Genomic DNA, 288,358 nt, shown 5'->3' with positions numbered 1-288,358 from the left:
AATCATCAGATTTACTAACAATAACCATTTCCAAGTATTTCCAAGCGCCTCTGTACAAACTGATATAAATTTCTAATAATATTTTCTGGTAATCTAATCTCTTTTTCATCCAGAATCTCTTGTCATTTAAGTTTAGTGTATAAAAATAAAGAGCTGCTGTGTAGGATCAGAGAGGGTTTTATGTGCCTCTCCCTGTAAACACTTTGTGTCAACACTTTTTAAAAGAATCCATCTTCGGGTGGTTCTAATACTGAAGGGTCGTGTGCACACCAGACCTTGAGAAAATTGGTTTTATCCTGACGAAGAGCAGCGCTTGTTTTTGAAGAGTGTGAGAGGGAACTGTGGATCTATTAGCTTTTGTAAAAGAGAATGTAGGAGGTGATCGGGGAGGTTAAAGCCACGTTACTCACTACACCTGGCACATCGCTACAGTGAGTGAATTTTAAACTATTCCTATAAGATTATATGATCCAGTTACTGTACAGTCGATGGAAATTGATGGAAATAGAGAGAAACATCAATATACCACAGTGTGATCCTTCAACCATCTCATGGTATGAAATTAATCAAAAGCTTTTTTGCCAAATTACAGCAATAAGAGTTTAAAGGCCAAAAATCCAGAGATTCAGGTTTATCTAAGCAGTGCCATAGAGGGACAAACCACAGATCCAGACAGACAGACAGACAGACAGACAGACAGACAGACAGACAGACAGACAGACAGACAGACAGACAGACAGAAGGAAGGAAAATAGAAAGGAAGGCAAGGAAGAAAAGAAAAAGGGAGGAATGAAGGAAAGGAAATGAAGGAAAAGAAGGAAGGAAGAGAAGAAAGAAGGGAGAAAGGAAGGAGAAAGGAAAAGAAAAAAAGGAAGGATGAAAGAGAAGAAAAAGGAAGGAAGGAAGAAAAGAAGGAAAGGAAGGAAGGAAGGAAGAAAGAAGGAGAAGAGAAGAGAAAAAAGGAGGAAGGGAGGAAGAGAGTAAAAGGAAGGAATGAAAGAAAGGAATGAAAGGAAGGAAGGAAGAGAAGAAAAAGGGAGAAAGGAAGGGAGAAAGAAAGGAAGGAAATGAGGAAGGAAGGAAGGAAGGAAGGGAGGGAGGGAGGGAGGGAGGGAGGAAGGGAGGAAGGAAGAGAAGAGAAAAAGAGAGTAAAAGGAAGGAACAAAGGAAAGGAAGAGAAGAACAGGGAGAAAGGAAAATGAAGGAAGGAAGGAAAGAAGGAAGGAAAGAAGGAAGGAAGAGAAGAAAATGAGGGAGGAAAGAAGGAAAGGGAGGAAAGAAGGAAAGGAAGGATGTAAAGGAAGGAAGAGAAGAAAAGAGAAGGAAGAAAGGAAATGAGGGAAGAAGGAAGGAAGGAAAGAAGGAAGGAAGAGAAGAAAAGGGAGGAAGGAATGGAGGGCTGAAATAGAAAAACAAAGTTAAAGGTAGAAAGTTAAAGAGTGTAAGGACAAAAGCACTGATGGAGGAACAAAAGGTAGAAAAAAAACACAGACAGACAGACAGACAGACAGACAGACAGACAGACAGACAGACAGAAAGAAAGAAAGAAAGAAAGAAAGAAAGAAAGAAAGAAAGAAAGAAAAGTGAGGGAGGAATAGAGGGATAACTGTGATATTAAAATGAAAGACAGGAGATAAAATAATAATAAACAAATGAAAAGGCAAAAGAATAATAATATGAACAGAAAGAAAAGACAAGAGAAAGGAAGAACGAAACAAGAGACGGAAGGACAAGAAAATATTGATAGACTGTGTTACAAAGAAAGATCAGAAACAATAATACAAAAAGAATGTGCAAATAGACGTAGGGGACAATAAGGGAGGGACAGAATGGACAAAGTTAAAGGTAGAAGGTAAGAGTGGAAGGACAAAAGCACTGACGGAGGAATGAAAGGTAGAAAAAGGGTAAAAACCTAGAAAGAAAGCAGTGAAATGTAGACGTGTAATCCAGGGCTGCAGGCTGCAGTTGTAGCTTTTTATAAGGCGGCACTTTTAGACGCTACAGGTCAACAGCGGCTCACACTTCCTCCGGGCTTCAATCTAAGCTCTGACAGGATTGAGTTATGTGGTCGGCGCCCTGTCACAAGCAATAATGGTGGAAAAGGCGAGCAGAGGAACAGCCGAGGAGTTTTTTCCTCATGGTTTGAGCTCTGAAACCTGTAATACATCAGCTTAATCCCGACCACAGGCCTTAATACAACAGACGGCTCTGATATGATCAGATTCTGCAGTGGTGGTGGAGCTGGGGGACGAGGGAGCGCTGGTAAGGGGTGTGGTGGGTAGAAGTAATGCCTCTAATGATCCTGTGTGGGCTTTCACACTGATTTCCTCCCCAGCAATCGCCTTTACCAGAAGTGGGCACGTACATCGGTAGCATTCACCAAGAGAACGGTACAGATCTAAAAGCTTAACCTTCTACAGTAAGGCTGTCTCTTATGTTTCTGGTCAAATATCCGATGCCCAAATGTATCCAGCTACTAGATTGTAATTCATCTCTACTGCTGCAGACCTTCACTTCTGATCGAGAAGGGCCATGACCATCACACACCCTCTCCAGCATGTGCAGTATTGACCGCTTCTTTTCACCTGCACCAGGCTGGTTCACATATACCCCTTTTCCATTGACACGTAACAGTTTCGGTTCCGGAACTTGATTTTGAACCGGTTCTGTGTGTTTCCACCAAAAAAAAAGAGGTTCCAGAGAGCGACCTAGCATTCTAATCTGGAACCACAGAATACTGGATTTTTCAGCGCGAACCGTGACGTAATCGGTGGGCGTGTCAAAGTGTAGAGGTTGGGGTGCTTTGCTAAACCGCTGTGCTGGTGTCTCGTATGGAGCTGACGCTGCATTTTTATCTTTTAAAGTTCACCAGATTGGATTTTGATCCAGTTTGCCGCTGATATTTTCAAAGCGCCTTAAAAAAGATGAACTGTGTGATATGATGTGGTAAACGTGACTTGGACAGTACGAAAAACGCTTAACGTGAAAAATAAAGCGTAATAAAGCATGGCTTGTTGTACTAAAACAACGACCAATGAATTTGGGCAGTACAGAGGGCTTATAACCAGTACAGAGCACTTATAACCAGTACAGAGTTCTTATAACCGGTAATAACGGAGAGAAATTTAGTGTTCCTATGTCGTACTTTTAGTACATTCAGCCACGTTACGTTTTATTTTTTTACGTTACGCTTTTTTGACTCTCCCAAAAGAATTAGAACCCCGAGCTGCATAAACATCACATGTGAAGTAAATCCAGCTAAACTCAGATATATGTATTGTATTTTAGACTGGATTTGATGGTTATTTCACACAGATGTTTGTTTGTGTCGTGGAACTTTAGTGATGTTTTATTGCTCAAGTCGAGTGCTGAGCAAATCGGCGCCGAAGGTCGCAGTGAGAGCGAAGCGCAAAACACTTCTCACGTCAGTGAACTAAAGAAAACAACAACCACGACAAACACGTCACGTCTCCTTATCACCAATAGCTGATCAATGCTTTTTACATAAAAACAAACATCTGTAACAACAGCACAAATGCTCGCAGGTAATCTACACACACTGTCATCATGATGCTCTTTACTTTCGTTGTGTAACGCCCACTGTTGATGACACAGGTTTGGTTCTCAAAAACTGGTGGAAACGCGGGTCAGTTCTCTACAAAACACCAAAGTTCTAAGAAACCTGAACAGAACCGGTTCAAGAACCAGGGTTCTTTTGGTGGAAAAGCGCTAATAGAGATCCGTATCGTGCACAGAGAGTCTTTATTATCCCGTCCTATTGTGCAGGTGCCATCGACCAGCCAGCTGGGGTCGTAACTGAAGCGGTTTCTTAACATCCATTTGGCCGTCCCTCAATCAAGTCTCTAAAAGTTTAAACTTCTAAAAAAACAATAAATAAAATCATGTACAAAAAAAGCGTCTCCACACACACAAAGTAAAACATGGAAACATTGTTCACACCAGAGTAAATTTATTACTCTGCAACGACTGAGTCGATTCCACAGTTAGAGCTTCAGCCGTTAAAGCTCAAACAGAACTGAAACCATAAACTCTTCCACTCCCACACACACACACACACACACACACACTCACAGGGGCAAACAGGTGGGGATTAAATCAAAATCAGCTCGTCCCCTCACATCTGCATTCCCATCGACTAGCATCAGTTCAAAAGCCAAGCAGAATCAATAACTACAAAATCCATAATTAACCCCCTCTTCGGGCCGAGGAGGAGTCGTCATGGAAACTGGGACCGTGCGAACGGCTAGGAGCGGGCAGCGCCAAGCCAGGTGAGACGGACATAACGGAAGGCAGGGCATCATTATCCCACAACAGGCTGAGCTGTGCTTATCATGAGTGAAGCGCAGACCAAGGGTTCAGTTCAGTAAGATTAGATAGATAGATGGATGGATGGATGGATGGATGGAAGGACGGACGGACAGACGGACGGACAGACAGACAGACAGACAGACACAGACAGACAGACAGACAGACAGACAGACAGACAGACAGACAGACAGACAGACAGACGGACGGACACAGACAGATAAATAGATAGAGATGGACAGACAGACAGACATATAGATAGGCAGATAGACAGACAGATAAATAATCAGACAGACAGAGAGACAGAGAGATAGATGAATGGATAGATGGATGGATGGATGGAAGGACGGACGGACAGACGGACGGACGGACAGACAGACAGACAGATAGACAGACAGACAGACAGACAGACGGACACAGACAGATAAATAGATAGAGATGGACAGACAGACAGACAGACATATAGATAGGCAGATAGACACAGATAAATAATTAGACAGAGAGATAGATGAATGGATAGATGGATGGATGGATGGACAGACAGACAGACAGACAGACAGACAGACAGACAGACAGAAATAGACAGACAGACAGACAGACAGACAGACAGACAGACAGATAGATAGATATACAGATATACAGATAGATAGATAGATAGATAGATAGATAGATAGATAGATAGATAGATAGATAGATAGATAGATAGATAGATAGATATACAGACAGACAGACAGACAGACACTTTATTAATCCTGAATGAAATGTGCTATGCTCATTATCAGTGGGTGGTTCTAATGTTTTGGCTGATCAATGTGTATTAAATATTGTAGAACTTGTAGAGACCTGATAAGTCAGCATGGGTGAGAATTCATTTAAATGATGTATCATGGTGAATTCGAGCGTTAGTCATGTAGCTCGCGTGTTCGAGCAGAGTGAATCACCGGGCTGTGACACAGCCATAATATTTATTTCATTTATTCCTGGTATACATAACCGACACTCTAATTAGCATCATTATTACAACTAATAGCTGGTAATTAGCAACACGTCCTTTAATTACGGTACCTGTTCAGCTCCAGTTTCCTGAATGATCCTCAAAAAATAATAAAGGAGCAATTACTCAACATGATGGTAATTTATCAAGATCATCATGACCTGCACTTTTATACTGGATAAAAAATAACACTAAACCACACTGAACCCAGAGGGAACATAAATCTGCCCCATGTGTGTTTTTCCCAGGACCCTGTATACTTCCAGTAATAAATAAAAAAACTTACTGTAAGTGTTATTAAGTTTTATATTAGATTTATAAACATCCTTATGAGTTTTAGAACTCCAGGGCACGTCAACCTCAATATGCTTCAATAAAACTCAATTCTACAACCCAGAACACACCGACCCAAAGTCTTTCACCAGATTTACCACATTATTAATGTCAGTTGGTTCCGATCGCGCTTCAATTCAGCCAATCAGAATGGACCAAATTTGCATAAACGTGTTGCTTTTTAACCACATTATTGGCACTTCTGAATCACAGATATTGGGTGGACACGGGGCGTGAGAAACAGACATTAAAACATCTTGAAATTTGTATGAAAAAATTGTATATCAAAACCATGTTCCTGTAACAAGGCGGGTCGTGTTTACCTATTAGAACGTGAGGCCAATCCACACATCTGCAGGAATGGAAGTAGAACCCAAGTGCAGGACGCTTTAACCAAGCTAGAACAATAATGTGGCTAAAAGTCACTAATAAAGAAGAGAACCATCACAAATAAAAAGGTGGCCAAATGAACAGAAACCTAGTAACAAATGAAAGACACAAAAACATCTATAGCAGCAACTAAACAGCAACAGGTTTATAGCTGCGAATTTACGAGTGGGGTCTACTTTCATAAAAAACATGCCATGCTGCCTCTGGGCCCATCACGCTTCTAGGCGGTTCTGCCCAAGAGGCCACAACACCAGGTTCCCAGAACCCCAAACCCACCAATTGGCATCCCCTGCACATACCGTGGATTTACAAATGTGGTCTGCTTTGGAAAAGGCATGTCATGCCATCTCTGGCACAATCCGCTCTCTCGAGGGTGTCCATCATGAGGCCCAAAATGTCGCAACACTGGGGTCAGTTCCCAGAAAGCTAAAGAATGCTGGCATCAGACGCCAGCGAAAGATTGGACCAAACTGAGCGGCCCAGTATCACTGCTTCAGAGGAAAGCAAGTTTGCCAGATAAAGGTGCAGCCGAAACTGAGAGCGAGAACCCGTGATATATAGAAGAACTTCCACCTGGAGCAAATTAACCTTTACAGGTCGCAGGTGATTGCCAATCAATCATTTGTGTCTCCATGCCCCCTTTGCCAGTCAAAATGGCAAAGCAGAAGGACACGACTCTTAAATTGACCCACTTATTCAGCAGATAAGCCACGTTACAGTTGCTAGGTTAACTTATTTATTAGAATTTGAACGTTTTCCACTGTGGTTCCATTCATGACGGGACAGGTAGATACAGGTTACCCATGATTCATCAGTTCAAATTTAACCACACAGTCAAACACAGTCGTGGACAATTTAGTATCTTCAGTTCACCTCACTTGCACGTTTTTGTACTGTAGGAGGAAACTGGAGCTCCACCTGAGAATCAAACACAGGACCTTCTTGCTGTGAGGTGACAGTGCTACCCACTGTGCCATCGTGCCATCCTAGCAAAAAGACTTGAACTGCAAAAAGAATCAATTAAAGCAGACTGAATTAATGCCTTAATTCGTCCAGATAACGTAGCCGTATTACACTAGTACGTATGACATCAATGTGCCCAGCATGCAAAACTAAGCGGAGGTCTGATCACAGACCAGCTGGTTTTCCTTCACTGGAGCAGCTCGGCGGGTCTCAGAGACAGAACCAGCGGCTGAAAATCCCCTTCATTTGTTGTGGTTTCTTTTGTACATGCAGTTTTCATCTCTGCTCCCCCCTGTAGTTTACCCGAAAAAGCTTTTATCCACTGATATCCGTACCGATCCCGCTGACGCACCAGCGGTTTGATGCTGGTCTTTAATTAAAATCAGGGACACTGTGTTCCTACGGGCTGAACACATTACAAACATGGTACCTGTCACCTCTCCGGCCGGGCGATACTTTGTTGTGAACATTGCCGTCGGCTCGCTGTAGATCGATCCTGCCGGTTAATAATAAGCCGCCGGCCGCTCGTATAGATCAGGATCACGGGTCAGGTGAGTCTGTACAGATTGGTTTTGGATCATTTTCAATAAAGCGGGGAAATGGGGCAGGAAAGGCGTGTGTAAATGTGAGGCTTCATATATTTTCGTGAGGAAGTACATGAGGGGTGAAATTGAAGGTTATCATCACATCGTGATACCAAATTAACACCAAGCTCCATTTCTTTTATTGGGACGTTCATGCTTTAAACCAGGGATTTAAAATCATAAAGTTTGAGTTGATATTAAATGTAGGGTGGTGAAGCAGGTAGTGCGTGCTGCACAGCTCCAGGCTTTCAGGTTCTTTTCTTTTTAATTCCCGAGTGTGAATCCGCTGCTGCGTGCTCGTCTACATTTACATTTGTGGCATTTAGCAGATGCTTTTACGATTATGACTGAATACAGAGGATTAAGGGCTGTGCTCAGGAGCCCAACAGTGGCGAATCGGCAGTGGTGAGGTTTGAACCAGCAACCTTTTGATTACTAGTCCAGTACCTTAAACCACTGAACTGCTCAAACTTTAGTGATGTTTTATCGCTCAAGTCGAGCGCTGAGCAAATCGGCTATTTGTGCCATGGGTCGCAGTGAGAGCGAAGCGTAAACACTTCTCACGTCAACGAACTAAAGAAAACAACAACTGCGACAAACACGTCTACGTCTTCTTATCACCAACAGCTGATCGATGTTTTTTGCATAAAATTGAACATCTGTAACAACAGCACAAATGCTCGGTAATCTACACGCTCCGCCATCATGTTACTACTGATACTTTCGTTGTGTAACGCCCACCGTTGATGACGCAGGCTTGGTTCCCAAAAACTGGTGGAAACTCGGTTCGGTTCTCTACAATACACCAGGGTTCGAGGAAACCTGAACAGAACCGATTCAAGAACCAGAGTTCTTTTGGTGGAAAAGCGCTATTTGTGCACTATTACTCAACCCTCAGCCTCAGTAATTGGTGGAACATCCTGTTCATCAATCCATGACGCCACCCAATGATCAAGACTGCCAGTTCCGGCAGCAGAAAACATCCCCACATCACTTGACCATCAGCTCATAAGCCCGACCTTTATACCGCCAAACAGTTCCAGTTTTGATTCATCTCTCCATAAAAGTGTGTCCCGAAATTTTGCAGCCATTTTTAAATTCCTTAAAGCCGCATGAATCTTCATGGAGTCCGTCCTTGAGGTCCTGGATTGTTATATGATCTTCTCGTGGTTGCCGCTGACACATTCGTCCCAGCCTTCATCAGCTCATCCTGTAAGTCTATTACAGTGGCTCAGCGTTTTTTCTTCGTTTTGCTGAGATTGCCAAGGCCGCGGTTTATTTCCCAGGGCCAGGCGGGTTTGCTGCTGTTCGATTAGTCCAGACAAAACTCCCAATGGTGTCGAGGAATGTTCAAGGTCTTGGAAATCGCCCTTTTGGTGCAATGATATGATCTCCTCTCTCTGCTTGTGTGAGTTTCCACAATGGTGGCTTCACGTTAACGGCATTTAGTAGACGCTTTTGTCCAAAGCGACTTACAGTACTGTGACAGTATATTCTCTAAGCAATTGAGAATTAAGGGCCTTGCTCAAGGGCCCAACAGTGGCAACCTGGCTGTGGTAGGGCTTGAACCAACAACCTTTGGATTACTAGTCCAGTATTTTAACCACTAGGCTACAGCTGCCTTGAACACCTTGCAGACTTGAATCTCTGGGTGGTTTTTAAGTAACACATCACAGCTGAAGCAAATTGAAGGCTGGTTATCAAGTTCCAGTGGTTTAATCATGTTGTAACCCAACTTTAGGTCCTACAGACTAGCTGCCTTGCTGCCTAATGCCTACCTGGGCAGCTGCCTAAGTAGAGAGGATTCTAATAAGACATTGAACTACTTAGACAGCAATCACGTCACACAGTTAGCATCAGGCCATTCAAACCGATGTACTGAGGCAGCACAACCCGCTATGCCAGCTAACGTCTCCCTCTGTGTCCCGAAAACGATTAAACTGCCCCCGACGAGCCTGAATTTACAAATAAGCGACACTTGTATTATTACACCTTTATACACATTAAACATCAGTGAGAATTTATTTACACTTGATAAGAACTCTTGGAACTTGGTTGCTCCGCATTATATTCGTCTGCCATGTTTGTCATTTTTTGCATGCCGCACTGAATGCTGGGATTGCCTTCAGCGCTAAGGAAGGATGACGTAAAATGTGTCTATGTAGAGACTCACAAGGTTTTAAGACAAACCCATTAAGACTCAGATAGCAACCATAAATAAATTGGAATGTGAAGTATTAGCCACTTTAATGCCCAACATCAGTGTCTGACCTCAGTAATCGCCTGTTAAGGTGGTTTTTAAGGTGCCGTGCTTCCCTCTAAAGCCTAACTAAGGTATTCCAAACACACACAATCATAAATCTTAAAATAGTAAGTGGATTTCTTCATAATTTCGTTATTTCTTTACCCTGAGCAATTCTACACACCGGCAGAACGAGACAATTTCGGCGAGTTGGGATCTAATAAATGCCGGATGTTTTACCGTGTGTCTGCAGTAATGACACGATCGAGCGGAAACTCGCCCCAATTTACAGCCTAATGAATCAGTTCACATCAGAACGTAATAAGATGCATTAATCACAATCACAGCAGGACGAGTCACTGAAAACCCATTCTTTTTCCTCGCTTTACATTTACTCACTATTGGCTAACAACACTCTCGTCTTTTGGTACCTTGCATTTATTTATTTATTTATTTATTAGGATTTTAACGTCATGTTTTACACACTCTGATTACATTCGTGACACGACAGGTAGTTACTGGTTACACAAGATTCTTCTGTTTAAGTTTAATATTAAACACAGTCATGGACAATTTAATATCTCTAATTCACCTCACTTCTTCACCTTCACCTTCACATCTTTGGACTCTGGACAGTGGAGAACATGCACACAGAAAGGACCCAGACTGCTTCACCTGGGAATCAAAACCCAGGACCTTCTTGCTGTGAGGTGACAGTGCTACCCACAAGGCTACCGTGCCGCCCTATGGATGGATGAATGGTTGGATTTATTTATTTACTTATTTATTTGAGACTGAAAACACTGAATTATCAGTGGCTGTATAAATAGGGCTAGTCCGACTGTGCATGTTAGACTAAGCTAAAGCATAACAAAGAAAAAGAAATTCTAACCACCCCCCTAATCAACAACTCTACATAATGTATTATAAAGCACATGGAAGAGTGGTCTCTTTAACAAGGTCAGGAATAAAAACCCAGACGAACCCATCAACTATCAACCATCGACTGTCTTTTTAGACGTTGCTTTATGTTCAGGTGTGTAATGCATATCATTTCCCTCATACGTGCATATCAAATGCATGGTAAAAGCATATCATTTCCCATATACAATTATTTACACCTTTTAACAATGGGTGTGGCGGAAAAAACTCAATTCAATCATTAGGAGGAGTGTCCACATACTTTTGGCTATATAAGGCGTCTATATAAATAAGCTTCATTTATTCAATACACATACAAAATATTAATTTAAAAACTTTAATTTAACACTTTTTATTCTATACAACAATATAAATATACACTGTATGGACAAAAGTATTTGGACACCCGTTCTAATTATGTATTTATGTTTTTGTTTTATGATGTATATATTTAATGATGTATTTTTTCCAAAGCAAGGGCCCAACATTGGCAATCTGGCAGTGGTGGGGCTTGATCCAGTGACCTTTTGATTACTAGTCCAGTACCTTAACTGCTAGACTAGACTGCCCTGTACACTATGGTAATAAATCAATTAAATTAAGGAAATTATATGCTTCTAACTTGGCAGCAACAGTTTAGGGAAGGCCCTATAAGCTCTATAAAGACAAGAAGAAAAGCTCATTTTAAATAAACTCTGCAGAACAGCTCTGGAATGAACTGGAACATCGACTGAGTGCACAGATATACAAATGCTGTCATCTTTTGACTGAATGGGCACAAATTCCCACAGACATACTTGAAGGTCTTGAGGTCGGGACGTCCAACAAGCTCATGCTCAGGTGTCCAAATACTTCAGACAATACAGTGTATTAAAACAGTGCCGTGCCAATTGGATGTTGTCGAATCGGAAGTCCCTGTGCACGCGCCCCTCACGTGCTCTGTGCCACTTTCTCCTTTACCTTCTCCTCCAGGTTACTGAAGTACTTCATCCGAGCCAGGAGCTCTTTAGCCGCCTGCAGGTCTCCTGTAGAAATACGTTTCAAAACAAGCAAACAAAACGTCAGACATATTTTCTTTAGAGCTTTAGAAACGTGCCCTCCCTCCCAGAGCAACCTTGGCACTGTGTACCCGTATCAAACGTAGGCAAGAAAACATGAGGATACCTTTGATTAGCGACGCATTCATCTGTTCAGTCAGATTACGCAGCGTGGCTGGAGAAGGGAGAGAAAAACACGTATTTACACAATAATTTTGCATCTCGCTAAACGAACGGGAGCGGAAATGTCGGGTCACAAATAAATAACTCAAACGATTAAAACTCGCACGAGCAGCAGGAATGAAAACGCAGCCTTGAGCCTTTCAATAAAACTCAGGTGCACAGAAAGTCAAACAAACAGGGCTGCGGACGTGGGTGTAGGGACGAGTGCCGGCGTTTTACCTCGCACTTCCTCGCCGACGGCGTCGACTTCGTTAAGGTTCCGAGCCTCCGCCAGCTTCTCGTTGAACTCCATGACCTGTAGGAGCAAGGCCGGGTCGGCCGCCGCATCCGTGCCCTCCTCTAACTCCACGCCTTTCAACCGCAGCTGGGAACAAACACGCGGTCAGGAATAAATAGAGCGGTGTAAACAAAATACTGCACAGTGTGTGCACGCTACACAGCTAAAATATTTAGACACCTGAGGCAGGGCAGTTGTAGCCTAGCAGTTAAGGCACGGCGGCGGCATTTTATTAGCTCCATTAACCATATAGAAGCACTTTGTAGGTCTACAATTACTGACTGTAGTCCATCTGTTTCTTTACATACTTTGTTAGCCACCTTTCATGCTGTTCTTCAATGGTCAGGACCCCCACAGGACCACCACAGAGCAGGTATTATTTAGGTGGTGGATCATTCTCAGCACTGCAGTGACACTGACATGGTGGTGGTGTGTTAGTGTGTGTTGTGCTGGTATGAGTGGATCAGACACAGTTTTTAAACACCTCACTGTCACTGCTGGACTGAGAATAGTCCACCAACCAAAAACATCCAGCCAACAGCGCCCCGTAGGCAGCGTCCTGTGACCACTGATGAAGGTCTAGAAGATGACCGACTCAAACAGCAGCAATAGATGAGCGATCGTCTCTGACTTTACATCTACAAGGTGGACCGACTAGGTAGGAGTGTCTAATAGAGTGGACAGTGAGTGGACACGGTATTTAAAAACTCCAGCAGCGCTGCTGTGTCTGATCCACTCATACCAGCACAACACACACTAACACACCACCACCATGTCAGTGTCACTGCAGTGCTGAGAATGATCCACCACCTAAATAATACCTGCTCTGTAGTGGTCCTGACCATTGAAGAACAGCAGGAAAGGGGGCTAACAAAGCATGCAGAGAAACAGATGGACTACAGTCAGTAATTGTAGAACTACAAAGTGCTTCTATATGGTAAGTGGAGCTGATAAAATGGACAGTGAGTGTAGAAACAAGGAGGTGGTTTTAATGTTATGGCTGAAGCTTCTGTTTATTTTATCTTGTCTTGGTTATTAATAAGGTTAATAAAGTAAATAAATTCCTACCATGTAGACGCTGCGTGTGAGCGGTTTCTGTAGAGTCCTGTAGGCTTTATTCACCAGCGCCGACTGCTCTTCAGAATATCTCTGCTCAGTCTGCGACACAATCACACACAATCACAAACCCGTCAAAATGATTCGACTGTTTTCATCCTGTACACAATTCTGACATACACACGCTCACAAACAGCACAGCAGACAAAGACGAGGGTTCGAGCGAATGATCTGCAGGTTTATTATTGTGTTGAAGGAAGTGGAGTAAAACCCAGAGAAGGAAACTTAGCCGGATGTGTGGTTCGCCCCGAGCGACTCATTCCTGTCTATTAAACCCTGCCGACGAGTCTCACAGCCTCCCCCATCCTCAGGCACGCCGATAATTGGATTCTTTTCCCTCTTTCTGACGTGTTGCTGTTGGGGTAATAGCAGAGGGACTGAGCGCTCGTCAGGGAACGGAGCCAGAACGCGGAGTGAGACGAGTGTCAGGTACAATAACACGGGGGAAATTGGGGAGAATGAGCAGCACGAAGGAGCATTTTCACCCGCCGCTCATCAGACTCAGGAGAACCCAGAGCTTCCTGACGAGGAACAAGACGTCCTGTATCATCAGATCCCATCAGACATGAAGACCACGGGGGGGGGAGAGAGCTTGGGATAAAGGAGCTGCTGCATCAAAAAATGTCAGATTATGATCAGAGGTCCAGATGAAATATTAGGTCAACATATGTATGTATTTTTATACTGCAGAGCCTGAATTCTATATACAGATGAGCCACAGGTACATTATATGATCAAAAGTATTGGGACACCCCTTCTAATTATTGAAATCATGTTTCAGCCACAACAATTACTAACAGCTGTGATAAATCAATGATATAAAGAAAATGCTATGCTTCCGTTCTCACAGCAACTGTTTAAGGAAGGTCCTTTCCTATTCCAGCATGACTGTGCTCTATGGACATGAAGAAAAGCTTGATTTAAAGCAAAGAAACCCCAGTGTCCTGCACAGAGCCCTGACCTCAGCCCCAATCAACAGCTCTGAAATGAACTGGAACATCAATGGACATCATACAAATGCGGTCATCTTTTGACTGAATGGGCACAAATTCCCACAGACATGCTTCAAGCCTTGTGAGAAGCCTTGTCAGAATAGCGGCTGTCGTTATATCTGAAAAGATCACACAGAGGTCACTCCATTTTAATATCATTTGTTTTTGAAAGGGGACATCCAACAAATTCATGATCAGGTGTCCAAATACTTTTGGAGTCGACCTTTTTTCATTTCCAAATGGTAAAGAATATACTGGAGTGTGTAGCACTGTCGCCTTACAGCAAGAAGGTCCTGGGTTCGATTCCCCTGCTGGGCAACCAGGGTCCTTTCTGTGTGGAGTTTGCATGTTCTCCCTGTGTTTCCTCCAGGTGCTCCGGTTGTGTGTGTGTATGAATGTGTGTGTGTATTAATGTGTGTGTGTTTGCCCTGTGATGGACTGGCTACCTGACAGTGAATCAGACCCACCTTGACCCAGACCAGGATAAAGTGGTTGTAAAGCAAACAAAGAATAAATAAATAAATGAAAGGTTTGTAATCATCTCCAGATATTTACACCTTATTTGCGAAAATAAAAACAAGTTAAGCCTCAGGAGGAGAGTTTTAGTCAAAACGATCTAATAAAAGTGTCTGACTGGACTGTAATGCCTGATTCCACCAGCAGAGACCGATGTTGTACTAGATTTGAGGTTCACCCGGCCTGTATATCTGTGTATAGTTTCGTACCTGTGATTTCTGACTGAAGTTATCAGGATGTAAAGATCTCTGCAGCTCCAGAAATCTTCTCTGAAGCTTCTGAGTGTCCAAGTTAAATATCTGATCACTGCAGGAGAAACATGTAACAGCAAACAGTAAATATGATGGAATATAAACACTGGAGCCAGAAAACTATCAAAACCCTGAACATATAAAAATGTTAGCGCTCAGGTAGCACAACGGTAAAGTACGCTAGCGCACCAGAGTTGGGGTTTCGAATACATCGTATCGAATCTCAGCTCTGCCTTCCGACTGGGCTGGGCGGCAGCATGAACAACGACTGGCTGTTGTTCAGGGTTAGAGGGTAAGAAAGTCGGCTCATAGGTCCTGATAACTGGTGCGACTGCGGCCCCCTGCTGGCTGACTGATGGCGCCTGCACAGGGCTGAGGAATAATGCTGATGGGGGTGTGGCCCTCCGTACACAGTGCCCGTCAAGTGTATGAACTCGACTCGTGCAGGTGAAAGATGCAGTCTGTACTGCATGTCAGTTGAGAGGCGTCCTCAGTCAGCGGTGAAGGGTCGAATCAGTACAGAGGACGCAATCAGGGTAACTGGACACGACTAGATTAGGGAAGAAAAATTGGGGGGAAAAAAATAAATTAAAAAAAAAATGTTAAATGCAACAAATACTATATTATTCGTGAAAATGCTTTAAAATACACAATAATATCGAACTAACACCATGGTGTTCTGTAAATACACAATCCTACTATTAACTAATAATGGTGTTCTTAAATACATGATACTTTAAATACATGATACTACACAGTGGTGTTCTGTACATACACAACACTACTTTTAAACGTACACCATGGTGTTCTATACATACACAATACTACTATCAACTAATAATGGTGTTCTTTAAATACATGATACTTTAAATACATGATACTACACAGTGGTGTTCTGTACATACACAATAACACTATCAAACTTCTGTAAAAACACAACACTACTTTTAAACTAAAACAATTGTTCTGTAAATACACAACCCTACTATCAGACTAACACAGTGGTGTTCTGTAAACACAGTCCTACTATCTAACACCATGGTGTTCTATCAAACTAACACAACAGGGATCTCAAAATACACAATACAACTAATGAACCCCCACAATGGTGTTACACAATACTATTAACAGATTAGACCAGTCGGGCTCTGTAAACACACAACACTACTACCACATTAACACAACAATGTTCAGCAAATACAAAATACTACTATCGAGCTCAGGTGGCAGAGCGAGTGCTGTCAAACTCGCCGAGCGCCCGAACAGGCACAACTGTCTGTCTTAAATCATTTTCATTGCCACTGTACAATTATTATTATTATTATTATTATGTATATAGTACTATGTACATAAACATAATGCCATATATGTAAAAAGCTATACTGATCTAATAATTATATATTAATCATAGATGTATATGTTTACTATTTCTCTGTTTCTTTACTCAATGCTACCTGCATTTCGTTGCCTTGTACCTGTACTGAGCAATGACAATAAAGTTTAATCTATCTTTCTTTCAATTTATCTACAACTGTGACCTATACTGTCTGTCCGATGGGGCATTAAAACAATGTTGTTGGCCATCCAGCTCAGGCTTTAGCTTGTTGAACTTTCTGGGATTTTTGTAATTAGATGAGTAAATATAGACACTTATGTCTCTCTCCGGCAAGACATTGCTTCTGCAGAACTGCCGCTCTCTGGACCTTTCTTCTTCTTCATGCTTTTTCTCCCTTTTTTCTCCATTTGTAGCGCGTCCAATGGCCCGATTGCGTCATGCTTCCTCTCCACCAATGCCGATCCCCGCTCTGACTGAGGAGAACGAAGCTAACCCACGCCCCCTCCGACACGTGGGCAGCATGCCGTATGCATCTTATCACCTACACTTTGACGAGTGTAGTGCAGCTCAGCGTTGTGTACGGAGAGACACACCCTGACAGCACTCTTTTCTCATCTCTGTGCAGGTGCCATCAATCAGCCAGCAGTCGTAATTGCACCAGTCATGAGAGAGAGACCCCATCCGGCTTAGTCCCGCCCATATCTGAACAACAGGCCAATCGTTGTTCATGTGGCCGCTCAGCCTCAGGCGGCAGGCAAAGCTGAGATTCGATACGATGTATTCGAGATCCCAGCTCTGGTTCCAGCGTGTGTTTTTACCGCTGCGCCACCCGAGCGGCCGCTCTCTGGATGTTTTCACACCATTGTGTGTAAACTCTAGTAACTGGTCTATGTGAAAATCACAACAGATGAGCAGATTCTAACATACTGAACTTTTTCCCTCGATCTGATGTCTGTTGTGAGGATTACCCGAATGATTTTATGATCACGTGACTGTACATTTACTTGAATGCGCATGATCTTACCAGTTAAAGATGTGGAAATAATTGAGACTCTGATCAGGAGGCTGGATGGATTTACATGACGAGCAGAAGAACAGGTGAGCAGATGATCCACAGTTCCAGCATTTCCTTCCAGAGCTACAAAAACTCCTTCTGCAAGAGTTTACAGTCAAATAACGAGTAAAATCTTTCACGTTATGAACATTAGTGCGGTCTGGTGTGTGTGGAGGAGAGAAACACGGAGTTACAGAGCTGTAGAAGGTCTGTACATGTTTTAATAATCTGTTAGAAACGCTGAAGAACCTTGAACACTGCATGTTTCAAGCCTTCTATGTTATTACATTCACACAGCACTGCGCATGCTCGCACCGTGCTACTTTGGATAATGATGTCAAAATAAAAGTCCATATCTCATGTGGAAAACATTTACTTAGACCTAATCGAAAGAAACAGGCATTCGATATTTTCTCTGCCTACTGAAGCCCCCAAATTCTCTTTGGCATTCTGTATCTTCTCTTACTGATTTGTTTATTTTTAATTTATATTTATTAGGATTTTAACGTCATGTTTTACACACTTTGGTTACATTCATGACAGGACAGGTAGTTACTGCTTACACAAGATTCATCAGTTCACAAATTTGATGTCAAACACAGTCATGGATTCGATTCAATTTTGTATCTCCAATTCACTTGACTGCACGTCTTTTGACTTATTTTATTTGCATTTTCCATACTGTCCCAACTTTTTCTGATTTGGGGTGTAATTTTAATGTTTTAATTTTTCCTTATATAAAGCACTTTGAATTGCCACTGTGTATGAAAGGTGCTACACTAACTTGCCTTGTCTAAACATGAGAGAGAAAAACATTTGAATTATGTTTAGTTAAATATAATATATAATATACAGTATATTAGTCTATACACTACAATCATCATCATCATCTGTCTAATATCAACATTATCTCTGCACTTCTACTTCTATAAATCTATTCCGCACTTGAACTGTAATATATGTAAATAATCTCTATCTTGCACTTCTGGTTAGATGCTACTGCATTTCGTTGGCTCCTTACTTGTTTACTCTGCACGATGTTAATAAAAATGAATCTAATCTGAGTTTTCTTTCCCATGGTTGTCACATCTTTCTTTGCTCATTACAGGTTTTGGGCCTCGATTTGTGTAATGATGCTTTAAAACAAAACAAGGGTTATTATAAAAATATACACAGATGTAAGAGACAAAGAAGCAAATGTGTTTTAAACTGTTATTATGAGGGATCTTCAAAAAGTTTCCTTACTTTGATATTTTGGTTTTAAGCGGTGAGGGCGGGAGGAGGAGTAATCAGTCGTCTCTGAGAGATGCTAATATTCCTGATTTAGCTCCATCTGATTTCCACCTTTTTGGACACTCAGAGAAGCTTTAAGGGGAAGAAGATTTTCATGTGATGATGTGAAAGCAGCGCTGCATCAGTGGATACGAGTTCAATCGAAAACGTTTTTTGCTGATGGCATTAAAAAGTTGGTACGACGCTGGAAATGACGATGTAGAAAAGTGAAGGAGTTTGTTTTTGAATTTCTTAATAAATGGAGTTTAAAAGTGCTGAAACGTTTTGAAAAACCCTCATATAATGCATTTTGCACACAGTCGTGTATTTCAAACGTGGTATTTAATTACATTCACCAGCATAACATGAACATGAATAAATACAAACAGGTTAATGAACCTCATATCCAGATTGCATCACATGATGCTCACTGTACATTTTTATGTTTTTCCTGCTTTAACGTATTGGAATTATCAGTCCATTTATTTACTTTTATTATTTATGAAGTGTGTTTTAACAGGTAAACACAAAAAATCCAACACAACAAAACTGGAATTAAAGTCCCCAGTTGAAAAACACAGAGAACCAGAATGTTAAATAAAAAGCAAATCACATTTTTGTTTCCTCGTTCTGTTCTCACTGAGATTATACAGTAAAAAATCTAAAAAAACGTTTTGCAAATGCACATTTTATGAACAAAAGTATTGGGACACCCCTTCTAGGGAAGTTGTAGCCTAGTGGTTAAGGTACTGGACTAGTAACCGAAAGGTTGCCGTTTCAAGCCCCACCACTGCCAGGTTGACACTGTTGGGCCTTTGAACAAGACCCTTAACCCTCAATTGCTCAGACTGTATACTGTCACTGTATACTGTAAGTCGCTTTAGATAAAAGCGTCTGCTAAATGCCGAAAATGTAAATGTAAATGTAATATAACTTTGCAGCAACAGTTTAGGGAATGCCTTTTTCTGTTCCAGCATGACTGTGCTCTATAAAAACATGAAGAAAATCTCAATTTAAAGAAATCTGACCTCAAACCCACTGAACAGCTTTGGAACGAATCTGAACATCAGTGCCCAGTCATACAAATGCTCTTTTGACTGAAATTCCCACAGACATACTTCAAACTCTTGTGAGAAACCTTTTTAAAAGAGTGGCTGTTATATAGCTGAAAAGATCACACAGAGGTCCAGATACTTTTGGCCATATAGAGTGTTTTTACTCCACGCTTAAGAACTTCCTTTTTTTGGCCGTGCGTGTGAAGGCATGGTGACGCCACTCCACATCCGCCGTGCTCTCGTTCTCCAGAGTCCCCAGCTTAATCATGTACACTGAAAAGAACATTATACATCGTGTTATGAGCTGTACAGAGAAAATGAGACAGCATGCATAAAGAGTATATACACTGTACAAAGAAAACAGGATGTGGACAACCTTCCTAATTATAGAGCTCAGATGTTTCACTCATGTTTCAGCCACACCCTTTTGTGACAGGCGTGTAAAATTAATTCTTGATTAAAATTAAATTGAATTGGGACTAAACTTGGAATCTCTTGAGACTATATCAACAACAAACAAGCACACAGTATTTTTAAATGAGCCTCTACCAAACGAGACGATCACAAAAATGATTGTGGGTAGCACTGTCGCCTCACAGCAAGAAGGTCCTGGGTTCGATCCCCAGGTGGGGTGGTCCGGGTCCTTTCTGTGTGGAGTTTGCATGTTCTCCCCGTGTCCGCGTGGGTTTCCTCCGGGTGCTCTGGTTTCCTCACACAGTCCAAAGACATGCAAGTGAGGTGAATTGGAGACACTAAATTGTCCATGACTGTGTCTGATATTAAACTTGTGAAATTATGAACCTTGTGTAATGAGTAACTACCGTTCCTGTCATGAACGTAACTAAAGTGTAAAACAGGACGTTAAAATCCTAATAAACAAACAAACAAACAAACAAAACTTCTCATGGATGATTTATCAGCTGCAGCTTTAAGTTGACATAAACTGTTTAACACGTCAACCGAGGAGCAGATTATTTAAATACAGCTAATTTTTACCCAAGTATTTAGACTCAAAGTAAGATCAGACCATTAAAGGGTTAAATAATACGTCCACCTTTTTTGTACGGTCAAATATCCATATATTTTTACTCATACAGTGTAGTTGTACACTATAGGTTCCAAAGTATGCGGACACCTGACCATAAGCTGGCTGGTTGTCCATTCCATGGGCAAGACCAGGGGCATTGATATGGTTACCCCTGACCTCAACTACATTAAACTGAATGGGTTGGAATTCATTTAATGAAGAGACTTCTTGTGCCTAAAATTAAAAATACCCTCGTAAATAGGTAAGAGCAAGGACAACATTTTTTGGACAGCCTCAGGGGGGTGGAGGCAGCTCTAGCCGTGGGGAAGGGGGGCAAGTGTTAACCATCTGTCTCATTTGTACACCATTATACAGGGTGTCCCTAAAGTCTGAACACATGCATATTTTCAATACATTTCAATAAGTTTTTCAACATTTTATTTCATTAGAATATTAATCATATGTATGTGTGTATATTTTAGTATATATACATAACATATAGTTAGTTATTAGTTTGTGATATTTCCTATGTGTGCAGACTTTAGGGACACCATTATACAGCATCAACTGGTAAATTTGTTCATTGGTGTTGAATCACTTACATTTCATTTCAAATCTGGGTCCAACTTCTGACAGCTCGACGTTCTTGTGGTCGGTTTTCTTGTAGGTGTGATGTCTGTAACCAAACAGCATAAGGGTTTATTTTAAAATGCACTTCTTGTTTTAATTAAACAAAGCTTTTATTTCAAGATCTGCGGAGGGACCTCTGACAGAGTCAGTACTTCTGTTCATACAGTGTATCCTACCCCAATATGTCCACTTTCCATGAAGTCACTCACACTAATGTGATAGATGTAATAAATAAATAACTAAATAAAAACAGCATAAACCCAATTAAAGGAAATAAAATGCACTAATTACAGATAATCACCTGAATGAAATGTAATCGTCTTTGTTAGCGAATGTGATGACGCGTTTGCTGTCCTCTTTGGGAACGGGGAACAGGTACTTGAGGATGTTGGATACCTGTGGAACAGAAAAACATTTCCATAGGTATTAGAAAAATCACCACAGATGGAGCACAAACATCACAAGTTATTAACAAAATTAACAAGTGAACACAAACGATAGTCTTAAAATGTACTACATATAATCTCCCTTCATCAACTCAACTACACCGTATGAACAAATGGATAATACTGAGTTGCCTGGTCTATCTGTTTATTTATTTGGATTTTAACGCCATGTTTACCACGTATGTGTCGTTTTACGGCAAGGTAGGTATTATGCTTCTGTCTGCTTATTTTATCTTGTCTTTATAATTTGGGCTATTTAATATTTTTTATTTTTATGGCTGTGAGGTAGGTTATAACTTTTTCATGGTTTTAGGTATGTGTACTTGTTGCTGCCTGGTCTACACGTTTCTATAACAGCGGTAAATTACATTTAGTTCAGTGTACAACAGGTTTCCTGGGCTTTTTTTTATTATCATCATATTTTCCCAGGAAACCTGAACCCACAATAACTCGCTAAGAAGGTAAATTGTGGTGTTTTGGATCACAATAAGCAGTAGCGTTAGTGAACAGACCATGTGACCTGATAGACCATGTGACCTGAGTGCTTTAACAACACATAATTATGGGCAGCACTGTGCTGCTGGGTTTGATCCTGTCCTCTGATCTATGAGATCAGTTTGTGTGGTCCTGCCGACAGGTGGACTGGCTGCTCTAAATTGCGAGTGTGTGTGTTGTCTGACAGCAATCCCTGGATCGAGTGTGTGGTGTCGTAGTAAAAAGAATTTCTCCTCCTGGTGGTTTCCCTGAAGAGCCGTGACTCACCCGTCTGCCGAGGCGAGAGGAGAAGTTGTGAAAGACGAGGTGGGGAAAAGCCTCGGACATGGTGCCGATATCCGGAACGTCGTGTCTCATCACCACGTTGTACAGAGTGAAGTACGCCGTCGGCCCGTAGGGCAGGTGGCACACGATCAAACCGTCTGGGAAACGAGAAGCACAAAAAAACGGTCAGTTAGCAAGATTTTCCAGAAGTATGTGGACACCTTTCCTAAATATTGAGCAAAAGTGAATAAATTATAAGCTGAGGCATGCTAGCACACCATTGTGTATTCAAAGTCACGAATTAGGGTCTCAGCAGAGCCACCGACTTGGCCGAGCGTCCACACTAACACAACTGGTTGAGTTTGAGGGAGGCCTTTTTAGCAGGATATAAAATCATACATATAGCAATTTAAGAGTTCTCTAAAGGGGCGGGGTAGGTCTACAAAGCAAAACTAAAATGTAAAAATACGACGTGAAAAGAAATGGAAGCAAATCATAAGGAAGTATTATTAATATTTATCAGACAGGTTCTAAGGTTACTGTACCAGGCTGTCCTCGGGTCTCGTGGACTATAACCAGGTCGGTTACGTTGTTGGCTCTGCATGCGTGTACCAGCATGTTGACCTCATGGTTTCCTCTGTTCATGCGCTGAGCTCCTGGAAAAATGAGTTTCACTTCCTGTGTTTATAAAAAAAAAGGTTTATACTGTGTTAACCACAAGCTCACAATTTATCTTCTGCGGCATCTAAAAACATCATGTTCAGTTACTGATACACAAACATCAGCAGAGGCAGCAAAAGCTTGAGCTCTGGGTTCTACCTTGGCGAACATCTTGAGACGGGAGCTGGGGTCTCTGGAGGTGGTCACCATGACTTTCGGATCTTCCACTCCGGCCCACTTGTACTCGTCGTCCATGTGCGAGCTGACACCTGGGTCAAACACAGTCAGCATGACGGTACAATCAACAGTCAATCAACAAAGGAAATAGTCAAGCGTGGTTTAAAAACCGTTGAAAATTAAAAAGGTCAAGATTATAGGGAAACAGCACTGAGGCTTCATTTACATTTGGAGATGAGACTGTAGAATCTAGAAATCTCTCCAGATTCTCCAGGCACTAGACTTCTGGTCTCTCGTCGTAGCAGCAGTAGCTTTATATTTACACCCATAAGCAATACATTGTATATTGTATGTATTTATACCTATAACAATATCTTTATTTCTAAATTTATACTGTATACATTGTTTATAAGAATAGATACCCCACTGCTCCTATTATTATTATGCCACAATTTGCACATACTTTTTTGCACACCATTTACAGTTCATCTCCCGATACTCTAAAGTCAATGACAATTCCCTTAGATCCTGCACTGTACTTCTTTGTTAGCTTTAACAAATTAATACAATTAGTAAAAGTTTAATACGCTAATACAAGACTGACCGCGTCACAGTAATAAAAATAAGGGGTGATGTTTTACCCTCTCCGCCCTCATCGTCAAACTCCAGAGCCTTCTGCAGATCTAAGGCCTCTTTGCGAACTTCGGTGGGTATCAGACGATTCTCTGCAAGTAACAAAAGCAAGAACATGCTCAAGACTTACATCAGTGACACTTACATTATTTACACTGAGTGGATGTAAGTATATAACCAAGTATGTAATAATTTAATGTATTTTCACTGCATGCATCAATTTACAAACGAAACACAATGTGTACAAATGGGTTCTCATATGAATAAACACAGATACATTCGTTATAAAACTACTTAAACACCACAATAACAATAGCAGATTTAGTATTATGTGCAGAAATACAGGACTAAAGTATCTGACTACAAAAAAATCTCACCATCTAAAGCAGATTTGAGTTTCTGTTTTTTCTCCTCTACGGAGCGCAGACGGTCCTCCTGCGCTTTCCTGTACAGGTACTCCTTCCTAAGCCGAACTTCACGCCGCAGCTGAAACACAAGATGCCATTCATGAGGGATAAAATGTGATAAATATTCATGTTCCCAGAGACGACCAAAAAATAAAGAAAAGCTGTCTAAAAAAAACAGAAACTTGGTTGAATGACATCTGGTACTTATTAAAGTCAGCAGTCCTTTTAAATCTCAGTCAACAAGATCATGTAATTGTTTTCCATCTTATGAATTTGAGATCTTGTACCTAATACGTGGAGGTTGGTTTGAAGGTTGTGAACACAAAATCAAACTAATCAAGCTGATTATGAAAGTGATACTTGACAAGATTTTTATTAATTTGTTCCAGAGCTCATCATATGAAAATGTGGGTTCCTCATTATTATAGGCAGCCAAATATTAATTTAAAATCTTCTGTCCATTTATATTCCATAATTGAATGTATACTAAAATGGGGGAGACACGGTGGCTCAGTGGGTATCACTGTCGCCTCACAGCAAGAAGGTCCTGGGTTCGATCTCCAGGTGGAGCGGTCCGGGTCCCTTTCTGTTTGGAGTTTGCATGTTCTCCCTGTCTCTGCGTGGGTTTCCTCCCACAGTCCAAAAACGTGCAAGTAAGGTGTTAGTTTGTTTATTAGGATTTTAACGTCATGTTTTACACTTTTGGTTACATTCATGACAGAAACGGTAGTTACTCATTACACAAGATTCATCAGTTCACAAGTTTAATATCGAACACAGTCATGGACAATTTTGTATCTCCAGTTCACCTCACTTGCAAGTCTTTGGACTGTGGGAGGAAACCGGAACTCCCGGAGGAAACCCAAGTGGAAACCACACAGAAAGGACCCGGACCGCCCCACCTGGGCAAGTGAGGTGAATTAGAGATACTAAATTGTCCATGACTGTGTTTGACATTAAACTTGTGAACTGATGAATTTTGTGTAAGCAGTAACTACCTGTCCTGTCATGAATGTAACCAAAGTGTGTAAAACATGACGTTAAAATCCTAATAATGTTCTAATAAAGCTCATCATATGAAATGCTGTGTATTTTGCATAAATTGACATTTTTAAATTGCAGGAAATTATTCCTTACTGTTATTGGAAGCCAGATATTCATTTAAAAAGCTCTTAATCTTGGAAAGAGACAACTATTCCACATGCTTGTACTAAGTGTAGTCAAACTAACCCAGTTTAAATGGACACATAAATTACAAGGTACAGTAATATAATACCTAATAAAGAATTAGGAGAACATGCCAAAAATATATTATGTTGAAAGAACAGTTGTGGGAATTATTGGCATCCCAAAAGTGCCATGTTACAAAGGAGGCTTAGGAAGCTTTTTAAACTTTGAATATTGTACAGTTTTAATAATCAAAAAATCAAGAACTTCATTAGTTAGTCAGAAGGAGCGATAACAACCAAGATAATGCGATATAAAGCATATTAGGTTCTTAAAGCAACAGCGTTTAAACTACAGACCGTATCCTAAATATACTCATACGTAAACATTAGTGCACTACTTTCTTCATATAAACCAACTATTTTACACCCTAGCGAGTGCACTAGTGTAGGAAGGGTGCATACATTTAGAACTCAACACACTACACCGTTAAAAACGAATTCCCAGCTAAAATGCAAACTTAACTAAATATAAAACTGTATAACATATATAATAAACATATCATTTATTAAATACTAATTACATTTTAAATGTTGATCTTACCATTTTTTCTAATTACTTCTTCAGCTCATACACACGTGTGTTGACAACAGTGCCGGGGATGACCAACAAGTAACGCTGCTTCCTATTGGACAACAAGATTAGCCAATCACAGAGCACAAATGCGGCAGTTTCAAAGTAAAAGTCAGGTAGTGCTATAAACATGAATCATTTACATTTTCAGCATTTAGCAGACGCTTTTATCCAAAGCGACTTACACAATGAGTGGAACACAATGAGCAATTGAGGGTTAAGGGCCTTGCTCAGGGACCCAACAGTGGCAACTTGGTGGTGGCGGGGCTTGAACCGGCAACCTTCTGTTTACTAGTCCAGTACCTTAACCACTGAGCTATCACTGGCCCGGTTGGAAAAGGTCATTGACAAGCTCCTCCCGTGTAATTCTGGACTGACCTCACCTTTCTCAGAATCATTCTTACCCCATGAGGTGAGATCTTGCATGGAGCTCCAGAGTGAGGGCGATTGACTGTGATCTTGTATGTCTTCCATTTTCGAATGATCGCACCAACAGTGGTCTCTTTCTCACCAAGCTTCTTGCTGATGGTCTTGTAGCCCATTCCAGCCTGGTGCAGGTCTACAATCTTGTCCCTGATGTCCTTTGATAGCTCTTTGGTCTTGCCCATGGTGGTGGAGAGATTTGAACGGAAGAAACTGATTCTGTGACAGGAGTCTTTTATACAGGGACAGGACTCATTTGTGTGCCTCATGGGCACATAACCGGTCTGTGGGGGTCAGAATTCTTGCTGGTTGGTAGGGGATCAAATACTTATTTCCCTTAATTAAATACAAATTAATTTATAACTTTTATTTAATGTTTTTTTTCTGGATTTTTTGTTGATATTCTGTCTCTCTCTGTTAAAATAAACCTTCCATAAAAATTATAGACTGTTCAAGTCTTTGTAAGGGGGTAAACTTACAAAATCAGCAGGGGATCAAATACTTATTTCCCCCACTGTATGTACATAGCTTTCAGAATTTCTTGGTATTTGGTTTATTCATATTTGAAATAAGTAAACAACGGCTGCAAATGTATAAACCTAAACAAGCTTTAGGCTGGACATGTCATCAGAAAATTCTGTATGAAACCGTTATGTTATTAGCCCATGAGCTGGTAACCGGGCAGTTAAATTATATACTGTATAAGCACATGATAAAGAAGGAAGAAAGTTAAGACTATATGTCTGTGTGGCCACTTCCTCTCATCTTCATTTCCTAAGTACATTTATCTCAGAGCAGAAGATCATTTCAGCTCCGGGTTTGTATCATAATTAACCAGTAAAATGTTTCTCTTCACATCGACGCTGCTGTGCATCTGTGCAGGTAAGAGATTATTAATATTATATATATTATTATTTATTTATAATCACAGGGTTGGGCTGAAACGACTGAATACAAATCTAGTCAAGTCAGATTGAATAAGCAACATTCAGAATACAGTAACTGTTTTATTTGAATAAAAATACTTTACTGCCTAAATAATCAATATAAAATTAATTGAAGTTGTAGTTTTATGTCAGAAACCTTTTGTGTATTTGGTGTGGTAAGTCAGTTTCAGTTCCGCACCCTCAACCTCTGATAGTTCATGTCAGACTGATGTGGTCCTTTTAATTAATTTATTTATTTATTTATTTATTAGGATTTTAACGTCATATTTTACACACTTTGGTTACATTCATGACAGAAACAGTAGTTACTCGATACACAAGATTCATCAGTTCACAAGTTTAATATCAAACACAGTCGTGGACAATTTTGTATCTCCAGTTCATCTCACTTGCACGTCTTTGGACTGTGGGAAGAAACCGGAGCTCCCGGAGGAAACCCACACAGACACGGGTTGAACATGCAAACTCCACACAGAAAGGACCTGGACTGCTCCACCTGGGGATCGAACCCAGGACCTTCTTGCTGTGAGGCGACAGTGCTGTTACTCATTCCTGGAGATCACTCATCAACCCGGGACCTAGTCATCTCTGTTGATGACTCCCAGATCAGACCATGTGATAATGTAAGAAGCCTTGGTGTTGTCCTGTATAACCGGCTGACCTTCTCTCCGTGTGTAGCCAACATGACGAGATCGTGCCGGTTTCTCCTCTACAACATCAGGAAGATTCGACCATTTCTCTCCATGAAAGCTACTCAGATTCTGGTCCATTTACTTGTAATCTCACGGTTGGACTACTGCAACTCCCTCCTGGCAGGTGCTCCCAAGTCTACTACTAAACCCTTGCAGCTCATTCAAAATGCAGCTGCCCGTCTGGTTTTTAACCAGCCCAAACACTGCCACATCACCCCACTGCTGCTGCGTTCTCTTCACCGGCTTCCTGTAGCTGCACGCATTCAGTTTAAAACACTGATGCTCGCCTACAAAGCTAAAAATGGACCAGCCCCAAGCTACTTTCGCGGTCTAATCAAACCTCGCTCTGTACCATGCGACCACCGAGCCACTAGTCTCACTCGACTTGATCCTCCACCCAGGACTCGAGGAAGACGAGCATCAAGGCTCTTCTCTGTACCAGCACCCAAGTCGTGGAACAAGCTTCCCCTGTCTGTCCAAACATCTGAGTCTCTCGCTGTCTTTTAAAAACGATTAAAATCCTTCATCACCTTTTTACTGAGCACTTAAGCTGACTTGTACTCACTTACTAACACTCTTTCATTTCTTTAAAAAAAAAAAAAAAAAAAAAAAAAGCTCTTTGGTTCTAACAGCTTATAGCAGATTTGTGTTCTTGGACTGTTGTCTACTTAAACTAGAGTAAAGTAATGTTTACTATGGAAGCTCTTCTGTAAAATGTAAATGTATAAAAGTATTTGGTTCATTTGGTTCCGTTCCTCTACAGCTGTGTGTGAATGTTACTCCGGGCAGCTGACGTGTCCCTACAGCCCAGAGGTTAAAAATATGCAGAGGATTTTTTGTAAAAGGGACGCACATGATCACAACTGCTGCACGGGCATGGCCTTCCAGACTTCAAAGGAAACCGAACTGGACCAGGGTTGGATCAGCGTGCAGGACAGTGGCAACGCCTTTACTGTATCTGTGCAGAGTCTGTCTCTGGGTGAGGGAATGTACTGGTGCGGCCTGAGAAACGGCACCAACATCATCAGACTGGCCGAGGGGGAGTTCTTCAATGGTGAGTCTGAGCCAAAGTAAAACAAAGTGCAGCTCTTTCTTTTAACCAAACCTGTTCAACACTGCAAGAAAAAATGACCTTAATAATACAGATTTTTTTCCATTTCGTTTTAATGTTGTATCCTGGCCAGGGTTGTGGCGGATCCTGCTTCTATGGATTCACTGGATGCAATGCAGTAACAAACCCCATTATTTAACCCAAGTAGGATGTGTTTAATAAGGTTCCTTCCTCCTTGCTACTGTAGTCTACTTAATCTCTCAGTCACTTTTTGACTCTTTACCCTGGACTAGACTCCACCAGACATAGCCAATCACGTTTGTATATAGATGCCCGACCGACCGATAGTGCCCCTGGATCCCAGCGTTGGTGGGCTGGTGTCATTTACCGCTGCACCAACCGAGTGCTCTTTTTATGATTATAATATGTGTAATTTATACTATTTTACATTTTACTTACAGTGTGTGCCAGAATAACAGGAACTTTAATTAAATTTGGGGTTAAAAAAGTCATAAAATCTCATTGTGAAATACATTTTTCTTCTTTAATTCATTTTTACTGATAAGAATCAATTGAAGGGCCAGTAGAAGTGGGTTGATATTTATTTATTTATACTTTTATCTGTCCAGGCGGATAGACAGACACAGACCTTTGCACTGATTATTGAATCATTTTCTTTGTTTTCTTATCTAAAACATAAGTTCACTAAAATTCCTCTCTAGAATATTATTTCCATATAAACCTTAAAAAAATCTGCTTTAAAAGATATAACAATGCTAAAACTCTGGCATAGGCTTTAATTACATCTAAATTAAATTATAATAAATACATTGTGAATTTTTAAAAAACCTTATAATGTGTTAGATATTAAATGTGCCTCAAATGTAAAAATGTTTAAATCCAGGTTAAAATTCTTCACTCTATCATTACTGCACTATATTCTCGATAAGCTATTTTTATGTTGTATCATCTTTATTTTTAAATCCTTTTATGTTTCACCAAATCTTATCAGACTTACATTTTATAAGCTAATTTACTTCATATTTTCTTTGTTTTATGTTCTTACAACCCCAAATCAGAAAAAGTTAGGACGGCATGGAAAAAGCAAATAATAAAAAAACACAGAGTTCCTTACATTTACTTTGACTTTTATTTATTTCATCTTTTATCTGCTCAACTTTATTTCATTTGTTAATAAACATCCATTCCTGCATTTCAGGCCTGCAACACATTCCAAAAAAAGTTGGGACGGTAAAGCATTTAACACTTTGTAATGTTGCTGTTCCTTGAACATGAAATATCTCAGGTTCATCCTGTCTGCAATCAAATAAAAGTCAAAATAAATGTAAGGAACAATGCATTTTTATTTTATTTGCATTTTCCATACTGTCCCAACTTTTTCTGATTTGGGGTTGTAATTTTAATGATTTTACTTTTTCCTTATGTAAAGCACTTTGAATTGCCACTGTGTATGAAAGGTGCTACAAAAATAAACTTGCCTTGTATAAACATGAGAGAGAAAAACATTTGAATTATGTTTAGTTAAATATAATATATAATATAGAAAACAGAATAGGCTATGAAAATCTCCAGACATGGGCCAGTTATGTCTGTAGCGTGTTAGGCTGCTTCATATGTCTGTAGCGTGTTAGGCTGCTTCATATGTCTGTAGCGTGTTAGACTGCTTCATAAGTCTGTAGCGTGTTAGGCTGCTTCATATGTCTGTAGCGTGTTAGACTGCTTCATAAGTCTGTAGCGTGTTAGGCTGCTTCATAAGTCTGTAGCGTGTTAGACTGCTTCATAAGTCTGTAGCGTGTTAGGCTGCTTCATATGTCTGTAGCGTGTTAGACTGCTTCATAAGTCTGTAGCGTGTTAGACTGCTTCATAAGTCTGTAGCGTGTTAGACTGCTTCATAAGTCTGTAACGTGTTAGGCTGCTTCATAAGTCTGTAGCGTGTTAGACTGCTTCATAAGTCTGTAGCGTGTTAGACTGCTTCATAAGTCTGTAGCGTGTTAGACTGCTTCATAAGTCTGTAGCGTGTTAGGCTGCTTCATAAGTCTGTAGCGTGTTAGACTGCTTCATAAGTCTGTAGCGTGTTAGACTGCTTCATAAGTCTGTAGCGTGCTGTGCAGGAAATTCAACCACCAAAAACCAACATTTTGTACAGCATTTTGGACAGGCGTCTACATACAGACATGACCGGCTATGTCTAAGGGAGTTATGAGGGTGGCCAAAGCCTTGCAATGGATTGGCGTCCTGTCCAATGTTACTACATCGTGCCCAGTGATTCTGAGAAAACCGGACCCACTGCAACTCTGACCATGAAATGAAACAGAAAAATGACCCGTCCTTATTTTAATAGAAAAATATCTGAAGCTGTGATGTATTTGTGATTTGCTCTCAGATCAGATGAATTTCGAATGGAGCATCGTGCGCTGGATTCTGTTTCTTCTGCTTCCACTTGCTGTAATTTTGACTCATATTTACTGCAGCAGTAAGTACCCACCTCGTACACCAAGTTTTGGTCAAACGTTAAAAGAGGAACTTCCTTCGTTTAGCAATAAACCACAAACCACATCAGCTCATGTTCTGTGTAAATACAGTATATATATACAGTGTGATACATCTGTGTGATCGAGAGCTCTCATAACTTTAATCTTTATCTCTTTTTTTCAGTAAAAAAGAAACAGGGAGAGGTGGGTCAGTATTTTATAATTCTGTTGAACTTACACCGATCAGCCATAACATTAAAACCACCTCCTTGTTTCTACACTCACTGTCCATTTTATCAGCTCCTCTTACCATATAGAAGCACTTTGTAGTTCTACAATTACTGACTGTAGTCCATCTGTTTCTCTACATGCTTTGTTAGCCCTCTTTCACAGGACCACCACAGAGCAGGTATTATTTAGGTGGTGGATCATTCTCAGCACTGCAGTGACACTGACATGGTGGTGGTGTGTTAGTGTGTGTTGTGCTGGTATGAGTGGATCAGACACAGAAGCACAGCTGGAGTTTTTAAATACCGTGTCCACTCACTGTCCACTCTATTAGACACTCCTACCTAGTCGGTCCACCTTGTAGATGTAAAGTCAGAGACGATCGCTCATCTATTGCTGCTGTTTGAGTCGGTCATCTTCTAGACCTTCATCAGTGGTCACAGGACGCTGCCCATAGTGCGCTGTGCTTCTGTGTCTGATCCACTCATACCAGCACAACACACACTAACACACCACCACCATGTCAGTGTCACTGCAGTGCTGAGAATGATCCACCACCTAAATAATACCTGCTCTGTGGGGGTCCTGACCATTGAAGGACAGGGTAAAAGCAGGCTAAAACAGTATATAGAGAAACAGATGGACTACAGTCAGTAATTGTAGAACTACAAAGTGCTTCTATATGGTAAGTGGAGATTATAAAATGGACAGTGAGTGTAGAAACCAGGAGGTGGTTTTAATGTTATGGCTGATCGGTGTATATACACAATTCTGCACTAATCATACACACTCACGTCCTGTAAGCTGCTATTTAGTCCATCCAGTGAGCTTTACAGCAGGGGTTATGGGCACTTGTGCAAATTAAAAAGCCACTGGTTTAAAAATAATCACTCGAAATTCCGGTTTGATTGTTAGATGAAACCAGTCGCCACCATTGACCAGAATTCTAGCTATACCTGGGGGTAGCGTAATTTACCCCTGCACCACCCGAGCGCCCCAGTCGATGTGTTATTGTGTAAATTATTTCACAGGTTTAAAAATTTTTACAGATACTAATCCTTCCTAATTTGTGTCGCAGAAGCGAGATGAGTGACGTGAACATGTGATGGACGAACGCCGATGGACTACAGAGGACCAGTACACATTAAGTTTCTCCTATATTATGTATATTCCAAATATTTTCTACATTGGTGTGATGTTGTGGATAAGTCTTGTTTGTAAAATAATAAAATACGTACATTTGTCACTTTGTTAGGAACTCCTGTACGCCTCATTTGTGTAATTATCAGCCAAATCACACAGTCATGGGTCAAGAGCAAAAAACAGTTTGACCATGTCGAAAACTGCCAATCAGCTCGAATTTTCACACACAACAGTCTTAAAAATGAGCAAATGATACACATCTAACAAGACCACCACCAAAAACCAGTGGTGGCCACAAACAACAGCTGATTCTACTCTTGTGTTCTTGTCACTACTGGTAGCCTGAGGTGGTGACTTTGTTTGTTTGATTCCCAATGTCAGCTGCTATGACTGTTATCATGGCTAAACAAAAGGTTCCATCTTTAACAAGTCAAAGTGAAGGTCGATGTGATTCTTTACAGGAATTCATGAAGAGACTTTGTGTGGATTAGGGTGTTTGACTAACTGTGTAAGTGTAGAGTTTAATAGACTTTTTGTTTTATATCTTATTTGGCATTTTTAAGTTTTATTGCTTCTAAGAATTTAAGCAGCGGTCGGCCGCTTTGCTTTCGTCTTTTGTAAATAGTTTCACAACAGTCTGGGTGGCACGGTGGCTCGGTGGGTAGCACTGTCGCCTCACAGCAAGAAGGTCCTGGGTTCGATCCCCAGGTGGGGGCGGTCCGGGTCCTTTCTGTGTGGAGTTTGCATGTTCACCCTGTATCTGTGTGGGTTTCCTCCCGGTGCTCCGGTTTCCTCCCACAGTCCAAAAACATGCAAGTGAGGTAAATTAGAGATACAAAATTGTCCATGACTGTGTTTGATATAACCTTGTGAACTGATGAATCTTGTGTAATGAGTAACTACTGTTCCTGTCATGAATGTAACCAAAGTGTAAAACATGACATTAAAATCCTAATAAACAATCACAGCAGTCTTACATTTTTTTCCCAGAAATCGAGTGACTAAAAGTATCACATACAGTTTATAACCTTTAAGCAGCCACTAGTTCTTTATTAAATTCTGTCCTCGTGAGTAAATCATTACATTTTAAAATTCTTTCACAGTTTAAGTCATGGATCAAGATACCAGACATCCCAAGTCTTCCGGAAGTTCCAGGAGTCTCCCGCATATACATAGCAGCTCCCTGATGCCCGCAAGTCAGATAAAATCTCCCAGAATCTAGAACGAGCGGCCAAGAGCGACACACACACACACACACACACACACGCAGGCGATACAGACTTTTTTCCCAGATCGCGTATTAAATCCATTATCTGATATACAATCTAGCGCACTTTGTAGGGAACATAAATCAATTGTCTAATATACTGTGTAGTGCACTATGTAGGGAACATAAATCCGTTATCTGATATACAATTTAGTGCACTATGTAGGGAACATAATTAATTATGCAATACACTACCTAGTGCACTATGTAAGGAACACAAATCATCATCTAGTTATACTTTCTAGTGCACTATGTAAGGAACACAAATCATCATCTAGTTATACTTTCTAGTGCACTATGTAAGGAACACAAATCATCATCTAGTTATACTTTCTAGTGCACTATGTAGTGAACATGAATGCATTATCTAATACACTTTCTAGTGCACTATGTAGTGAACATGAATTCGTTATCTAATACACTATCTAGTGCACTATGTAGGGAACATATATCCGTGATCTGATATACAATCTAGTGTACTGTGTAGGGAACATAAACCAATTGTCTAATTCACTATCTAGTGCACTATGTAGGGAACATAAATTCATATCTAAAATACTATCTAGTGCACTACGTAGGGAACATAAATTCATATCTAAAATACTAAATAGTGCACTATGTAGGGAACATAAATCCATTATCTGATATACAATTTAGTGCACTATGTAGGGAACCTAAATCCGTTAACTAATACGCTACCTAAAGCATTATGTAAGAAACATAAGTCTATTATCTAGTACACTATCTAGTGCACTAAGGAACATAAATTCTTTTCTAATATACAATCTAGTGCACTATGTAGGAAACATAAATCTATTATCTTTCACACAATCCAGTGCACTATTTAGTACACATTAATGTGTTTGTGACACGAACAGTTAGCTTAGTAGCTCAGTTAGCAGCTCCTAAAAGTTCTGTTATCACCCACATCCTTTGGTGTGTTCGAGAGGTTTTTAGCTTTTTTTTTTTTTTTTTTGGGCTTGGTGGGTTGGGGTCGAGGTCCGGGGGTACCTCCCTAAAATGAGTTTTTGCAACTTGGGATGTCTGAGATACAGAGATCCCTTTTTGATATAGTACTTCCTGGTTTCTGAGAGCTAACAGTAAAATGTTCTGTACGTTTCTGGGGGTTTTTAGGGAGTTTTATTGCTAGGCAAGTTATGCTGGGTGAATATTAATGGCGCTGTAAGCCAAACAGTCGTAGAAACTAAGGGTTGTCGTTATGTAACACCTACAGGTCCTGACTAGAACAAATTGTTCTTCACACTTTATGGCCAAAAGTCTGTAAACACCCTCTTACAGACTCACGTACTACATGAGATTATATATGAGATCTTATCAGACCCCTGTAATAACACAGTGGAAACCTGGTTTCCTGGTCAAGTTAAAATCCTCTGAATGGAACAAACCACCGCACATACACGATCCTGCCAAAAGTATTTGGATCCCATTTCTATGTGATCTTCTCAGCTTTCAAAGCCACGTTTCTGAGAAGGCTTCTCACAAGACTTTGAGGTATGTCAGGAATTTGTGCCCATTCAGTCAAGAGCGTTTGTATGTCTGGGCACTGATGTGAAATCTGACGTTCACATCTTTATAGAGCTTTGCTTTATGCACAGAAGCACATTCATGCTTGAACAGTAAAGGACCTTACCTATCCTCTGATTTATTACAGATGTTAGTGGCTGAAATCGAATTAGATCGAATTAATATTTTATTTATGCATTTTCTCCCCTTTTCTCCCTTTTAGTGTGTCCAACTGCCCGATTGCATCACACTTTCTCTCCACCAATGCCGATCCCCGCTCTGATTGAGGAGAACGAAGCTAACCCACCGACACGTGGGCAGCAGCCGTATGAATCTTATCACCTACACTTTGACCAGTGCAGTGCAGCTCAGCGTTGTGTGCAGAGAGACACACCCTGAGAACACTCTTTTCCCATCTCTGTGCAGACACCATCAATCAGCCAGCAGAGGTCGTAATTGCACTAGTTATGAGAGAGAGAGACCCCATCCGGCTTAGTCCCGCCCATATCTGAACAACGGGCCAATCGTTGTTCATGTGGCCGCTCAGCCTTAGGCGGCAGACAGAGCTGAGATTCGATACGATGTATTCGATGTATAGCGTGTGTTTTAACCGCTGCGCCACCTGAGCGGCCCATTTAGTGTATTTAAGTTTGTTCTCTGTACATGATGTGGTGATTTATTTTTAATTCAAAACAATTTCATGCATGTATTCACATCAATTAGAAGCAACCTGATGTTTCTCTGATCACACAGACCTATACAACTGTTATGATTAAAAACAGCCAGACGTTCACATACTTTTACTCATTCTGCCCCAATAAATCCCCCTTACACATCAGTGAAATAACGGAACCCCAGACAGGAGTGATGGAGGAAAGTCGGCGTTATATTTGAGTACTTGAGGTTCTTCTCCAATTCTCACACAGTTTATGGAGTGTGAGAGGAAGCCTGTGTGTGTGTGTGTGTGTGTGTGTGTGTGTGTGTGTGTGTGTGTGTGTGTGTGTGTGTGTGTGTGTGTGTGTGTAGTGGATCTGTCTGAAAAAGTGCTTTCAGTTTCCATGAGGCCAAAGTGGAAGTGATCGGGAATGTGTTCGAGCTCCGTACAGCCACAGAAATTCAAAACCGTACGTGTACTTACAGCTGTATGAACAGGGAGCAGCACTTTGTCTTTACACACAGTGTTGGGGGGGGGGGGGGGAACAACCTGACAAAAAGTAGCAAACAATCAAACAATTCAAATAAAAATAAGGTTTTAGGTAAAGAAACACGTTCAATGCACTTAACAGGGTTTGGTTTTAAACGCTAAGTGAATAAAGCAGTAATAGGAACAGCAATAATAATAATAATAATAATAAGACACTGATTATACATGTGTTGTGTTTTCACTGCTCATCAGTAATGCATAACAAAGGAAAATCAAACACATCAGCACCACAAATGAAAATGGGAACATCTTTGGAGCCGCAGTTTGGATCCTTTTCAATGCTTTGTCCATTAGTGCCACATTTAGACCTGGTCTCACTGTGCCAGGCATTTCCTCTCAAACAGATCTGACCTATGGATGTAAGTCATGGATGGATTTTGACTAGAAAGAAGCTCTTAGTAAATTTTGTATTCATTTTAAACACAGAGCACAATTTACCAATGGCAGTAGAAGTGGACTGTGTCCCAAATCGCACATGGCTGTACTACCAGTGATATAGTTACAAATAATGTAGCAGGAAGGGTGTGGTTTGGGATGCAGCCAAATCCCAAAAATCACTCATCTCTGCAGCGCAAACATAAACATTAAAACCATTAAAACCATTAAAACCACCTCCTTGTTTCTACACTCACTGTCCATTTTATTAGCTCCACTTACCATATAGAAGCACTTTGTAGTTCTACAATTACTGACTAGTCCATCTGTTTCTCTGCATGCTTTGTTAGCCCCCTTTCACCCTGTTCTTTAATGGTCAGGACCCCCACAGAGCAGGTATTATTTAGCAGCAGCGCTGCTGGAGTTTTTAAACACCTCACTGTCACTGCTGGACTGAGAATAGTACACCAACCAAAAATATCCAGAATAGAAGATGACCGACTCAAACAGCAGCAATAGATGAGCGATCGTCTCTGACTTTACATCTACAAGGTGGACCCACTAAGTAGGAGTGTCTAATCGAGTGGACAGTGAGTGGACATGGTATTTCAAAACTCCAGCAGCGCTGCTGTGTCTGATCCACTCATACCAGCACAACACACACTAACACACCACCACCATGTCAGTGTCACTGCAGTGCTGAGAATGACCCACCACCTAAATAATACCTGCTCTGTGGGGGTCCTGTGGGGGTCCTGACCATTGAAGAACAGCATGAAAGGGGGCTAATAAAGTATGTAGAGAAACAGATGGACTACAGTCAGTTATTGTAGAACTACAAAGTGCTTCTATATGGTAAGTGGAGCTGATAAAATGGACAGTGAGTGTAAAAACAAGGAGGTGGTTTTAATGTTATGGCTGATCGGTGTACAGATGGGGCCAATAATCTATAAACACGCCACTTTATCCTGATGAAACACCCCTTGGATTTTATGTGGGACCCTAAAGGTGAGAAGTTTGTTTATTTGTAAAGATTTTTCTTTCGCTGAAGCGTGTAAACATTTTGGCCCCTCTGTGCATATTAAATATGAACTTTTGTAAAGTATAAATGGTTCAATTAATGACTATGCAGATCTGCATACAAATCATGGAGACATTACTGGGACAGGTTTTCTAGTGTTGTGCGATAAAATCCTCAGGTATAAAACAAGGTTTTAAAAATCTGAGGTTTCAGCACAGCGCATTAAGAATTTCTGCAATGACTTTTTCCACACGTCAAACCTTTTTGGAGAATACAGCCGGCAAAACGAGACAAAGTAACTGCAGATGCATGTAAAAACAGCAAAAAAAAAAAAAAATCACCTATGTAGTTGATTAATCATGATAACCTTGGTGCTGAAGTTTGCACTGGAGTTAATTTTAAACTGGCGCTACAATGATAAAGTCCTGAACAAGTTATGGAAGTCTATCTCACTTTGTGCTGCTACCCTTGGTTAAATAAAGGTATAGTGTTTGGAACCTGAATCCAACGGTAAGCCAATTTCAGCGCTGTCCATAGTCAACTTCTCCAAAGCCTTAGTTTGTTTATTTATTAAGATTTTAACGGTAGTCACTCCAGTGCCCCAGTCATGGACAATTTTGTACCGCCCCACCTAGGAATCGAACCCAGGACCTTCTTGCTGTGAGGCGACAGCGCTACCCACTTAGAAGCTCAAAAACAACCTTATTGTAGGAACGTTAGCATACAACCAACATTGACTTCAGGCCAAAAGGTCTGATACAGCGTAGCGGTTAAGGTACTGGGCTAGTAATCAGAAGGTCGCTGGTTTAAGCCCCACCAGTGCCAGGTTGCTGCTGTTGGGCCCTCAATTGCTCAGAATGTATACTGTATACAGTACAGTAAGTCGCTTTGAATAAAGGTGTCGGCTAAATGCCAAAAATGTAAAATAGGTAAAAATGGGCTTAGTACTTTGCATGATAAACAACATAATTTGAAGTAGGTATACGACAAGTATTGCATGTGTATAGACAAAATTTCTGGGTGAGATGGGAAAACTTGGGTGGCTCAGTGGTATAGTGGGATAGATTCAAACCCAGGATATTGGTCAGCCAGGCATCTACACGGACATGATTGGTCATGTCTGAAGGGAGGGCTGAACACCCAAGCCATTGGGACTTGTCAGTGCACTCTCAGTGCAGGTCCCAAGCCTGGATACAATAAGAAATAAGTGTTAGATAGGGCAACCAGCGTAAAAAATTATCCACTGGGGTGACCCCTTAAAAATAGGTGAGATGGCCTCTCATTATTTGGTATTTACATTATCATTGCAGCTCCAGTATAAAAATATTAAGTCAGTAAACACAGTGATCGATGGCTGATGTAGCATTTCTTGATGATACGCAAGACTTCTGCCATAGACATGACCCTTTTCATAATTCTTATTTCATCATAAGTGTCTTTCACAAAAATATCACTGACCTTCTAATAACAGACATTTCAGAACCACACCCACCTGAGTTCTGGACCTTTATAATACATGAATCCCAGCGGCTGACAGGCCAGATTAGGTGCTTTTGTTCTTTAAACCGTTTCAACTTGCGTTCCAAAATACACAATATGGCCAAAAGTATGTGGACACAACCATGAGATGATCAGACATCCCGTTTAGAAACCATAGGGTAGAAGTATACAGCCTATCCTTTTCAACATTTTGAGGTGTCTGTAGGAATTTGTGCCCATGACCTGCAGTTCATGTTCTGATCTCTTCCTAGGGTGTTCAGTAGTGTTGAAGTCGAGAAGTTATGCAAACCAATGACCAATTTCATTAAACCATAGCTTTATTATGCCGCTCAGGTGGCGCAGCGGTAAAAACACACGCTAGCACACCGGAGCTGGGATCTCGAATACATCGTATCGAATCTCAGCTCTGCCATGCTGAGCGGCCACATGAACAACGACTGGCCTGTTGTTCATATAGGGGTGGGGTAGTAGTAAGCCGGATAGGGTCTCCTCGTAACTGACTCCTCCGTACACAGGGCTGATCCGCATTAGCACTTGCCTAGTGCAGGTGAAAAGATGCATACGGCTGCTGCACACGTGTCGGAGGGGGGCGTGGGTTAGCTTCGTTCTCCTCGATCAGAGCGGGGATCGGCATTGGTGGAGAGGAAGCTTAATTGGATGCACTAAAAGTCGGGAGAAAAAGGGGAGAAAATGCGTAAACAAAATACAAAAAAAAGTCTTTATAAAGCAGAAAGGACCTTCCTTAAACTGTTCCTACAAAGCTGAATGCATAAAATACATTTTCTTTTAATAATTTTATACACCTATTATTAAGGAGTGTGGCTAAAACAGAAACAGCTGAACTAAATGACTGGGGGGGTTGTCCACATACTTTTGGTCATGTAGCGTAGCTCTGCAAAGATGTCGTTTGGAAAAATAATAAGCGCAGACAGATACAGATACAGTACAGAGCACACGTCACGTACATAATACAGCAGAACTAAATATACAGAAAAGAACGCCGACGCTAAAACAAGCCAAGCATGCACAGGAGTGTAGGTATGTGCCGAAATCACCGTAACGGGCGAACGTTGTGTGTTTAGAAATGTTCAAACATGTACAGTGCTGCGTATTTTCCAACAAAAGCTTATGGAATGTCACGGGGAGCTAAACACGCTTGCAGGAGAGCACTAACTGACTCCTATACAAGAAGCCTTAAACTGGCTAGTTTTTCTGGCTAGTAATTTGAACTGAGTGATCTGAGAATCACACCTATTATCTGCTTTTTACCTCGGTCAACAGCTTCTTTGATTCTCTACAGGGGACACTGACATGGTGGTGGTGTGTTAGTGTGTGTTGTGCTGGTATGAGTGGATCAGACACAGCAGCGCTGCTGGAGTTTTTAAACACCTCACTGTCACTGCTGGACTGAGAATAGTCCACCAACCAAAAATATCCAGCCAACAGCGCCCCGTGGGCAGCGTCCTGTGACCACTGATGAAGGTCTAGAAGATGACCGACTCAAACAGCAGCAATAGATGAGCGATCGTCTCTGACTTTACATCTACAAGGTGGACCGACTAGGTAGGAGTGTCTAATAGAGTGGACAGTGAGTGGACACAGTATTTAAAAACTCCAGCACAACACACACTAACACGTCCTGTGGGGGTCCTGACCATTGAAGAACAGGGTGAAAGCACATGGACTACAGTCAGTAATTGTAGAACTGGGCTGTTTTTTTTGCAGACCCAGTAAACTGATCAAGGATTTTTTAAGTACACAATATTTTAAGTTTCTTGCACTAGCAGTGAGCAAAACGCAGTCTGAGACGAGGCTACCGGTTAAAAACATCCAATAATACATGTGCGTAAGTTGAAACTGATTACCGGCACATGCCTACACAAGCTAACGGCTAACAAATCAAAGCAGCGAAGCTCTCGGAGTGTTCCGCTTTCGGAGTGGATCCTCAAACAAAGCAAAAAGACACAGTAGAAAAGCGAGACGCCGGTCGGTTCCTCACCCTGAAATGTGTCAGTGTTACATGCAGGTAGGATGCAGCAGTTCTCCATGGCTTCTCCACTTATTGCAGCTGGAGTGGCGGGAAGACGCTAGCTTCCCTCCTCCCTGGCGGAAATGAGACACGACCCGGAATAAACAACATCACTCTCACTCGGTTTACAGATCAGGACACGTTGAGCACTGCGCTGCCAGTTAATGCCAGTGTGTTTGCCAATGACATGTCGAGGCCAGTGGTGCGGATACACAGCGTCACGCCGAGGCCTCTAGAGCACCTCGTAATCTCCCTCCTCCCTCTTTTCGGCCCCCTCTCCTCCGGCCAGAAAAGCCTCCAGGTCGTCCAGGTCGCCCGATTTCTTACTCCGTGTCTTTTTCTTTTTCTTCTCCTCTCCGGGTCCTTCCGGTTCTTCTTTCTCTTTCTTCTTTTGTTTCTTCTTTTTGCTGCTTTTCTCCTCCTCCTGGCGGAGACGTGATCAAAGTGCTCATTAAAACAGCACGTTAATAAACATAGAAAACTTATGAAGAACGTAGTATTTGATCGTTGATTCTATAATTATCACAAGGTATAAAAACACTATTCTATTCTCTGTTAAATTATTGCAGAACTGCTCTTGAGATTATATATTCGATAATATATCAATATTATACAATGTGAAAGTACCAGTACCAGTACAGAGGGTTTAGAATGTGATTGGAATTGTTAATCGGTGTTTAAACACATACAGCGCTGCAAATTTTCCAACAAAAGCTAATGGAATGTCACAGGGAGCTAAACACGCTTGAAGGAGAGCACTAACTGACCTACTCTACAGGTATACAAGATGCCGACAGTTGGCTAGTTTTACATCTACGGAGCAGAATGGGGCACTTGGTAAACTAAGTAAAAGAAACAAGGCTGATGTACCTGCCAGTCCCAGAACAGGAGGCATTGTCCAGTGTACCCGTCAGTCCCAGGAAAGAAGGCTTGGCCTATGTACTGGTCAGTCCCAGAAACAGAAACATGGCCGATGTACCTGCCAGTCCCAGAACAGGAGGCATTGTCCAGTGTACCCGTCAGTCCCAGGAAAGAAGGCTTGGCCCATGTACTGGTCAGTCCCAGAAACAGAAACATGGCCGATGTACCTGCCAGTCCCAGAACAGGAGGCATTGTCCAGTGTGCCAGTCCTTCCCAGTGAATAAGGTATGACCTATGTACTGGTCAGTCTCAGTAAAAGGCTGATGTACCTGCCAGTCCCAGAACAGGAGGCATTGTTCAGTGTACCCATCAGTCCCAGTAAAAGACATGGCCTATGTAACTGCCAGTCTCAGAACTGGAGGTCAGTGTACCCATTAGTCCCAGTAAAGAAGGCATGGCCTATGTACTGGTCACTCCCAGGATAGAAAAATTAGCCTATGTACCAGTCAGTCCCAGAAACAGAAACATGTCCGATGTACCTGCCAGTCCCAGAACAGGAGGCATTGTCCAGTGTACCTGTTAGTCCCAGTAAAGGAGGCATGGTCTATGTACCGGTCAGTCCCAAAAAAGAAAGAATAGCCTATGTACCAGTCACTCCCAGTATAAGAAACATGGCTGATGTACCTTCCAGTCCCAGAACAGGAGGCATTGTCCAGTGTACCCGTCAGTCCCAGTAAAGGAGGCATGGTCTATGTACCGGTCAGTCCCAAAAAAGAAAGAATAGCCTATGTACCAGTCACTCCCAGTATAAGAAACATGGCTGATGTACCTTCCAGTCCCAGAACAGGAGGCATTGTCCAGTGTACCCGTCAGTCCCAGTAAAGGAGGCATGGTCTATGTACCGGTCAGTCCCAAAAAAGAAAGAATAGCCTATGTACCAGTCACTCCCAGTATAAGAAACATGGCTGATGTACCTGCCAGTTCCAGAACAGGAGGCATTGTCCAGTGTACCTGTTAGTCCCAGTAAAGGAGGCATGGTCTATGTACCGGTCAGTCCCAAAAAAGAAAGAATAGCCTATGTACCAGTCACTCCCGGTATAAGAAACATGGCTGATGTACCTGCCAGTCCCAGAACAGGAGGCATTGTCCAGTGTACCCGTCAGTCCCAGTGAATAAGGTATGACCTATGTACTGGTCAGTGTCAGTAAAAATATGTGTACTCTGTACCAGTGCAACATGCCAATGTAGGAGCTATATTATATTCGAAGTGGTCCTTCGTGAACCTACATCCTGTCTATTAAAATACATGCTTTCTTCACCAGAGCTGTGACCTCCATCACCCCCTCTGCACACCCCCACCCAAACACTGCTTGTTATGTCTGTCTGTGTATTGTTTTACTTGTTGCTGTTGTTTACTTGTTGCACCCTCTCAATGCCCAGTCAGTATCTCAGAAAGCACTCTGGGTTTTAGAGCTTTGTTAACGTGCTGCCATCTTACACAGCGAACCCATTTTAATGCCGTCAGCTAAATAACCAGCCAGATGTCAGTGAACACACATACAATAATCCCTTTTCCTCACCTCTTTACTCTTCTTCTTCTTTTTCTTTTTCTCCTTTGTAGAGTGTCGGCTTTCCTTCTCTGCAGACAGACCGTGAACGTTTTTATTTGACGATCAAAACGGATCAGGGTCAGAAATGAAAATCTAATAGAACCGTGTGAGAGACTCACCATCCTGCTCATCACTGCTGTCTTTACTTTGGGGAGGTTTCTCCTCGAAGCCCAGCCCGAACAGATCGTTGTCGTTCTTGTGTTTGAAGGAGCGCGAGGACGGCTTGACGGCGTCGGACGATTTCGCAGAGAACGCGTCGTCGTCCGAAAGGTCGGGGAGGTCGGCCTTGACGGGAAGGTTCTCCTTCAGACGCAGGAGGATCGAAATTCAAATGGGTTTAATTATCACACTTAGAATTCTGCAGACTTTTGGATTTTCTGCTCTAAAAGACTAACAAATCAAATAAATGAATGTTTTTTATTAAATCAACCAATTCACTCCATTTATGTTGATAATTAGGTTTAGTTCAAATAGACACACTGGAAGGAGTTAAAATCCATTCATCAGCTCTGCTATCGGCCGGCCGGGCACCTACACAGACACACGATTGGCTGTGTCTGTAGGGCGAGGGCAGGCTGAAACGAGGTTCCTAGTCTCTGGGGCAAGTGCGGCCTCTGCTGAACGGTCGAGGCATCTGCACGAGGGCGTGGCCGTTCGTACACGCCGTAGCCTAGTGGTTAAGGTACTGGACTAGTAATCATACTAGTAATCAGAAGGTCACTGGTTCAAGCCCCACCTTTGCCAGGCTGTCACTGTTGGGCCCTTAAGCAAGACCCTTAATCCTCAACTGCTTAGATTGTATACTGTCACAGTACTGTAAGTCGCTTTGGATTAAAGCGTCTGCTAAATGCAGAAAATGTAAATGTTCGTACACGGTACTACGCTCTGTGAAATTGCCCCTGGCAGGTGAAAAGAAGCGGTCAGAGGGGATTCATGACAGCCTTGACCCTCCTTCAGTGGTAGGGGTGGCAGAAGCAACAAGAGAGAGACAAGCTCCGATTGGACGCAACTATATTTGGTAAAACAAATGGGGGGTGGGGGATTCGTTTGTAAGATTCTAGGACTACAGTGAACCACAGCGAGAGTCTTTTTATGCAAATGAATAAAAACTTGATACGCAGCAAAACCAATTTTGTGCTGGCTGTGCCGTCGCTTCCTATCATCAAGATGGTGAGCATCATACACCGCACGAACGGAACCTTTACAAAGCGGACCTGCCGCAACCCGGGTTTGAACCTCAGCGGCGGTAATAAACCAACCGAGCGCTGACTGAAACATATTTAGATAAAAAAAATCAAGCCCAAACAGCACAACTCATCATCAGTGATCAATATCGTACCTTCTTAACTTTCTGCACACACTCCTCCTCACTCTCGAAATCGGGGTCGTCCATCACGAAGGAGAGCATCTGCTGGGCAACCGGGGCCTCGTGGTCCGAGTCTGAGACGCCGCCCTGAGCCGGAGCTGCTTTCATCTTCCCGCTCTGTGGTGCACCGAGTGTTTTTGGTGGCGAGTGTGTCTGCGTCAATGTTTGTGGAGTGTGTAGGTGGTGCACAGGAGTCGGGGTGAGGACAGGAGGCTCCGCGATCCTCTGAGGCTCGGCCGACGGCGTCGTCTTCGGGAGTTTGGGTTTCTCGTCCAGTGTTAACGTGCTCAGATCGTCCCTGCAGGAGAAACATCAAGTTCATCGAAATCATGATCAAGTGAGCTCCAGATTTCTGCACATCTTTCCTTAATATGCTTAAAAATACTACGTTTTATTTATAAAGTGTCTCTCTCTCTTACAGATGGCTGTCGAGGCCGATCTCCAGATCGTCATCCAGGGCCACGACGGGTCTGGCTCCGTCCTCCTCGTCATCGCTGGACAGTGTTATATTCAGATCTTTACTGGGGACAGAGGTTCTGGACTCCTGATGTCTTGGCTGGACATCGTCGGGATCCAGATCATCCTGAAAACCCGCGACCATGGGGTTCCCGCCTCTCCCCTCTCCATCACTGTAAAAAGAACATAATCCAGTGTAAACTATTACCCACCCTGTTGGCTGATGATGGGTACGGCTGTGATGCTTTTAGTTATATGGGGGTTATTAATTGCTATTTAGTATTTTTAAACTAGCCACCAGTATAACCCCCCCCCCCCCCCCCCCCCCCCACACACACACACACACACACAGAAAAGGACACAAAGTAAACACTAGTGAAAGAAAAACTAATAGTAGAAACTGTCATAATTCTTGTAACCAGAAGGTCCCTGGTTCAATCCCCACCACATCTATGTTTCCACTGTTGGAACCCTTGAGCAAGTCACTTAATCCTTAATTACTTGACTGTAATTAGCTAACTGTAATGCCATAAGTGTAAATGTGAAATATTGCCCATTGAAGTCCAAATTTAGGGGTCCAGGCAACAAAGGCGCTCAATCCTTATTGTTTGTGTTAAGATTTTCCTTCATCTTCTTTTTCTCCAATAAAACAAAACACACACAGACCATAATATACAATATGACACATTTTTAAAAGCATTTTCTCCCCATTTTCCTCCCGATTTAGCGCAGTCAATTTGTCTTCCGCTACTGAGGGATACCCGATTGCCCACGCCTCTTCTGACCAATACGTGCATGGCCCTCCTCTCCTCGCCCCCGCATTCTGCACAGGCGTCTCTTCCGCCGATCAGGGTCCTTACACAGCTTATGAAGATCCCACCCACTCACACATAGTCCGGTCATCCCGCCATAGCAGATACGGTGGCCAATTAGTATCTGCTGCCGACACTGCCAATTATGCCGGTGGCAACGGCAAGTTTCACGAATCACGCTGTGTCACCTGGACGCCTAAATTCACACTTTCACTAACCAAGGATTTTAACCCCACATACACAAACGTGGTATCACCCTGAGAACTTGAACTGTTCTAAATGCCAGTCAAAAACATGGGTGGAGCAGCGCCGATCATAAAGAACACACAATCACCTAACGTCAGAGGAACACATTAAAGGAGGTTCAAAAACACTAACTGCAGTGCTAGGGGGCGCTATAACATGCAAGATAATGTTACACAAACAAAGACTGTCCAGTTGGCATGAAATTGATGCAGTGCTTTTGTGTCCCATGCTCAGGAATGTTCTCATTCTTACATATTGGGCCACACTGAGCTAATTAGTGCTTTGGACTTGCTTTATTTCCCTTTGTTTATAAGCCTACCTTTTTGGTCCTATTCATTTTTCCTTTTCCACATACACAGGACCCAACCATGAAGTTCATGGTACTCACTCTTTATGGACAATCATCTTGTTTAAAATAGTGCAGTGTGAATCCTACCTGTCACTGTCGACGCCGGCTGCTTGTTGCTGTGAGTTCATACTGGGTTTAGTGTTAGATGGGCCGCCGTCTTCTAAGAAGCTCTTATCCAGTCCGTCGTCTGGTACAAAGTCGTCCACGCTCTGGACTGCGGTCGGTGGGCGAGGAGGTGCCAGCTCAGTTTCTATAGAAATGAAAGAAATGACAGATTTAGTGTTATGAGTCTGTTTTGGACTGTCTTGTCTACAGTCCCTGTAATCAGCGACATTTGGTCAGGGATGCACAAACATTTGTATACTTTTAGTATTACCTGTGTTAATACAATCTCAGTATATTTACAACATATAAGCAGCTTTTTCACTGCAGTTCCTTGTGCGGCTACAAATCCACACACATCAAGGAAGTCTTATGACACTCGTCTCATGATGCTCATGAGCACTAATTCCTTTAATTACTGTACAGCTTACAAAGCCAGGCCTAGAGGCAACCCCCTCCAAAACGGCTTTTCATGTTCTTCACCCATCACTGACATTTCTACACACATCCAGAGTCATCGATGCCATTTAAACAAACGGAGCTACTTTGCTAAGTCCTTACAGTATTAAGAAATAAAGCATTCACAGTCGAGAGCTGCTAAAATCCTCGTGCTCATTGATCCCTACTCTCCACTCAACCCGCTCGCAGTATGAACCACTTACCCGTAGCAGCAGAGGGCGTCTCGGGGTTGGGTGTCGAGCCGAACAGCCTGGAGATGAAGCTGCGTTTCTGAGGCTGCGGAGCCGGAGAAGGGGCGGAAGGTGCCGGGTCGGGGGCAGGCGACTGGGCGTCCGGAGGGGGCGGGATCTGTGGGTTCTGTCCGATGATCGGAGGTTGCTGCGGTGTGCCAGGGCTGGAGCTGCCCGGGGAGCTGCCCGCTGGCACCACAGGAGATTGGGAGCCGGAGGAAGGGCTTTGACCATTAGGGTCACCGGGTGATCTGTAGCCTTTAGCTCGTGCCTCCATCAGCTCCAGGAATCTGCAGGTTTGGTTAGGACACAGATGTGGTCTACATAAGAACGTGTCTGTACCAGTATTTAAAGTGATTCATCAAGCAATAAATACATTCATAATTAATATTTTTGGTTTTCATAACAAGGATGGATGTCCAGAGTTCAGTATGTGTATTCCTAGAGGGCAGGTACTGGTTTAAGTAATCAGAAGGCCGCTTGAGCAAGGCCCTCAACCCTCAATTGCTTAGATTGTTGACTGTCACAGTACTGTAAATCTGCTAAAATACTGAAAATGTACATGTAACATCTAGTGTGGTGCTTATTATGCACTGCATTAGCAGGTGAAAAGAAGCGGTAGGTGGCTGTGAGCGTGTCGGAGAAGGCACGTGACAGTCTGAGGTCTTAATCTATCAGGCTGGGGGTCTGATGAAGCAGGAGAGTAGACTGTAGAGTAGATTTGACTAGACTGGGGAGAAAAAAGGATCTGTACCAGTGGGGTACCGCTCAGTGGTAAAGCGACAAAAGACTCAACTGGTCCATTTCATGCCAGTTCTTCAAGTAACGCAAAATGCCAAATGTCAAAGCAGTACTCAGACTGACACTAAGAATGGCAGTGTGTCAACAAAGCTGTGTGTGTTGTGTTCCTAAAGGTCTTACATCTCGTAGTTTTGATCCTCTGTCTCTTGCTGGACGGTCAGCTCCTCCAAAGTGGCGTCGATGTCCAGCTGGTTGGTCTCCAACTGTCGCAACAGCGTCTCTCTCTGCGTACAAATATGAAGTCAGAGGACGAAAAACACAAGGCACATCCAAACAAGACACAAAATAATAATTCATAATCCGCATGACAGCAGTTGTAGCCTAGCGGTTAAGGTATTGGACTAGAAATCGAAAGGTTCAAGCCTCACCATGGCCAAGTTGCAAACTGTTGGGCCCTTGAGCAAGGCCCTAAACCCTCAATTGCTTAGACTGTATACTGTCACAGTATCGACTTCCAGTAAGTCTGTTTGTTGCCACACTTTTATTAGTCACTATTATCAACTGATGCCTTTGGCTGCTACTATCTAATAAACAGCTTAAATCACAAGTCTTGAGATCTTCTCTCTCTGCACAAATGGAAGACATTCAAGCTTCAAACATTTACCTGTGGTACACTATATGGCCAAAAGTATTGGGACACGCCTTCTATTTTTAATGCACGTGTTTCAGCCACAGCAATTGCTAACAGGTGCAATAAAATAACAATATAAGGGAAATAATATGCTTCCAACTTTGCAGCAGATTAGGAAAGGCCCTTTCCTGTTTCAGCATGACCCCACCCCGTGCATAAAGCAATCTTCATTATGAAGTCATGAAGAAAAGCATGATTAAAAAAAACTCCAGTGGCCTGCACAGAGCCCTGACCTCAGCCCCATTACAACACTTTGGAAAGAACTCAGTGACAATAAAATGACAATAATTCTATAACCGAATACAACATTCAAATGAATCAATGAGTCAAAGTGGAGATTCAAAGTGCAGATTCGATTAAAAAGAAATCAGGAAGGGGGCAAATACTTTTTCACACCTTTGACCTCTTAAGGAAAGCACATTCTTACAGACGGAATGATTTTCGTGGCTGATACACACAGATCCGAGTGCTAATAAAGTGCTCGCTAATTAGTTCCTGAGTAGATTCAGGTGTGTTAGAGAAGGGAGAAGAGGCTGAAGATCTGTGCGGTGATCTGAGCGAGTGCAGTCGGACACCCCTGATCTAATTACTGCTGGATATTCGAGACAGTTCACACACACACACACACAGACCCTACATGAAATATTAAGAGGGTTACACAACAATGGACTCAGTCTAAGTACCTTAGAGTCTAAAGTCTAAAATAAAAAAGACGAGGTATCGTTAAACGGCGGTGCGTTCGCGCTCGTGTGCCGCTCGAACACTCACCTGAAGCTGAAGGAAAGGAATGTTAAAGAATCGATGCAGGTATTTCAGGCCAAAGCCGTTTTTCATGGAAGACTCGGCGTAGTGGATGTAGGAGGAACCCAGAGGCCTGTTTAGAATAGAAAAGAGACGTTATCAAATGCCAGCTCACACTACAGGCACAGAAATCTGATACCACGTTCAGTCCGGTCTCATATACACAACATGGCCAAAAGCATTCTGGTACAAACTATAATATACTTCATATAAAAAAACGTGAATGATCCGTTAATGCTGTCAGTCAGTATTGTGGGTTGTCTTAAAGAGTGGCGGTTTTGCCGAGTATCGTGTCAAAAGCTTAAATGCTCAGCAGCCTTGCAGTGATCGAAAGACAAAACCCTGCATATGAAAGCTGCCCTAGACAACTGTGCCCCTTAGGAGCACTATTTTTATTTTTAAATGTACTTTTTGTTGATATAGCAGGTTTAAAAACATCACAAAATAAATAAAAACGTGAAAAAAATGTTTTTATATATAATTAATTTAAATAAATAAAAAAAATTTTTTTTAATTTGGCTCTATTTAAATACTTTTTCTTTATTTAATTAATTAATTTATTTATTTATTTTTCTTTTAATTATTTTTTTATTTTAATTTATTTTTTTATTTTTTACATAATTAATTTAAATAATTATTAAAATAAATTTTTAAAAAATAAAACAATTTATATTTAGATCTATTTAAATATTTTTTCTTCTTTTACATAATTAATTTAAATAATTACAAAAATACATTAAAAAAAATATTAATATTTGACTCTATTTAAATATATTTCTTTTATTTAATTAATTTCTTTTATTTATTTATTTATATTCATTCTTTTTTCCCCCCTTTATTTACCCAACTCAGTTGTGGTCAACTAGAACGTATCTCTGCTGCCACCCCCACCTCCAATCACTGGCCTCTTTTGCCCAGTCAGCAGAGGCCACACTTACCCCAGCAACAAAAACCCTGTTTCTGTCACTAAAGTATTTCCATCTACAGACACACCGCCAATCGTGCGTCTGTGCAGACGCCCGGGCGGCTGATATCAGAGTTATGATGTGAACACACCAGTAAAGGATCTCAACACTGGCGGTCTAGCATGTTTTACCGCCACGTCACCGAAACGCCCCCTATCGTGAACTGGATTTGTTCTCCTACCTGTTAAGGCTACTGATAAAGTCTCTGATGTCATCAGGCAGGATGACCCGGTGCTCGCCCATATCCCGATGGTTACCCAACACGCACACTGGCACATGGGTTGGTACTCTGGGCAGCTCCCGCAAGATGTAGTTATAAGTCCTGCCAGGCAAAAAAACAACAGCCAGTTAGAAATAAATCATAAATACATTCATTTGAAAATAACAAACGATTAAAATTGGATTTAATTGTCTGAATTTGACACATTCATTACAGCTAGCTGGGTAACGTTTGTTCTGCTCTTGCGTTTGTGTTTTTGCAGTCATGCTTGGATCTGCACGATCATGAGTACCTGTCAAAACAGTCAGGCAGAGCTTCACACATCTGCAAATCTCATGAGCCAAACAAATATACAATTTATACAGTGCCTTTCACATACCCAAGGACACTTTACATAGTAAATATAAGAGGAAAGAACATATAACATCATAAAAGAACCCATGTAAGCAGAATAATGTTGTATTTAATACAGGCTGTTATTGGAAGCCAGTGCTGAAAGAAATAAGTGATCTCTCCCAAACTCTACCATTGCTTGGTGATGTCGAACATCATGATGACGCCGTTACAGTTCTTATACACGTCCAGAAACTCAGCGTCGAGGGCCATCTCGTTCTCAGTCTGCAGACGTCACACACGGACGAGAAAACATCAGAGTACAAAAGTACAAAACTGCATTTATATTACTATGTTTAAAAAATTATAATTCTCTAAATAAACCGTCCCGTCGGACACTTTGCTTTACCTCTTGGGGTTCGTTCTCCAGCTTTAGTGTTTCGCCTCTCTTTTTGCCCTTTCCTAAAGAGGACCACAAAACAAACCAACCATTAACAACTGAAAGTCGGTGAAAATTCTCAATGCGGAAAAACAAGTCACAACAAGAGTGAGTAATAAACACACCGGACCGAAATAAAAACCAGCACCTACAGTAATAGATGGTTACATTTCCTTTTATCCTCCTCCTAAATCCTTACGTACTGTTAAGCCCAGACGTGCAGTGAGTTAAATATGTTGCATTGATAATTTCGGACTGAAGCGATGCAGGTCATAACGTATGTACCAAGTTTGAGATGCTGTTTAAACTTACTGGCCTCTTTATTAGGAACACCTACCCTGTCAGCATGAAGTTATAAGTGTACAGTTTATATTTTGTGTGTTGATCCACCTCTAGTCTTTTATCTGTGAGCGCTTTCTGATCACAGAATTCTGTCAGCTTTATATTTTTGGTTTTAGCACTATTCTATTTTTCTAATTCTATTTATTTCCACATTTTCTCCCTTAGCATAGCCAATTAATCTTCTGCTGCTGGGGATCCCGATTGCACCTGAGGAGGGTATATTGAGGGACTACGGCGCGTGCACAGTCCCTCATCCCCTTCTTTTTCACCCACGTTTCGGTGGATTTGCACATAAAGCAGAATATCACTCAATTCTCCTGTTCTTCCACTTCTGCACAGGCACCTCGGGCTGCTCACCAGTGTCCCTGCACAGCGTTTACAGACCATACTCCCTTTTTATTCCGGTCTTTTCCCAGCCAATTTTGTCTGCTGCGCCATCTAGCGGGACTAGAGGCGAGATTTGAACCGGGAAGTTCAGGATCCCAGCGCTGGTGTGCTGGTGTAAAATCCCGCTGTGCCACCTGGGCACTTTGGCACTATTCTTATCCAAGTATTGACATTAAAGTGTTTTTAAATCCCATTAACACGGCTGCACTCATACCTGCACAACACACACTACCTCGTTATATGTTAGTGTCATCACCTGGACAGTGGGGGTTCTATGAGAGTCATTTTGATGAATAAACAGGGTACAGGGGGTGACAAACTTTACAATCAGTGATAAAATAATCCAGATCTGTGCTATCAAACAGGTGTACCTAATAAAGTGCTCACTGTGTGAGTAATGTAAAAATAAAAGTGAACATCGTGAGTTAAAGGAGGGAAAGTGAGTGTAGGCAGGACCCCAAACGTAACACATTCTTACTTATCCAGGGACTGTGTTTGCACACACACACGGAGTAAAACACACAAACACACCCGTTAGATACACACAGAACTACGACCTAAGGTCTTACAGTCTCTATGCAGAAGGGTTTCTCACCTACACCTTCAGGAAGAGCGATTTTTTGGCCTGGTTGCACAGTGAGAGCAGAGCAAGAGAGACAACATTAATACACATGTGAAGTCCAGGACTACCTGTGTGTGTGTAGGCTAAGCAGCTAGGTAAACTAGGCCATGCTTCAATAATGCAGTTGTTGAAAGCATGGACGTAGTGATGAACGTAACGTGAGCATGCAGTCACCTACCTCGTCCCTAAAGGACTGGAAACAACAACAACAACATAAAAAGGAAAAAATGCTGGGATGTGCCGATACTACGTTTTTACATAAAAAAATGATTCATTTATGTCATGTTTTTCTATTGATTTATCCTTTTCAGGGTCGTGGTGGGTGCAGGTTCCCTGGAAAAACTGGGTGCAGTGTGGTAACACCCCAGACAGGACGTTAAACAGTCATCCACACCCTCCTCAGACACAGCCAATCATGTCTGCATACAGACACCCAACCAGCTGACAGCACTGATGAGCATTCGGACTAACCGGACTACTATGTTTATTTACCAATTCATGGGTTTCCAAACTCTCCCAGTTGGTCATTACCGATTCTCTAACCATCCTTATCTTATTCAGGCATGGGACCAGCACTAAGAGCGCACTGACAAGTGCACCTTCTAATGGCTGGGCTGTTCGACCAACCCCCTCAGACACAGCCAATACTTTAATCAGTGATTTGAAATAAATAAAATAGACAATAAATAATTAATCTGACATTAAAGTGGAATGCTTGGTCCCGTTTGGACAATTCTCCTTAACCACAGGCTGGTTAGCACTCTGTGAGAGTAGGAACAAGCTCATGTTTTATTAAAACATGAACCGCCAGTCATTGAGTCTTGTGAAACGCAGTCTATGCAAATGCAGAAGAACGTATTTCAAGAAGGGCACCGTCTGCCCAGTTCCCGATACCTGATCTAACAGACTGGTTAGATTGGTTAGTGTAAGTTTGATTATTGGAAGAGATCAGGGCCAGCCTCAGGTTACAGATGACTATGGCACAATGAGGGATCGAAACTCTGAAAATGGGCTAAACGCTTTTCAGTTGCATAATAAGGGATTTCTTACAAATGTTTTTATTAATGCAGACCATGACTTGTTTTGACAGACCAGTGGGCAGCGAGAGGGGAGAAGATTGATGGGCAGCTGTCTTCACAGGCTATTTTACACAGTTATAAATTGGAATAAACAAAGCTGATTTTTAAATGTATGTTGTGACAAATTGATCATTTACAGGGGTGTTGAGCACCTGAGAATAACTCCACCACTGACGCCTAAAATAAGGAGGATCTTGTTATGTTAAAGGGAGAATGAGGGACAAGAATGGGTCAGGAGGGAGAATAAGTGACTAGACGGGGCCAGGAGGGATCATGAGGGACTAAAATGGGCCAAGAGAGACAATGAGAAACTAGGAGGGGCCATGAGGGACCAGAATGGGCCAGGAGGGGGAATGAGGGACTAGGAGGGGCCATGAGAGAGTAGAGTAGTATGTTACAGGTCAGCTGATTGAAAAATGGACACAAGTTCATGCTGCACTGACCAATATGGTTTGTTTGTGATGACGATGATAATGGTGAAGAAACTGTTCACAGGGTTCCATCACAGTGTGTTTCATTAAGCCAATACCATCAAGTTCGTATTTAGGTAGACGGAGCTGCTCTCACAACTGCCAAATCTCTAACCAGCTCTAAATATCATCATCATCGGCACATCCCACAGGTACAACACTGATTTTAGACCAGTCTGTACGCATTTTAATAACCATAACAGAACTAAACATCTAAATAAACAGAGAACAGAGTAACAGAAAAATCACAGTGCAGGAGGTCGGACTCACCTTTATCCACGACATCCCACACTTCCACCTTCACCACGTCATCAGTAGCTGCAGAAACAGCAAAGAGTAAAAAAAAAAACTCAAAATGTAAACAAAATAAAACATTCAGACCAGAGAGAACACAGTACCCACTACTGCTGAGGGGTGGGAGGCCAAAACAGCCTAGAAGTTGTGAGGTGCGCTTATCAGTGCGCTCTCAGTGCCGGTCCCAAGCCCGGATAGAATTGGGAGGGTTGCATCAGGAAGTGCAATAAAAGTGTGGCTCTCATACTGTGGTCTGTAAGACCTGCCCCGCCCATGTGAAAAGAAGCGGTCCACCTCAATCGGAGGCGTTGAAAGTTGCAAAAAATCTGGATAGGACTAGGATCACAGAATCAGCCAGATCGACTGAATTACAGCTGAAGTTGCTGCTTCTGTATTTTATTTTACCATGTGAACAGCAACAAACCTCAGTAAATATTTACAAATCTATTCAGCCACATCACACAGCTGAAAAACTAAATACAAAAGGGGCCTGAAGGGACTAGAGGGGACTAGGAAAGGCCATAAGGGACTAAAAGAGGGACTAAAGGGGGCCAGGAGGGACCATGAGCGACTACAATAGGCCAGGAGGAACTAGGAGGAACTAGGAGGGGCCAGGAGGGACAATAAGGGGCTAGGAGGGGTCAGGAGGGACAATGAGGAACTAGGAGGGGCCAGGAGGGCCTAGAATGGGCTAGGAAGGCAAATGAGGGACTAAACGGGGCCAGGAGGGACCATGATGAACTAGAATGGGCCAGTAGGGAGAATGAGGGACTGAAAGAGGGACTACAGGGGGGCAGGAGGGACCATGAGGGACTAGGAGGGGCCAGGAAGGACTAGAATGGGCCATTAGGGAGAATGGAGGACTAGGAGGGGCCAGGAGGAACTAGAATGGGCCAGGAGGGAGAATGGGGGACTAAGAGGGGCCAGGAGAGACCATGAGAGACTAGAAGGGCCAGGAGGAATCATGAGGGACTAGGAGGGGCCAGGAAGGACTAGAATGGGCCAGGAGGGAGAATGGGGGACTAGGAGGGGTCAGGAAGGACTAGAATGGGCCAGGAGGGAGAATGGGGGACTAGGAGGGGTCAGGAAGGACTAGAATGGGCCAGGAGGGAGAATGGGGGACTAGGAGGGGTCAGGAAGGACTAGAATGGGCCAGGAGGGAGAATGGGGGACTAGGAGGGGTCAGGAAGGACTAGAATGGGCCAGGAGGGAGAATGGGGGACTAGGAGGGGCCAGGAAGGACTAGAATGGGCCAGGAGGGAGAATGGGGGACTAGGAGGGGTCAGGAAGGACTAGAATGGGCCAGGAGGGAGAATGGGGGACTAGGAAGGGCCAGGAGGAATCATGAGGGACTAGGAGGGACCATGAGAAAATAGAAGGGAGCATGAGAGACCATGAGAGACTAGGTAGGGGCATGCTTGTAGGCATATAGTTTAACACAGGTAAAACTGAAATACCTGAAAGCTACAGATCTATTCTAGTCTCGTCTATAAGCGCAGATTAAAGATGCAGAAGGTTTATTTACCTGGTCGTGCATCTAGGTTATTACACAACGGTGGACGAGGAGACACAAAAATAAAAATAAATGACTGGTGCACGTTATGATTGTCTCAAACAAAGCATAAAGTGATTCAGTATTTTACTGAAGATGCTTAAAAAAAGTATCACCGGAGGACTAAAGTGTAAGACCCTGAATAAAATTTACTTCCTGATGCAACCTTCTATATTTTATCTGGGGTTGGGATCAGCACTGAGAGCTCACTGACAAGTCACATCCCCCCCAGACACAGCCAATCCCTTCATTTTTAAATTAGTGATTAAAAGTGAATAAAATGGACATGATTGAATATTTATCCTTAATTTATAATTTTCTTTTTTTTGCTTATAAATGGTTTAAATAAAATGATTTATTTATTTATTTTTTGGTTTTTAATTGTTTTAAGCTCGGGCATTAAAAAGCATTTTTATAAATACCCAATATAAACAAAGCTTTACTAGTCGTAGGGGCAGTGTTTAAAATACTGGACTAGTGATCAGAAGGTCGCTGGTTCGAGCCCCACCACTGCCAAGTTGCCATTGTTGGGCCCTTTATTCTTCCCTCTTATACTGCATTGTATAAGTCAGCATTGTAAATTGGAAATATAAAAATGGGACATATTTATAAAATCCTAAATCAATTTATCAACATTTCCAGCATTTAGCAAACACTTTTATATCAGGGTTAAGGGCCTTGGTCAGGGGCCAACAGTGGTAACTTGCAATAGTGGCAACATTATGATTACTAGTCCAGTATCTTAACCCGTTACATACTTTATTAATCTTATTCTTACACACCAAACATGTAATCAATATAAGTATGAATTTCGACGGCGAGTCTGGACTGATGAACGTCAGCATCTTACTCTTGTAGTTCCAGTGGATGCTGGTGACCTGGATCTCCTGGGTAGGAATGTACTCCTCCTGGAACTTCCCTCCCTGCAGCCGCTGCCACAGTGTGCTCTTCCCTGTGTTTCTGTCGCCACGGATCACGATCTTCACTGCACCGAACACACAAACAACACACCGTTATCGAACAGTAAGTAGTTTAAGAGCTTTCCAAAGTGTTATTTTCAGTCTGAAGGCAACAGAAGGCTTTATCAAACCAAGAAAGACAGGTCTGTTTAGAGAAAGGTATCAAATACACTGATCAGCCATAACATTAAAACCACCTGCTTGTTTCTACACTCACTGTCCATTTGATCAGCTCCACTTACCATATAGAAGCACTTTGTAGTTCTACAATTACTGACTGTAGTCCATCTGTTTCTCTGCATGCTTTTTCAATGGTCAGGATCCCCACAGAGCAGGTATTATTTAGGTGGTGGATCATTCTCAGCACTGCAGTCACACTGACATGGTGGTGGTGTGTTAGTGTGTGTTGTGCTGGTATGAGTGGATCAGACACAGCAGCGCTGCTGGAGTTTTTAAACACCGTGTCCACTCACTGTCCACTCTATTAGACACTCCTACCTAGTCGGTCCACCTTGTAGATGTAAAGTCAGAGACGATCGCTCATCTATTGCTGCTGTTTGAGTCGGTCATCTTCTAGACCTTCATCAGTGGACACAGAACGCTGCCCACGGGGCGCTGTTGGCTGGATATTTTTGGTTGGTGGACTATTCTCAGTCCAGCAGGGACAGCGCTGCTGTGTCTGATGCACTCATACCAGCACAACACACACTAACACACCTCCACCATGTCAGTGTCACTGCAGTGCTGAGAATGATCCACCACCTAAATAATACCTGCTCTGTGGTGGTCCTGTGGGGGTCCTGACCATTGAAGAACAGCATGAAAGGGGGCTAACAAAGCATGCAGAGAAACAGATGGACTACAGTCAGTAATTGTAGAACTACAAAGTGCATCTACAGTGTATCACAAAAGTGAGTACACCCCTCACATTTCTGCAAATATTTCATTATATCTTTTCATGGGACAACACTATAGACATGAAACTTGGATATAACTTAGAGTAGTCAGTGTACAGCTTGTATAGCAGTGTAGATTTACTGTCTTCTGAAAATAACTCAACACACAGCCATTAATGTCTAAATAGCTGGCAACATAAGTGAGTACACCCCACAGTGAACATGTCCAAATTGTGCCCAAATGTGTCGTTGTCCCTCCCTGGTGTCATGTGTCAAGGTCCCAGGTGTAAATGGGGAGCAGGGCTGTTAAATTTGGTGTTTTGGGTACAATTCTCTCATACTGGCCACTGGATATTTAACATGGCACCTCATGGCAAAGAACTCTCTGAGGATGTGAGAAATAGAATTGTTGCTCTCCACAAAAATGGCCTGGGCTATAAGAAGATTGCTAAGACCCTGAAACTGAGCTACAGCATGGTGGCCAAGGTCATACAGCGGTTTTCCAGGACAGGTTCCACTCGGAACAGGCTTCGCCAGGGTCGACCAAAGAAGTTGAGTCCACGTGTTCGCCGTCATATCCAGAGGTTGGCTTTAAAAAATAGACACATGAGTGCTGCCAGCATTGCTGCAGAGGTTGAAGACGTGGGAGGTCAGCCTGTCAGTGCTCAGACCATACGCCGCACACTGCATCAACTCGGTCTGCATGGTCGTCATCCCAGAAGGAAGCTGACGCACAAGAAAGCCAGCAAACAGTTTGCTGAAGACAAGCAGTCCAAGAACATGGATTACTGGAATGCCCTGTGGTCTGACGAGACCAAGATAAACTTGTTTGGCTCAGATGGTGTCCAGCATGTGTGGCGGCGCCCTGGTGAGAAGTACCAAGACAACTGTATCTTGTCTACAGTCAAGCATGGTGGTGGTAGCATCATGGTCTTGGGCTGCATGAGTGTTGCTGGCACTGGGGAGCTGCAGTTCATTGAGGGAAACATGAATTCCAACATGTACTGTGACATTCTGAAACAGAGCATGATCCCCTCCCTTCGAAAACTGGGCCTCATGGCAGTTTTCCAACAGGATAACGACCCCAGACACAACCTCCAAGATGACAACTGCCTTGCTGAGGAAGCTGAAGGTAAAGGTGATGGACTAAACCCAATTGAGCACCTGTGGCGCATCCTCAAGTGGAAGGTAGAGGAGTTCAAGGTGTCTAACATCCACCAGCTCCGTGATGTCATCATGGAGGAGTGGAAGAGGATTCCAGTAGCAACCTGTGCAGCTCTGGTGAATTCCATGCCCAGGAGGGTTAAGGCAGTGCTGGATAATAATGGTGGTCACACAAAATATTGACACTTTGGGCACAATTTGGACATGTTCACTGTGGGGTGTACTCACTTATGTTGCCAGCCATTTAGACATTAATGGCTGTGTGTTGAGTTATTTTCAGAAGACAGTAAATCTACACTGCTATACAAGCTGTACACTGACTACTCTAAGTTATATCCAAGTTTTATTTCTATAGTGTTGTCCCATGAAAAGATATAATGAAATATTTGCAGAAATGTGAGGGGTGTACTCACTTTTGTGATACACTGTATATGGTAAGTGGAGCTGATAAAATGGACAGTGAGTGTAGAAACAAGGAGGTGGTTTTAATGTTATGGCTGATCGGTGTATCAGTATTCAGTTCTGGTCCAAAGCACGAATGTTAGATACCATTTTGTGTATACAAGTGATGTGCTTTTATAGACCTTTGGGTGCTTGTTTTAGTTTGTTGCTGGTTAAGCTGCCCTGTGCAAAGTCTTATTTATAAAATCCCCAACATTTTATCAAAGAGTGACTAATCCCAGATGAAATCTGTAGGCTGGGTTGAAACACGACCACACCACAAGCTTACATTATGAGTACACGCGATCTGAAACATGTTCCAAATCAGTGAAAAATTGACTTTTGCTCTGTTTATCATCCTAAATGGGTTGAAGTTCACGTCTTTGCAAAAACTGTGAGCAGAAAGTAGTCATGTTTCTCACGCTCGTTTAGCGATAGAGCCGTCAGTGTTGCTGGCCCTAAATGATGGAACTCATTACCACCGTCCCTCCGCACGTGTTCGTCACTGTCTGCTTTTAAGAAGCATTTAAAAACTCATCTTTTAAAGTTTGCGTTTTTAACTGTGTATTTTTATTATTGGTCTTTTGTTTGTTTGCTTTACTGTTCTTGTGTTGATTGTATTGTGTTGTATTGCCCTTTTAGCGCGTCCAATTGCCCGATTGCATCATGCTTCCTCTCCACCAATGCCGATCCTTGCTCTGATTGAGGAGAACGAAGCTAACCCACGCCCCCTCCGACACATGGGCAGCATGCCGTATTCATCTCATCACCTACACTTTGACGAGTGCAGTGCAGATCAGCGTTGTGTACTGAGAGACACACCCTGAGAGCACTCTTTTCTCATCTCTGTGCAGGCGCCATCAATCAGCCAGCAGAGGTCGTAATTGCACCAGTCATGTGAGAGAGACCCCATCCGGCAACTCGCTCGGACTGAAGAGAGATTTCTAGCTTGTCAAATATCTGGATCTGAGTTGCCCAACTGGCAATGAGTTTGTTTGTTTGTTTATTAGGATTTTAACGCCATGTTTTTACACTTTGGTTGCATTCATGACAGGAACGGTAGTTACTCGTTACACAAGATTTATCAATTCACAAGTTTATATCAAGCACAGTCTTGGACAATTTAGTATCTTCAATTCACCTCACTTGCACGTCTTTGGACTGTGGGAGGAAACCGGAGCACCCGGAGTAAACCCACGCAGACACGGGGAAAACATGCAAACTCCACACAGAAAGGACCCGGACCGCCCCGCCTGGGGTTCGAACCTAGGACCTTCTTGCTGTGAGGCGACAGTGCTACCCACTTAGCCACCGTGCCGCCCCCTGGCAATGAGTGCTGTGTCGAACAGCCAATGAGAACGCAAGATACGCGGTGAGGGGAAACGCAGGGGAGGAGTGTAAAAAGGTGGGACAGGGGCATAATATAGTTTATATCAGAATACATCAGCACACACACAAGTATTACAGTATTTTTGACCTTATCGTTCTCTACAAAACATAATACCCATGCTGCATTGCAAAAAATATTTATTAACCTCCAACTCACTATAGAACAATCCATGCTCGCGTTGCCAAATCCCCTCGGATTCATTTATTGTTTCTCTTTGATTTTACGCTGCACATCAGCGCACAAACTTTGATCGCTCGCTACTTGTTGACGTGCATTTTTAAACATGGTGTCATTAAACCCCTCGTCACTTCTCGTGTGTGTTTTCGTGACAGAACGTAGTTTGGGAGACCAGAGAAGCTCGCCTGCGATTCCAGTCGGTGATAGATGGTGTAGTGTGAAACCCCCTATCGCCGATCAGTCGTGTAGTGTGAAATACACACCGACCTGAAAGACTCCCGATTACAAGAGATCCAGTCGTGTAGTGTGAACTTGGCTTAAGACTTACTGTTGTACTGAACCCCTTTGGCGAATCGTCTCTGCAGACTCTGGTTCATCGACTGCAGTCCTGCAGGAATGTTCTTGCCCTGTTGCAGGCCGGGCGGCTCCGAGCCCACCAGCTTCTTCAGAGCGGAGAACATCTCCACGCTAGTTTATTCAATTCAGCTACACCGGTGTGAATGACTCAGTTCTCCTAAACAGGCCTCTAGTGCAGATAAGCCATGTACCGGTGAGCAGTCGACGAGAGATACAAATTAGGTGTTTCTTCGCTTAGAGATCATGACGGGCAACAAGGTGCGAACAAGGAGCGTGGCTTTATCCTCACAGGTAAACAACTAGTCCAGGGTTGGATTCTGCATCCATTGATCTCAGATGATGAAAGCTATAAAAAAATCAAGATAAGTTGTTCAGTGTGCAGACAGAGATTATTACAGGGAGTAAAAACGCTGTAATGCTGCTTTTACTTGCCGAGCGTTTGGCGTTTCGTTTAGCGCAGGGTTCATACCTGTCATAACGTGATGAAGCGAACTAATTAGCTCACTGTGTGACCCTGGAAGCCGAATCTGAATGAGGTCAAACAGCTCAATCTTGAGGCTTTCGTGTCAGTAATGAAATATAGATTTCTCTTTCAAAAGGATTAATAAATCAATTAATTATTTAATTAATTAGTCAGTAAGTAGATCATATTACATTTAAATCCCTTCATATCTCTATGTTCTGATTAATTTAAATAGAATTTATATAGTTGTGTTAAATTGTGTAGTTGCTCCCGTTAGAGAGTGCACCATTCGTCTTCATCTTGCCCTGTCACCCCAATCACCTGCATGTCCTCCCTCACCGCATCAGTAAGCCTCCTCTTTGACCTTCCCGTTCTCCTCAGCACCCTTCTCTAGCTCCCAAAAGCTCCTGCACGGTCCCTCTTATGAAAGCCTTCCTAATCCTGACCATCTTTGTCACATCCTGGGGTCTGTGGTGCTACTGAGGTTAAGACATTGGTTTAATCCCAAATTACGCTCTCCTAGCACAAAGCGAGGTGTGATGTAAACAGCTTACGAGCCCTACCTAGTAAACTACTCAAAGGAAATCCCACTATTTGGGATGCAGCCGTACAATAACGAGAATCTCAGCATCTTCATCTCCGCCACCTCCCTCTCCTACCTTAATATCAGCGGCACAGAGTATCGAAAACAACATAGCAGGCCTCACTACTGTCATGTAAACTTTCCATTTTACTCTGGCAGATACCCATTCTACGCCACCCACTCCACCATGCCTGCACTCTCTTCTTCACCTCTGTAGCACCACAGATCCCAAGTATTTCAACTCATCCACCAAGTACACACGTTTTACTTCTAACATTAAAACCACCTTCTTGTTTCTACACTCACTGTCCATTTTATCAGCTCCACTTACCATACAGAAGCACTTTATAGTTCTACAATTACTGACTGTAGTTCATCTGTTCCTCTACATGCTTTGTTAGCCCCCTTTCACCCTGTTCTTCAATGGTCAGGACCCCCACAGGACCACCACAGAGCAGGTATTATTTAGGTGGTGGATCATTCTCAGCACTGCAGTGACACTGACATGGTGGTGGTGTGTTAGTGTGTGTTGTGCTGGTATGAGCGGATCAGACACAGCAGCGCTGCTGGAGTTTTTAAACACCTCACTGTCCCTGCTGGACTGAGAATAGTCCACCAACCAAAAATATCCAGCCAACAGCACCCCGTAGGCAGCGTCCTGTGACCACTGATGAAGGTCTAGAAGATGACCGACTCAAACAGCAGCAATAGATGAGCGATCGTCTCTGACTTTACATCTACAAGGTGGACCGACTAGGTAGGAGTGTCTAATAGAGTGGACAGTGAGTGGACTCAGTATTTAAAAACTCCAGCAGCGCTGCTGTGTCTAATCCACTCATACCAGCACAACACACACTGAGAATGATCCACCACCTAAATAATACCTGCTCTGTGGTGGTCCTGTGGGGGTCCTGACCATTGAAGAACAGGGTGAAAGCAGGTTAAAGTATGTAGAGAAACAGATGGACTACAGTCAGTAATTGTACAAGGAGGTGGTTTTAATGTTATGGCTGATCTAATATTATATTCAGCAAGTAAATAAAATTCGTATACCTTTGTATTGTAATGGTATTCATGAGCTTTTTGTGCACAGATACACCTGGTAGAAATTACTGACTGCACCTTTAATCGAAAGTGTCAAATAACCTGAAATATGGGGACAGGTAAATTTGTAATTAAATAACAATAAGCATAATTCTGTTATTAAATGAACTGTTTGATGGGTTGTTTTCATCTGCACATCTGACAATATGTTATGATCAGGGTGATGATTTACACTGAACTGTTACTGCTAATGCTAACCAAATATGTAAATCTACATCTTTTATGTTTAACATATTTACTATGTATTTCATTAAGAATTTTACTATAATGTATATGTTTTTAGAAAGTAAACGGGTGTACGGTTTCATAAAAAGTAATCACAGAAAGCCCGAATAGCGTCAATATTTGATAGCTATCCAAGGCATTGGTTCAATCCCAAATCACGCTCTCATAACCTACACAAGAGCCCTACGCGGGTTTAATGTAACCACCTCACGCGCCCTACCTAGTAAACTACTCAAAATAAATCCCACTATTTGGGATGCAACCAGGTAGCACTACGCTACGAGCTAGCTCTGACATACAACTCTAAACAAGGATGTTACCGCGTATTACCTTTAAAACCATCAGTCGATATAAAACTATACTTACTTTAAGATCATAGCTCATATTTATAATAACGGCATCCTGTTTTTTTAATCTCTGGATGATGGAGAGACATCTATAGCTCACTGTACCGACACATCAGCATACAAATGCCTGTACTCCACTAATGGGGGCGGGGAAAAGAAACGTCCCGCCTTCTAAACAAGGATTGGTCAGTTTACTCACAACTCGTCCTGTGATTGGTCCGTTGCGGAAGTGGAAAAATATTTACGCTAGATTTTTATTCTTATTATTTTTATTATTATAAGTACCGCCATTCCGACTCCTGCTACCATATAGATAGTGTTTCTCTAGATTATTCTGCCTTCGGTTTGGATGTTCAGGCTTCTAAATGGGTTGTTTATTACTCATATAGTTGTAAACATCCACCTTGCTGCTGGTCGTCCTCTTCCTCTTTTACCTTCAGCTCTTACATTTACATTTTCAGCATTTAGCACATGCTTTTATCCAAAGCGACTAACAATTTTGATTTAACACATTCTTTTTTTGAGCAACTGAGGGTTAAGGACCTTGCTCAGGGGCCCAACAGTGGCGACCTGGCAGTGGTGGGGCTTGAACCGGCAACCTTCTGAGTACTAGTCCAGTACCTTGACCACACTGTCCTTACAAGCTCTTCCAAGCATAATTTGTAATTAATTGATTCTTCTCACTGCAATGGACTGGCGACCTGTCCGAAGCGTTAATGTTGGACCCACTGCAACTCTGACCAGGACAAATTGGTGGTAAAGCAGTGAGTGACTGAATGAATTATTCTTCTCATAATGTGTCTTTTGGTCCATCTGAGATGAAGTGGGCCCAGAGAACTTGGTAATGTTTCTGCATGGAATTGATGTGCAACTTTCTCTTCATGTAATAGAGATTTGAGTTGCATTTATTGGTGCAGCGGTAGACTGTGTTTAGTGACAATGGTTTTCCAAAGCACTCCACAGTCCATACGGCTTTGTTTATCACAGTTGCATGATACTTTTGTGTGCAATGTTGTCTGAGGGCTCGAAGGCCATGCACTTCTAACCGTGGTTTACAGGCGTACCCCACATGGACTGAAATTGTTTTTTGATTCCCTGAATCTTTCGGCTTTCAGAATATTATGTACAGTAGATGGTGAAAGACCTAAATTATTTGCACTCTTCTTGAGCTAATTAGTCTGGAACAAAGTGGTAAGCCACAACCCATCTTTGCTTGCCAGGGGATGCCTTGGGTGTATCTTACTGTTTTTTTGCCAATCGTAACACCCTTAGCAGTGCTACTTATAGTGTTTCTTTTTTAAACAGTGCAACTTAATAATAATAATAATAATAATACATTTTATTTATATAGCGCTTTTCAAGATACTCAAAGACGCTTTACATAAGACAAATAATCAAAACAAATACGTACATACACCATACAAATCATAGTACAAAATCAAAATAGTACATCAACATCAAGAATAATTAAGATAAAAACAAAGAGAGCAGCATAAGACAGTTCATTAAAAATTAGCTAAATTATGAGAGAGAACAACAAATATAGAACAATTTCTTAAAATTAGACAGAAACAGGACAGATTTACATGCAATCAGGAAACTGAAAACTTTACAAGTTTTAGGATCTAGGACTTCACATTTCTGTCGTGATCTAAGTATAAAAACTATTAAAAAGAATAGCAAAAATAAAAGCATTTATTTCGTGTTGTTACAAGTTAAATGCCATATTGAATAGATGAGTTTTGAGAAGTGACTTGAATTTGGACAGGTCAGGACAATCTCGTAGGTGTTTGGGGAGAGCATTCCATAAAGATGGAGCAGCTATGGAAAAGGCCCTGTCACCCCAGGTCCGGTGCTTGGTCCTAGAGGGTATGGACAGTAGGTTAGCCTCAGAAGAGCGAAGGCTACGGGAGGGAATGTGCTGATGGAGCAGGTCGGTGAGGTAGGATGGGGCCTGATTATGGAGAGCTTTGTGAGTGAATAGAAGAATTTTGAATTGAATGCGTTGAGCAACGGGAAGCCAATGAAGTTTTTGTAGAACAGGTGTAATATGATCACGGGAGCGAGTATGAGTAAGGAGGCGAGCAGCTGAATTCTGGATATACTGAAGTTTTTTTAGGATTTTGTTAGATGTACCATAAAGGATGCTATTGCAATAATCAATTCTGGATGTAATAAAAGCATGAATCAAGGTTTCGGCGGCAGAAAAGGAGAGTGATGGACGTAGACGTGCTATGTTTTTTAGATGAAAGAAAGCAGTTTTGGTGATGTGATTTACATGGCGGTCAAAAGAGAGGTTGCTATCAAAAATTACACCAAGATTTCGGATGTTAGAAGACGGAGACAAAGTGTCATTATCAATGGTAATTTGAAAATTTTTTGTGGTTTTTGCCAGGGTTGTAGGACCTACGATGATCATATCTGATTTTTCACAGTTTAATTTGAGGAAATTAGCTTTCATCCACAATTTCATTTCAGTGATGCAATTTGTCAGAGTGGAGTGAAGTTCAGTATTAATGGATTTGGAGGAGATGTAAAGCTGAATATCATCAGCATAGCAGTGGAAATGTAAACCATGCCGACGTATGATGTCACCAAGGGGGAGCATATAAAGAATAAACAAAAGGGGACCTAACACTGAGCCTTGGGGAACGCCTTGGGACAGTGGAGCAATGGCAGAACTACAATTGTTGATATTAACAAACTGTTGTCTGTTTACGAGATATGACCTTAACCACAAAAGGGCAGTACCAGTGATGTTGACAGAGGATTCAAGGCGGGACAGAAGAATGGAGTGATTAATGGTGTCAAAAGCTGCAGTAAGATCAAGGAGGACGAGAATATTAATTTGTCCAGAGTCTGAGGAAAGAAGAAGGTCATTTGTGACTTTGAGGAGGGCTGACTCAGTGCTGTGCTGGGGGCGGAAACCAGACTGAAATGATTCAAATAGATTATTGGAATTTAGGTGATCTTTGAGCTGTGAGGCAACAACACGTTCCAGTATTTTCGACAGAAATGGAAGATTGGAAATGGGCCGAAAGTTACTCATAATGTTAGAGTCAAGTCCAGGTTTTTTAAGTATGGGAGTAACAGCAGCCAATTTGAGTGATTGAGGGACTGAGCCAGAACTAAGAGAGGAATTGATTATCTCTGTGATAAGTGATGAGATAACTGGAAAACAACCCTTAACAAGTTTTGATGGAGCAGGATCCAAAACACAAGTGGAGCTTCGCATCCCTGTTAAGATCTCAGATAGGTCCAAATGAGACACAGGTGAGAACTGAGACAGAGGCTGGGTAATAAATTGAGATGAGATAGGCGGAGAAACAGAGATGACAGGGGAAACTGTCAGAAAATTGTGGATATTCTCAACTTTTGTTTGAAAAAATGAGAGGTAAGAGTTACACTTGTCAACTGTAAAGGAATTGGTAGTATTGTCAACTGGTTTGAGAAGTTTATTTATTGTGGAAAAGAGAGTCTTAGGATTTGTTGATCCAGCATGTATGAGTTCGGAATAGTAAGTGGATCGGGCTTCCGTAAGAGCGTCTTTGTAATGTTGAAGATAATCAGAATAAATCTGATAATGTACTGTTAGACCGGTTTTCTTATAAAGTCTTTCAAGCTGGCGTTTACGGGATTTCATTTGGTGAAGCTCAATTGTGTACCATGGTGCGGAATGACTAAATGAAACAAATTTGGTTCTCAAAGGAGCCAGCTCATCAAGACATGAGGCGAGTATGTCATTATAGTAATCGACAAGGTCAGATGAATTACTAGACAGTACAGGACAGACAGACATCTTTTTAACAAGAGAATCTGAGAAAGCAGAGGGAGAGATATATTGAAGATTCCTGAAGGATATTTTACGTTTAGCTCTAGTGATGGGCCTAGTGACCTCAATGTCCATGATGATTGTCAAATGATCAGAGACAGTAAGGTCATGGCTGGACGGCTGATGAACTAGGACACCAGTAGAGCAGACAAGGTCAAGAGTATGACCTTTTTTATGAGTTGGAAAATGTATATGTTGTGTGAAATTAAAACACTGTAACAATTCCAAAAATTCCCTGGCAAATTTACAGTTGTTGTCATCAATATGGATGTTAAAATCACCCATAAGCAGTACAGAGGATGAGAGGGCACTAAGCTGGGTTAAAAAATCTGAAAAATCAGAGAGAAAGGAAGCGTTTGGCTTTGGCGGACGATAAACTACAGCAGTGACCAGAGGAGTAGGCCCTGACAACTTGAAAGCCAGGTGTTCAAAAGAAAGAGCAGCAGGAAAAGACAAAGTGGTTATTTTAATATCATCCCTATAGACTGCAGCAACACCACCACCTCGCCCTTCCATACGAGGTTCATCAATATACGAGTATCCCATTGGCGTGGTCTGATTTAACATAAAATAATCCAAGGGTTTATGCCAAGTTTCAGTGAGACAGAAAAAGTCTAGTTCACTGTCAGATATAAATTCACTAAGTACAGTACTTTTTGTGTTGAGTGAACGAACATTAAGCAATGCCATTTTCAAGTGGTATTGTTGTGTAGTTGGCTGTGAGGAACGAGGAAGAGAACGGAGATTTGCAGAGTCCACTCCGCGTTTCCCATCCCACTCCGTGGACAGCGTTGTCATGGAGACTACACCGCTACTGGTGTGCAAGGCAGCAGCGCTCTGATGACGTGTTTGCGGAGCGACAGTGCGCACGGCTGACCAGAAGGATGGAATAGCGTTACCGTTTCGAAAATAAACAAGCTTTCTCCGGGAGCCCCTGTGAATATAACGAGGCCGGCGAAGGAGTCCAAGCTGTTTGATGACTGAAATACACGATGGAGTAGTGCAGTTGTTGAACTTCATCAGCTGGTCAACGGAATAGTTCAACATCGTGCCGATCCCAGGAACAAACTCATCCACCGTTCACCACCGGCCGCAGACGCGATGTACAGTAGTATCATAGGATAGGATAGTAGGATAGTAGGATACAAAAAGTATCAAAAGCACAAATAAAAGTATCAAAAGTAACATAAAAGAAATAGATCCACAAGGTGTGTAAAAAGATGAAAACGAAAAACGATAAAAATACAATAAAATACGGTAAAATACGGTAACGGTAGCGGCAGCCAAATGCGCCAGCGTCCACCATCACCATGGCAACTAAAACTAAATACTTTATTAGCATACTAACACTAATATTAATATAAATTTAATTTTAAAATATGTGTATATAACAGATTCATGATTTTTAAACCCACGAAATATATCCTTTAATTTACAACAGTTTTCTATTATGTATGATGGAATTTCTGCCGTCATCTTGTGGTTGTAAGTGGATTTGCGATCTACAGCAGCTGATAATCACATATAAACTACAGCTGCCATAATCACAATAAACACAAATCATTTAGAAAAAAATAAGAACATTTCTTTAGATTTAGTTCTACAGTCTATCTTCCTGACACAACCCTCCCTATTTATCCAGGCTTGGGACCGGCACTACAATGCACTGGTTCATGCATCCTAGTGGCCGGGTACCTATAGGACAATTCAGTGTCTCCAATTAGCCTGGCTGCATGTTTTTTGACTGTGGGAGGAAACCCACGCAGACACGGGGAGAACATGCAAACTCCACACAGAAAGGACCCGGACCGCCCCACCTGGAGATCGAACCCAGGACCTTCTTGCTGTGAGGCGACAGTGCTACCCACTTAGCCACCGTGCCGCCCAGACTTAGTTCTACAGTACAAACTAAATCTATGACAAGAACTTCTACTAAGTTACAATTAATTCAACACCATGGATTTAAAATTAATGTTTAATTTCAGCCACAAATAGAAATGAGTATTAAGTAATAACACTTCTACTGTATAAGTAATTATCTTCTATTAAGTCAAAATGTATAATTCATGTCATGTGTTTCCGACAGTATTTTCTCTGGTATTTTTAATCCGGTAGATTCTGTTTTCTATTCTCACTAAACATCTTGTCAGTTAGAATCAGTATGCAGTGTTCTTGATGGTGATCTTCTGAGCTGCTTCAATCTTATAGTCATTTATACCTGAAAATAAAGAAAAGCACATTAAAAGTTGATCAACATGATGATAGGGTTTCATGTAAAGAACCGATGTTGTAAGTGATTTATTGATTAATAAATGTTTCTTTATTAATAATTTTATGTAATAAATAAATATGTAATTTGTTAAGTGCAAATACATATGTAACGTTCTATATATGTAAAGTACGAGACAAAATCTCGCGAGAACTGTTGTTTTTTGGCGGAAAAAGGGGGCTGAACTAGTGTGCTGTTCATATAGGTTGGATGCTGTTGGATGTTCTGTCTTAAAGACTCGAACCTCTCTTTATAACAAGCGGCTAACAAGGTAATTAGTTTGTAACTTTGTGATGTTAGCGCTAAGTGCTTTTTGTGTTTTCTTTCCGTTACGGTTATGTACTACATATTTTGTTGATGTATTTATGTATTTTCATTTACCAGTAGTTCTCACGGCATGACGGAGGCATTGATACTTCAAAGCAAAAAGTTTTAAGCAATAAACGCCCGTTTTAAAGAACCGACCTGTGTCTGTGGTGTTATAAGGAGAGCTACAGATGTTGTTCTGGCTTCTAATTGGCATCCCAAATGTGCTGAATGGAATTAAGTCATTTTTTACACCAAACTGTCACCAACAACCAGTGCTTGATTTCTGTGCTAAAGCCACCATATAATTTATTATGGAAAATACACAGAATACACTGGTATTGCAAAACACAACTACTTTAATTTAAGCACATTTGATTTCCAGCTGAACTGGTGTTTATTTCCATATTTAATAATGCTTGTGATGGTACCTGAACTCCTGTAAGAGAAAATGTCTGTGTGTGTCTTACCCTGGCTTAAAGATGTGCCATCTGCAGCGAGATGCCAGTATCTACGGTGGGTCTGACGTGCCTGTTCTCCATTCACCAGACTAAGGAAGGGTCCCCACAGACTGTCCTCTGTTTCGAACCTGCAACACAAAAGGATACAGACAGTGATTTTCTATGACCATCGCCGTAACAACCACATATATGAAGAAAATGACACCCAGTGTTGTTACTGTAGATGCTTCAAATAATTTTTCCCCTAAGTTTTCCTCCCAATCTATTTGTATCCAGTTACCCGATTGCATTACGCTTCCTCTCTACTGATGTTGACCTCCACTCCAGACTGAGGAGAGCTGAGACTAACACACACCCCCACCGACACGTGTGCAGTAGCCGACTGCATCTTTTCACCTGCACGAGGCGAGTTCATATGTGGATCAGCTTTGTGTACGGAGAGCCACACCCTGATCACATTTCCGCCGTCTCTGTGAAGGCGGCATTAATCAGCCAGCAGAGGTCGTAACTGCACCAGTTATGAGGAATCCATTCCGGCACCCTCCCTGAACAACACGCCAAGCATAGTTTGCTTAGGCGCTCAGTGTGCCGGGTAGCGGAGCTGAGATTCGAACCGGCGAGTTAGAAAATCATCGTTTTAAAGACAACATAAGATCCAGTTTAAGGTTCTTAGTCATTTGATTACAATATGTGGCAGGAATATGTGGACACCTGACCAAGAGCTTGTTGGACATACCTGTCAAAATCACAGGCAAAATAATGTTGGGTAATTGAGTGTGCATTGGAATAGCTGCAAAGAAGTATGCAGCTCCATTTGATTCATATTTGATTTGTCCAACAAGCTCAAGATCATTTTGGCTCACCAAATTGCTCATCTAAGTGTGTCCCACATGTCCCCAGGGGCTACTTTAATTCTAAACCTGTAATGCTTGCAACAGGTCTCGGCAGATAAAATATAAAAGTAAGACTGACGTGAAGTCCTTCTGCTGTTCACGAAGCAGGGTGAGAGCCTCGAGCAGTGAGGAGTTGCTGGGAACGTCAAACAGATATTGAAAGGATGAACCGTCTGCTTTGACCACTTCCACTTCAAGAGGGATTTTAGCTAAGCTCGGCAGGACTTCCACATCAAGGGCAGGATCTAAAACGAGAGAATCTGAACAAGGAAACAAGGGCGAGAGTCAAAATTGCATTGTGGAACAGGTCATAATTGCAGCAGTAAAGAGGAATTTCTTTGGCCCTTCCACCCTCAGACACAGCCAATCATGTCTGGGGACCCGGATGGCACTCGAGAGCTAAGAATCTCAGCATTGGTGGGCTAAGTCACTTGAGAACCAAGGGCTAATCAATCTTAGGGCAACACAAACACACACTTTCAGTCATTTGAGAGATGGTAGGAAAACGTGCCACTGTGGCGCCCACTGTTCCATCTGAGTCACTTCTCGGGCGATATTGATGTTGGCAGGGTGCAAAATACATGCAAAATTATAATCATGGACACATTAAAGTACTGTAACTACACTTTAAATGGAGGTTAACATTTATTCCAATCTGCTGGAACCCTTTTTGAACTAAAGTATAAGAATTGATGCAGAATTTCTCATCAAATCACTCTTACAGTGATGGAATCACCCAAGTGGTGGATGAACTTCGTCTGTCTGTCCGAACATCTGAGTCTTTTGCTGTCTTCAAAAAATCCCACCTCTTTACTGACATGTACTTACTTACTTACTAACACTCCTGCCAAAAGAAAAAAACACCTTTGGTTCTAACAGGGTTTCAGCAGATGTGTGTTCTTGAACTGTTGTTTACTTAAACTAGAGTAAGGTAATGTTTACTATGGGAGCACTTCTGTAAGTCGCTCTGGATAAGAGCGTCTGCTAAATGCCGAAAATGTAAATGTACATTTAAATCAACACATTTACATTTTCAGCATTTAGCAGACTTTTATCCAGAGCGACTTGTTTAGGGGCCCAACAGTGGCAACCTGGTGGTGGTGGGGCTTGAACCGGCAACCTTCTGGTTACTAGTCCAGTACCTTAACCACTGTGTTAACACAAGCCAGGCTTGTGGTTTGCAGGGTACATGGTATGGAACGGGGTGTGAAAATTTCTCGAAAGCAGGTTGGAGCCGGTCTGATTTCAGCTTTGTAGGCGAGCTTCATTGTTTTCATCATTGTTTTCATCATTGAGTTGCAGTATTCCAGCTTCAAAATGATAAGAAACTGGAACAGAATATTAAGTGGCTTCTATAGAGAGGAACAGATGAGTGTTCTGATGTTGTACAGAAAGAACCAGCACGATCAGATCAGGTTTGCATCATCAGCCGAGAAGGACAGCTGGTTATCCAGGAGGATGAAACAGAGGTTTTGTTCATTATCACATTGTTCGATCTGAGACTCATTAAGAAAATGACAAGGTCTTGGCATGGAGACAGATCTCCAGGAATATATATCAGCTCAGTCTTCCTGGGGTTAAGTATCAGATGATGAGCTGACATCTATAATGAGATTCCTGTCAGACATGCCAAGATGAGACGGGTGTCTGAGGGAGGAAATGACAGGATGAGCCCAGTATCATCAGCACAGCGCAGGAATGGTGAGAGAAGCCTTGGGAGGATGTGAATTTACTGTGAGAGTGGGTGTACAGAGCAAAAAACATAGAGAACCGAGTTCCGAACCCTGTGGGATGAAATGGATGTAGATGCATTTCTGCTGCATCACTATACATTTTTACTAATTACGTCATTATGGTCAGGGTTACGGTTAGTCTAGTGACAACTGGAAATGCTGGGCACAAGGCAGGAATACACCCTGGGCAGGGCGCCACCTAGAGGCAATTTGCTATGTTTTTGGGGGCAGAAAAACTGGAAGATGACAGACAAACATTCAACAGGCTGCACCACTGTGCCACAATACTAATAATTTTTTTCATTGTTATGATTAGTTTTATCCAGGTCAGGGATGGGGTGGGTCCAGTTCTAACTGGAGTCTCTGAATATAATGCAGGAAAACCCTGGACAGGGCGCCAGTCCATCGCAGGGCTTCGGCCACTCCCACATCCTCCTTAGACATAGCCAGTCGTGTCTTGTGTAGACGTCCAGTCAACCAGTTTTATTAGTAAAAAAAAAAAAAAAATTTTACACACTTTAAGGGCATGGTTCATGAGGACCTAGGTTCAATCATTGCTTCCAGTCATTTTCTGTCAGACGTTCAGCATGTTCTCCCTTTGTCTGCATCCAGATCATTCAAATTTTTCAACACACTGGGTACTAAATTTGCCCCTAATATGCAAATAAGTGAGTAAATGTGTTACACTTTTGCTGTGACCAGATTGTGTTCTCAACTAACCACAATAAACATGCTCATGGGAATCAATTAAGTGATTGTGTGTAAGCGCATTAGGGGTTCAACCGTTTTCCATGTGGCAGTCCATGTTCTTCAGATGGAGGTAGGAGCGCAGCTGGAGAGCAGGCAGGGTCTGAGAGATGGCCATGGCATTTTTGAAGATACCTTTTTTAACATCTGAACACAGAGTCTCTATAAATGTAGAGCACTCGTTTACATCGCTGCCCATCGCCAGTAAAGCCTGAAAGAAACAGATACAGACAGGAAAGAAAACCACGTTGTTGCGGACAATTGCATTTTACGGACCAGTGCCCCCCTTTCAGTCTGTTAAATCGAGGTTCCTCTGTATTTAAATGTGACCCGATTCTAAGTTACACTTCAGCTAAAAGTGTGTGGACACCTGACTATGAGCTTCAAATCCATGTGCACTAATATGGAGTTTAATGAGCTTTTAATGGCAATAAACTTATCAGATGTGCACTACTATAGCACTTTGATACATCAGTGACTCTCACTTGTACAGCCAGGCCGGTGCTGAACTCGTTGCCCATGTGGCCGTCTTTCTGTGAATCCAGCAGCTTCTTTTTGATGGTGAACAAAGCTCTGTCCAGCTCCACCACGTCTGTGACGGGAGTTTCAGCTTCTTTTAGACACTGCAGTGCCATTCCTGCCATCGCGAGAGAGTCTGGGAGAAAGTGTGAGAGAGAGAGCACAGCCTACAGGTCACATCAGAATCAAGAAAAAGGCTGAGCAAGAAAAGGGCTGTACCTAACACACACCCCCTCCGACACGTGTGCAATAGCCAACCGCTTCTTTTCACCTCACACAGGGATCGGTATCGCATACATAGAATCACGCACTTCTTAGCTCTGTGCAGTGCTACTGACCAGCCAGCAGAGGTCATAATTGCAGCAGTAAAGAGGAATTTCTTTGGCTCTTCCACCCTCAGACACAGCCAATCATGTCTGGGGACCCGGATGGCACTTAAGAGGTCAGAATCTCAGCATTTCTGGGCTGAGTCACCTGAGCACCAAGGGCTAATCAATCTTAGGGCAACACAAACACACACTTTCAGTCATTTGAGAGATGGCAGGAAAACATGTGCCACTGTGGCACCCACTGTTCCATCTGAGTCACTTCTCGGGTGATGTTGATGTTGGCAGGGTGCAAATTAAGAGTAAAGATGTCTAAATTGGGAGGAAACGAGGGGAAAAACACCTTTCAAATCACTCAGTTGTGAAGAACAGGGTACAATCACCTGGGGGTGACCAGCGTGTCCTTACCTATGCTTAAGGAGTCGGCATGTTTGATCTGGTCGTGCAGGACAGCATGGATGAGCTTGTGACTGACGTGTGAACTGACTCTCACCCCACTAACACACAGAGCCAGAACACCCAGAGAGTACTGGTAGTAGTTGGTCAGGGGACGATGGCTGACTGAAAAGAGAGCAAACACACACACACACACACACACACACACACACACACACACACACACAGACAGACACAAATACCCAGTTAATAGAAGTTTATATGAATGAACATCAGAAAGTAGATTGCTGTTTAATTTAATCTGTACTGCACTGTAAATAAAAGGAATAAAATAATTGTTCTTGATCAAATTATATTAAATTGCATGTTTCACTCACAATCTTGTCTCCCAGAATGCGTCGTGGTAAACAACCAGCTAGTCTTCCCTCTACCCTGTTTGCTTGCCCGTGTGTTAACCCCTGAAGTACCTGAGTTCTAACATTATGCATGAAATTTTGAGTACTTTAAACCCTCCAGCTGATTATACAGTATCCTGACCGGCCAGTCTTATCTGTTCAAATGCTTGGCCGGCCAATATCAAAGCTAAGATTCAAACCCTGTTCTTAGCTGTGGTGGGGTGGCGTAACAGACCGCTGCACCACCCGGGCACCCTTACTCATATGAAGATTCATTTTCATTATTGCTTATTTATTTGTTTATAAAACCACTCACATGAAATGTGATCTTTCTCCATCTCCATCTGTCTCTTGAGGTGGGTGAGCAGGGGTTCACTGGTCTCCCCAACAGACAGCTTCAGGCAGCTCAGATCATGGCAGGAAGACTTTAACGCCAGCACATAAAGAGCCAGACGACCCAACACCAACTGCCCCTCATTCAAAGACCTGACAAGAACACAGAGATGAATGGTGTAATAATATCTTGTATTACAGCTAGCAACTGTGGCTACTGGTCTAGAATTTAAGTGATATTAAGCATCATGGTGTGTGTATTTGGACACCTGACCATGAGCTTTTTGGACATCCTGTTTCAAAACCAAATTGTATTAAATTTGAGTGACGTCTATGTGATCTTTTCAAGATTTTTAAGTATGTCTGTAGGAATTTGTACCCATTCAGTCAGAGCATTTGTATGGCTGGGAACTAATATTGGTCAAGAAAGCCTCAACTGATGTTCCAGTTCATTCCACAGCTGTTTACTGGAAATGAGGTGCAGACCACTAGAGTTCCATGTCTTTATAGATCTGGCTTTGTTCACAGGGGCGTATAATATTCTTTATATAACTGATTTATTACACCTGTAAGCAACTGTTGAGGCTAAAACACATTAATTCAGTAATTAGAAGGGGTGTCCCAATACTTTTGTCAGTATAGGTCACTCTTAAATTTATGGCATTTAGCAGACTAGTAGTGTGACAGAATACAGTCTGAGCAATCAAGGGTTAAGGGCCTTGTTTAAGGGCCCAACAGCAGCAACCTGGCAGTGGTGGGTCTTGAACCATCGACCTTTTGATTACTAATCAAGTACCATAACCGCTAGGCTACAACTAACGTTTTGTCTCTTTTTAGACATTCAGATGTAAATAATACAATTAGGCCTCAGCTTCAGCTCACAGACAGGTGACCTTACATTTTTCCGCTCTTTTTTTGTGACGTTCTTTAAAAACATGGTAGACAATCCTACATTTTGCAGGTAAGAATTTACACCTCTGTTCAACCCCTCAGACCCCTCAATGGTTGCAGTAAATCTTCTACACTAATAAACATCATGTCGGTGCTACATACTTCTGAATATCTTTGTGAAACTTGTCCTTGAGCTGGTTGAGGTGCTGGCTCTCTTTGTTCAGGTTGTGGTGGGACGAGAGGCGCAGTGCGATGTGAACGCTGGGGTTGGGGAGAGAGTCCAGGTCTTCAGTGGAACGCAGCAGCTCCTTATTTAGCTGAAGCAGGAGCTCGTCATGGTCTGAGCCTGTGGTGATACATAAAAAAATACATAAATGAGCACTTTCTCCTGATCAGGGTCAGAAAGGGTCCAGCGTCACCCATAAACATAAAACGCCAGGAGAGAGCACCAAAGCATGAGGCCCTGTGATGGACTGGTGTCCTGTCTGAGGTTAAGGGTCTTGCTCCAGGCGTTTTGGTTGTGGTGAGACTTGAACCGGCTGCACATTATCATCATATATAAACAGACAGGACAGGGTGACGCGTTGATTCACGTAAGTATTTTGCAATACACTAATAAACCTTTACTGAAACCACGCTTAGTGTTTACTAAAACTCCAAAGTTCAAAACATCTCACCTCTCCACAATTTGACACTGCTGTTTCATCACTACAGCACACACTGACATGATCGGGGTGTCATGCACACATTCAAGGTATGGATTCAGAAAGCAAAGTACACCTAGTCATTTCCACCATGATGAAATCCTCAACCACGTTCTGACCCAAGAACCAAAATTCTGCAAAACTAAGGAATCAGCTGGGACAAATCTTTAGATTTCTACATTATTGTCTCTCCAAACAAAGATCAGAACTGTCCAGACAATAAAAAAGCAGGACAAAAACTATGGTGCTGGCAAACACCAAGCAAATGGACATATATTTTGGACATTGTTCTGGACATATTATTAGAAGAACCAATTCACTAAAAAAGACAACTATGCTTGGACCACTTATTGCTATATATATATATATATATATATATTTACTTTTTATTTACTAATTCTGGTACTGATAATAAAAAAACATCAGAAAAGTAAAAAGAATAGTCTTAACAGTTTAGCAGAGCAGTGCTAGTTCAGTGTTTAAGGTACTGGAGGTACTGGACTAGTAATCAGAAGGTATATACTGTATATATATATATATGGAATCATGCCACTACCCCCCCTCCCCAACACACACACACACACACAAATCAGAAATAATAATAATAATAATAATAATAATAGGAAGGATGGAATAAAGAACTATACAATTTATAGAAAATGAAGAACAATGTAGCTGAATTTAGAAGTATATTAAAATTAGTTAGTTTTTTACTTAATAGTACTTAGTTTTATCCTGTTTAGTCAGAGGAACCCACATAATGTACAAGAGACTGAATAAAAATTTATTTATATTTACTTTTTATTTACTACTTTGTCTTAATCTTCATTAAGCTTGTTTCTAATTTATTAACTTATTATTTAATTACCTACATCTTGTTTAACAGCTTATACAATTCAATCCTACATTTCTACATCCTACATTGTTTCGTGACACTTTTTCATGTCCATTACTTAATAGATACACAGTTCATAGATACTACATTATAACTGAAGTAATAGAAATATAATTAATAAATAAATGTAATGAATGAATGTAATTACCACATGGTTTTGCTGCAGTCAGTGCAAACAGAGCAGCTATAATACAGATAATCATCATGTACACTGATCTAAAAAAAAAGAAAAACAAATGTAACAGTTTAACAGAGCATTAACACACTCAGATATCTGTATCTGTATCTTGCTTTAGTAAAAACTGTCTCATATATATTCGGACTCACCTTCGTTTCATCAATATTAAAGTCAGAATAAACTTTAAACGTGTAACTGATTTACAGCAGAGGAGCCACTGATGATCACGTGACTGAACAGCATCACCGAGGCGGAGCCACAGAAAGAAAAACTTTACTGTTGATTCTTAAATTCGTTCGTGTTGATTCGAAATTTCGATTTTATGATTAAAATTTTTACTAAATAATGTTGAATATATATATGCATGTTTTACTGTGATCAAATCCGTGGTTTTATTTTATTTTATTTGTGGGCTGGGAATCGATTCTTTAATTAAGAGTCGATTCCAAAAAAAACCAGAGTCGATTCCATTCAATGATCAATGTTCATTTTTTCTTGCTAATATTTTTAAAAGTATTGTTATTTATGTTAGAGCTATAATGATATAAATATATATTTATAATTTTCTAATAATCAATATGTATTATGGTTGTATAAAAGTAATAATATAATAATAATAAAATGGACGTAAAAACAGATTTTTATTCTCAACTTCAATAGCATTTAAAGTATTCAGCATATTAATAACTTCAATAGCTTTTAAAATTTCATCAAATTGCTCCAAAACAAGTTGTATTTTATCAAGTGTAACCCACATTACATACTACAACTCTTATACTGACACTTTTACCCTTTATTACATAATAAAAAACAGATTTTTATTTATAACTTCAATAGCATTTAAAGTATTCAGCACATTAATAACTTCAATAGCATTTAAAGTATATAGCATATAAAGTATTCAGCATATTAATAACTTCAATAGCTTTTAAAATATTCATCACATTGCTCCAAAACAAGTTGTATTTTATCAAGTGTAACCCACATTACATACTACAACTCTTATATGGACACTTTTACCCTTTATTACTAAAAAAAACTTTTTATTACTTTTACCCTTTATTACTAAAAAACAGATTTTTATTCATAACTTCAATAGTATTTAAAGTAGTCAGCATATTGATAACTTCAATAGCTTTTAGAATATTCATCAAATTGCTCCAAAACAAGTTATATTTCATCAAGTGTAACCCACATTACATACTATTGGGGTTTTAAAAGGCTACCATCACCCTAAAAGGTCACTATCAACCGTGGCAATTCAACTTTTTCACAAGGGTGTGTGTGTTCATTAAAGTTATTATGACACGAAAGTTGTTATGATAAATCGTAAAGTTGTTATGATAAACCATTCTCAGCTGAGAGGCACTTGATGTGCTAGGTCAGAATGTACAGTATAGGATAAGCGGAGTCGGATAACATTGTGTAAGATAATGAATTGACAATATACCAGAGGAAGTCCATATATGGTGTAAACAAGGACAATTCTGGAACTGGCAGCGGGCCCATGGAAGAGGTGACGAGAAGAAATGGACTGAAACAAAGAAATGGACAAATGGACTATGGGTGTGGTTAAGAATATTTAAGCCCCCACCTGGAGGCATTCAGGGCTGCTCTTCTCAACTTTCCTGATGCTTGTGTGTTAATGGTGGTTGTAGATAGAGAGCCCCCAGCTGGGAACACACTTTCTTTTTTTTTTTTTTAACTGTTAGTTGGTGATCTGAGTCTTTTCTTTCATAAAAGAACACGAAAATACTACAACTCTTATACTGACACTTTTACCCTTTATTACATAATAAAAAACAGATTTTTATTCATAACTTCAATAGCATTTAAAGTATTCAGCATATTAATAACTTCAATAGCTTTTAAAATATGCATCAAATTGCTCCAAAACAAGTTGTATTTTATCAAGTGTAACCTACTGACACTTTTAATTTTTATTACAGTATAAAAAACAGATTTTTATTAATAACTTCAATAGCATTTAAAGTTTTTTTAAACGATTTAAAACTCATTTAATTACGTCCACGTTCACATTTGATTGCTATTATTTAACCTTCAGTCTCCACATTCAGTCGGAATTAGGACTACAAATGTTTACTACCGGACTACAAATCCCACCGTCACGAGATTTCCAGAAAAGTATCGCGCGCTCTGGGTTCACGCGCAGTCTCGCGAATGTTTATGAGTGGACTCAGTGGTGTCTTCGCTCTTCTTACTCCAGATTTATTCCAAACTTGTACTGGCATATTTTGATTATAAAAGTAAACGCCTGGAAAGGTGAGTTTACACTGTATGCGATATAATACATATTATATTAGAGAGTTCTGCGCGCTGTGACAGTATTGCATATGACGAATAATGCGGCCCAAACGATTGGTCATAAGGCCGTAATACAAATCAGCAAATCGCTAAATTTGGTGCACTAGGTAGTGTGAATAGGTAAGCTATTCACGGTCTGTGCGGTAGGGAGTGTAATTGTATTTGGGATACGGCAGGGGGGGCTGTACCGCTGCAAAAGAATAACTTGATTTAAGTATTAAACATATGTAAATAGTTGTCTAGGCAGTTAATAACATAGGTAGTTAGCTAACATACTTTAAATTGTTATATCTAATAAAAAGACTGTTTTATTTAGTTGGTTTGATAATGTTGACAGTTGAGTTAGTTAATCATTTAGCTCCCTAGTAAGTAGTTTACACCTATATACCTAATTTCTCTACATATATAATATTTATATATGACATATATATATATATCAAATCCTTATCCTATCCTTATCATATGTGTACTTACCTTGAACAGTTATTTCAACACGTTTCCATTACTGAGAAAAGAACAGAACACTTGCTCACACAACACTTGCAAGCCTGGAATGTTCCTGGAAGCCCCAAAGCAGGTGTTGGGCACTCTATAAGCAAATAAAAATAAGTCTTTAATAGTATTTGAAACTCTAATTCTGATGTAGACTCGGCCATGGTTTTAGTCTGATTGGATGTACCTGAAACAGATCCAGCCTGAGCTAGCCATCCTGTCAGGAAAGAGATCAGATGTGGACGGAAATTCATATTATTTCATATTAAGGCTTATGGTTTTTGGAATAGGATGTACACACACGTAACAAGTGTCCTTATAGTTGTGGCCCTGTAGAGTTTACTACTTAAGAATGGCTTTATGATCTCTCATGCCTCCCATCCTGACTTATTAAGTGTTTAGGTGTAGTTGTTGTTTTTAAATAGCAATTATTAAAGGAATTCAGTGTCCTTAGACTCGATCATTATGATTTTATCAGTACAGGGAATTGTGTCGAATAGTCTGTGATTATTGCTTTTACCCTGCAGATGTGCTGATGCTAAATGACGTGTATGTCAGTGTATGTTTTGCTTCTATACCTCTGTAATTTATAATACTTGTGGATTACTTTTTATTGTTTTTAAATGATTGTTTAACTCTGTGTTTACAGTCTCTGCAGAATGCAAAGTGCCAGCCCAGGGAGCAGGGACTTGGGCTACTTGCCCTCAGTGTACTCTACCCTTCCACACTTCACTGCTCCCAGTATAGGCTTTTCTAAAGTTCAGACCAGTTCACAGCAGCTTCCTGGGAGCACTATGGCCAACTCGTGAGTGTTAGATTAGACATTGGTACTTTGATACTGTTCAGTAAGTTTAGCTTAAACTTTACCAGCACACCTGAGTGGTTTTGTTTGTTTGATTCTTTTCAGAAGCTGGGAGAGAAGATCTGTGAGGAAGCATAAGAGAAGGACAGATGATGAGTAAGTACTTGTGTGTGATCTTTGACATTCCTTATCCATACTTTCCAAATGGACTGACTGGCTCTAATTTACAGAGGCTCCAGTGGCAAACGGAGAAGGCTGACAGAGGAACGAGGTTCAGATCCTTTAGAGTACTTGTGCGCAAAACCCTGCCAAGACTGGTTGCCAGAGTGCAGTACTAGTTCTCTTTCAAACCAGCTTTGTTCTCCAGCCATCCCACAGTCCCCAGTCACCCAGGAGAACCCTTCACTTGCAAGCAGGGTGGAGACAGACGGCTCCTTTATGGAAGTAGAGGCGGCACAGAGGAGGCTGCAGGAGATCGAGGACAGGTGAGAGCAAATGGCATCGCTTTCCACCAACTGTCGTGTCCAGTTACCCTGCGTACGTCCTCTATACTGATTCGACCCTTCACCGCTGACTGAGGACGCCTCTCAACTGACACACGCCCCCTCAGTACAGACTGCATTTTTCACCTTCACGAGTCGAGTTCATACACTTGACGGGCACTGTGTACGGAGGGCCACACCCCCATCAGCATTATTCCTCAGCCCTGTGCAGGCGCCATCAGTCAGGAAGCAGGGGCCGCAGTCGCACCGGTTATGAGGATCTACGATCCGACTTTCTACCCCTAATCCTATGAACAACAGCAAATCATTGTTCATGCTGCCGCCCAGCCCAGTCGGAAGGCAGAGCTGAGATTCGATACGACGTATTCGAAACCCCAACTCTGGTGCGCTAGCGTACTTTACCGCTGCACCACCTGAGCGGCCTCGTACCAGCTTTTTAATTCCATCAGCAAAAAATGTGATTAAAGCTTCTTTGAGTATCCAAAAAGGTGGAAATCAGATGGAGCTAAATCCGGACTATAAGCGTCTCTCAGACATGACCGATTACTTCTCCTCCACCCTTACCGCTTATAACCAAAATATTACTTTTTGAAGCTCCCTCATATTTACGTACCCACATTCTTTCACATCCTGCATTGCTGGCACTCACAAGTAGAAGGCAACTCGTACTCGTTTTTTCTTTGGTGTTTATGAAATTAAGTTGGACATGGACTAATATATGTGTTCACATCTTTGCTGCCAGTACCAGGCTGAGAGAGTGAGTAATAAAAATATGGCCGGTCCAGGCCGAGTGAGCTGGTTAGATGTTGGGGCTGCTTTTGTGTATGTTGTTGTTTATCCCCCTGGATGAGGTACGTTTGGACAGGCTGGGAACTGGGATTAACGACAGTGCGTGCATGCGTACGTGTGCGTGTGTTCAGGATCACGCTGGAAGATGACAGTGATGAGGATCTGGATGTGGAGCCAGCTCAGCGCAGACCTGTGCTGGTGCTGTCGGACAGCCTGAGAGAGGGCCTGCAGCGCGGGATCACAGATATTCTCCCTCATACAGTAGCACAGTCCGTGTGAGTGTACTTTTATTCGACGTATTTTAGAACAGGGGTTTCCAACCTATGTGGGGAGTACCTGTCCAGAGGGGCGTGACAGTACAGGATTTTTTACTTCTAAAACTAAAGCAGTTTATTTTTCACCCACAGGAGGCGTATATTAGACGCACACACGCATGTCTAAGGACCGTTAAAACCTAAGAATAGGGCTAACAGTGAAGATAAATCAGTGACAAAAACAATGACTGTGTTGTCTCCACTAGCGAGACCATCCATTCTGATACCACTGATGCTGATAAGTAATCTGCATTAATAGTTTAGTCTCAGTCCAAGCAGAGAATCGCAAACTGGTGAAATTAGCGATTGATGAACTTTTGCCTCAGCTTGGCTCTGTGAAGCATCAAAAGCGAGAACCGCTTACGATTTACGACTAGCTAGCTGTAACTGAACCACGAATTTCTATAATGTGCTTGAAGAAAGGCTCAGTTGTCGCATTGAATAAGATAGGGTCGTATTATCTTTTTAAAGTAAATATTTAATTCAGCAAAATTGCATCGTATGTATGACATGCACAACGTTAATTATACAGTGGACCCTTGAGTTACGAACGGTTTACCATACGAACATTTCGGGTTACGAACAATCTTTTTCAACTTAACGTACGAACAAATTTCAGATTACGAACAGAAATTCGCGAAACACGTGACGTCACAAACAAGTTCTCTCCAACCGTCTCTCTCTCTCTCTCTATATATATATATACACACAGGGGTTGGACAATGAAACTGAAACACCTGTCATTTTAGTGTGGGAGGTTTCATGGCTAAATTGGACCAGTCTGGTGGCCAATCTTCATTAATTGCACATTGCACCAGTAAGAGCAGAGTGTGAAGGTTCAATTAGCAGGGTAAGAGCACAGTTTTGCTCAAAATATTGCAATGCACACAACATTATGGGTGACATACCAGAGTTCAAAAGAGGACAAATTGTTGGTGCACGTCTTGCTGGCGCATCTGTGACCAAGACAGCAAGTCTTTGTGATGTATCAAGAGCCACGGTATCCAGGGTAATGTCAGCATACCACCAAGAAGGACAGACCACATCCAACAGGATTAACTGTGGACGCAAGAGGAAGCTGCCTGAAAGGGATGTTCGGGTGCTAACCCGGATTGTATCCAAAAAACATAAAACCACGGCTGCCCAAATCACGGCAGAATTAAATGTGCACCTCAACTCTCCTGTTTCCACCAGAACTGTCCGTCGGGAGCTCCACAGGGTCAATATACACGGCCGGGCTGCTATAGCCAAACCTTTGGTCACTCGTGCCGATGCCAAACGTCGGTTTCAATGGTGCAAGGAGCGCAAATCTTGGGCTGTGGACAATGTGAAACATGTATTGTTCTCTGATGAGTCCACCTTTACTGTTTTCCCCACATCCGGGAGAGTTACGGTGTGGAGAAGCCCCAAAGAAGCGTACCACCCAGACTGTTGCATGCCCAGAGTGAAGCATGGGGGTGGATCAGTGATGGTTTGGGCTGCCATATCATGGCATTCCCTTGGCCCAATACTTGTGCTAGATGGGCGCGTCACTGCCAAGGACTACCGAACCATTCTGGAGGACCATGTGCATCCAATGGTTCAAACATTGTATCCTGAAGGCGGTGCCGTGTATCAGGATGACAATGCACCAATACACACAGCAAGACTGGTGAAAGATTGGTTTGATGAACATGAAAGTGAAGTTGAACATCTCCCATGGCCTGCACAGTCACCAGATCTAAATATTATTGAGCCACTTTGGTGTGTTTTGGAGAAGCGAGTCAGGAAACGTTTTCCTCCACCAGCATCACGTAGTGACCTGGCCACTATCCTGCAAGAAGAATGGCTTAAAATCCCTCTGACCACTGTGCAGGACTTGTATATGTCATTTCCAAGACGAATTGACGCTGTATTGGCCGCAAAAGGAGGCCCTACACCATACTAATAAATTATTGTGGTCTAAAACCAGGTGTTTCAGTTTCATTGTCCAACCCCTGTATGTATATATATATATATATATATATATATATATATATATATATATATATATATATATATATATATATATATATATAGTGAGCAAACATTCGGACAGCGGACGGTGTTTTCCCGATGTTTTCTTTCTTTTTTGTACAATTTAATATTAAAATGTCCCCAGAGGAGGTGCAGAGAAAGCCTAGTGGTGAGAAAATGAAAAAAAAAAATCACTATTTGTTGTGTTGTATAATTACTCCTGCCAGTAGATGTCACTGTGTATCAGACAGAGGGGACAGTGAGTGAGAGAGAAGAAGGAATTTGGCTCAGTAAAGTATTCTTTCTTTCGTGCAATTACACCTACAAAATACAACACTACTGAAATAAAGGAAATAATAGAGAAATATGACAGTTATTGTTGTTTCTGGTAGATACATTTTATAAAAAAGAAGGAAATGTATTATGGTGTATGGTACAGCACACGTACTGTACTGAGATGTGGTGTGTTTATGTACAGTACTACTGTGTATTGTTGTTTATTATTGTTTATTACTGTATTATCTATTTTATAATTTAAGGGAAAATATACTTGTATTTATAACAAAAAAGAGCATTTAAGACATTAGAGAGGTTAGGGGTAAGGGGGGGTTTGGGAGGTCTGGCACGGATTAATTCTGTTTACATTATTTCCTATGGGAAAAATAGGTTTAACTAACGAACATTTTGACTTAAGAACAGCTCTTTGGAACCAATTAAATTCGTAAGTCAAGGGTCCACTGTGTCATTTTAGCTTGTCAAGAGCGAGGGTTGGGGGGGGTGGCGCAAGTTTAAGGTCGGCACACGGAAGGGGGCGCATGTCCGAAAAGGTTGCAAACCCCTGTTGTAGAAGATTAAATGTTTCTGTGCTCAGGTAAGATGGTTCTCTGGGAACGGTCTGGGCACCAGCATGGGCGGTTGGGGATTCACATGGAGTGTAGTATGTCTGTCTGTGTGCGATACAGCTTTGTACCTGCAAGACTGGGGGTGTGCGCAGCAGAGGAACTGCAATAGGGAATTGAATATGACGATTATGAGGGGAAGGGGGTCAAACACAAAAATAAATGAGGAAAAACCTGGAGAAAGCTTCTAAATCGCCTGATTTATCTAACTTGTCATTTCTGTTTTTTCTTATAAAAGTAATTTTCTTATTTAATTTGGTCCAGCGTGTTAAATTTGTACATTATCTGAGTATAGTTTTGTCTGTATATTGTAGAAAGCTACCAACAGCCGGATACAAATTCCTTGTGTGTATAAACATACTTGGCGAATAAAGCTGATTCTAATTCATCCTGATTCTGATTGAAGCCAAATGTTTTATTATTATATTTGATTGGTTTAGAGTCACGCATATTGAACCCAGAACTGTCGTCATCTGCTAAATATGTAAATAGTTAAGAAAATTAGACATTCCTTTGTCTCTTTCGTTTCCGCAGGAGCCAGTCTTGTATGGAGTTGGTGCTGTGGCGGCCCCCGGAGGACCCGTTCACTCAGCAGTTGAAGGACTCGCTCCAGAAACAACAGCGTAAACAACAATCTCTGAACAGACAGACCCCGACGCCCATCCCGCCTCCCAGCGCCCCGCTTTACTGCCCCCCGGGAGCGGCCAGCACACACGAGGAGGACATGGAGCTGTAGGCCGTGGAAGAAACGTTCTCGAATCGAGATGAACTGAACGGGGTCAGGATGCTTGTATTGCACTACGAAGTTGAAGTGATAATTTAGTGCCGCACCTTAAATCCTTTGGCTTGTGTTGTTTCCAAACGATTTGCGTAGCAGGGACCGTACTGCCATGCATGTGTATGAATTCTGCTTTCATGTAACACATAATTCTATTGTGACTACATCAATTGGGGGTGAATTACAGCCAGTCATGTGCCATTAAATGGTTCTACAATATCTTAAAATCTTTAATGTCCTCAATATTGTTTCTGGATGCTTTTAGGTAGGCAGTTTGTATCATTTGGAATCTTGCAAGTCCCTTTTATGCCTAGTGCACACTGCACGATTTAGGATATCAGCTGAATGTTGTAGCGTAAAGGCTCTGCCCTTCAATTCTTCTACATTTACATTTTCAACATTTAGCAGACGCTTTTATCCAAAGCGACTTACAGTACTGGGGAAGTACACAGTCTGAGCAATTGAGGGTTAAGGGCCTTGCTCAAGGGCCCAACAGCCGCAATCTGGTAGTGGTGGGGCTTGAACCAGTGACCTTATGATTACTAATCCAGTACCTTAACCACTAGGCTACAGCTGCCTGTTCTCTGTTCTGTGTGAAGATGTAAACAAAACTCTAAATTGCTGTAGTATGAACAGGGTTTGGGGTTTGCAGTGGTAACTTGTGGAAATTTGGTGGCATCAGCAGTTTACCAACAAATAGCAAGTTGAGTTTGTTGGCTTCCCGTGCCATCTTGTCAAACAGCCTCACAGCAAGAAGCTCCAGGCGGGGCGGTCCGGGTCCTTTCTGTGTGGAGTTTGCATGTTCTCCACGTGTCTGCGTGGGTTTCCTCCGGGAACAGGGTGTGAATGGGTGTGTGTGTGTGTGTGTGTGTGTGTCTGCCCTGCGATGGACTGGCGCCCCATCCAGGGTGTTACTGTGTGCCTTGCGCCCATTGAAAAAGCTGTGATAAGCTCCAGCATCCCAGCGACCCTGATTAGATAAGCGGTTAAGAAAGTGACACGCTACGTTAGTTTATAATTTAAATCGCCCAATGCACTTTATCTATAGCACCTTGGGAAATGATCATTTTTACAATGATAATTTTATATTAATGGCCCGTGACGACACAACGATAGCTGAGATCAGTTATTTGTTTTTGTAATTACAGTGTATGTGTGAATTAAAAAAAACTGATCAATATTTGTCAAAGTTATGAGCAAAGGTACAGAGGCGCAGTACAGAGGTTGTTAATATACATCGATCTGCCATAACATTAAAACCGCCTCCTTGTTCCTACACTCACTGTTCATTTTATCAGCTCCACTTACCATACAGAAGCACTTTGTAGTTCTACAATTACTGACTGTAGTCCGTCTGTTTCTCTGCATGCTTTGTTAGCCCCCTTTCATGCTGTTCTTCAATGGTCAGGACCCCCACAGGACCACCACACAGCAGGTATTATTTAGGTGGTGGATGATTCTCAGCACTGCAGTGACACTGACATGGTGGTGGTGTGTTAGTGTGTGTTGTGCTGGTATGAGTGGATCAGACACAGCAGCACTGCTGGAGTTTTTAAACACCTCACCGTCACTGCTAGACTGAGAATCGTCCACCAACTAAAAATATCCAGCCAACAGCGCCCCGTGGGCAGCGTCCTGTGGCCACTGATGAAGGTCTAGAAGATGACCGACTCAAACAGCAGCAATAGATGAGCGATCATCTCTGACTTTACATCTACAAGGTGGACCGACTAGGTAGGAGTGTCTAATAGAGTGGACAGTGAGTGGACACGGTGTTTAAAAACTCCAGCAGCTCTGCTGTGTCTGATCCACTCATACCACCACCATGTCAGTGTCACTGCAGTGCTGAGAATCATCCACCACCCAAATAATACCTGCTCTGTGGGGGTCCTGACCATTGAAGAACAGGGTGAAAGCAGGCTAGAAAAGTATGTAGAGAAACAGATGGACTACAGTCAGTAATTGTAGATCTACAAAGTGCTTCTATATGGTAAGTGGAGCTGATAAAATGGACAGTGAGTGTAGAAACAAGGAGGTGGTCATAATGTTATGCCTCATCTGTGTGTATATATATAAAATATTAAAAGGGAACGTCATTAACACATGTAATGACAGATTGTAGTGTAATAAAGTCTAGCAGCTGCAAAAGTCATGGCTCATATTCAGTTAAATTCAGTAAAAGAATCGGTCCACTAAAATTTGTATAAAATATTTTTACATTGTAATTTTGTTATTCAAAATGACCACAAATGTAAAGTACGGAAGATAGCCAGCAAAAATCCAATAATTTATTTTAAAACTAAGTCACTTGGTAAAAAAAATAAAAACAGATTCCATACCAGATCTTCCCTTGTGGGGTTTAATCCAAATTCTGCTTCATTTTCAAGTTTTGATTTCTGTGGCACTGATGCCCATTACCATCAATTATTCCATCTGAAAAATCAAGTACATTCTCAAGGATGAATTTAAAGCTTTAAAATTCATACATAGTGTTTGACTGTCCCCATCAACTGTCTTCAGACTTCCATTATAAGTTCATTTTGACATCAACAGTACAGGAAACACACACACAAGCTACAGACGTACAGTGGTGTTGTCCATCGAAATGCAAATATGTAAGAGTTGAGGAACTAGGTAAACTAGATTTGCTGTTTAAATGAGATTGTTCAGTTACAGTTTTTGGATTTTCAGTGTTGTAATGAATTCAGGAAATGTTTATCCTTTGTAAGGTTGTTCTGTTACCGCCCTGTCAAACTGAGGACAATAAACCTGAGTCTGAGGTTACAATTACAATTTTTTTTGCTTCATGAGGTGTGTAAAGTGTGATTTTGTTTTCAATTAAAGGAAACTCGGACATAACAAAGTTTGTGTGTTTATTTGTTACAAACATGAAGTGAAAATAATCTAAATGTGATTTTTTATGTGCACGGCCATTTAAATGTTATTGAAATTCAACTTTAAAAAGTTCAGAGCGAGGACGTGTATGATCAACCAATTAATCTGACTGACCAATTACCCGATAACTAACAAAGACTTCGCTGTTCGATTAAGGCGACCCATAGAAAGATCTTCCACACACACAGTAGCACCAATCCCAGAGAGAGCTGGTTCTCCACAGCTCTCAACTCTTCAGCACTGGCGCGATCTAGAAAAAAACAAAACAGAGAAGTAATTCCTGCTTAAGCAGGACACCGATGACACTGCTGTATATATTTTTTTCTGGATGAGAGTGTCTACCAAATTACTAAATGAATGTTTTATAAAATAGGGGTGCATTACTACCCCTGTGTTTATGAATGTCCCGTTCTTGATACGAGATTGTGCAATCAGATCTTTAGAGGTCAGCAGTTGGAGTCTTTTGGATATTTTCCTGTCTAATATTCTGATGCTGGCAAAATTTAGACTGGATTTTCAGAGTGCACATGAACATTGAATTCAAGAGGCTCTGGAGTGGCACCTGGGTTCGATCCCCAGGTGGGGCGGTCCGGGTCTTTCTGTGTGGAGTTTGCATGTTCTCCCCGTGTCCGTGTGGGTTTCCTCCAACAGTCCAAAGACGTGCAAGTGAGGTGAATTGGTGATACAAAATTGTTGACCTTGTGAACTGATAAATCCTGTGTGATGCGTAACTACCATTTCTGTCATGAATGTAACCAGTGTCGTGACGTTAAAATCCTAATAAACAAACAAACATCAAGAGCCTCCGATTTGGCCTGGTGTCCACAACTGGCAATGGTTGAGGGAATGAAGGTTAAACGGGGTCTGCTGCAGTGTTAGGGACTGATCCGGGGGCCCATGCTGATGGTGTTGCTACATGGAGGTGGGGTTATCACATGGAGCATAGCATGGCTCTCCATGTCCGATAAGGTGATAAGAAGGAGCTGCAGATTGAACGTGTCTGATCGAGGATGTGCAAGAGAAAGAGGATTTACAATCGGGAATAGGAAAAGAATACAGTAGTGGGGTGGACCTCATTAAAGCTTATAATCTTTAGCCTTGTTTCCAGGATCGATATACAGTTCAACATGACGTTACTTACCGTCTCGAGGTAGGAGCCGGCCAACTCTGTGTCTCGTCCTCCCTGCTTCAGACGCACAGTGCTCGGGGTGTGAGCTGGGGTGTGGCTCTGTGCATCAGCCTGTAGTTGGCGGATTCGACTCTGGAGGTGGCGCAGTAGGTTGTAGGAGGCCAGGTCGTGTCCGCTGGGCGTGCGTGGCAGATTGGAGACGTGAGGATGAGCAGAGGACGCAGGGGTGTCTGTAATCTCACCATAACTCTAAAGTGGGCACAGATGTAGCTTTGTCAATAAACAAAGTATTGACTGAATACTTTATTACTGTCCTACTGTGTGTTTCTGTAAACATTATGTATTATTATTATTATTATTATTATTATACCTGTACTGTATAATTAATAATTTTCACGTGTAATATGCTGTGGAAATAAAAAATGTAAAGTTTGTGTTTAGAGATTTAACATTTTGCATTCCTGTAGAGTTGAAGTGCCTCACGTATTCTGGTTAATTTGCACTATGAGGCGTCCTAGCAATCCTACAGCAATTCAGTTAGCAATCACTTAGTTCAAAATGTGTAAAGCTAAAACACGACTCGTTTGGAAAACTCCCAACCAATTCTGTGGATGCAGGGGGGCCGTGAAATAAGCACATTTTCCAGTGAATTTAGTAGGGCCCTATGTATGATGAATGTTTTACCCCAGTCAGGTGTCTCATCTCTAGCTCGAGCTGCTCCTGCCTTCTCTGCTGGTCTGATCTGGTGCTGGAGACTTTCCTGCACAACACACCACACAGCAATATCACCTACTATCATCATTTGCAGAATAATCTTAGATAACCAGGGAGATCTAGATATTGAAGGGATAATTTCTCTTCTATTCAACGACTGAAAGTAAATGTAGTTATTAGCAGTGTCAAAATCCATAGCAAAAGCTCACATGCACGTTTATGATTGTTTGTTTATTAGGATTTTAACGTTCATGACAGAAACATTCATGACAGGAACGGTAGTCACTCATTACACAAGATTCATCAGTTCACAAGGTTATATCGAACACAGTCATGGACAATTTTGTATCTCCAATTCACCTCACTTGCACGTCTTTGGACTGTGGGAGGAAACCGGAGCTCCCGGAGAAAACCCATGCAGACATGGGGAGAACTTGCAAACTCCACACAGAAAGGACCCGGACTGCCCCACCTGGGGATAGAACCCAGGACCTTCTTGCTGTGAGGCGACAGGGACGTTCATGTCATGGCAACTTTGTTATTATGAGAATAAATGTCTGGAACACAAACTACATGGCCAACAGTCTGTTCACAACTCTTCCAATCAATGCGTTTGAAAAATAAAGCCCCTTTCCTGTTCGAAAAAGCAAGAAAGGAGGTCCATAAAGACATGTTTAGATGAGTTTGGTGTGCTCAGTGACCTGCACAGTGTTCTAACCTTAACCCCACAGCCCTTTGTGATCAACTGTAACGTTGCCTGTATGTCTGAGCAAATGCTTTTTGAATCAATAGACACAAATCCTCAGACTCACTACAAAATCTTATAGAAAGCCTTCTCTGAGGAGTGGAATATGTTACAGCTACAAAACGTTGGGGGACAAGTTCAAACTAATGCACAATGTTTTGGAATTAGATGTATAACAGACTCACGGTCATGTGTCTACAAACTTCTGGCCATTTAGTGTGTGCACGTTCTGAATTTGATGTCTGTGATGACTAAGAACATTAAGCCTACACAAAACTTTCATTATGTAGTTTTCAAAAGTGGAACAGTGGAAAGCATTCTTCAGTTCTAACTTTTGTGCTGGATTGTGTTGCAGGCATCAAATAAAAAAAAGCAACAATTTACAAGGGACCAAAAGCCTGAGACCACCAGTGAAAATGCTTAAATTTTTTATTTATTACAACTTGTTAATTACCAGTCATATCGACATAACAGTTGGGAGTGAAAAGCTGAATATAAGGAAAACAGATGAATTTCAGATGTTCTTGGTGCTACTAAAACTCATGGCAACGTACGCACAATTAAATGTACGTAAATATATCAAAGATTAAACTTTTCACTGATATTGATGCTGGTTATATTGTTTACAATGAAAAACATAGTATTAAAATGGAGAAAAATAGAAAATAGAAGCATGTTTACTAGAGTGGTCTCACACCTTCGGCCCCTACTGTATAAATAGTCATAAGGTATTGTACTGATCATAAGGCATGTCACATACTGTCCAAACTTTGGGAAAATTTAAAACTTTAAGTTAGAATCCTAGACCTAGATTTGTTTTAATAGACTAAAACCAGAGGAAAGTGTTAATACTACTACATTAGTATTAGTGTCTAAGGTTACAGACTGCAGAAAGTAAGTTTCTTTCCCTGAGCTAATGCCTGCTGGCCTACACACGCTTTACAGACAGTAACTTTACCTTCTTCTCAACCAGTCTACCTTCCATCTGCAAGTAATAAAACACACACCTTCAGAACCTGAACACTCCTGAAAAGATCTGATTCTTCCACGAGACGTTTAAACAACATTACATTGATTGATTGCAGTTTGAGTTCCTGCAGTTGGAGCCCAAAAATACACAGTAAACTTTTTCAGTTTTACTGGGAATCATAAACATAAAAAGTGAAAATAATGTCAGTCTGAGCTGTAAAAAACTGTTACTTAGTGTGTGAAGGGGTCAGTGTATGTGTGTGTAATTTACATGTCTGTGTGTGTGAGTGTGCAACCTTGCAAGGCCAGGCTTAATCTCTTACAAGATAAATCTGAGGTGATGTGTGTGGAATTCTTGTTTAAAGGTGAGTGGAACAAGGTCGGATAGTACGCCTGTAAAAAACATCAATTTTCCTCCCAATCTAGTCTTATCCAATTACACGATTGCATTACTCTGCCCCTTTACTGATGTTGATCCCACCCTGACTGAGGAGAGTCGAGACTAACACACGCCCCCCTCAGACAAGTGTAAAGTAGCCGACTGCATCTTTTTATCTGAGTTTATATATATAGGACACACCCTGATCCTCATCATCCCTCGTCTCCGTGCAGGCACCATCAATTAGCCCGCAGAGGTCGTAATTGCATCAGTTATGAGGAATCCCCCTCCGGCACTCCCCTTGAACAACAGCCAAACATTGTTCTTTTGTGATGAATGTGTGTGTGTGCACACTTCCTACCTCTCCAGCTCTGAGGTGAGCTCCTGCTCGAACTTGCGGGCGAGCCGTGCTGTGGTTTTCTCCTTCCACTGGCCCATGTTCCTCTGCACCTGCCGCAGCTCTTCATCTTTAGCCTGCAGCTGCCTGCGCAGACCTGCGGCCACACCGCCACCATCGTCCTCCTCGTGCAGACGCAACCTGCTCAGACTGCTCAGCTCCTCGATGTGCTCCTTAACAATAAAACACACATAATGAGTCTGTTCATTGTGAGCATGAGATTTGTACCTGCTCTCAGTTCAAATCAAGCATTAGCAGCTGAAATGAACTTAAATTACCTTTTGTAACCAACAGCACCAATCAAACTCGATAATCAAACTTGGCATTGCATGAGATATGTAATACTACTGTGGCAAATACAGTAACATGGGCTTGGAAGTACTTCCTAAAACCATTGTCAGGTAACACAGTCGCCACTGCATCAAATGCAAACTCGATTGCACATTGAGAAAGAAATACACGGTGGCTCTGTGGGTAGCACGGTCGCCTCACAGCAAGAAGGTCCTGGGTTCGATCCCCAGGCGGGGCGGTCCGGGTCCTTTCTATTCGGAGTTTGCATGTTCTCCCCGTGTCTGTGTGGGTTTCCTCCGGGAGCTCCGGTTTCCTCCCACAGTCCAAAAACATGCAGTCAGGTTAATTGGAGACACTGGAGAATTGCCCTATAGGTGAGTGTGTGTGTGTGTCTGCCCTGCGATGGACTGGCGCCCCGTCCAGGGTGTTACTGTGTGCCTTGCGCCCATTGAAAAGCTGGGATAGACCACCCCTTCCGCGCGACCTTAATTGGATAAGTGGTTAGGACAGTGAGTGAGTGAGCGAGTGACACTTACTACATTATACTGAAATACATGGGCATTAATATGGCATTACACCCATGCAGCTAAAACAGAATCAAGTACTGGTAGGAATTTGTGACTGTTTTCCCCAGAACAGAATTTGTGCGGTCAGGCACTAATGTTGGAAGAGTCTGACCCACAATTAATGCTCCAATAAATTCAAGAGGTGGTCTTCAGGCTTAAGGCCACTGGAGTTTCTACACATTATATGTTTATGGACCATGGTTTGTGTACATACAATAAAGGACTAATTATAAATGCAAAAAATTCTACCTCGTGACCCGCCTCTTACCTGTATGAGTCTCTCCTTCAGTGCATTTACAGTTTTCTCCTTCTCTGCTGTAAACTGCTCTCTCTGCACATGCAGCTCACGTTCCTGCAGACACATTTATCCACTGTGTGAATGACTATGTTTAGACTGAATGGAACTGAATGCATTTCCATAACAAAAAACATCAGAAAATGTCTAAGCGTGTGAGTTCTTGTACCTTATCAGCACTGAGCTGTTGGTTGGCAGTTTTTAGGGAGGTGATGCGGTTCTGCAGGGTACTAATGAGGTGATGAAGGGGTTTTCTGAGAGACTGCAGCACCTGAACAGCCTCACTAACTGTCACACTAAACCAAGAGCACAATATGTTATGCACTGTTATTAATCTGATTTAAAAACACGGGTCATTGCTAACAGCTTGCTAACAGGTGTATAAAATTAATACAATTAAATAAATTATGTTTATAACTGTTTGAATCCCCATACAGTGTCAACATTGGCTATGTCTGAGAGTGGGAAAGCATGGACAAAGCTTGACGATGGATTGCCGTCCTGTGTGGGGTGTGTTACTGTAGTGTGACCAGTGATTCCAGGAGAGCAGGACCCTCTGTGTCCCTGATCACAATAATACGGTAAATATAATACTTGAAAATAAATGAATGATTGATTCCAACTTTATGCCCTTTCCAGTTTCTTGTACGTAAAGTACGGTCTATCAGGACATGATCTGTTGAGTTTGGTATGGAGGGATAAACTGGAATGTCAAATTTTGACCAGGCTTGTTTTGTCCAGCATCAGTACCTGACTATATAAATGGTCTTTGGAGTAAATGAGCACACAGTTTCACCAGATGCACCCCTAAATCTTGTGGAAAGTCTTTCCTTAGGAGTACAAGCTGTTAAAGCCAGAAAGAGGGGACTAACTTTATATTAATGGCCTTGGCTTTGAAATGGAACGTCCAACAAGCTCTTGCTCAGGTGTCCACTCACTTTTGGCCATACGTTACAGTTATACATTTATGTTTTTTGTCTTATAGCTTTTTTACATTTAATTTCTGTACATTTTGATTAAGCTGCTTAAATCAGGGTTTATGGTGGGTCACGAGCCGAAAATAATAATAATAAATAAATAAGCCTGTACGTAAACGCCCCCTTGTGGAGACTTTATGTTGCATATTGTAAACCACAGAGAGTTTAAGATGCATCAAATAAAAACCATGGACAAAATGTGGATCACTTGGTTTAAATCTTGCATACTTTTACAGAAACCTTAAATCGTAGGTCTCATTCTTATGTTTTTTAATACAAAAAAACTATCAAAATAACCTAAAAAAGACAGAGTTTGGCTTACACATGGTCCAGCTTACCTGTGTGAGAGCTGTTTGGTATCCACAGAGACGCTGGAGTGTGTGAGCAGTTCATGCAGATACACACACTCAGTATGCATGTCCTGAGCCCAGCCGACATTCTGCTGTTCATGTCTGGCTGCTGCCACCTGCTGGAGGTGCTCACAGTCTGCCAGTGTGGCCTTCAGTCCCTGCAGTTCCTGCTCCAAATGCTTAATACGCTCCTTATGATGCACAGCATCACTCTCAGCCTCCTATCAGCAAGGAGAGGAGACTGTTCAGACATCAAATTAATTCACTACGGTGAGGAAGGAAATAGTATTCAACTCCTCCTGTCTGGATTCTATCTAATTTCAATGTAAATACTTGAAGAAAATACTTTGTAGTTATTATTAAATCTGTTAGGAATGAACTAAAGCAGTGGGTTTTTTTAAGCGACCCACATTTACGTGACCCAGGCAACACAAACTATGCATCTTACTCTCTCTGCTCTGCTCTGTACAATATGGTTCCACTGTGGTTTACAAGAAGTAACATAAAGTCTCCACACAAAAAAACACAAAGAAGAAACATAGTCTCTAATTTCCTTCGGGATCAATAAAGTATCTATCTAACTACAAGGGGGCAGTCGCATACAAGTTTATTTAATTATTATCAATTTTTCTCTGCAATCCATTTTTTTGACTAGGGTCAAACCCTGAACTAAAGCAGGGGCAAGAAAAAATATTTAGACACCACAAATGAACAACATTATTGCTTTTTTGAGAAGCTCTGGTCTGTTAAAACAACTTCAGACTTTTTTATCTTCTTTCGGCTACACATTATCATTAAAGATCTTTATAGTCAGCATACCAGGTCTGAAGAGTTTATAATACTGAGGGTTTCTCCACAAATAAGCTTGAGTACAGGAAAGTCCCACACAGACCAAACACACCTGCTGCAGCTGTCTGCGCAACTTAAGAACCTCCGTCTGATGCTCGTCGTTCAAAGCTCTGAGCATGGATGTCTGCACCAACGCTGCACTCTCCAATCCTTCCACCTTCTAAACAACACAGACCAAGAAACTGAGGACTGAACGTGTACAATTACTAAGAAAGGCTTGCTAACCCCAAAACTACAGAATCAAGAACATCTAATATATTGAACTTATTATTTATTTATTTATTTATTAGGATTGTAACGTCATGTTTTACACTTTTGTTACAATTATGACAGGACAGGTAGTTGATTCATCAGTTCACAAGTTTAATATCAAACACAGTCATGGACAATTTTGTATCTCCAGTTCACCTCAATTGCACGTCTTTGGACTGTGGGAGGAAACCCACACAGACACGGGGAGAACATGCAAACTCCACACAGAAAGGACCCAGACTGCTTCACCTGGGAATCGAACCCAGGACCTTCTTGCTGTGAGGCGACTGTGCTACCCACCGAGCCACCGTGCCGCGCCTAATATACTGTAAAGAAATATTGTAAAATACAAGTGGCGGAGGAGCTCAAGGGACACAGCGGCCTGTTACGTTAGTCTACCATCGCTGAGATCCGAGTTTGAATCTCAGAGGTGCTATCTGTCAGGCGGGTGTCTACACAGACATGATATTATACTATACTATTATAATATACTATTACTATTCGTTACTTTTCTTATTTTCTTAAAATAACGGGTTGTATTATACACATACATTATATACAGTGTATCACAAAAGTGAGTACACCCCTCACATTTCTGCAGATATTTAAGTATATCTTTTCCTGGGACAACACTGACAAAATGACACTTTGACACAATGAAAAGTAGTCTGTGTGCAGCTTATATAACAGTGTAAATTTATTCTTCCCTCAAAATAACTCAATATACAGCCATTAATGTCTAAACCACCGGCAACAAAAGTGAGTACACCCCTAAGAGACTACACCCCTAAATGTCCAAATTGAGCACTGCTTGTCATTTTCCCTCCAAAATGTCATGTGATTTGTTAGTGTTACTAGGTCTCAGGTGTGCATAGGGAGCAGGTGTGTTCAATTTAGTAGTACAGCTCTCACACTCTCTCATACTGGTCACTGAAAGTTCCAACATGGTACCTCATGGCAAAGAACTCTCTGAGGATCTTAAAAGACGAATTGTTGCACTACATGAAGATGGCCAAGGCTACAAGAAGATTGCCAACACCCTGAAACTGAGCTGCAGCACAGTGGCCAAGATCATCCAGCGTTTTAAAAGAGCAGGGTCCACTCAGAAAAGACCTCGTGTTGGTCGTCCAAAGAAGCTGAGTGCACGTGCTCAGCGTCACATCCAACTGCTGTCTTTGAAAGATAGGCGCAGGAGTGCTGTCAGCATTGCTGCAGAGATTGAAAAGGTGGGGGGTCAGCCTGTCAGTGCTCAGACCATACGCCGCACACTACATCAAATTGGTCTGCATGGCTGTTACCCCAGAAGGAAGCCTCTTCTGAAGTCTCTACACAAGAAAGCCCGCAAACAGTTTGCTGAAGACATGTCAACAAAGGACATGGATTACTGAAACCATGTCCTATGGTCTGATGAGACCAAGATTAATTTGTTTGGTTCAGATGGTCTCAAGCATGTGTGGCGGCAATCAGGTGAGGAGTACAAAGATAAGTGTGTCATGCCTACAGTCAAGCATGGTGGTGGGAATGCCATGGTCTGGGGCTGCATGAGTGCAGCAGGTGTTGGGGAGTTACATTTCATTGAGGGACACATGAACTCCAATATGTACTGTGAAATACTGAAGCAGAGCATGATCCCCTCCCTCCGGAAACTGGGTCGCAGGGCAGTGTTCCAGCATGATAATGACCCCAAACACACCTCTAAGACGACCACTGCTTTATTGAAGAGGCTGAGGGTAAAGGTGATGAACTGGCCAAGCATGTCTCCAGACCTAAACCCAATAGAACATCTTTGGGGCATCCTCAAGCGGAAGGTGGAGGAGCGCAAAGTCTCGAATATCCGCCAGCTCTGTGATGTCGTCATGGAGGAGTGGAAAAGCATTCCAGTGGCAACCTGTGAAGCTCTGGTAAACTCCATGCCCAGGAGAGTTAAGGCAGTTCTGGGAAATAATGGTGGCCACACAAAATATTGACACTTTAGGAACTTTCACTAAGGGGTGTACTCACTTTTGTTGCCGGTGGTTTAGACATTAATGGCTGTATATTGAGTTATTTTGAGGGAAGAATAAATTTACACTGTTATATAAGCTGCACACAGACTACTTTTCATTGTGTCAAAGTGTCATTTTGTCAGTGTTGTCCCATGAAAAGATATACTTAAATATCTGCAGAAATGTGAGGGGTGTACTCACTTTTGTGATACACTGTATGTTCAATGTGTTTAAATGGACTACATGAGGTCAAGGTCAGTTTCTTTAAACTGAGTTTTCTTCATGTCTTTATAGAGCTTTGCTTTGTGCACAGGGGCACAGTCATGCTGGAACAGAAAGAGCCTTCCCTAAACTGTTGCTGCAAAGTTGGAAGCATAAAATGTCCTTTATATAAGTGATTTATTAAACCTCCTGTTTGCAATTAAGCCTGAACCACATTAATTCAATAATTAAAAGTAGTGTCCTAATATAGTGTATAATTTAATCCATGTAAAGAAGATTTATGCATGTTTTCATCATAATTAATTTATTATTTTATTAAGATTATTTAAATGGATTAAACTGCCTAATGTCACCTTCTGCAGCTCCACGATCTTGTTCTGAAGAGCCAGTGCACCTCTCCTTTCTCTCTCCAAATCTGCTCGACCTCTCCTCTCCACCTCCAGCATCTGCTTCTCCAGTTTGACCCGCTGCTCTTTGAGAGACTCGGTCTTCTGCTCCTCAAGCTTCACTTTCTCACGCTGCACTGCTCTCTTTAGCTGGATAAAAACAAAAACAATTAGGTGTAAATTAAATAACTAATTGTGATTCTAAAACCACATATTTGGCACCAAGTTGCACCTATTTATTCTAAAGTAATGACATGCTAGCATCTGAAGTTAAATTTTAATCCAGTAAAAATGGGTTTGACAGGTGGAAGTGAAGGTTATTATGGGATGTGGTGTGAAAAGAAAACCTGTTCCTGGATTTCCCCTCTCAGCTCCTCTTCTTTCTTTCTTAAAGCCTCCTTTTGATGCTCCAGTGACTGCTGAAGTCTTTTTGCCTCTTGCTCCTTTATCTGAGGAGGAGAAGAAAAATGTGATGGATTGACATCATGTCCAGGGTATTACTGTCTTATGCCCAGTGTTTCCTTGTGAAACCGGTTCTACCACAACTTTGACTCATTCTTTCATTTTGAGTATGGATCGTATATTTAATTTTTTTCATTTTTATCAACTGCTTTATCCTAGTAAGGAATGTGGCAGGTTCGGTTATACCAGCAAACAGTGGGTACAAGGCAGTAACATGCCAAACAGGGTACAATCCATGGCAATTGTATGGCCTCATGCAAACTATCCCCATTCACCTACATCAGTGTGAGTAAATGAAATACATTTTAAATTACACATTCAATCTTTTGAGTTCTGTTAGTCCAAAAGGTTACTAATCCATCCCATCAATCAATCACCAATATGTTTCTATATAGTAAATAGAAATGATAGGCCTTCATAATGAGGTGGTTGAAGGGTATAGGGAGAGTAAAATGACAGCCAGAAATGACAGTATTGCCTCATAGACAAGTTCACATATACAGTTCTATTTGGAGTATGTTGAGACTGTGCTGTACCTGCTGTAGAGCATCTGTGTGGTTTTGCATCATCTCGGTTCTTAACCGCTCAACTTCCACTTCCTGCAGAGACATAAAGAGAAATCATGTATGAACATTTACTGATCCTCCACTTTTCATCCATTATAAAATACAGTAATATACTGAATCGGCCACAACATTAAACCCACTGTAAGAGATCACGCCTGGATCATGTCTGGCCCTGTAAACTGAGGTAGGAAGGATACTGCATAAGTACCTTTTGTTTTTGTGCATGCGCCAGCACGGCTGTTAGCTTAGTGCCGTGTTCCTCTCTGACGGCCATGATTTCACTTTCAAGTTGACTTTTTTCTTTCTGTACAGTCATGAGAAGCATCTCTTTCTGGGCAACAATCCTCTCCAGAGCCCCGACTCTGCTCTCCTGCTCCAATCGCTCGTTCTGTACAAACTCAATCACACAGACAGAAGACTGAGAATTTATTTACAGAAGTACAAAGATACAGAAGACACAGAATGTTTATATTAAGTGAACAGCAGCTGCACATATATGAACTTAAACAAGCTTCTGCTGAGTCGATCAAATCTATCCAAGCTCAAAGTCGTCTCATCATGTGCTTTAAATGAAAGCTTCAGACTTAAGGAGGTCTGAGGTTTTTTATATAGGAATTGACGTGGTCACTTTCACAACTGTGCTTACTTGATTTTCAGCAGCGTCAGATATACTGTCCACTCAAACTTTCCACTCACATTCCATTTTTCACTAACACGGCTATGCTGATTATATGAAAACATTATTTATTACATTACAAAAAGCATTTTTACTAGTGGTCTTAGACTTTTGGCCCCTACTGTACAAATACTGTAATATTATTATTATTATTATTGCATTTTCATGTTTTACCACTGCTTTATTCTGGTCAGTGTCGTGGTGGGTATGGTTTTCCTGGAATCACTGGGCGCAATGAGGTAACATGTCAATCCATCGTAGGAGCCTCAGAAACAGCCATTCGTGTCTGTATGTAGATGTCTGACAATATTGTAGTGCATTCGAACCCTGGATCCCAGTAGTAGTGGGCTAGCGTAATTTGTGTCACTGTGTCACCCAAGCACATTGTTGTTGTTATTATTATTATTATTATCATTATTATTATCCTAATTGTTCAAGTTGTCATTTCTACTACTACTGGTTTCATTTTAAGTGATAAATCCTTTTACATTTCTGCCGGGTTGAATCATTATTAAAAAAGGTAAAAGGAACAGAGGAAAATAACTGGAGAGAACCTACTTTCTGAAACTCGTCTCTGTTTTTGGTAGCTGTAGCCAGTTTTTCCTCCAGCAGGGAACATTTCTCTCTGAGCTTCCTGCTTTCCTCTTCCTTCTGCTCCAGCTCCTGGCTGCCCTCCTCCAGTCTCTGAATGAGAAAACAACAGGAATAATGTAAAAATGAGAGAAAAATGAGAGAGGAAGAGGAATGTACAGTCGAAATGTGTGTAAATAATTTTAAATATTCAGGAAAAGTCTTCATTTGTTCTGTGTTTCACCTCCCGCATGGAGTCCAGGGTTTGTCTAAACTTGCGCTGCTCGGAGAAGAGTTCTGATTTGGTGCTGTTGAGTAACCGATCCATCTCCTCCCTCTCCAGCACAGATACACAGCTGCTAGTTCTTGACTATGAAGGAAAGTAGAAAAGAAGCTCGGGATATTAGTGAAATGAAGGGACTGTGTGACATGATGTGCTCCAGAAATAATAAGAGTACAATCAATATCATGCCTTTTGGCTAATTAACTCTTAAATCTCTGCAAAAAAGGGGCTCGGGTAGCACAGTGGTAAAATACACTAGCCCAATACAGCTGGGAATCAAGGTTTGAACACCCACTGGTGCTACAAATTCATTCATGTACACCTAATGTATGCACATTTTCTTAAAGCTAATACAGAAGCATCAGTAATTATCAGCAGTTCCTCTCCTACTAAAACAAGCTAAAATTTGTGTTACCCTGTTGGGGCTGGTGTCATGGTGACAAGGACACGAATGTCTCTGTAATGCAGCTTGGCCCTCCTGCAGAGTCCTGACCTCCTGAGCATACGAGTCTCTTTGAGCCTGGAGTTTGTGTAGTTCATTCCTACAACATACACACACACACACACACACACACACAAACATGGCACGTTTGACTTCTCACATTAATAAGCTTGTGGCAATGTTTATTACACACAGATTATTTAGCCATTCCCATCTAAAAGTATTTTTATTCTCTTTCTGAAAGAGAATACCCATTTTAGACCCATTGTAATGCTAGTGCCTCTGTCTAATGGTTGCAGCCCAGCTAGCCCTACTTATATGGCCACAGAAAATCACCATCTACAGTTAATCAAAATTACTAGCAAGGAATTAGAAGGCCATGCTAACAAATTAATGATCTATGTTGCTGTGTATATTTGACCATTCATATTTTGAAAACATACAAATATGAAAGAATCAAACTTGAAATTAAGACTCATACACACACTTCTCCCACTAATAAATACAAGTACGAAATACTAAAAGTACCGGTAAGACTGTCACACACACACTTTCTACATGTCTATGTACATTTTGATCAGAAGTGTTGGTAAATAGTCACACTCCTGAGGACTCTCAACTGAGCTGACAGCACTGGTCATTTTGTACTATGTAATAAACAAACAGGCTGAGAGAGATGAAGGTAACTACACAGAGGATGTGTGTGGAATATGAAGCTGTACCTGAGGAGCTGATTGTGTGTTCTGGTCTGAGTCACACTACGATTTAGAGTGTGCTGTTCTTTCTGGACCTGCTTCACCTCCTCCTTTAGTTTCTGCACTTCCTGCATTGTAGCCTAAAGAGAATACAAAGCTTTACATTAAAACCCAACACAGCACCGGGGTTCGGTAAAGCAGGGTTCAAACCTCCACACTGGTCACTGTCTGTAAGGAGTTTGGCATGATCTCTCGTCGTTTGTCAATCTAAAAAAATGTTACCTATCTATTACCATGTCAAGCTAATAAAGGCCATATAAAGGCTAAAACAAATCCCATGATTTTATGACTTCAAAAGTAAAAAGAACATAATCCAAAGGAAACAGTACATCATATTACTCTATCACTCTTTATTTGATTCAACACATTGGAAACAGTAATACATTTAATGTAGCATTTACGAAAGCTAAGGGTTGTAAACCATGGGTGTTCAAACTTTTGCCTAATAGCTTTATTGGATGCATTGTAAACATATTTAACAAAGTATTTGCCACTGTTGGGACTGTTGCGCCCTTGCACAAGGCCTTTAAACCTCTTGGCTTTAGGGGTGCCATACACTGGCTGACCCGGCAGCCTTCAAACAAGCTGGGATACGGGGAAGAGCATTTTGCTGTACTGTACATGCGTATCTGAATATATGACAAATAGATCATTATCATCATTTAAGCTTCATCAGAGAAACAAGGCTAGAAGAACTGCAAGCTTTGGGTTTGGGTTATTATTATATCAGCATTCATAGTTTCTCAAATTAGTCTAGCATTACTGGTTCTAAGATCACAAACAAGTGCATTGTGTGTGTGTGTGTGTTTACGCACCACTTTTTGCTGTTGTAGTTCAATAGCTGAAAATTCCATGTTGCTAAATTCCTTTTTGACCCTGTTATCTGGTTTGTCTCTGTTCTAAACACACACAAAATCAAACCACACACACACACGCATAAATCAGAATATACGAGGTAGATGAAACAATGTGGAATACTAGAGGTGAATCGGGTGTCAGATCTCACATCAGTGTAGATGGTAGAGCTGGTGGAGGTGTTGTTTCTTTTCTTATGGTTGCGTTTGTCCTTCCGCTGGACGCTGACTTGAGCTCTGTGTGCTCTGTAACGTCTTACAGACTCAGCATTCACTTCACCCTCATCATCAGAGCTAACACACCGAAATATGCACACAGAGAAAATCAGAATAACCACTGTGACCATTGATGATGATTGTACCCAACATGCTTAATGTTAAATAGCTAAAGATAAAAGATCTACCTGAATGTTTGGACTTGATTCTGCTGGGTGTTCTTTATACTGGGTTTTGAAGATGATTCATTTTGCATGAATTCTTTCTTTGCTGGAATTTCAGATGTTACAATGCCAGATCACCAGGTATCAATTCACATCTTAACACTTAAAATAAAGTATAAATCACGTCATGCCGAACTATGGGATCCTGAATATGAACGATAGTCATAGATCACTTTGTATTTAACCAATAAATAAAACAGCACATTTAGATTTCAGGTGGATAAACTGTATATACTGTACATACACACATGCATTTACACACAATCATCCAATACCTAGCTTGTTGTTCAGAGTCCTGCGGAGATGGTGTCGCACTCGCTCTGTACACACAGAGTCCAGATCGCTGTCTATCGGAACCAAGTCAAAGTTTTTCAGTGGGACTCCTACAAACACATGAATAAAGCAGTCAGTTTTAATAGAGTTACAGTTTAATTTTAATTTCATTTCCATGTTTATCACCTCTTTATCCTGGCTAGGAACTTGGAGAGTCTAGAGAAAAAGCACCATAGTTCTGATCCAAGAATATTTTTATTCATGTATTTGCAGAGACCCTGACCAGGATAAAGCAATTGATGAAAATGAAATGAAACCAGTTTTTCATAATTTTATCTATAGTTTATGATCTTATAAATAGATGAGCGAGTAGAACTAATACTGAAACAGTGAGGCTTAGAGATGAATGAATGAATGAATGAATGAATGAATACACAGACTTAAAGTATAGATGTTACATAGCAGTAGGATACATAAGAGGTAAACTTGTAATTTGAAAAGCTGAATTCTTTCACCATCACTAATATACAACAATGATGCTGTAAAATACAAACACATCAAGCTGGGAAATACCTGCTAGATGCTTAGTGGAAAACTTAAAAGAAAGCCCACTGGGGTTCTGGGCTGTGTTCTGTACAGTCTGGGGTTCAGTGAGACGTGTCGTGTTACTGCTGATACTAGCAGAATCCGGTCCACAGGAGTCTTGGACTGAGAAGATAACCAGAGTTATTTTAAACTTCCTTTGCCTTAATGTTATTTGTCAGTAATGTTTTATATAAAGAAACAAAAACAAGATGGTACAAGTATCTAGTATGTGTATGGCTCCTCCATTAAGCAAATTATACCCTGACCTAAACCATCACTGGTAACACCTTAACACTGATGTGAGCTTATCAGCTTACCTGCATCTACTGCTATCAGCTTAGTTGGTTCCAACATCTCACTGAAGAATCTCGCACTGAAATCCTCAGTATGGACGCTGTCGTCCTCGTCCACACCTTCCTTTCCGATTACCTGCTGAAGGTTTATAAATGCTGGTCATTTGAAATCATTTATATCACATGTATAGAATAATACATAGTATTTGGTGTGGAAGGGGCTTCATGCTTAGATGTGAAGCACTTCAACTCACACACCCACTTACTCATTCATTTTACCAGGCCAAACCTTTTTCAAAAAGAGAGAGCTGTTGGCACTGAGCTTTATCCAGAATTCAGTTGCACTACTAAGTCATTGGTACAGTAGACCCCCCTGAACTGGCTGTACCTAACACATGGTCCTTTTAACATGTGTAGTAGCCAACCTCTTCTTTTCAGCTGCCCAAGCGGGTTCACACAGGGATCAGTATTGTGTATGGAGAGTCACAGACAGATCTCCATTATTTATCATCTCTGTGCAAGCACCAGCAATCCCTTCGGCCGGCTATCCCTCTGACATAACCAGTCATGTCTGAATGAGCACCCGGCCAGCTGACAGAATAGCTAGAGATCTCAACATTGGTGGGTTAGCGTGTTAGACTCTGTAGTTTCAATAGTTTCAATAGTTCAGTAATTATACTAACGTTTATTATTTTTAGGATGAAACTTTTTGTATTGTATAATATAATTATGATACCCCTGTATTAGTTCCAAGCAGTCGCTCCAGTCTCCAGAGGCACTGTTCTCTCCTGGAGTTCCCAGCTTCTCCAGCTCTCTCTGTATGCAGTGACGTGCCAGTACCCAATCTATCACACTCATGCACTTTCTCCTGCCATTCAACCAGCTCCATTCTGCCTCGGCTGGGCTCCACTATGGAAAAGAAAAAAAGGATAACAGGATAACATTTGTACTGGTTACATGGCTGGAAATTGTCATTTGTATTTGTAATAGTGGAATTTACCTTTTGACAACTCCACATTTGATCCATCAGGGGTGGAGTTTGCTTTATCAGTGCCCAGTCCTGTGTCTTTACTTAACGATTCACTTTTGTCAGGATACACTAAGTGAAAAATAAAAAAGATAGTCAATATCAACCCAGTCCGGATATACCAAATTCTGCAAATTATTGTTTCATGTACACTAAGGATCATTGGATGTCTAAAGAAAAAACACAAAAACCTCTATAAAACATATGATGAGGACCACCTGAAATACAGGAGTTGGCCACTACTAGACTAGTAAGATCTAAGCAGAAGTGATTGTACCTGAGCCAAGAACACGTTCCATTTTGCTGTTCTCTCCGTTCACCTGGCTATTACTGCAAGTCTGAGATGACAAAACATTTTGAAATATTAAAACTGTCTCATTAAAAGCTATCTAAATTATGTAAATGTCACCAACAGTATTTATAACACCAAGATTTGCCAGCAGCTCAATGTAAAACAAAAAAATCAGCAACCTGCAGGCGGCTAAGCTGGGCGTCGATGGCATCCAGCAGCAGATCGCAGTGATCTCGGGGGAAAGCTGGTAAACTGACCTCAAATTTAGTGACTACCTCTGTTTCCCCATCTGAGAAAAGAAAAAGGACAAAATATTATCACTTATACAAATATACTCAAATAAATACTTACGTGTAAATTATTTTCTAACATTATTTATTTAATTACTGGTTCCAAGGTTTTCCAAATATGTACACAGCACTGGCGCTATTCACCTCGCCTGGTTGATGTCACTACAGTTTTGTCAGGTTCGGAATTTTCCAGCCAAATTTATTATGTGAGGACACTTTCTTTATTTGTATTATTCATTTATTATTAATTTATTTATATAATGTTGGATTTGTTTTAAAATTTTGTTTTTTTTACACATAAAGCATTATTTGGCATAGTTTGTACCTACCTCAGAAATAAAAGGGCATTCATTATTTAGATAAAGATAAGCACAAATACAATATTTAATTTTATTTAAAGAGAAATAATAAAATGAAACTTTTTGTTTAAAAAAATCGGGGGAAAATCGCATCATGAACCCAGTATCGTGAATCGTATCGCATCGCATCGTGGGTAGAGTGTATCGTTACATCCCTACTCTATTTTATTATTTTTTTTTTTAAGTTCTGACAGTTCTGACCAGTACTGAGCAGTTCATCTGTGTCGTCAGCTTCGACATGATTTCCTTCATCCATGACCTGCAACAAAGGTTAAAGAGCACACTATTATTGATCAGCTGATTTCAAAACAGCACCTTACAGCAGTGTTGCTCACTGCAGAGTTCCTGAAGGGGTCTGACAAATACATTTACATAAATAATTTGTGAGGTCAGACACTGATGGTCCTGACTCGCAATCTCTGTTCTAGTTCAACAGTGTTGAGGTCAGGGCTCTATGTGGGTCAGTCAAGTTCATCCACTATAAATTCACCTGACCATGCCTTTGTGGAGGACTTTGGTTCTTGCCAGCTCTTCAGTCTAATAGTATTCATTTACCCCCTGAGGTATCTGTACTCTCACAGTAAATACAGGGTATGAATGAAAGTATCTGAACACTTTAAACACGTAAACAAATCACATTGCTGGTTCACTGTTTGAAAGTTGTCACTAGCTGGAACCCTTGGATATAGCTGATGTTTGTGTGATTACCATGGCAACATCTGACAGTGCAAAGAAACAGAGTCCTAAAGTTTATAAAAAGAAACTCACACATTATATGTTTAAAATGTCCAAAATCCTGAAAAAGCCTCATGGTGAAATTACCAGTACACATGTTAACTGAGCTGGATAGATATTAGGGCAATTTTTTATAATAGGTCCAAAGACGTGCAATAAAACCCGTTTTAAGCAGCGTATGTTGCCTAACATTTGTACACAACTTCAAAAAAACGTTTTAACCAATAATTGACCTATAAAATACTGATTAAAAGTTAAATCTGTACTCACGTCTTGCTCTTGTCCAGGGAGACGCAGCTAAAACGCCAGATTCATTAGGCTGGGAGTCTATAACAAAGAGTCGGTTCCTTAAAAAATCCGATTCTATGCTTCAGGAATTGAAAGTCGGTTCCCCAGCCTTGGAGTCGATTCCATAAGCGCAAAACTGTTGTGATCCAACAAGTGAGTCAGTAGTCTGATAAAAATCTATAAACATGAAATAGATTGTAATTATGTAATTGATTTTTATAACAGTGGCATTATGAAATTAACAAATATCTTAAATGGGACTTATTTTAGTTACTTTGTGTGTCCAGAGTGAGCACATGTAAGTTAAACTGTTAGCAATATTGTTAAACGGTCATAAATACTAATTAGAAGGGGTCTACATCTGGTAATACAGATTTTCTTTTCGTTTTAGGTGTTTGTATTATAAATTAGACATTTATTATGCTGGTAAATTTGAATCTATTCCGTTGATTTCCAACACAGTGAATCAGAATCAGAGTCGACTCCAATCCTGGAGTCGAATAACGCTATTGTTCAGTCTAGAGAGAGTCGAAACGTCTTACTGTCGTTTAAACCAAGCGCGCGCCAGGGTTCTTAGCAACCGGCTACCCTAACAACCAACGCTAAATTCAATAAATACATCAACTGTGGACCAAACATATTTAGTACAAATATAAACATTTAATGCTTTATTTAAGAGTTGAATAAGATTTAGCAGTAATGAAAATGAAATCTGAAAGTCTCTAACCTTACTTTGGTTTATTCGTGTATTTACTTGTTTATTATTTATTATATTATCTTCCTCGTGTATTAGTATATGTATTTATTCCTTTAAGTTGTTAGTTCCTTTATGTTGTTCATGTATTATTTAAATGTGTTTCTCTGTTTATTTTTTGGTTGTATATTTGTATATTTTATGGTTTGGTCATAATAACAATCAAAGGGTTGTAAGGTGTACTTACATTGGTTTTATATTAACTGACATATTTAGACACAACACCCTGGGTTGGGTATTGTTCAACTGAACGCATAAGTCCCATGATCGAACATTTTTGTTCTATCTGACAAGAAAGGACATTCTTTTACTGGCATAAACACAGAATACTTACAATCAGGCATTTTTTAGCTGCTGGGGTATTATTGCGGTGCCAACTGCTGAGGGGTGCTTTCGGCTGGTCGGGTGTCTACAGAGACAGGGATGGCTATGCCTGGTGGAATAGTCGAAAAGCCTAGCCATTGGAAGGTGATGTCCTCTTTGGGCTGCTCCCATTATGCATTGCCACAACAGATCATTAGCCTCCATCTTAGCCTCCATATTAGCCTCCATTAGCACCAGACTCACCCCCCCACCTGGAGAAAAGCCCCTCAGCGTTACACCAGCAGAAGTGAGGAAGACTCTTAAAAAGATCAACCCACGGAAAGCTGCTGGCCCGGACAACATTCCCGGGCGGGTGCTAAAGGAATGTGCGGATCAGCTCTGCGAGGTCCTGGCGGACATTTACAACGTCTCCCTCATCCAAGCAGCTGTTCCCACCTGCCGCCACCATCATCCCGGTCCCCAAGAGTTCCACAGTGACTGGTCTGAATGACTACCGGCCAATAGCCCTCACGCCGATAGTTACTAAGTGCTTTGAAAGACTGGTTATGACCCACATCAAAGCCACCATCGACATCACTGTGGACCCACACCAGTACGCATACAGACAGAACCGCTCCACAGAAGATGCCATTTCTTCTGTGGTCCACACTGCACTCACCCACCTGGAGCAGAAGGATTCTTATGTCCGTTTGCTCTTTGTGGACTTTACATCTGCTTTCAACACCATGATTCCCCAGACCCTAACAAACAAACTCTCCTCACTTGGACTGAGCATTTCCCTTTGCAACTGGGTCTTGGACTTCCTGACCAACAGGCCGCAGTCGGTGAAGATCCATGACATCTCCTCCTCCACCACTATCCTCAGCACTGGCTCCCCTCAGGGCTGCGTGTTGAGCCCCCTCCTGTTCACACTGCTCACATATGACTGCTCACCTCTCCATCCGGGCTGTCATATTGTGAAGTTTGCGGACGACACAGCAGTGGTTGGAAACATCACAAACAATGATGAGTCCAACTACAGACAGGAGGTGGAACACCTGGAGGACTGGTGCAGAAAGAACAACCTCTGCATCAACACGAAGAAGACGAAGGAGATGATCGTGGACTTCAGAAGGAGCAGACACGCCCACCTCCCCCTGCACGTCGGAGGATCTGAGGTGGAAGTGGTCTCCAGCTACAGGTACTTAGGTGTGCACCTGAGTAACAACCTCACCTGGAGCAACAACACTTCCTGTCTGGTCAAGAAGGCACATCAGCGGCTCTACTTCCTCAGGCGGCTGAGGCGAGCCGGACTCGGGAGCTCAGTCCTCACCTCCTTCTACAGATGTGTGGTGGAGAGCGTCCTGTGCTCCAGCATCAACGTGTGGCATGGAAGCTGCTCGGCTGCAGACAGGAAAGCTCTGCAGAGAGTGGTGAAGGCGGCACAGAGGACGGTCGGAGTCAGCCTCCCCACCACCACCGACATCTACACCTCCAGATGCAGGAAAAGGGCCACCTGCATCATGAAGGACCCCACTCACCCAGCACACTCACTTTTTGTCCCGCTCCCCTCAGGCAGGAGGCTGCGGAGCATTAAGTGTAGAACAACAAGACTGAGAAACAGCTTCATTCCCGAAGCTGTAAGACTCTCAAACTCCACCTCGCCAAACACTCTGCACTGACACTTTCAGAGTACACTTGGACACCTTACATTTACGCACAATAAGACACTGTCTTTGCACCTTGCACTTGGTCACTTTATTATGCTGCTACTCAGTTCTACTACCCATGCTTATAAGTTAAATGCACTCTTATTGTTCATGTTGCTGCTACATTTCTACATTTTTACATTTCTACATTTTTACATTTCTACATTTTTACATTGCTACATTTACTTCTACTTTTTATATTTGTAAATATTTTTCATACTATGATTATTCTTTTGTATTGTATATATTAGATATTTTATTGGGTGTAACTGGGACCTTGGGTCATAATTTCGTTCCACCTCATGTACCACATGTGATGTGAATGACAATAAACCCTCCTTGATCCTTGATCCTTGATCCTTGATCTTGCCCAGTCCATCCTTCTCCATCACACCAACCACATGCATGTCCTCCCTCACGGCATCCATAAACCTCCTCTTAAGCCTTCCTCTTCCTCCCCGTTAGCACCCTTCTCTCAATAAAACTCTCATTCCTGCTCTGCACATGCCCAAATCATTCCCAATCATTCCTAATCTTGTCCATCTTTGCCAATCCAAAACAAAAATCACATTTTCGTCTCTGCCACCTTCAGCTCCCTCTCCTGTCTACACATACAGACACACATCCTCAAACCTCTTTAGGTATCCTATGATTAACTTTTGTATATCTCAAATGTAATTTTAGTCCATACTTCAAGTCAAGTCAGGTCAAATGTATTTGTATAATGCTTTTTACAGTGGACATTGTCTCAAAGCAACTTTACAGAAACCTGAACCAACAGACCAAAAACCCACTGTTGAGCAAGCCGAAGGCGACAGCGGTGAGGAAAAACTCCTTCAAAACTACAGGAAGAAACTTTGAAAGGAACCAGACAAACTTGTTGGCATGTTTGCTCCAGTTCTACCTGGTTGATTTTTTTCCATCACGACACGTACACTATATGGAATATAAGTATTGGGACACCCTTCTAATTTTTGTATAAATGGGTCATTCTATAATTTGGGGTACATTTCACATCACCAAAAAAGTACAAAAACAATGTTCTCTCTCAATAGAACAATTAGTGGTTCAAGTTAATATATTCCTATAGTGTAACATATCCACTATTTGCAAAGCTTCAACATTAATTTTTATTTTTTTTATTTTAAAGGGACAGTAGATGTAGACTACTAGGTAACTTAGTTGACAGGTAACATAGTTGACAATTTCCCTATTTTGACCCATAACTTCAGTGGTAGACCTTGCCTGGCTGACCACATGTCATTTCTTGAACAGAATAATGTCTAATTTGAACATACATTTGAATTAAAATTATTAAAAATATATATATAACATATGTATATAACATAGTTGACGGTCAATTAATATACTCATTGACAATGTTCTATTATAGATAAAATATTTAAAAAAATAAGAGGACATTCACCACAGTTTGTCCAATATACCCTCCACAGAGAAAAATGATATCATGTAATGCTGGTCACATAGTTTTAGAACAAACCATTTTTGAGTTGCTGAGTGGAGTTCTGTTAGTAACATAGTTGACAGAACTTTTGCGGACATTAATAAATAAAGATATTTAAATTATTTAAAAGAGAAACTGAATTTAAAAAATATTATTTTTCTTTAGTATTTAAACTTTTGAAATAAATAAAAAATAGATGTTGTTGCCCTTAATGATTTTATTCATTATTTTGAAACCAAGGCACCCTCAACTTAAAAATTGGACACAGCAAAAACTGTTCATTTAGGAACATCATGACAAATTTCAAGCTAAATGAAGCATAGGATGCACATAATGTTTTTGTGATATTAGAACATGTTTTCCATTAATAGGTAAAATATGACATTTTTAAAGAAAATAGTTAGAATAAATATAATTATTATCATTGGACATGGAATGTACCCCAAATTATAGAATGATGTATATATGTGTTTCAGTCACAACAATTTCTTACAAGTGTTGCTGGCAGATGTAATAAATCATATATAAAGGAAATGATATACTTTTTCGACTTTGCAGAAACAGCATAGGGAGGGACTTTTTCTGTTCCACTGCCCAAATAACATAAGGTCAGTGGGTTGTTTACTTTCATTTTTGGATCTGCTTTACATGATAGTACCAGATGAGGGCGTGGTATGTTCCGTTATTTCCTTCAGAATAGAGCGCAGCAGCCTTTATGCTTCTTTCGGGTTTTTAAAACGAATAGCTTACAAGATGCCTTTGTTAATGACTGTCAAGAAAAAACATGGAATAGAATCACAATTGAATTAATTTGTTGGATTTGACGCGTTATAAGGCGCGACATAAGAGACAGTAAAAGTGCGCTGTTGGTTTTTTTTGGCGCAAAACAAATACAGGAACTCAGAGACAACCAGCGATCGTAAAGTAAGTTAATAAAAGTACGTAATTATTGTGTTATTGGTAGTATAAAAGTATAAAAGTACGTGATTATTGTGTTATTAGTAGTATGCATTACCAACTATCTGCTCGTTACATAATCGTTGCGTAGTTGCATTTTATTTTTTGGCCATGATCCAGCAAACGGTCTATACAACAAATATCTTTTATTTTAGGCTGTGGGCTTAGATTGGCACAAAAACAAGTGATCTGTATTGATTGAATAAACTACCAGGTACATGTATTTATGTTTTGTAGGAAGTTTGTAGGACATTTTTGTTTTAGTGCACGATTTTAGGTGATTTCCCACCATTCACCACAAAGCGAAAATGGATCTTAACCTAAAGTGAAGATAAAATATTTGTATACTAGTTGAAAATACATCCATTGCATATATCCACTTAAGTTTTACACACTTTTTGCCTATAGTATTTTTATTTATAAGGGCAAACAATAATATTATTTACTAACACATAGGACTGCAATTTTCGGGCAATGTTTACAGTGTTTACAGTGTTTACAAAGGGTAATGTGCAATTTTCCACCAGCTTGTTACTGACAGAAAGTCTTTTTTGTGTGTTATTGTTTTTGTATTATTGTCATTATTGATATTGTAAATTCTGTAAATGCACATTTTTGGTATTTTGTAAATTCTAGGTTTTTTTTAAAATGTATTGTTTATAACACTACAGAGTTTTGCACCTTAATTTCGTTATACCTGGTATAATGACAATAAAGATATTTTAATTCTGAATATGCTTTAAAACCTGTAGTGGTCCAATAATGCGTCAATTTACCACAGCAAAGATGTGAGATTAACCACATCAGAGGGTTCGTGTGCTAGTCTGCATCCCTCCTCAACCAGCAGTGGTGTCTACTATCCTGCACAGAAACTGCAACAGGTAGTAAGAAATAACTAAATCAGAAGAAAGGGCAGGTTTGCAAATAAATAAAGTTTAAAATATTAATAATGCAAAAATGTTGTGGAAGTTACACCAGTTTTCACTATTAAAATTGCCATTGGTTGGAAAAAAATAATCAAGAGTTACCATAGTAAACTATCTTAAAAGTTCTCTTATTTAAATTAGAAAAGCATTTGAATTGAATGTAGCAAACACCTTCATTTCATAAACAAGCATTTAATTTTACAAATCATTAATTGTTTCATTGGTAAACAGGTCTTTCAGTTACCTTATGCACTTACCCTATGGCCTAAAGCCTAAATCTCTTACCTGTGTTTGGAATTTATGCTTATCAAAAAGATAAGTAAAGATAACAGAGATTCTGAAGTGAAACCAAGCCTGACTGTGGTTGAGGCAAATTATTTTTTCCAAGGGTTACTGTTGAATAACTTTAACTTGTAGCATACGTTTTGTTCCCTTTTTTGCAAGAGGTTTGCTAAAATTTGTGTTCTTTTTTACACAGATGAGATGGAGAATCCAAAGTTCAGCCCTTCCAGCTCATCAAGTGCTGATAATACAACAGTTCAGCAAGTCAAAACCAAGCAACAAGGAGAGATGTCTGACAAGGGGTTTGATTTTAAGTCTTCAAATCTATATATTTTGTTTTACAATTGTTAATGTAAAAATAGTCGCTCGGGTGGTAAATCCATTTATTAAGTTGAGATATGGGTTTGAATCTTAACTGTGCTGTTGGCCTTCCAGGCATCTACACTGTTAGGATCCGCCAGCACTTACCTTTTATTTTCAGGGTTTCCCAGCGTTTTGTTTTTATTCCGGTTTGTATTTTGTTTTTCTCCGTTTTCTTTAGTTTCCCCGATCGCTTTTGTTCTTGGTGGTGGTTTGCGTTTGTTTTCCCGTTTTGCTCCCTTCTCCCCCTAGCGGCCTGGAGCGGTACTGTTTTCGGAGGTTGCTGCGGTACCAGCCAATAGATCGCTGGAGGGCGGACCCCTCACACACCTGCGCCTCATTCCTCATCTCATCAACTCCTGCATTTAAACGCCGGCTTTTCTCTCACTCGTCGCCAGATTGTCTGCTTGCCATACGGTACACAGACGGCCGTTCGTTGTGTCCTTAAACCGTGAGTCTTCTTCTTGTACCTTCTCCTCGTTAACGTATTTTGTTTTTCATCGCCTCCTAGACCTTCCCCCCCCGTTCCTGCGTTCCTGCCGTTCCTGGTTCTCCTGTGTTCCTGCCGTTCCTGGTTCTCCTGTATTCCTGCCGTTCTTGGTTCTCCTGCGTTCCTGCCGTTCCTGGTTCTCCTGTGTTCCTGCCGTTCCTGGTTCTCCTGTATTCCTGCCGTTCTTGGTTCTCCTGCGTTCCTGCCATTCCTGGTTCTCCTGCCATTCCTGGTCATCCTGCATTCCGGTTCATCACTCCTGGTCATCAGTCCGCCCTGCAGTTCCCCGGCGCTTCCAGTACCGCTCCTGCCGCTCCCCTCTCGTTTTCTGTTATCTTTTTGGTTGTTTGTTTTGGTCGTTTATTTATTATTTGTTTAAATAAATATCGTATTATCACTTCTGGGTTTTGTTGTTTGTGCACTCGCCTTTGGGTTCCCCCCTAGTCCTTGGTGGGTTATTAACTAACCCTAACAGTACAATCTGGCCACCATGGAACCCACGGGTGCACAAACGGTTGAGGGGATCCTTATCCGCCATAACCAGATGCTGGGGACACTCAGCCAGCAGCTCGCTGACTTGACCCAGCAGGTAGTACGTCTAATACCTCCTAATCCTGTACCTCTTGCTCCTTCCCAGGTTCCGGTCGTACCTCCGACGGGTCCCGTGGTTCCAGGGTCCTCCGTGGAAACACCTGTCCCCAACCCTGAGCCCTTCTGTGGAGACCTGGAGAGGTGCAGAGGGTTTTTGTTCCAATGCGAATCCATTTTCCGTCAGCGTCCCACTACCTTTGCCACCGAGGCCAGTAAGGTGGCCTTTATTATTGGTCACCTGAGAGGCAGGGCCCTGACCTGGGCCGAAGCGGTACAGTCACAGACGGACCCTCGAGAGGGCTCGTTTGTTGACTTCCTCGCCCGGTTCAGGACAGTGTTTGACCACCCGGATTATTCGGGGAGTGCCTCTTCCCGACTATTTTCCCTGCGCCAAGGTTCCCGGTCCGTGGCTGATTATTCTATTGAGTTCTGGACCTTGGCCGCCGACTCGGGGTGGAACGACGAGGCCCTCCGGGAGGCTTTCCGGCAAGGTCTCATCGACTCCCTGAGGGATGAGTTGGCGGCAAGGGACGAGAGCCCCGACCTCCACTCCCTGGTAGCTCTGGCCATCCGCTTGGATAACCGCCTCCGCAGCCGCCGCCATGAAAGGGCGGCCAGAACCGGTTCCAGGCTACCTTCCCCTTTGACCTGTTCGAGCCCCTCAGAGCCCTCAGGTGCCTCCAGTGTTGCCCCTATACCCTTAGTACCAATGCCTGAACCCATGCAGTTGGGGCGTGCCCGGTTAACCCCCCAGGAGCGGGCTAACCGCTTCAGGGCCGGGCAATGCCTTTATTGTGGTCAGGCAGGCCATATTCTCCGGGCATGCCCTGTCCGGCCAAAAGAGGGCGCCCGTCAGTAGCCGTGGGGGTACTGTCGGGCGACTCTCAGCTATCCCCCCTCCCACAATTATCCCAATCCTCCCAGCAACGCCACCTCCGCATGCAGGCAACCCTTTGTTGCCATGGCTGCTCGGTCCCTCTCCAGGCCTTGGTGGACTCGGGTGCGGAGGACAACCTGTTAGACGAAGGGCTGGCAAGTCAGCTGGGGGGGACCCTGGAGCCCCTGGACCCTCCTATCACTGCGCGAGCCCTGGATGGACGGATCATTGCCCGGGTGACCCACCGTACCGCGCCTTTGTCCCTGATCCTCTCAGGAAACCACCGGGAGACCCTCTCCTTCGTAGTTATCAAAGCTCCTCAGACCCCCCTGGTCCTAGGCTACCCCTGGTTGGCACGTCACAACCCCCACATCGACTGGGCTCGTGGACGAGTTGTGGCTTGGAGCGACTTTTGCCACGCCAATTGTCTGGTCTCCGCCATCCCTCAGCCGGGGAACGGGACAAGCACCACCCCCTCTGCAGCATCCCCTGACCTGTCCAAGGTGCCCCGGGAGTACCACTTCCTCCGCGAGGTGTTCAGCAAGTACCGGGCCCAGTCTCTACCCCCTCACCGACCCTACGATTGTGCCATCGACTTGCTGCCTGGTGCCCCACTGCCTACCAGTCGGCTCTATAACCTCTCTCGTGCTGAGAGGAGCACGATGGAGAGCTACATCTCGGAGTCTCTGGCCGCCGGAATCATCCGCCCCTCATCATCTCCCTTAGGAGCTGGTTTCTTTTTTGTCGAAAAGAAGGATAAGACCCTGCGGCCATGCATCGACTACCGGGGCCTCAACCAGATCACGGTCAAGAACCGGTATCCCCTGCCGTTGATGTCGTCGGCCTTTGAACCCCTGCACAGTGCTACCATCTTCACAAAGTTGGACCTGCGTAACGCGTATCACCTGGTGCGGATCCGAGAAGGCGACGAGTGGAAGACGGCGTTCAACACCCCGCTCGGCCACTTCGAGTACCTCGTAATGCCCTTCGGGCTTTGTAACGCCCCAGCAGTCTTCCAAGCCTTGGTCAACGATGTGCTCAGAGACTTCCTCAACCGGTTCGTGTTCGTCTACCTTGACGACATTTTGATTTTTTCCAAGTCCCGGGAAGAACACGGAGCGCATGTCCGGAGGGTCCTCTCTCGGTTATTAGAGAACAGATTGTTCGTCAAGGTCGAGAAGTGTGAGTTCCACGTCGACTCTGTGGAATTCCTCGGGGTCGTTCTGGAGAGCGGCCAGGTTAGAGCCGACCCCCACAAGATCCGAGCGGTCACAGAGTGGCCTACCCCTACCACTCGGAAGGAGCTCCAACGCTTCCTGGGTTTCGCTAACTTCTACCGACGATTCATCCGAAACTACAGCCACGTGGCAGCACCCCTCACTCGCCTCACCTCGACTAAGATTTCCTTCACCTGGCCCCGGGAGGCAGAGGAAGCTTTCCTCCGGCTCAAGACTTTGTTCACTTCCGCCCCCATCCTCATCCAGCCCGACCCCGACAAGCAGTTCGTGGTGGAGGTGGATGCATCCGATACTGGGGTAGGGGCTGTGCTCTCCCAGCGGGTGAGTCCCGAGAACCCTCTGCACCCTTGTGCTTTTTTTTCACGTCGCCTTTCTTCAGCTGAGGCCAATTACGATGTCGGGGACCGTGAGCTACTGGCGGTGAAACTGGCCTTGGAGGAGTGGAGGCACTGGCTGGAGGGGGCCGCTCAGCCCTTTGTCGTCTGGACGGACCACAAGAATTTGTCTTACGTCCAGACGGCAAAGAGGCTGAACGCCAGGCAAGCCAGATGGGCACTGTTCTTCGCCCGTTTTGATTTTACTTTGACCTACCGGCCTGGATCCCGGAACATCAAACCGGACGCCCTCTCTCGCCAGTTTGCCCCGAAGGAAGCCCTCACCTCTTCCGAGACTATCCTCCCGCCGAGTCGACTTGTTGGGCTCCTCACTTGGGACGTTCGTCGTCTAGTCACCGAAGCCCAGGCCCAGGAACCAGACCCCAGGACAGGAACCCAAACCCGTCTCTTCGTCCCGGCCACAGCTCGCTCGCCGGTCCTTCAATGGGCCCATGAGTCCCGCGTCGCCTGCCATCCCGGGACTAGTCGTACCGTATCCTTCCTAAAGAGGCATTTCTGGTGGCCATCCTTGGAGAAGGATGTTGGGGAATTTGTGGCGGCCTGTACCACCTGTGCACGCAGCAAAGCATCCCATCAATCTCCTGCGGGGCTACTTCAGCCTCTCCCTATCCCGAGTCGCCCATGGTCCCATATTGCCTTGGACTTCGTCACGGGCCTTCCGGATTCCAACGGGAACACAGTCATCCTCACCATCGTTGACCGGTTTTCCAAGGCCGTACATTTTGCTGCTCTGCCGAAGCTCCCCACAGCCTTCCAAACAGCAGAACTTTTAGTTAATCTAGTTTTTCGCGTTCATGGAATACCATTGGACATTGTGTCAGACCGAGGACCCCAATTCACCTCCCAGGTTTGGAAGGCCTTCTGCGGGGCGCTGGGCGCCACAGTCAGCCTTTCCTCCGGCTTCCACCCACAGTCCAACGGTCAGGCGGAGAGGACCAACCAGGGCCTGGAGTCGGCCTTACGGTGCATGGCTGCTCGCAACCCCAAGGCCTGGAGCTCCCACCTGGCCTGGGTCGAGTATGCCCACAACTCTCTGGTGTCATCTGCCACAGGATTGTCCCCCTTCGAGGCCTCCTTAGGCTACCAGCCACCACTGTTCCCCGAACAAGAAGCCGATGTGGCAGTCCCCTCTGTTGGGCACCACCTTCGCAGGTGCCGAAGACTCTGGCGCTCCACCAGGACCACCCTCCTGCGCACTCGGGACGCCAACCAGCAGTCGGCCGATCGTCGTAGAAGACCGGCCCCCCCCTATGCTCCTGGTCAAGCTGTCTGGTTGTCCACCCTTCACATCCCCTTGCGTGTCGAGTCTCGGAAACTCTCCCCCCGCTTCATCGGCCCCTACACCGTCGAGAAGATCATCAACCCCACGTCGGTACGACTGAAACTTCCCCGCCACATGCGGATCCACCCCACATTCCACGTCTCCCAGCTCAAGCCCGTGGTTTCCTCACCCTTGAACCCTCCGACCGAACCCCCACCACCCCCCCGGCTCATCGATGGGCATCCGGCATACACGGTTCGCCGGTTGCTGGATGTCCGTAGACGTGGTCGGGGCCTCCAATACCTGGTAGATTGGGAGGGTTATGGGCCTGAGGAGCGGTCGTGGGTTCCCCGGGTTGCCATCCTTGACTCCAACCTGGTCCGTGAGTTCCACCGTCTACATCCCGATAGACCCGGTAGGCCACCTAGAGGTGGCCGTTGAGGGGGGGGTACTGTTAGGATCCGCCAGCACTTACCTTTTATTTTCAGGGTTTCCCAGCGTTTTGTTTTTATTCCGGTTTGTATTTTGTTTTTCTCCGTTTTCTTTAGTTTCCCCGATCGCTTTTGTTCTTGGTGGTGGTTTGCGTTTGTTTTCCCGTTTTGCTCCCTTCTCCCCCTAGCGGCCTGGAGCGGTACTGTTTTCGGAGGTTGCTGCGGTACCAGCCAATAGATCGCTGGAGGGCGGACCCCTCACACACCTGCGCCTCATTCCTCATCTCATCAACTCCTGCATTTAAACGCCGGCTTTTCTCTCACTCGTCGCCAGATTGTCTGCTTGCCATACGGTACACAGACGGCCGTTCGTTGTGTCCTTAAACCGTGAGTCTTCTTCTTGTACCTTCTCCTCGTTAACGTATTTTGTTTTTCATCGCCTCCTAGACCTTCCCCCCCGTTCCTGCGTTCCTGCCGTTCCTGGTTCTCCTGTGTTCCTGCCGTTCCTGGTTCTCCTGTATTCCTGCCGTTCTTGGTTCTCCTGCGTTCCTGCCGTTCCTGGTTCTCCTGTGTTCCTGCCGTTCCTGGTTCTCCTGTATTCCTGCCGTTCTTGGTTCTCCTGCGTTCCTGCCATTCCTGGTTCTCCTGCCATTCCTGGTCATCCTGCATTCCGGTTCATCACTCCTGGTCATCAGTCCGCCCTGCAGTTCCCCGGCGCTTCCAGTACCGCTCCTGCCGCTCCCCTCTCGTTTTCTGTTATCTTTTTGGTTGTTTGTTTTGGTCGTTTATTTATTATTTGTTTAAATAAATATCGTATTATCACTTCTGGGTTTTGTTGTTTGTGCACTCGCCTTTGGGTTCCCCCCTAGTCCTTGGTGGGTTATTAACTAACCCTAACATACACAGACGTTTGGCTGTGTCTGGGTATGCTTAAGGCCGAAGCCCTGTGATGATTTGGCATTCTGTCCAGGGTATTTCTGCCTTGCACCCACTTTTTCCAAATGGAACTGGGCCAGCCTATAAAGTGTTTGATGAGAATAAAAATGATGTAAAAATTGATAAAAGATCTGAACTTTACAGGGTCCAGGTGGATCAGCCAGACTCAAGTCCCAGCTCAGACACTCGGCCAAACAAAAAAAGGTTTAGTTCTTTAATAGCCTATGCCATTTTTTCCCAGGTTGAAGTGATGACAGAGTGCATGTTGATCTGCATGTTTGCTTTTTTTTTTCAGGTCATCCTTGGTCAGTCAAATCTCATTAAGGAGTGACAGCTCAAGAATTCAACCATTTAATTTAAGTCCGTTCCCTGTTAGCAAACGGTATGCTGCTTTTAAGCTACACTAAATATTGGACTGTCATTTTTAAGGATATTGGATGCTTGTGTGCTGAATTTGCACTATTATTTGTTTGGGTGTGCTTAAGGCCGAAGCCCTGTGATGATTTGGCGTTTTGTCCAGGGTATTCCTGCCTTGCACCCAGCTTTTCCAAGTGTAACTGGACCCGTCGATAAAGTGTTTGATGAAAATGAAAAATGATGTAAAAATTGATAAAAGATCTAAACTTTGCAGGGTCCGGAGGGATCAGCCAGACTCCAGTCCCAGCCCAGACACTCGGCCAAACAGAAAGAGGTTTGACTCTTTAATAGCTTATGCCATTTTTCCCAGGTTGAAGTGATGACACAGTGCATGTTGATCTGTATTTGTTTGTCAGCTCCCTCTTTATTGTTTGTCTTTTTCAGGTCATCCTCGGTCAGTCAAATCTCATTAAGGAGTGACAGCTCAAGGATTCAACCATTTAATTTCAGGCCGTTCCCTGTTAGCAAACGGTATGCTGCTTTTAAGCTACACTAAATATTGGACTGTCATTTTTAAGGATATTGGATGCTTGTGTGCTGAATTTGCACTATTATTTTAACTATATTTGTATACAAGTGTAGCTGAAATTGGTGAAACCAAGAGCTTTTAACAGTTATAATAACAGTTCAACCCATTTTATTGCCACTGTTTGTAGATTGCATGATTGTTTGTAATTATACACCACAGCATGTAATAACGGCAGAAATAACGGCATGCATCATGATATTAAATATGTAGATACTACAATGCAGTCACAGTCTGCTTTGATGATTTTGGTGTTTTACTACACAGAGAGATCCTAGAAATATTTACTAATTTTGTGTTTAGAATCTCATTACAAAGCAGGAAAATGAGACCTGAATCTTAACTGTGCTGTCGGTCTGCTGGACATCTACACAGACGTTTGGCTGTGTCTGGGTGTGCTTAAGGTCAAAGCCCTGTGATGGATTGGTGTTCTGTCAAGGGTATTCCTGCCTTGCACACAGTAAAAATTGATAAAAGATCTAAACTTTGCAGGGTCCAGAGGGATCAGCCAGACTCATCCAGTCCCAGCTCAGACACTCGGCCAAACAGAAAGATGATGTACCTGTATTTGTGAAAATACATGGACAGAGCAAAAATATGAGTTGCTTGAGGAGCATTTGAGAAACTGTATGCGTCTGAACTTTGGTAGTCTTCTTGAATACTGAATGTTTTGTTAACTTTTCCAGTGAAGCGACGACAGACAGGCTGTTTGAGGAGATTCTGAAGTGCTCTGTTTGTGCTGATTATCTAAAAGATCCAGTCTCTACATCTTGTGGACATACTTATTGCAGACCTTGCATCAGCACATACCAGGCCAAATCAGAATACGGAGAAAACTCATGTCCAAAGTGTGGAAAAACATCCGGGTCTTGTTCTGTCCTGCACCCAAACCGAATGTTAGCAGAGTTACTAGAGAAGCTCAAGGTAACACACTCTGCTGGGATAACAGAGTCTGGCGAGATGGAACTAAGACTCTGTCCAAAGCATCACGAAGCTCTGGCTATGTTCTGTATCACTGATGAGACAGCCATTTGTAAAGAGTGTGCAGTGCTGGATCACAGAGACCATGAAAAACAGTACATCAAGGTAAATGTTAAATCAGTTATGTAAAAGCAGCTTGATGTGGAGCTGTCTGAGAGTGTATGAACATAAAGGTTTAATCGTAGAGGTTATTTACAGTGTGTAGTAGTAAATGCCAAGCAGGAAAAGCATGAGCAAAGTCCATGGTAATGCTGAAAAATGACTGGGTGTTTGGGACAACTGCCTAACAGTGACTCCTGGCACAGTTGGTCGTCATGATGCAGTATGTGCATAAGCTTTACTAGAGGTCCTTCTTGCTCAATCACCCAGCCTATATGGTCCAGCATACATGGTCCTGTATAGGTCTAATCGTGCCAGGCAGGTTCTAGGCCTATAAAATAAAGTTTGATTGGGCAGAATCCCTAAACCTGTAAAGTGTATTGTGCCTCGTATTGGGTAAGTACATGAATAACTAGATTTGTGTACGATAACAACAGATAAACCAACTTCATGGTACAACTGCTCCTGGGAACCTATCAGCTGAAAAATAAAGTGGTGTTTGGGTGTCTAGATGTTTTCTTCACTGTTTCACAATTAACATAAAAGCAGCATCATGGTAGATTCTGCCAAATCCCAAAGCAGTTAGTGGTTTAAAGCCTCATGTTCCCTCCCTGGTTTGACCAATACAAACAACCTACAGACAACTTGGAGTTAGCTAAATGCCAAATAATGGACACATCTGATCTGTTAAGATGAAAATTGAACTCTTTGTCCAGAACAGCAAACAGTACGTTTGGTGGGGAAAAAAGCACTACACATCACCTGGCTTTTACCATACTTTCGGTATGGTAATCCAATAAAAGCTCCTCCATAGCACATGCAAACTTAGACTGAGCTGACAGACTGAAGTCTACAGCCAGAACAATACTGAAGTGGTTTTGGGATCTGAAGATGCCAGTTCGCAGATGCTTAAAAGTTCTAAAGTGTGGAATAAATAGCTGGGTGTGTCTAGATGTCTCCAAGAACATTTGCAGCTGTGTTTGTTGCCAAAGAAGCTTCTACAAAGTATTGAATAAAGGGTGTGAATACTTTCATTACCCTTTCATCCTGATTGGTATGCCCGGATAAGCCAGGATGCATTAATGATTAGATGATTTACTTTAATCTCATTTCCTGCATGTTGTTGCTCAATCTGTTTTAGATCCTGACTGTACCGGACACTCTGACCACTCTGCAGAACCTGCTCAGTAACATGACTGCCACAGAGTTTAGAGAATTCAAAATACATTTAAGTAGTGAATACCCAGAGTGCTTCGACACTTTGCAGGATGATTGCAGTGCTCAACAACTTGCTAAAAGAATGATGGGGAGTTTCTCTAAAGATGATGTTCTAAAAGTCACCTTTCAGTTGGCATCAGGTTTGTCTGTTTAAAACATAAGATAGCATGTAGTCTATAAAAACAAATCACTGTTTGTATGATAGTTATCTTTCTTATATATAATGTTATTTGTATGTGTGAACAACCAGTATGGCCAAAAGTATGTAAACATTCTTTCCCCAATTTCTCCCTGGGGATGAATAAAATCAATCAAACCATCTAGCCATGTGTTAAGCCTGCAAGCCAACAAATGCTAGTGGGTGTGTAAAATCAATGATCTCAAATAAAATATATGCTTCTAACATGGCAACAGTGTAAGTAAGACCCTTCCCTGTACCAGCATGACTCTATACATCTGTTAAGGGGTTGAAATGGGATGATATGGACTGTTCAACGAGCTCTTGTCAGGTGTATGCATCCTTTTGGCCATATAAGGTATATTTTGGTAAGGATGGGTGTGGATATTTAAATAAAAGGATTTCTGACTCTAGCTCATCTTAATATTTTCACAGTCAAACCAATGTTCAGAGGTCAAGAAAAAATCAAGAAAAAGCTGAGACAGAGGTTTCGACACATTCACGAAGGACTTGGTGTACCAAAGACACAAGCGGTGTTGCACGATATTTACACAGAGCTCTACATCACTGAGGGAGGAAGTGATACAAACGAAAATGAACACGAAATCAGACTAATTGAAAAGATCGACAAGAATTTTAGCACGCAAGAAACTCCTGTCAGTGTAACAGACATTTTTAAGTCACCGTCTGAACCGAGAGAGTTCAAAACTGTTTTAACCAAGGGTGTTGCTGGCATCGGAAAAACAGTGTCTGTTCAAAAGTTCATCCTGGACTGGGCAGAAAACAAGGAAAATCAACACATTGACCTCATACTGCCTCTATTTTTCCGAGATCTGAACCTTGAGAGGCAAGACTGCAGTTTAAAAGAGCTCCTGCAGAGGTATTTTCCTGAGCTCAAAGATATGGAAAGCCTTGAGAATGGCATTAAGATTTTGATCATATTAGACGGTCTGGATGAATGTCGACTTCCCTTAGACTTTCAACAAGCTAAGAAGTGCTGCGATATAACCGAGACCACATCCATAGACGTGATCGTGGCAAACCTAATAAATGGAAATCTACTGCAGAATGCCTTCCTCTGGATTACCTCTCGCCCAGCAGCAACCAATCAGATCCCATCTGAGTATATTCAACGGGTGACTGAAGTTCGAGGGTTCAAAAACGATAAAAAGGAAGAATACTTCAAGAGAAAATATACAAACTTGGATTTGGCTGACACCATCATTAAACATGTAAAATCGTCTCGAAGCTTGCACACAATGTGCCACATACCAATATTTTGCTGGATTATGGCCACTGTACTTGAAGTGTTGTTAAAAGAGGAAGATTTGGGTGAAATTCCAAAAAATCTAACTCAGTTGTACACGCATTTTCTGCTCATACAGATTGGTTTGAAAAACAGAAAGTATCAAAAAGCCATAAATGAAGATCTGCGAAAACTGTCTAAAAGTGACAAAGAAATGATCTTACGTTTAGCTAAATTAGCTTTTCAAGGGGTGGAAAAAAATCATATAATATTCTACGAAGATGACCTGAAGGAGTGTGGTATTGACATTGATGACGCTGTCGAGTTCTCCTCTCTGTGCACGCAGCTCTTTAGAGAGGAGTTCGGTCTGTACACAAAGAAAGTTTTCTGCTTTTTACACCTGAGTGTTCAGGAGCATTTGGCAGCAGTTCATGTTCTGTGCACATATTTAAATGAAGGAATTAATGTTCTTGCTTCACATGCCGGCAAAAGCACAGCACAAGCCAAACCAACAGCGTTGATGGATGTACTCAAGAGTGCAGTTAATAAGGCCTTAAAAAGCAAGAATGGACACTTTGACCAGTTTCTTCGCTTTCTTCTGGGCCTTTCTACCAAGTGCAATCAAAAACTCCTGCGAGGGATTCTGCCTCATTCAGGAACAGAGCTCCATAATAACCAGGAAATTGTAGAATTCATTAAAGTTAAGATCGGTGAGAAAAACAGATCGGAGTCAGAGACCATCAACCTTTTCCACTGCTTGAATGAAATTGATCACAACGATTTAGTGAATGATATTCAGGAGAGTCTGCAGTCTGGAACCCTCGCTGAGAAAGAACTAAATCCTGAGCAGTGTTCCGCCCTGGCCTTTGTGTTACTGATTTCAGAAGACATACTGAATGTCTTTGACCTGAGGAAATACAAGACCAAAGAATCAAGTCGTCAGAGACTGCTGCCTGTCATCAGAGCATCGAAGAAAGCAATGTAAGCAAGCACTTCTGGTTCTTTTAAGTTCCCAGTTTTGGCAGTCGGCAGGCACCTTTAGCCAATGAGGCTAAATACAAACCAAGCAATTGATTATTGCGTAGCTTGTTCAAGAGCCCTTCATTAGCAACCTGGCTTGAACCTAGTGGAGCTTGAAAAGTACCTTAACATTTTGAGGTTGAGAAGTATAAAACCAATAATACACTTAAGAAGATACAAAACCAGAGTACTAAACATTGGACTGATTAATCTAGATGCTTCTGTTGTGGTTTTTGTATATAACTGTTCGCTCTAACAGTGGCGCTCAGGTGGTACAGAGGTCTATTATGCTAGCCCACCACCACTGGGACCCAGGTTAAAAATAAGACAGCGTTAACTTTTCGGGGATGGGTTTGGTCAGATGCAGTCTGAAGCCTTCCCGCTGGCGTAACGTTCTTAAGAATAAAGGGTACTCTTCATTCCCAAGGCGCATTGGCCTGGTCTGGTTCTTAATGGTTAACAGTGTGGAAAACATTTTTCATGACAGTGGCCAAGGTCCCGCAATGAACTGGTGTCCTGTCTTGAGTGTGTTACTGTATTGGTTATGTTATGTTTGTATTGCTATTGTACATCACAATGACTGCATAAGATTTAGCAGTGGCGCTCAGATGGCACAGAGGTCTATTATGCTAGCCCACCACCACCGGGACCCAGGTTCAAGTCTCATCAATGCTATTGTCTACACAGTGCCCTGTCTAGGGTGTTCATGTCTTGCTCCTAGATTCCCAGTACAACTGAACCAACCACAATCCTGACTAGGATGAAGTGGTCATAAAAAAAGAAATGATGAAATCTTTCACAGTAGGATTAACTGCATATTATTTTTAATATTTCTGCAGACTCTCAGATTGTAAACTCTCAGCAAATGCATGTGAAACCGTTGCCTCTGCACTTCGTACAGCAAATTCCCCAGTAACAGAGCTGGACCTGAGTCACAACAACATAGAAGATTCAGGAGTGAGGCATCTCTGCAAAGGGCTACAAAGCCCACACTGTCAACTTCAGATACTGAGGTATTGTTTATTCACTCCAAAACAAATTTAGCTTCAGAAATTGCTAAACACTATTGATAAAGTCTTTCCCATGCATATATAATGCTTTTATGGTGTTCTTCCAATTCAGACCTTAATTTTTAATTTCTTAGTTAATTGAACCATTAATCTAACTGGTTGGCCATTTGGTAATCACACCCAACTTTTACAAAAGAAGGATGGAAAATTTGTTGGAGCCAGACTTTAGTAGCTATTACATGACTACCTTAATTTAATGGAGTCAAGCATGTGGGGAAAGACTTGATCAGGCATTGTGGATTAACTAAGGGATCTCTCATAATTAAGAATTTAATTTTTGGATATGTTTTTGATTATTTCCTCCTACTGAAACAGTCTTGCAGCCTGCAAAATTACAACCAAGTCTTGTGGAAATCTGGCTTCTGCACTTAAAAGCATAGACTCCAGTCTTCAAGAGCTTGACCTCTCCGTCAACAACCTGACTGATTCGGGGGTGAACATGCTTGAACCATGGCTCAAAAGTGACCAGTGTAAAGTGCAAAAACTGAGGTAAAGTCTAAATAGTTGTAAACGTGATCATATTGCTTTTTTCAACTACACAAATACCAAAAATATTAACCTACCTTTGTTTTGTTTTAGGCTTTGTTAATTCAGTTTCTTCATGCACACACATTCGATATATAAATAAATGAATTAATATTTTTCTCCTTACAGGCTAAGACAATGCAGCCTTACAGAGAATTACTGCAGGAGCCTTGCAGAAGAATTGACAACATCTATTAAACAAATGGATTTAGATTTGAAAGAAAATGATCTGAAGGATTAGCAAGGATCAACTCTGTTTTATCTTTGCAACTTACCATGTATATTTACCACCTAAGCAGTATTATTTTTCTTATTTTCACTTTTACACATTTTTGTATGAAGCTAAAAATCTAATAAAATAGAAATTAAAATATATTGTAAATACTTACTGTAAAAATAAGTAATTTTAGATTTTGACTTTTTCTATTTTCTGTGATTAATATGTACAGTATAATACTATCAGTCATTCCTAAAATATAAACATATAACATAACATAATATAGCATAAAGTGTATCACTGTATGACAACTTTGTACTTTACCCTGCATTATAATAATACTCGGTGCACTAACATTCTTTTGTCATTATTAATTTGTTTTATGTTGGGGTAGGTCTGAGCCCACTTAGAAAACCTGGACACAAAGAAGAAAAACACCCAGGATAGCAGCAATGCATTATAGGGCAACACATGCTGAAAAATGTGTATAGGCAATTTAGAGTAGCCAATTCTGTGGGTTTTTTTGGGAGGTTGGAGGTAACTGGAGTTTGTGAGGAGTTGGCAAAGGACCAGACCAGAAACATTTACACGAAAGATGCTGAAGGTGCAGCAGTCTAATGTGTTACCATTAAAACATGAGTTACACGCCCTGGTCGGGTGCTCAGCCGTTACTGTTGCCTGAAGGAGCTGAGTCCGGATTCACCTAATTGCAGCTTAAACAGTGACGTCTACAGTCTGGTCCAGGCGCAGAGACAAATGGCAGGAATGAAAATGAAAAAATGTGGTCCTACTTACATGTTAACAGCAGTGATAACACTGCGTCTGAGGTGCTAGACTGTAAAGTCAGTTGTTGAAGCCCCACCACTGCCAAGTTGCCACTGTTGGACCCCTGAGCAAGGCCTTCAACACTCAGTTGATTGCATTGTGTTTTGTCACATTTGTAAGTCACTTTCAATGTGTCTCAAAAGACTTCATTTGAATCTGGCAACCCGTCGTTATGCATGTGGTTGCTGGTACAATAGCGTTTCAAGAACTATTTTTTCCTCAGTATATTAATAATACAGCTATTTATACATATTGACAAGTAGGTTACTTGCCAATCTATTAAATAAAATGATTATTAATGTAAGAAATAGTTAACGTTAAGCAAAAACACATTATTTACTGCAATCTGGCAACCCTAATTAGACCGTGTGTGTGTGTGTATGTAGATGCAATCGGGTAGATAGATATTTAAACCTCCTTATTGCTCTCAACACTTTAGGACATAACTTACATTTTGTCCTAAAACGACTTAATTTTGTTGTTTGTGTCTTTATTTACTTATTTTTTCACCTCAAAACCAGTGTTGTTTTGATTCAGATTCCGGACCGGACTGAACCACTGATGGTTTAAATGGAGGGGGGCAGTCAGGCTAAAATAGTTCTTATAGCATTATTCTAAAATAAACTAATAATAAAATTAAGAATTATTAAGCAAAACAAAGGATATGTGACTAATGTAAATGGTAAATCTCTTTTAGACTTCCACATTCAAAATTACATTTACATTTTAAGCATTTAGCAGATGCTTTTATCCAAAGCGACTTACAGTACTGTGACAGTATACAGTCTAAGCAATTGAGGGTTAAGGGACTTGCTCAAGGGCCCAACAGTGGCAACCTGGCAGGTGTGAGGCTTGAACCAGCAACCTTCTGATTACTGGACCAGAACCTTAACCACTAGGCTACAACTGCCCTGGTCTCTAATGGTCTCAGTAGGTGTGAAATATAGTTTGTTCCATTAGGAACGTTGTATTTCATTACAAAGCAAATCTGAGATTCTGGACACTAATTTGATAGATATGACCAAAAGTATTTGGATATTTAAGCCTGTTGGGCATCCCCTTTTAAAACCATCTGTGTTAATAGAGTTCCCCCTTTTGCAGATCTAACAGTTTCCACTATTTTGGAAAGGTTTCCTTTCTGTGTGGAGTTTGCATGTTCTCCCCATGTCTGCGTGGGTTTCCTCCAGGAGCTCCGGTTTCCTCCCACGGTCCAAAAACATGCAAGTGAGATGAATTGGAGATATACTGTAGAATTGTCCGTGACTGTTGAAATTAAACTTGTGAACTGATGAATCTTGTGTTACCAGTAATTGCCGTTTTTGTCATGAATGTAACCAAAGTGTGTAAAACATGATGTAAAAATCCTAATAAATAAATAAATTAATACATTTTGGAAAGATTTCCATGAGGTTTTTGAGAGAGCCTGTTATAATGTTGAAAGAGCCCATTCAGTCGGAGACATATTAGGATGATGAGTAACGTTGGAGTCCAGGTTCGCGATCAATGTACCAATTCATACTAATAGCGTTTACAAAGGTAAGGACCTTGTTGTTGACCACTGGAGTTTTTCCACACCAACCTCAATAGACTATGTTTTTAACAGTGCTGTGTGACACCCACTTAACCTTCAGGGTAACTATGAGCTGGGCATCAAATACAGTTTGTAAGACCCTGTGATTTTAGCAATGCTGAGAGTGAAAAGACCACAATGAATATTATTTAAAACACTGTTACATTTTACTGCTACATTTGGCCGTAACACACACCAAGGAACACACTAGACTATTCTTCCACTATGTGTGCAGACAATAGGACTCACTGTTTCAGCTGTAGTGAGGTGAATACCCAGCTAGTCACCCTACCTTTAGATATATCCAACTGTGTCTGTAACTGTGTCTGTGTCTGACTTGGCAAAGCAAACCTGAACAGGTCACACTTCTGACTTAGAACTCGTAAAGCAGGAACGTCCAAGGAAAATGTAAAGTCAGCATTTGCAAACTGCCCATCCTCCCATCTCAAATACAACATGCACTTTCCATTTCACTATCATAGTGTTGACATAAAACAGCACTCCAGCTGTGTGAGCAAATGTCTTTTAATACAAAATAAGAAAATTTTAAATCAAATCACAGAAGCTTGTCAAAAATTAAAACATTTTGCCTAGCTGAATCATTTTAGAAGTATAAGACAAATTTACAGTATACGCTTGTTAGATTCATTAAATCACATCTGTACTAGATTCTCGTAATTTCATTATAATCCTATTGTAAGTGTTGTTCAGGTTATTTAGTTCATTATTTAAAAATAAACACACCAGAGTCCGAACAGGTAAAATCATACCTGGCATCTAAATTCTACATTCTTAACAGTGTTTAGAAAAAAAAACAGTTCACATATGAGAGGAAACAGTTTCCTTTTCTCCAGCCTGCAGAACTCCACAGTGGGGTTTAAGACACAAAAACTGAGAGGGTTCCATTCAGTCTGTCAATACTGAACAGAACATTGTTCCGCTGTGGATCCACGGAGACTGAAATCATTTTTCTAGATAAAGTTTCTACTTTGATGACAATTCATGAGAAATCTAATGTACACAATTTTCCCGTTCATCCAAAAGTATTCATTCAATCAGCAAAAACAGCTTTGATGTCTGACCTTTCACTAATTAGCCACGAGGTAATAAAAGCCGACAGTATTTTACATCCAGTCTTTTGGAAAAGTTGGGACACCCCTGGTCAACTTAATTTCTTTTGGTGACTTACTAAGTATGTGGACACCGCTATTAGTTATTGAGGTCAGGTGGTTCAGCCACAATCATTGGCAACATGTGTATACAGGTGCAGGTAGTTTTTGTATGGACCTTGAGATGTTCAGTGAAATGATAACATGTATGTAATGTCTAATGTGACGATGATGCTTTTAAGCAACCTGCTGTTTTATTCATCTAGCTGTTTAAAAAACAATCAGAACAGCCAGGTGAAGAGTTTGTCATTATTCTGGCTCATATACTGTACTTCAGCCTTCAGAAATATAAAGGCACAACTGTACTGGAAAGCTAAACAGGTGTAAATGACAACATAGTTTTACACTGAATCAATCAGGTAGACTTTTGACCTTTTTGGACCTTAGCAATGCCATACAGAACCATGACCAGGAGTCCAAAGGTTTGTAATTAGTGCAGCTCTCTGTGTAGAAGTGGTGGCATTCATGTTCTCCCAAACGGTCAAAATAACACTGATCTCAGCACAATCTCAGTCTTCTGTAAGCCTAATTATACAGAAGAGAACCCTCATAATTGCCCTGTAACGTTGCATTAAGCCGCTGATTTTCCGTGTCTCTATGTGGTAGCCTTCACCCTGCCAGGCTGGTAACCGTCACATGACCAACAATTTAAAAGAAACCCCTTACACACCAAACACATCTTGGCTGACTGACAACATTAATGAAATTTCTTTTTCAGTTTGAAGTACAGAATTTCATTTTTCATTTCATTTCTTACCACCACTTTATTCTGGTCAGTGTCGCTGCAGGATTTGAACACTGGATCCCAGCAGTAGTGGGCTAGCATAATTTACTGCTGTGCCACCTCAGTGCTGAAGTATAGTATTTTAAATGAAAAAATATATGTATAAAGTGTGTCACTAAGCAACAACAAGCTGCTCTCGGCACTTCAGAGATTTAAAGTTAGAAAGGAATCCTATAGTAAAAATATGAATTATGGAGAGTTAGGACACTAAATACCTGCTTAAAGCTTCTTGTGCAACAAGACAATCTAGTAGGTGTTAATGGTAGGTGGGTATTTTTACATTTTCCATATTTTCTCACAGTCTAGTCATATCCATTTACCTAATTTGTATTGTGGCCTTTACTTCTGCAATCCATGCCCAATCTTAGGAGAATCAGTGATGGTTGTGACTAACAACAACAACAACTTCAACAACAATACCCGGTACCATGGAAAGAGCCGCAAAAATGTTTATACAAAAAAATCTCATATTGTAATTTAAGTTATTCAAGGTTTATGTAAAACATTTTGATGAATCCTTTCATACAATCTGCAGTAAAGTTATTTATTTTTGTATGTATTTATTTTGCTTTTGTACTTAGGGGTCGCCTCAGCGAATCATTCAGATCTGCATATCTGATTTGGCACAGTTTTTCTTCCTGACTCAACCCTCCTTATTTTATCCGGGGCTTGAGAGTGCACTTAATCTGCCAAGGGCTGGGCAGTTTGGCATCCTGCCCACCAAACATAGCCAATCATGTCTGTATAGACGCCCCACACAAGTCCCACAAGTCCAGAGATATGCAGTCAGGCTAATTGGAGCTACTAAAACTGACCTAAGTGTGAGTGTGTGTAAATGTGTGTGTGTGTGTGTGTGTGTGTGTGTATATGTGTGTGTCTGCCCTGTGATGGACTGGCAACCTGTTTAATGAATCAGACCCACCACGACCCTGAACAGGATAAAACTGTGATAGAGAATAAATGAATGAATTAATTTAACTGCTGTACCAGGACGTCCATTATATATGAGTTCCCAATAAATGCATTTTTGTTTTTGTTCTTAGTACCAGGAAACATATTAAAGTACAAAGTACAAGATTGTTTGTGGTCTTACCCACATTACAGTTGAAGTAGATCATGAAAAAATCTGCTCTTTATGCAGTTTTGAAGGTTATAACGAGGTTATCCAATGAGAGTTCGTCTTCCTAAGGATATGCAAATGATATAAAGGTGCACATTCTAAATCCTACATAAGACTGACTGAAGTAATATCAGATCACTTTCTTCCTTCAGGTTCTCTTCCAGTATGGATGAATGAAGTGAGCGAGGGGTGGGGACATTTCTTTGTAGAAGCCTGGGTGCTGGCTGGCTGGAGAGATGGTGAGTGCACTATAAAGGGCGTTTCTGAAGAAACGGCACCTGATTTGCTTTGGAAGAATTGTGGGACACTTTAAATAGAGTTTACAGTTGCCCCATCTACACGTGTGCCTACACACACACACACACACTTACAGATACAACCTTAGCATTTAGGCAAGAGAGCATGTGTGACGGGTGCTGACACACTCAGTTCCACACAACCCTGGCGGCTGTATCCTCCTGAGGCAGCACTGTGTCCCTGCCTGAGTGTGTAGGGGTGTCCTCAGCCCCTGTTCTCATTTTTCAGTAGATATCTGAGCACATACTCCAGTCCTGCCTCTCTTTGGCCTCCCAGTAACCCCCTTTATACACAAAGTTGGTCTCGCCAGTCAGTGGGTCTGTCCTCTGATGGAACCAGAGCGGCTGGTAACCCTCGTACTCATGACCTGCAACAAACACACACGAACACACACATAATTTGTGGCCTCCAATACAATTCTTATTGGTTAACAGAACTGTTAAAACACCAGCTGGAACAACTGATGTTGAAATTGTTAGCACTATTTAAAGCCTATAGTAAACAATTCTGCACCAATCAGACTTGTTTTCCGTGTAACATGTTTTGATGTAACTCTTACCTCAGTGGTAAGGCAAGGTAAGAACAAATCCTCCTCTGTATTTATACTTGTGTGATTGCGTTACTGAACTGTCCACTGAAACCTGAACTGATAGCTATACTACTGCATGAGCTGGCCGGACTGTAAAAAAAGCTACTAAAGTAGATAATGTGATGCATTTAGCACAGCTTTAATGGCTGTAAAGTTGGTATTCTTATCAGGTAAGCAAAACCAGTACACTAATAAAAATTATAGCATAAATAGTATATTTAGTCTATTACTGACTCTTATATTGTAAACATCGTTTACGTTTTGAGATGGTTAATATTTCGGTTCTACTCTTAATGTTAGCTATTAAAACATACATTTTTGTATGCTTGAGCTTTCCATAATTTCTGCAGATGATTTTTTCTGTTACTAAATCATTACGTCACATATATTTTATACATGTATATATACATGCTTAAGTACATTCGTACACTTGTATATGTATGTTAATGTATACATACTGTAGATATGACTATATTGGCCCAACTCAATTGATTGTGCAATACTCGCCACTCTATCACTTTACTATTTAATATTTAATCTATATTTAATCTACCATATACTGTATACTAGGAACTGCACCTCCCTGCACTTTTACTTAATTTGTTTATTTTTCACTCAAATTCTTCCTCATCATTAATAACTGCACTGTAGTTATGCAATACATGTATATTGTTGAATGTTTATAGTGTGGATTGGATGTATCATGCTACTGGGACTTTAATTTCCTCCGGGATCAATAAAGTATCTGTCTGTCTGTCTGTCTGTCTGTCTGTCTGTCTGTCTGTCTATCTATCTATCAGATATGATTTAACAACCACCAAAACAACAGCTCTGTCATGAATTAGAAGCTGATGGAACACAAGTGACACTCTTTACAGTCATGCAAGCTTTAAAGACTGCACTGCAGGATGAACAATGGACACTTTTTAAGCTTTACTGGGGTTTGTTGCTGATCACACAGATAAAAAGAACAGTAAAAAGAACAAAATAAATAATACAAATCCTGATGTTTCATGTTTTAATCGTTTAGTCACAAAAAAAGAACAGATGCAGAAATTAATGAAACCCCAACATTATCATCACGCTACCCCAATTTGGTTATAATATGAATTCAAACAACAGGAATTGTGTCATCTGATTTGATCTCGAAATCACACAAGCCTTCAAAATCAGAATAAAGAAGCTGATTAACTAGGCTCATTTATGGCCCTGCAGGAGGGCTGTTAATACAGTCAGAGTCAGGTGTAGCTCATCTGTACGGAAACGCTCCTCGTCTGATTGGGATGAGTGGCAGCTGGAGAGGTCGGCGTGAGCATTTCCTGCGCTGTGATTCGCACTGATGGTGTCTTTGCACACAGACGCTCACAGAAAAAGCCAAGCGTGGATTGAGGACATGGTGGAAATGCTATTACAGATCACTGTGGGATCTGCAAACTGTGGACGCATTTCATTTGTACATATAATATATGAACAAAAGTACTGGGACACTCCATGTAATTACTGAATTAGTGTTTTTCAGCCACGACAGGTGTGATCAATCAATTATATAAAGAAAATTATGTGCTTCCAACTTTGCAGCAACAGATTAGGGAAGATCCTTTCCTGTTACAGCAGGATTGTGCCCCTGTGACAAAGCAAGGCCTGCATAGAGCCCTGACCTCAGCCCCACTGATCAGCTCTGGAATGAACTAGAAGATCAATTGAGGCTTTCGTGACCAACATCAGTGCCCAGCCATACAAAAGCTCTTTTGGCTGAATGGGCACAAATTCCCACAGACATATTTCAAAGTCTTGTGAGAAGCTCAGAAGAAGAGTGGCTGTTGTTAAAGCTGAGGACGTCCAACAGGCTCATGGTCAGGTCAGGTGTCCAAATACTTTTGGCAATACACAGTAGTGTATATTCACTTACTCAGACATTCAGTCTCACACACTCGCATGCTCACACACACACACACACTCACACACTTGTGTGCTTTATAGTATAGAGGCCATACATGCAGGTTATACCAGACTCACCAGAGTAAATCTCACACTCTGGCAACCAGCGGGAGGAAACAGAGACACATGATCATAATCATCAGCATCACAAGTACAAGACAATATTCAGAGATTCTCAGGTTGTGGTTTGTTCTAAAGTGATGGTTACTACGCCCTAATATCTCTAAAGGGTACGCACTCTGTACTCTGGATGGGGAATGAAAATGACAGCTAAACAGGAATTTGGAGTAACAGAGGAACAAAACACTTTTTTTTTACTTCAGATTGAAACAACTACAGGGAGATGGTTTACCTCCAACAGAACCTGCTCTAAGTTTGGTGAGCTAGAGTCCCCACCTGGAGTTTGGATTTACTCCTACAAAGAGTTCGGATTTCCTCCTACTAGGAGTTCAGATTTCCTTTTACAAGGAGTTCGGATTTTCTCCTCCAAGGGGTTTGGATTTCCTTCTATAAGGGGTTTGGATTTCCTTCTATAAGGGGTTAAGATTTCCTCCTACCAGGAGTTCAGATTTCCTCCTACAAGGAGTTCAGATTTTTTCCTACAGAGAGTTTGGATTTCCTTCTACAAGGAGTTCAGATTTCCTCCTACAAAGAGTTTGGATTTCCTCCCACACATAGTTCGAAATTTGTCCTACAAGGAGTTCAGATTTCCTCCTATACAGAGTCTGGATTTCCTCCTTCAATGAGTTCTGTCTTTCTTCTACAAGGAGTTCTGATTTCCTCCTACCAGGAGTTCGAATTTCCTCCTATTCTGAGTTCAGATTTCCTCCAATCCGGAGTTCAGATTTCCTCCTACAAGGAGTTCGGATTTCCTCCTATACTGGGTTTGGATTTCCTCCTTCCAGGACTTCAGATTTCCACCTACATTAAGTTCAGATTTCTTCCTTTACAATGAGTTCAGATTTCCTTCTACAAAGAGTTCGGATTTTCTCCAACAATTAGTTCAGATTTTCTCCTACACAGAGTTTGAATTTCCTCCAACCAGGAGTTTGGATTTCCTCCTACAAGGAGTTCGAATTTCCTTCTACACTAAGTTCGGATTTCCTCATCCATAGAGTTCGGATTTCCTCCTACAAGGAGTTTAGATTTCCTCCTACACTAAGTTCGGATTTCCTCCTACAGGGAGTTCAAATTTCCTCCTATATTAAGTTCGGATTTCCTCATATACTGAGTTCAGATTTCCTCCTACAAGGAGTTCAGATTTCCGCCTACGAGGAGTTTGGATTTCCGCCCTTTTAAAATGAGCTCCATAGCGCTACAGTGTGGCGGCTCATGATAGCAAACTGGTGCCTGCGGACGCTTCTCACCTTCATTGATGGCGTCGGACGCTTCGGCCTCCCTCCTCCTCCTCACGGCTCTCTGTTTCTCCTCCAGCCTTTGTTTCTCCGTGTTGGCCTCGTCCCACCGTCCCTCCTCCATCAGCCGCTGGTCCGGCCGCAGACGGCTGTCCGTCAGACTGACCCCGTCCTCCTCTTCGTTCAGGGTGAGAGCCAGAGATGAAAAGCAGTACATGTTCTCGGCATTATCTCTGAAAGGAGAGAGCGAAAGGGAGGATGGAACGATTGTTTACAACCTCACATACTACATCACACCACCAACAAATAAAAAAATGTACGCTGGCATTTAGAAAAGAATTCCGTTAATATAAATAGTGAATGGTGACCCGACTCCTCATTAATCTTTAAAGTGAAAATTTGGTGTACGTACGGGAGTGGGTACTTCTTCCACAGCAGGCGGGGCGTGAGTGTTTGGTAGACGGTTTTCTGTTTGCCCTCGGTGCTGCTGCTGCCCCGGCTGCTCTGCACGATCTTGGCGCTCTCCATTCGGTCATCCCACGTTCCTGACAGGATGTAGTGCGCCTGTCCGTCACAGTCGGACACCACACCTGTCACCTACACACACACACACAACAGCTCTAGTGACCCCTGCCAGTTGCATTAACTTCCTCGCTGTCCAAGAAAAGGCACAAGATAACACAAGCCTCCTCAGACCCATGTGAAATTGCCGGCAGCTTCTTTACACTGACCAGCAGCGGATTTTTACAGACCTCCTAATACGTACAAAGAAACACTCTTTCTGCTATGCAGTGTCCCCTCTCACAGACACAGACAACTGAGACTGTTGAGTGCCTGACCAGGGCTGGTGGCACTGCTGAGACAGCGCCAGACCGTTAAGGCCACCCGAGTGCCTTAGTTAAGATTTTAAAACTACTGAATGCCACAAGTATGGATTGCTCAGGTAGTGCAGCAATAAAGCACACTAGCCCACCACTGCTGACGTCTCAGCTTTGCTAACGACTGGCCATACACCTACACAGTCAATCCTTGGCTCGTCCGAAGGAGGGAGGGCTGCAATAACAACTTCTGCTGGCTGGCTTATGGTACCCGCACAGAGATCAGGGATAATGAAGATGGTGTGTGAATCTCTGTGCGCGATACAGATCTCTATATGAACCAGACTTGTGCAGGTAAAAAAAAGTGGAACTAAACTTGGGTAACAGAATACGATTACATTGGGAGTCTGTTAAACAGTAAATGTTACACAGGTACGTTGGCAGAATTAGAAAATACCTTGCGTGGAACTTCCCGTGAAAAGTAGCTATACGGAGAGAATTTAAGTTGACACGTCTCTTTGGTTTTGTGATTCACGATGTCTATGTCCCCTGACTGAAAGACAAAGAGAGAAAGACATAATACAACAAGATAAATATTAATATGGTTGATAAAATAAGAGGCATTCAGAACAGCATTACATAGATCAAATTTTAAATCCTGTTTATTATTATTAATAATATAATTTATATCAGTAGAACTCAGAGACTACAAACTTGGTCGATCCACAATTTGCCCACAATAATGTTGTGGACGGTGGAGGTCACTTTACGCCACACGTAGTGGTTCCCACTCGCATGGAACTGCAGGTGAATGTCACCTAAATAAAGGATAAAAAGAGACATAAAGACTCTAAAATCTATAAGCAATATCAAATAACTATATCAAATAATCACTATCAAAAACATGTTTTAGGAGTTTTTATTCACAAAAGCATTCAAACTCTTTATTCAATATGTTATAAAAGCAACGTCGACAGCCATTTACAGCTGTGAGTCTTGGATTTGTCTCTACAAGCTTTGAACACATGGATTTAGGCAGTTTATCCCAGACGTAGCCAAACATGTAGACACCAGACTGGTCGATAGCACCGCTAAGGATTCGAACCCTGGATGCCAGCGGTAGTTGGCTAGCATAAATTAACATTCATTTCTTATAATTTCTTAGAAAGTGACAGAAAGTGACAGAAACTACACCACTAATGAAAGCCAATGATGGCAAACAGCGGAAAATGAATTAGCTTTGTGCATCATTGTGGTACAATTTCCATTGTTTCCAAAATTCCTGTTACCCAAGACTACAAGGTTCTTCATTATTTTTTTGGTGATTGGCTAGACAGGGTACTACAATACAGGCTGTGTTTAACTTGGCAAGCTGAAGCTCTCACCCAGTGGCATGATGGACAGGTATTTGCCCCGAAACTTGCTGGCGATGGTGATTTCCTGCCACAGAGTCCAGCCTCGCTGTGATATGACATGATGGGCAGCAGCTGGAGGATGATGACTGACCTGAAAGAAAGAGAAAGCCAGAAATATTAAACTGATAATCAATAAATTATACTGATTAATAATTATAAAGCTTTTCCTTCTTTGTGTGCGAGTGAGGTGTGTGTGAGGTGTGTAACCTGCTCGCAGAGGGAGCGGTAGCCGTATTCTTCAATCCGGTCAAGCTCGTATGTTTCTCCCAGCAGGGGGTTGAACGGTTTAGCTGTGCGGTGAACAGTGGTGGAATAGGACGAGACAGAGAAAGCGGCCACCAAACACATCTGTTCCAGAGAATTCTCACAGCGAGCAGCTTTATCTAACAGCTCGCTGTACTCCAGATCCTCCGTCAAACGCTGCAGCATGGACAAGGGCTCATTAAAATTCACCTGGAACAGAGACAGAAGGAGGGGTGGGCAACAGGGGTAAAGCGTTAGGTGGCAGAATGATGGCATTGCAGGGTCTGTATGGAGGGAACATGGGGGCAGTATGGAGACTCACAGGCATGGGAATTTTGGAGAGCTCTTTGCCAATGCAGTTCTTCATAATACTCCAAAGGTTCAGGGAGTAGTTGGGTTTGTCTGAGATTCGGGTTCGCCTTCTTCTGCGCATCTGTACCTCTCTCCCCGCCAAATCGTTACAGCTTGGAGAGGTCTGAGACCGGGATGAGACAGAGACAAAGGGAGATAAAGATTACAGTTTAACTGATTTCAATTCACTCGGCTTAATCTGCCTTTTTAGTGACACTCACATGATCCTCCAGGTTCCAGTCACCGGTGTTCCCACTGCTGGCACCACTTAAATTACTCTGAGAGCGCCTGCAAACACACACATACATTGGTAATATTAGCAATATTGTTTTTGCTGGTGATCCAGGTGGTTAACCTGGCCTCTGCCCACTTAACCCAGCCTCTGTCCACTCAACCCAGCTGTTTATATACAAAATCTAACTCTGGTAATATAGTCAACCTAGCCTCTGTATAGTCAACCCAGCCTCTGTCCACTCAACCCAGCCTCTGTCCACTCAACACAGCTATTACTATACAAAATCTAATTCAGGTGATAAAGTCAACCCAGCTTTGGAAACTGGAAGTTGTTTATGTGAATCCTGCCACAATAAAAACAAATTTTGGAAGAGCTTGGAGGAGTAGAGAGAAATGCTGAATGGTGTCAACAAATGGAATAAATTTTGGGCTGTAGCATAATGCAAAACTCCTGCAAAGAAAACAACAAGAGCACAATGTGCAATGCTGAGAGTGGATGTAAAGATCACATGGAGGTCACTCTATTTTAATACCAGCAAGCTCATGGTCAGTTGTTCAAATACTTTGACATACAGTGTACGTCTACATGTAATTGTACATATTGTGTGTGTGTGTGTGTGTTACCTGTGCTGAGAGGCATCTGTGGCATTCACTGTGATAAATGCAGGTGAATCCTCCATGGCATCAAAAAATTCTGTATCCTCATCATCACTCGCTTCCTCTTTCCGGGTCCTCTCACTCACTCCTGCAGGGAACACACAGCTTACAAATATGTACTCAGACACAACTTACGACGAAGTGCACAAGGGGACTAGACGCAATGTAAGGTGTTAAGTTTGAAAGCTGCTGTGATATGTTGGACCGAAGAGTCTCTAAACATTCCAGACTAAATATAAAATGTGCGTCCAGTAAATAAAGGTAAATCGGTTTATCAGTAAAGCAATAAAAAAGACAGTGCCGTCAAAAACAAGTGTGAACCAATTGCTGACATTTTGAACTCGGGAGTATAAATCATAGCTTTGCTATCAGCCCATCGTGCACCTATACAGACAATAATAGGCTTGTCCGGGGGAGGGAATGTTTGAGGGTATTCCTTTTGCAATTGGGACCTCTGCTGGCTAATCAATGGTGTCTGCACATTGAGATGAAGGATAATAAATAGTTTGGGAAAGGCCCTTCCCTGTTCCAGAATGACTGCCCCAGTTTACAAAGAGAGGTCCATTAAGGCATGGTTTGACAAAGCTGATGTGGAGAAATTCCAAAGGACTGCACAGAGCACTGACCCAACCCAATTAAACACCTTGGGATGAATTGGAACATTGATTGCAACGTCCAACATCAGTGTATGTCCTGACAAAAGCTCTTTTGACTAAATGGACACAAATACCTGTAGAGACACTCCAAATTCTTACAGCTGTTACAGCTGCAAAGCAGGGGCCGACTTTAGATTAATGACCATTGTTATGGAATGAGATGTTTTTAACAAGCTTATGGCCAGGTGTCCACATACTTTTGGACATATAGTGCACCATACTGCCAGTTGGTAGTTAGCAGCCAAGGACTGGGACCAGTAACACCATGATGCAGTTAGTATGACTTCATTTTCTAGAAGGCTCTGTTAAATTTACTGTGTGTGTGTGACATGGTCATGACTGGCACTGCTCTATCCCAAAACAGCCCAGGAATACAGTCCAGACAGGGCACCACTTTCTTACAAACGTACCTACACCTAGGGACAATTGAAAGCAGCCAATCTACCTTCTGCATGCTTTAGAGAGTTATTATAGTCACTGTTGTTTTTGGTATTAAGGAAATAAACATAGTGCCAGAGACGGAGGGTGTGTGGCTCACCGGTGTGTGTGGAGGTGGTATCGGGGGTGTTGGACGTGTGTGTCGGCGCCTCTCTCCACGCTCTTTCCAGACTGTTGTGCTGCTTTGCCAGCTGCTCTATCGTCTCCTCCAGGTGGGTACGCTGCTCTCGCTCATGCTGCAGGACGCGCTGCCATCTTCGACTGTGGCTTTCAGCCAACTCCAAAAAATCCCGGCATGCCTGGCACAGGGCGAGAGGACTCGGGTCAGGTCACATGACCAGTAGCGAAAGTTAAAACTGGGTCCAGGCTGCACTACAGCATAGTTTCTGTGCTCGATACCAACATTACTACCTCAGCAAAAGCATTGAAATGTCATTAAGCACAATCTATCTGAATAAGAGAACTGCACTATATGGTCAAAAGTATGTGGACACCCTCATAATGTTTAGTGCTCACCTATTTTTACCAATCGGAAATAAATTATATGATTTCAACAGTCCTGTTCCAGCATGGATGCGCCCCAAACCGTCCATAAATACACAGTTTGACTAGTTTGGTGTGAAGGAACTCCAGTGGCCTGCACAGAGCCCCAACCTCTAAGACAGACCACAGGCCACGCAACACAAAACATGTAAATAAATACAGAAAATTATAGTCTATTGCAAGGTTATTAACTCACATCCACTCTACCTGTGTCCCAAATTGCATACTACTGTACTTGAAAGTATGTCTAGAACACTCACTCACTCACTCACTCACTTTCTTAACCGCTTATCCAATGAGGGTCGCTTGGGTGCTGGAGCTTATCCCAGCTTTTCAATGGGTGCAAGGCACACAGTAACACCCTGGACGGGGCGCCAGTCTATCACACAAACACACACATACACACACCTATTTACCTATAGGGCATTTCAGTGTCTCCAATTAACCTGACTGCATGTTTTTGGACTGTGGGAGGAAATCGGAGATCCCAGAGGAAACCCACGCAGACACGAGGACAACATGCAAACTCTGCACAGAAAGGACCCGGACCGCTCCGCCTGGGGATCGAACCCAGGACCTTCTTGCTGTGAGGCAACAGTGCTACCCACCAAGCCACCGTGCCGCCCAGATCTTTGTACTGTGGGAGGAAACCCATGCAGACACGGGGAGAACATGCAAACTCTGCACAGAAAGGACCCAGAGCGCCCCGCCTGGGGATCAAACCCAGGACCTTCGTGCTACCCACCAAGCCACCGTGCTGCCCATGTCTAGAACAGTGGAATGCTATTCTATATACCATTTAAATAATTTTACTTAGTTGCAACATGTTTAAGGCTGCGATATTTAAAAATAACAAAACAAATGCAAATTTTTACTGTCCAGAATTTTAGATCATTATTACCTATTATTACCTACTAGAAAGTAGCTGCAGTCGGGCTGCATGTATCATTAAGGTGGGCCAAATCTTGCCTGGTAAATGGCAAAAGCATCTAGTGAATGGAAGTTTTATGGGCAGAAACACCCTGTTGATGACTGGAATCGGAGGACTGACATGCTATAGTAACTAAAACAGCATTAGTGAGCAGGAACCTTTTCGGAAAAAACCCCAAAGGATGGAAGGATGTTGTTGTTACAACAAGAGGGGACGGGGGCAGCAATACTGGCGTCCACATACTTTTGGCCACATAGTGTGCATGTGGTTTTGCTGTGTATGTTGCTTCTAGCTCAGACTTGGACTATTTTAATAACGTCTTATAGTCTAGACAAGACGGTAACACCATTACTCCTGTAAAATCTCGTCTACAGGCCGAGTGCTTAATGCAACGTCCTTAGATCTAAAACCTTTCTGCTTAAGCGCACACACACACACACACACTTTCACTTCCCCTTCATTGAGACACCCCACATCTCCCTGAACGTTCCATTATTCCTGTAATATTTCTGTTCTGTAGAACTAACGCAGGTCCATCAGAGAGATGCTACGCTGAAGTGCTGACGTTAGCAGCCTATTTTTACTCGTTGAGGATTCAGAGATGACGAACCACAGCTGACTTCGCTGTGAGTCACACAAAAACAGAAGTGAAAGGAGAGATCGACTGAAAAAAACAGCGCACACATGCACACGTTGGATTTAAGGATTGTAACTTCTCTTAAACACCGTCTGCAATAAAAGTGTTATTATAGGTCATACAGATGATACACACACTCATACAGAATCACAGATCTGGTTTCTATAGCTTCACGGCTGAGGTTACAATAGGTCACGCTGTTCAACCCTTTCTTCTGGATTTTTCCCCCTTTAATCTTTTAATTTAGTCATTTCCAGTTCCCGATTGTGAATCTGCTGCCACCTGCAAAAACCTTGACCTGATCAAGAAGAGTCGGATCAACCAAGGCTCCCTCCGACAAGTGTCCAGAGTCCATAGACAGGGTCCGACCTTCCCTCCATCAAACACGGCCAGTTGTGTTTATGTGGACACTCGGACAGGTCGGTGGCTCTGCTGAGAGGTGTGGTAACGTTAGATTGCTGGCCACCCGAGCACCCAGGCTGTTCAACTTTGCTGACGGACAGACCACATTGGAAATACCGGTAAGGTATACAGTATATAGAGGGCACATATAATACTGATATCACTGTTTGTATGTATTAAATATTCAATACCAAAAATTATAAATTCAATACCAGCATGTCTGGCATGTTAGAGTCTAATTTTCCCATTCAGATTGACATGGAGCTTTTTAGCTGCGACTTAACTGGCTGATTGGATAATTACATCCATGCCAAGGTGTCCAGGTCTTCCTAATAACGTGGCCATTAAGTGCATTTTCTGAATTTATTTATTTTCCTCCATAGCATTTGCTCCCAGTGCAATACCACTCATTCACAACCCCTCTGGGCTGTGTCCCAAACTGTATACTACTGCACTAGAAAGTGTGTCTATGTGGGGCACTACCTATTGTCAGTAGTGCTGCATTTAGAACACAGCCAGAGTCTCTATTTCAGAGAGGTTTTGCTAATTTATGCCTCGAAATTAAGCGTGTGGTGAGCTGCGTGTATCACTGGTGGGTCACGTCTGGTCCACGGGCCGCCTTACAGGGTTATAGTTTACCCCAAATAGTTTAAAAGACTAAAGAAATGCAAATGCTGGCAGAAACACCTTGTTGATGAGAGATATCGGAGTACAACGAACAAGCTGGTTAGAGCTGACAGACTATCGTAACTTAAATAACCACTACGTTATCAATACGTCATCTTAAAACACACTAGTTAAACCTTAAAAAAATACACATATAAAATAACCAGTCATTTAATTCAGGAAAAAAAAACACTGGCAAAAATCGACTGAGATAAACAATCCGAGACTCACCAGAACTCCTGCGTCTGACCTGAGCTGATGCAAATGTTAGAAATGCACAGAGCTTCTCCAGCAGTCAGTGTGTGACCTACGCTGGCACGTGAGAGCGAATATGGAAATTCAGCTCAGACGCAGAAGCCGCTTCCACATTTTTGGTGCTGAGAGCTGTGAAAAAAGCACCGCACGACTTGTGACCTCGACACGGCGAGGAAATCAGCGCGTGCACGTGTCTGCATCTGGGTGAAGAATAAGGGGGAGGCTCACATCAATGTAGTCCGTTTAAAAACGGAAAGTTTGAAACGACTGATGAAACAGATTCTTGGTGAACACACAAGCGTGATTATTTAAAAAAAATAAATGAACATTTTAATAGGAAAGACCAAAGTGACGCACGTCATCTTTACCATCAGAACTGGAGCATTTCTGTTCCTCGAATATGCAAATATGAACATTTAAATTTAAATGTTATCCAAACAGTGAACGTTCCTGTGACTTTCCTACTACTGACTGGGTGTGGCTGTTCTTCAGATTAGACACCACAGAGGCGCTGCTGATAATTTCAGGCCCCATAATAATTTTACGGTTACTTACAGAATTGTTAATTAATTAGTAGTGCAGTCAGTTTTCGTTATTGCTAGACATTCCAGCTGTTATTTTCAACCCACAACATCCGTGACATCCGACGTTTGAGCATGTTGGCCATCCGATTCCCAAACTACGGGTGTTTATATGAAGTGTCCACCTCTTTGTGGCTTTAACAGTGTCCACTGTTTTAGAATGACTGTCTACTGTCTATATTATGGACTCTGTGGAAATGTGTGCACAGTCACTAAATAGATGGATGGATGGATGGATGGATGGATGGATGGATGGATGGATGGATGGATGGATGGATAGATAGATAGATAGATAGATAGATAGATAGATAGATAGATAGATAGATAGATAGATAGATAGATAGATAGATAGATAGATAGATAGATAGATAGAATAGTAAATTACTTAAAGGAAATTATTGATTTTGGATCTGACCTGGGCTCTGACCCCAGCTTCTGAGCTAGGATACACAGAAAAATAACATACTATACACTGTTATACTGTACACCTGTATATGATCTGTATATGATTAATGATCATTGGATTGCCCGCTCAGGCTGGTAGCATCTTCTTCTACCCCCAAGCAACCTTCTGTTTACTAGTCTTGTACCTTAACCAAAGTGTTCTCCTCCTAAATATACAGGGTACTAAACCTTGTTCACATTGATCCGGCATGAACAATTTTAAGCTGAAGCTCCACCACACTGACCAGCCGAGAGGAAATATTGTAACGTCGACTAGAATTTGCCAGCGAAGCACTGGCTGCTGGAGCTGAAACGCTGTAATAAACACATGATGTGAAAGGTATGCGGGGCTGAGATCGATCCAGGCGGTGCAGCCTGTGATCCGTCCTACTGTTAAATCAAATAAATCCTGTTTCTATAGTTAGGACTCCGAATTCAACAGAGCGAGGAGATTAATTATGCTTTTATAAAAGCTTTGCTGCATCACTGAGAACAGTCTTTTCTCAGCCAAAATTCAATTCAGTTTCCAATTCCCTCACAGGTCTTCATGAGAGAGGGCGAGAGTGCGGGGTGGATTGTATTTTTTTCACAATTCTGACCCTAAATTTGTTGGACACCCCATTCCAAAACCACAGGCAATAATATTAACTATTACAAAATTGGATGCATATAATTTATTTACATTATTGATTTAATACATCTGTTAATAATAGGTGTTGTGGTCTCCCGCAGAGCGCCTCCGAGGCGGCTCGCTTATCCACACTAAAAGTGCCACAACATTGGCTGCGTTCCCAAGAAAAGATAAGAAGTGCCGGCATCTGCACCGGCAGAAAACCGAATCGGATCAAGCCTGGTGAAAACCGTGATGAATAGAAAAACTTCCACCTGGAGCAAATTCACACTCAGCAAGGTGCAAGTGACGTTCGGTTATTAGCAACCGACATGTCAGTTATTTGGCAAGACAGAAGGACATGATTCTGTAACCGTTTCCAGTCGCTGATCTCCACGGCACAACCGGCACAAAAAAAGGCATTCCTAAAATATAAAAGTCTGCGTATATTAAAATGCTTCCTTTCCTGTGTTCACTCACATTGATCATAGCATTGGAGGTGATGCGGAACAGAGTGGCTCTCTCGTTGACGGCCTTGATCTTCTCGTTGCCCTCGACGGGGATCCGCAGGGCCTCGAGCTCGCTGAGAGAACGCTGCAGCGCCGCTCCGTGTTTAGCGATCAGATCGTTACACGTACACAGATCGTCAAGCTTACTCGCCAAGGTCTTCAGAGCCCCCTGCAGTTCGCTGCGGTCCGAGCGTGACGTGGGCTCTTCCTCGCCGGAGTCATCTAAAAACACAGAGAGAAAGAGAGAGGTTAGAGATAAATAATGCTGTTCTGAGATTATTTAATCATAATAATAATAATAATAATAAGTTACACTTATATAGCGCCTTTCACAAAAACCCAAGGTCGCTTTACAAACAAAATTAACAAAATAACAATCACACCAAAATAGCAGGGGAGGAAGGGGAAAAGTGCAGAGAAAAAAGATGGGTTTTTAGTAAAGTTTTAAATTTAGATAGAGGAATAGTAGAACATAGCGAGGATGGAAGAGAGTTCCAAAGCGCAGGGGCAGCAACACTGAAAGATCGGCCACCCATAGTGCTCAGTCTGAACCTGGGAACCACCAGGAGACCGGCATCTGATGACCTTAGGTTACGGGAGGGATTGTAAGATTTTAGGAGGTCTGAAAGATAACGGGGACCCAAACCATGGAGTGCCTTATAGGTGAGAAGTAAAATTTTGTACTGTATGCGCATGGTAATGGGCAGCCAGTGAAGCTGTTCCAGGACTGGGGTGATGTGATCAAACTTCTTTGTATGGGTTAAGATCCGTGCAGCAGAATTCTGGACTATTTGCAAGGGGAGTATTGATTTAGAGGGAAGCCCATGGAGCAAAGAATTGCAATAGTCCAGCCGAGAAGTCACAAAGGCATGGACCAGCGTCTCAGCTGCCGTAGATCATCCAAAACCATGGGCGTTAATATGGTTGCAGCACCACCCACCACCCTTCGAAAGAAAATGTTGCACCCCCAGTAACAAAGGCTTTAGAATTAAAGGACACCCATCTAATTTTGGAAGTCACATGTTTCAGCCACACAGTTGCTTGTTTGTTTGTTTATTAGGATTTTACCGTCATGTTTTACACTTTTGGTTACATTCATGACAGAAACGGGAGTTTCATCGGTTCACAAGGTTATATCAAACAGTCATGGACAAATTGTATCTCCAATGCACCTCACTTGCACGTCTTTGGACTGTGGGAGGACACTGGAGCACCTGGAGGAAACCCACACAGACACGAGGAGAACATGCAAACTCCACACAGAAAGGACCCGGGCCGCTCCACATGGGGATCGAACCCAGGACCTTCTTGCTGTGAGGCGACAGTGCTACCCACTTAGCCACGGTGCCGCCAACCACACAGTTGCTAAAGGAAATTATATGCTTCCAACTTTGCACCAACAGTTTAGGGAAGGCCCTTTCCTGTTCCAGCATGACTGTACCCCTGTACAGTGTTGTGCTCTGTTGACATTAGGGTCCCTGGGCAGCATGTTGGAGCGGACCAGGTACTTTCTGTGTGGAGTTTGCATGTTCTTCCCGTGGCTACGTGGGTTTCTTCCCACAATCCAAAGACATGGTGTAAGTAAGGTGAATTGGAGATACAAAATCGGCCGTGACAGTGTTTGACAACAAAATTGGAACCAAATTGTAAAACGTTTCACCTTCGAATCCTAAAAACACACAAACAAACTTTGAGAACCCAGAGACCCAGGAGCTGTGTGGGTAAAATAAAACTGCATTGATAAAACTGTGTGTGTGTGTGTGTGTGTGTGTGTGTGGGCTGGTTCTGTGTTTCTGTAGGTGTAAAGTAAATGAGATTGTTAGTCTGTGAGTCATGCCGTGTGCTGGTTCCCATGTGTTTGTAACTGAAGCTTTGATTAGCGAGATGTTGGTGTTGCTGCATCATTACCGAGCTGAATCAGACAGATAAAAAAGAGAAACTTTATTTTCATTTTTGTCTGCATTTAAAAGGTTACATCTACGAAATACCACACGCTATATGGCCAAAAGTCTGTGGACACCCCTTCTAATTATTCAGTTCTGGTGTTTTAACCACAACAATTGCTTACAGTTGTACAGAATTAATTACATGAATATATAATACTCTGGTCGTTTGGGTGGTGCAGCAGCCTATTACGCTCACCCACCTATCGCTAGCACTTTCATGCTACACAGATATGATTGACTATGTCTGAGAGGATGATGGCCAAAGCCCTGTGATACATTGGCTATCTGTCTGGGGCGTGTTCCTGCCTGCAGTTTTTCGGGTGGAATCGGACCTACCACGATCCTAATAACCTGCGTCCGTGCATTTGGTCCCTGGTCAAGAAAACAAACACAATATAGCAGCAATACTTGGGAACAGGACGGCTCACTTGTTAATGGAAACAAACACTAAAAGTGGGATCACAGATTTAAAAACACACCGTACCATAGGGTTCCGTGCTTGGAACAATAGCATATGGCCGTGAAAATTATTATCCCGTGTATTATGTAATTTGTTGCGAAATTCAAAATTTTTAAGTTGTGTTTAGCATTTAACATTTTTCATTCACATTTACCGGTTAATCAGCACTATGAGGCGTCCTAGCAATCCTACAGCAATTCAGTTAGCAATCACTTAGTCAAAATGTCCAAGATGTCGAAGTGTAAAGCAGCTAAAAACACGACTCGGGCAACTGAGTTTGGAAAACTCCCAAACAATTCTGTGGACACGAGTTGGGTGTCAAAACATGGACGAGAATTTTCATCTGAGACAGAACATGAAGCCTCACACCGTCGCTGGATGTTCTAGGTTTACATTCAACTATTAAGGTAGCTGTGCTGTGTATCGTAGCTTCTATTTATTCTATCATTCCGTTTATTAGTGTCATTTACTGAATGTGGTTTTCTGTAAAAATCTGTTAAATCTGTGATTTTTGAAACACGAGGTCCATGAACTTAGCAGGGCCCTATCTATCACAAACTGAACACTTCTTAACACAGCAGTAGGGTTCAAGAGAAGAATTGAGGGGATGTTAGTTTCTCTTGGACTGTGCAGAGTTGAGCAACATGGCTCGAGTAAGAAGGTTGACGTATGTCGTAAATATACACGCTCACATCTTCAAGTGTCCATGACATCCTGCAAACGTCAGTCAGATCCCTCCTTGAGGGATTAATATTTGGCAACCTCATTTGAACCATCTGACGAGGACAAAACATCTGGCAAAAAACCTTGCAGAATGCAGAACAAGAGTCAGCGACAGTTTGGAAACGTCCTCTGAGGGCAGTTTAAGATTTAGCAAGCCTTAAAGCACTAGGACAGGGGGCAGGATGTGGAAACGGGTGGATGGACTAGTCTGTTGGAAATGACCAGAGACACAGATAAGGATTTGGCAACCACTGGGTTCATTAGGTGGAATGTTTGGCCATTTATCAAAGGAAACGGTTGTCACAGGGTGGCGAGTGCCTCGTGATAGAGGCGTCAGATGTAACCCCACACCTGAGATATTAAGCAATGAATCCAGATGCAGGAGACTAAACCAAGGCAGAATGATAATGGAACAGAATTAAACAAAAGAGTGCATGTGTGCATCTCCGCTAGCTACTTAGTCCACCAAGCCTGTTACAACCCAGATGCTCACCAGAGGAACAGACAGGGGAACGCCCTACGTGCCATTACTGACTGAGTTCCCAGAAACCCAACCTAAAGAACATCAGCAATACAGAAGACTCAGCCCAGAGCTGAGTCCCAGGTACGTTCAGAAAGTCTGTAGCAAGTACCTTTGGATGAGTTTTTGACAACTGTGCCCCCTACCTGCCAGACAGTGTAGGTATGGCAGGTCAGTATTTGCAAAACTTTGAAAACAAGACACAAAAAAGCACACAAGTTCTGTGGACAATAGACTTAGATTAAAGACTTAGATTTGAACCATTGATAGAAGAAAGCTACCAGCTACTCAGTCCACCAGGCCAGTTACGACCCAAATGCTCACCAGAGGAACAGACAGGGGAACGCTCTACATGCCATTACTGACTGAGTTCCCAGAAATCCAACCTAAAGAACATCAGCGATACAGAAGACTCGGCCCAGAGCTGAGTCCCAGGTACGTTCAGAAAGTCTGTAGCAAGTACCTTTAGATAAGGCACAGGGAATGCTTTGAAGCGTAGCTCAAAGAGAGTTTTTGACAACCTGCGCCCCCTACCTGCCAGACAGTGTAGGTATGGCGGGTCAGTATTTGAAAAATATCAAAACAAGACACAAATCAAACACACAAACTCTGTGGACAATAGACTATGATTAAACATGTGGACAGTTGAAAGAAAAAAGACGGTCAGCTACTCAGTCCACCAGGCCAGTAACAACCCAAACGCTCACCAGAGGAACAGACACAGGAACACGAAAGGCTGCCACATCACCCATGGACAAAACTGAAGAATTAAAGGTGTCTAAGGCAGCTACAGTACAAGAAGGTTCCCGAAAAACCAAACTAGCAAGAAAACTAGTGGAACAAGGATCCTGAAAATTAGAACGGTGGAGAGAATTTGGTGAATCGGCTCATCTAAAATGCCCCTCGGTGTGAGTGATTTCCCCGGTGTTTTCGGGTGGCGCCGAGCCCCCCATGACCCCGAATCGGATGAAGTGCTTAGCAAAAAAAAAGAAATGAATGAGCAGCCGGGCGCGCAAGGACAGCGAGGTAAGAAATCAATGCTGGAGTTTCTCCTCACTCAGCTCAAAAAGAAGTGGTTCAGTCAGCAACCTCAACACTACATTAACTTCCTCTTACAACCTCAACACTGTGTGTGTGTGTGTGTGTGTGAGAGAGAGAGAGAGAGAGAGAGAGAGAGAGAGAGAGAGAGAGAGAGAGAGAGAGAGAGAGATGATCGTGAAACCTGACAGTCAAACATGAACTCTCACCCAAAGAGAAGTGACAGCATGATTATTAGATTAACTACACAACCAAAAGTATGTAGACACCACTTCTTAGCAGCACTAACTACAGGTTATTATGTGCCATACTAATTATAGAGTAAAGCACTCCACTGTTAGACTCTGGAGCTTTGAGGATACATTTTCTGGAAGGATGAATAAGTTTCCTCCTTCAATCAATCTGACTAATCGATGCTATGCTAATGCTACCAGCCTGATAAATGTAGAACGCCTACAAATGAAGGGTTGCTTCTGTTTGTGAAGAGAACTTTACAAGCCAGACTTTACCTCCCAACATCAACTCAAATCCCTACAGTCCTGTTACAAAATCGAATCTACTCAAACACTACATAGGGCAGTGCAGTGAGTCACTTTAAAAGTGTACAGAACAAAAAATGGGCTACAGTCAGTAACTGTATACCCAAACAGCATCTGTACGGTAGGTGTTTAACTAAACAGTCAATGAAAGAACAGAGGTATGTGTACCTAATAAAGTGGCCAGTGGGTCATGAGGTGATTCGTAAAAGAAGAAGATCCAGGTACACCCACAATAAGATCAAAGCTCCAGTATGTGCTTTACACACTGATGTACTGGGATGAATGGTTCACTACAGCAGGGTCAACAGCAAGCGGCACAAAGCTAATCAGCATACAAAGCACACGTCAAGGGTAGCGTGTCAGCTAACACACACACACACACACACATACATATGTATGCACACACACGTGCACACAAAGTGTGCCAGCATGATACTATTTCAATAACCATCTGCGCCACCTTCATAATATTACATTAACCAACTGTGCCAACATTATAATATTATATTTACCAACTGTGCCACTATTAAACTATTATATTAACCAATTGTGCCACTTTTATAATATTTAACCCACTGTGGCACTTTTATAATATTATATAAATCGACTGTGCCACATTTATAATGTTATAAATATCAACTGTGCCACCTTTATAATGTTATAAATATCAACTGTACCATCTTTATACTATTACATTAACCTTCCGTGCCACCATTATACTCTTATATTAACCAATTGTGCCATCATTACAGCATTATATAAACAAACTGTGCCATCATTATACTATTATATTAACCAACTGTGCCATCATTATACTATTATATTAACCAACTGTGCCACCATTATACTATTATATTTACCAACTGTGCCAACATTATTATTTTATTTTTACCAACTGTGCCACCATTATACTATTACATTAACCAACTGTGTCACTATTATAATTTTATATTCACCAACTGTGCCATCATTATAGTATTATATTAATCAACTGTGCCATCATTATAGTATTATATAAACAAACTGTGCCAACATTATACTATTATATTAACTGTACCACACATATTCTATTATACTATATAGTAACCAGCTATGCCACCTTTATGCTATTACATTAACCAACTTTGCCATCATTATAGTATTATATAAACAAACTGTGCTAACATTATAGTACTTTATTAACCAACTGTGCCACCTTTATAATATTATATTTACCAACTGTGCCACCTTTATAATATTATATTAACCAACTGTGTCGCCTTTATAATATTATAGTAACCAACTGTGCCAACATTATAATATTATATTTACCAACTGTGCCACTATTACAGTATTACATTAACCAACTGTGCCAACATTATAACATTATATTAACCAACTGTGCCACCTTTATATTATTACATTAACCAACTGTGCCAACATTATAATATTATATTAACCAACTGTGCCACTATTACAGTATTATATTAACCAACTGTGCCAACATTATAATATTACATTTACCAACTGTGCCACCTTTATAATGTTATATTAACCAACTGTGCCACTATTACAGTATTATATTAACCAACTGTGCCAACATTATACTATTATATTTACCAACTGTGCCACTATTACAGTATTATATTAACCAACTGTGCCAACATTATACTATTATATTTACCAACTGTGCCACTATTACAGTATTATATTAACCAACTGTGCCAACATTATAATATTACATTTACCAACTGTGCCACCTTTATATTATTATATTTACCAACTGTGCCACTATTACAGTATTATATTAACCAACTGTGCCAACATTATACTATTATATTTACCAACTGTGCCACTATTACAGTATTATATTAACCAACTGTGCCAACATTATAATATTACATTTACCAACTGTGCCACCTTTATAATGTTATATTAACCAACCATGCCACAAATATAATATTATATTTACCAACTGTGCCCACATACTATTACAGCACTTACTGTGTCATCTTTATAATATTACACTCACCAACTAACACATACCCCTATACTTCTTTACATTATTTACCCACTGTGCCACCTTTCTACAATTACATCTACCACCTGAACCAAGAATACACACACTGATTTTTTTTACCCACCCCGGCTGAACAACGCTCATCCACTCACACCTTTACACACCTTTACACTTTCACTGACACCAGCTGAGGCGCTCACACACTCATTCATCTGCTATCAAAATGCCCCACTCACCATGACTGGCAGGCTACAGGTGCTGCTGAATGAAATAATGGGCGCCCGTGTGATTCTACCCGCCGGATAGTTATAGACGCTCAGAGGAACGAGAGGAAGACGATCAGTCTGAAGGAACGGCGTATGACTCATCTCTCCCCTCCTAACTAACACCAAACTGTGTGTGTGTGTGTGTGTGTGTGTCTGCGAGCGGCTGCTTCACACAAAGCACCTCGCCACACAGAGAAAGTGTGTGTGTGTGTGTGTGTGTGTGTGAGAGAGAGAAACATACAGAGAGAGAGAGAAACATACAGAGAGAGAAAGAAACATACAGAGAGAGAGTCTTAAATCTGTAACCAAGCTTCGGCAATATGACTGATGTCCATATTTGTCATGTCAGTAAAGATACCATTGAATTGAACAGAACTGAGAGGTACAGAGAGAGATACACTTTTGGTTGTTATTAACCCCTTCTGGTTGGTAATAACCCCTTTTGGTTGGTAGTAACCCCAATTGGTAGTAAACCCTTAAGGATGGCAGTAACCCTTTTTGGTTTGCAGTAACCCGTTTTGGATGGTAGTAACCCCTTTTGGTTGGCAGTAACCTGTTTTGGTTGGCACTAACCCCTTTTGGTTGGTAGTAAACCCTTTTTGTTGGCCTTAACCCCTTTTGGTTGGCGCTAACCCGTTTTGGTTGGTACTAACCCCTTTTGGTTGGTACTAACCACTGCATGCCAGAAACACCCCACATTATTCACTATTTTAGAGATGCATCATAATTTGATCCTGTCAAAGTCACTCAGATCCTTACGCCCATTTAATCACCCTGTCAGTGGTTTTAATGTTGTGGCTGATCAGTGCATGTGTGTGTGTGTGTGTGTGTGTGTGTGTATGTCTGTGTGTATACTGTATGCAGTAGATAGGTGTGTATATGTACAGAAATATAAAACACTATTAAGTATAAATATATATATATATATATATATATATATATATATATATATATATATATATATATATCCTACACTTTGTAGTTGTAGTCCATCTATTTCTCTAAATAATTTTTACCCTGCCTTCACCCTGTTCTTCAATGGTCAGGACCCCCACAGGACCACCACTGTTGGCTGGATATTTTTGGTTGGTGGACTATTCTCAGTCCAGCGGTGACAGTGAGGTGTTTAAAAACTCCAGCAGCGCTGCTGTGTCTGATACACTCATACCAGCACAACACACACTAACACACCACCACCATGTCAGTGTCACTGCAGTGCTGAGAATCATCCACCACCTAAATAATACCTGCTCTGTAGTGGTCCTGACTATTGAAGAACAGGGTGAAAGCAGGCTAACAAAGCATGCAGAGAAACAGATGGACTACAGTCAGTAATTGTAGAACTACAAAGTGCTTCTATATGGTAAGTGAAGCTGATAAAATGGACAGTGAGTGTAGAAACCAGGAGGTGGTTTTAATGTTATGGCTGATCAGTGTATATATGTGTGCATGTATGGCAATATCACTGTGAATATACAGTGTATCACAAAAGTGAGTACACCCCTCACATTTCTGCAAATATTTCATTATATCTTTTCATGGGACAACACTATAGACATGAAACTTGGATATAACTTAGAGTAGTCAGTGTACAGCTTGTATAGCAGTGTAGATTTACTGTCTTCTGAAAATAACTCAACACACAGCCATTAATGTCTAAATAGCTGGCAACATAAGTGAGTACACCCTACAGTGAACATGTCCAAATTGTTCCCAAATGTGCCGTTGTCCCTCCCTGGTGTCATGTGTCAAGGTCCCAGGTGTAAATGGGGAGCAGGGCTGTTAAATTTGGTGTTTTGGGTACAATTCTCTCATACTGGCCACTGGATATTCAACATGGCACCTCATGGCAAAGAACTCTCTGAGGATGTAAGAAATAGAATTGTTGCTCTCCACAAAGATGGCCTGGGCTATAAGAAGATTGCTAACACCCTGAAACTGAGCTACAGCATGGTGGCCAAGGTCATACAGCGGTTTTCCAGGACAGGTTCCACTCGGAACAGGCTTCGCCAGGGTCAACCAAAGAAGGTGAGTCCACGTGTTCGGCGTCATATCCAGAGGTTGGCTTTAAAAAATAGACACATGAGTGCTGCCAGCATTGCTGCAGAGGTTGAAGACGTGGGAGGTCAGCCTGTCAGTGCTCAGACCATACGCCGCACACTGCATCAACTCGGTCTGCATGGTCGTCATCCCAGAAGGAAGCTGACGCACAAGAAAGCCCGCAAACAGTTTGCTGAAGACAAGCAGTCCAAGAACATGGATTACTGGAATGCCCTGTGGTCTGACGAGACCAAGATAAACTTGTTTGGCTCAGATGGTGTCCAGCATGTGTGGCGGCGCCCTGGTGAGAAGTACCAAGACAACTGTATCTTGCCTACAGTCAAGCATGGTGGTGGTAGCATCATGGTCTTGGGCTGCATGAGTGTTGCTGGCACTGGGGAGCTGCAGTTCATTGAGGGAAACATGAATTCCAACATGTACTGTGACATTCTGAAACAGAGCATGATCCCCTCCCTTCGAAAACTGGACCTCATGGCAGTTTTCCAACAGGATAACGACCCCAAACACAACCTCCAAGATGACAACTGCCTTGCTGAGGAAGCTGAAGGTAAAGGTGATGGACTAAACCCAATTGAGCACCTGTGGCGCATCCTCAAGTGGAAGGTGGAGTAGTTCAAGGTGTCTAACATCCACCAGCTCCGTGATGTCATCATGGAGGAGTGGAAGAGGATTCCAGTAGCAACCTGTGCAGCTCTGGTGAATTCCATGCCCAGGAGGGTTAAGGCAGTGCTGGATAATAATGGTGGTCACACAAAATATTGACACTTTGGGCACAATTTGTACATGTTCACTGTGGGGTGTACTCACTTATGTTGCCAGCCATTTAGACATTAATGGCTGTGTGTTGAGTTATTTTCAGAAGACAGTAAATCTACACTGCTAAACAAGTTGTACACTGACTACTCTAAGTTATATCCAAGTTTCATGTCTATAGTGTTGTCCCATGAAAAGATATAATAAAATATTTGCAGAAATGTGAGGGGTGTACTCACTTTTGTGATACACTGTACACACACCTATCTAGTACATACATTATTAGTTCATTTCATAAGCTACACCTTCAATACAAAGGAACAGACAGTTTGTGGGTAGACAGTTACTGACTGAAGTCCATGTGTTGCTCTGTACACTTTGTCTAATGGGCTCCACAGTGATCATGTCTTCCCCAAAATAAGCCCAGAATCTGTCCTGTTTACCAACCCGAGGATTTCAAACCTGTGTAACCAGGAGAGGATATGATGCGGTTATACACACATGTTCTACAATGAAATGCTAATGATGTACTGCAGAGAATAATAATCACATTAGAATTATAAGATGTAATAAAAGTCGTAATCAGGTCTGGTTACACAATCCGCTGAGGAAACGACTTGGTTACAGAAACTCTCACTGTTTTCTAAATACCAGCGCTGATGAATTTTGTACAGTGTGGCCTTTCTAACACTGACAGAGGGAACAGCGTGTCTGATCTGTGTCTTCATACAGTCACAGAAAACCGTCTGAGCTCTCTAGGGCCTCAGAGAGGGATTAAGATATTCAAAAAATAATATCATACCGTATATATAAAATGATAAAATCAGGGTCAGGGTTGCGGTGGGTCCGATACATTGGGAGAAAGTCAGGAAACACCTCACCTTACAGCGCAAACACACGCAAACACACACACACACACACACACACTTAGAGTAATTTCTAAGAACTCCAGTTGGTCTGATTGCATGTCTTTGGACTGTGGGAGGAAACCAGAGCACCCGGAGGAAACCCACCCGTACACAGGGAGAACATGGGACAGTGGTAGCCTAGTGGGTAGAGCTTTGGGATATTAACCGAAAGGTTGAGAGTTGAAATCCCAGCTATGCTATTCAGCCCCTGTTGGGCCCCTGAGCAAGGCCCTTAACTCTCTCTGTTTCAGGGGTGCCGTACAATCGCTGACCCTGCTCTCTGAACAAGCTGGAATAAGCAACAATAAAGCCATTCTATCCTAACATGCTCCACACATGGTCGCCCAGACAAGGAATTGAACCCAGGCCTTTCTTGCTGCGAGGCGCCAGCGCTACCCACAACACCCTGGTGCCGCCCGTCTGCTCAAACCGTGATACAAAAATAACAGCATCACAAATTCAGAACCACGATCAGCGGCGCAATGAGAACCAAGGACAGCGACCAAAATAAACGCACAAGCTCGTCCTGCAGAATCAGATACACGCTGAAGGACAAAGAATTTAGTCCAGAAGTCCAGAGAGCAGCTCATCCAAGAAGATATAAAAAATAACTACACTGATCAGCCATAACATTAAAACCACTCACTGTCTATTTTATCAGCTCCACTTACCATATAGAAGCACTTTGTAGTTCTACAATTACTGACTGTAGTCCATCTGTTTCTCTACATACTTTGTTAGCCCCCTTTCACCCTGTTCTTCAATGATCAGGACCCCCACAGAGCAGGTATTATTTAGGTGGTGGATCATTCTCAGCACTGCAGTGACACTGACTTGGTGGTGGTGTGTTAGTGTGTGTTGTGCTGGTATGAGCGCTGCTGGAGCTTTTAAATACCGTGTCCACTCACTGTCCACTCTATTAGACACTCCTACCTAGTCGGTCCACCTTGTAGATGTGAAGTCAGAGACGATCGCTCATCTATTGCTGCTGTTTGAGTCGGTCATCTTCTAGACCTTCATCAGTGGTCACAGGACGCTGCCCACGGGGCGCTGTTGGCTGGATATTTTTTGGGTTGGTGGACTATTCTCAGTCCAGCAGTGACAGTGAGGTGTTTAAAAACTCCAGCAGCGCTGCTGTGTCTGATCCACTCGTTCCAGCACAACACACACTAACACACCACCACCATGTCAGTGTCACTGCAGGGCTGAGAATCATCCACCATCTAAATAATACCTGCTCTGTGGGGGTCCTGTGGGGGTCCTGACCATTGAAGAACAGCATGAAAGGGGGCTAACAAAGCATGTAGAGAAACAGATGGACTACAGTCAGTAATTGTAGAACTACAAAGTGCTTCTATATGGTACGTGGAGCTGATAAAATGGACAGAGAGTGTAGAAACAAGGAGGTGGTTTTAGGAAGGCGTCAGGACGGGCATCCAACATAACTCAAGTATCATGACAGTAAAAGGTTCTGGTGAAACTGGGCGTGCACAGCTGTCTGAACCATGACGCACCATCATGTTGTTATTTCCAGCAGTTCATTTGTTTTTATTCTACAATACAAATCTTACTTGGTGTTCTTCCGTGCACTATGAGGGTGGTGGATGCAAACTCTGTAGCCTATCTGAGGTCATCGAGGGTTTGTCCTGCAAATCAATAGTGTGAACTGAAAACAAGGTCAGTCACATTTAATAATGTGTGTTTTTACAGGGTCCAATTGATTCTATACACCTTTTAGGAATGGGTGCAAAAGAAACATCTGAACTTTATAACCAGAAGGGGTGTCCACATACTTTTAGCTGTATGGTGCATGTGTATACTGGTATAGACATTTAGGGGACCTGAGTGATCTCTGTTCTCCTGTAATCTGTCATTATACCTGCAGAGAGCTTTAAATCCACTGTTGGGCCCTTAAGCAAGGCCCCTAATCCTGTCTGCTCCAGGGGCGCTGTACAATGGCTGACCCTGATCTCTGACATGTGTATATAAATATATATAAAAAAAATAAAGTCATCCTTCTTTTCAGTTATTCAGTGTCTACCTGGTCAGGGTCTGGCTGGATCTGATTTATTGGGCGAAAGGCAGGAAACACCCTGGACAGGTCGCCAGTCCATCACAGGGCAAACACACACTAGTCTTTGGACTGGTGGGAAAAAACAGGAGCGCCTGCAGGAAAACCCATCTAGACACAGGGAGAACATGCAAACTACAAATAGAAAGAAATCAAACCCAGACCCTCCTTGCTGTGAGAAGACAGGCCGCCAGCAACACCTATAAATACCCTTAAATACACGTATGCACGACTGTCCTTGAGCTCTGGCACTTTATTTCACAATCTACACACATACGCGCACACACACACACACACACACACACACACATGATGAGATGTGACACTGTGTAAATTGTAAGTTTTATGTGAAAGGCTGAAGACACATTACATGGTGATTTTTTCTTCTCATAATAAATCAGTCTGGGTTAATTAAATGACCGCTGTTAATTTTCCACATCATTAACAGTGTAAATAAACACTTCAGTATGCTCTACAGAGTAAAAACTTTAGATACAGGATAATAATCTATCTATCTATCTATCTATCTATCTATCTATCTATCTATCTATCTATCTATCTCTTCACCGATCAGTCTATCTATCTATCTATCTATCTATCTATCTATCTATCTATCTATCTATCTATCTATCTATCTATCTATCTATCTATCTATCTATCTATCTCTATCTCTTCACCGATCAGTCTATCTATCTATCTATCTATCTATCTATCTATCTATCTATCTATCTATCTATCTATCTATCTATCTATCTATCTATCTATCTCTTCATCGATCAGTCTCTCTCTGTCTATCTATCTATCTACAGTGTATCACAAAAGTGAGTACACCCCTCACATTTCTGCAAATATTTTATTATATCTTTTCATGGGACAACACTATAGAAATAAAACTTGGATATAACTTAGAGTAGTCAGTGTACAGCTTGTATAGCAGTGTAGATTTACTGTCTTCTGAAAATAACTCAACACACAGCCATTAATGTCTATATAGCTGGCAACATAAGTGAGTACACCCCACAGTGAACATGTCCAAATTGTGCCCAAAGTGTCAATATTTTGTGTGACCACCATTATTATCCAGCACTGCCTTAACCCTCCTGGGCATGGAATTCACCAGAGCTGCACAGGTTGCTACTGGAATCCTCTTCCACTCCTCCATGATGACATCACGGAGCTGGTGGATGTTAGACACCTTGAACTCCTCCACCTTCCACTTGAGGATGCGCCACAGGTGCTCAATTGGGTTTAGTCCATCACCTTTACCTTCAGCTTCCTCAGCAAGGCAGTTGTCATCTTGGAGGTTGTGTTTGGGGTCGTTATCCTGTTGGAAAACTGCAATGAGGCCCAGTTTTCGAAGGGAGGGGATCATGCTCTGTTTCAGAATGTCACAGTACATGTTGGAATTCATGTTTCCCTCAATGAACTGCAGCTCCCCAGTGCCAGCAACACTCATGCAGCCCAAGACCATGATGCTACCACCACCATGCTTGACTGTAGGCAAGATACAGTTGTCTTGGTACTTCTCACCAGGGCGCCGCCACACATGCTGGACACCATCTGAGCCAAACAAGTTTATCTTGGTCTCGTCAGACCACAGGGCATTCCAGTAATCCATGTTCTTGGACTGCTTGTCTTCAGCAAACTGTTTGCAGGCTTTCTTGTGCGTTAGCTTCCTTCTGGGATGACGACCATGCAGACCGAGTTGATGCAGTGTGTGGCGTATGGTCTGAGCACTGACAGGCTGACCTCCCACGTCTTCAACCTCTGCAGCAATGCTGGCAGCATTCATGTGTCTATTTTTTAAAGCCAACCTCTGGATATGACGCCGAACACATGGACTCAACTTCTTTGGTCGACCATGGCGAAGCCTGTTCCGAGTGGAACCTGTCCTGGAAAACCGCTGTATGACCTTGGCCACCATGCTGTAGCTCAGTTTCAGGGTGTTAGCAATCTTCTTATAGCCCAGGCCATCTTTGTGGAGAGCAACAATTCTATTTCTCACATCCTCAGAGAGTTCTTTGCCATGAGGTGCCATGTTGAATATCCAGTGGCCAGTATGAGAGAATTGTACCCAAAACACCAAATTTAACAGCCCTGCTCCCCATTTACACCTGGGACCTTGACACATGACACCAGGGAGGGACAACGACACATTTGGGCACAATTTGGACATGTTCACTGTGGGGTGTACTCACTTATGTTGCCAGCTATTTAGATATTAATGGCTGTGTGTTGAGTTATTTTCAGAAGACAGTAAATCTACACTGCTATACAAGCTGTACACTGACTACTCTAAGTTATATCCAAATTTCATGTCTATAGTGTTGTCCCATGAAAAGATATAATGAAATATTTGCAGAAATGTGAGGGGTGTACTCACTTTTGTGATACACTGTACCTACCTACGTTCACATGAAATGTCCAGTTCATACTAATTACATACCCTATCAAGACACACATCAGACTTCTAATTTTTGAATGTGTTTCCGCCACAGCAATTGATAACTGGAAATTATATGCTTCCAATATTGCAGAAACAGTTTAGGGAAGGCCTTTACTGTTCCTGAGCACAAAAGCAAGCTCTAATATGGTCAGCACAGAGCCCTGACCTCAGCCCTACTGAACAGCTCTGGAATGAACTGGAACATCAGTTGAGGCTCTTTTGACTAAATGGGCACAGACATACTTCAAAGTCTTGTGAGAAGCCTACTCAGAAGAGCGGCTGTTGTTTGTTTGTTTATTAGGATTTTACCGTCATGTTTTACACCTTTGGTTACATTCATGACAGGAAATATATATATATATATATATATATATATATATATATATAACCCCTATATATATATTTATATATATATATATAAAACAGTCCTGGACAATTTAGTGTCTCCAGTTCACCTCACTTGCATGTCATGTCTTTGGAATGTGGGAGGAAACTGGAACTCCCGGAGTAAACCCACACAGACACGGAGAGAACATGCAAACTCAACACAGAAAGGACACGGACCGCCCCACCTGGGGACTGAACCCTGGGCCTTTTTGCTGTGAGGCGACAGTTGAGCCACCGTGCCACCCAGTGGCTGTTGTTAAAGCTAAAAAGATCACATAACGTTTACTCTATTTTAATACTATTTGTTTATGAAATAGAATGTCCAACAAGTTCATGGTCAGGTGTCCAAATACTTTTGAGAATTAGAAGCTAATAAAGAAATGTTTTTAATATTGGTGATACCCCCAGCAGCAGAAACAGCAATATTCCTAATCCCGCTTTACAGCATGAGCAGTTCAGCATCGCCTCAGAGGAGCCGTTTGTTCTGTAGAGAAACTCTGTGGTATTTGTGGGCTTTTAAAGGTCGTTCCCGGTCAATATCGCAACAAAGGACGCAGCCTGCAAAGTCTGACCGTTCCAGCTGACGCTAACATTAATCGATCATGTTCTGTACATAAGTTTCATCTAACAGCACACAGTAACGTCCAGGCTCGTCCTCCTTCAGCTACAGCGATAAAACACAGAAACGACAGCTGCTTCATCTGCTCTTACATCTCAACTCTATTGAATCACAACAGAACTTACAAAATTAATCATTTTATACAGCTTTATACTGATCAGGGTTGCAGCGGGTCTGGTTCAGAGGGAAAACACTGAGCACGAGGTAGGAACACCCTGGACAGGGCGCCTAACCATCATTGATAGTCAGCCATTTCTGTGTAAACGTTCGCCTGGCCGATAGCACCTCTGAGATTCGAACCCGGATCAGCCACACCAATATAATACAGCAGTGTTCCCTTATTACATGCCCAAAGTAACATAACTTGCACAGTTAATGTGGTTCAGGAGCTACTTTTCTGTTCTGGCCATCTCGTACACTCGCTCAGTGGTCATCATCTTCCACCACCATGAGATTTTCAGCAGTTTTCTGATGCAGTTGTTCTCAAAAGCCATTACGTTACCTAGTTAGCTACAGTTAGAGTAGTTAACTAGAGTAGTTAGCTGTCACCAGCCTGCACAGTACAGCCCTAAACAGTACGTTAAATTAGTGCAGTAGTTATAGTGTGTAGAGTTGTTGCATACGTTTATGTTCACAGCATGTAGCAGACGTTCTAATCCAGAGTAACTTACAGATCAAACATCTGCTAGAACCCTGTTAGAACCAGTGTGGGTAGTACCAGTAGAAGGAAAAGATAGAGACATTTGTATGTTCAAGGTTTGTCTCCATTTAAGCACTTTGTGAAGAAGTGATAAACGTCATTCCATCAATTGGGTGCTGTTACCGAAAGCCTTGATGCCTGTCTTCCTTGAGTTTGATTAGTCTATCAAGACAAGCTCGATAGACTAATAGCTCGAGAGTTAGGTTCCCTAAGGTAGGTCGGAGGTCGGGGTTGTTTCAGTTTAAATGCAGGTGTAGATAGAGAGCAGGGCGGGCCGAAGTGGCAGTTTTTGGGTTGACTGAATGCCAGGCGAGCGACTGGCATTCTGTTTAGTAGAGTGTGACAGCAGTAGCCTAGCATTTGAGGTACTGGACTAGTAATCAGAATAGTAATCAGAAGGTTGATGGTTTAAGCCTTACCACTGCCAGGTTGCCACTGATGGACCTTTGAGCAAGGCCCTTAACCCTCAATTGCTTCGATTGTATACTGTCACAGATGTGAGTGGCTTTGGATAACAGCATCTGCTAAATGCCCAAAATTTAAAGTGGTGCAACTTTGAGATGCATTTTTATCCAAAGCGACTTACAGTACTGTGACAGTATCTTGTCTAATCAATTGAGGGTTAAGGGCCTTGCTCAAGGGCCAACAGTGGCAACCTGGTAGTGGTGAGGCCTGAACCAGCGACTTTTTGATTACTAGTCCAGTACCTTAACCACTAGGCTACTAGGCTACAACCATCACTCGTTAGCTGGCAAGAATCCGTAACGAGAAAAGTCTCACGTTTAAATACACCAAGAGGCGCTAAAGTCGTTCAGTTTTCGTTCATGAAGCACAAACCAAATATTTTATGGACATTTTTGTATTCTAAATAAATCCATAGAGAGGATTTTAGGACACAGAGAAGCTGAGAGTGTCCCAAAATAAAGGGTCGATTCTCTAATGAAGTATTTCACAGTTATCACAAACATGTCAAGTAGATTAAAACAAACACACACACACACACAAGCAATAAGCAATTATATTTGTGATAGACTCTAGATAGAATAGTGTGTGTGTGTGTGTGTGTGTGTGTGTGTGTGAGAGAGAGAGAGAGAGAGAGAGAGAGAGAGATTAAGAAGTAAGGAAGCTAAAGCCCAAGCCTAGACCAGTCAATCAAACCCAAAATTAAGGCTGAGAGAGAGAGAGAGAGAGAGAGGGAGGGACTCACTGGTACCTCTGAGGCAGGCGAAATTTAGGAGACGGCAAAAGGAGGACGAGCGGACCGGAGCAGGACTGTTGGAGGAATTCGAGGCACCGTCTCCTCTCCCCCGTCCGCCGTGGGCCGTGAGCGGACTGTTGCCGAACCGACGCAGGCAGCCCGAGCCGCATGCGGTGCGCACTGTGCCCGGTTCCCAGCATGCTCGGCTCTTCATTACACCTCGTCCTCTTCCTCGGCTCTAAGCTTCACTCACACACACACTCACACACACACACACACACACACTCGGTGCAGGAAGTGCGCCGGACAGCATCGTGAGCCAGGGAGGGGGGAGAGCGCACCGGTGATTCTCCGGTGATTTTTTTTTATTCAGTGCACACACACTCTCACACACACACACACTTACACGGGTAATATAGTAGATTTACCAGTTCCCTCCAGAGGTGAAATGAGAGGTGAGAGAGGTTTAGAGAGAGAGAATGTTCGAGTGTCCTGACTCTTTCAAACACAGCACATCATTATTACAGTGTGTCTGTCAGTAGCACTGCTGCAGTGTGTTTAAAGTGTGTGTGTGTGTGTGTGTGTGTGTGTGTACATGCTGACTGGCTTTTTTCTCTCTCTCCAAGTTTACCCACATTTCCCAGTTTACCCACAAACATAAACACACACACACACACACACACACACACACATTCAGTTTGGTACTATAATAAAGCTGCTACAGAAAAAAATCACTGCATTCACTGCAGTGCACTGACGATAGCAAGCAGGACAAGGTCAGTACATCACACACACACACACACACACACACATCTAGGTGCATGCGTATACTGTACGTACTGGTTCTATAGAGTGTAACACTAGAAGGTAAATCTCACACCACAGTATACGCGGCACCAAGGTCATTCTAATAAACTGATTAGTAAAGATATGTTTGATGTGCGATGTTTTTATCTTTATTCATGTTTATGTATCCAGAGCAGTGGGTTTTAATCTTAACATTCATGCCTTATTTACATCACTATGTACCTGAAGCCTGCTGTGGAGGACAGAAGCCCCAAGCAACAAGATACTACCGACATCATTCTTCACCTTTTCCTCACCTGACACTTCTGGTTGTTGTTGCCAAATATATATATGTTTTTGTATTTTGTTTATGCCTTTTCTCCCCTTTTTCTCATCATGCTTCCTCTCCACTAATGCCGATCCCCGCTCTGATTTGAGGAGAACGGAGCTAACCCACGCCCCCTCTGCAGAGGCAATTTAACCTGCCTGTGGGCCCAGGGGCTACGGCTGGTTGTGGGCCCCCACGTATAATTTTCATAAAATCAGTACACAACGCAAGACAAGTTCCTTCCGAACTAATATAGCTAATATAGCACACAGACAACAATCAACAGGTCAAAACATTAAATGCAGATTCAATAAAATAATAAGGATGTAAATATGGAATCAGGAAGAGTACCCAGGTCTACAGTCTCATCATTTGCAGTTCTAACAGTGCAGTTCTAACATGAAAAATAGAAAACATCTGAGCCTCCCTTCTTCTTCTACTTTTCTGGAATTAAAAGTCTCAAATAATGTCCTTAAAATCCAGATTTCTCAAAATGTCACTCTCAATAGACATCAGAGTCAAGTGGCTCACTCTTTCTTGGTGCATAGCAGATGGCAGTTTATTTTTAACTATTGCAAGTTTGGATAAAGACCGCTCCCCGCTGGCATTTGTGACTGGCAGAGTGGAGTATAACACGTTAGCTCCAACGTTCACGTTGCTTAACTGAAACCACCAATCAGAACTACAGCAGCTCGTTGGAGTTTTTCTGGCCAATCAACAGTCAGAAATATGAATAACGTGTAAATGATTTACAAAATCACTGGTTTGTAAGCTTCCCCATTCTTATTAACCAAAATAACTAACAAAATTAATAAAAAATAAAACAGCCAATCCGGGGCCCTCAATTATTCGGGGCCCCTGGGTTGAAGCCCAGGTAAGCCTGTGCATTAAATCGCCCCTGCCCTTCTGACACGTGGGCATTTTTGTGAAACTGAGTCACAATTGCTGATGCTTAAAGTTTACCAAACTTGGTGTTATACTGCAATAATTAAGCATTAACTTTATTTTTTGAGCAGTGCATAAACAAAACAATCCATAAGAGTCCTAACACAGAACCTTGTGGGACACCATATTACACTATTTTAGGCTATTAAACAGAAGAACGTGTATGTTGTTTATTACTAACTGGCACATTTTTTGTACCGTCATGCTTCTGAAAGGCAGAATGAAGTTCATCATGCTTGTTTAGCTCTGAACGATGGTTTAGTAGATCAGAAGTAATTATCATCATTAGCTTCTGCGTCCTGGGTACGTTTAGCCAAGATGTTTTTATTAACCAGCATTAAAACTGCAGTATAATTTCATGTTGTGTGTTTAGCATGTTTATATATGGACATAGAACAAATCATGTGTGTGTATGTGTGTGTGTGTAGGCATACAAAGATAATTGAAGGCAGATGACAGTTGACTCAGACTGTAATCCAATTATTTTGCTATGCAAACTACAGTCGGCCCATCATTGTGTGTGTTTGTTTTTCCTTTTTAGAGGCTCATTTACATTAGCTGATCCTGATCCGGAAACAACAATACCCTAGACCCTAGTCTCTCATGCCCCTTAGACAGAGCCAATCATGTCTGCGTAGCTGCCGGGTCGGTGGTGAGCTAGTATACTGGACTGCTGCGCTACCTATTCAGTCCAAAGGGTGTGTGTGAGGTCCGGTATTGATGTCTGGCTCATAGCCAATTCTCCTCCTCTCTGTCTCTCTCTCTTTACATTTCAGGCTAAAGAACATTTGAAATAGAAGCTGAATCTAAAATTAGAACAAAATCACTTGTGCAGATCCTGTCTAGTGTGTGTGTCTCTGTGTGTGTGTGTGTGTGTGTGTGTTTGGACACAATTGTCCTATTCAAAGACATCGATCTGACAGTAAATGAGTTGCGTTGTGTCACTCATGTCCCATGAAGATTTATGATGACATTTACATTTTCGACATTTAGCAAACGCTTTTACCCAAAGTGACTTACAGTACTGTGACAGTCTACAATTTAAGCAATTGAAGGTTAAGGGCCTTGCTCAAGGGCCCGTTGGTGACAAAATGGCAGTGGTGAGGCTTGAACCAGCAACCTTCTGATTACTGTACCAGTATCTTAACCACAAGGCTACAGCTGCCCTGTGTACACATATTTTAATGAGTGAACAAAGCAAATGATTAAAAAGCACACAGTCTCACATACATTTTGGACACACTTGGACAAATTCTAAATGTGTTTAGTTAGTGTTTAGACCTCGACCCCATCCAACACTAAAAAACTGAAAGAGTGACCACAGGGAAGTTCATATCACGTCACATGAGAACCTGACCTCACTAATTCTGTTGTAGACATAATGAAGTGAACCATTTTAAATAAAGGCTTGCAACAAAGCCTTTTACCCTGGTACTGGACACACACACACACACACACACACACACAATTGCTTGAAGAAAATAGAAGCAATAAATCAAAGAGTGAAATGACTGAGCAATAACCCACTCAACATCAACAGCTTTTAATCAATAACAGCAATAAGCTGAACAGTCCGACTCTCGCACTTGTGCGCGCGCGCACACACACACACACACACCTTTAATCAGAAGGCCAATGTTTCTGAAGACTCACTTAATCACTTAATCCTGATTTGTGCTACCCTAAAGCACAGACAGTGGTAGCCTAGTGGGTAGAGCGATGGACTATCAATTGAAGTGTAAGGGTTCGAATCATGGCTCTGCAATGCAACCATTGTTGGTTCCTTCTAGGCTCCATGGGTGCCATACAATGGCTGACTTTATGCTCTGACCCAAGCTGGGATATGTAGAAAACAATGCACTGTACACACACGCATACAGATAGATATAGTTATAGATATAGATATATTCATACAATCATAAGATATGCCCCTACAGGGGGGGTCAGTATGCAAGATTTTATAAGAGTATGAGCGCATTGGAAGCAGAAATGGAAGCCCAAATGGCTACCGTACTAAACAGTATATTAAATTAGTTCATAACCGTGAAAGTTTTCTACATTAGAAAACAAATTCATTTTGTAGTATGGAGTTTAGGGCAAGGTCTGTGGTTTATCTTCTGGGTAGCAGTGCAGCTTTGACGTTCACTACATCATTTCATTTTCCTAATGCACACGTGCTGTATTGAGTCCATCCATCATGTTGTGTATGTCCTGTCAGTGCAGATCTCTAGAAAACACCAACCTCGACGTAGTGATATTTCTTTCATACATTCAGAGGAACTAGTTTAAAGTAGATTCCTGCACAAGAAAATGTAACAGGGCGGGTCGCACCTCCAAGGTACAAAAACAGTGGCTAAAAAGGGGCCACGAGAAAATAAAAGGGGTAGACAAAATAACGGAAACCAACAACGTATCAAATGAAAAACATTCATAGCCATGACAGAGAAAGTGGACAGAAAAAGAATCAAGCCGATATGAAAACTGCTTGTTACAAGCAGAGGAATAGAGGAAAGAAATGAAACCCTGAGCGAGACAGTGACGGAAATGCACGAGCGGCAGCCTTCGTCCAGTGTGGGTCCGAAAAAGGACCTTTACACCACCTCATCCAGAAAGGTTCCCTCGTGATGCTTAAAAGGGGCCACGACACTGACTGAGTACCCAGAAAGACACAAAGTACGCTGGCATTATAAAAACGGATCGGACCAGGCCTGGCAACAGTTTCAGGAGAAAAACGGGTTTCCCATCGTTGGAGTCGGCAAATCTGTGATAGAGAAGCCGTGATAATTAGAAACACATCCACCTGGAGCAAACTAATGCTCAACCAGGTGCAGTGGACTGTCAGAAACAGTGTAGTTACACCATAAATATCATTAATAATATTTCAGGGAACTGTTATAAGCTGTTTCTAGCTTATGACATACTGGTTTTTGGTACATAACCCCTAATAAAGATATTTTTATTAAATATTTGAATGCACTTTTACTGTATGTTAACTATCAACCCCCTTGTTTGATGCCTAGCTTTAAGGAAGCCCATCACAGCATTTCACTTCCACCACACAACCAGATACTACAACCATTACAAAATGAACAAAGCTGTGGGGTGCAAACATTTCAGACACACACACACACACACACACACACACACCTTCAACCTGCCTCTCTAAAAGGATTGAGGTTACTCACACGCAGAGGGACTTTACTGCCCCCATACAGATCAGATCCAGTCCACAAAATCATGACAGGTGAAGCAAACGTTAAACTAAACAGCTAACAGAGAGATTCCTCCTCCACCTCTGTGTGTGTGTGTACTGAGAAACACATGAAATGATTAAATAAACAGAAAGAGAGAGAGGGGGGGTGAGGGGAGGGGGGGCTGTAAAATGAAAAGGGAGGAACACAGTAAATGGTGAAATAGGGAAGAATCCACTGCGACTGGCATCACTGTTTGCTGAACCATTTATTAAGCTTCATTCATTTAGTGAAGCCGTGTCTTTTTCCTATTTCCTTTCACCTGGCAACCTTGGCTGTGTTGCTAAGAAGTTGTTACCAGATCCATATTTATTTCTCTAATTTGAGTCACTTTCTTTCTGCCAGTGTGGGATCATTTTTGTGCATTCCCAGTTTAAGATGCTCCCACTTCTATGCTGTAATTATGCTCACATTTTTAAAAGGGCCTTCTTTAAACTGTTACAAATTAAAAGCATAGGATTTATTTTCTAACACTGATATTAAACAGTGGCATCACTGTTTGCTGAACCATTTATTGAGCTTCGTTTAGTTAGTGAAGACGGTTGTGTCTTTTACCTATTTCCTTTCACCTGGCAACCTTGGAAAGTGGTTACCAGATCCAAATAATTCCTTTATTTTGATTATTTTCTAGCTGACAGTGTGGGATCATTTTTTTGCATTGCAAGTTTAAGATGCTCCCACTTATATGTTGTCATTATGCTTCCATTTTAAAAGGGCCTTCCCTAAACTGTTGCCACAAATTAAAAGCATATGATTTATTTTACAGCACTGATATTAAACAGTGGCATCACTGTTTGCTGAACCATTTATTAAGCTTCATTCAGTTAGTAAAGACGTTTTTGTGTCTATTTCTTTTCACCTGGCAACCTTGCTAGAGGTGGTTACCAGATCCATATTTATCCCTTTAATTTGAGTTACTTTCTTCAAGCGTGAGATCTTTTTTTTTTTTTGCATTCCCAGTTTAAGATGCTCCCACTTATATGTTGTCATTATGCTTCCATTTTTAAAAGGGACTTCCCTAAACTGTTGCCACAAATTAAAAGCATATGTTAAAAGCATTGTTTGCTGAACCATTTATTAAGCTTCATTCAGTTAGTGAAGAAGTGTCTTTTACCTATTTCCTTTCACCTGGCAACCTTGGCTGTGTTGCTACTTTTGTGGAATCATTTTTTGCATTCCCAGTTTAACATGCTTCCACTTAAATGTTGTCATTATGCTTCCATTTTTAAAAGGGCCTTCCCTAAACTGTTGCCACAAATTAAAAGCATATGATTTATTTTATAACACTGATATTAAACAGTCGGTGTGGCTAAAACACCTGAACTCAATACTCAATACTTTTGGCACAAGTGTAAATTATACCTGACAACCCTGATCATACCGGAGCTCACACTGCAATGTGAAGGTTCGAGGGAACAAACAGTCACAAAATAATAAAAATTAAATGTGGGTAGTAATAGCACAACATGGAATACTTGGAACTTAATATATAGGATAGTATTTGGAACACAACAGCTGCTCCTCTGCTCCGTGTGCACCCTGGTACAACCATACAGCCCTATATATATAATTATGATATCTGATTATGTCAATGTGATTTCCCATTCTCAAATTATTCTCTTCTATCATTTTTAATAGCAGCTTCCCACTCCCGAGTGTGGATCTGCAAAAGCATGGACAGAAAAAAACAAGAGACGAGGGCGGCACCTGCTGGCAATGTGTTGTTATTACATGCAACTGTAACTTATTTATTTATTAGGATTTTAACGTCATGTTTTACACTTTGGTGACATTCATGACAGGAACGGTAGTTACTCATTACACAAGGTTCATCAGTTCAAGTTTAATATCAAACACAGTCATGGACAATTTTGTATCTCCAGTTCACCTCACTTGCACGTCTTTGGACAGTGGGAGGAAACCGGAGCACCCGGAGGAAACCCACGTGGACACGGGGAGAACATGCAAACTCTACACAGAAAGGACCTGGGGATCGAACCCAGGACCTTCTTGCTGTGAGGCGACAGTGCTACCCACTGAGCCACCGTGCCGCAAGGTAAATGGATGAGATCAAGCCTTCATTTGATTAGAGAAAACTGAACTACAACCCCAATTAAAAATGAATAAATAAATAAAACACATAACAAGTAAAAATGTAAACAAAACCCTAAACTTTTTTGAGCTGTGTTTAATAAAAAAAAACAGTACAAATTAAGCTGCATTTTTTCACCGAGAAACAAGGTAAGAATACCCTGGACAGGACACCAATTCATCGCAGAGCTTTGCCCACCCCCTCTCCTCATAACTAATATAATAGACATCACTAATCATAATATTTACCCTGACAGTAAATTTCAAATTATGTCTTGTGTTTTAAGTAGTCCATGGTTGTGCAGATGCTTGAATACGTGATTATGGCCTGGTGTTCAAGCATAGAAGATAAACAGTAGACAGATATAAGTGGATGTGATAAATAATGTGTGTATTGAGTGTAGTGTGTTCGATTTTTCCTGATAACGAGGTAAAACGTGGACTTATCTGACCACAGCACACAATTCCACTATCTTTCGGTCCATCTGAGATGAGCTCAGGCCCGGAGAACTTACAGAGTGGTTTGTACAGAGTGTAACAGAATTCCGGTTTCCTTTGTTCATGCAACAATGAACTGTATTAAGTTTTTCAACATGCTCTCGCTGAAGTAGCATCACATTTTCTCATAAAGTGCCATCTAAAGGCTTGAAGGTCACGCCCATTTATCAGTAGTTTCTGGCCTGTACTTAAGACTGAGCCTACAGGGGTGTACTACCTGTTACCAATTCACCTGCTTATTGTGGAATGTTTCGAAACACTGTAATTAAAATATTATATAAACCTTTCACACTTATTTTGCCCTGTCCCAACTTTTTTGGAGTGTGTTACAGGCATCAAATCAAAATTAGGTTATTTATATAAAAGGATAAGTAATAGGAATAAGGATAATAATGATAACCTAGGGCTTTATTGCAGTATAATCAAATTCTTTTTCGCACATCATAGCCGGGGTCAGCAGGAAGCAGGGGCGGCAACTGTACGGAGCCCCTAAAGCAGAGAGGGTCAAGGTCCTTGCTCAAGGGTCCAACTGTAGCTGCATGGCAGAGCCAGGATTAGAACCCACAGTGTTCTAGCTGCTAAGTCCAAGCCCACTGGGCTACCACTGACCTACCACAGACATGTTTTGCAAACTTGCTAAAGGCATGTCAGAAGTGGGATTCGAGAGGGGAGACAGCGACCTGAATGCAGTGCCTCAGACCGCATGGGCATTTTAAGTCAAAATACAAGCAGAAGAAAAACGTCCCAACTTTTGTTGGTTTTATACACCTATTAACACCTGAATTTAATGCACAGAATGAGGTGTCCACATACTTTTATCCATATAGTTTAAGGACAGCTGGTTAAGCTGCAATTCCTGACATAGGCGTGGATTTAATACATCAGATCCATGCACACAATTCCAGATGTACGTGGTCTCGTCTCAGAGGAACACCCGACCCGCTCTAAAAATAAGATGTGGATCAGTATGGACGATGAGAAGCTGCCCCATTTGTACCAGACCTAATCTGAGAGGAGATGCCCATCCCCACTCCTCTCATATTCACACAGAAACATCCACACGTACCCACACCAACGTTCAGGGGCGTGGGCACCACCATACCCGCAGCAACAACATAAATACGTACACATAAACACTGGCATGTATACACACACACACACCCTGTGTGCTCATGCAACGAGGGCTTAAATGCACACACACACACACACACACCCTGTGTGCTCATGCAACTGAGGGCTTAAATTCACACACACACACACACACACACCGTGTGCTCATTCAACCGATCGCTTATATTTAGTATAAAATGTAAGTGAGAAGAGCAGCAGAGTAACTGGGGCAAAGCACACTGGAAACCAGCCCATTTCCTTAGGTCACCCACACACACACCCACACACACATACACACACACACACACACACACACTTATCTTAGTAGCTTTGCACAAATGTTTTCAGTGCCTTAAGTATTTATATAATAAGGTCCAGTCCACTGTTAAATAATAAAAAAAATGGATTAGTGTCCTCTCTGGGGTGTGTTACTGCATTGCGCCCACAGATTTTGATGAAACTACACCCACCATGACCCGGACAAGGATAAATCTGTGTTGTGATTTCTTGAGTATAATCATTTTAAGCTCAAGCACTGGAGAGCTACCGTACTGGATCACTGCGCCACCCTGTATCGCTCCTACTTGTACATGGGAAACGTTCTTATGTCCAACAGCTGTGAGGGCACAAACACTCAGGAAAGACTAACTCACAGAAACTCTGGCTTCCCAGGAGCAACCAGTCCTACACGCTGACACCCAGATATTTATGTTTAAATACTCAGCAGGACCAAACCCGCCCTTCCAAGGTTCACACAGTTTAAAGCACCAGAACGCAGCACGCCCGTCGCAGCAGCGTACGTCAGAATAAGTACACGGCCTGATCTTACCAGACTGCTCGTTCATCATTCGGATGGCTTTGGCTTTGGCCAGCTCCAGCGCCGTCACCCATTTCTGCCTCTCCACTTCGGTGCCGGCTTTCAGGTGGTAGGTGCGCCCGCCGCTGTTCAGCACGATGTTACACGCGTCCTCGGTGTCGATGTGAGCCGTGGCCAGGTTGATGGTGCCGCGGCACGTGTGCGCCATCTCCGCCTGGGTCCTACGTGATGAAAAAAGGGAATTCATGTGTTTCAGACACAACAATTGCTAACAGGTGTAATAAATTAATTATATGAAGGAAATTATATGCTTCCAACTTTGCACAACAGTTTAGGGAAGACATGAAGCTCAGTTCAAGAAACTCCAATGAGTCCTGACCTCGGCCCCCACTGACCAGGCCCTTTGAAATGAACTGGAACATTAATTGAGACTCGGCATGCAGCCACACAAATGCTCTTTTGACTAAATGGGCACAAATTCTCATAGACATACTTTAAAATCTTGTGAGAAGCCTGTTGAGTGGTGTTATAGCTGAACAGATCACATAGAGGATACTATATTTTAGCACAGTTACTGGTTTTGAAATGGAATGTACAACAAGCTCATGGTCCGGTGTCCAAATACTTTAGGCCATATAGTAAACCCCAATCATCCAAAACAGGGCCTGATTTCACAATTGCTTATTTGACTGAATGGTCATGAATTCCCACAGATTCAGTAAAGACTGTTATTGCTGCAACGAGGGGGAAGAACTATCTTAGCTACTGTGTATCTTGCTGAACTCCCTAAACAATCATAATCATTATCATCTTCATGTTTTAAGACTTTAAGTCTTATCCTGGTCAGGGTCACAGATTGTCCAGTTTCTATGGAATTACTGGACACAGTCCATTAACATGCCCATAACTGGGCACCAATCCATCGTGAGGACATGGATCCCAGCAGTACAGGCGTGGTGTAATTTACTGCTGTGCAACCTAAGTGCCACTAAAACAGAACAGCCACTCGATCATTTTATTGAGGTATGAGGACACCTGGTTATGAGCTTGTTAGATGCAACAATTGTTGTTCCAACACCTGTAAAGTGTGACAGTGTGTGTGCCATAGAAGTGAGTCCTTAATGTCAAACACATTGCACATGTAAGTAGATGGAAGTGCTTCATTTACACAGTATTAAGTGTGTGTGTGTGTGTGTACTGAATATCTCATTAATGCCATGACCAGATGTCAGGCACACAATGCACACACCCGCACACAATGAACACACACACAACAAACAGCACATTTAATTCACACCAGTAACTTGTTTGTCATGTTGAGTTTGCTAGGTGAGAAAATATAATCAAGAAAATGTTGCTGTTGCTAACTCGTCGCTTGGGACACTGAGACGGAGGATAATAAAGATTTGTGTGTGACTCTCTGTGCGCAATACAGATCTCCACATTAACCCGTATCGTGCAGGTGAAAAGAAGCGGTCGACTACTGCACGTGTCGGAGGGGGCGAGTGTTAGTTACGGCCCTCCGAGGTCAGCAGCAGTAGAGGAGAAAATACAATTCAGGTGATTGGATACGACTAGATTGGGAGGAAAATGCATTAAAAAGGTCCATGTGATAAAAGGATAAATATAGTACGAGTAAGAAACAGAAAAGCAGATGGATTTGTAATAGAAAGCAGAGTAAAGCTTCAGAAGGGCGGGGGAAATGTCCTGCGGGTTCAGCGTTCTTGTTTCTTGTTTCTTTCATAAACACTGGGTTGAAAGCGGAGTGAGATCAGCTGAGCAGAGGTCACATTAGAGCACAGACGTCAGCCTGGAGGGGAAGAGAATGAATCCAGCCAGAGCCTGAATGTGCTGAGATGACAAAAGATACAGTTGTGTATAACGTTCCCGACTCGGTGGTACTGAGCACAGTCACTGCAGTTCAGTCTGATCACCAAAGAGAAAAACACACACCAGATATTCTAAAAATAATATATAAGTATATAATATAATAAGTGAGCATTTCTGATTTTATTTTATCTACGCATAAATTAACAATCGACATGTAAACAAATACAAATCTAAGCAAACAAACCCTTCATACCCGCCTATTTAATTTGTTCTGCTGTTACTAGAGAGAATGCTGGTCCAGCTATAAATTCTCAAAGGGCTGATCAATGGTAATTCGATAAGAGACCAATTTTAAATGACAGTAAAACTGACCAATCATATCCTCCCTCTAAAAGTGTGGGCTTTGTTTTCGCTAACTTCATGACAAGTTCCGCCCACTGTGGGAAAACAGGTATAACACAGAATTCTTAATAGCTTTGCTCTGCACGGACATGTTCAAGTGTGACACAAGTTTGAGTATTGAAGTCACACATGAGTATTATGGCTGTTGTTGTTCAATGAATAAATATAAAGCTGTAAATAACCGTCCGTACTGTTTATTTAAGAGTATAAGACAACAGAATGAAACAACATGAGCACACAACTGCATACAGAACTCATGTGATAAAGCGATTATTTGTTAAGAAGATTTGCAACCTGCAATATGACAGACCCGAAGCCTCTAAAAAAATGGTTCCAGGGTTGTCAAAGTGGATGGATGGGATTCATTTACGAGATTGACATCCAAATTACAGTTTTTACAAGTCTACCCAGTGACCGTGACAAAATGACCACAGGAGACGCCGCCTCAGTTTCCCTAGACGTCATATGACTACCCTCCATCCATTTATTCAAACCAATTAACCTTTTTTCCCCTATTTGCTCCAAATTTAGTCTTCTCCATACTGCTATTGCCACCTCCCATGGTGGTTGAGAAGGGCTGTGACTATTAAGCACGTAGTCACAGGTCACATCTTTTCACCTGCCCTCAATGGAGCCTCGCAATGGAGTTTGGAAAGACACGCTAAGCTCTCCTGATCCTTTCTTACTAGTGCTGGCGCCTCGACTAGTCAGTAGAGGGCGCAATTGTACTGCGGGAATACATTTTTGACCCTTTCTCTGCCATACAAGCACAGCGAGTCAGTAAAAAACCAGGAAAGCCATGAATTATATCTGGATGTGTCTGAGTCACAGGCACAAACCGAAAGCAAGTGTTGTGGATCAGAGGCTGTATACCATTACTGAGCAAACCAAAATCTCTAAACAGGAACACGAGTTACAGACACACTTTGGGATAAACTGAAATGCTTCACACAACACAAAATCTTGTTAAAAGCTTTTTCTAGCAAAGTGGACGCTGTTATGGCTGCGATGTGAGGAAGTGTCCACGTACTTATGGCCATACAGTGTGTAAAGATTACATAAACGTGGTGCTAAAAGCTGTGACGCAGTAACGGGTCGCGTGCTTCACACTGTCCTAGTTATGTTCACACACAGCCATCTGTATTTCTGTTACGTGTTATCCCATCACTACACGTTCTCTCCTCAGTGTGTGTGTGTGTGTGTGTGTGTGTGTGTGTGTGTGTGTGTGTGTGTCTGTGGATGAACCACTGTTTGAGCTAAAGATGCTTTACCCCTGGATATAAAATCCCCTTTGTTAAACCAATCACCACCTTCAGCTCGACTCAACCCAAACTGAAAAGTAATAATAATATTAATTACAATCAATTTCCAAAAGATTTGGGACAGCAGACAAAATATAAACATCCTGTATTTTATTAAAAACAGAAATCAGAAATAAGAAAGAGCTTTATTGTCATCATGTGATTCAAATAATGAAACTGCAGAAGCTAAAACCCGGGTGCGTACAAACAAACGTTTAGTTAAAAAAAAAAACATTTACTTATAATAAACAGATAAGATCTACATAAAAACAGACACAACAAACAATACTAGAAAAAATCACACAATATTGCATCCCTAAAGTATGTAACTACATCCTATAGAATTGCAAAAAGGGTCTGGGTTCAATTCCCTGACCTGGATCCTCTCTGTGTGGAGTTTGCATGTTCTTCCTGTGTGCTCAGTACAACAGTGTGCCACGATTATGTACATATAACAAGCTACAGTTTAGTTACCAGCATCTTCTCCTGAATGTAACCGGTTCCTCATTAGCGGACTGTCTATGGTGTCCCAGAGGAACAGACCTACATGCAGTAATGAACCATCTGGGACGCTGTATCCGTCCATCACCGAGCAAGACGAAACATGATTACCCGTGCAGGGTTCAGACCACTTCTGCAACAACAGATGTAGCCGACCAGGGCCACAGGTGGCACCTGTAAGGCCCGCTGCAATTTAAAACAGCCACACAATCCTGCACGGAGACACCAGCGTACATGATCAGATAACTACCATCACTCACTGTGCCAGGAGTCACTGGGTGAATTCCAAATACCTACTGTCTTGACATTCTGAGGCGGCTATCACAGTATGATCAACTGAGCCACCAGCTAATACAAATGCAGCTACTTTGTGTGTCTACTCAGCTGCTGTACCACCTACCTTATTCATTATGTGGCCAAAAGTATGTGGACGCTTGACCATAAGTTTGTTGGATGTTCCATATAAAGTTAGCCCCCTATATAAAGATAACAGCCTACACTTATGAAGTGTTTCTGCAGGAATTTGTGTCCTTTCTGTTAAAAAGCATTTAGTATTCTCCCAACAAGCCTGTCAAACCAAATCTTTATGGACCTCGCTAGTGCACAAGAGCACAAAAGGGTTGTCGTAGGTCCAGAGCCCACCCAGAATTTCCATATCTGCACAGGTTGCCAATCTATTGCAGGGCATCACACTTATCCATACACTTACTTACTTACACCTTGTGGCAAATAAGAGTTGCCATGTCACCTACTAGCATGAGGAAACAACTCAGGGGGACAAGTCTGTAACAGGAAAGGCAATGACATGCTTCTGACTTTGCAGCTACTGTTTAAGGTCCTTTCCTTTCCAGCATGACTGTGCCCCTGTGCACAAAGCAAGCTCTATAAAGACCGGAAAAAGCTCAGTTGGTCTGCACAGAGCCCTTACCTCAGTTCCACTGAACAGCTCTGAAATAAAACATCAACTGAGGCTTTCTTGACCAACATCAGTGCCCAGCCATACAAACGCTCTTTTGACTAAATGGGCACAAATTTCCACAGACATGCTTCAAAGTCCTGTGAGAAGCCTTTTTAGAAAAGAGGCTGTTGTTACAGCTGACAAGATCACATAGAGGTCACTCTATTTTAATACTGGTTGTTTTTGAAATGATGGATGGATGGATGGATGGATGGATGGATGGATGGATGGATGGATGGATGGATGGATGGATGGATGGATGGATAGATAGATAGATAGATAGATAGATAGATAGATAGATAGATAGATAGATAGATAGATAGATAGATAGATTACTGTATGAAGTATGACTTTATTACATGTTGTATGACAGATGAGAGCAGTAGTTCTTAAACTTGGGGTTGGTATCCTTTGCGAGGTCGGGTGAGATGCATTCACCCTGCTTTTAGGGTAAAATACAAGTCTGTTAAAGAGGTGAAAGCCTGAAATTATTACTGCTGGAAAACCAAAGCATGATGGTTTAAAAACACGGGTTTGTTTACATTCTAGGCAGAGCTAGCACATTCTGAAGTAATGTTTCCATGCAGAAAGCCCAAATACTGCTCAAGGTCAATATTTACACCAGATTCAAAATATGCCAGGCTGACAAACATTGCATTTTGCATTATAGTCTTTAAAATATATTAATAATAAAAGTGAAAGGATGGATAGCTTTGTTATTACATGCCATCTTGTTAGCGCAAATAGCGCGTTTTAATATGGATAAACGTTCAAAACTGCACTCTTCAGCTATCTGGTAACCTAAAGACTTTATAAATGTATTATTTTCATAGCAAACAAATGATTTCGAGTGATTAAAAACGTCGCGTTGATGTAAAAGGGGCCTTGACTGCAAACAGCGTAGTATCGCATCTGTCAGGGCTGCATCCCAAATTGCTTAGTGCTGCATACATAGTGCACTACAAATAACAAACAAGCCATTCCGATATACACTATGTAGGTCACCTATATAGGAAACGCGGACAGAATTAAGATTCGATTCAAGCGCTAGTGAGGCTGCATGTATGTATGAAGCTGAGAGCTGGAATGTTTGATTCTAGAAATGTCTGAATCGACTCCGATTTTGTTAGAAGCAAAGTGAGTCGGTTCGAAGAGTCAATTTCAAACAATGTTTTCCTCTATTCTTACTCAAACCTAGAGGCAGTTTGGAAAACACAATCCACATTCGGAGCACATAGAGAACATGCCAAACTTTTTATAGAAAGCCTTTAAAAGCAAGGATCAAACGAAGGGACCCATGATACCAGTGGTGCTTCTATGCCACCCTTGTACTTGTTCATTTATAACATTTTAGTCTATTTTTACCTAAATGTTTCATTATGGTCAGAGTCATTAAGGGTCCAGAGCCATAGGGAAACTCTGGTCAACATGCTATTGCAGGACACTACATAGTTACACATCTACTTGATAAATGGCAAGAGAAAAACCCACACAGTCATGGAGAACATGCAAAACTCTTTGCAAACAGTGATGAAAGGCAAGGATCATCCACAGGTTCCTGTCGCTGTGAAGTACTCAATGTGCTACCATGTCAGCCTTGTATTCAGTAATTAAATACAATACAATAGAGGATACAGGAAAATAGCATCTATTAGTGTGAGACAGAATTTCAACATATTAAATTAACAATACTTCATTTCAGATTATCATAGCTCAAGTAGGCATGATGGCACAGCTGGTAAAGTGAGTGCCACACAGCAACATGGGTCCTGGGAAAGCTGAATCAATTTTCACCTCTGGTCATTGTTTGAGTTTTGCATTTTGTCCGTGTCTGTGTAAGTTTTCACTGGTTACTCTGGTTTCACTGGTTTCCTCTTACCTCCCAAAAACAAACAGAAGGTGGACTGACTGGTCTAAACTGTGCCTTGGTGTGAGTGAGCGATTGTAATGGATGCGAGTGTTTAAACAGTCAAAAACTCATCAGAGTTTACCATGCCACAGTAATGTTTACAGCAAAACATTACTGGAATCACCTGGCTGCTTTGGGCCCGGTGGACTGCACGGTGGCTCGGTGAGTAGCACTGTCACCTTACAGCAAGAAAGTCCTGGGTTCGATACCCAGGTACGGTGGTCTGGGTCCTTTCTGTGTGGAGTCTGCATGTTTCCTCCCACAGTCCATGCAACAAGACATGCAAGTGAGGTGAATTGATGTCAAACACAGTCCATGACTTGTGAACTGATGAATCTTGTGTAACAAGTAACTACTGGTCATGAATGTAACCAAAGTGTGTAAAACATGACGTTAAATTCCTAATAAATAAATATTATATATAATATTAAAGTGTGGAATCGACACCAGTGCGTAGGAATCGATTCACATCTCCCAATTCCTAGCACATATAGTGAATCGACTCTTTCAAGAGAACCGACTCCTATCCCTAGTTGACAGCAAGCAATTCGGTCAGTATGTTGACATTGAAAGCTTGTCTTATAGCTCCAAAAAGAGACAAATAGCTGTGTAATGTGTTCGCGGACAGTTTAGCTGTTTATGTTTATTTATAATAATGCACTATGTTACAGTGTGAAGGCTGTCCAGAATAAAAACAGTCAGAATTGTGCATGCATATGATTACCTGTAATATGACAACAGTCCGTTGCTGAGGACGAACCATCTCCGTTGGTAGCCTTTCAGATAGTTAGTCCATTTAAAAAGCCAGCCCTTGTAGGTATCCGAACCCGGGGCCGGGGTCGCGTTTGCAGACGTGGACGCAGAATTCTTGACCAGTTCGCTCATCCTCGGTCCGGTCCGGTTCGCCCCTCTGTTTACGCAGCCGGGTATCGAGGTATCTTCTAGGCTGGACGCTGCAGGGGAGCGGCCGCTGTTCTCCATACACTCACACGCGTACTATAGATGAACAGGGAGCCTGACCGAGGAGAAGGAGTGTCAGACAGGGAGTGAGAAACGAGCGAGAGACAGGTGGGGAGACAGAAAGAGAGAGAGAAGGAAAGGAAGGGGTGTAGAGACGCCCCCTACTTTCTCATAACTGTGTAGTGGTAACAGTAGCACTAGGAATCGAATCGCAAAAGAGTCGATTCTACAATTCCCAGGCTTGAACTTGGACTGGTTTTGGAGTCGATTACTGTTTGTTTATTTATTTACTAGGATTTTAACGTCATGTTTTACACTTTGGTTACATTCATGACGAACTGTAGTTACGCATTACACAAGATTCATCAGTTCACGCGTTTAATTTTCATGGACAATTTTTATCTCCTGTAGGAGGAAACCGGAGCACCCGGAGGAAACCCACACACACACGGGGAGAACATGCAAACTCCACGCAGAAAGGACCCGGACCGCCCCACCTGGGGATCGAACCCAGGACCTTCTTGCTGTGAGGCGACAGTGCTACTTACTGAAACTGAGAATAGAAATATGAAACGAATGAAATAAATAAGGAGCATCACTTGCACATAATGTATCAGCATGAAATCAGCTGTTTTAGACTGAACATAAAGCAGGGGAGAGCTGTTGAGTTTCAAATATCATCATATTTACTAAACAGTCCGACTAAATTAAGGTTTGCGCTCTCGATTCTACACGATTCCCAGGCTTTGAAACAAGAAGTCGACTTTTGGTTTTAGAGCTGAATACTGAAACTCAGAGTAGGAACATGAAAACCCCTCAGAACCATTTATAAGCAAATATTCAGAAACCTGGACTGTAATGATCATAATTCATGTAATCAAATAATCATAAACAGTTTTTCTGTTTAGCCAAAAGTTTCATTTACACCTAAAACCATAATTTCATTTACACCTAAAAACTGTATTTAAAAAAATGTAATAACCAATCTTTATTCATTAATCTTTTTATTATGTATACTTCCAGGAGGAATGTCAAAGGGATTCCTCATTCCTGTATAACAATGCACCGATCAGACATAACATTATGACCACCTTCCTAATATTGTGTTGGTCCCCCTTTTGCTTCCCCATACGCAACAAACTGTGATGCTCTGTGTATTCTGACACCTTTCTATCAGAACCAGCATTAACTTCTTCAGCAATTGTCTGTTGGATCAGACCACACGGGCATCAATGTGCCTTGGCCGCCCATGACCCTGTCGCCAGTTTACCACTTGGACCTTGGACCACTTTTGAAAGATACTGACCACTGCAGACCGGGAATACCCCACAAGAGCTGCAGTTTTGGAGATGCTCTGACCCAGTCGTCTAGCCATCACAAGTTGGCCCTCGTCAAACTCATTCAAATCCTCACGCTGGCCCATTTTTCCTGCTTCTAACACATTAACTTTGAGGATAAAATGTTCACTTGCTGCTTAATATATATCCCCCCCACTAACAGGTGCCATGATGAAGAGATAATCAGTGTTATGTACTTCACCTGTCAGTGGTCATAATGTTAGGCCTTGTTGGTGTAATTTTCCATACGTGATACTGCTCTCTGAGTGATTCAGTGTAAAGAACAGTGGACAGTGGAAGCAGTGGGTAGCGCTGTCGCCCCACAGCAGTTTGATTCCAGGCCGAGCGACCAGGGAGGCGAGATAAAACAAAAGGCAGAATTGTCAGGAAACAGGTAGAAAAAAGAAATGATGCTACAGTGGGAGTCTGCATCACTATAAATAGTTACTGTAACTAGTAAAATACCTTACTGTATCCAGGTAATATAATCAGTAAATGCATCACTATAACCAGTTATTGTAACTAGTGAAATACCTTACTGTATCCAGTTAATATAATCAGTAAATGCATCACTATAACCAGTTATTGTAACTAGTGAAATACCTTACTGTATCCAGTTAATATAATCAGTAAATGCATCACTATAACCAGTTATTGTAACCAGTGAAATACCTTACTGTATCCAGTTAATATAATCAGTAAATGCATCACTTTAACCATTTAATGTAACTAGTGAATACTTTACTATAACCAGCTCTTGTAACTAGTAAATACATTACTATAACCAGTTAATGTAACTGGTGAATACTTTACTATAACCAGCTCTTGTAACTAGTAAATACATTACTATAACCAGTTCATGTAACTAGTAAATACATTACTATAACCAGTTATTTTATCAAGTCATTACATCACTATAACCAGTTTTTGTAACTAGTAAATATTTACTGTAACCAGGTATTGTAACTAGTCATTACATGACTATAACCAGTTGTTGTAACTAGTGAATACATCACTATAATCAGTTATTATATCGAGTCATTACATCACTATAAGTGGTTAATGTATCTATTGAATACCCTACTACAACCAATGTAGTCATTACATCACTATAGCCAGTTTTGTCACTAGAAAATACATTACTATCACCTTTTGTAACTAGTCATTATGTCATTATAGTCAGTTTTTGTCACTGGTAAATACATTTTAATCTTTTATTGTAGCTAGCAATTACATCACTCTAACCAGATATTGATGCATCACTATAACTGCATCACTATAAATGCTGTAAATGCATCACTATAACTAGTCACTGTTAACAGTCCAATGCATCCACATAACCAGCTATTATAAGATGACCTCTTAGCCCTACTGGGCCACTGTGCTGCCCAGAAAATGACTTTTGGTTAGAAATGACTTGTGAAGCCGCTCAGGTGGCGCAGCGGTAGAAAGAAACGCGCTGCAACCAGGGCTGGATTCTGAGAACGTGGTATCGAATCCAGCCTTGCTTTACCGGTTCGAAGCTGAGTGGCTATATGAGCAACGATTGGCCGGTTGCTCATATGGGGGGTGGGACAAAGAACCGGATGTGGGTCTCTCTCTGTCAGAATGCGATTGCGTTCTCTGCCGGCTGATTGGAGGCGCTTACACAGAGATGGGAGAGGGTGCCCTTAGGGTGTGTCTCTCCGCATGCAACGCTAGGTGGCGCCAAACTCGTCAATGTGTGGGTGGCAAAGATGCATCTGGCTGCTGCTCGTGTTTCGGAGGGGATACGGGTTAGCTTCAATCACCTCCGTCAGGGCAGGGTTCGGCATAGACAGAGAGGAAGAACAATTGAACAATTGGATGCGCTAAAAGGGGAGAAAAAAAAAAAGAAAAAAAAAAAAAAAAAAAAAAAAAATGACTTGTGAGTGGTAGGTCGGTTGGTTAAGATACTGTCAGGTAGTTTGAGCCCAGAATGTCAATAAAGATAAGGGCTTGGGATGAATGTAGAGTGATTGTAGAAAATACTTGCAATTAACCATTATGGAATTAATTTACTTATGTTTTGATTGACCATTATATTTGTCATTAGCCTCAGTATTTGTTTTTTATTTATTTTCAGTCAAATGATAACTAAGTGGAATAAATCGAGCACCACTGAACTGAAAGACTCTTTCTTGTGCCTCTGTACCAGGAGTAAATTTGAATACAAGGCAAAACTTCATTTGCATGGCAGTATAGCGACGTCTCACTGGCACACAGAGGTGTGGAGTCGGTATTCAACATCATCCCATCAGGATCCTCTGAGGCTGCATTACTGATGCTTTACACACAGATGGCACCACAGTGCACCGAATGGCATGAAAACACTCAACACTGGCCTCAATGCTAACAGTCGGTTGTGGGTTTCATTTATCTTTATTGTTGCTAATAAATTAAAACAGTTAGTAACTACAGATAAAAAAAACAATTACTTGTCTTAAGAAATAAGAGTAGCCCTTAAAAGACACAAACACACACTCGTAAACACTCGTACACATTAATAAACATGAGAAACATCGATCTTCTCAGAACACAACATTGATTTCACAAAGCATCAGTACACTGAATTCTTCACATCATATCTTTAATCTGCACTGGTCTGAATCACTGCAATGTATAGATGGGGCTTTAATTCTCACTGAAAAATGATTTAGTATTGAACATGTAGAAGACAAATGTTATTGCATCAGAAAACGTAAGAGCCAATCAAATTTCCATATGTAAATGAGGATCTGGCTTGTACTTTTGGTTTTATAGTGAAAGGTGTGCATTGTGCAGCAGGTAAAGTTGCCTTATTCATATAGTAAAGTTTTTAAAAAGTTCCAGATTTAGAAATGTGACACTAATTCTAGGCCAGTATAACACTACTACCTCTAACAATCCTCTCACATCTAAGCTACTTCGGTCACAAGTACAATGCACATCAGTAAACATATAAAAGCAGACCTGGCAACAACAAGAAGTTAAAATTAGTGCAGTTTGACCCTGAAAGAGTTCGTTATCAAAAGCATGCAACTCTCCTGATGAAGCATACTTCAGTTCATTAAACGAGGAGGAAACATACAACCCCATACACACATTTAACGTGAGCAAACAAACAATATAAACAATTTTTCACGAATACAAAATATTGCAGATCAACCATGATATGGAGTCTGAGTTCTTTCTTTTTTTAATGGAAGTCTTAAGTCATCAGAATCTTCAAACATATTTATGCATCTGAATAAAATGTGCATTAATCCTTATATACTTGCTTGGCTTTCTTTTTTTTTATATTTTCTTTATGCATTTTCTCTTTTCTTTATACAGCACTCTTTTCTCATCTCTGTGCAGGCGCCATCAATCAGCCAGCAGAGGTCGTAATTGCACCAGTCATGAGAGAGAGACCCCATCCGGCTTAGTCCCGCCCATATCTGAACAACAGGCCGATCGTTGTTCATGTGGCCGCTCAGCCTTGGCCGGTAGGCAGAGCTGAGATTCGATACGATGTATTCGAGATCCCAGCTCTGGTTCCAGCGTGTGTTTTTTACCGCTGCGCCACCTGAGCGGCCCACTTGCTTGGCTTTCAATAAAGTTCCACCTTCAGGCTGTCGTACCTGTCTTGGTGTTTTGTGCAAACTAATACAACTGTAAAACGAAGCAAAGAGAAGTTGTGGTCACACTTGATTTCTTGTCAAGTTGATATTATTAAATGGAATTTGTGACAAACTACAGAATTACGTCCCAGACTTTGCATATAGGTCGACTTTGATGAACTTTGAGACACAAGTAGTAGAACACAATAGATCTAGATTGGACATGTGATTAGATTGCAGGTACAAGATTTGACACAATATTGCCCAAACTTACATTTAGATTTTCTGCATTTAGCAGACGCTTTTTATCCAAAGCGACTTGAGGATTAAGGGCATTTTGAGCAATTGAGGGTTAAGGGGCCCAACAGTGGCAACTTGGCGGTGGTGGGGCTTGAACCGGCAACCTTCTGATTACTAGTCCAGTACCTTAACCACTGAGCTATCCCTACTTTAACATAACTTAACATTAACATAACTTTTGTCATCTTACTGATTATAGATGCAATGTTAGCAAGTGCTAGCAACTCAGTTATGTTAGCCAGTGGAGTGGACTCTCCTGTTGTCTTAAACTATGTGTACACATAGAGGTAAATACAAAATTACACTTGGCTACACTGCTAACCACATGACAGTGGTCTACCCACGTTTCTACACTACGAGGAGCATGTTACTAGCAGATAAATGGGATTGTGTGCTATCATATACAGTTCTGTATAATAAATCCAGCATACTTGGTGGAAGTTGCTCTTAAATGAAAAAAAATCAATCATGGGTCAGATAGTAAAGCTGTTCCTAGACCAGTACAACCTGCCTGTAGCCTCATTTGTTTCCCAAATACATACAATAAAACCAGTCATTACTTCTTGTGCCAATTATGCATAAATAGCCCAGTGCTAATAAAACCCGATATACCGATGCAACATTTCTTATTATATTATTAACCCATTAATCAACCTGCCCACTTAGGATTGCCATGCTTTCCCCTGCATGCTGTAACCCACTATACACTAGCGTATTACTGTAGACCTTTATAACCGACACAGAAATCAGAGTAAACAAGACAGAACTGTCAGGAATGTCAACATTTTCATCAGACGTGTAAGACAATTATTTGAAATGACTGTAAACATACACTTGCAGCTAAGCTCGTACATGTAACTGCATGCAGCATCAACTGCAGAGCGTTTTTTTATGGGTTCTTCCATGTTAAAAGTTGTCAGTGATGTATCAGAAACTACAACCTTTTAATGTAGTGAATGCAGTGGACAATTTTTCTGAATTGTAGTCATAAACAAACCCCACCCACAGCCAACAGAGACCATTGCAGCAGTAATGAGGAATCTCTTCTGCCTGCCCTCCCTCAGACACAGCCAATCATGTCTGTATAGGTGCCAAACCGGCCGGCAACAGAGGTGGTTGGCTAGCACGTTTTATTGCTGTGCCACCCGAGCTTGCCAAAGCTAAATATTTTGGATTGAGTTGGAACAAGCGTGAGGTAAAAATCAGTAAAAAAAGATTTCGATCATGTGATCTTTAAATGTGAGGTTGGGAGCCACTGCAATGCAGTCAGTATAGATTTAATGCTTGGTTCAGAACCAGAAATGAAGAGAAAAGGAGCGTTAGTGCAGTTTGCAGCACTTTCACGCAAAGACGATGCAGTTTACTTGTGTGTGTGTGTGTGTGTGTGTGTGTGTGTGTGTGGTCTACTTAAACAGTAATAAACCTTGGGATTTTTGCTACATGCTGCTGAATCTAATAGACCTGCTGAAGGAAGACTCTCATGACTATTACATCTGTGTAATAAAGTGTTAAATAATAGATTTTGTGTTTAAATGCTACAAACTGACATTGCAAAAGTGTGCTGGATTGTCTGTGGTCTGTACCAGGGCTGGACAATGATGATGTGTTACCAATATTGTGATTCACTATTCTGAGTATTTTCTAAATAATGCAGATATGACCAAGTGTTCTTCATTACACACATTGTAATAAATGTCTGGACTCTTAACATTTCTTAAATAATAAAAACATTAAATAACAGATCTGACATCTACCGGTTTACTGGCTTTCCGACGCTCGGTTTGTGCAGCTCTCAGATGGACTTATGAGGAGCATATCGCAAACAGGGTTTTTCAAACTTTTTTCCAAGCAACCCACATTTTGTCCATGATCTTTACCATGACCCAGGCAACACAAACAATGCATCAGCAGGTAACACAAAATGAAATATACTTAATTAAAAAACACTGTGGTAATCTGGTCCCACTGTGGTTTACAAGATGTAACGTAAATCCTCCACAAGAGGGTGTTTGTGTACAAGTTAATTTTGTGTTTATGTGCCTGTTAAAATTTGTTTATTTAATTATTATTATTATTATTATTATTATTCTCTGCGACCCATTCTTTGGTTCGCGACCCTGACCCAGGGTTTAAAAACCCTGGTGTAAAGCACACTGCGATTGTACTCTGGACTGACGAATCACACTTTCACAGCCTGAATCAGATGAATCTAATTTTGTTTTGTGCCAGGTGAATGCTCCTGCCTAAATCAACTGTACAGTGGAAGCAGGATGAAAAATTTAAATGTTCTTGGCCTGTTTCGAAGAGTTTTGGCTTCTTTGTTTATGCTACGGCACACAACAACATTCTTGAGAGTTGGGTACTTGAGAACTTGTGGCAACCAGTTGTTGACGTGTAGTTTTAGCATGTCAATACCCTTGTGCACAAATCAAGCATCATTTAGAAAAGCTTTGTTGAATCTGGTGAAGAGCACAGAGCCGTGAACATAAACCCCGTTCAGCCTAATTTAACTGGAAGCCAAATCACTGAAAACCAGATACTAGCACAACAACAGTACCCGACCTCACTAATGCTCTTGTAGATAAATAGATGTGAATTCCGGCAGTCACGTTCCAGAATCTAGAAGAAAATCGTCCAGTAAATGTTAAGGCCAACTGTATATCAATGTAAATGCTTTAGGATGGGATATATAGAAGCTGGTGTGCAGAAACTGTTAGCCATATAGTGCACTTTAATGTATAGTTGTTTATAAAATAGCTACAGGGATTAGTTGTGTTTTAGTTTAGTCTCCAGCCTTAGTATTTGTTATTTTGCTATATTGCTCAACCTGAGTCTGTACTAACTGTGTGTGTGTGTGTGTGTGCTGAGAAAGAAAAGTAAGTACTGTGTAAGAATGCAGAGAGATGGCAATAAATAAATAAAGATTTCTCCGATAACAGAGCCGGGCGATGACAGGACCCCCCTCCGGTGGTGACTAATCCCTCTCTGTGGGGGGTAAACCATTTCCTACAAAAATATGTCTTATCTGAATCTAACATTGGAATCGATTTTTTTTCATTCGCTGCTGTGGAGAGAAAATGAACAATCGTCTAGAAAGAGCATTAAAGGTGCAGTCAGTCATAATAGTGGAAGATGTGAAAAGAAATGCCAAAACCTCTAAATGCTAGTGCAAAAGGTGGGGCCTGCACCCATTATTCGAACATCAGTGGTCCCGTATGTCCACCTACAGATCCGAGGGCACCACAGAGAGCAGTTTTCCCTTAAACAGACTCCACTCCCTCGGCTCCAGGAAACCTTGGCTACAGTAAGCATCCCAACAGCTCGACCCCTGTGTCCGTTCTGTGTGGTCACATGACGGAGCAGCGGTTCCTTTGCAGTGCCCCCTGCAGGCGAATAGAAGTATGGTTGTGGCGCATCCCGCGTGCCACGGCGATGCCCAGCAGCTCTTTGAACAGAAGGAGTACGTGCCAGTTAAACTTAGCCGAACACTCCACGTAGCCGCACTTCCACGTCTTCTTGACCAGCACGGAGATGGCGCGCCGCTGAGTGAACCGGTGCCTCTGCAGGTCCCTCTTATTACCCACCACCAAGATCGGGACATCACTGCTGCTGGCCTCTCTGAGAGGAGAGACGGGAAGAGAGAAGAAAAAAGAGTCAAGATAAGAGAAGAAAGACAAAATCAAAAGGAAAAAGGAATAAAAAGGAAAAGAGAAATTTATTGAAACAGAAAAAATGGGATTTATTCACCCTGATATGGGACAAGTAGATGAATATTTATTGGCTGTGCTAGTAAAAAGGCATTAACCAGGAAATGGTTACAATCAGAAGAACCAACTATAGAGGACTGGATAGAACTAACAAAAGGAATTTATTTCATTGAGAAGATAACTTTTATTAATCAAAGTCTGTTTATTTAGTTTTTTAATACAATTTTACAAAAATAGCAACAAAGAGAAAATAAAATAAGGAACCAAATCCCCTTCCCCCCAGACTAGACATGAGTATGTAAACTTAAAACACAGCCAGTATATAATAAATCAAAACAGAAAACACCATCACATTAAAGTTACAGTGTATCACAAAAATGAGTACACCCCTCACATTTCTGCAGATATTTAAGTATATCTTTTCATGGGACAACACTGACAAAATGACACTTTGACACAATGAAAAGTAGTCTGTGTGCAGCTTATATAACAGTGTAAATTTATTCTTCCCTCAAAATAACTCAATATACAGCCATTAATGTCTAAACCACCGGCAACAAAAGTGAGTACACCCCTAAGAGACTACACCCCTAAATGTCCAAATTGAGCACTGCTTGTCATTTTCCCTCCAAAATGTCATGTGATTTGTTAGTGTTACTAGGTCTCAGGTGTGCATAGGGAGCAGTTGTGTTCAATTTAGTAGTACAGCTCTCACACTCTCTCATACTGGTCACTGAAAGTTCCAACATGGCACCTCATGGCAAAGAACTCTCTGAGGATCTTAAAAGACGAATTGTTGCGCTACATGAAGATGGCCAAGGCTACAAGAAGATTGCCAACACCCTGAAACTGAGCTGCAGCACAGTGGCCAAGATCATCCAGCGTTTTAAAAGAGCAGGTTCCACTCAGAACAGACCTTGCGTTGGTCGTCCAAAGAAGCTGAGTGCACGTGCTCAGCGTCACATCCAACTGCTGTCTTTGAAAGCTAGGCGCAGGAGTGCTGTCAGCATTGCTGCAGAGATTGAAAAGGTGGGGGGTCAGCCTGTCAGTGCTCAGACCATACGCCGCACACTACATCAAATTGGTCTGCATGGCTGTCACCCCAGAAGGAAGCCTCTTCTGAAGTCTCTACACAAGAAAGCCCGCAAACAGTTTGCTGAAGACATGTCAACAAAGGACATGGATTACTGGAACCATGTCCTATGGTCTGATGAGACCAAGATTAATTTGTTTGGTTCAGATGGTCTCAAGCATGTGTGGCGGCAATCAGGTGAGGAGTACAAAGATAAGTGTGTCATGCCTACAGTCAAGCATGGTGGTGGGAATGCCATGGTCTGGGGCTGCATGAGTGCAGCAGGTGTTGGGGAGTTACATTTCATTGAGGGACACATGAACTCCAATATGTACTGTGAAATACTGAAGCAGAGCATGATCCCCTCCCTCCGGAAACTGGGTCGCAGGGCAGTGTTCCAGCATGATAATGACCCCAAACACACCTCTAAGACGACCACTGCTTTATTGAAGAGGCTGAGGGTAAAGGTGATGGACTGGCCAAGCATGTCTCCAGACCTAAACCCAATAGAACATCTTTGGGGCATCCTCAAGCGGAAGGTGGAGGAGCGCAAAGTCTCGAATATCCGCCAGCTCCGTGATGTCGTCATGGAGGAGTGAAAAAGCATTCCAGTGGCAACCTGTGAAGCTCTGGTAAACTCCATGCCCAGGAGAGTTAAGGCAGTTCTGGGAAATAATGGTGGCCACACAAAATATTGACACTTCAGGAACTTTCACTAAGGGGTGTACTCACTTTTGTTGCCAGTGGTTTAGACATTAATGGCTGTATATTGAGTTATTTTGAGGGAAGAATAAATTTACACTGTTATATAAGCTGCACAAAGACTACTTTTCATTGTGTCAAAGTGTCATTTTGTCAGTGTTGTCCCATGAAAAGATATACTTAAATATCTGCAGAAATGTGAGGGGTGTACTCACTTTTGTGATACACTGTACATATGTTAATTATACCGTCGCGCCGTTAGCCCCTACCTCCACAATATGTGCCAGAAAGGGCTGCCAGATATTGTAAAATGTATCTAATCCTCTCTAGTTTGAGATGACTAGTGATTTCTGTAAACAACTGGCAATATGTAGGTGGAGCAAAGTCCTTCCATTTAAACAATATCAATCTTCTAGCCAGGAGACAGCTGAAGGCCATAACGCTAATTAGAAGATAACTTTAGTAAGTAGTTTTAGTAAGTAAAAATAAAAATGGATGTATTTAAAAAGCAGTATAGAGTATTTAGCAAAAATGAGACCAGATGTGATAACAAGAATGAGTGTAGAAGGTGAAAACCTAGAGGTTTATTCTTTTGATCGCAATGGAATTCAAATGATTATTTATGTTGTGCTATTGTCTAGAGTGCAATGTATTCCCTGATGTTCTTAAGAAAAAAAGAAAAAGGTTAAAAGCACTGTATTGAAAACAGTTATGTGTTTTGCCTGTAATGTCTTTATAAAAAGAAAAAAAAAGAAAGAAACAAAAAAAAAAATGGACAAGAAAACAAGTAAAAAAAAAGTGACAGAACAGTACAAAAATAAAAAATGGAAGAATAAGAAATTAAAGAAAAAAAGTAGAGAAACAGAGAAAAGGAAAAAAGGAAATTAAAAAGTGGGAGAAGAAAAAATGTAAAGTAATGAAAGAAAATTGTGGAAAGGAAAAGAAAACAGATGGAAAGAGTTGAGAAGTAAATCAAGCAAATAAAAGAGCATGAAAAAAATGAGAGGGTAAGGGAAAATAATAATTGTGGGGAAAAGAAGAGGAGAAAATAAGAAAAGAGAAAGAGAAGAGAAAAAAAGAAGGGAAGAGAAAAGGAAATAGAGAAATGGAGAGAAGAGAGAAAACAAAAACATAGAAAAGGAGAAAAGGAGGGGAAAATTATTTGAGAGAAAATGAGAGGAGGGTTTGGAATGGGGGAAAGATAATATGTAAGACTAGTGGAAAAAGAAACTGAACAAATCACATCGAAGTGAGCAGAGTCATTTTAGCACAGCAAACACAATCTATCAGCAACTAATGTTTACACACCACCACCTCATTACATACACACACACACACACACACACATACACAGAGAGAGAGAGAGAGAGAGAGAGAGAGAGAGAGAGAGAGAGAGAGAGTTTGTATTACCCTGGCTAAATTATATTTGTAAAGACTAAAAGGAAGGAAAGAGAAAAAGGTGGTGAAGTGTGTACACCGATCAGCCATAACATTAAAACCACCTCCTTGTTTCTACACTCACTGTCCATTTTATCAGCTCCACTTACCATATAGAAGCACTTTGAGGTTCTACAATTACTGATTGTAGTCTGGCTGTTCTTCAATGGTCAGGACTCTCCCAGGACCACTACACAGTAGGTACCAAAATATATCCAGCCAACAGCGCCCGGTGGGCAGCGTCCTGTGACCACTGATGAAGGTCTAGAAGATGACCGACTCAAACAGCAGCAATAGATGAGCGATCGTCTCTGACTTTACATCTACAAGGTGGACCGACTAGGTAGGAGTGTCTAACAGAGTGGACAGTGAGTGGACACGGTATTTAAAAACTCCAGCACAACACACACTAACACACCACCACCATGTCAGTGTCACTACAGTGCTGAGAATGATCCACCACCTAAATAATACCTGCTCTGTGGTGGTCCTGTGGGGGTCCTGACCACTGAAGAACAGGGTGAAAGCAGGTTAAAAAGGTATGTAGAGAAACAGATGTTCTACAGTCAGTAATTGTAGAACTACAAAGTGCTTCTATATGGTACGTGGAGCTGATAAAATGGACAGTGAGTGTAGAAACAAGGAGGTGGTTTTAATGTTATGGCGGATCGGTGTATGTATACAGCATGTAAATAATGCTGCACAGGTTAGTAAATCTACGGTATATAAATGCATCACTGTGCAGTATAAACGTTCCTGTTTGAGTGTTTGCTCGTGGGTTTGTGTTGGCTGTGTACAGCACCGACTGTATGGTACAACGGGCCACTTTAATCCTTTGTTACTCATTCAATCAGCAAACTATTCTGTAATTGGATTTTGTGAATGATTAGAAGTGGCTGCTGATTTATTAATCACTCTTATTATCGTTTATATAAGCAAGCAGAGCACTTAACACAGTGTATAGATCAATGAGCCAGAAGATTAAGACCGTCCGCCTAATAAGCTGCCAACACACGGACTCCACTAGACATTAGATAGAGTTCTGTAGCAGGACTAATACATATATAAATAAATGATTTCATAATAAAACCAATAAATCCTTAATTTGGGGTTAATACTGTATTACGAAATATTTGAACAGTCAGTCCAAACAAAAGCAATATCTACTGTTTTAAAACCCTCTCTGTTTATTCTTATTTTTGATATTAAATCAATAAATCAGAGGCTTCATGGGTAAACAAGTACGACAGGATTATGGAAGTAAAAGTGAAGGATTATAAAATTAATGTGTGTGTGTGTGTGTGTGTGTGTGTTTGGTACACGATATCTCACCTGTTATCTACAATCTGTTGTCGAATCATCTTGACATATTCAAAGCTCTCCACACAGCAGATATCATACACCAAGATGTAGGCACTGGCGTTACGCACCCCCCTGCAGCGAGCATCCAGCCACTCCTAACACACACACACACACACACACACACACAGAGTGAGAGAAAGGAAAATCTGTACATTAAAATTCCCTCCCAAGTCCCTTTCAAATGTCAAAATATGCATGCATTCTGCAGTAGCACAGCAGTCTATTACGCTAGCCCACCACCACTGAGATCTAGGTTTGAATCACAGTAGTGCTATTAACCGGCTGGGTGTCTATACAGGATGGATTGAAGGAGCCCTCAGACGGATTGGTGGATTGGCGCCCTGTCCAGGATATTAGGACGCTCCAGCACCTCTGATCCAAATAATGAGTTAAATGATTAACAGCTTTTGATATGTGATTGCGCCGTGATTTTAACACTCCAGCGGTCGGAGGGGATGAATCTGTTTCAGTATTCATGGACCGTATTATCATTAACATGCCACAACCTCTGTTACATTTCTGAGAGATCGTGGAGAGAACGGTACCGATAGACTCATAGTAATTACACATTACAATACAGTGGGGGATGGACAAGAGCCACGAGGAGCTAACAGCTTCAGCGGACACGCTGACCTTCCCTTTTCCCTCCACGTTTAATTCTCTATTCCTCCCCCCCCCCCTTTCTATTTATCATGCCTTAACCCCATAAGCTTGAAGGATACCGTATCAGTCCTTTTTGAGGCTAGAAAGCTTTCCCTCCATGAGCTGAATGTAGATAATTAATCCCTATTGCTTTATAGGGGAATGAGAAGACAAAGAAAAGCAGGATTGAAAGACCTCACATTCACAATAGCATACAAAGAGTAACAGGACAGTGTTTATTAAGGTTCTGCAAGAGGTTCAATACGACCAAATCGAACAGAAAAAAGGCCAGGACTCCAAAAAAAAAAAAGACCACTGGGGTTCCTCGACATTAAAGTCAAACTGTCAAAGTCAAATCTTTATACCTTACGTTGTAAACAAGCTGGAACAGAATTCAGCTTCTTTATTATCCTCTAAGCCACTGTGATCAGGGTTACTAGACATGAGTTCCATAAGTTCTGCAAAAGCAGCCCACTAGTCACACAGGCATTGTTAGACCAAGGATGAGCCAAGACCTGCAGGTTTCCAAAAATGCTGCTAAATAAGCAAGTGCAAGTCTCTACAGTGCATAATATCATAGAAATCTCAAAAAACAGTACTGTGTGCTTCCTTAATTTGATATCACAACATGAGCTGAGAAATACTTGTGATCAACCAGGTTTGTCAAACACCACTGGTTGCTGCACTTACAAATTCAAGTAGTGATGTAGTAAGTATGAGGGATCTTCAAAAAGTTTCCTCACTTTTATATTTTGGTTATAAGTGTAGTGTAGTGTAGTGTAGTAGGAGGAGGAGTAATCGGTCGTGTCTGAGAGACTGAGAGACGCTTATAGTCCTGATTTGGCTCCATCTGATTTCCACCTTTTTGGACGCTCAAAGAAGCTTTAAGAAGATTTTCATGTGATGATGATGTGAAAGCAGCGGCGCATCAGTGACTATGCACTCAACCAAACACATTTTTTGCTGACGGCATTAAAAAGTTGGTACGACGCTGGAAAAATGCATCGGAAGGTGACGATGTAGAAAAGTGATGGAGTGGCCGCTCAGGTGGCGCAGCGGTAAAAAACACATGCTGGAACCAGACTGGGATCTCGAATACATCGTATCGAGTATCGAGAGAGAGACCCCATCCGGCTTAGTCCTGCCCATATGAACAACAGGCCAATTGTTGTTCATGTGGCCGCTCAGCCTCAGCCGGCAAGGCAGAGCGGCCACGTGAACATTAATTGGCCTGTTGTTCATATGGGCGGGACTAAGCCGGATGGGGTCTCTCTCTCATGACTGGTGCAATTACGACCTCTGCTGGCTGATTGATGGCACCTGCACAGAGATGAGAAAAGAGTGCTCTCAGGGTATGTCTCTCCGTACACAACGCTGAGCTGCACTGCACTCGTCAAAGTGTAGGTGATAAGATGCATACGGCTGCTGCCCACGTGTCGGAGGGGGCGTGGGTTAGCTTCGTTCTCCTCAATCAGAGCAGGGATCAGCATTGGTGGAGAGGAAGCATGATGTAATCGGGCAATTGGACGAGCTAAAAGGGAGAAAAAGGGGAGAAAATGCATGAATAAAATATAAATATATATATATAAATAAATGAAGTGATGGAGTTTGTTTTTGAAATTCTTAATAAATAGAGTTTTAAAAAAGGGCAAAAACCCTTGTATAAACATGACAGCCCTGAAACACTGTTCAATTCTCTAGGCTTCAGTTCACTTTAAATGGAAAAGTCAGCTTACAAACGACGACCATCATGTTCTCTGGGCCAAAACAAGACAATTACCTCCTATATTGTTACCAGATAAAGTTTGAAAGCCAGCATCTGTCAGTTTGCAAGAAAGCTTTCGAACTCTAAAATGTATTATTATTGCTAAATATTTATTCGAGGTTTCTATCCACTGCTACATGTCATCTTTGGGACTGATCTGGGTGCCTAGATGAGTGGGGAAGGGGGGTCACATGAAGCATATCTTGGCTCTCTGTACATGATACGGCTTTGTGTGGGAGGTGATAAGAAGTGGACACAGATTGGACACGTGTCGGAGCAGGCCTGTGGTGAGCCGGCTCTCTTTGGTAAAGTTGTTTTTAGACAAAGAAGTACGAGTTCCAATCAATCAGTCACAGAAAAAGAAAAGTTGCATAAATCACATGACAGCCTGGACATTTATGTCCATTACAAGTGTACGAAAACTTTGACGTGTACCTGCCATCAAAGCATGGATGAAATATATGAATAGTGAACACACACATATATGCACTGTGTGAAAGGAAAATTAAATCCATCCGTCAAAAGGTGAATCCTGCTGGAGGAGACAAGCAGAATTAAGCAGTTCGACAATTCTGAGAAAGCCACACACACACACACACACACACACACACACACACACACAGTCTGATAGAGCATGATGCATGTAAAACATAAGGTTGTGCTATTAAACACAATCAGACATGTACGCAGCGCTGGTGCCACTCACACCGTTACTGATGGTGAGAGGATCCAGAAGCCGTAAACACTGTTTTTTTTACCCTCTAGATTAATGGAACGACTGAAAGGTGAAGATGCTGATAGTCTGATTGATTTGCATCCTGAAGCTCATCTTTTGTATGCAGCGCTCGCTTCCATTAGCACGTGTGTGCTAAACGAGCAAACGCTATGAATTATTAAACAAATTTAATAAGCAGCTACTCTTAACCTGACGAGCGTTTCCCGAACCGTAATTCCTGCGGCACTTAAAATCAAAGAATCATCTTGTTTGTGCCCCTGATAATAAGGCAAAGTGGGTTTGACGTGACAAATTATACGCAAACAAGCTTATAATTTTCCGTTAATGTTCTTCTCCCTCACCAAGATGATATAATAATAATAATCTACTGTACAACAGATTTACAACACCTTTAATTGTTATATATACAGATACAGTGTCGGAAATCAAACATACAACCTTCTAATTGGTAACACACAGCTCTACCCACGAGAACAGCGCTCCTCAACCTTTTTGCACTACGGACCGGTTTCATATAAGATATAATTTCACAGACTGGCGGGGGTGGGGGATTAAAAATAGAATAACTATAGAATGGAATATCAGTGTGAATCCTGAGCTATTTTCGTTTCAACGAGACGCAGCTCCCACCTAGTGGTGATTGGGGACAATAACAGCCGAAGAGAATCGAAAATTTAACTGTTCTTGTACCGTCTCTAATTATTTATTCTTTCTGTGCAGCCCGGTAATAAATGACCCATGGACTGGTAGCGGTCCGTGTTCTGGTGGTTGGGGACCACTGCACTAGACTACCACTGTCCCAAATACAGTTAAGATGTAAAATTAGTGTATACACACCTGTAAAGCACATCTATCTATCTGTCTGTCTGTCTGTCTGTCTGTCTGTATCTAGCTGTCAATCTATCTATCTATCTATCTGTCTGTCTGTCTGTCTGTCTATCTATCTGTATCTATCTAGCTGTCAATCTATCAATCTATCTATCTATCTATCTATCTATCTATCTATCTAGCTGTCTGTATGTATGTCTGTCTATCTATCTGTCTGTCTATATGTATGTCTGTCGTTCTGTCTGTCTGACTATCTATCTATCTGTCTGGAGTTCTATCTATCTATCTATCTATCTATCTATCTATCTATCTATCTATCTATCTATCTATCTATCTATCTATCTGTCTGTCTGGAGTTCTATCTGTCTGTCTGTCTGTCTGTCTGTCTGGAGTTCTATCTATCTATCTATCTATCTATCTATCTATCTATCTATCTATCTGTCTGTCTGTCTGTCTGTCTGTCTGTCTGGAGTTCTATCTATCTATCTGTCTGTCTGTCTGTCTGTCTGTCTATCTATCTATCTATCTATCTATCTATCTACCTATCTATCTGTCTGTCTGTCTATATTCATGGCAGTCTTGTGTTTTGATAATTTCTTCAACCATTCTTTTTCTATGGCTGAATGATTGTAACACACACCTCTTTGCCCAAAAACACTTCAATGTATTTAACTGAACTCTCTTAAAAGGCAAAACTGACAAAATTATACATCCAGCGTCTGATATTTGGTAATATGTGACTCTCTGTGTGTGATACGGATCTCTATACAAAAACGCCTCATGCAACTGAAAAGAAGCGGATGGATAGTGCACACAGAAGAAAAAGATTTTACAATCAGTGTCTGATATTTAGTTATGTCCTTAGCTTTGTCTGGGGGGGGGGGGGGGGGGGGGGTGGCCGAAATCCTTCAATAAACTGGCGCATTGTCCAGGTATCAGCGTATCCCTGCTTTGATGCCACAGTTCCTCACCGCGACCCTGACTAGCAGTTGATGAATATTTCTGCAACAGCATAATGAAGCTGAATATCCTAGAGTCTTAACGTCAACTTAGCAACATCCTAAAATATCTAGAACGATGAGCTGAAAGCAGAAATGTAATTCTTAATAAACAATAACAATAAACTGCAGATAACAGGATTTTGCTTAAAGCTGCTGTCAAAGTCGTACAAACAGAAAAATCTATTATGAGCCTCCTAAAAATAAAGTGCAGCATCCAGTCCGCACATACAGACTAAAGATAGTTCCTGTAGTCGCGCCTACATCTCCTCAGTGTGTGTGTATGTGTGTGTGTGTGTGTGTGTGTGTGTGTGTGTACATGCCGGTGCAGCAGTCTGATAAAGAAAGAAAAAAACTTGACTGCGGTGCTTTAGATGCACCACCAGCCCTGCAAGGCTAAAAATAGAATCTCGTCCTAACGTCTCATCTCCTCGTCAAATCCTCAGTACAGAGGAGTACAGAGTCGCAGAGCTATGAGAGAACAAACCTTCCTCTTCCTCGTCATCTTACTCCTCGTTTAAACTCGGGTACAGGATGTGCAATCTGTTATAAACAATGTTTGCATGAAGGAGGAAGAATTAGAAGCTTGTTTTGAGAAATGCATGTGATGGTAGTGATGGTAGCTTTTCATTTTGAGAAATCAGATAGAAATTCGTAACACAAGTAAATAAAAATCTACAGGGACCTTCTTGCTGTGAGGCGACAGTGCTACCCACTGAGCCACCGTGCCACCCCAATCAGTTAAAGCAATTTTACTGGACCCGTCTCAGCTTCTTTTGTGCTGGCTATGTCCATTCTACAAACAAAAAATCTCTGTTTATTAAGAAGAAGAAGAAGAAGAAGAAGATATACTTTGTCATATATACAGTGTATCACAAAAGTGAGTACACCCCTCACATTTCTGCAGATATTTAAGTATATCTTTTCATGGGACAACACTGACAAAATGACACTTTGACACAATGAAAAGTAGTCTGTGTGCAGCTTATATAACAGTGTAAATTTATTCTTCCCTCAAAATAACTCAATATACAGCCATTAATGTCTAAACCACCGGCAACAAAAGTGAGTACACCCCTTAGTGAAAGTTCCTGAAGTGTCAATATTTTGTGTGCCATTATTTCCCAGAACTGCCTTAACTCTCCTGGGCATGGAGTTTACCAGAGCTTCACAGGTTGCCACTGGAATGCTTTTCCACTCCTCCATGACGACATCACGGAGCTGGCGGATATTCGAGACTTTGCGCTCCTCCACCTTCCGCTTGAGGATGCCCCAAAGATGTTCTATTGGGTTTAGGTCTGGAGACATGCTTGGCCAGTCCATCACCTTTACCCTCAGCCTCTTCAATAAAGCAGTGGTCGTCTTAGAGGTGTGTTTGGGGTCATTATCATGCTGGAACACTGCCCTGCGACCCAGTTTCCGGAGGGAGGGGATCATGCTCTGCTTCAGTATTTCACAGTACATATTGGAGTTCATGTGTCCCTCAATGAAATGTAACTCCCCAACACCTGCTGCACTCATGCAGCCCCAGACCATGGCATTCCCACCACCATGCTTGACTGTAGGCATGACACACTTATCTTTGTACTCCTCACCTGATTGCCGCCACACATGCTTCAGACCATCTGAACCAAACAAATTAATCTTGGTCTCATCAGACCATAGGACATGGTTCCAGTAATCCATGTCCTTTGTTGACATGTCTTCAGCAAACTGTTTGCGGGCTTTCTTGTGTAGAGACTTCAGAAGAGGCTTCCTTATGGGGTGACAGCCATGCAGACCAATTTGATGTAGTGTGCGGCGTATGGTCTGAGCACTGACAGGCTGACCCCCCACCTTTTCAATCTCTGCAGCAATGCTGACAGCACTCCTGCGCCTATCTTTCAAAGACAGCAGTTGGATGTGACGCTGAGCACGTGCACTCAGCTTCTTTGGACGACCAACGCGAGGTCTGCTCTGAGTGGACCCTGCTCTTTTAAAACGCTGGATGATCTTGGCCACTGTGCTGCAGCTCAGTTTCAGGGTGTTGGCAATCTTCTTGTAGCCATGGCCATCTTCATGTAGCGCAACAATTCGTCTTTTAAGATCCTCAGAGAGTTCTTTGCCATGAGGTGCCATGTTGGAACTTTCAGTGACCAGTATGAGAGAGTGTGAGAGCTGTACTACTAAATTGAACACACCTGCTCCCTATGCACACCTGAGACCTAGTAACACTAACAAATCACATGACATTTTGGAGGGAAAATGACAAGCAGTGCTCAATTTGGACATTTAGGGGTGTAGTCTCTTAGGGGTGTACTCACTTTTGTTGCCGGTGGTTTAGACATTAATGGCTGTATATTGAGTTATTTTGAGGGAAGAATAAATTTACACTGTTATATAAGCTGCACACAGACTACTTTTCATTGTGTCAAAGTGTCATTTTGTCAGTGTTGTCCCATGAAAAGATATACTTAAATAACTGCAGAAATGTGAGGGGTGTACTCACTTTTGTGATACACTGTACATATACAGGTGTACAGTACAATGAAATTCTTTCTTCGCATATCCCAGCTTGTTTGGAAACTGGGGTCAGAGCGCAGGGTCAGCCATCGTACGGCGCCCCTGGAGCAGAGAAGGTTAAGGGCCTTGCTCAAGGACCCAAAAGTGGCTGCATAGCAGAGCCTGGATTTGAACTGCCAATCTTCCGGTTGATAACCCAAAGCTCTACCCACTAGGGTACCACTGTCCCTATTATTGACCGTAAGCAGCCGAGACTCTCTGTATAAATCAGACACTGACCGGTGTAAAGATGCATCTGGTGGTTTAGGAAAAGCGGGTTTTAGTCTGCATTCAAAAGCCAGACCAAGCTAAGACAATAGATACCATGTTTATGGTCAAGGATTTGTCATAGACTCAACAAAAGTGTCACTGTCAGCTGTAATGACAGTGTAGTCACTGGACCTGTCTCAGCATCTTTTGTGCTGTTTAAAAAACACAATTACCACAAATTCTGCATTTTTTTTTATAAAGCCCAGTTATTGTTTATATGTAGTGAGAGATTCACCCCTCACCTTCTCCATTTTCCCGTCTCCTACATACCCCTAAATCCTGTCTCCTCACACCTTTTTGTATATTGAAAGGACACTTGTATCCCGATTCCCCCATCTTGTATCCTGTATTACCCACTATAAAACCAACACCCTTTTATCACACTTCCCCAATGTTTGTTCTAGTACCCCCCCCCCCCCCCCCTCTATTCCCATTTCATTTTCCCCTTAATCTTCTCCTCTTTTCCTTAATTCTTCCCCTCATTTTCTGTGTAGATAAAGTCTTCCCAAAATATGTCTAGTTAGATTCTGTTGGTCTTCCAAGCTGCGCCCATACATCTGCATGTCTTAATAAACTACTCTACTCCTGAAGACCAGATCTCCTGACTCCTGTATGCCGAATTTCTAACCGTAGGGCTTTACTAAATTCACAGGAAAATGTGCTTAATATTACGGACCTTGTTTTTCACGGATTAAAAAAAAAAAAGAGCCACATTTCACGGCAGTCATTAAATTACACTCATAAACTGAATGATAGAATAAATGGAAGCTACAATACACAGCACAGCTACCTTAATAGTTGAAAGACGAAAATTCTCATCCGTGTTTTAACTCCCCCTCTGCGTCCACAGAATTGAATTGCGAGTTTTCCGAACTCAGGTACCCGAGTCGTGTTTTTAGCAGCTTTACACTTCGACATCTTGGACATTTTGTTTTACCGATTGCTGGTGTAACTGAACATCTTTAGAGTTTGCTGAGTTTATAAAGAAAGACATAAACTCTACATAGACAAACTATGAAGGAGCAGAATACTTTACTGGTTTGTTCTTTTGAGGCGCAGCACAGACTACACAGAGATGATCACGTGTGTAGAGAAGCGACACTTTTTCATTGACTGTGGAAACAAAATGCACTCAACACAAACACACACATCAAACATTGCTACAGCCTTCTCATATTACATATTGTGCCTCATATTACATATGCTATGCAAATGAAAAACGTTAAATTGCTAAACACAAACCTTAAATTTAGGATTTTACAGCAAACTGCATATTGCACGGGAAAAGGATCTTTTCACAGCCTGTGATATGATTATCACAGCCTTATTTATATGACTGTAGTGAAAAAGTGGCCCAACAAACCTGCTATAAAAACACAAATAGTAAAAACTATTTTAGATTACACTGACACTGCTGGTATCTAGGGGTCGGGTGTCTACATACAGACAATACAGGAAGGCTGAGGCCGGGGTGTGTTGCTGCATTGCGTCCAGTGATTCCGAGGAAGCCGGACCAACTGCGACCCTGACCGGCATGTTAAAACATGAAAAAGAAATAAACGAATGAGTGAATGAATGTAATTACACATTTCCAACTTTAAACATGGCACATTAACATTTACACAAGGCATTTAGAGCTGAATCAGCTGACTACATTCATTATGCTGGACGTCTCTTCTTAAACAGAGGGTTTTAAATTAATATAAGTGTTCATTTACTCAGCGCTGAGATTATGAGCTCCCGGGTTCGAATCTCAGCTTTGCTACCACTCGGCTGGGCTCCCTCTAGCAGGCACAATTAAATAATGCCTGCAGCAGACAATTGGCTTCCAGTCTGTTGAACAGGAAAAAGACTGGACTTAGGGGTGTGGTTATCAACACTGTGTAAGGACCTTGGTAGCCCAGGGTGCCTGTACAGTAAGTGGAGGAATGCAGAGATCGGGGCGTGGCTCTCCGTACACGAAGACGACCTCACACCCAAATCCAGCAAAATACGGGTGAACAAGAAGGGATCGGTGGGACTGCACACACGTCTGAGGGAGTGTGTGTCAAGCAAATATACACCCTTCTTGGACGCCGTCGGGGTCCCCAGCAGAGGATTGGCTACGCTAAATTGGTAGAAAAAGGGGGAAAATGCATAAAAAAGATAATAAAAAGTGTCCATTTAATAACCTAAATATTCAAAGTGAAAACAAATCTGCGATAACGGGTTTAGAGCTGGGTGTGAACAAACACTTGGCTGCCAAAGCTGCCCGTCCGTCTCTCTGTGAGAAATCCTTACAATCGTTTCAGGCTAGGCTGTTTATTTAAGCTCATCTTGCTCTGAGTCCCTCTTTTAGCCGTCAGTCATCTTTTAAATCCTGAAAACAAAACGGACTGAAGATAAGCAGGCAATAACAGTGACGAGGCAGAGGCAGCAAGATGTCAGAGAGAATGGAAGCGTACAGATAGGAAATAGACCAAAACGATGAGTCTTTATACCGGAGTATCCGTTCATGATGGGAACTCGAACATACCCAAGAGTGCCTGCAGTCTGTGGAAATTGAAATGAACTCTTCCAACATGTGAATCGATCTTCCAGCTGTGCTCAAGGCGAGATGTACTAAGCTTTTGTGTGCATTCGCAGACACGTCAGTCACATTCTGTGCAAAAAAGTTGCACGCTGTGTTTAAGAACAGGGTATCAGTCTAAACGTGCAGGTATCATGGCATGTACGGATTTGCACCTCACTCCTTCATGCATATGCAAACTAATCCACAAGTACAGACTACACATTGTATGAAGAATAGATTACATATCATTCTTCACCTTCTTTCTTATACCTTCCAGAACCAAAATCAGGTTCAAAATACAAGTGGGAGGGCGCTTTGGACGGTGCAGCGATAAAACATGTTAGCCCACATCAAACTCGTGATCAGCTTGTCCTGGAAAAGGAAAGGCCTGAAGGTTTTCTCATAATTCCTGCAATTACGACCTCTGCTGGCTGGTCGATGGCATCTAGACAATGAAACGGGACAGCAGAGATCCGTGAATGGCTCTCCATGCGAGGCAAGTTTGTGCTTCGAGAAGAGAATCCGGTGCATCTCTTTTGCCGTCGGTGAAAATGAGTTTGACACCCCTGGTTTAGGGGTTTTCTTCAAAGCACCCTGAAAATACTGGCACTCAAATCCCTATAAGAAATCAGCTAAAGTAAATGTAAATATAAGCTGAAACAAAACTAAAATCAACCCCCTTGACAATTGTGACCTTTAAGGCGGACCAGAATAAAGAAATCGAATCATAGCTGTGATATAAAATTCATCATCAAGGGTTATAGGGGGAGTAAAGCAGAGATGGAGACAGAAATGAGGCAGGAGAAGAGAGAACACGTGTCACTGAGCTCAGTATGTTGAAAACATGCAGCGACAGATGCTCGGCAAATCCATAAATCCACTCATCATCACGCACTCGGCTGGGAAACGATCGTCATCATCATCCGTAACGCATGATGAAGGAAATCGGCCCATAAAACTCGCTGAAATTGATCGTCGGGAAGAAATCAAACACGTTCAGGGTCCTTTTCTCAGCAGTAAACACTTCAGTCCCAGAGTTTCAGAAAGCTCAGGAAGTATCGATCCATGCTGTGCCACACTGCATAATTGTTTTTATTACCATACAAAAACACCAGCCTGACCGTGGGCAGATAGCACAGACTTTCATTTCAACACTTTAAACACTATAGAGACAAAAGTATTGGGACTAGGGCTGGGTATCGCCACTAATTTCCTGGATCGATTCGATTCCGATTCACAAGGTCCCGATTCGATTCGATCTTCGATCTTCGATTTTCGATTCAATTTCGATTCAACACATTTAGGCATATTTGAGTTACATTAACAGGTTTTGTTTAAATATGTAAAGATGTTCAGAGAACGAATGTGATAATTGTACAAAGAACATTTATTATTAAAAATATTTGTGTATTTTGTTTACATAAATAATTAATCCAAAACAGAAAACAGTAACATTCAACAGCCAGGTGTATGTTTACATTATATTTACAATGTTGTAGCATGTCAGACAAATGAAATAATAATAAAAAATGAATGTTACTGTTTTCTTTCATTTGTCTGACATGCTACAACATTGTAAATGTAATGTAAACATACACCTGGCTGTTGTACAGCTTATGCCAAGTTTACACGACACGACACTCTGATTAACACGTGGTCACTGTAATGTTCACACTACACGACTGATCGGCGATGGGGAGTTTTACACTACACCATCTATCACCAGGGGGAATCACAGGCGAGCTTCTCTGGTCTCCAAAACTACGTTTTGTCACGAAAACACACGTGAGAAGTGATGAAAGGTTTAATGATACCACGTCCAAACATGCACATCAACAAGTAGCGAGCAATCAAAGTTTGTGCGCTGATGAAATAAATGAATCTGAGTGGATTTGGCAACACGAGCAGCATGGATCGTTCTGTAGTGAGTTGGAGGTTAATAAATATTTTGTTTTGTAGAGAACGATCTCGCGTGTGCTGATGTATTCTGATAGAAACTATATTGCGCTCCACCACCTGTTTCCAACCTCTCCCCTGTGTTTCCCCTCGCTGTTTCTCACATTGATTGAGAGCCGAGTTTTGATCGCAGAGCGAACACCGAGTTCCTCCCGAATCCAGAGCCGAGCGAAAATCAGTGCAAAAAGTTGTGTAGTGGTCATAACTTGAGCTTCTGCCATGCTAAACTGATGTGCAGGTCAGATCTCGTTGCATGAAAAAACAGTGGCTGGTCACGCGAAATTAAAGGGGGTAACAATAGTAATAGATTTCCGTGTGCACCGTAAAAAGGGGCGTATTTAAAAAATCGATCTCGCATTTATATGAATCGATATCGGATCGTTCAAATAAAGATCGATTAAAATCGAAAAATCGATTTTATAAACCCACCCCTAATTGGGACACCCTTTTTTTGTTGCATTTTTCCTCCCAATTACTCGATAGCATTACGCTTCCTCTCTACTGATGCTGACCTTTACTCTTGACCGAGAAGAGCCGGTACTGACACACGTCCCCTCGGACGTGTGTAGTAGCCGACTGCATCTTTTCACCCGCACGAGGTGAGTTCATATGCAGTTCAGCTTTGTGTACGGAGAGCCACACCCTGATCAACACGTTATTCCTCGACTCTGTGTAGGCACCATCAATCAGCCAGCAGAGGTCGTAATTGCATCAGTTATGATGTATGAATAACTGTTGTTCATGTAGCCGCCCAGCCCAGCCGGATGGAGTTCGAAATGTCAGCTCTGGTGTGCTAGCGTGTATTACCGCTGGACCACCTGAGCACCAGGGACGCCCCTTCTGATTTTTGAATTCATTTGTTTAATCAATGATATAAAGGAAATTAAGTGCTTCCAACATTGCAGCAACAGTTTAGGGAAGGCCCTTTTCTGTTCCAGCTTGACTGTGCCCATTAGTCCAAAGCAAGACATGAAAAAAATCTCGGTTTAAAGAGTCCTGACCTCCAGGGCCCCACTAAACAGCTCTGGAATGAACAGTGCCCAGCCATACTAATGCTCTTTTGAGTGAAAGGGCACAAATTCCCATAAACACACTGAAAGTCTTGTGAGAAGCCCTCCCAGAAGGGTGGCTGTTATTGGACTTTAGGACAAGAGACTTCCCAGATCATTCCATTATTGTTATTATTACTATTTTAGTATCCGAAATATGTGTGTGATGGAGCTTAATGGAGTTATTTCGGTGAGACAGACAGGAAAACAACAGTGTCCATTATCACCGTCTCCTTTTATCTCCGTCTCGTTCTCTCTCTGTGTTTTCTCTCTATATAGCTTGTCTGGTTCGATTTTCTTTCCCATTTTATGTTGCTCCAACCTTTCTTAAAAAAAATGCGACCAATGATCTTCATTTGCAGTGTGTCTGAAAGATAAAACCACTGATTTGTTGATGGTGAGTTCATAATCTCTTCTTATGCATACTTAGGGGCAATTTGCACCTAAACTGCTTTTGAAGGTGGCACCATGGTGGTGCAGCTGGTGAAATGAGTGCTTCACAGCAAGACGGTTCCTGAACACCTGGGTTCAACAATTACGTTTAAATTTACGTTTAGGGGATTTTGCAAGCGCTTTTATCCAAAGCGACTTACAATTATGACTGGATATACTGAAAAGCACTGCGCCACCTGAGCGGCCTTGAAAAGCATTTTTAAGTGCCTTGCTCAGGGGCCCAACAGTGGCAATTTGGCACTGGTGGGGCTTAAACTGGCAATTTTTTGATTACTAGTCCAGTAACGTAACTGTTTGAAGAAAAGAAACAGTGCTGGAGCTCTCAAGTTCAAATCTTAAGCTCTCAAGTTCAAGTCTCAGCTCTGCTATTAACTGGCCGACTGGCTGTATGTCTGTTGGGAGAGAGACGATGGCTAAAATATCTCTCTGTCGCTGGTTTAAGTGAGATAAAGCCTTAGATATAGCATTAAATCAAGATTTAAAGAGCATTAAAACAAGAAGATCGAATGTTAGGACAGTGACCCAGTTGGTGTACTCAAGTATCATCTTAAGTTATAAAAAGTTGTATTGGTTTTGCGTTGGTTGGACATTATTACTTTCCCAGGAGCCAATGGTGAAGGTAAAAGTGAGATTATAAAACCCTACAGACTGTCAAAATCGAAACTGACTCTCCCAAACACGAAACAATGTTCTAGCTGTGCTCTGTGCCGAAGAGAAAAGCCGAAGAAAGAGAATGAGAAAAATGTAGAAGGGATGGAACTGTCCTCTCTGCTTTTCGGACATAAACATCCTGCACCGGTGCTGATGCTGAAGATCGGGACTGTCTCCATGGCAACGCCTCCAGCGATACATTAGACGCAGATTAGCGATATTAAAGGATTTTTTCGTTACTTCTGAGAATTGAACAGGAGACCCTGACGTGCCGTTTCTCTCTTTATAGCCTCTTACCAGTCTGTGATCTGCACTTGACTCTGCACTTACGGCTGTAATGAGACTCAGTAACAAAGTGAGCAACGACGATAACAAAGCTGCACAATCTGGCCCAACGTGTGTGTGTCCAGCCCTTCTTATTATTACATTCAGAATAAATTTCAGCCACAGTTCTTGCAAGCAGGATACCAGAATACATTCTATGCTATACATTCTATGCTTTGCTGCAAAAGTTTGGGAAAAGTCTTTTCCACTTATAGTAATACTTGCACAAAGAAAGGTTTGACCAGTTTGATGCGGTGGAAATCTGTCTTGCACAAAGCCCTGACCACAGTCCCTTTCTTATAAAACATCAGTTCCTGGCTTCATGAATGCTGTTTTTTTATCTAAATAAGTACAGTCTCACAGATGCACTGCAATAGTCTGTAGAAGGAGTAAAAAAGCTGTTATAGACAGGGGATGGGGCACCTCTTTATTAACAATGTCCACCAGGTTCAAGGTCAGGTGTCCACATAGTTGACAGGTTGGAAATGATCTTGTTTTTAATGTACCTGGCAACCCTAATCATTAGCACTCCATCAGGTAAAATTTTTCTTCCTGTGTTGAGAAACATGTGATTTTTTTATTTAAACATCTTCTAATGAACCCATTTATTCCCAATAAAAAAAGCTTGTGTTCCCAAACAAATTCCTTCATAGAACCCAATCACGGGTCAGCCAGTCATGTCTGTATGTAGACGCCTGAATGGCTGTCAGCACTGCTGAAGACTCAAATACTGGATTTCAGCAGTAATGAGTTAGAATAATTTACTTCTGCATCAAGTAGTCAGTTGAATTAATAAGTTCCCTTTGAAACAACACGTTAGGCTGTACCTTCATCCACAAACCCTTCCAACACAGTGTAGTAATGACTTAGCACACAGTACATTATACTGAGTACAGTAGTATGTGGTTTAAGACACACGTGGTGACTTAGAGAATCTAGACTGTATCTGGCTGTTCATGCACTAATCAAACTGATTTTTTCCAGATGTCACGTTTATTTTACACCCCAATATATCACAAGCTGTGAGCTGTTTTTCCTTAATTGTTCATACGCATAAAGTTACACTATCCTTAAATTTATTGCATCACATCACTAACATTCGCTGTTTGTTGTCAGCCCTGTTATAAAGTGAATAAATTCTAGATGTCCTGCTGCATTTCTGCCTGAGTAAGTCACTGAGTAAGTCACATTTAATGGTTCCATCTCGCAAAATACTGTGATTGGTGACTTTAAAGGCCGACACAGTGATGCAGTGTGTGGCGCTGTCACCTCACAGCAACTGCCTGGATTTGATTCCTTTCTTTGTGAAGTTTGCATGTTCTCCCACGAGTCCAAAAACATGCAGTCAGGCCAATTGCAGCTACTAAAAAATTGCTTTAAGTGTGTGTATGTGTGCACTGTGATGGACTGGCGACCTGTCCAATCAGACTGAATCGGACCAAACATGACCCTGACCAGGATAAAGCAGTGGTTTAAAAAAAACAATATTCATAAGCACAAGAGCACTGGCACCAGGTGGTATTAGAATGATTTTGGAGAATCTGCTGCTACAGGCTCCTAAATGAAATGAAAAAGAAACAACTAAATAAATGTCAGATGTGTTATTTATAATCAGCTTCAGTCTGAGATGTTTTTTTTATTATTTTTTTAGATAAAATTGTAAGTATTGTTTAATAGAAATGCTGTGTATGCTACCTTTTTCCCCCAAAAATCCCCAATCTTGCTAAAACAAAGCCTGACCATCTGACAACCCTACTTCCAACATAAAACCATAATAATAAATAGTATTATTGCATGAAACCAGTTAGAATATGTAGGGTGAAATGTATTATATTTATATTTAATTAAATAATCATAAGTACAGCTATTATGGTGCAGCACTACTGTACAAACTAGAGTAGGAATCTATTAGTAGTCAACTGTGAGCAATTCCATCCTTTTACTTTCCCAAAGTGAAACAATTTTGTTGCATCAGGTGATTAAAGCTCTCCATCAATGCAGCATGTGTTTGGATAGGCGGGTTTATTACCTGCGCAGGACTGGATGGAAACGCGGCGATTGGCGGGACATCCAAAATCTTCAGCTCGTACATGAGTCCGTTCAGAACCACCGAGGGTCGGTACACGCGTCGGGCACGAGTAGGACTGTACGACTCCGAATAATCGTCGTAAACAAAGCGTCGGATGATGGAGGTTTTACCCACACCGGCCGCACCGATCACCGCAATACTCAGCGTTTCCACCATCCCGAAATCACCGATCAGTCAGGGTGCGGGAGCTCTAGGATCATCTCATCATCGCGTCGGTCATGTGCATCTCAGCACATTCTCCCTGCAAGACGATACATCAGGCTAAATCCCACCCAAAGGTCTTTCACAAGCACAGCTTCAAGCCATCGCACGTGTAATCACTGCTGGTATTGCGCACACGCACGCTGTACCGTTTTGCGCCAAACGGGTGCATGCATGTCCTCACAATTTACGCATTACAAAATCCCAGGCTGCACAAAATCTCCAGATACTCCCGAGGTTCCCGAAATTCTGCTCTAAATCCTGGCGCACGCTCCGTAATGCCCGCACTATCCAGCGCGCACTCACACGCCTGAGCACAACGCGTTTTGTTGGTCTCCGCATCGCTCCTCCTTCCTAAACATCAAAGAGCTCCGAGCACCGCGTGGTCCTCTCCGGGAGAGACGCACTTAAGCGCACTTATCAGCCACGGTGCACGCGTGTGCGGGTCCTGACTGAGAGCGCGCATGAACGCGCACAGCATCTCTCCGCGCGCTGACGCAATTAATAGGCGCGTGAAAATGCGCGCGGCACATGACTGCAGCCTGAAGTAAAGAACATGCCAAACTGCACGGTGCATTAATTATCTAACCCTTAAGTATCTAGTCCCTCCAGGTACACAGATTTCCTTCCACCTTCCAAAAGCATGCAGAAGCTGTGACTTCTGTAAACTGCACCAAGGTTTGAGTGTGTGTTGGGATGTGGATGCCTTTAGCATTGGCATCCCTGCCAGGATGCATTTCTGCCTTGTGCCTGATGTTTCCAGGTGTCACTGGACCAAGAGCGAGCGACTAGGATGGTGCTTACTGAATCACAATCACAGTCCAAACCCCAATTCTTCAACAGTCTACTGAATAGTAAAGGTTTACATTGTTAACCACATATTAACCACTATGTTTGCAGCAACGTGGCTGTAGCAGGGCTTGAACAGCCAACCCTCTGATTACTATCTGTACCCTAACCGTACCTCTATCTCACCTATCTCTAGTTAAGACTCAAAAGTCAAGCATTATGTGCTAAAACACAGAGACAAAACAAAAGTGATTAACAAAAGTAAAAGTGTGAGTGTCTGAACTTGGCCATTGGGAGTTGTGCTTCAAGAGTTCAAGAGAGGTTTTATTGTCATTTCAGCTCTAAACAAGTACATACTGAAACAAAACAATGTTTCTCTACGCTCAGGATGCAACACAGAACAAAAAAGCAAGACAAAACAATATACACAGTGCAGATAAAACAGTACTATAAATACAAACACCTACAGTTAGCAGAGATATAAAACAAACGTGTGTGTTCTCAGTGCTGGTCACAAGCCCAAAAAATAAGGACTGTGTCAGAAAGAACATTTGGCGTATGCAGACCAGAATGGAATGATCTGCTGTGTCGACCCCTAACAGAAACAGCCCAGGAAAATCATTTACCTTACAACTGTGACCCCAAATACAATCCATCGATTATGGGCTTCAGGGCCTTACAACGGCCAAAGAGTGGCAACCTGGCTGTAGTAGGGCTTGAACAGGCAACCCTCTGATTACTATTAGTACCCTGACTATTAAGCAGCCACTGTATCACTGTTCTAGCTAAGATTCATTATATATACACATATATAACCAATATATACATACAGTGTATCACAAAAGTGAGTACACCCCTCACATTTCTTCAGATATTTAAGTATATCTTTTCATGGGACAACACTGACAAAATGACACTTTGACACAATGAAAAGTAGTCTGTGTGCAGCTTATATAACAGTGTAAATTTATTCTTCCCTCAAAATAACTCAATATACAGCCATTAATGTCTAAACCACCGGCAACAAAAGTGAGTACACCCCTAAGAGACTACACCCCTAAATGTCCAAATTGAGCACTGCTTGTCATTTTCCCTCCAAAATGTCATGTGATTTGTTAGTGTTACTAGGTCTCAGGTGTGCATAGGGAGCAGGTGTGTTCAATTTAGTAGTACAGCTCTCACACTCTCTCATACTGGTCACTGAAAGTTCCAATATGGCACCTCATGGCAAAGAACTCTCTGAGGATCTTAAAAGACGAATTGTTGCGCTACATGAAGATGGCCAAGGCTACAAGAAGATTGCCAACACCCTGAAACTGAGCTGCAGCACAGTGGCCAAGATCATCCAGCGTTTTAAAAGAGCAGGGTCCACTCAGAACAGACCTCGCGTTGGTCGTCCAAAGAAGCTGAGTGCACATGCTCAGCGTCACATCCAACTGCTGTCTTTGAAAGATAGGCGCAGGAGTGCTGTCAGCATTGCTGCAGAGATTGAAAAGGTGGGGGGTCAGCCTGTCAGTGCTCAGACCATACGCCGCACACTACATCAAATTGGTCTGCATGGCTGTCACCCCAGAAGGAAGCCTCTTCTGAAGTCTCTACACAAGAAAGCCTGCAAACAGTTTGCTGAAGACATGTCAACAAAGGACATGGATTACTGGAACCATGTCCTATGGTCTGATGAGACCAAGATTAATTTGTTTGGTTCAGATGGTCTTAAGCATGTGTGGCGGCAATCAGGTGAGGAGTACAAAGATAAGTGTGTCATGCCTACAGTCAAGCATGGTGGTGGGAATGCCATGGTCTGGGGCTGCACGAGTGCAGCAGGTGTTGGGGAGTTACATTTCATTGAGGGACACATGAACTCCAATATGTACTGTGAAATACTGAAGCAGAGCATGATCCCCTCCCTCCGGAAACTGGGTCGCAGGGCAGTGTTCCAGCATGATAATGACCCCAAACACACCTCTAAGACGACCACTGCTTTATGGAAGAGGCTGAGGGTAAAGGTGATGGACTGGCCAAGCATGTCTCCAGACTAAACCCAATAGAACATCTTTGGGGCATCCTCAAGCGGAAGGTGGAGGAGCGCAAAGTCTCGAATATCCGCCAGCTCCGTGATGTCGTCATGGAGGAGTGGAAAAGCATTCCAGTGGCAACCTGTGAAGCTCTGGTAAACTCCATGCCCAGGAGAGTTAAGGCAGTTCTGGGAAATAATGGTGGCCACACAAAATATTGACACTTCAGGAACTTTCACTAAGGGGTGTACTCACTTTTGTTGCCGGTGGTTTAGACATTAATGGCTGTATATTGAGTTATTTTGAGGGAAGAATAAATTTACACTGTTATATAAGCTGCACACAGACTACTTTTCATTGTGTCAAAGTGTCATTTTGTCAGTGTTGTCCCATGAAAAGATATACTTAAATATCTGCAGAAATGTGAGGGGTGTACTCACTTTTGTGATACACTGTACATACATCTGTAAACATATACATATAAGGCCTTGAGACAAAAAAGAAAACAGACTGGTTTAAGTGTGAGATAGTAAAACAATAGTAGGGGAAGTGAACTTTTTAGCCACTTACTGGCCTCGTAACATGGTAGTATACTGTCTATAAAGTCTAAAGTTTCCATTTTATAACTTTTTGCCTCTGTATACTAAATATTTCATTGAAAAGCAGTAGGCCAAACATTGGCTAACTCACTGTTTTAGCAGCTTTTCCCATTTAGAGACGTTATGCTTTTCATTTATTGTTATAATTATTTAAATTTTTATTACATGTGCAAAAGTAAAAGTGAAGATAAATAATGAAATAAGTCTTTATCAGCATGATATTGATATCACACATTTTTCTATTTCTCTATTTTCACCCAAACAGCTCTTCTTACATGGATCAGCCAAAACATTAAAACCACATCCTTGTTTCAACACTCACACTTATATAGAAGCACCATATAGAAGCACTTTGTAGCTCCACAATTACTGACTGTAGTCCATCTGTTTCTCTACATACCTTTTTTTAGCTTTCACCCTGTTCTTCAATGGTCAGGAACCCCCCAGGACCCCCCACAGAGCAGGTATTATTTAGGTGGTGGGTCGTTCGCAGCACTGCAGTGACACTGACATGGTGGTGGTGTGTTAGTGTGTGTTGTGCTGGTATGAGTGGATCAGACACAGCAGCGCTGCTGGAGTTTTTAAATACTGTGTCCACTCACTGTTTACTCTATTAGACACTCCTACCTAGTCGGTCCACCTTGTAGATGTAAAGTCAGAGACGATCGCTCATCTATTGCTGATGTTTGAGTCGGTCATCTTCTAGACCTTCATCAGTGGTCACAGGACGCTGCCCATGGGGCGCTGTTGGCTGGATTTTTTTGGTTGGTGGACTATTCTCAGTCCAGCAGTGACAGTGAGGTGTTTAAAAACTCCAGCAGCGCTGCTGTGTCTGATCCACTCATACCAGCACAACACACACTAACACACCACCACCATGTCAGTGTCACTGCAGTGCTGAGAATGATCCACCACCTAAATAATACCTGCTCTGTGGTGGTCCTGTGGTGGTCCTGTGGTGGTCCTGACCATTGAAGAACAGGGTGAAAGCAGGTTAAAAAGGTATGCAGAGAAACAGATGGACTACAGTCAGTAATTGTAGAACTACAAAGTGCTTCTATATGGTAAGTGGAGCTGATAAAATGGACAGTGAGTGTAGAAACAAGGAGGTGGATTTAATGTTATGGTTGTTCAGTGTATAGTTGCATTGCTACTTATTCATTCACTCACTCACTAATTCACTAAATTATTCAATCACTAATTTATTCACTAATTCATTCACTCAAGTATTTACTCAGTCTTGCTTCATATCAGATCATGACAGAGACAGAGTCCAGAGCAAATCTTCAAACCCTCCATTCTCTTTTACTGCAGCTTACATCTTATACACACACTTTGTTCCCATTGATGGGAAAGGAGCAAATCCAGTTAAACACACACAGTAATTGAAACTGAAATCAATGGACATTTTGTAACAAGCTGCTTTGTGGTTGATCTCTATTAGATTAAACAACACAAAACATCCATTAAAAGTAGCACAATTACAATCAATACAAAATCTCAGTGGTGTAGGTTTTACTTCAGGGTCGGCAGGGACACGGTGGTCATGGCATCAGACCAGTCATACACTAGGTAGAGAATGACAATGACCACAGCCACAGGAGGCACAAGGCAGATAATAAAGAAACGCTAGGTTTAAAGAAACTCCAGTGTCCTGCAGTTTCTGGAATTCAACTGAGGCTTTCTTGACCAACATCAGTGCCCAGCACTTCAAATACTGTTTTGACTAAATGTGTACACATTTCCACAGACATGCTTCAAAATCTTGTGAGAAGCCTTCTGACAAAACATGGTAGTATTCTTTTGGATTAAAGAAATCCAAATTTAGTGGAAAGTCCTCAGTGCCCTTGGAAATCTGCCCCATGTGCTTCTCCTTTGACTAACAATAATCAGCAGCTGAAGATTGAAAAGCATCACAAATAAACAAGCTGCTGTAATAACGAAAGGTCATCAACGTAAAATTCTCATTAAATTAGAACGTCTGGCCACTTTAACAAAATGTCGAGTACCGAAACAGAATTGTAATGAAATGCAGAAAGCTGTTATTGCAAACACTGACCGGAATGACCATGTCTATTCGTGAGCAACCCACAATAGTCTCACGAGCCCAACTATGATCTCAAACAAAATTACAGCCTCAGGACTATAAATTTTATCCATAACAAGCAAAATAACATCTCAAACAAACTCAATCTAAACAATGACACTAGATTTAGTTTGCTCTGATGTGTTTAGTGCACTTGTGTTCTTTTTGCATTATTTTTGTGAGCACGTTTATGGCATTTAGCACACAAATTACACATCAGCCAGCTCCAGTACAAATTCTGATATTCATATTTCCATGACTGGAACTGCCAATTCAACAGCCTGTTGTTGTTTTTTACCAAAAAAAAGAAGGTAACAATTATTAAAAAACAATAGGTGGACTTGTCAGCCAACAGCAAGTTTAAAAATTTTACTTGAGTGCCAAAGAGTCAGCGGCGTTTCTGGATGATGTTGATTTATAGGTACTATGTTGTGTAGAAGAGTCTTAACTTGCATTTGGAGATGCAGAAATGTACTGTTTTCCAAGGGTCTTCCATAGTATTAAGATCCCATGTGATTATTCTTACAGAAGCATGTTGGATGGACAAAACTTATATAACTTTCTCCAGACTTTTAAGCTTGTTTGAGATTTTCTGGTAATAATGCAATCACACAGGTATTTTGCGCACATCAATGCACAATTGAGTTCAACTGAGACGGTTTCTATGAAAAGAAAAGAGTAACAGTGGCTAAGTGGGTAGCACTGTCGCCTCACAGCAAGAAGGTCCTGGGTTCGATCCCCAGGTGGGGCGGTCAGGGTCCTTTCTGTGTGGTTTGCATGTTCTCCCCGTGTCTGTGTGGGTTTCCTCCCACAGTCCAAAGACGTGCAAGTGAGGTGAATTGGAGATACAAAATTGTCCAGGACTGTGTTCGATTTAACCTTGAGAAGTGATGAATCTTGTGTAATGAGTAACTACCGTTCCTGTCATGAATGTAACCAAAGTGTAAAATCCTAATAAAACAAACAAACTATGAAAAGAAAAGAAAGCAAAGTAGGTACAGTGACGCAGTTGGTAGTGTGGGAGCCGCCCAACAACATGTGCCCTGGAGACCTGGACTTAATCCTCGCCTTCAGTTAGTCTCTGAAGAGGCTTGCGTGATCTAAACAACCTAAAATCAGCATGATGATGTGTACTGCCTTGCAACGAATTAGCACTCTGTACAAAGTGTATATCGGCCCTGCATCTGGCTTTTCTGTCTGGCATGAATGAGTGGACATAATGTCAGTACATGGGTGTTCAGTGCTTTGTAGCAATGATTAAGGAGTAGGTGAGTAAAAATGAATAAATAGATCAATAAACACTCATATTAAAGCCTTTCAGGAATATACCAGTTTTATTCACATTTCGATGATCATATCCTTACAAACAATCCAGCAACAACCATTGTGAATATTTTTGGACGATATTGACAGTCTGTTGTTAAGAGTTCTGAATCAGCAGGCTGCTACACACTGAGACTGGTTCAGCTTTCTCTTGTCCTTCCAGACACACCAACACACACACACACACACACACACACTTGCAACATAAGAACACACAGACGCAGACAGGGTTATGTGGAAAAAAAACAATTATGTAAAGAGAACTTTCAGAGGGTAAATTTAAATGGTAATGGAAACCATTTAAAGATGCTTGATTAAAACAAAGGTGCTACTGTATCATCTTATTTATTTTACGCTCTCTTAGACATCCGAGGTGCAGAAATTTCAATTAAATTTAGAGCAACATTACTGCTGTTTAGTTCAGATGTCCTTCATTTCCTCCCAATCTAGTCATATCCAATTTCCCGATCACATTTTGCTTTCACTACTGCTGCTGCAGACCTCCACTCCTGACCGAGGAGGACCGTGACTAACACACGCTGACACGTGTTCAGTAGCCGTCCGCTTCTTTTACCCTGCAGGGGGCGGGTTCATATGGAGCATCATGCCCCGAACCCTATTATCCCCCGTCTCTGTGCAGGCGGCATCGATCAGCCAGCAGAAGTCGTAACTGCAGCAGTTATGAGGAATCCCTATACGGCCCTCCCTCCCGCAGACAGAGAATCAAACCTGCAGCATTTTTGACAGCTGAATTTAACACCAGAAAACCCCTTATGTGGCACAAAATGTTTTCATGATTTAGTCACAAAAGCCGCTCAGGTGGCGCAGCGGTAAAGTACGCTAGCGCACCAGAGTTGGGGTTTCCAATACATCGTATCGAATCTCAGCTCTGCCTTTCCGACTGGACTGGGCGGCAGCATGAACAACGATCGGCTGTTCCGGGTTAGAGGGTAAAAAAAGTCGGATCATAGGTCCTCATAACTGGTGTAACTGCGACCCCTGCTGGCTGACTGATGGCGCCTGCACAGGACTGAGGAATAATGCTGATGGGGGTGTGGCCCTCCATACACAGTGCCCGTGAGGGTCGAATCAGTATAGAGGACGCAATCAGGGTAACTGGACACGACTAGATTAGGGGGGAAAATTGGGGGGGAAAGGTTTTTAAAAAAAAAATAATTATTTAGTCAAAAAGAAAGAAAAACAGCAGAAAACATAATTGGTCACAAGAATTTAGAAACTGTGAAATATTTACTATATTTAGTAGTTTAAAATTTAAGAAAGAATATGATTACACGCACTACAAAAACAACCTTAATAAGAACAAGCACTAACAAACAGCAAATGATCTCCTTCCTGACCTGCCGGGGTCAACATTTTAATGTGGAGCACTACATATCAGGATTACACTTTCCTGCTCTGCCTAAAATAACACAAAACAACTGAAAACAAAGCAAATCAGCAAGACAGCCAAACAAAACACACCATCATAAGAACCCGGCAGCTTTTTACAGTGATTAAAACGCCCGCACCAACATCTCCTAACGTCAAATGAATGATATAATCGATACAGTAAAGCACACAGATGAACATTACAAATATGCCTGACACACAGCACTCCTGAAACAAAACAGCAGACGGATCAAATCCCACCGTAACACACTCAGCCACTTCACACCTCCTGATGAGAAGCTGATCACGTCTGCTCCACAGTGAAGGAAAAGTTTGGTCAAAAATAACATTCGCTTAAAGCTTCACCCACCTCAAAACATTCTACACTGTTATACACCGATCAGCCATAACATTAAAACCACCTCCTTGTTTCTACTCTCACTGTCCATTTTATCAGCTCCACTTACCATATAGAAGCACTTTGTAGTTCTACAATTACTGACTGTAGTCCATCTGTTTCTCTGCATGCTTTGTTAGCCCCCTTTCATGCTGTTCTTCAATGGTCAGGACCCCCACAGGACCACCACAGAGCAGGTATTATTTAGGTGGTGGATCATTCTCAGCACTGCAGTGACACTGACATGGTGCTGGTATGAGTGGATCAGACACAGCAGCGCTGCTGGAGTTTTTAAACACCTCACTGTCACTGCCGGACTGAGAATAGTCCACCAACCAAAAATATCCAGCCAACAGCATCCCGTGGGCAGCGTCCTGTGACCACTGATGAAGGTCTAGAAGATGACCGACTCAAACAGCAGCAATAGATGAGCGATCATCTCTGACTTGCATCTACAAGGTGGACCAACTAGGTAGGAGTGTCTAAAAGAGTAGAAAAACTGAACCCACTAGGACAGATGCAGTCCTAAAACGTGCCAGCCCACCAGAGCTGAGATCTCAAGGTTTTAAGTTCGAATCTCAGCTCTGCTAGTAGCCGGCCAGGCACCTGCACAGACATAAGATTAGATGCGTGTCTAGCTGAACAGGGTTCCTCGCTGCAGGGCAATTGTGGCCTCATGGGGGGGATGATCACCGATAAGCAGTGCATGGCTTGCCACAGAGACCCCGCCCCTAGCAGGTAAAAAGAAGCGATCAACGGCCTCAACTCTCCTTGATCACGGGGGTCGGGGGCAGCCAATTGGAATGCATCTCTTATCACTGATATGACTTGTTTGGGCAAATGATTGGCTGAACCAAATGTATGAACTCAGTGTCCGTGATTAGTTTTTCAGTCCAAGCTCTGTGATATATATATATATGCATTTTCTCCCCTTTTTTCTCCCTTTTGGAGCGTCCAATGGCCCGATTGCATCATGCTTCCTCTCCGCCAATGCCGAAGCTAACCCACGCCCCCTCCGACACGTGGGCAGCAGCTGTATGCATCTCATCACCTACAGTTTTGACGAGTGCGGTGTGCATGAAGAGACACACCCTGAGAGCACTCTTTTCTCATCTCTGTGCAGGCACCATCAATCAGCCAGCAGAGGTCGTAATTGCACCAGTCATGAGAGAGAGACCCCATCCGGCTTAGTCCCGCCTATATCTGAACAACAGGCCAATCGTCGTTCATGTGGCCGCTCAGCCTTAGACGGCAGGCAGAGCGGAGATTCAATACGATGTATTCGAGATCCCAGCTCTGGTTCCAGCGTGTGTTTTTACCGCTGCGCCACCTGAGCGGCCTAATAAACTGTATTATTAAACAACAGATTTTAATGTAAGTGTTTCATAATTAACACATCAGTTCATGGCTAATAGTAGCCTCGCAGCTAAAAACAAACATCGTGAGAACATGTTTTTTTGGCCAAACAGTCCCTCAAAGATAAAATCTACCACATCATAGACGTTCACTGCTGTATTGTGCTTTTCCTACATTTGCAGAACTGATTTCAAGCAGGGTCCAAGGAAGACTCCTTACTTATATTTAAATGCATATCATTAGTGAGAAGTGGAGACAGATGTGTGGCAGGCAGATCTACAGATGTTTAACGAGGGTTACACACACAGCAAAATGCAACAATATGTTTACCGACAGCGCTCTGGATTAAACGAAACAGCTGTATGGTTGGAATTTATGCTCAAGACTCGTACATCAAAAAAAGAAACACGAAAGAAAAAAAGAGGAGCGGGTTGGGGGGGGGGGGGGGGGGGGGGAAGTGTTAAATTTAGGAATTTTAAGTGAGTTGGGGTGTTGAAAACAGTCCAAATAAGAAGATGATGCAATTTGAGAGACAGTCAATGGGAAAAAGGAGCGATGAGAAGGGTGGAGCTGGTCCAGACCCTGTCCTCCATCAGCTCACAGTCGGAACGGAGAGAACGAGTAGCGTACAGCGTCCTCCAGCTGCCTCAGTTCCGCAGGATCAGCTCGTAACTCTGAGAGACGTACTGGATGACCTCCAGAGCCCGACACTTCACCGACAGCTACATGAAAAGAAAGAGAGAGAAGAGAGAGTCAGCATCAAAGCAAAGAGCAAAACCAGAAGTCCTGAAAAAAACTAAACAGACTGACTGAAGCAAAGGCAGAAAACAACAGACTTAAACAGTAAACACAGTAAAAACGTGAGAATATTTGATGTTAAGGCGACAAAATACTCAGATGTTTGGCTATGAGCCACCCTGAGAAGCAAACCTAACATCACGGTTAGAGTCAGAGCGCTGGGGTTAGATTCTTTACAGACTTACAACTCAAAAACAGAATCACTAAGAAAATATACCGAGTTAAAGATTAATGCTTATATTAAAAAAAAAAAATGGAGTAATGTCTTTAGTTATGTTGATCACAAATGAATCACAGTGTCGGAACGCACCACTGATTTACATTTTTTAATACAAATTAAGTAGGCGAAACTATGGCAAATCTTTGGTTACAGTGATTAAAAAATGTTTATTAGTTTATTAGGATTTTAAGGTGATATTTTACAATTTGGTTTCACTTATTACAGGACAGGTAGTTACAGGTTACACACGTTTCATTAAATCACGCTAATCAGATCATGATTCATCACGTCCAACAAGATCATGGCCAATTTAGTATCTCCAGTTCACCTCACTTTAACGTCTTTGTACTGTGGGAGGAAACAGGAGCTCCCGGTGGAAACCTACACAGTTTGTTTGTTTATTAGGATTTTAACCTCATGTTTTACACACTCTGGTTAAATTCATGACAGAACACGTAGTTACTGGTTACACAAGATTCATCAGTTCAAGTTTTTAATGTCACACAATTTCCCACAATAACATAAGACACTAAAACCCTGGGCACTATTTACTTATTTTAAATCAATTATTATAATTAATTACACATGGTTTATCAGATTAAGCTCATCAGATCATGATTCATCATGTCATACAAGGTCACGACCAATTGTGTATCTCCAGTTCACCTCACTTGCACGTCTTTGTACTGTGGGAGGAAACCGGAGCTCCCGGTGGAAACCCACTCAGACACACAGAAAGGACCCGGACCGCTCCATCCGAGACACATTTTAAAACAACTCTTTAATCAGAACACTTAAAAATAATCAAAGTCATCCAGCTTACAGAACATGAAATGATGTGAACAAAGAGAGGGCTGATTAAAGTCTGGCTCCATTTCAGCCAACAACAAGGTCTCTTTCATTCTATTGTGATTACAGCTCATTTTATATCAGAGGTCCATCAGCTGAGGACTCGTCGGCATGGGCTCTCATGAGCCAATCTATAAAAAAATGATCATTACGAGAAGCTTATGATCAATCTAGAAAATTACACCATCCAAAGACAATGCTGGATTTAAATTCTCATGATGCCATCATACTAGGCATGGGCGCAAGTACTAATGTTCCCAAGTGCTCACAAGTGTCATCAATCAAGTACATGTTTTTGTTTTTTTCTTGTTTTATCACCGCTTTACCTTGGTTATGGTTGCAGTACATGTAAACCACCCCCCCACCAATTGGTGGGTATGTAGACGCCCAGTCGGCCGACCACTACCCTACCCAAGCAGCCCTGCAATGGATTGGTGTCCTTTCTGGGGTGAGTTACTGCCCACTGCCACCATGACCATAAAATGATTAGCTTATTTATTTGTGTATGCTGGACAAGAGACTTGGTTTTGACCAGTACTTCACTGAGACTCACTCGTGCAAACACGTGCACTGTTTTTGGAGCCTCTCGAATATATTATGGACTTGTACAGATTTAGTGTTTTTGTTTATTAAAGCGCTGCACCACTCGTGTATCACAGCAAATGTAAAAGCAACAATGCCCCAAGTTCACGGTTCTCCCCCATGACCACATGCAGAAGTGGTCTTGATTGCTACAGATGTATGCGGTAAGGAGATATGACCACCAACCCACCAGTTTAATAAATGGGGGGAAAGGGAACCGTCCCACTCCACTGGTCACCTTGTTGCCATAGAGATAGTGAACAAATTGTGGACATGTAATCCAAAGGCAAGAGGGACGGCACCGGTCAGTCAGGGCTATGAAAGAAAACCTGACCAATCCCCCGGACACAGACCAGGACTGTCACCAAGGACTCTGAATAGCATTGTGGCAGCACAGTGTGCATCTGCCTGCCAACAGACACAGCGCTGATGGACCAGACACAGTGTTTACTCGTTATGCACGACTGTTTTGTCTCTTTTATTATTTCATTTTTATACAAATATTTTCAGCACGTTTCAACACCAGGATCTGAGCACACGGTGAGAGCAGAGACAGGAGAAGCAGTGTGTGTGTGTGTGTGTGTGTGTGTGCTGGTATGTTGGAAAGCACCCCACAGCGCAGGGTGAGTGGTGCCGTGTTCCTACTGCATGCAGCTCTACTAAATCAAAAGTTCACTCCCTGACCAGGATGAATCAGTTTGTAAAAGTTAATGAACCCCTTATTTTAATTAAAGAACCATATATATGTATGTAAATCAGCAGGATGCATAATGTCTAATTCTGAACTGGTAAAAATTCTAATTTCCTTAATTAACTGGTGTAATTTTATATGTATTTTGTAATAATGTCATTTTTATAGATTTATAGATATTATTAATGTTTTTCTTCCCTCTTTTCTTTTGGATGCTCCTATATTTAAAGGTCATCACACACACACCAGAGAGATAATGAAGATACATATCAGACAGTGTGTCTGTGTGTGTGTGTATGTGTGTATGTGTGTATGTGTGTGAGAAAGAGAGAGAGAGAGATGTGTACATGTGTGTATCAGAAATGTGTACTTTTACCCTGTCCATAAAGAGAAGTGCATGTGTGTATCGTGTGTGTGTGTGTGTGTGTGTGTGTGTGTGTGTGTGTAAAAGAAAGAGATGTGCATGGTGTGTGTATGAGAAATGTTTGTGTGTGTGTATATCAGAGATGCGTGTGTGAATGAAAGACTTGCACGTGTGTCTGTGTGTATGAGAAATGTGTACAAGTGCTTATCAGGTGTGTGTGTGTGTGTGTAAAAGAAAGAGATGTGCATGGTGTGTATGAGAAGTGTGTGTGTATGAGATATGTTTGTGTGTGTGTGTGTGTGTATCAGAGATGCGTGTGTGAATGAAAGACTTGCACGTGTGTCTGTGTGTATGAGAAATGTGTACAAGTGTTTATCAGGTGTGTGTGTGTGTATAAAAGAAAGAGATGTGCATGGTGTGTATGAGAAATGTGTGCGTGTATGAGATATGTTTGTGTGTGTGTGTGTGTGTGTATCAGAGATGCGTGTGTGAATGAAAGACTTGCACGTGTGTCTGTGTGTATGAGAGATGTGTACAAGTGTTTATCAGGTGTGTGTGTGTGTGTGTGCGCGTGTGCGTAATAGAAAGATGTGCATGGTGTGTGTGTGTATCAGAGATGCGTGTGTGAATGAAAGACTTGCACGTGTGTCTGTGTGTATGAGAAATGTGTGTGTGTGTGTGTATCAGAGATGTGTGTGTGAATGAAAGACTTGCACGTGTGTGTGTGTGTGTGTGTGTATGAGAAATGTGTGTGTGTGTGTATGAGAGATGTTTACAAGCGTTTATCAGAGGTGTGTGTGTGTAAAAGAAAGAGATGTGCATGGTGTGTGTATGAGAAACGTGCGTGTGTGTGTGTATGAGAGATGTTTGTGTGTGTGTATCAGAGATGCGTGTGTGAATGGAAGAGACTTGCACGTGTGTGTGTGTGTGTGTGTATGAGAGATGTGCAAGTGTGTGTATATCAGAGATGTGTGCGTGTCTGTGTGTATGAGAGATGTGTACAAGCGTTTATCAGAGGTGTGTGTGTGTGTGTGTAAAAGAAAGAGATGTGCATGGGGTGTGTATCAGAGTTGCACGTGTGAATGAAAGAGACTTGGACGTGTGTGTGTGTGTGTGTGTGTGTGTGTGAGAGAGATGTATGTGAAAGTTTGTTGGAGAGACAGCGATATTATTCAGAAACTAGTCGCTATAGAAACAAAGCAACAGACGCTCTTTAATCCCCCTTCTATTTTATAACCTGCTCTCTCCTCACTCCAGCATCACTACACACTCACGTTTACACCTCCTACTGTGATACTAAAGTGTCACACACACAGTCTCACACACACACACATGTAGTCACACTCCCACTTTACACAAACTCTGTTAGCATATTAACACACACAGAGCTTTATTACGTTCCTACTTTACACACAGTCACACACCCAGTTTTACTCACTGAGTGTGTCTACATTCACATACATACACTCACACACACACCACCTCACACACACTCTTCTTACCGTGTAGTTAGTGAGTCCACTCTGCACACGGAGCTCTGCCAGCACCCAAATGCCATTGGCCAGTTTGATGGACTGGTACAGCAGCTCCATGGCCTCCACCGTGCGCCTGGCCACCGTGAACACGTTGCTGCCCTGCAGTTTGTTACTCGCGCCGTCTATAAAAGCAAAGGATACAACGTTTACCACAGTCAGAGTATTCCAGCCAAGCCCCCTCCGACGTGTGCGCAGTCCCTCGACCCCCTCGACCACTTCCACACAGGCGCCCCCTCGCTGCCAAGCAGGGTACTTGTACAGCGTTTTAATACCCCACCCACTGCATTAGTCCGGACTTTTGATTAAATTGATGGCCAATTCGATGGCATTGCCAATTGTGCCTGCTAGATGGCGCCCAGCTGACCAGTAGTAGAGCCGAGATTCGAACCGGGGAGGATTATCCCGCTGCACCACCCGGACGCCCGTTCCGAATTAATCTGCCGGGGGTGATTAAAAGAAGGGAGGAGTCACATGGAGCTTATAGCGTGGCTCTCTGTACCCGACATGGTCTTGTGTGCAAACACTGGTAGGTTACAACATGATCCGGCTCTCTTTAATCAGACGGGGGGGTTGTGCAAATGGCAGTGGCTTAACAACCGAGAATTAGAAAAGACTAAATTGGGAGATAAAGGGAGACAAAACGAAATTCTCAGATTAAAACCAGACATTTCTCCGACACCCTGGGTTTGAAACACTGTGTGGGGCATGATGGGGCTGATGGGTGTCAGACAAGATCTAAAACTCATCCGTCCCCTCTACTATCTCAACATCTCACCTGCACTGAGGTGGCAGTCTTTAATCTGAAACTGAGCCTCGTTGGGAATGTCCTTCCAGGTTGCCAGAAACACCTGATTATCTGCACAGAGAGGAAAGAGAGACGTGAGCGAAGGCATACGAGCGAAGAACTGTTCCGCACACATACACACAGCAGATTCAGTACTAATTACATCTACTAATTAATAACATTTAAACCAACCCTCCCAAAGTTTTGGGAATACTCTTTCTTGGTTCTGCATGACTGCACTCCATAGAAGGTCAATGAACTTAACGGTTTGGTGTGGAGAAAGGTCAGTTGCCTGAACAGATCCCTGACCCTTACCGACCAAATCAAGTAATGACTGGAGGGCGCTCAGGTGGCGCAGCGGTAAAAAGTACGCTAGTGCACCAGAGTTGCCTTTCCGACTGGGCTGGGCGGCTGCATGAACAACGATCGGCTGTTGTTAGAGGGTACAAAAAGTCGGATCATGGGTCCTCATAACCGGTGCGACTGCGGCCCCTGCTGGCTGACTGATGGCGCCTGCACAGGGCTGAGGAATAATGCTGATGGGGGTGTGGCCCTCCGTACACAGTGCCCGTCAAGTGTATGAACTCGACTCGTGCAGGTGAAAAATGCAGTCTGTAGGGGGCGCATGTAAGTTGAGAGGCGTCCTCAGTCAGCGGTAAAGGGTCGAATCAGTACAGAGGACGCATGCAGGGTAACTGGACACGAGTAATGACTGGAAATTCTGGTTAAAAATGTGAAATTCGGCTACATTTGCACCCCTAGTCTGAACCATGTCAGGCTCTACAGTCTGGCCTGCACGTGTGTGGAAAATCTGGATTGTGTTTCGTCAAGGTAGATTAATTTTCTTGCCTGATTGTTTGTTTGCTGGCTTTGATTCTGAACATCAATGCTAACTCACATTTGCATGGACCGACTGACTCCCTGGATCAGAATCCAAAGCGGAACATCACAGCAAGCAGATTGACACATAAGAATTCAACACGAGCACACCAGACAACATATTCAATCGCCAATCGACGTCATCACATCTGAAGCACTTCTGCTGACGCACGTTTTATTGGAGGCGTCAAATAGGGAGCAGGCTTGCATTCAGAAAGCAGACAAGCCCCAGTCCAGCCCCCCCCTCCCTAATATCGCTTCTCTCGAGCACACTCACTCACCCATCTTGCCGTCCTCTGCGAAGAGCAAGCTGATGGGGTACTGGCAGCTGAAGTAGAACACGTCTATGTTATTCTTCACAGCAACCTGAAAGAGAAAATGATGGACTTTAGTTTTGTCATTTCCAATTCCCTATTCCAAATCCTGTGCCCCTTGCACCAACCCTACACTGATCAGGAAATAGCATTTTAGTGGAAGTTGCCTTGCATGGACAATGATGTGAAACCCTATACAACCTTCCCTTCCACAGGCCTGGCGCATTGAAAATATTGATATTGAAAATGAAATAAATGTAAAATACAAAAAAGTCAACTTATCATGAAAATGTAGACCATTAGCCGCCTCAAACATCAAAACTTGTCTCACACGCCCCTTTTCCCATGCTACAACGTCAACACGGGTTGCGTGCGTTGCCTATAGTGATGAGTCGTTCGTGAACGATCCGATTCTATTGAACGGCTCTTTAAAATGAACAAAAGGAACCGAGTCGCGCCTCTGAGAACCGTTATAATTAGGGCTGTCAAACGATAAAAATTTTTAATCGAGATTAATCTCAGAATTTCATATAGTTAATCGCGATTAATCGCATTTTTAAAAAATCTGTGTAAATGTTATAGAAAACAAGGATTTTTAAGTGAAATGTTACAATTAAAATGGTGAACACATTTTATGCTAAATGTACTTATGTTAAAAACTGCTGGGACAAGAGAAAACTGTAAGGGAGTTTTATTCACCCACATACTAGGCAGTCTCCTGCATATACATAGCAGCTCCCTGATGCACACAAATCAGATAAAATCTCCCGGAATCTAGAACGAGCACCGAAGAGAGCGCACACACACACGCAGGCGACACAAACTTTTCCCCGGTCGCGTATTAAATCCGGTATCTAATATACAATCTAGCGCACTGTGTAGGGAACCTAAATTCAAAAGTTTAATATACCATCTAGTGCACTAAGTAGGGAACATGAATTCATATCTAAAATAATATTTAGTGCACCATGTAGGGAACCTAAATCCGTTTTTTGTGGTTCCGGGGAGGAGGCGTGTCTGGTGTGTGTGTGTGTGTGTGTGTGTGTGTGTGTGTGTGTGTGTGTGTGTGTGTGTGTGTATATTCTGGGTACCTCCCGGAAATTAGTTTTACAACTTGGGATGTCTGGATGACTCGCGTTAACGGCACTATTTTTTAAAATCGCGTTAAATTGAGATAGCGTTAATGCGTTATTATCGCGTTAACTTCGACAGCCCTAGTTATAATATAGATATATTTATATTTCTGTGCAGTTCTTATCGGCTGTAATTCAACCATTCCGCTTCCAGCAGTAGAGGGAATTAATCAGTCATAATAAAAGCTGTTTATTGTCGAAATTCAAATCACTTTCAGTATCGCGGAGAGATGGAGAGAGAGAGAGAGAGAGAGAGCTCATTACCTCAATGTAAATATTGTAATTTTTATTGTTATTATTTTGCACTGTTTTATTAATATTTTACTCTATTTTTGCACATGTAACTGTTTTGTATATATTTGTTCTTTTTTTTATTTCTCTGTAACTGAGCTTTGGCAATACGAATGTCCTTATTTTTCATGCCAGTAAAGCTTCTTTTGAGTTTAAGTTTGAGAGCCGTAACCGAGCTACAGAGAAACCATGCAGACAATGAGCAGTGCTAGTGGTATAATGACAAATAATTGAGAAATAAGAGGATTGTTCTGAAGCTTAATGCAATGCAACCACAGTATGACTCTTCCCTGTAGTGTTTTTGTGTGTTAGCAGTCTGAGGGAGGCAGAGTGTAAGTTTTTTTTTATACATTTTAGACTGGGGTGACTTGAGGTTTTGAATACTTTTAAAGGGTGCCGTGACTAAAAAAACGTTTGAGTATCACTGCATTAGACCACTGTGCATTTTATTCATTTAGTCACGGACTAATCTTGCAAGGCCAGCCAAAATTCTCTATCTGGATTTATTGTCTGGTGTAAGTTCTCTTGGCTTGGAGGTGCTTCCATGCACTGATGCATTTTTTATGGGTAACAGCACAGCAATCAGCAAAAACTCACCAGTATTTACTTTTACCCCCGTCCATATATTTTCCAACGCTACAGCAAAGTCAGCAGTTAAATACATTGTTTATTTTTACTGAACTGTCTGCCTCACCTGCTAGACACCAGAGACCGAGTCGCACGTAATTCGCACACACAGCGACTTCAGACTCGACTCTGACTCGTTTCAAATGACTCGGACTCGACTCATGACTCGCATAAAATGACTTGTGGACAACAAAAGTCAGCAACATTAGTTACGTGTGACGATTATATATACAGTAATCCCTCGCTATATCGCGCTTCGACTTTCGCGGCTTCACTTTCGCGGATTTAATATGCAAGTATGTCTAAATATAAATCGCAGATTTTTCACTGGTTCGCGGATTTCTGCAGACAAGGAGTCTTTTTATTTCTGATACATGCTTCCTCAGTTGGTTTGCCCAGTTGACTTCATACATGGGACGCTATTGGCGGATGGCTGAGAAGCTACCCAATCAGAGCACACGGTTAAGTATCCTGGGTGCTGATTGGCTCAGCGAAGGAGAGAAGCATTAGATTCCGCTTTATGCTGTATAACTGTGCGGGAAATGTTTATAAGAGTGTGGGAGGGTTTATAAGGGCTTAAAATATATAAAAATAACCATATAAACACATGGTTTTCACTTCGCGGATTTTCACCTTTCGCGGGGAGTTCTGGAACGCAACCCCCGAGATCGAGGAGGGATTACTGTATATCATTCTGATCGTGTCATTTCTGCTCTCTAATAACGCTCCGTTCAGTTCAAACCGCAACGCACGCAATGTGTAAATGTTCCAGCCAGCTTCCGGCGTAGTGATGAAGCGTCGCTCTCTACTTAAAATGGTGGAATACCCTACGTAGTGCACTTCACAGTAACAGATAATGTGAATGGAACGCTCCTACAGAATTGGCGCTAATCAGAGCTTCTGATTGTAATTGTTAGTAAGAAATGCTGTTATTTGCATGTATTCAGTTTGCAGCGTCACACAGATGACGTGGTAATGAAACGCTCGATCGGTTTTCTAACGAGTTCGTGTTTTACTTCACAACCGGGAAAAGTTTGGAGGTTTTTAATTATAAGCACATTTACAAAATAACGGATTCTATTCCTAATGGGACACACGCTTATAAATTTAATAGCATCTGAAAGAACATAAGCTAAGGTAAGCAGCGGTTATGGATTTTTTGCTGTGTTTGGGATTTTGGCCGCTGTGCCGTAATTTGCAATGAAAACAAAACGTCAGTTTAAGCTTTTAACTGGTACCTAGGAAAGTAAAGGCACGAAGTAAAACGGCTAAATACACTCGCTAATCTGTTGTTGTTTTTATCTGAGCTTACAGATTATTTGTTTATTTCTACGCTACATTTCCAATATATGTTTTGTGTTTATTATATTGACTCGTGACTCGACTCGGACTCTAGCCTAAAGACTCGTGACTCGACTCAGACTCTAGCCTAAAGACTCGTGACTCGACTCGGACTCTAGCCTAAAGACTCGTGACTCGACTCGGACTCGTATTTTGTGACCTGTGAACATCTCTGCTAGACACATCTCCAAATATAATCGACCTGTTTGGATCATTTCTACTCACGCAGACATGGTTCACAAGCGATTTTCTGGCTGTGTCCCAAATACACAGATCAGATCTACCGTTTAGTACAGTAAACAGCTGCACTGAAGGATGTCGTAACACTGAGCTCCGCTTTTATCAGTTTAAACAATTCTAGTGAAGTTTTTCCACAGCTTCACAACAAAAGTCACAGTCAGAAGAACAGCTGCAGAAATTAATGAGATCCCATCCTAGTAAAAACCTGCTTCTTTTAAGTGTAAGAGCACAGATCTCTCGCTGCATCTGCCAAACTGACATTTCTTCATGTGACAGACAGTAAGGTGAGGTTTATCACTCCTGAGCTCAAGTCGTGTTCTTTACAGCGCTCCAGCTGACGTCCAACATCACAGTTGTCAATTTTAGGCTTGTATGTGCTGCTGTTGGATCACGAAAAGCCAAATCACGAAGCTCCCGATGAGCAGTTCTTGTGCCGACCAGGAATATATTATATTAGGATTATTTTATTTATTAGGATTTTAACGTCATGTTTTACACACTTTGGTTACATTCATGACAGGAACGGTAGTTACTCATTACACAAGACTCATCAGTTCAAGTTCAATATCGAACACAGTCATGGACAATTTTGTATCTCCAGTTCACCTCACTTGCACGTCTTTGGACTGTGGGAGGAAACTGGAGCACCCGGAGGAAATCCACACAGACACTGGGAGAACATGCAAACTACACACAGAAAGGATCAGACCATTCCACCTGGGAATGAAACCCAGGACCTATTTGCTGTGAGGCAACAGTGCTACCCACCATGCATTATAATTAGGGCTGTCAAACGATTAAAATTTTTAATCGCGATTAATCTCAGAATTTCATATAGTTAATCGCGATTAATCGCATTAAAAAAAAATCTGTGTAAATGTTATAGAAAACAAGGATTTTTATGTGAAATGTTACAATTAAAATGGTGAACACATTTTATGCTAAATGTACTAATGTTAAAAACTGCTGGGACAAGAGAAAACTGTAAGGGAGTTTATTCACTCACATACTAGGCAGTAAATGTCAGATTGTAGTTTAGAATTTCTCCATCAGCAAACATTGTAGATCAGCGGTGCTTTAGGTGGGATAAGGCGTAGTTATTGTAACAGACTTTTCTGTGGTTGTATTGTGACAATGGTTTGATGGCCGTTTCTACACGAAGTGAGTGTGTTTTGACCCTTTGGGGCTTCCATAGTTCATGGACTAACGTGCTTGACTCAGCTTTCCGGTATTTGGTACCTTAACAGAATAAGTTAATAAAAGTGTTCTGCTCCCGACAACTTGTGAATATAGCGTGTATTTATTTCTTTATAAGTGCATCACTACAACGATCGGTTACATTATGTTAACAAACCGCAAATGAAAAACGGTGGCAAGTCCGACATTAAAACGTTTGTTTTAACATAATGTTAACATAATGTAACCGAGCGTTGTAGTTCTACCAGTCAAGTCTCAACATTAACTAGAATTTGCGTTAACGGCACTATTATTTTTAATCGCGTTAAATTGAAATCGCGTTAATGCGTTATTATCGCGTTAACTTCGACAGCCCTAATTATAATGCATTATTTTGCACATGGGTGTCAACACCAGCTAGATTGTTTCTGCTTCTAACAAGGTTATAGTACAAGGGTTTTGCCCTGTGGTGGACATTTGCCACTGCTGCTCCCACCAAATAGTCCTGTTCATTGAATTTTTAGTCAAATTTTTAATCTACTGCCAACATTATTTTGTTTGTCTATAAAAAAAGAGTGAATATTTTGCATTTATTTAAAGCAGACGATGATAAACTTGCCCAGACCACTAATTAAAGGGTGTCCACATACTTTTGTTCACTGTGTCTGATAGGGTAGCTGTTAATTTGCATCAGAGGTGGTAAATAATGATGTGAAAAAATGTCCATTATTGATATAAGAACATGCTTTCAGGTTCAAAGCGAACATCCTACAGTATTTCGCTGAATCAGAATCGCTTTTCTAGACTCTCTCCGCCGCTATGATATTCTGAATACCTTCCAAGAGTGTTTACGCTCCACGTGTACTGGGCCGTGCAGATCATGGAGCGTTTGTAAAGGTCACAGGTAGAACGCGGTATCGATTTGAGTGCACTCTGCATAAGCAAGGACTATAAAATGAGCAAGCATGGGCGAATAGGCTCCATGAATAATTCATATGGGCAGCAAGCCAGAACCCCAGACTGCACCAACCCCAAACACCGAAGGTTATTAAGCTTTCTCTGCAGTTATTCTCTTTAAATGTTTCTTCCTCGCTGCCGCCTGTCTCACGCTCACGGCATCCAGCATAAATATAAACATTGTCCAGCTTTCCCGGAATCACTGGGTACGACCCTGTAACACACCTCGGACAGGACGCCAGTCCGTTGCAAAGCCTCGGCCATACTCACCCCCCTAGGAAATGCATTCAAACCCTTCTGTTTTTGTTATATTTTTTATATAATACATTATATTTACAACATTTGGATAAACAAGGACATGTTCCAATCACAGAATTGCAAAGATTTTTGAAATTCCAAGACTGCTCTGACATGCTGACCACATCCCCTTCAAATACAAGTCCTCTTATATAAGAATATAGTCCATACACACCAGCACTCCCTCCTAAATGAATCAAACTACCGCCTAGAAGAACCGTCCATGCTGGTCGAAGAGGGTCGCAGACTAGCACAAGTGTCTCCAACGCATATACCTATAAATAAAGCCCTATTTTTCCACGCACAAAGGAACACACTATACTCAAGTATTCCTCTGTCGCTTGTGCCTAGACGGCGTCTAGATCAGTGGTGGTAATTTTAACTTTTTCCTTCAATACCCTGTGTTTCAATTGATTCCACTAGATGGTGCACACCAAACACTACCGACCTCTGATCTAACCACTTGGCTGGTTTAAAACGCCACACATAAACCATTAACTTATGTCGAAAGTGCTGCTTTAAACGCTGAATTGGTTTTGTTGTTTAGACGGCGATACACCAAGTAGAAAAAAATATAAAAATAATAAAAAATACATACAAAAAAAAAAATCACATTCACGCATGTGTAAACGTGCAGATAATGGGATGAGTCTGGCGTTTTTATTTATATTTAAAAAAATCATCCTTTAATCACGAAAATAAAGGTTTGAATGTCATCAAACTTCGATACAAAAGCAAAAAAGGGTGACCAACAACACTGTTCCCACTGAAACTGGATAAGTAAGTGGGCAATCTTTACTTCTTGGATTTCACATGAGTTTTACATGTAATTTATATTAGTTCCAAACCCCCGGCCCCGCACCCACCCGGCCCGTCTGTCAATTTTTAAAATCCAGTGTGGTCCTTGAGCCGATAAGTTTGCCCACCCCTGGTCTAGATGGTAGGAGTCAGGAAGAGGTGAATTCTCATCCGTTTTTCCTCTCTCTTTAGGTACGACTGCCAAGACTCGAACGTAATAAACTGCTGCGCCTCTAATCCTGTTTGTTTGCACCTAAGCCCTCAATGATTCTAGCCTCTATTAGCTAGAAAGCTGTGCACCTGTGGGCAGAAGCTCAATGAGGCGGCTGGCAGCAAAATCCCAGATACTCGGAGAGCTGCGAACGCTCGGCTCTATTTAAACCCACCCTTCAGTGAAGTAACCGATAATGAGCCACACACACCGAGTGCTGACTGAGTGCTGACTGAGTGCTGAACCGTCACGGTAGAGGTTCAGGGACTAATGCATTAAAAGAAAGGAGGGACATGCTGTTCTTCTTGTACGGCAGCTCAGGTATTTCTTTAAGACTCTAAAAAGTACTTTATTGATGTCACTAAATCAGTCATCATTTAAAATCCCTTCCATGTGACTTGAGCGCTCGTGCATCATAAATGACGTCAACAAGTGACCGCTTGAAAGGCGGTGATCAGGGGATTGTGATATTTGAACAGAGCTTCACAACAGCTGATCAGATCTGAGCCTCGGCATAACAGAAGAGGGGTTGGCCAAAGCAACGAGACGGACTGGCGTCTCGTGATTCTGGGGAAACCGGACCCACAATGACCCTGACCGGGCTACAGTGGTCGTAAAACATGAAAACAATGAATTTAAAGTTGTTTTCCTGCACGTCTAAGCAAAATCTGCTGTGGTTTTTAAGAGGTTACATTTCAAAAAGGTACAAGAGCTTAGGTCTGGCCTGAAGCCTCATATTGATGTAAAGCCTGGACACTGAACACAGAGGAAGAAAGACGCATTTGGGCTTTTTACAAGAACAGCATAAAAAAAACTGCTAAAATGTTCATGAGGAAAAATGATGACCACTGAGCATGTGTACAAGTTGGCCAGAACAGAGACGGAGCTACAGAACAACATCAAGTCCAGCAGGAACAAGAACAAGCTGGACTGACATCATCACAATGTGGATCTCGTTATCAGGACCGAGTCTGCTATAAGCGACACGAGACACGAGGGCACTGAAGAAAGCTGACCCATCAGGGCGTACAATAACAACCAGACCCTATAACCAATGACCGTTTATTGGACTGTATACTCTAAACAACAGTTTTTCTATTACGTGAGTTAAACAAGGCAGTTTTTTCAATTTTTCTGTTACGATTATTTATTTATTTTTTTGTTTATGCATTTTCTCCCTTTTAGCGCGTCCAATTGCCCGATTGCGTCATACTTCCTCTCCACCGATGCCGATCCCTGCTCTGATTGAGGAGAACGAAGCTAACCCACGCCCCCTCCGACACGTGGGCAGCAGCCGTACGCATCTTATCACCTACACTTTGTGTACGGAGAGAGACACCCTGACAGCACTGTTTTCTCATCTCTGTGCAGGCGCCATCAATCAGCCAGCAGAGGGCGTATATGCACCATGAGAGAGAGACCCCATCCGGCTTAGTCCCACCCATATCTGAACAAAAGGCCAATCGTTGTTCATCTGGCCGCTCAGCCTTAGCCGGCAAGGCAGAGCTGAGATTCGATACGATACGATGTATTCGAGATCCCAGCTCCGGTTCCAGCGTGTGTTTTTACCGCTGCGCGACCTGAGCGGCCCCGTTACCATTATTTCAAATACCCCTCCTACAAGTGCAACACAAAGGTGCAATATGTGATATATTATTCATATTTACATGTATATTATATTGTATTCATAGTAATGCAACTTTAGTGTAAATAACTACACAAGGATTTTAAGGTTTTTCACTTAGTTGTCGTTCTGTTTGCACCTCACTTCTCTTGTACCTCCGTAATACGTTAATTTCCCCAAGGGGATCAATAAAGTCTCATCTCGTCTGTGGACGCATGATAAAACAAAGTGTGCAATATCTGCAGCCTGACATCTTGTGACAAGATGCCAAAAACGAACAAAAACAACAAAAAAGGAGGAAACGATATGGTCGTAACGATAATCCTGAGGTGTAACGTGTGTCTTTATGTGAGGTTCTTATCTGGTTCCAGCAGCTGAGCCGTCGGGCACTGAGCAGCCCTGCAGCAATTTATTTTTAGAACAAGAAAGAAAGAGAGGAGTAAAAATACATGCTGCTTAATAAAAGCCCTACAGCAAACACATTTTATATATATACAGTGTATCACAAAAGTGAGTACACCCCTCACATTTCTGCAGATATTTAAGTATATCTTTTCATGGGACAACACTGACAAAATGACACTTTGACACAATGAAAAGTAGTCTGTGTGCAGCTTATATAACAGTGTAAATTTATTCTTCCCTCAAAATAACTCAATATACAGCCATTAATGTCTAAACCACCGGCAACAAAAGTGAGTACACCCCTAAGAGATTACACCCCTAAATGTCCAAATTGAGCACTGCTTGTCATTTTCCCTCCAAAATGTCATGTGATTTGTTAGTGTTACTAGGTCTCAGGTGTGCATAGGGAGCAGGTGTGTTCAATTTAGTAGTACAGCTCTCACACTCTCTCATACTGGTCACTGAAAGTTCCAACATGGCACCTCATTGCAAAGAACTCTCTGAGGATCTTAAAAGACGAATTGTTGCGCTACATGAAGATGGCCAAGGCTACAAGAAGATTGCCAACACCCTGAAACTGAGCTGCAGCACAGTGGCCAAGATCATCCAGCGTTTTAAAAGAGCAGGATCCACTCAGAACAGACCTCGCGTTGGTTGTCCAAAGAAGCTGAGTGCACATGCTCAGCGTCACATCCAACTGCTGTCTTTGAAAAATAGGCGCAGGAGTGCTGTCAGCATTGCTGCAGAGATTGAAAAGGTGGGGGGTCAGCCTGTCAGTGCTCAGACCATACGCCGCACACTACATCAAATTGGTCTGCATGGCTGTCACCCCAGAAGGAAGCCTCTTCTGAAGTCTCTACACAAGAAAGCCCGCAAACAGTTTGCTGAAGACATGTCAACAAAGGACATGGATTACTGGAACCATGTCCTATGGTCTGATGAGACCAAGATTAATTTGTTTGGTTCAGATGGTCTCAAGCATGTGTGGCGGCAATCAGGTGAGGAGTACAAAGATAAGTGTGTCATGCCTACAGTCAAGCATGGTGGTGGGAATGCCATGGTCTGGGGCTGCATGAGTGCAGCAGGTGTTGGGGAGTTACATTTCATTGAGGGACACATGAACTCCAATATGTACTGTGAAATACTGAAGCAGAGCATGATCCCCTCCCTCCGGAAACTGGGTCGCAGGGCAGTGTTCCAGCATGATAATGACCCCAAACACACCTCTAAGACGACCACTGCTTTATTGAAGAGGCTGAGGGTAAAGGTGATGGACTGGCCAAGCATGTCTCCAGACCTAAACCCAATAGAACATCTTTGGGGCATCCTCAAGCGGAAGGTGGAGGAGCGCAAAGTCTCGAATATCCGCCAGCTCCGTGATGTCGTCATGGAGGAGTGGAAAAGCATTCCAGTGGCAACCTGTGAAGCTCTGGTAAACTCCATGCCCAGGAGAGTTAAGGCAGTTCTGGGAAATAATGGTGGCCACACAAAATATTGACACTTCAGGAACTTTCAATAAGGGGTGTACTCACTTTTGTTGCCGGTGGTTTAGACATTAATGGCTGTATATTGAGTTATTTTGAGGGAAGAATAAATTTACACTGTTATATAAGCTGCACACAGACTACTTTTCATTGTGTCAAAGTGTCATTTTGTCAGTGTTGTCCCATGAAAAGATATACTTAAATATCTGCAGAAATGTGAGGGGTGTACTCACTTCTGTGATACACTGTATATATATATATATATATATATATATATATATATATATATATATATATATATATATATAGATAGAGAGATAGAGAGATAGATAGATAGATAGAGAGAGAGAGAGAGAGAGAGAGAGAGAGAGAGAGAGAGAGAGAGAGAGAGAGAGAGAGAGAGAGAGAGAGAGAGAGAGAGATTTACTGTGTGTGCATATATATATTGGGCTTTACCTGTCATGACCTTCCACCCACTTAAACATAGCCAGTCAAGCACAAAGATAGTGGTTCGAAACCACCGGTCGGCTGGCCGTCATCATGTATCTGCTAGGGCGGGATGACCGGACTATGTGGACGGGGTCTTCAAACGCTGTGTAAGGACCCTGATTAGCAGATAGAGAGGCGCCTGTGCAGAGTGCATGGGTGAAAAAGGGTTCCGCTAAAGGCTGCGCGCGGGTCGTCAGAGGTGTGAGCAGCAATATACAAGATGCTCCCCAGAAACATATTTTTCTCTCTCTAGGTAAAGTTTCTGTTTCTATTAACAGAAGGTTTGTGTCGCTGTGATTCTACACTTACAAAACCTTGAGCACATGTTAAAAGCGATTAGTGTAAAAATCCTGAAATAAAACGGCCTTTTAAATCTTTTCTACTCTCACTGTTGTGAGTCGCTCAGTGCAGGGCAGTTTCTGGGATCTGAAGTGTGGAAACGTTACCTGGAGGTTGTTCAGCGGTTCCATTTTCATGATGGGTCCGGTGCTGCTGAGAGGGAGGCTCACCTCGACTGTCTGGTTAGGACTGATGGGAGTCAGAACCTGCAGCGGACCAGCCGGGGACAGCCCGAAACTACAGACAACACAAAGAGGAACAAACGGGTGACTCTGTGTTACGAACCCTGGTGTGCTCAGCAGCATGCAACATTTTTCCTGACCTCTCGTTCATTAACTTCACTGTGATTGTCACAACACTAATGTTCTTCTCATCAACCAGCAGAAAAAACAAGCTGGAAAAGGGCATGTTCACTTTTCTACACTGGTATGGCAAATCTGTGAGGCTGAACAATGATGCTCATAACAGGAGTGTGTGTGTGTGTGTGTGTGTGTGTGTGTGCACGTGCTTTATCAGGAGATGGAGCAGAATGACGCTCCAGCTGGTGCAGTAACACAATAACAAAAGGCATATTACAATAATCGCTTACACAGTTCATGAATAATAAGGATCAGAGAATCTGCCATTATAATAATAGTATACACACATCAGCCACAACATTAAAACCACCTCCTTGTTTCTACACTCGCGGTCCATTTTATCAGCTCCACTTACCATATAGAAGCACCTTGTAGTTCTACAATTACTGACTGTAGTCCATCTGTTTCTCTGTATACTGTTTTAGCCTGCTTTTACCCTGTTCTTCAATGGTCAGGACCCCCACAGGACCACCACAGAGCAGGTATTATTAATCATTCTCAGCAGTTAGTGTGTGTTGTGCTGGTATGAGTGGATCAGACACAGCAGCGCTGCTGGAGTTTTTAAATACCGTGTCCACTCACTGTCCACTCTGTTAGACACTCCTACCTAGTCGGTCCACCTTGTAGACGTAAAGTCAGAGACGATCGCTCATCTATTGCTGCTGTTTGAGTCGGTCATCTTCTAGACCTTCATCAGTGGTCACAGGACGCTGCCCACGGGGTGCTGTTGGCTGGATATTTTTGGTTGGTGGACTATTCTCAGTCCAGCAGTGACAGTGAGGTGTTTAAAAACTCCAGCAGCGCTGCTGTGTCTGATCCACTCATACCAGCACAACACACACTAACACACCACCACCATGTCAGTGTCACTGCAGTGCTGAGAATCATCCACCACCTAAATAATACCTGCTCTGTGGTGGTCCTGTGGGGGTCCTGACCATTGAAGAACAGCATGAAAGGGAGCGAACAAAGCATACAGAGTTATGTTATGGACGATCGGTGTAATTTACTTTATATAATTGATTCATTACACCTGTTAGGAACGGTTGCAGCTAAACCACACGACTTAGAACACAGTAATTTGAACAGGTGTCCCAATTCTTTTGTCCATATAGCGTATACAGTGTCTCATCAGTGGTTTGAAGCAGGGCTGGGAAGCACCATTAAAGCGAACCATCATGCATTATTCAGCTCAGTCCTGCAGTAGCAAACATCTCGGCCCTGCTCTCACCTGTTCTTATTGAACTGGATCGCAAAGTCAGTCATGACGCTCATGGCCTTGTTGGTCAGCGACAGGTCCAAGTTAATGACACCGCCGTGTCTGGCGAACGTTCCCGAGATCTCCAAGCCCTTAGCCTTCATCGCCGGCAGCCAGACCTGCAAATTAAGACGCAGATGGGTCATTACGAAGCCTCGCCCGGGAGTCCCAGGGTGTATCGTGCACAGTGTGTTAAATATAAAGCGCCGTATGGTGGAAATGTGGACAGACCCTCTAATTACTGGGTACGGTTCAGACACAGTCACTGCTTAGAGGTGTAAAAAAATCAACAATATTAAAATAATAAGCTGTTAAATCTGTGGAAACAGTTTGGGGAAGTAACTTTTCTGTTCCAGCATGACTTCAACCCACAGCGACTTACATTGACAATATATTGTCTAAGCAAGCGAGGATTAAGAGCCTTGCTCAAGGGCCCAACAGTGCCAACCTGGCAGTGGTGGGGTTTGAACCAGTGACCTTTTGATTACAAGTCCAGTACCTTAGCTACTAGGCTACAACTGCCACAGAGACAAACATCTTGGGGAATGCCAGCTGAATTTTAATTTTTAAGGTTTAATACACTACATGGACAAAAGTATTCGGACACCCCTTCTAATCACTGAATTAATGTGTTTTAGGCATAACAATTGCTAACAGGTGTAAAACGCGCTTTCGACTGAGCACAAATTCCCACAGACATACTCCAAAGCCGTGTGAGAAGCCTTCTCAGAAGAGTGGCTGTTGTTATTCTTCTCCTCTATTCTTTTAATATGTTTTGTTTTTTAAATGAGATGTCCATCAAGATCATGGCCAGGCGTCCAAATACTTTTGGCCATATGGTGTATGTACGTATATGCAGATATTAAAGAGCTGTAATATTCACACGTTGTACTGCTCACTGTGCCCCACATGCCCAACGTTCTCCTAATTAATTTCACACCAGGGCTCAATTATGACAAACAGTCTTACCACTTTGGGTGGAACATAGGCTCCTGTGGTCATCCCTACACCCCCGCCGAGATCAAAGAGGTCACTCAGACCCCCTCCAACAGCAGGGGCAGTGCCAAGACCTGCCGGCATGCCCGCCGGAGGTGCATTCAGACCGACACCCATCTGTGAAAGCAAGAGAGTTAAAAATATGCATGAAATCTAAATTAAGTCCAGAAAGCATGTTGTTCTACATCAGTGTTCTACTACTGGAGGTTCTAACCTTCAATCTGACGTAAGCGGTAAAAACATTTGCCTTATGATGCATTACAACTAAAGCGATAAAGAGAGTGTACATCGACCATGTGGAGAAAAGTATTAGCACACTCGCTCTAATTATGAAATATAATGTGTTTCAACCACAACAGATGCGAACAGCTGTAATAAATCAATTATATAAAGAAAATTCTATGCTTCCAACTTTAGGGAAGGCCCCATCCTGTTCCAGCATGAAGAGCCCTGACCTCAGCCTCACTGAACAGCTTTGGAATAAACCAAAACATCAATTGAAGCTTTCCTGACCAACATGCAAAGGCATACAGATGCTCTTTGACTGAATGGGCACAAATTCCCACAGACATGCTTCAAAGTCTTGTTAGAAGCCCTCTCAAATGAGTGGCTGTTTATTAGGATTTTAATGTCATGTTTCACACACTTTGGTTAAGTTAATTACAGGACAGGTAGTTACTGCTTACACAAGATTCAGTTGGGCAGTTGTAGCCTAGTGGTTAAGGTACTGGGCTAGTAATTGAAAGGTCGCTGGTTCAAGCCCCAACCACTGCCAGGTTGCCACTGTTGGGCCCTTGAGCAAGGCCCTTACCCTCAATTGCTTAGACTGTATACTGTCACAGTACCGCAAGTCGCTTTGGATAAAAGCGTCCGCTAAATGCCGAAAACGTAAATGTAAGATTCATCAGTTCACAATTTTTTTATTTTCAATCACAGTCATGGACAATTTTGTATCTCTAATTAACCTGACTGCATGTTTTTGGACTGTGGGAGGAAACCGGAGCCTCCGGAGGAAATCCACACAGACACGGGGAGAACATGCAATCTCCACACGGATTGAACCCAGGACCTTCTTGCTGTGAGGCGACAGTGCTACCCACTGAGCCATATCATTTGTTTTTGAATTGGGATGTCCAACAAGCCTATGGTCAGGTGTCCAAATACTTTTATCCTTATAGTGTACTACGTCATGTCAACACAGATATGAGCAGTAGCCAAAATATCCCTAAGAATCAATGAAGACAATTAATGATGTTTTGTCATTTTAAATATGTTAATAAAATTATTATTTAGTTTATTCAAATAGATTACAAAAGATCCTCAATATAACAGCCCAGGGGTGTTTTAAAAATGCTAAAATCTCAAAGTGAACTTCATCGTTCCTGTATAGTTCCTTTTAAAGCACCCGTTTTTCTCCGTTCCTTACACTTATTTGGTAAGAACAGCTGAATCAGGCAGGTTAAAAGTATTGGTTTAAATAAATCATATAGCTGACTCACCGCAGGACTGCCCCCGATGTCTCCAAGCTGCAGGAAAACACAACAAATAGGTTAGAGTGTTCGCTTCATTTCAGTTTAAGGAAAACTGACGCACTGAACAGGTGGCCAACAAACACGACACAGACTGGAGTGACTTTCCTCCCACTGAGTCCATTATTTTCTGATACCAAGACACTTTTGGTGGAATCTGGGTGGCTTGTCCACTTACAACGATTTTGTTTCTCCAATTTACCTCACTTGGATGTCTTTGGACTGTGGGAGTAAACCCAGGCAGACACAGGGAGAACATGCAAAGTCCACACAGAAAGGACCCGGACCGCTCCACCTGGGAATCGAACCCAGGACCTTGTTGATGTGAGGCAACAGTGCTACCCACCGAGCCACCGTGCCACCCCGTAGTGCATGACGGGTGATAAGAAGTGGCCGCAGACTGAACAATCGTCAGAGGGGGCACGAGGCGAGTTCATATGCGGATCAGCTTTGTGTACGGAGAGCCACACCCTGATCAGAGTACAATGGAGGCCGTAATTTCATCAGTTATGAGGTCCCTATCCGGCTCCTACCTTGTATAAACAACGGCCAATCGTTATTCATGTAGCCGCACACACCAGCCGGATTGCAGAGCTGAGATTCGAACCAACAAGTTCAAAATATCAGCTCTGGTGTGCTAGAGTGTTTTACCGCTGCGCCACCTGAGCGGCTATCCGGCTTTTCTTGATCATGAACAGGGGTTGTGCAGGAGGCAGCGGATTCAAAAATCGGGAACTGGAAATGACTAAATTCGGCAATAAAGGGTGGAAATACAGGAAGAATGTATAGTTTGCTATACATTTCCATTTCCACTTAATATGATTTGTAATATGCTGTTGATTGCAATCATATCTATTACATGCGCAATAGCAAATGATTAAAAAACGTATTATCATCTGTGTTATGATCACATTACAGTCTGGTTAGATTGTGCAAACATTTTATTTAGGATTGTGACCAGATCCACACTGAAGGTATCCTGATGTAAGAAAATAAGAGACACGTTCAGAAAGGAACATTTTCCAGGAGAAAAGAGCTGTAAAAATAATACAGCCTCACTAGAACAAATGGAACCAGTAGAAAAGAGGAAAGAGCAGCAGGGTTTACAACTACACAACAATATTATCAGGTGCACAACCATGTAGGGTAACTACAACTAACATAAACCACCACCAGGACCATACAAACACTACAGATACAAAACTAATAGCATGTAAAGGCATCAGTAAACAGTCTAACTCAGTCTAGAGCAGTAAGGTTACAGCTAGACACGTGTGGGAATCTGGGTCTAGATTGATTGACTAAACTACATCAACAGACCTCTCGCTCACTATACTCAGAGTACGGCTGTGGAGACTGCGCCTCCGACCTGTAGTGGGTGCTCGACTGACAGCCGAAAACAGATACAGTGACGCCGAAGAGACAGAATGAGTGAAATTAGAAGTCTTGGACAGAATAAATGTTAGTCTTAGACAGTCTACACTGAGGAAAGATCAAATACGCCTGTTCTGTGTTTCTAATACATAACATTTGTACCAAGAGATCATGGATGGCACCAAGTACCCAAGAGTTAGTATCGTAAACAATCCTATCTGAGTAGGAAACCTGACTTGAGCACTAAATCCTGCAGTGTGAGAGTCGGCTTGGATCGACATTCATTTCTAAGAACCCAAAAAAATATTCAAACAAACAAATAAATGCATTACGGAGCAGGAAGCAACTTACAGCTCCACTTATACACTCTATATATACACCAAGTGTGCATATTCCTTTTCATTTCACTTCATTTTCAGGCTTGACCACCTCTTTATCCTGGTTAGGGTCACTGCAGGTCTAGTTTCCCAGTAACAGTTCCCGGACAGGATGCCAATCCAACACAAGACCTCGACCATCCTCTCACCCAAACATAGCCAATCATGTGTGTATGGTCGATTCCTGTCTGTCTGGTCAATTACAGCAGTAGTGGGCTAGCAAGATTTACCAGCGAACCACTCAAGCACCCGTGTACATAGTTGAGGATTTAAAATAGCATCACAGCATTAAAAATATTTAATAAAAGTATTTATTTTTCCATCCTGCTGCTGAAATGAAAAACCCTCTGTATTACCGCTACACATCTGCACACAAACACAACAGCAGAAGTGTATCAGCCCCACAGGGACAGCAGCATCCTTTGACTCCATAACCTCACTGAGAATCTACAACAGAGCGAACCACTATTCTTCTCCTAGCTTAATGAAACGTAATTCTCGAACGTGTTTGTGTGTGTTGCCTATTCTCTGTGGTTGATTACCGTTTCAGATTCATCTCCCATCTGCCGGCGGAGCAAAGAGACGAAGAGAAGAAAGCAGAAGAGGAACACACGTCAAACCAAAATACAGGAGAGAAGAAAGAGGCGTCAATAACACCAGCTGTTTCAGGGGTGCAGTCCTACTGGAACAAGAAAGCGCCTACCCTAAACTGTGGAAAGCATGTAATTTCCTTTATATAATAGATTTATTACACCTGTTATAACTGTCAGGGCTGAAACACATGAACACATAATAATAATAAGTGGTGTCCCAACACTTTTGACCATATAGTGTAGGTCTGCATTAATGAACACTGTTACTTGTTAGATTTACAGTTCAGTGTCAGATTTGATGTCTGGCCAAACTCTTTCTCGTAATTCCTTGGCACAGCAGGTCCTATTTGTGCGGAACACCAGCCAGGACATCAGCACCGCTGCCAGTAAGCACTGTAGCCGCCTGAAGAACAGGGCAAGCTGACCGACCGGACTGCTTTAGCACTGACGATCACACCTGAAACAACTGTAGGTTAGATTAAGGTGAGTAGGGTGAATAGAGGAGCTTGTTTAGACGTACCAGGCTGTCCAGGCCTCCACCCAGCAGGTCCACCGCTCCCATCTGCATCGAGGGTGGCACGGTAGCGGCGGGTGGAGCGAGGTCCAGGTTGAGCAGATCACCTAGGAGATCACCCTGGGATGGTATGACTGAGGGGGTGGCATCAGTGGCTGGCACTGCCTGGCCAACGTCTGGACTTTCACTGCTTTCACCACTGAAAGAGAAAGAGAAAGGAAGAAAGCTTAAGAGGACGCGAGGGAGATAAACATGTTTGATGTTTGAGTTTTTTCGATTTGAGCAAACGCTATAAGATTAATATTTTTTATTCATAATTAAGGCCCAACTAAATGTATGGGGAAATTTGCTTAATTTCACAGACTTGGTTGGACTCATAAATTGAATGACAGAATAAATGGAAGGTACAATACACAGCACAGCTACCTTGACGGTTGAATGTAAACCTAGAACATCCAGCGACGATCGCAAATACAAAAGTACTTGTTCGTGTTTTGACCCCCCCGCTCCTCTGCATCCACAGAACTGGTTGTTAGTTTGGACAGTTATCCACATCGTGTTTTTATCCGCTTTACATTTCGACCTTGGACATTTTGCTAGGACCGCCTCATCGTCCAAATTAACCAGTAAACGTGAGGCACTTGAACGCTACACGAATGAAAAATGTTAAATCGCTAAACACAAACCTAAAGTTGGCTCATTTCACGGTCCATGACACGATCTTCATGGACGTGAATTAGGTAGGGTCTTAGCTCTAACTAAGAATTATGACAGTGGTAAGATGTGCAGCAGAAATGACATAGGGTCGATACGGAGGTGCCAGAATTAAAAAAGGGGAAAGTCTACATGACAGTAGTGAGGCCTGCTGTGTTGTATGCCTTGGTGGTGAGGATGAAGCTGCTGCAATATTCGTTAGGAGTTAAGAGGATGGGCAAGGTTTAAACAGGAGTTTATTATGTTTTGACAAAGACAGGGGAGAGATTGATATGGTTTGGGTATCTGCAGAGGAGTTCTATCTGGAGAAAGATGCAGAGGAGGAAAGGGAGGCCAAATATGAATTAATAATGACTAAACTGGGAGATAAAAGTCAAAAATCCTGTTTATAATGAAGAGCATGTAAACTGGTAACCATAAACTCTCAACCTGGTAAATAAATGAGACTGCTAACTGCAAAACTAGATATACCAAACATACAAGTCTACAATTGTTTTCTGATAGACATTTCCTTTAAAATGTGTGCATTAGGGAGTTTGCGGGACTCACGAGCCGGCGCGGGCGGGGAGGCGTTTGTGCTGCACCCCACGGCTACCCTCCACGAAGGCGCTGGGCGGTTTGTGGTAGACAGAGGCCAGTGTCCCGATGTGGCAGATGAGCTCGTCCAGCAGTGTGGGCTCGATCAGGTCAGTCTCCTCCGAAATCAGAGGCTTCTCAGCCAGAACCACCTCCTTGGCGGCCACGGGGTCGGTGGACAGAAGGCGCCAGTAGATGTAGCCACGGTCTCGCAGGTCCGGATTATCAGAATCCTAGAAAAACAGGAGGGGGAATGATGAAGGAGACCGAGTAGAGGTGCAACCATTTGGATTTAAATGATTAGCAGTGTCGGTGCAGCACGCAATAAAGGTCCTGGTGACCTGGGATCAAACCACAGCTCCGTATAAGAGCACAAACTCTAGTTTAAGTAGACAACAGTCCAAGAACACAAATCTGCTGAAACCCTGTTATAAGTTCGTTTTATCACTTGGGTGCAAGTACAGAGAAGATCCTTGATGCTCGTCTTCCTCGAGTCCTGGGTGGAGGATCAAGTCGAGCGAGACAAACAGCTCGGAGGTTGCGTGGTACAGAGCGGGGTTTGATTAGACCTCGAAGGTAACTTGGGGCTGGTCCATTTTTTGCTTTGTAGGCGAGCATCAGTGTTTTAATCTGAATGCGTGCAGCTACAGGAAGCCGGTGAAAAGAACACAGCAGTGGGGTGATGTGGCAGTGTTTAAGTTGGTTAAAAACCAGGCGAGCACCTGCCAGGAGGGAGTTGCAGTAGTCCAGCCATATGATTACAAGTGACTGGACCAGAATCTGAGTGGCTTCCATGGAGAGAAATGTTGTAGAGGAGGAACCGGCACAATCTTGTCATGTTGGCTAGGGATTTAGGGTAGAAAAACATTTTAAAAGTGACACTTTTGGCCAAACGGTTCTGGTAACGAGCTTTTAAAGACCTACGAGTTAAGCCCACATGAAAAGTCAGAACATCTTCACGTCCTTAAGAAAGTGGATAGGACAAAACAAGGTCGGAGAGGACGGGACGGTTCTGTTCATCACATGGTTGAATTTGTAACCATTTCAAATCGTGCATTATTGAAACAGGCGACGTAGTAATAAAACCGGCCAAACGGGGCCAGCGCAGTCCTCTCCCGAGTTCTGTCTTATAGGAGAAGGTTTTATTACAGTAGCAAGATCCTGGCAGCACTGAGAAGTTCCGGTGGCACCGAGTCGTAAAATTAATAATGCCTCAAAGGACACGCTGTGGGTAAGTCTGCAGTAAAGCCCTTAAGATCCAACTCCTACATGTTGGGCTGGATGTAGGGCTGTATTTATAAACCATACTTTGTAATATTTAGAACTTTTATATTGCCACAATACATATTACCTTAAGTGTCTCACCAAGAACATAATGTTTAAAAAATTACTAGTGCATACATACACTGATCAGCCATAACATTAAAACCACCTTCTTGTTTCTACACTCACTGTCCATTTTATCAGCTCCACTTACCATATAGAAGCACTTTGTAGTTCTACAATTACTGACTGTAGTCCATCTGTTTCTCTACATACTTTTTTTAAACCTGCTTTCACCCTGTTCTTTAATGGTCAGGACCCCCACAGGACCACCACAGAGCAGGTATTATTTAGATGGTGGATGATTCTCAGCACTGCAGTGACACTGACATGGTGGTGGTGTGTTAGTGTGTGTTGTGCTGGTATGAGTGGATCAGACACAGCACACCTCACTGTCACTGCTGGACTGAGAATAGTCCACCAACCAAAAATATCCAGCCAACAGCGCCCCGTGGGCAGCGTCCTGTGCCCACTGATGAAGGTCTAGAAGATGACCGACTCAAACAGCAGCAATAGATGAGCGATCGTCTCTGACTTTACATCTACAAGGTGGACCGACTAGGTAGGAGCGTCTAATAGAGTGGACAGTGAGTGGACTCAGTATTTATCCACTCATACCAGCACAACACACACTAACACACCACCACCATGTCAGTGTCACTGCAGTGCTGAGAATGATCCACCACCTAAATAATACCTGCTCTGTGAAGGACAGGGTAAAAAAGTATGTAGATAAACAGACGGACTACAGTCAGTAATTGTAGAACTACAAAGTGCTTCTGTATGGTAAGTGGAGCTGATAAAATGGACAGGGAGTGTAGAAACAAGGAGGTGGTTTTAATGTTATGGCGGATCAGAGAAAGGCTGTTTTCTAAAAAAAACACAGTAGATACGACCCAAACAAGATTATTTAAATACAGCAGACCATTAAAGGGTTAAGACAACGTTTGATGTATAAAGCTTGACAAATAAATTTGACTTGACTGGTGGGGTAATTGAAAAGCCTTTTATTTAGCTGGAAAACACACGTGTGGCCTTAATCTTCTCGAGCGTGTTAAATTGTTTCCTCTGGTGTGACGGACTTGTGTTAAGTGCTGTGCGTATTGCACATTTACACTCCGAGGTTTTAACAAACGCTTCCTGGGACAGAAACGCTTCGTTTATTCTCTCTGTGTTCGTCGGATTAGTTCGGCCTATTAGAACTGAACTTTAAAAAGCTACTTATACTATATGGCCAAAAGTATTTAGACACCTGACCATGAGCTTGTTCGATATCCAATTTAAAAAAACAAATGGTATTATTTCCTCACTGTGGGACTAGAATAGGATTATTAACACATACATGTCATTTTTTTTTTTAATGCATTTTCTCCCCCTTTAGCACGTCCAATCGCCCGATTGCGTCATGCTTCCTCTCCGCCTATGCCGATCCCCGCTCTGACCGAGGAAAACGAAGCTAACCCACGCCCCCGTCCGACACGTGGGCATTAAGCCGTATGCATCTTATCACCCACACACTGACGAGTGTTGTGCCACCTAACGTTGTGTACGGAGAGACACACCGTGAGAGCACTCTTTCCTCATCTCTGTGTAGGCGCCTCTAATCAGCCAGCAGAGGTCATAATTGCACCAGTCTGACAGAGAGAGAGACCCCTATCCGGCTTAGTCCCGCCCCTATGTGAACAACAGGCAAATCGTTGTTCATGTGGCCGCTCAGCCTCAGCCGGCAGGCAGAGCCGAGATTCGATACGATGTATTCGAGATCCCAGCTCTGGTTGCGGCGTGTGTTCTTACCGCTACGCCACCTGAGCGGCCACATATGCGTCATTTAATGGCAAAAAAGGGCTGTTTATTTCATCGTCTTTATATTTTGGTCCATTTTATATTTTATAGGTAGGTTAAAACTGTCAAATGGTATTAAAATTGAATGACCTCTATGTGATCTTTTCAGCTATAACAACAGTCAGGCTCCTCACAAGACAAGCATGTCTGTGGGAATTTGTGCCTATTTGCTCAAAAGAGCATTTGTATGACTGGGCAATGATGTTGGTCAAAAAAGTCTCAATTGAAATCCCAGTTCATTCCAAAGCTGTTTACTGGGGCTCTGCGGAGGCCACTGGAGTTTACGGCTGTACAGCGCTATCAGAAATAATTGAAGTCTATTATTTTCGGTGCAGTTCTGCCACCAGGGATTCGACCTCTTCTGTTTTGCAATCACTGTGTGTATGTGTGTGTGTGTGTGTGTGATCTCTCACCTGTGTGGCGAGGCTGAGCACTTGCTGGACGAGCTCCTGGGTCTCGGTGGGTTTCTTCAGGAACAGCTTGACGATTGCCGTCAGGAGCTGCAGCTGCACCTGAACCAGCAGAGCACAGGAGTGGGTTCATATCACGCTCACGAGCACATTAATTACAACAGTCCTCGCTCTGAAGCTAGCAGGATTTAGGAAAGTAGAGAGGGCCATCGGGACACGACCGGAGACTCCGAAGCGCCTTGCCCGACGCATGATTCTCAGACCTAATTACAGTCGGAATAAGATTCCCGGATCTCCCGTGTGAGACTGGACACGCACAAATACGTCGAAAGGTCCGAACTAATCTGGTCTGAGTCACAAGAGTGTTTGAGACATGAATCTCTTAGATTTACTAGGAGCAGCGGTCTCAGCTGCTGGAAACACAGGACTGATTATTTCTGAGGACTCTTTATTAGAATCCACCTGCTTTCCATCAAGGTTTTTGTTTCATTTCATTCCAAATTCAGCACACACAAGCACTTAGTGCAAACGTTCTGGAGAGAGTGAGCTATCTGTATTTAGTCTCCAGTGCACCAAACCTTCCATGCCACTTAATAGCACGCAATTACAGACTATTTTAAGAGACCTGGAGTCTTAATGGTGGGCCGGAGTATTGAAATGCTGCGTCATATGACACAGCGCTTTTAAAACAGCGAAGCGTTACCTGCGTGCTTTCATCATGGAAACCCTCCATGAAGCTCTCCAGCAGCTCGTCTGCGTTATCGATCCTCTCTGCGTATTCACCCACGATCCAGATCATGGCTGCCCGTGCCTCTGGTTCATCCAGAGAGTCCAGGTTCTCACAAAGGGTGGCAATCACACTCTCATACCTGCACACACACACACACACACACACACAATTTCAATTAGCATTCACAGATTATTTATTTATGTTTACTGATGAAAGTTCATGCCAAGATGGGTTAGTCTGTTAAATCTACCGCTTAGGCCGCTCAGGTGGCGCAGCGGTAAAAAGACACGCTGCAACCAGGGCTGGATTCTGAGTGCGTGGTATCGAATCCAGCTCTGCTTCACCGGTTCGAGGCTGGGCGGCTGTATGAGCAACGATTGGCCGGTTGCTCAGTTGGGGGGCGGGACAAAGAACCGGATGTGGGTCTCTCTCTGTCAGAACGCGATTACGACCTCTGCCGGCTGATTAGAGGCGCCTGCACAAGAGATGAGGAAGAGTACCCTTAGGGTGTGTCTCTCCGCATGCAGGTGGCAAAAATGCATCCGGCTGCTGCTCATGTTTCGGAGGGGATGCGGGTTAGCTTCGATCTCCTCGGTCAGGGCGGTTAGGTGGCGCAGCGGTAAAACACACACAAGCACACTGGAGCTGGGATCTCGAATACATCAAATCGAATCTCAGCTCTGCCATCGGGCGGGGAAGTAGTGCATTGATCAGGGTGTGTCTCTCCGTACACAGGGCCGATCCGCATTAGCACTCGCCTAGTGCAGGTGAAAAGATGCATACGGCTGCTGCTGCCCACGTGTCGGAGGGGGGTGGGTTAGCTTTGTTCTCCTCAATCAGAGCAGGGGTCGACATTAGTGGAGAGGAAGCATGACGCAATCGGGCAATTGGATCTCAGGTATTTAGGACATTATGTCAATATATATTTCATGGTGACGGGAATTTGGCAAAATTCGGCCCGTCTCTTTTTTTTATCATGTGTGAATGTGTTAATCAGGTATGGCTGATGCAACATCTAGGGTATATTACTTGGTCCTTACTACTATTTGCTTTGTATGTATGCAGTCACTAATTGTACAGCATCTTGTATAGCATCTTGAGGTCTGGAATCTGCTCCCCCATTTTCCCCCTCGCCAACTGGTCTGCTTTTCCATTGCCTACTAATCCACAGGGCCCCGTCGATGTGATCGGTGAGGTTGAGTTTTTTTTTCATCACTTTTAGTAAAGTGGTCGAGCGTGCAGGCTTTCAGTGTTTGCAGACAGAAATCCGCACGTATCAGGGCATTAGCATTAACAGAGCTTAGCACAAGCACTACAAAACTCTTCAATATGACCCGATAAATCTGATAAAGCCATTTACTGGAATATATTCTGAAGTGACATTTTTCATTTCTGGGACTTAGCGGACGCTTTTATTCAAAGCGACTCACAATTTTGACTGCACACAAGATATTGAGGGTTAAGGGCCGCGCTCAGGGACCCAACAGTGGCAACATGGTGGTGGTGATCTGAGCTACAACTGCCCTAAGATCATTATTTGCCTTAGAGAATGTGAAGTAAATTATCATAGTTTTTTATTTATTCTGTTTATGCATTTTCCCTTTTTCTTCCAATCTAGTCATATCCAATTACTCAGTTGTATCTCCTCCAAGGTTACAGACCCCCAACAGGGCGTGCCTGACACACGCCCCCTGTTAGAACGCTGAAATCAAAACTTAGAACAAAAGCTTGAATAGAAAAGAATGCCTATACAACCAGAAGCACCGGAGGCGCTGGAGAGGCACCTACTTGTTGGGGTACTTGCGGAAGATGTCCTTGATGACCACAATAGCCTCCTGCACCACATAGTTCACTTTGGTCTGAATGAGATCCAGCAGGGTGCTGACACAGCGCTCGGCTGATTGCTGAAGCACAAACGGTGAGAGAAAAGGAAGAGAGGAAATGATTACGGATGTCTCTGTCTGTTATGCCCACTGTGGAAATCAATGTTTAATCAGCACTAATTTTCAGATATTCGTGTAATCAGGTTAACACATTTAGGGAGCTTCAGTTTGGGGAAATCTGAATCAATCAGTTCGGCTGTTTTTTTTTTTTCCATTAAAGATTAAATAATGTGTGTGGAGTATTCGGCCCTAGGGTCAGGTTTTCATCCATGTCCTCTGAGCCCTAACACAACCCTCAACTCGTTTACACAGGGCTCATATCTGCACTAATACCATCCCTACATAATGTAATAATAATAATAATAATATAACAGGTACGATTTTAGTCCAAACTGATTTCCAGACTGTGCTGTTATATTAAAAAAGGTGTCGCACTGTCCCCCAGTGGGACGCGGTGGCTTAATACGCAAGCCCGCCCACCACCAGACCAGAGTCAGCCTAGTTCTAACCTACATTTACACACTAGCTCTCTCCTCTGTCATGTACCCGGACCCCACCAGGCAGAAATTTTAAGATGGACTGAGGCAGCATCCTTGTGTTTACTTGACCCTTCAAGCAATCAGATAGCTATTTTATCTGCAGAAGTATTCATTCATAAGGGGCGCTTAGGTGGAGCAGTGGTAACATACACTAGCCCAGGGTTTTTTCAAACTCACATGCTGTCCATAATTTTTACCCTGACCCAGGCAACACAAACAATGCATCAAAACAAAACACAAAACATGCTTAATAAATAAAAACGGTGGCAATCTGGTCACACTGTGATTTACAAGATGTAACATAAGGCCTCCACAAAGAGGCATTTGTGTACAAGTTTATTTTGTGTTTGTGCCTGTTAAAATAGTATTCAATTATTATTCATTTGAATAATATTTGAATTAATTCATTCATGTTTGAATTAATGCATTTTCTCCTTTTTTTCTCCCGATTTTTAGTGCGTCCAATTTCTACGCCCCCTCCGAAATGTGAGCAGTAGCCGACTGCATCGTTTTACCTGCACGAGGCGAGTTCATACGCGGATCATCTATGTGCACCCTGATCGCATTATTCCTCTACTCTGTACAGATGCCATCAATCGTCCCTATCCGGCTCCCTCCCTGGATGACCGACATCCAATCGTTGTCCATGTAGCTGTCCAGCCCAGCCGGATGGCGGAGCTGAGATTAGATATGTTGTATTCGAAATCCCAGACCTGGTATGCTAGCGTATTTTACCAACGCGCCACCTGCAACCCATTTTTTTTTACCCATTTTAGAAAAACCTGCACTAGCACACTACTTGTCAGTGCGCTCTAAGTGCCGGTCTCAAGTCCAAATAAAATAAGGAGGGTTTCATCAGCAAGGCCATCCAGCATAAAACACTGTGCCAAATCAGGTAAGCCAGGGGTCATCAAACTACGGCCCGATGCTTTAATTTGACCGGCCCCTTTAACCACAGCAGCAATACATGTTGTCTGGCCCCTGTTCATCTTCGAACTCACAGTATTATAACGGGGAAAAAAATAACAAAGGAGTCTCAGTAGATTATACGGCAGCGATCCAACGGGTGGCGCTCCAAGCATGAGGGGAGTGATTGGCGCATCAATAGAGACATGAGTGACCGCAGCCACTGTGGGATTTCGTTATGAAAATCCTCGTGTCCTGCGTTAATTTCATTAAAGCTAATGCTCTTAACTACAGGCAGTTTCAGGAATTCTTGTCTGAGCTGAAGATGTGCTTTACTGAGATCCAGAGCGAGTTTTGAAATGTTTTAACGTCCTGCTCCCGGAGATCAACGCATTTATGCATCCAAAATCAAAACTCAAGCACATTGTTTAATTTTTATGCTTCTCTTTCCATTGCTCCCCGATCTCAATACCACATGCACTCAAAGTAACTACCGTTTTCGGGAGCACCTATATCCGTAAGCAGACTTTTTCGAAGTTGAAACACCTTAAATCTCCAACCAGATCCAGACTCACTGATCAACATTTATTAGCTATTATGACTGGCAGTAACAAATATGGAACCTGACGCTTACTCTCGTCAGGCAAAAGCAGGCTCACAGTTCACACTGATTTTTTTAAGGAAACACTGTATGAGGTAGGATAATGGAAATTATTAAAATAAATAAAGTTTCTGCATTATCATTATGAACTACAATTATACAAAGCCCAGACGATACATCCAGTATACATAGTAAATAGCTTTTTTGGGTGTGTTTACTATTTCACCCGCGGTCCGGCCCCCCGAAACACTGAAGAACAGTAATCTGGCCCTTCGGTTAAAAAGTTTGAGGAGCCCTGAGGTAAGCGGACCAGAATGATCTGCTGTAGCAACCCCTAAATATGAGAGCAGCCGAAATTAAAAAAAATTTATGTATTCCAACATGCCCGTTCTTGTGCCACTTAACAGCAGCACTCTTCACACTAGAAGCGAATTGAATTGCAGACATCATAATGAAAGATCTTAAACGAAGCCTTGTTTTAATTACTAATTTATCAATTTCATGCTTCTTGGTCGCTGATAATTTAAGTGCTTCCTCTTTAATTGCCATTTACAAATGTGAACACGAGGCAAATTTACCACGAGCTCATTCCTGATAAGGTTATTCACATGCGGTTAACAGATATTAGTGCATTCACAGACGCTGGCGCCGTAATTAAAAAGAAAAAGAGTCTGTTCATTTCGTGACGGAGTACTTACCTCCACTTTGATGGCGCAGCGGCCGATAGCACGGACGGCCTTGCGGACAAAATCCACGTCCACCTCGGTGGCGTATTCCTTCAGTTCAGCCAAAACCTGGAACACCAGGGACAAAACAACCGCCCTTTATTCATGTCCGAAAAGGTCCAGACTGGACTGTTTGTGGTATCATTCCTTCTGTCAGTCATCTATATTTACAGATCTGAACTCAATCAGCAAATGAACTACATGAGTAACTTACACCATGGAGGATCTGAAGGTAAAAGAGGAAAATGACAGCCAGCAAGATGGATAGATACACAGATCAGCCACAACATTAAAACCACCTCCTTGTTTCTACACTCACTGTCCATTTTATCAGCTCCACTTACCATATAGAAGCACTTTGTAGTTCTACAATTACTGACTGTAGTCCATCTGCTTCTCTACATACTTTTTTTAAACCTGCTTTCATGCTGTTCTTCAATGGTCAGGACCCCCACAGAGCAGGTATTATTTAGGTGGTGGATCATTCTCAGCACTGCAGTGACACTGACATTAGTGTGTGTTGTGTTTTTAAATACCGTGTCCACTCACTGTCCACTCTATTACACGCTCCTACCTAGTCGGTCCACCTTGTAGATGTGAAGTCAGAGACGATCGCTCATCTATTGCTGCTGTTTGAGTCGGTCATCTTCTAGACCCTCATCAGTGGTCACAGGACGCTGCCCACGGGGCGCTGTTGGCTGGATGTTTTTGGTTAGTGGACTATTCTCAGTCCAGCAGTGACAGTGAGGTGCTTTAAAAACTCCAGCAGCGCTGCTGTGTCTGATCCACTCATACCAGCACAACACACACTAACACACCACCACCATGTCAGTGTCACTGCAGTGCTGAGAATGATCCACCACCTAAATAATACCTGCTCTGTGGGGGTCCTGTGGGGGTCCTGACCATTGAAGAACAGGGTAAAAAAAGGGATAAAGCATGCAGAGAAACAGATGGACTACAGTCAGTAATTGTAGAACTAGAAAGTGCTTCTATATGGTAAGTGGAGCTGATAAAATGGACAGTGAGGTGGTTTTAATGTTATGGCTGATCAGTGTAGATATAATTTAGGGTGACCATACATCCTCCTTTTTATGGTCTGTGATTACCTGTGCAATGTTGGCCTGAGAGGCCAGTCGGATCATGATGTCCAGTTTCTCTAGCTTGACGTAGATCGGGTCGTTGTATTTTACAAAAAAGACCTTCATCTCATGCTTTAGGATCTCAGGTCTGGAAAAAAGGATAGAAAAATAGAGAACATTTTCATTTGAGCACACGTGGAACATCAAACTCTAAATCCTAACAAATCACTTCTGCCTAAATTTAAGGTGGTTCAGATTTTCCCCTCAGGTCACTTTTTTACGCACCGTTTCTGCACAATGAGGTTTATGTTCCTCAGAGCGACATACTGAAGCTCGGGCTCGGCCGAAAGCAGAGTGACCAGCGGAGGGGCTAGCTTCTTCAGCAGGGTCCCGTAGTAGTCCACATCTTTAGGAAGCATCTCCATAAACTTCATGAGCACCTTCACGGCTGACAGCACTACGGCCGAGTTAGCGTGGGACAGTCTCGGAGTGACCCGCTCACAGATACTGCAGAGAACCGCAGCAAAAAAACAACCAGATGAGATGATAAGAGATGAAAGATGCAGTTAGAAAGAGCAGACATACATTTGTATTTCTATTTCCCCCATTTTTACCCAATCTAGTCCAATCTAACTGCAGTGAGGTCACACAGATCGCAGTTTTGCATACAGAACGCCACACACTGCTGTCCGTGATCAACCACGCTTTCTGCAGGCGCCTTGACCGGCCAGCAGGGGTCATAATCGCAGCAGCGATGAGGAATCACTGCTCGACTAGTGAACATACAGAACACTGATATCTGACCTCTGGGACTCTCTGTCATCACGAGGTGTGTAGTTGGCCAGGCAGTCCAGGATGAAGATCTGACCCCACTCTGTGCACTCGTTCAGGGCCGTCAGCAGCTTGTTGATGGTCTGAGGGTTCAGATCCAACAGGTTGCTGTTGGGATGGGACTCGGAGATCTCGGAGAGAGCAGCTACAGCATTCGCTACCACCTGAGAGAGAGAAAGTGACAAAGAGAAAGATTGAGAGATGTGAAGAGAATGGATCGATCATGCTTTCCGATTGTGTGGCAGCCAGTGACACAGGAAACATTGCACAAGTAGATGAAAGAGTGGCTTTTACTAAAAATCAGCAAATGCTGGAGACAAAGGACAGATAAGAATCCAAAGGTGGCTTCTAAAATATTAAATTGATCCAAAAACGTATGTAAAAACCCACCTGGACTATATTATATACTATAATGTCACGCATCAATGTCACAATAGGGCTGGGCGATTTTCACGATTAATTCGGTTAATTCGCATGAACGTTTTCACCCGATGTTAGAATGTGACAATCGCGATTGTTTACATACTTTATATTTTAATTAAAATACCAACATGTCACGAAGCAGAAACTGAGCAGACGCCCGCGGAATATAAATCAGGGAAAGTTTAATATAAAAAGGTCCAAAACCAGCGAAACCAGCGAAAACCAAAACAGTAAACGGAAGACAACAAGGATTATACACGGTAACGGTTAGATTCAGTAATAAGAAGCGCAAACACGATCGGCAAAACGAGACACAAACAGAAGAGTTTAATTAAGATTCACTGAATCGAACACCGCTGAACTGAATCAAAATACGGAGCCGATGAGCGCGATCAGGATTGGCTGGAAAGTAACGAATTACATTTACTCGCGCTACTGTAATTGAGTCGTTTTTTTTGTGTACTTGTACTTTTTAAAGTAGATTTTACAGCCTGTAATTTTACTTTTACTTAAGTTTTGTACTAAGAATTGCAATTCGCTACATTTTAAAATCACATCCGTTACAGAGTAAAGAAATCGCGTCTGGGAAACTGCTGCAGTGAATTCTGCGATAGGGAGTCGGATCTTTTTTCTCGGTTCCTTTTAAAGAGCCGTTTGTATGTAACGACTCCCAAATGCGCGAATCGGTTCCTTTATTTTGGCTTAAAGGGCCGTTCAATAGAATCGAATCATTCTACGACACATAATAGTGGTTAATACAGTTTGAAGGTTTTATGGGACTAAAATGACACATTACACATCCTTACATGTTTAAAATGTTGTATCCACCCCCCAAATCACAAGAGGACAAAATCAAAGCTGAGCTGAGTGATCACTTGATGCCCCCCCCCAGTGTAGATACTGATACAGACTCACTCAGTGGTGGAAACAGCACAGTACAGTACAGGCTCGTGTTCCTTTTAAGAAACCTGTAAAGAACTTTTTGTAGTTTTTTTCCTAATGTAAGGTGGTTCTGCTGAACATTATTTAAAATAAAAGTTGTTTGTGAGCTATTCTTAGATATAGATAGATAAGGATATAGATAATTTAGATCTGTTTTGTTTTAATTATTGTTAATTATTGTGATATCGTTATTGTTATAAAGTTTGAGTCCCTTACAAGGATAATTATAGGTGGTGCTGTTACTATTTTTGCACTTCTGCAGCCTTTAATTACAATGCAAAAAACACATGAGTCTTATTTTAATTGCATTATACAAGAACAAAAAAAATCGAAATCGTAATCGACAATCGGGTATAATCTTAAAATAATCGAGATTTTTTTTTTTTTTGCAAAATCGCCCAGCCCTATGTCACAATCCAATAAACATACTTCAGAATCAGTGTGGAGATCCTTTACATGCTGTACAGATGGACCAATCCTATCTTAGACGCAGAAGAGTTATGTAAAGATAAGTTAAGGATTGGTTTTTTCTTTAAAATTGTTTTAAACAAGAATAAAAAGCCTTCCAGCTAGCAACAAGTAGATTTTTCATACTGATACACATGCCAAACGGTGTTAGTACTAAGTGATCTATATTAACACGTGTATACAACTCTGGAGAACAAAGTAAGAGACCGCTGCCAAAACGATCTGTTTCTGTGGCCACACGATCCACTTTAAAACCACTGTTAGTGTGACGGAGTCAGTCTATAAAGTCTGATGCACAGTAGCATGAAATTACACACCAGGGGCACAGCGAGGCTGGTGTAACTGGAGCTTTTAAAAAGGTAAGTTGCTGGGGTTGCTTGGACGGCGCAGCAATTTAACACACTAGCACAGTTCTTTAAGCAGAAACTCAGCCGAGCCATTGATCTGATCTGGTCGTGTTTGAGGGAGGCAAGGTCAGACGGGTTCTCGTTCTGGGACTGATCCACCTGCGCAAATGGGCTTAGGGTGGCTCTCTGTACGCGATACAGCTCTGTGTGGGAACCCAACACCGGCAGGTGATAAGAAGTGGCCCAGATTGGACATGTGTCATAGTGGTGATCTGGCTCTTCTTGAATCGCAATCGGGAATTGGAAACAGACTAGATGGGCTAGATTGGAATATAAAAGAGGATAGGAACCTTAAGGGCACTCCAGTGGCACAGCGGTCTAATGCGGTGGCCCACGATTTCTGAGATCAGTGTTCGAATTACAGCTGTGCTTCTGAGGCCATTGAGCAACCGTGTGACCACACAGACACACAAATGGCTGCGTCTATATGTGGGCGAGTCTGGCCTGTTGAAAAGCCAACAAAGAGTGTGGGTTAATTGAGGATGCGTGACTCTCTGTGAACAATACTGCGGTTTGTAAGACCCCGCCTCTAAGAGGTAAAAAAAAAGTGGTTGGTGGCAGTCTACGGCCCTCATCAGTCAGATTCAGTTTGATATGACTAGACCGGGTGATAAGGGAAAGAATTAATCAAATAGATATTTAAAATAAAAGTGAATTACCAGAGTATCATTATGGTCTAATTATAAGAACACTTCTTAGACCTTAGTACTAAAGTAATCCGATTTCCTGAGGCTGTGATTGCAGCCAACGTTCCGCTGGTGTTCAGACGACTACAGGAACTAATTTCAATGGTCTTAATTTACATACTTTCAAATGTCACCCTGCATTTTCAAATCAGTTCCTCAGGGATGTGTTTACAACACTCGTATGGGGTTACTATACTTAAGTCATGAAGCGTGACTACACTTCTAAAAAAAATCTGCAAAACTGGCATACTTGCTTTGTTCGATGCACATTGCACTGCTTTTTGTGCTGGGTTCATTATATTATAAGTATTTTTATTACATATTATATATATTATAAGTATTTTATTGTATTATAAGTAGTATTATATTATATATTACAAGTGAAAAAGCTTAGAATAAAATCATGTGATTATATATTACATTTACAGTATTCTGCATATATTTGAATTATGCTTTTTTTTTTCTATTTTTTTATGCATTTTCTCCCAATGTTAGCGTAGTCAATTTATCTTCCACTGCTGGTGGATCCCTGATTGCAGTCGAGGAGGTTATATTGTTGCTCACGCCTCCTCCGACCCACACGCAGCCCTTTTTTACCCATGCATTCTGCACAGGCGCCTCCCTATCTGCTAATCAGAGTCCTTACACAGCGTTTGAAGACCCCGCCTACATATTCCGGTCATCCCGCCCTAGCAGGCACTGCCAATTATGCCCGCTAGATGGCGCCCAGCCGACCGGTAGCAGAACCGAGATTCGAACCAGTTCAGAATCTCAGCGCTGGTGTGCTAGCGGAATATCCCGCTGCGCCACCTGGGTGCCCCTGAATTATGCTTGTAAAATTGTGTTTTACATTATACTTTGTTTCCACATTCAGCAACGTGGAGGGCAGTGGAAGGTGAAATTGCAAGGAGTTGCGGTGGTGAAAGGGAACGAGTTTAAATACTTGGGGTCGAGTGTGGTGGTAGGTAGAAGGCTGCTGAGGATAAGGCCACCAGGTGGGTTTGGTATTCTGTTTAGCTGTTTACTAAAGTAATCGGAGATGCTGTGAGATCTGATTCCACTGCGCTCATCCACAGACGGATCTCATCAACCAAACAAAGCTGAAGTTGCATCCAGCCTTAATTCACGTGTTCTCTTTTCTTTCCTACTCCGCAGAGTTGCTTTAACTGCATCCCGAAGCAACAGCACCACACTCACCATGGGATTGGAGTCGGAGATCAGGTCCTTCAGGGTGTCCAGAAAGCCCTGGTCCTCCACTAGCTGAGCGTTGATGTCGTGGAGCTTGGCCACACACACGGCGGCCGTCTTTCTCACGTAGGGATCCTCGTCCTTCAGGCACTTGCGCAGAGGCTCACACAGGTACTCTGTGATTTTATCCACACGGATGCAGCCCATGGTGCGCACGGCCAGCGCCCGGATCAAGGGGTTGGGGTCCTCACAGTCCTGAGAAACACAAAGCAAAAACTGTGAAAAAAGCTGCACTGGGATCAGCGATGCTTTGTCATGATTAGGGATGCATCGATACCATTTTTTCCCAACCGAGTACAAGTACATGTATTTTTGTACTTGCCGATACCGATACCGATACAGATACCGATAAAGATACCGATACAGATACCGATACCTATTTAGAATACCGTTTTTTTTATTAAACAAAAACACACGTGAGAAGTGACGAGAAGTTTAATGATACCACGTCCAAAAATGCACGTCAACAAGTAGCGAGTGATCAAAGTGTTTGTGCGCTGACGTGATGAAATCAAGGAGGAAAAATAAATGAATCTGAGTGGATTTGGCAACACGAGCAGCACGGATCGTTCTGTAGTGAGTTGGAGGTTAATAAATATTTTTGCAATGTTGGTGTTTTGTTATGTTTTGTAGAGAACGATCAGGTCAGAAATACTGTAAAACGTGTGTGTGTGTGCTGATGTATTCTGATATAAACTATATTATCCCCCTGTCCCACCTGTTTACACTCCTCTCCTGCGTTTCCCCTCACACCGTATCCTGCGTTCTCATTGGCTGTTCGACATGTCACTCATTCCCAGTCGCACATCTCAGATCAGATATCTGACGTGCTAGTAAACTCGAGCGGTCGGCGAGCCGGTCGGATCGAGTTGTTGGATAGTTCACGCTTAGCGATCGAGAGCCGAGTTTTGATCGCCGAGCTGGTAAAAATCGTGTAGTGTGAACTAGGCATAACGCAGCAACGTGCACTAGGCACACGGTATCGGATGTTTAGTATCGGAGCCTCGTTTGCGAGTACGAGTACGAGTTAATGAGCGCGGTATCGGGCTAATACCCGACACCAGTATCGGTACTCATGCATCTCTAGTCATGATCATGTCACCTGAGTGACTCCTGAGTAACTCACAAAGCTCCCTGTTACTCAAGCTAATTCATTCATACCTTGACAAAGGTGTTGACGGCCATGATGGCCATGTCCGGCTGGCTCTTGGCATAGTTCATCAGGTACAGGTAGACCAGCTTCTTCAGTTCCAGGTTGTCAGTCTGCATGCAGTTCACCACGTCAGGAAACAGTGCACTGCACGGGGTGAGAAAACCGATGGTGAGCAGTACTGTGGATTAGGACACAGCCCTAGGTTGAACAAGCTTGAAGCTGCAGATGAGGCAGAAAGTTTTACCTCTGCTGCCTTAATAGCCGTAGTCTAGTGGTTAAGGTACTGGACTAGTAATCAGAAGATTGTTTGTTCAAGCCTCAACACTGCCAGGTTGCTGCTGTTGGGTCCTTGAGCAAGGCCCTTAACCCTCAATTGTTCAGACTGTATACTGTCACTGTAATGTAAGTCGCTTTGGATAAAGGCGTCCGCTAAATGCCGAAAATGTAATTTAAAATAACGAGCACTCAGGTGGCACAGTGGCCTTAAGTGTGTGAGTGGGGGGGGGGGGGGGGGGTGTTGTTCCACATGGAGCCTAGCATAGCTCTCCGAACATAATTTTTGTTCAGTAGAAAAACGAGTGCTTGGGTGGAGCAGTGGCAAAACATCCAGGGTTCAGATCTCAATGGTGCAGGGTTTGAATCTAGTCCAGTCAGTTGCTATACAGACATGATTGGCAGTGTCTGAGTGGAGGTGGCCGAACAGCCTAGTCATTAGGAGGCGCGCCTGTGGGTGCATCATACAGGGCATAAACACCGTCACATCACCCCATCGCAGCGTTCTCTTCACTGGCTTCCTGTAGCTGCCCGCATTCAGCTACCTCCAAGGTCTAATCAAACCCCGCTCTGTACCACGCGACCTCAGAGCCACTTGTCTCGCTCGACTTGATCCTCCACCCAGGACTCGAGGAAGACGAGCATCAAGGCTTTTCTCTGCACTTGCACCCAAGTGGTGGAACGAACTTCCTCTGTCTGTCCGAACATCTGAGTCCCTCGCTGTCTTTAAAAAACGATTATAAACCTTCATCACCTCTTTACTAAACACTTAAGCTGAAATGTACGTACGTACTTACTTTTTTAAGTTTTTTTTTTATTTATTTATTTTACTTTTTTAAATTTTTACCCCTTTTTCTCCCCTTTTAGCGCATCCAATTGTTCAATTAGCATCGTGCTTCCTCTCTGTCTATGCCGAACCCTGCCCTGACGGAGGTGATCGAAGCTAACCCGTATCCCCTCCGAAACACGAGCAGCAGCCAGATGCATCTTTGCCACCCACACATCGACGAGTTTGGCGCCACCTAGCGTTGCATGCGGAGAGACACACCCTAAGGGCACCCTCTCCCATCCCTGTGCAAGCGCCTCCAATCAGCCGGCAGAGAACGCGATCGCATTCTGACAGAGAGAGACCCACATCCGGTTCTTTGTCCCACCCCCCACATGAGCGACCGGCCAATCGTTGCTCATATAGCCACTCTGCTTCGAACCGGTAAAGCAAGGCTGGATTCGATACCACGCTTCTCAGAATCCAGCCCTGGTTGCAGCGCGTTTCTTTTTACCGCTGCGCCACCTGAGCGGCATTTATTTAAGTTTTAACGCCATGTTTAACACATTGGTGTCATTTAATGGCAGTAACAGGTATTATGTATGTGTCTTCATATTTTGGTCCATATTATATGTTTATTTTTATTTTTATGGTTGCAAGGTAGGTTAAAAGTCTTCTTGTGTTGTCTTGTGTGAGAGTCTCTTTGATAGTTTCCGGCATGTGTGCTTGTTCTCTTTCTTTAGTGTATTTTGGGCATTCTATCAAGATGTGTTTTATTGATATAGGTGTTTGGCAGGTGTCACAAGTTGGGGTTTTTTCTCCTTTTATCAGGTGTTGGTGGGTTATTCTGGAGTGGCCGATTCGGCACCTCATGTATATGACCTGGTCTATGCGTCGTCCCTGGTGAATTCTTGGCTTGGCATTAACGTCTGGGTGTATTTCATATAGTTTATTGGTGAGCTGGGTATACGTACTTACTTACTAACGTTCTTATTCATTTCTACAAAAAACTTTGGTTCTAACAGGGTTTCAGCTGATATGAGTTCTTGGACTGTTGTCTACTTAAGCTAGAGTAAGGTAATGTTCACTATGGAAGCTCTTCTGTACGTCACTCTGGATAAGAGCGTCCGCTAAATGCTGAAAATATAAATGTAAATGTAACTGGTGTAAAGAATTGTGGACAGGAGCAGCCGCAAGCCAAAATGATCCGTTTAGTGGAAAACAAAACACCCAATAGGATGTCCGCCCACCTGACGTCTTTCCCAACCGTCATGGAGGCGATGACCTTCTTCACCGCCTCCTTCTTCTTCTCCTTCTTGTCGCTGTTCAGCTCTGCCTTCAGCTCGAAGATCTCTCCTGCAAAACATCCACACAGAAACGTAATCATTAACAGATCTTCTGATCTTAAGGCTGTGATATCATCAAAGGTCTGAAAGCCCCAGGGATTTGACATTGTGTCTGAGCAGCCTGAGATTTTTAGCTGTCCATCAGACAGGCAGCAGGTAGTGAACATTAGCAGTGGGTAAAAATGCGAGTTTGAAATCTTAGTGTTAAAAAAGGATGGTTGTTAATATACTTAAACCATAAAACACTACGTGCACACTGTATTTCTCAAATCGTATTGATCAAAACTGTGGCGTACTTGCTTTGTTTGATGCACAAACACATTGCACTGCTTTCTGTGCTGGGTTTATTATAATGAGAAAGGTTAGAATAAATCATGTTATTATATATCTACATCTTCAGTTTTACATCACACTTTTTTAAGCACTATGAAGGGCGATGGAAAGGTAAAGTTGCAAGAAGTTGGGGTGGTAAAAGTGGCCGAGTTTAAATATTTGAAGTTGAGTATGGTAGGGAGAGGGGTGCTGAGTATAACACCACCGGGCAGGTTTGAGATTCTGTGAGATCTGATTCCTCTGCATTCATCCACAGACTGATCTCATCAACCAAACAAAGCTGAAGTCTCATCCAAAGAGCCATTTCTGAGTGTTCACCTAATTTAAAGCACCATTCTAACAATCCAATGATATCAGGCACTTGTACGAGCTTTAGCACGATTATTTAACGACTTCTGGATTTGCTGGCTATTACGGACAAAGAAAAAAAATTGTATTGTGTATTGTCACTCTTTTTCTCTTTCCACCTCTTCTGTGCTAATGCAGATGGCCTGCCATTTAGGGATGAGAAGATCCACCTGATGTTGTGACGTGGCTCCAGGTGATTGGTGGAGTGACAAACAAGAGCCACTATAAAAACTCTTTGTTGCGCCTGAGCGAGAGGGCATCTTTTCCCTCCTGTGCCGCCAACCAGACAAAACGCCAAAGTTGTTATGCTGTGTATTTTTTTTGTGTAATTGAAAGATTAGTTATTTATGTAATTTATATATATATTTAGATCATCAAGCCTAAAGCAGAGTAAGGGGGTAAGGCCCTGCTGTTTTGTTTTCATGTTTTCTCCTGGTTATGGTATAGAGAGGGAAACATTGTCTTTTATTTTTGTTTTATTTGGTAGATTAGTTTCTAATACCAGTTAGAAATATTTTGTTTGTTATTTTTCTTGGGGTTTTAACTTACCCCCGAAGCTCATTTCTGCTTAAAAGAAAATTAAAAGAATTAAGGCTTGAAATACAGTTTTTTGGCGTGTCTTTTTTTAATTTTTTTTTTACTTTTTTATTCTGGAGGCGGGGCGGGAGGAAGGGGCGTCCCTATGTCCAGTCTGGAATACCCAGCCGTGACACTGGCCAACTCTCGGACAGCCGGAACACACGGTTCCCTCTCAAGTGATGTAGCACTGAGACTCAGTTTGACGCCCATGTGTAAATATAAATATAAAACTGGGGTTCTAGTTCATCAGACAAGTGCGAACAGTCTCATCCAGAAAGTCTTCTCATATAATCCTGGCGACACTGCACTAAAAACTCTGACACACATGCAGCAAAGAATCGTTTACGTTACCAAAGCCGAGCTAAACACTGCTTACGTAAACACTATACAGCCAAAAATACATGACCATTAACTCCTGACCATTAACTCGATTTTTTCTCCTAATCAGGTCATTATCAATTCCCCGTTGTAATTCACGTGCCCCCTCCGCCTGTATTGGGTTCCCACACATAGGAGTACCATGTGCCACACTATGCTCCATGTGACATGCACCCCTGACCCCAACTCATAGAGAAGGCTGGACCAATCCCAGGGATCGTATATAGCAATTGCAACAGGAAGAGACCCAGCCCGACCTCCCCTCCCTCAAACACGGTCAACTGTGTGTTGTGTAGATGATGTTGGTGGATCTGTGGTGTGTGTAAAGCACCCGAACAGGCACTAAATTTATTACTATTTAATACATTTGAGGTTAATGTGCATAGCAGTGCTGATATTGTGGTTAGTAATCACAATCTGATAAAACCAGAGGCCCATAAGAACCCACCTTTCTTGGTTGTGGTGAAATATTTTGAGTCCGTCATCTTGGATCCTATTCCTCTGTTGTCCTGCACAAAAGAAAGAAGCATGAAGCGAATTTACACAAGAGAAACGAAAAGTTCTTCATACGCAGCTAACAAAGAGTGAATGTAAGAAAAAGACAATACAGCGGAGACAGGAAACTCCAGAAGTGCACATTCATGGAAACTAAAGGAAGCCTTATCTCCATCCCACGGTAATGAACGTTAACTCTGCCAATCACTTAGAGTTAGACGAACACACTTTGGGATCATTTATTCCTTACTCAGCTGCATTATCACAGAACTCCATCCTCAACCAGCACTCCTCCCGCCTCATCTCAACCTCTGGCTCAAAGTCTGCAGCACACAGCAGTTTCTACGTTTCCTGTTATCCACATCCACACAATAATCTTCACCCTTAAAGGTCAGAGGTCTTACAAAACGGGTAAGAAATTTAGGAACAAATAGGAGTTCCCAGCATTCCACTGCAAAGTTCTGCTCAAGTCTTTTATTTCCCTTGTTGAGTTTAATCTCATTGTAACCACTTTATACCAGATGAGATCATTCATGTTTAATAAAAAAAGGTTTAAATCAGTAGGATTTTCATACAGAACTTAATTTTTTTTTTTTTGAGTGTCATTTAAATTCATTTCCAACAGCTGACGCTTGATTTCAATAAGAAAAAATTGAAGAAAATGCCCATTTCGAAGGCAACCCGACCCACCCTCAGTATGCATGCGCCAGCTCAGCTTACAGGCGCGTTTAGAGATTTTAATCCAAATCGGGAAACTTCTTTATGCATTTAAATTATTAAAATAATGAACATCAAAACAACTACACATTAAATGGCCCAGCAAAGGATGTACTTTCTGCGTCAACTGAGGAAGCATGGTCTGCCACAGGAGCTGTTGAAGCAAACCATTGAATCTGTCCTGTGCACATCTATCACAGTAGGGTTTGGTTCAGCCACAAAACAGGATTGCAAAGAGTTGTGGAAAGAGCTGAGAAAATTATCTGTGCTCCTTTGCCCACCCCAACAAGAACCAGGAACCGGGCAGAAAAAATTATCAGACCCTGGATACAAACTTTTTAACCTCCTGCCCTCTGGCAAGCGCTACAGAGCCCTAAACACAAAATCGAACGTTTACATTTTCAGCATTTAGCAGACGCCTTTATTCAAAGCGACTATACAGTCTGAGCAATTGAGGGTTAAGGGCCTTGCTCAGGGGCCCAACAGCAGCAACCTGGCAGTGGTGGGGCTTGAACCAGTGACCTTTTAACTACTAGTCCAGTACCTTAACCACTAGGCTATGGCTTGCCCGTGCCAAACAGGCACAGTAACAGTTTTTCCCAAATGCCATCAAACTTATAACTAAAACTGAACTGTTGTTTACATTCCACACTGCACTTTATACATACTGTATAATACTGTCATCTCATTTTAATTTGACTATTTTCTGTATAAATGCAAATTAGTACATTGTCTACTAGGGATGTAACGATGCACCACAAGACAGTTAAAAATCGGTGCACATGTGCCACGATTCGAATCGATTATTCATTTAAGATGAATCGATATTCACTCTAAACAGCAGAGGGCGCTGGCGCTATTCACCTCGCCTGGTTGGCGGAACTTCACAAAGTTGCCAGGTAGGGGGATTTTTCAGCCAAATTTATTTGTGTGAGGATACTTTCCTTATTTGCATTAATCATTTATTTATTTAATGTTGGATTTGTTTTAAAGAGTAAAGAGTGTATCATTACATCCCTAATGTCTACATATAGTTTTGTCTCTATATTGTACTGTTTGTATATTATAGAACGCTAACAACTGCTGGAAACAAATTCCTGGTGTATGTAAACATACTTGGCGAATAAAGCTGATTCTGATTACATTTACATTTTCGGCATTTAGCAGACGCTTTTATCCAAAGCGAATTACAGATGTGACAGTATACAATCTAAGCAAGTGAGGGTTAAGGGCCTTGCGCAAGGGCCCAACAGTGGAAACCTTCTGATTACTAGTCCAGAACATTAACCACTAGGCTACAACTGCCCTGATTAAATAATAAATGGAAGCTGTTTGTTTTCTCTTGTTTTGACTCCATGTGGAAGGATGTGGATATTTTGCATCCCTAGTCTGAACCTGACAGGAACATCATCAATACTTTGGATGAATCTTTTATTAATTAGGCTGAATGTTACAGACTATAAAGAAACAAGTCTTAAATAACACATCTACCCTTAATACAGTTCACAATTAGTATCACCTTAATTCCTTCAAGATTATGAGATAGACATTTCAGATAGTCATTTTAAGCTCACCTTAAGGGTTTTAATAATTTGGACTGACTTTATGTTTATGTTTAAGTGTGTTAGTTGGAAAAAAAATACCTAATAAATATTATAAAATGGAGAAAAGTGTAGTAATACAAACCACACATGATGTCTGAGTGTTTACATTGTTTTGTCCATGTATAATATGTTAAATAATGCACCTCAACATCCAAATTAATAAAAAACAACGCTGTATAAACTTTCCTAACATTGAATAACTGTTATATAGAAAGAAATATTATTTTTAGTGATGTGTGCTGCATTAAAATCGAACTACTGTACACTCCTGCATTTTATTGACAGCTGATTCGTTTCTAATGATGTGTGCCAGAACGCATACTACCGCACTACCTAGTACGTGAAATTAGTACACATCCTAATGACGCTAGTACTACTTAGTACGCAAGTACGCTATGTACTCGGCGCAAACTGAGCTAAGTAAACTTAAGAAGCTAACAGGCTAGCTAATTCGCTAGCTCGATTCTTTGTGACACACAATTCAAAAGCAAAACACGACAGGTCTACCATCCAGATAAATAATTACCACAAATAGCAATATGATGTGGATCTACTCACGCATAACTGACTAGCCCATTCCATTTCTGTTCCTTTTCTAGATGAATGAAGCCGTTCTGAGCACTACCTTAACGACTAAATGCAGGCCGAATCTCAACCGGCTGGGTACATACCGCGAAGTGCACTACATAGGCCGTAAACAACAGTCATTTTAGAATTGAACATAGCGCACATATGAAGTGCGCATGTAGTTGTTTGAGACTGAACCAACAGCCCTAACCCAATGCTAAAGCGACAGACATGACCTTCTTTAGCAGGTGATTAAGAGATACTTAAGCCTTTAATCCAGCCGGTTTGGCCCTCCAGGTCAACACACAGATTAGAAAAACAGTTTTGAGAGGTTACATTTACAAAAACACACCGAATTAAACTCAATAAAGAGAGAAAACTCACCCAGCAGCTCTTACCCGGAGTTTAGTGTGTACACGGCCTTCTCTGTTCCCTCCCACTGTAACACTACCGTCATATGATTCAGCCTTTCAGAACACTAACATACTACATAGTAGGGTAGAACACTAGTCCACGCCACCATTGGAGTGTCACTGCATTGCCAAAAGTATGTGGACATCCCTCCTAAATACTGACTTCTGAAGAATTTTGTTTATTTATTCATTCACTCATCCATTCATGCAACCTCACTTGTGGTGTTGACTTGCTACAGCTATCCAATATATGTAAAATACAGTACCTGAAGGTCTTTATTGTGTTTGTGTATGTTTTTGTATCTGAACAGATATTTGTACACTTGGGGTTTTTTTGCATCGTTTTTTGTTATTTTACATTGTTATTCTATTGTCCACACCCATTGCTAACAGGTAAAATCAAAATAAATATGAAAAATAAAATGATGTTCCAGAATGATTATGCTACTATACACAATGTGAGGTCCATGAAGGCATGGTGGATGAATCCAGTCTGGTGGACTGGGTGGGTAGCACTGTCGCCTCACAGCAAGAAGGTCGGGGATTTGATCCCCAGATCAAGGCCCGCACTTCCAGACTCCTGAAAAGCTTTTACCCCTCCACTATAAAAACACTAAACTATCAAACTTTACATTCTAGAAAATAATGTGCAATTTATAGGGACTGTACGATAACCTTCTTCTTTTTTTCTTTAAAGTTCTTTGAAACCACACGTGTGTTTTTGTATCTAGATGTGTATATGTTTATTGTAAATACATGTGTATATACTGTATATACATATATACCGTCAAGGAGATGCTCAAAAATGTCATTGTGCACTGTGCAATGACATATAAAGGCATTCTATTTTATTCTATTCAGATGGGGTGGCCCAGGTCCTTGTTGTTTGGAGTTTGCATGTTCTCCATGTGACTGCGTGGGATTCCTTACTTAATTCCTTATTTAAAAAGGAGGGTTGTGTCCGGAAAGGACACCCTGTGTAAATCCTGTGGCAAATCAGGTATGTGAACTAGAATGATCTGCTGTGCCAACCCCTTAAATTGGCAGCAGAAAGAAAAAACTCAAACAAATAAACAAATTCTGTATATTAACAAAAGTTAATTAAATATGACTACTAATAATATAATAAATATAATAAACACTGGTTGGTGGCGCAGCAACATGAGTTCAATGTGCACCTCAGGTCAGTGCCTGTGAGACGTTTTGCATGTTTCATCCAGATACTCTGATTTCCTTTCACCCACCAATAATATTCACAAGGTGGTTGCTCTAAACGGCTCCTTGGTGTGAGTGAGAGGATGAGTGAATGGATTTAGATTACCATACAGACATGAGGGAAAACATGCACAATTTCTCACAGACCAGAGGATCAAACCCAGGTTCCCAGGACCCATGCTGCAAAACATAAATATTTATAGTGGAACGGTGTAAAGACGACATGTTTATACTGTTTACGTTCTCAGGATCAGATTCTGATTGTGTTTCCACCAGTAACTCAATAACGAGGGATTTATTAGAGACACAGTGACGAACCGTGAGCTGAATTTCCTCCCACACTGAACACCAGATTAATTCTGTTAAATCTCACAATGCTGTGTTCATTCTTCTGTTTACAGACAGTTTAATTACATCCTCTTCTCTCCTGTCTGATCCTGTCCAAATACTTTAGGCCACCTGGGGCATTCCTGATAACAGCTTTAATTACAGCTTTAACAGATTACAACCCAAGCAGCTAAAACCAAAAATTATACAAAATTATACAATACAACAGCAGTACTGAACTACAGTTAATGTTTCATTCATTTATATCACACACGTAGCATTTACACACAATCACAGACTTACTTCTGTAACGAGAAGACACACTAAACAATGGGTTTAGTCAATGCTAAAGCAAAATGCTAAAGAAATTTATACAAATAAATAAATAAACCAGCACCATATAATAGTCTATAATAATCGAACCAACAAAAAAGCAAATATGAAAACCAAAACCATAAGCTACACCGATCAGGCATAACATTATGACCTTCCTAATATTGTGTTGGTCCCCCTTCGCTCCCCACGTGCATCGATGAGCCTTGGCCGCCCATGACCCTGTCGTCGTTTTACCACTATTCCTTCCTTGGACCACTTTTGATAGTTACTGACCACTGCAGATTGGGAACACCCCACAAGAGCTGCAGTTTTGGAGATGCTCTGATGCAGTTGCCTAGCCATCACAATTTGGCCCTCGCTCAAATCCTTACGCTGGTCCAATTCTCCTGCTTCTAACACATTGCATGTTGCACTTGCACTTTAACTGGACTTTAACTCAGATCTGTCTGCACCTATGCACCTTGTCTTTGTCTATGCACCTTGTCTAAGCACCTTATGTATGCACATTTTTTTTAAACCTCCCCCATCCCCTCTCCCCTATTGTCTTTGCACTGTTGTCTTTCCTTGTCTGCACTTGAGATGTAGCCTGACAGTGTTTCGTTATACTGTACAACCCTGTATTGTATAATGACAATAAAGTTTAAATGAATTGAATTGAATTAACTTTGAGGATTAAATGTTCTTTTGCTGCCTAATATATCCCACTAACAGGTGCTGTGATGAAGAGATAATCAGTGTTATTCACTTTACCTGTCAGTGATCATAATGTTATGCCTAGTCGGTGTATATGCTATGTTACTGTAATTCTGAAGGCTAAAAGTTAACTCTCTAAACAAAAGGCTTAACTAAATCCTATGCTAAATGCTAATAAGAACTCTACACAGGGATCTTATGTTTGCAGACAGTATAATTACACCCTCTTCTCTGCTGGCTGATGGTTGTTTGGTGTGTAAATGCAGTAAGCAGAATTGTGATGTACAGTTGGCACAGCTGGAAAATACGTGCTTTACAACTTCAAGGTCCTTGGTTCAAATCTAGGCTCTGATTACTGCCTGTATTAAATTCTGTTTATATCTGCTACCCTTCTCCACTCTGAAAAGGATACGATATATGGCCAAAAGTATATAGACACTGTTCCTAATTGAGTTTGGGTGTTTATTGCTAATAGGAGTAGAAGGTGGTTGAGGCACCATCCTGCTTCTGTGAATACCATTTGGCACTATTAATATTGATTAGTCTATCTAAGTGTTAGGATCAATATCAATCAATACATCAATTATTAGACAGTCCTTTTTATAATGTCAGAGCCTGACCTCAACACTGCTCTTTAACTGAATAAGAATACACTTCAAAGACTTCACAGCAGAGTAACGGTAGCTACAGCTACAAAATGAGGGTACATAAGGGGTGTTCAACTTCAGATTAATGTCCATGGTTTTAGAATGTGACATCCAACAAGCTCATGGTCAGGTGCCTATGTTTTTTTGGTCATATAGTGTGATATATGCAGGGTTTGGTATGTTCTCCCCACATCCATGTATATCCTCTGGTACACCAGGTTTCCTCTTCCACCAGAAACATGCAGGGAATTAACTGGCTGCTTTAAAATATGCCTATGTGAGAGTTAATTAGTGAATGCGTAAGTGTGTGTTGTCCAAAGGCTTTCCCTCCCCATTTTTAGGTCCGGCTTGACCCAGGTAGCAGTGATCAGGGTAAACCAGTTAATACGTCTAAATGAATTACTAAATGAGGGTGGCAAGGTGGCTCGGTGTGTAGCACTGCCGCCTCACGGCAAGAAGGTCCTGTGTTCGATCCCCAGGTGGGCGGTCCGGGTTCTTCTTGTCTGGAGTACCCCTGCATGTTCCCCTCATGTCTATGAGGGTTTCTTCTGGGAGCTGCGGTTTCCTCCTACAGTCCAAAGACGTGCAAGTGAGGTGAATCAGAGATACAAACTTGTCATGACTGTGTTTGATATTAAACTTGTGAACTGACAAACAACTACCGTTTCTGTCATGAATGTAACCAAAGTGTAAAACATGACATTAAATCCAAATAAATAAATTAATTACTAAATGATTTGTCAAATCATAGGCACAAAGCAAAGCTCAATACACACGATCAGGGAAAACATCTGTTTTATTACAAGAAGTGAATCAACAGCGATTGTTTTTTTGTTTTTACAGAGCAGTAAAATTCTGCTGTACAGTATTGCTTTACACTGAGAAACACCACCATTACACATTCATCAGCAAGTCTCATTCTTAAAATCAGAAAGGATACATACTGAAGATTTACTTTAGTCCATACAGACGTTCAGGACCCTTTTTTAAAACACACATTCAAATGTTGATAAGCAGATACACAATCACATCACTGCAAAAACCAAACCGCCTGTCTGTAGCAGAAATAAAAATGTACTCAAGCCATGCATGTTTGTATTCGGCATTCAAAATGACTGCACATTTTATAAAAGCTATCAACAATTAGGCAAAATAAAGCTTTCAATATAATAAACCAAACAGAATGATGTACCAAAACGAACACCTGAGGAGAAGAGACACTGGTGTGTTTAAATAAGGGTGTAAAATACTGTACTATGCAGTGTGTGTGAGGGTGAAAGCGCATCAGCCCGGGAGACCCTGTAATACTGAGTAAGAACTGAGAAGAACATTCTGTACATGACTGCTTTTCTATTAGGAGACACAGATCACGGTTGCTTTGCAGTCCTTTTGGCAAAAAAAAAAAAAAAAAAAAAAAACACATTTATTAAAAATCATTCTTATCCATTAAGCTTTAATCAGAAACTTTTCATTTTCTATCATGAAAGCCCAATTGAGTTTAGTGATAAGTTGAGGTGTCCACATACTTTCGGTGGTGTAGTGTACATTTATCATTTCTGATTACGGCTCTAATGGATGACATTTACATTTTCAGCATTTAGCAGACGTTTTTATCCCAAGTGACTTACAGTACTGTGACAGTATATTGTCTAAGCAATTGAGGGTTAAGGGCCTTGCTCAAGGGCCCAACAGTGGCAACCTGACAGCGACCTTTTGATTACTAGTCCAAACCAACGAAAACCACTGACACAAAATCATCCAAGTAAATCCTATTTGTTTATACCAGCACCAAACGTATTGTACGATGCAGCCATCAACCCCGACATTCAACTAGAATTATTACTAGTTTCATTCATTACACACGTAGCATTTACCCACAATCACTGACTTACTTCCTTTATTCAAATAAGTTCCCTCAACTGAACATATTTCAACATATCTCAAACAACTCATCCCTCGATCAGTCACACGCATCCATCCAGAGTAGTGTTAGTCTAACAAGGAGTCCTGCACTCGTTCTAAATCAGTGGTATTTGTTGGGTAATGAACCCCTTCGAGAATCTGGTAAAAGCTTTACACCCCCTCTTACTCATTACGAGAGGCAATATAGGGTGAATCATGCAGAGTAGGGAACAGGAAAGATATAAAACAATAAACTTAAATGTTGTGAGTTTGATTTTATAACACCATGTTTTCACATTTGTGATGTTCACGACAGGAATCAGTGTTTTTGAGCTTGTATTTTTGGTCTTGTACTATATATGCGCTTTCTGTCTTAAATATCCGAGTATTTTGACATTTAGCAGACGCTTTTATCCGAACTGACTTACAGTACTGAGACAGCATATTACCTTAGCAATTGAGAATTAAGGGCCTTGCTCAAGGGCCCAACAGTGGCAACCTGGCAGTGGTGGGGCTTGACCCAGCGACCATTCGATTACTAGTCCAGTAGGGCGGCACGGTGGCTAAGTGGGTAGCACTGTCGCCTCACAGCAAGAAGGTCCTGGGTTCGATCCCCAGGCGGGGCGGTCCGGTCCGGGTCCTTTCTGTGTGGAGTTTGCATGTTCTCCCCGTGTCTGTGTGGGTTTACTCCGGGTTCTCCGGTTTCCTCCCACAGTCGTCCAAGTGAGGTTGATTGGAGACACTGAATTGCCCTGTAGGTGAATGTGTGTGTATGTGTGTTTGTGCCCCATCCAGGGTGTTACTGTGTGCCTTGCGCCCATTGAAAAGCTGGGATAGGCTCCAGCACCCCCTGTGACCCTAATTAGATAAGCGGTTAAGAAAGTGAGTGCGTGAGTGTTGTACTTTGGGAATGTATTCCGGATGTTTTATGGTGATGGGTGTCTGACATTCTTTGCAAAGTGTCTCCTTACAGTATACTTACATTTTGTATTTTTAATTTAAACTTTTGATGTGACCTTCACAGACCCCCAGGGGTCCATGGAGCCCAACTTAAGAACCCCTGTTCTAAATAACAACAACAACAATAATAATAATAATAATAATAATAATAAATTAAAATAAGATGCACTGGTGTGCATGCGAGTTGATCCATGCACTTTAACGAAAGCATTTATTTGTAGTGACTGATTGAGCCACTAGGTGGCGCCACACAGCCTCAATGATGGGCTGGATTGTGGTAACGGCATGTGTTTACATTGTCATCCATCACTAATGAGCCATACTGTTGCTGAGTTGTGGTACTATAGTGTTTTATTAACATTTGCAATGTGTAAAGTCAGATGATTGGTTCATTCTATGGAGTTTGAGTTCACACAGAGCCAAAAATCTTACTGTAGTGTTAAGCTTTGATATGCAGACATATTAAAAGGATTAAAAAGATTAAATGGGTGGAGGGTCTTAATGTGAATCCACCACGGCCGAACACACACCATTCGATCGCTTCCACATACACACACTCACCTTTTTAAGGCAGAAGGAGTTCTCACGGCAGCGTTTCTCACTGCTGATTGCATAGCTAAGAACGTCCCAACCCGACAGCACGGATTATACACAGTACAACAATCTCAAAACACTCAAATCAGATTGCACACGACACCAGCTCGACGATAAACGTATGCACATACAGTGTATCACAAAAGTGAGTACACCCCTCACATTTCTGCAAATATTTCATTATATCTTTTCATGGGACAACACTATAGACATGAAACTTGGATATAACTTAGAGTAGTCAGTGTACAGCTTGTATAGCAGTGTAGATTTACTGTCTTCTGAAAATAACTCAACACACAGCCATTAATGTCTAAATAGCTGGCAACATAAGTGAGTACACCCCACAGTGAACATGTCCAAATTGTGCCCAAATGTGTCGTTGTCCCTCCCTGGTGTCATGTGTCAAGGTCCCAGGTGTAAATGGGGAGCAGGGCTGTTAAATTTGGTGTTTTGGGTACAATTCTCTCATACTGGCCACTGGATATTCAACATGGCACCTCATGGCAAAGAACTCTCTGAGGATGTGAGAAATAGAATTGTTGATCTCCACAAAGATGGCCTGGGCTATAAGAAGATTGCTAACACCCTGAAACTGAGCTACAGCATGGTGGCCAAGGTCATCCAGCGGTTTTCCAGGACAGGTTCCACTCGGAACAGGCTTCGCCAGGGTCGACCAAAGAAGTTGAGTCCACGTGTTCGGCGTCATATCCAGAGGTTGGCTTTAAAAAATAGACACATGAGTGCTGCCAGCATTGCTGCAGAGGTTGAAGACGTGGGAGGTCAGCCTGTCAGTGCTCAGACCATACGCCGCACACTGCATCAACTCGGTCTGCATGGTCGTCATCCCAGAAGGAAGGTGACGCACAAGAAAGCCCGCAAACAGTTCGCTGAAGACAAGCAGTCCAAGAACATGGATTACTGGAATGCCCTGTGGTCTGACGAGACCAAGATAAACTTGTTTGGCTCAGATGGTGTCCAGCATGTGTGGCGGCGCCCTGGTGAGAAGTACCAAGACAACTGTATCTTGCCTACAGTCAAGCATGGTGGTGGTAGCATCATGGTCTTGGGCTGCATGAGTGTTGCTGGCACTGGGGAGCTGCAGTTCATTGAGGGAAACATGAATTCCAACATGTACTGTGACATTCTGAAACAGAGCATGATCCCCTCCCTTCGAAAACTGGGCCTCATGGCAGTTTTCCAACAGGATAACGACCCCAAACACAACCTCCAAGATGACAACTGCCTTGCTGAGGAAGCTGAAGGTAAAGGTGATGGACTAAACCCAATTGAGCACCTGTGGCGCATCCTCAAGTGGAAGGTGGAGGAGTTCAAGGTGTCTAACATCCACCAGCTCCGTGATGTCATCATGGAGGAGTGGAAGAGGATTCCAGTAGCAACCTGTGCAGCTCTGGTGAATT

The 288,358-nt window shown here is 42.2% G+C and overlaps 11 protein-coding genes across 17 annotated transcripts; 3 read left to right on the top strand and 8 right to left on the bottom strand.

Annotated features, from left to right (window-relative positions):
* Nucleotides 1–10,252: 10,252 nt before the first annotated feature.
* hscb (HscB mitochondrial iron-sulfur cluster cochaperone) lies at nt 10,253–17,778 on the bottom strand. The gene is made up of 6 exons (XM_063018288.1): nt 17,486–17,778; nt 15,084–15,180; nt 13,319–13,408; nt 12,193–12,337; nt 11,918–11,965; nt 10,253–11,778 (listed from the first exon to the last, which is right to left on the bottom strand). The coding sequence occupies exons 1-6, from the start codon at nt 17,776–17,778 to the stop codon at nt 11,684–11,686; spliced, it is 768 nt and encodes a 255-aa protein (XP_062874358.1). The 3' UTR covers nt 10,253–11,683.
* A 1,334-nt stretch (nt 17,779–19,112) lies between these two features.
* Nucleotides 19,113–26,431, bottom strand: imp4 (IMP U3 small nucleolar ribonucleoprotein 4). Its single transcript, XM_063017823.1, has 9 exons — nt 26,352–26,431; nt 24,552–24,660; nt 24,183–24,266; nt 23,524–23,633; nt 23,250–23,382; nt 22,708–22,862; nt 21,801–21,895; nt 21,472–21,545; nt 19,113–20,115 (listed from the first exon to the last, which is right to left on the bottom strand). Exons 1-9 carry the CDS (start codon nt 26,352–26,354, stop codon nt 20,003–20,005), a joined length of 876 nt encoding a protein of 291 aa, XP_062873893.1. The 5' UTR covers nt 26,355–26,431; the 3' UTR covers nt 19,113–20,002.
* A 2,705-nt stretch (nt 26,432–29,136) lies between these two features.
* Nucleotides 29,137–34,333, top strand: si:ch211-102c2.4 (uncharacterized protein LOC568178 homolog). Its single transcript, XM_063018023.1, has 4 exons — nt 29,137–29,497; nt 31,899–31,988; nt 32,171–32,190; nt 33,293–34,333. The coding sequence occupies exons 1-4, from the start codon at nt 29,164–29,166 to the stop codon at nt 33,305–33,307; spliced, it is 459 nt and encodes a 152-aa protein (XP_062874093.1). The 5' UTR covers nt 29,137–29,163; the 3' UTR covers nt 33,308–34,333.
* A 7,694-nt stretch (nt 34,334–42,027) lies between these two features.
* Nucleotides 42,028–65,916, bottom strand: rabl6b (RAB, member RAS oncogene family-like 6b). Its single transcript, XM_063018047.1, has 16 exons — nt 65,830–65,916; nt 63,060–63,434; nt 58,555–58,689; nt 56,129–56,176; nt 52,929–52,981; nt 52,713–52,804; nt 52,148–52,288; nt 50,969–51,074; nt 49,690–49,793; nt 48,742–49,058; nt 48,065–48,227; nt 46,534–46,743; nt 46,088–46,412; nt 44,868–45,051; nt 44,719–44,777; nt 42,028–42,701 (listed from the first exon to the last, which is right to left on the bottom strand). Exons 2-16 carry the CDS (start codon nt 63,190–63,192, stop codon nt 42,510–42,512), a joined length of 2,262 nt encoding a protein of 753 aa, XP_062874117.1. The 5' UTR covers nt 63,193–63,434; nt 65,830–65,916; the 3' UTR covers nt 42,028–42,509.
* Nucleotides 65,917–71,599: 5,683 nt separating this feature from the next.
* On the bottom strand, nt 71,600–80,880 carry tcn2 (transcobalamin II). Its single transcript, XM_063018128.1, has 10 exons — nt 80,838–80,880; nt 80,659–80,726; nt 79,074–79,257; nt 78,004–78,173; nt 77,305–77,457; nt 76,537–76,706; nt 76,088–76,262; nt 73,651–73,831; nt 72,688–72,806; nt 71,600–71,860 (listed from the first exon to the last, which is right to left on the bottom strand). Exons 1-10 carry the CDS (start codon nt 80,846–80,848, stop codon nt 71,799–71,801), a joined length of 1,293 nt encoding a protein of 430 aa, XP_062874198.1. The 5' UTR covers nt 80,849–80,880; the 3' UTR covers nt 71,600–71,798.
* A 2,009-nt stretch (nt 80,881–82,889) lies between these two features.
* On the top strand, nt 82,890–89,812 carry ccdc117 (coiled-coil domain containing 117). Its single transcript, XM_063017920.1, has 6 exons — nt 82,890–82,971; nt 84,155–84,310; nt 84,413–84,463; nt 84,538–84,792; nt 85,731–85,874; nt 89,342–89,812. Exons 2-6 carry the CDS (start codon nt 84,165–84,167, stop codon nt 89,541–89,543), a joined length of 798 nt encoding a protein of 265 aa, XP_062873990.1. The 5' UTR covers nt 82,890–82,971; nt 84,155–84,164; the 3' UTR covers nt 89,544–89,812.
* Nucleotides 89,813–92,441: 2,629 nt separating this feature from the next.
* Nucleotides 92,442–112,303, bottom strand: si:ch211-102c2.8 (trichohyalin). Of its 4 annotated transcripts, none has more exons than XM_063017971.1 (29): nt 112,159–112,303; nt 111,355–111,412; nt 110,684–110,793; nt 110,490–110,550; nt 110,186–110,284; nt 109,922–110,094; nt 109,210–109,324; nt 108,881–109,015; nt 108,310–108,417; nt 107,999–108,080; nt 107,747–107,888; nt 107,556–107,639; nt 106,708–106,820; nt 105,959–106,085; nt 105,505–105,630; nt 105,249–105,374; nt 104,223–104,411; nt 103,985–104,047; nt 103,334–103,435; nt 102,954–103,136; nt 100,194–100,301; nt 99,281–99,513; nt 98,135–98,261; nt 97,939–98,022; nt 96,778–96,986; nt 96,027–96,053; nt 94,294–94,369; nt 93,622–93,858; nt 92,442–92,730 (listed from the first exon to the last, which is right to left on the bottom strand). In XM_063017971.1, the coding sequence occupies exons 2-29, from the start codon at nt 111,407–111,409 to the stop codon at nt 92,707–92,709; spliced, it is 3,318 nt and encodes a 1,105-aa protein (XP_062874041.1). In that variant the 5' UTR covers nt 111,410–111,412; nt 112,159–112,303; the 3' UTR covers nt 92,442–92,706. The 4 variants fall into 4 exon arrangements, with proteins under 4 accessions (XP_062874041.1, XP_062874043.1, XP_062874042.1 ...); XM_063017973.1 differs by having other exon boundaries at nt 104,223–104,402; XM_063017972.1 differs by having other exon boundaries at nt 109,210–109,321.
* A 4,800-nt stretch (nt 112,304–117,103) lies between these two features.
* LOC134335100 (NLR family CARD domain-containing protein 3-like) lies at nt 117,104–132,804 on the top strand. Of its 2 annotated transcripts, none has more exons than XM_063017494.1 (12): nt 117,104–117,331; nt 118,769–118,874; nt 125,296–125,355; nt 125,447–125,533; nt 125,783–125,842; nt 125,953–126,039; nt 126,781–127,180; nt 128,316–128,532; nt 129,006–130,797; nt 131,676–131,849; nt 132,222–132,395; nt 132,561–132,804. In XM_063017494.1, the coding sequence occupies exons 2-12, from the start codon at nt 118,774–118,776 to the stop codon at nt 132,670–132,672; spliced, it is 3,264 nt and encodes a 1,087-aa protein (XP_062873564.1). In that variant the 5' UTR covers nt 117,104–117,331; nt 118,769–118,773; the 3' UTR covers nt 132,673–132,804. The 2 variants fall into 2 exon arrangements, with proteins under 2 accessions (XP_062873564.1, XP_062873565.1); XM_063017495.1 differs by having other exon boundaries at nt 117,104–117,345.
* A 2,748-nt stretch (nt 132,805–135,552) lies between these two features.
* osbp2b (oxysterol binding protein 2b) lies at nt 135,553–189,019 on the bottom strand. The gene is made up of 14 exons (XM_063017858.1): nt 188,771–189,019; nt 181,158–181,366; nt 152,657–152,907; nt 147,208–147,406; nt 145,981–146,101; nt 145,344–145,410; nt 145,094–145,246; nt 144,736–144,981; nt 144,499–144,619; nt 143,828–143,931; nt 143,571–143,666; nt 142,708–142,892; nt 142,308–142,528; nt 135,553–138,780 (listed from the first exon to the last, which is right to left on the bottom strand). Exons 1-14 carry the CDS (start codon nt 188,929–188,931, stop codon nt 138,638–138,640), a joined length of 2,277 nt encoding a protein of 758 aa, XP_062873928.1. The 5' UTR covers nt 188,932–189,019; the 3' UTR covers nt 135,553–138,637.
* An 8,570-nt stretch (nt 189,020–197,589) lies between these two features.
* On the bottom strand, nt 197,590–219,531 carry rasl10a (RAS-like, family 10, member A). The gene is made up of 3 exons (XM_063018192.1): nt 219,316–219,531; nt 202,493–202,617; nt 197,590–197,860 (listed from the first exon to the last, which is right to left on the bottom strand). The coding sequence occupies exons 1-3, from the start codon at nt 219,529–219,531 to the stop codon at nt 197,590–197,592; spliced, it is 612 nt and encodes a 203-aa protein (XP_062874262.1).
* A 6,849-nt stretch (nt 219,532–226,380) lies between these two features.
* Nucleotides 226,381–280,288, bottom strand: ap1b1 (adaptor related protein complex 1 subunit beta 1). 3 transcript variants are annotated; one of them, XM_063017477.1, is made up of 23 exons: nt 280,238–280,288; nt 276,919–276,979; nt 274,737–274,842; nt 272,456–272,591; nt 271,244–271,489; nt 267,094–267,284; nt 266,575–266,796; nt 266,317–266,437; nt 265,181–265,276; nt 262,342–262,457; nt 260,527–260,692; nt 259,827–259,925; nt 256,222–256,481; nt 254,965–255,157; nt 254,394–254,414; nt 252,071–252,097; nt 250,545–250,688; nt 249,549–249,694; nt 248,066–248,195; nt 236,514–236,598; nt 235,345–235,425; nt 234,537–234,691; nt 226,381–230,252 (listed from the first exon to the last, which is right to left on the bottom strand). In XM_063017477.1, exons 2-23 carry the CDS (start codon nt 276,953–276,955, stop codon nt 230,178–230,180), a joined length of 2,853 nt encoding a protein of 950 aa, XP_062873547.1. In that variant the 5' UTR covers nt 276,956–276,979; nt 280,238–280,288; the 3' UTR covers nt 226,381–230,177. The 3 variants fall into 3 exon arrangements, with proteins under 3 accessions (XP_062873547.1, XP_062873545.1, XP_062873546.1); XM_063017475.1 differs by lacking the exon at nt 280,238–280,288 and adding an exon at nt 279,845–279,917; XM_063017476.1 differs by lacking the exons at nt 254,394–254,414; nt 280,238–280,288 and adding an exon at nt 279,845–279,917.
* Nucleotides 280,289–288,358: the final 8,070 nt, after the last annotated feature.

Source organism: Trichomycterus rosablanca, chromosome 21, assembly GCF_030014385.1.
Source record: "Trichomycterus rosablanca isolate fTriRos1 chromosome 21, fTriRos1.hap1, whole genome shotgun sequence".
NCBI lineage: Eukaryota > Metazoa > Chordata > Actinopteri > Siluriformes > Trichomycteridae > Trichomycterus > Trichomycterus rosablanca.
This window is presented reverse-complemented; position numbering and strand designations above follow the sequence as displayed.

Coding starts and splice junctions, on each gene's coding strand:
- hscb (XM_063018288.1), bottom strand. CDS start 17,778: ATGCAGTGTTCAAGGTTCTTCAGCGTTTCTAACAGATTATTAAAACAT. Junction 12,338..13,318: donor TCACACGCAGCGTCTACATG/GTAGGAATTTAT, acceptor GTTTGTTCCCAG/CTGCGGTTGAAAGGCGTGGA. Junction 11,779..11,917: donor GAATGCGTCGCTAATCAAAG/GTATCCTCATGT, acceptor GTATTTCTACAG/GAGACCTGCAGGCGGCTAAA.
- imp4 (XM_063017823.1), bottom strand. Junction 23,634..24,182: donor TGACGATGAGGGCGGAGAGG/GTAAAACATCAC, acceptor TGTTTGACCCAG/GTGTCAGCTCGCACATGGAC. Junction 21,896..22,707: donor CCTCTCGCCTCGGCAGACGG/GTGAGTCACGGC, acceptor TCTGTTCCACAG/GTATCCAACATCCTCAAGTA.
- si:ch211-102c2.4 (XM_063018023.1), top strand. CDS start 29,164: ATGTATAAAAGTATTTGGTTCATTTGGTTCCGTTCCTCTACAGCTGTG. Junction 29,498..31,898: donor CGAGGGGGAGTTCTTCAATG/GTGAGTCTGAGC, acceptor ATTTGCTCTCAG/ATCAGATGAATTTCGAATGG. Junction 31,989..32,170: donor GACTCATATTTACTGCAGCA/GTAAGTACCCAC, acceptor TCTTTTTTTCAG/TAAAAAAGAAACAGGGAGAG.
- rabl6b (XM_063018047.1), bottom strand. CDS start 63,192: ATGTTCTCCGCTCTGAAGAAGCTGGTGGGCTCGGAGCCGCCCGGCCTG. Junction 45,052..46,087: donor GTGTGCAGAAAGTTAAGAAG/GTACGATATTGA, acceptor CTGCGTCTGAAG/GAGAACCTTCCCGTCAAGGC. Junction 44,778..44,867: donor CAGCAGTGATGAGCAGGATG/GTGAGTCTCTCA, acceptor GTCTGTCTGCAG/AGAAGGAAAGCCGACACTCT.
- tcn2 (XM_063018128.1), bottom strand. Junction 76,707..77,304: donor TGCCGACTCCTTAAGCATAG/GTAAGGACACGC, acceptor ACTTTCTCCCAG/ACTCTCTCGCGATGGCAGGA. Junction 76,263..76,536: donor GCACCGGCCTGGCTGTACAA/GTGAGAGTCACT, acceptor TGTTTCTTTCAG/GCTTTACTGGCGATGGGCAG.
- ccdc117 (XM_063017920.1), top strand. CDS start 84,165: ATGCAAAGTGCCAGCCCAGGGAGCAGGGACTTGGGCTACTTGCCCTCA. Junction 84,464..84,537: donor AAGAGAAGGACAGATGATGA/GTAAGTACTTGT, acceptor TCTAATTTACAG/AGGCTCCAGTGGCAAACGGA. Junction 84,793..85,730: donor CTGCAGGAGATCGAGGACAG/GTGAGAGCAAAT, acceptor GCGTGTGTTCAG/GATCACGCTGGAAGATGACA.
- si:ch211-102c2.8 (XM_063017971.1), bottom strand. CDS start 111,409: ATGGATGAAGGAAATCATGTCGAAGCTGACGACACAGATGAACTGCTC. Junction 109,016..109,209: donor GCTGATAGCAGTAGATGCAG/GTAAGCTGATAA, acceptor TTATCTTCTCAG/TCCAAGACTCCTGTGGACCG. Junction 92,731..93,621: donor CCGGCTCCTACCTCGAGACG/GTAAGTAACGTC, acceptor GTTTTTTTCTAG/ATCGCGCCAGTGCTGAAGAG.
- LOC134335100 (XM_063017494.1), top strand. CDS start 118,774: ATGGAGAATCCAAAGTTCAGCCCTTCCAGCTCATCAAGTGCTGATAAT. Junction 125,534..125,782: donor CCGTTCCCTGTTAGCAAACG/GTATGCTGCTTT, acceptor TAAACTTTGCAG/GGTCCGGAGGGATCAGCCAG. Junction 126,040..126,780: donor CCGTTCCCTGTTAGCAAACG/GTATGCTGCTTT, acceptor TAACTTTTCCAG/TGAAGCGACGACAGACAGGC.
- osbp2b (XM_063017858.1), bottom strand. CDS start 188,931: ATGAGCGAACTGGTCAAGAATTCTGCGTCCACGTCTGCAAACGCGACC. Junction 147,407..152,656: donor CCTCCAATGCTATGATCAAT/GTGAGTGAACAC, acceptor GCCCTGTGCCAG/GCATGCCGGGATTTTTTGGA. Junction 144,620..144,735: donor ACCGCTCCCTCTGCGAGCAG/GTTACACACCTC, acceptor TCTTTCTTTCAG/GTCAGTCATCATCCTCCAGC.
- rasl10a (XM_063018192.1), bottom strand. CDS start 219,531: ATGGTGGAAACGCTGAGTATTGCGGTGATCGGTGCGGCCGGTGTGGGT. Junction 202,618..219,315: donor TTCCATCCAGTCCTGCGCAG/GTAATAAACCCG, acceptor TGTGTGTGTTAG/GAGTGGCTGGATGCTCGCTG. Junction 197,861..202,492: donor CAACAGATTGTAGATAACAG/GTGAGATATCGT, acceptor CTCTCCTCTCAG/AGAGGCCAGCAGCAGTGATG.
- ap1b1 (XM_063017475.1), bottom strand. CDS start 279,868: ATGGAATGGGCTAGTCAGTTATGC. Junction 265,277..266,316: donor CTCAGGCCAACATTGCACAG/GTAATCACAGAC, acceptor CTGGTGTTCCAG/GTTTTGGCTGAACTGAAGGA. Junction 255,158..256,221: donor CTCCCCGCCCGCGCCGGCTC/GTGAGTCCCGCA, acceptor TTTCTCTTTCAG/TGGTGAAAGCAGTGAAAGTC.